The sequence below is a fragment of the Schistocerca piceifrons genome, chromosome 1 (genome assembly GCF_021461385.2).
Source record: "Schistocerca piceifrons isolate TAMUIC-IGC-003096 chromosome 1, iqSchPice1.1, whole genome shotgun sequence".
Classification (NCBI taxonomy): domain Eukaryota; kingdom Metazoa; phylum Arthropoda; class Insecta; order Orthoptera; family Acrididae; genus Schistocerca; species Schistocerca piceifrons.
Genome location: NC_060138.1, coordinates 1,067,957,747 through 1,068,246,104, shown reverse-complemented (window position 1 = coordinate 1,068,246,104; position 288,358 = coordinate 1,067,957,747). Strand labels below are relative to the sequence as shown.

At 42.7% G+C, this 288,358-nt stretch overlaps 1 protein-coding gene and 1 non-coding gene across 5 annotated transcripts; both read right to left on the bottom strand.

Annotated features, from left to right (window-relative positions):
• Positions 1-81,169: 81,169 nt before the first annotated feature.
• On the bottom strand, positions 81,170-220,603 carry LOC124797735 (solute carrier organic anion transporter family member 74D-like). 4 transcript variants are annotated; one of them, XM_047260808.1, is made up of 14 exons: positions 220,437-220,603; positions 217,668-217,815; positions 213,301-213,520; positions 187,900-188,130; positions 179,504-179,725; positions 165,811-165,951; positions 158,771-158,899; positions 144,017-144,181; positions 140,527-140,722; positions 131,724-131,871; positions 127,433-127,593; positions 102,425-102,528; positions 89,262-89,363; positions 81,170-82,754 (listed from the first exon to the last, which is right to left on the bottom strand). In XM_047260808.1, the coding sequence occupies exons 2-14, from the start codon at positions 217,770-217,772 to the stop codon at positions 82,612-82,614; spliced, it is 2,067 nt and encodes a 688-aa protein (XP_047116764.1). In that variant the 5' UTR covers positions 217,773-217,815; positions 220,437-220,603; the 3' UTR covers positions 81,170-82,611. The 4 variants fall into 4 exon arrangements, with proteins under 4 accessions (XP_047116764.1, XP_047116765.1, XP_047116766.1 ...); XM_047260809.1 differs by lacking the exon at positions 89,262-89,363; XM_047260810.1 differs by lacking the exon at positions 165,811-165,951.
• A 34,720-nt stretch (positions 220,604-255,323) lies between these two features.
• Trnat-ugu lies at positions 255,324-255,398 on the bottom strand. The gene has a single exon. It is a non-coding gene; the product is annotated as a tRNA-Thr (tRNA).
• Between the last annotated feature and the right edge of the window lie 32,960 nt (positions 255,399-288,358).

Genomic DNA, 288,358 nt, shown 5'->3' with positions numbered 1-288,358 from the left:
TCTAAGTCTACGAATGCTAGAAACGTAGGTTTACCTTTCCTTAATCTTTCTTCTAATATAAGTCGTAAGGTCAGTATTGCCTCACGTGTTCCAATATTTCTGCGGAACTTTCCAATTATTAAACGAAATGTAAGAAGGATAGAATGACTTCATCGGGAGATAAAGGGGGTTTAAATTGAGGTACACTTAAAACTGTTTAAGAAGATCTAACATGCCTGACAACTGTACTGAAGTGGGTTCAGACTGCATTTTTCGACCTGAATTCAATAAAGTGCCTTTTCATTGCCCAAGAAATTAAGACTTTGACGCACCCAGTGAGTGGCTAAGAAGGCCATCCAGATCCAGAGAAAATAAGAGCAGTCACAGATTTACTGGCTCCTCAGTACATTCGTGACATGTGAGTTATGTAGCAAGGCACACCCTTTGGAAGAAGTTCCGAAGTGAGACGACAAATTTACTGGAACGAGGTGCAATATAGATCTTTCCTTGTCCTTAAGGATGCGCTAATATTTTCTCCGGATCTAACGTTGTAAGACGAGAACGCTTAGACGGAACTGTAAACCGACGCTACCGGTTTTGGGATAGGGACAATGCCAGTACAAATTCAGGAAGGTGCTAGAAAAGTGATAGGTTATGCTTCCAGAATATTCTCCGCGTCCGAAAGGAACTACTCTACGAACAAGAAAGAGTTACTCGCAATTGTTCGGGCCATCAACAAGTTCCGGCCATATTTATTTGGCAAACCATCAAAAATTGTGATGGACCACGATTCTTTATGCTGGTAGCCTAACCTGAAAGATTCATCAGATCGACTTTCGAGATGGGCACTTAGGCTTCAGGAGTACAACGTCACAAAGGTACACAAAAACGAGCGGAATCACAAGGACGCTTACTGCGTTTCAAGGAAACCTTTGGCAGGACGCTCTGGTGTAGCTGAAATATCAGGCATCGCTGCATTAAATAATATTGCTGTTAAGCAAAGGGAAGATCTACCTTTGCTAAAAATTGTAGTAGCCTTGATGACTAAGGAATCGACCAAAGGAGGTTTCCAATTAATAAATGGACCACTGTATAATAAGAACTGTAAGAAATGGTTGCTCTTCTTCCGAGCTCACCTGTGGCCAGCGATCCTGAAGTACTCCAGCATCTGTTCACCTGGGATTCGTGAAGACTTTAGACCAAATCAGACGCAGGTATCACTGGTCAAGTCTCTACTGATCTGTCAGTAACCATGTGTGCCACTGCAAATAATGTCAATGACGAGAGCGTGTGTCACAGTTGCCTCTGTGGCATCTGCCTCCAATCCTGCCTGCTGCAACGCCATTCCATCGAACTCGATGGCAGACCTCTTGGGAAGTTTCACAAAGTCGACAAACGGGAATCGATGGACAATAGTCTGTACTGATTATCTCACCCATTATGATCTCACCAAAGCTTTGCCACCTTTTGAAGCTCCGGATTTTGCGAAGTTCCTTGTATAAAACGTCATTTTGAAGCATGGAGCACCTTATGTGATGACCTCTGATCGTGGGAAAGTTTTCCAGTCGAGACTAGAGTCAAAGGTTGTTTCACGTTGCGTTGCGACATCTCTCACATCATGACAACCGCCTACCATCCAAAGACAAATGGCAGATATGCTCCGAAAGTATGTTGATGGCGAACAGAGACACTGGGGATACAAATGCGTGTTGCCACATTTACATACAGCACAGCGAAGCAATACATTAGACTGGACTCGCATTCGGGAGGACGACGGTTCAATCCAGCGTCCGGCCATCCTGATTTAGGTTTTCCGTGATTTCCCTAAACCACTCCAGGCAAATGCCGGGATGGTTCCTCTGAAAGGGCACGCCCGACTTCCTTCCCCATCCTTCCCTAATCCGATGAGACCGATGACCTCGCTGTCTGGTCTCCTTCCCCGAGAACAACCAACCAACCAATACATTAGATGCTTTACACCGTTCTTTCTGCACCACAAACGTGAGACAGAGACGACAATGAATACATTTACCCGTTTCCACCAGACTTCACCAATGATGACTTCATGACTACGTGAAATATTTCGTCACCAAGACTAAAAAAGGAAGGCAGCTGGCTCACGTACAGACGTTGGAGGCCCAAGAGAGAGACCGAGAGTACTATAACGTGAGATGTTTCCTCGTTTTTTTTCCGCTGAGTAGTTGCTCTCTACGCAGCAGTTCATACAAGCGAACCAGTTGCGACTTGACTTGATGTTGGTCGCACTTTAGGTAGTTCGGCTATCCACGGTTCTGTTTATAAAAGAAGAGCTCGATGTAGTCATAGGGTCGAGCCGTGCATGTCTGCTTTCATGCCAAGTAGCTAAATAACTGCAGGTAATATTCTGTAACTGCGATCCTGCAGTCAAATAGTGTATGCATTGGCTAGAGTTGTGAATTAATAAAATACATAGCAATATAAAATAAAGATAAAACGATTAATTTCATAAAAAAGGTCCTATTCCAACGTCTGTTACTGATGTAGACGACAGAGGGTTATCTTCAATAATTTTTACTCAAGAAAAGCGTCTCAAACAAACGGAAGTTGGTCCTGCGATATACAATTAAAATGCAGGCAGAAACTACCTTTGTCGAACGCAGTAAAATTACGTTGGGAGTGTTATGAGAATAGTAAAATATCGCCAAAATAAATAATCAAAACTAAGTCTGTTTCACAGTCACAGTTCACGAAATAGTCACCAGCTCGTAACACTTCATCATGATGATTCACAAATCAACACATGTGAGACAACGAGTAGAAACTCATTCTCTGTATATCCTCAATTCAATAATGCGAGCGGAAAAAGTTAGAGTATGGTAGCGGCCGTTCACTGCACAGACTCTATATCTGATATGCTTCAGTATCACACGTTACCACACGCAGGTCTGACTTCCACCAGATTATAACCCGAAAAGGGTCCTCTTCCTTCGAGATCTAGCGTAAAAGTGTGAAGTATCGCTCTACACCCAAAGAGTCCCCTCTCTACTTGACTCCATTCGCTGAACACCATCCCCACCAAAAATACAAAGTTCTTAATTTCAACAGACATGATTTGACTGTATTTGATTTCGTTCATCATATTAAGATATTTTGGGAAAGTGTGCAACTGTATCACTGATGATTTATACAATGAAAACTGCACTAGTTACTTACTTTTTTGTGCTTAGCACAAACCGTTTCGAGAATATATTCTCATTTTCAAACGCATTTGTGCTGTAGTTTACATGAATATGTTTGGTGATGCTTGCATGTGTGATTTTCTGCCTTTCTTGCGTTTTTTCGAAGTTAGAAGGTATTGTGCCTCCTCCATTACGCAGAAGATCACACACGCGTAAATCATATATACACTGCCTGTACGTCTTTAACTTGCTGTTCCCGCTGCACAGCTTCGTTATTTATTCGTGATTCAAATTGTTACCTATTTTTAATTGCCTCTTTTTCACACTTTACTACAGCTTCACACTCTCTTCTTTAAACGTATTTTGTCTCCGCACACATTCCTTTACATTACCGTCGAGCTCGAACTGTATCTTTCCCAAATTGCTCCCGAAAGCTTTTTTCACTATGTCGACTCTGTGATTAACCAAGCCAATCTCCTCAGGTTGCCCATATTTGCCCTTATAACTTTTAATTTTGTCTCATACATCCCTTCAGCATCTGATTTAATTTTTCCCATTTCGGCTTTTGCACTTTCTACATTTGACTCTATATATTAAATTTTTTGCCTAGCTTTTCAATATAAATTGCCCTGTAGCATTTTCGTATTCGGTGCCCGTATATTACACCGTACTTCGAGAAAAATTCGCATCATCTACTTCTCCCCTCTAATTTTGGACTATCTGCCCCACCAAAATTAGTACTATATTCCTGACGTAAATACATAAGTATGACAAGATTTGAGGTATTCATGTGGCGTTCAGTTGCTGTATTATTGTCGAGGATACGTTGTTCTGACCAATATTTGCATAATGAAAAAGTTATAAAAATACAATAAATTGATAAATAAAATAGATGCAGGTGTGTAGCTTCAAACAATGAAAGCTACAGCGCAATTCTATCATTAGAGTTTTATTTATTTTTTTTTTTTTGAATTTTTTGTTGTTGTTGTTGAAATCACTTGAAGCGTTTATAAGTTGTTAATTTCACAGTTTATTATGAAGATATTCAGTCATAGCAAATTATTAAATTTGTAGTTTTTAATATATTGGAAATATTATTGTTTCGCTGGACGTGCCTCATTTTTCTGAGCTCGGAGATGTATTCAAATTTGCTTTATTATGTAAATATGATTTTCTATTGAATTTCTAAGAGTTGTAAGTAGCCATATTTCAGGCTGTCTTACACTCCACCATTTATGGTGCATCTTCTCCACCATAGCAATGCGAACACCCACCTTTCACATGCTCCGTGATCTGGGTATTACGTATATCCTGTCATGCGCTCCTCGGCTTAGTACCTGGACTGACCGGCAGCCGTCGCTTCAGCTTGGACGGCCAGTCAACTCCCTGTCCCGCTGGCCGACGCTCAGTCACGTAAACAAATTTTCCCTGGGTACTACCACTTCTAGGCGGCCGAGTAACATGCCAGCATACGCGTAACACTGTAGTTTCAAAATGTAATTCAGAATTTCTGCTTTTGCATTGCTACCCTCAATTTCAGATGCTATATCATCAACTAATTTATAAAGCAAAAGGGAGAGAAAACCATTATTGTCTCATTTGTGCTACAGGACTCGTGACTTCCTGTCAGAAAGCCCGCGTTTCATAGTAACTCACAGGAAGCCATCCGTTGCAACAGAAGTGATATCTGGAGTTCCCTATGAAAGTATTTCCGGCCCTCTGCAGTTAAATCTATGTAAACGATTTCGGACAGAATCTAAATAATCCTCTTAGATTGTTTGCGTATGATGCTGTCACATACTGTCTAGTAAAGCCATCAGAAAATCAAAACACTAGAACAATCATTTAGGCAAGGTGTCTGTATAGTGTGAAAAGTGCCAGTTGACCATACACAATAAAAAATTTGACGTCGTCCACTTGAGCACTAAACAAATCTGTTAAATTTCGGTTAAACGAAAATTCACACAAGTTTAAAGGCTCTTGATTCAACTAAATACGTCGGGGTTGTAAGTGAATCAGTGAGTGGGAAACGCGGTCATGTCCTAGCAAGTAAATTTTGTCAGGAGAGACAAAAAACTGTTTTACTTCACAACAGCTTAAGCAAGCCGTCGTGAAGTTTATATGTAGTAGTTGGCCCCAGGGTAAAACATACTTTAGTCATTGAGTGTGGATAATAATCCAGTTTAAATATCCTGGGGATGACACTTTTTCGAACCTTATGATGTTGATGAGGCAGCTAGCGTTCTATCTGCAGCGGAAGAACTGTGCTAAACTGTGTTATGCCAGTTTATATTTATTCACATTTATTATAGCAAAAAAGGAGTGAGTTATGAGTGTACAGGTTTATTCATAATGTATCCAAACGACAACCACAACCAAAATACCGCAAAGCAGACAGCGGTGAGTAGGCTTCAGTCATCTTCATATTGTCAATCTTTTTCCGGTCGCTGGCGGATATTGTTATAAAATGGTTTCTGCTCGTCAGGAATGTTTTGTAGAATTTTCTTTACACCGTCTAGTTTCTTCTTTTTTATTGGAACACCTCCACTATACGCTTAATATGGAAAACAGGGAGTCCATCAATGAATGTCCTGTCTTCAACAATTCCAAGAGAACCGCTGCTTAAATGAAGGGGCTGCATGTAGATATCTGAAAACTCATTTTCGTTTTGGTACTATAAGAGCCCACTGAGGTAGCATCCCTTTTCTAGTAGTTAGACCATTAGCTCTTGAAATCCAGACTATCTTCTGTTTCCACGTTTATGACGCTGAAGGTCTGCTCCTGAGACTACGAACGTATCAAAGTTTCACACTCCTCTGGTGTCGTCCCCGGACATGGTCCCTTCTTCAATTTAGTATCCATCTAACGGTCATTTCCGTTGACGGCACGTAAACTCTTGTTACACCAAACCACGCTACAGATACAAACATGAGGTATATTTGCTGAAAGTAATATGAAAAAATAGGGACGACTTTGCTTTAATGTCAGAAACTTAGTCGATGCAACAGATCTACTAAATAGACTGCCAACACTACACTCGTCCGTGCTCTGCGGTCCTGTGTTTCAGTGCTTTTTTCTTCGGGGTATGGGATCGTTACCATATATGATTGATGTAGGACATAGTAAAACTTCGAACAATCTCAGCTCATTTTGTGTCATTGCGAAATAAGAGATACTATCACGGATACCACACCCGAAATGGGGCCGCGATCACTAAGACGAAGGCGTTTTTTGTTGTGGCTAGACCTTTTTACGAGATTTCAGTGGCTAACTTTCTCCTCTGAATGAGAAAAAATTTTGTTGGGTTTCACCTACACAGGGAGAAACGACAATCATAACAAAATAAAGAGAAGTCAGACCTCACACGGATGGATTTAAATGTTCATTTTTTCCCACGTGTTATTCAATAGTGAAAAGTTCGAGAATTTGTTTCGGTATGAATGTATAAACCATCTGCCAAACACTTAAGTATGAATTTGCAGAGTAGTCATGTAGATGTAAAAATGGATAGAACTTGTCGATAGGCTGCCAGAAGTAAGAATAACGAAACAAGCACTGAACTATAAATCACAAGGAAAGGCTATGGAAGGAGTGGTTAGAGTGAGATCGGAATGTCCCTGGAGTCAAGAAGAAGATGAAGACCAGAAAACAAGGCGCGTCCTGTTGCGGCAGTGGTGTGCTTACGCAGCGCCAAGAGCTCAGCTGGGCGTTCGAGCGACCGAGGCTCAAGAGCTGCCGCTGGTGCCGGCTCCTGGGGCAAGTTGGCAAGACGGGCCGGCGGCATACTTTAGCGCTACTGCAGGTGAGCGCCCAAGTATTGCCAAAGTCGGCCCGGCCGCCCTAAGTAGGCCCCTAATGCATTAAGGACGTGCTAATATTTATGTGCTATTGGAGATTATCGGCGGGTGGCGGGGAGTGGAGGTGGTAGGCGGCCCGAGCGATTTCCCGTCCCTCATATTTCACGCGCCAGGTCCCCGCAGGGAGCGCTGGGCAAGGGTTGCGAGTCCCTAAATTCCCCCACACCCCGCCAACTACTTGTTTCTTCCCGACCTCCTCGGCTCTGCCTCAGGCTGCTGGGACTGTATTACTTAGGCATTACCTGTCCCGCGCAGCAAGTTCTTAAACGCATCAAGGTTGCTTACGTGTCTGTTGCCGACAGTAGTGTTGGTAAAAGTTGAAGGATTGGGCCTTTCGTAGCACTTAACTCCATGTGTACACTGCTGAAAAGTAACACTGTCTCGTTTGTCACTTTCTCCATTAATGGACTTACGCTCATCTCGATTATACAGGAGGAATGGTCAGTGTTCATGGATATGAGAGAAACGATCATTCGAAGCATTACTATGAACAGCTCTTCATCTTCGATTCTGTAAAACAAATAATCGCTTCTAATGGAAGCTCAATGTTTTTCATATTTTTAGAGGTGGCAGTAAGGACCAAACCAAGAAAAACTTTCCTAGTAAACATGGGCTCAAAAATACACCTTAAGAGCTATGACCACTCGTTCACTGGAAGACATGTGTTTCTTGAACAAGTGCACAGACAGATGTGTTTCTTGAGCAAGTGCTGATAGTTCTTATGACATGTACTTTAGTGCCCATGTTTATTCCACATTTTATTTTTGTTTTGGTCCTTACTACCTACTCGCAAAACTCAGGAAGTGTGGAGCTTGCAGAGGAAGGGATTTGTTTCAAAGTGTCGAAGGTGAAGAAGTGCTCACAGCTATTAATGCATTTGGGAGAGGGGACAAAACAGCAACGTCATCGGTCACACCGGATTAGGGAAGGATGGGAAAGGAAGTTGGCTGTGCCGTTCCAAAGGAATCATCTCAGCATTTGCCTGAAGCTACTTAGGAAGCCTGCCAGTGTGGCCGAGCGGTTCTAGGAGCTACAGTCTAGAACCGCGCTACCTCTACAGTAGCAGGTTCGAATCCTGCCTCGGGCATGGATGTGTGTGATGTCCTTGGGTTAGTTAGGTTTAAGTAGTTCTAAGTTATAGGGGACTGATGACCTCAGAATTTAAGTCCCACAGTGCTCAGAGCCATTTGAACCATTTTTTTCGACGTAGGGAAATCACGGAAAACCTAAACCGCTTGTCAATAGCATTTTCCATTTCCGGAATATTTGCGGTACAAGTTTTAGGTGATTCACCCCGTATTTTCTTATTGTGCTATTAAATGATGGCATCCACTTTTTTTATGAAATTACAAAAATTGCTTGCTGTGAGTCTGATGGAAATGTGAAAAAATGATGAAGGTACAACGTGGTCTTTCACCTAGGGACAGATATTCCATTGAAAGCGCTGCAATCGAGAAAAATCTTGAGAGTAGTGTATTTAATAGTCCTTTTGTTACATTATTATTCTACAACGTACATAGGTGCTTCAGGCTGGAACCACGCGACCGCTACGGTCGCAGGCTCAAATCCTGCCTCGGGGATGGCTGCTTGTGGTGTTCTTAGGTTAGTTAGGTTTAAGTAGTTCTAAGTTATAGTGGACTGATGACTTCAGATGTAAAGTCCCATAGTGCTCAGAGCCACTTGAACCATTTGAACTACGTACAAACAATCAGGAAGTGACATTAAATTTAGTTGAAGTATTATCAAAACCTCTGTTACAAGTTCAATACATTTTGAAATAGTAGCTATTGGAAACTACCATAAATTATCATTCTCAGGACATGTGAAATTGTTGCTAGATTAAAGAAACTCATTTAATTTGCAAATATCAGACGTTATATGCCAAGGGACATTCTGTTTCAAAATGCTAATTCACCCTACTTTTGGTTTGTAAATGTCAACAGGCATTGTTCCAATTAAAAAGTGTTTGTTTTGACAGTAGAAACATTTTCTAAGTTTCATTACTATCTGTATATTGGCACAGAATGCAAGCCCCTGAGTACCAATTCATTCTGTGAAAACTGCACATCAGCAACACTTGGTATTTCCCCAATATTTATGGTGCAAGTTTCAGGTGTTTCACCCAGCTTATTAAACTTCTGTTACACTGCTGGTTAGAGGTGAAACTGTGGAAAGTGTTCCAAGGCACAACAGTCTCCCCTGCTGCACGAAATCAGCACCAAGGGCTACACAATACCTCTCAATGCTGGAACACCTTACGAGATACTGCTGTCTTTGTTCTTGGTGTACGAAATGGAACGGAGTGTACTCAGTCTTGTTAGGATAACTGAGCAGTTACTTGAGTGGGATGTAGCGGCTCCTATTTCTGGAAAGGGAACCATGGCCTGAAGAACGATACGCTGATCCCACGTCCATGAATACAGCACCCAAATGATGCCATACGGCAGTTAAGTGGTGTAGCGCAAAGTGTGTAACGTGTTGCTGACTAAAATTCGTTTACTTCAACGTCAGGATACATTGATAGGACGCGCCAATCTCGTTTAAGTCGTTTAGGGACCGTATTCAGTAATGCAAAAAAGTCACAACACTACGGAGTTGTGTGACGTAAACGAATATTGGTAAGCGAGTTTCTACATCTGATAGATGATGTCTATTCAGATTTCGCGCCATTCCCGTAAGAGTGGCGCTAGTAGCACCACTATGACGATGCATATCAGGTTTACTTTAACTGCACTCTGTAACAGTCGTGAGCGTAGTTACCTTTCAGATTAGACATGGTAAGTTGATGTTAGTCAAGAATGCCCTTAAGGCGACTCAGACGCCATTGTCAACACCTCTCTGAGTTTGAACGAGAAGATGGATGTTACTTCTGAGATATGGCAGAAAGACTTGGCAGAACGTAGCCAATGTATTTGGCTGCTGGCAGCGATGGTCGCGAGAATATACGGTCGCAAGAGGACCGAACTCCTATGTGTGGAAAGAGAACTATGGCGTATAGATCTGGGGCATCGTACTGCATTTTACTGCATTTGCGGCAGCAATTTGAGCGCCAGTTGGTACCACAGTGACTTAAGAATTGTTATAAACGGGTACTTCAAGGCCAGCAACGAGCCAGACACCCAGTAGCTTGAATTCCACCGACCCCAAGCCGCCGCTATTGGAGTCGCGTGAGAACTCATGGGAGGAGCCATGAGTTGTTTAGAATGAGGCCAGTTGATGGCCTTCAACCAAAATGTCTGCGTGATAGACACAGTGGACCAACACCTGGAGTTACGATTTTATATGACAGCAGGGGCACTCTCGTGTTTGACGCAGGCGCCATGACTTCAAAATAGTACGTCAATCTGGTGATTCTACCTGTTGTCCTCCCATTCATGAACAGCAGTCCTGGGGGTGCTTTCCAACAGGATAACGCTCATCCACATACCGCTGTTGTAACCCGACAAACTCTACAGAGTGTCGAAATGTTGCCTTGGCCTGTTTAATCACCAGATCTGTCTCCAATCGAGCACACATGGGACATCATCCGACGGCAGCTTCAGCATCATTCGCACACAGAATTAACTTTCCCTTTGTTGTCGACGAAGTGCAACAGGCATGAACTCCATCCCAAATGGACATCCTGCACCTGAACAACACAATGCATCCATGTTTGCATGCTTGCACTCAACAGTCTGGCGATTACAACGGTTATTAATGTACCAGTGTTTCACATTTGCAATGGCTTATCTTGCTCTTATATTAATGTGTGATGTTGCAATGTTAATCACGTAAATATGTTACTTAGACAAATGTTTTTCCCGAAATTTCATAGCTCTACGTTAAACATTTTTCGGTGTTGTGATTTTTTTCCATCAGTGTATTTCGGAACAGGGGGAAGCAGCATATCACGCTCATGACATGGCGCAGAATGAAATACCGGAACAACTGAAGACTTCACTTTCCTTATCCAAACTCAGAAAATAGTCACCGTTATCAAGTATTTTTCCAGTCGTCATTCTGTATGGGGATAATCAAACACGCTCATATGGTAGGAAATGATGTAGCTGTCGACCAGCTTCAGGTAGCACACTGGCATTATAGCAAAGTGCATCAGACACTTTACTTGGGGGCATAGTAACAGTATTAATAATATATAATCATAGTAATTACCACTGGACAAGTATAGCACACGCGTATGACCTGATGACATGGCAGTTCCTAACAATAACTTACACCAAAAAACAGACAGAAATATCGCTCATCATTCCATGTACACGAGTGACACCTTCCCACATTGCGTGGATATTTAAGGAAACTGGGCTTGCCTGCAGAAATTTGCAGGTTGATGGAGAACGATGTGATGATCGCAGCGTAAGTTTATGAGCTCGTGACAAGTCAGTACTAATAGTGAAATTTGGGGCCTTCGTTTTTAATAATTCTTTCATTACTTCCAATTGCATTGAAAATATAATAAAAATAGAATAATAATGTTTAATTTATGTTACAATTTGCGTAGTACACGTTAACTTCATGTACGTTCCTATTGCTCTCTGATTAAGTCATTGGACATCTGATGGGTCCGGAATGGCACGTGGGGATAGGGGTTTGTCAGTTATTGGGAGCTCCAATGTTAGGCGGGTCATGGAGCCCCTCAGGGATGTTGCGGCTAGGGCGAGAAAGAAGTCCAAACTTCACTCGGTGTGCTTGCTGGGGGCCCTTGACCGGGATGTGGAAGAGGCTCTTCCGGCTGCTATCGAACGTGCGGGGTGCAGCCAGCTCCAGATTGTTGCACATGTCGGCACCAACGATGCTAGTCGTCGCGGTTCCGAGGAAATCCTTGGGTCCTTTCGACGGCTGGCTAAATTGCCGAAGGCGGCCTCCATCTCTCGAGGAGTGGAGTCCAAGCAGACGATTTGCAGCATCGTATCCAGGGTGGACCGATGTCCTCTGGTTTGGAGTCGAGAGGACAATCCAAACCAGAGGCTAAGTCGACTCTGTGACGAAAATAGTTGTAGATTCCTCGACCTTCGCTGTGGTGTGGAATGTCGAGGGACGGCCCTCGATATATCAGGTGTGCTCTACACGCAGGCAGCAGCTACATAGGTAGCACAATACTTGTGGGGTACAAGGTTTTTTTTTATATTAGGTTCTTCCCTAAGGAAATCGAATCGTTGGCCTGAAAAATTACCAGTTCATGAAACTCATGTGGGCGTGCCAACTGTAAAAATTGTTAGTTCGCCTAAACTTGTCATTACAAGGAATTTAAATATGCTAAATCTCATGTTAGTAAACTGTCGAAGTGTCTGTAGCAAGATCCCCGAGTTACTCTCCCGTCTGAGGGGAGCCAGCAAGAGGTCACAGGATTTGTGATCGGTGAGGTTAAGCCTAATGTGTGTTTCAGGTGTGGTGATAGTAGACCTCTTGTTCGGTCACGTCCACTGAAAGGGAGCCCGCGACCTAACATCGGCGCCATAGGACACTGGCGGGAAGAGGCACCCGTCTTCCTGTAAGGAATCGCTTCCATATTAGATCAGTGCTAAATCTAAAGGTTCCTTATGTGTGTAACTACTTGAATAATGAGTTTGTATGCGCTGTTTTGGATTCTGGAAGCTCTGTTTCACTACTTGATTATAACTGGTACCTCGAATTTGAGATTTATGTAGAATAACTCCTATGTCTGCCCCCCCCCCCCCCCCCCACCACACAGAATGTCGTGTGCTTAATGGACAAGAGTTACCACTGGTAGGGGAGTTTCGGGAAGGTTAGGCATAGTGGATTTTACATGGGCTGTCGACTTCGTTGTTGCTAAGAATTTGTCAGTTAACTTGATACTGGGCTGTGATTTCATTGAGCTTATTATCTGGTTCTCGATTAACAAGCTCGAGCCTATTATTTCAAATTTTGCCCTAACGAAAGGATAGCTTTGTGTTCGTGTCAGCGCTCTCAGCCGATTAGTAATGTGCAGTCGTGGTCGTCTGTGTTCCCCTCTGATGATTTAGAACCTGGCGGGGCTAGGTAATTGTTAGCCGCGTTATCCCGATTTCACAATGTCCTCAGTAATAAATTAGGCGTCACTAGTAAGATCCGATGCAAGATTCGATTAGTTGACAATATTCCCGTTCATCAGGCGCCCTATAGATTATCCCCATCCACGATGAAGATTTTGCGCGGACTAATAAATAACTTGCTTCTTCCTAAAGGAAGAGGACAAGTCGTCGGTTATAGGATTCTCAACCAGAAGGTCGTCTTGGAATCATTCCGTTGCGCAACCTCCACGCTGCTTCACATTTGTATCGGGTACCCGTTTATACTCTGTTCCGGACCTCAATCAAGCCTACCGTCAGATACCCTTGATCCAAGCCGGCCGGGGTGGCCGAGCGGTTCTAGGCGCTACAATCTGGAACCGCGAGACCGCTACGGTTGCAGGTTCAAATCCTGCCTCGGGCATGGATGTGTGTGATGTCCCCAGGTTAGTTAGGTTTAAGTAGTTCTAAGTTCTAGGGGACTGATGACCTCAGATGTTAAGTCCCATAGTGCTCAGAGCCAATTGAACCATTTGAGCCTTGATCCAAGATTCCAAAACCAGATGCGTTTTGTACTGAGTGTAACTTGTCGGGGGTGGCCGTGTTGTCTCGGGGTAGTGGGTGGGGGGGGCGGGGGGGGGTAGGGGGGGGGGGCATGTTTTGGGAGATCTCAAGATCAAATCCGTTTGTAACTATCATGAGATGTGATGGTTTACCATGCCACGTTTTCGGACCTTTTGGACCGCCGCGAAGAATTTATGGTACGTCTTGGGGAGCTCAGGCTTACTGTCACACCCTTCGCAGTATCTTGGCTCTCTGGCTCTCGTATATCCTTTTCGGGTCAGCACTGATCAGGTCAGGGTTCTAGCGTATCTCCCCCCCCCGCCCCCCCGAAGAAGGATATATTGGAATGGCGAATTTCTTTCGGGTGTTTATTCCTAATTGCTGCCCTAGTTGACGGCGCCTTGAATACTATGGGATGAAGGCGGAGACAACCTCTTTGCGGTTAGCTCATCAGCTTTTTTTGATGAGAGGGTAATGAAGCCTAGATAGGTGTGTTGGGTTTTGGAAGAGTTTGAAGAGGAATCACTCAGTGAAACTCTACTCACGTGATGCAGGCGCTGGATACATCAAATGCTAACATGCGACGACTTATCTACAGACAAAAACTGCACCTATACCATCCTCAGAAAGCCCATGCAATAAAAGTGGGACACTAATGCCGTCGACGATTACTGTCTGTGTGATGGTATTTACAGCACTACTTACTACAAATCACAGACTTTGTTTTTATTTCCCGGTGAATGCACGGCATTGTGAACTTAGAAAACATTTACATTTACATTAACTGTATTCGCGATTGCCAAAATTGACAACCATCAGCTGTAGATGGAATGACGAAGTGACAAGTTGCGCAGGACGAGACTCAAAGCCGGATTTCCCACAACCTGTACTCGTACATTCGTTACGTAACTTCTTGTACGGGTGAGACATTGTACTTGAATCTCGATTGCCCAGTGTTGGTGGATAGATACTATATTGCAGTCCTGTGTTATGTTGAATTACGATTCAAAGGACACTGGTGACTACAGACGTCGTGAAATACATTAAATGAATTCACAAGTGCCAATATGGACAATCAGCTGTAGAATGGAATGATGACTGTGAAAATTTGTGGCGCACCGAGACTCCAACCAGAATTTGACGCTTATCGCAAGTGGTCGCCTTACCACCTGGCTCTCAATGCACGACTCACGGCCACACCCCTACTTTCATGTGTCGTCAACCGTGCGCCTACAACCTGTGCTCTTCCATCTATTGTGTACATTCCTGCACAGGCGAGACATGTTACCTGAAAGTTGTTTGCCGGATAAATACGATGTCGGCGGATAAATACGATGTTTAAGTGCCTGCATAATTCTGATTTACGATCCACAGTTACTTTTGGCATGCATGCAATTGCGAATACATTTAATGTATTTCATAACGACTCTAGTCACCGCAGTGCCTGTTCCTTTGGACATACATGCATGTTCAAAAGAACTTTGCATCGTAATTCATAAAACCGCAGGCACTCCCGTGACGTATCGTACACTTATATTTGGACATGTGGAAACCCTCGTGTACACGTGTTTATAAGGAACCACCGAAGGTTCAGTGTGAATTCATGGGCTGGAATAGAATGCGGTCATATCATTGGGCTGTATCTAATGTCAACTAGGGTAATACAGATTTACCTCATTTTCTCATATATGCAGCCATCTGGAAGAGGTGCCACTGGTAACCCGTTAAAAAAATGAACAGAACTGCAGCTCATTTTGGTGCAAATCTGCGGCTGAACATGGACTGTCCAGACTCTAAGCGATGGATTCGTTGTGGTGAACCTTTTTCATAGCCTCCAAAGTCAGCAGGGTTTCTTGCCCATTTTTGCGAGTTACGAAGAAGGCCAGGGAGTAGGCTACTCCTGTAACACCACAGTAGGACCTTAGATCGCGAATCCATTCTGCGACAGAAAAGCTGAAAGGACAGCGGCACTTAAGTCCTCACGTGCGTCAGCCTGTACACACCCAATGCCATCAAGTTGCTTATTTCATGACATACTGAAAAAAAGGTGGAAGACCAAGCAATCACCGCATCCGAATCGTTCTCCAATTTCGACACACTGTAGCACGAGAACCACGAATAGCCGGACATGGGTTCCATCTTGAGGAATGAGAAGGTTACCGCCCGGCTCAGCATGCTGCACGTTCTGAGTACACGCTTTAAGCAGATGGATAATGGCTTGTTACTAGTTAGCAGAAGATCACACAAGCAAAACGCAGAGCTCAGATGAAATCTATAGATAACACATGAGGCACTGAATTAGACGGAAGGAAAAAATAAAAAAAATCTAATAAACATAAGAAGTGAAAGAAAAAAACGGTATTGACAGAAAATGAAAAATGGCAAATCAGAAATGGCTAGACGAGAAATGCGTAGACTGGGAAAGACTGGGAAAGAAAAATTAAGAAACCTTGGAGAAAAAACAGCGGTGAAGTGTGAGTAGAACTCACTATCTAAGGGTTCCATACAAACTTTATTATACACTCCTGGAAATTGAAATAAGAACACCGTGAATTCATTGTCCCAGGAAGGGGAAACTTTATTGACACATTCCTGGGGTCAGATACATCACATGATCACACTGACAGAACCACAGGCACATAGACACAGGCAACAGAGCATGCACAAGTCGGCACTAGTACAATGTATATCCACCTTTCGCAGCAATGCAGGCTGCTATTCTCCCATGGAGACGATCGTAGAGATGCTGGATGTAGTCCTGTGGAACGGCTTGCCATGCCATTTCCACCTGGCGCCTCAGTTGGACCAACGTTCGTGCTGGACGTGCAGACCGCGTGAGACGACGCTTCATCCAGTCCCAAACATGCTCAATGGGGGACAGATCCGGAGATCTTACTGGCCAGGGTAGTTGACTTACACCTTCTAGAGCACGTTGGGTGGCACGTGATACATGCGGACGTGCATTGTCCTGTTGGAACAGCAAGTTCCCTTGCCGGTCTAGGAATGGTAGAACGATGGGTTCGATGACGGCTTGGATGTACCGCGCACTATTCAGTGTCCCCTCGACGATCACCAGTGGTGTACGGCCAGTGTAGGAGATCGCTCCCCACACCATGATGCCGGGTGTTGGCCCTGTGTGCCTCGGTCGTATGCAGTCCTGATTGTGGCGCTCACCTGCACGGCGCCAAACACGCATACGACCATCATTGGCACGAAGGCAGAAGCGACTCTCATCGCTGAAGACGACACGTCTCGATTCGTCCCTCCATTCACGCCTGTCGCGACACCACTGGAGGCGGGCTGCACGATGTTGGGGCGTGAGCGGAAGACGGCCTAACGGTGTGCGGGACCGTAGCCCAGCTTCATGGAGACGGTTGCGAATGGACCTCGCCGATACCCCAGGAGCAACAGTGTCCCTAATTTGCTGGGAAGTGGCGGTGCGGTCCCCTACGGCACTGCGTAGGATCCTACGGTCTTGGCGTGCATCCGTGCGTCGCTGCGGTCCGGTCCCAGGTCGACGGGCACGTGCACGTTCCGCCGACCACTGGCGACAACATCGATGTACTGTGGAGACCTCACGCCCCACGTGTTGAGCAATTCGGCGGTACGTCCACCCGGCCTCCCGCATGCCCACTATACGCCCTCGCTCAAAGTCCGTCAACTGCACATACGGTTCACGTCCACGCTGTTGCGGCATGCTACCAGTGTTAAAGACTGCGATGGAGCTCCGTATGCCACGGCAAACTGGCTGACACTGACGGCGGCGGTGCACAAATGCTGCGCAGCTAGCGCCATTCGACGGCCAACACCGCGGTTCCTGGTGTGTCCGCTGTGCCGTGCGTGTGATCATTGCTTGTACAGCCCTCTCGCAGTGTCCGGAGCAAGTATGGTGGGTCTGACACACCGGTGTCAATGTGTTCTTTTTTCCATTTCCAGGAGTGTATATGCAGATAATTATAATATAAGGGACGATCAAAAAGTCTTCCTTTGTGGGCGCTGCGGCAGCGTATATGCAACGTAGCGCTATTCTGACGTGGGTATGTAAGCACAGACGTGTAGGCAAGGGATTAGTGACGCATACGTACGTGTCTTACCGACGTGCGTGCGGTAATAGCGGAAAGGTTAACTATCACGACGTTATTACGAAATGCTCCAAACAGGGCCGACGTACCGGTTATTCTTCCTTGGCTGACGAAGAATGAAGAATGTGTGTGGGTCAACATGTGTTTTTAAAACCACCGTTGTGGAATGATGCTTCTTGATAACGCATGTCCCGATATCGCAAATGGCGTAACGCAGAAGTTAAGCCAACTCAAGTGGGAGGAACTCGAGCAGCCACCCTATAGTCCGTATCTATCCCCATTATTACACCTCCTTTTTTTTAAAAATGGCTTTGACAGGTCGTTACCTCCAAGGCTCCTCCATGTTTACAGTCTTCTTTCGTCATTCTTTACCAAGTGTTTGCCAATATGTGAGGATTGTGATATCAAGATTATGATATAAAACTATATTATTTTCTCACTGAAATGAGTTGTTTAATGAGATGAGAATCTGATACGCTTAACTAAATATTATCTTGGTTGTTTGTGGTAGGTTAACTTTTGGCCTCTTATTTGTATATAACTCTTATACGACGGAAAGACTTTTAATGGGTTTGGTACGTTACTTACGTAAGTAAAGTAACTGATCCTGGAGCGACATGTAGAACCTTTTGTTTCATTTCTCACCTCTCTGAGATTATTGTTACCTCTTACAGTCTATTTCCTGCTATAGAGATAAGCCGCCTGCCATGCAATTGATATATCATTTAGACTGCTTCTGAGTTTTTGTCACTAAAACGTCGAAGTCTACAAATCTAAGGTCTACATGCACTTTCACCACAATTTTTTTTGTCGAGAAGTTTTTAATGCTAGTTTAACGGGGAGATTGTTATGACGTTGTTCTGACAAACTTATGTTTCTTTTCCATCGTAGGCATCTTTCCCTAAATAATTTAATAATTACTTCTCTTGGATATCTTCTACTAATGAGAGCAGACTGGTGCATATTGCGTAGTTTTTTTCTATGACTCGCTGCTAGGGTCATTGTCATTTTGCAAAAGTAGTTTCCATACAAGCACAACATTTTTGTGTTTTGCAGCAGATAACTATGTAATCAGAAGGACACTTAATTCATTTTTTCGATGTGATCTTGAAAGAGAGATTTGTAAGTTCTTTTAAACATACGTAAATTTTGACAGATTTAATCTCTTTCTCTCCTGTAACCATTATCAAGAATTGACACATTTCGCCTGCTGAAAGAATAATAGAAACCTGCCAGTGCCAAATTGCTTTTGTCACGAATCTGGTGCATAAGAACTGTTTTCTTGCCACCTGCGTAACCGAATAATTAGCGTAACCCACTTCAGCGTGGACAGACCTGGCCTCCTCGGATTTTTTGTGAGGTAGAGAGGTCTGAAGCAGGGTCTACTCAGCCCTTTTGAGGTCCAATGAAGAGCTTCTTGAATAAAGAAGCAGCGGTATCATCAAGATTCATCTGTTGGCAATAACGGCTGGAGGCATTGGCGACATGCTAATCACATGTCCCATGATCATAGATCACTCCTCGTGTAACATATTTATTTGCAAGTCTTTGAAATACATGAAGACCCAAGAAGTTGATAATGATGACCCTAATCAGTTAGTAAAATACAGGTAATCGTTTCTTCTCATTAAGTCACTCATGCATACGTAGATTTAAGATTTGGTAGATTCCACCCTGCTAAATAGCTACTTATTATGAACTGTAATTGTATAAATAACACCATAAACTTGACCAGCAAAACTAAATATATAGCACTTTTTTAGTTAAAGGGGGGCCATTTGCTTTAGATGATGATGAAGACGATGATGATGATGATGATGATGTTTTGTTTGTAGGGCGCTCAACTGCCCGTTTATCAGCGCTTGTACAAATTCCCAACTTTGCTCAGTCCAATCTCGCCACTTTCATGAACGCTGATAAAATGATGAGGACAACACAAACACCCAGTCATCTAGAGGCAGGTGAAAATCCCTGACCCCGCCCGTATTTGCCTTAGAGATTTTGAATAAAAGCTTTAAGGCATTTGGATCGTATTTAATTGGAATCTATCTGTTTATTAGGACTGTGACACCTACAGAATAAGGTTAACTTGATTTGGAATACATTAAAATGTGGAACATTCTTATACAAATCTCGAATAATTGAAGACTTGACAATTTTTAAAGTCAATTCATAATTTCCCTTACATCAAATAACACTCTTATTAATAATTATTTATAAGAACTGTTTACATTTTACTATCAAACATTACATGAAACATTTATTTGTTAGTCATTTGTAGTACTGAACACCTCACTTTTACACTACCAAATACCTTGGTTAATTAAACAGAGCCATTGACAATAGTCTCACTGGTCAATCACTGTAACGAATACTAAGTTGGTGTAGTAATGACATTTTCTGTGGAGGAACTCAGTTCAAACTGAAGTTGCTTTTTGTGAGAAGCATTGATGTTATCAACAAAGACATTATTATTGTAAAATACTAGAGAAGCTAATTTTATTTGTCTTAGGCAGGCAGAGGAATACTTAAATGTCTTCAAATACTGTACTTTTAGGAATTAAGGAAGGAGTATTTTAATCTTTCTGGAAAATACAATTTGATAGCGAGGAAGTACATATATCACTTGATGAATTACTTTCTTAAAACACCTTTTTAAAACAATTTATAAAGGCCTTCTTAGCTTTTCAGTTTTAGAGTTTTGGAAAGTTATCTATTTTGAATAGGGTAGTAGATAAATGGTCCTTTAATTAAATTGTCTAGAGTTCTCTTTCTCTGCAAAACTTTTTTTGCCTCTTCTTCTGAGATGATAGCTCCTATTGTTCTGTGTTATAATTAAAAACTTTTTGAAATATGACATTTCAATCATATGGACACTCTTGTGATGCCTAGTTTCTTTAAAATAATTTTCTTCTGTTATAATGAAACTAAGCGGTAGCATTTAGACACGGAAAAATCTGAATTTGATTGTGTAAAAGAATAATTTCCTTATCGACATTAATGGGCATATGAATTCTACATAATGAATTTCTCATTGGTGATAACAAATATTATACTAATTTCTAAGAGCCTGCATGTCTCACACACCATTATGTACTATACATTCCATCATGTACTATACATTCTTAGCTTTGTGTTCTGATGATTTAATTTCAGTGTAATTATCAAAACTGTGGGCTGTTCTTTTGAACAGTATTCCTGTATTCAGACAATATAGTAAATTTGACAGTAAGCAAGATATTACATGGACAGTCTTAAATGCACGGTTCTCTTTTCCCTTTATTATTCAAAAACTTTGGGTAATTATGATTTCTTAACTTGTTTTTAATACAGTTTTACTTGTTTCATTAAAAATTTGGAGTATAGTTATACAAATTCAGCATGACCATGTCAGATCTAACACTGGCATCTAGTTATAAATGGCCCACCAGTTTATTTAGTATAATTATTATCATATATTGTATCCTGGTAACATTAATTAGATTCCATGGAGATTTGTCTGTAATACCTGTGCTATTCTGGTACATTAATAATATAAGCCTCCTGATGATGTCTTTTTTCACTACAGGGTAAACATTTATAACTCTGAAATTCATCTCATTTAAATCTAGTGTAATTCGCACAATTCTAGCTTCTGTGCATACAACAACTCCTGACTTTTTTCAATATAACTACGTTAATGTGACACCTTCTTGTTACATTGAATATGAAACTGCTCAGTTTCTGCAACTGACAATTAATCTACTGTTAACTATAACACTCCTTCAGATATAGCATTAACCTCTAACTTCTTGTATGACAGTTATATCTCTTTTTCATTTTTTTAACATTTTAATGAAATATAATAACTGATTGTTCATAATTTTGTTCCTGTCCATACTGCCAAGCATTGCTTTGACAATTTCTGTCTTAAATGGAAATATATATATATATATATATATATATATATATATATATATGCTTGTACTATACAACTTACTTTTAGGGTCTTTTTATCTTAAAAGGGTGAAGTGACAACATACATGCCACATCAGACAGTGCTCTGTAAAAATTTAATGCTTTCACCAACTGAATGTACATCTAGCCATGTAGAAAAATTTAGACCATATCTACTAAGAAGATTCACCAGTCACTTCCATTCGTAAGTAGCCTATTTTCTGTGTTGAAAATGCCATCTTAAGATTTACAGTATGTGTCGAATCAAATTGTTCACCCAGCGCAAGGTTTGGTGATTAAAACATTAGACAACGGATACACAATATGAGTTACTCTCAGTGGTACATATTTTCAGATGTACAGTTGAGACTGGTGTGCAGAGAGTTACTGGATTCGATAGTTTTATTACATTGTCCTCTTTCAAAAAATTTTCCCCATAAAACCTTAGTCACAGGCGAAGTTATTGTGAAGTAGATCATAATCAGTAATGACCCACCGAAAGTCATACAATATGGATTTTCTATCAGCTCTTTAATGATAGGAATTGTATTGTTGTAACTGCTCTTGAAAAGAAAATGTATATAGATAATAGACACATTTTATTAACATGCACTACATGCTTTGGTTGGTGAAATCTTTGTGAATCCACAAAACAAGTACTGTGCATTCAAATCGATTAAATTACTCTTCCAAGTACGTTTATACATTGACAACTGTATGCAACAAATAAGTTTACTAAGTATTGTGGTCATACGTTATGCACCAATATAAATTGCCTTATTTCGTATTCCATTCACGAATGATGTGTGGGAGGATCGATTGTCAGTAACTCTTAGGTCGAACTTCTCAAGGTTTCACTAATGATTAATTATCGAAATATATCTAAGAGGAAGTAATGAGTTGCTTGACTCTTAGTGGAATATTTGTTAAACTATAAACTTCTTTCTGATGTAAGACGCCTCTATTGTAACGTTTGCCACTGGAGCTTCTCTTTGACGTTCACATGTTTACTGAATGAACAAAAGACAAATCATGTTGTGCCTTCAGTTGTTCCTACCCGGCAAGAGCCTCAGACAGAAGCAATATTCAAAATTGGCTCGAATGAGCGTTTTATAAGCTACTTCCTTCGTGAGTGAATCACGTTTTATTAGGATTTTTTCAAGGAACCTCATCGTGGCATTTACTACTGCTGTGACAACTCGTGGCAAATTTCAATCAAGCGAACAGTTAAACAAATAATTTTGTGACATCTTTGCATCACACACTAAAATTTGCAATAATATTGGAATTCTATAAAATATGATCTCCAGGATGCTTTCGTGGGTGTTAGTTATAGGCTACAAAAGACAAACCGAACATCCGAATTTAAATTTCCTATCAGGTACACAATGCATTTCATTCACAGTCACCGTGTAGACCTTCATACTGACCATGTGAGACGGATATTCAGGCACTAGATGTTACTAATGTGTGACTGCGGCTGTATCGGACTGTACCAGGTATTTAACATCAAAGACTCAAACTGAGTGTAACCGTTTATAAACACGATCAAAATTTCTAGCGATCTTATGGTATAATTTGGAGTGTTTGAAATCAGAGAAATATCAGAACTAAACAGAAGGCTATTGCCACGTTTTCTGCAAAGTTCACCCAAGGGATGTCCTTTCTTTTGATTGTTCAGCTTATTTTCTTTATGCAAACATTCATATTGCTTATTAGGAACTTTCTTTGCTCTTGAATAACATTCTCTTTCTCTACTCGAAAAGCAGTCACATAACACTCGCAAAAAAAATATTTCTTTAGTAAGCACTTTGCAGTAACACATAGCTTTTGACAACTCAGCTAGGATCTACATTATAGACGTCAATGTCATAGGTTCCAGAATGAGATTTTCACTCTGCAGCGGAGTGTGCGCTGATATGAAACTTCCTGGCAGATTAAAACTGTGTGCCGGACCGAGACTCGAACTCGGGACCAAGGTCGAGTCTCGGTCCGGCACACAGTTTTAATCTGCCAGGAAGTTTCAATGTCATAGGTTGATGGTTTTGTCATCCCGTCCACCTTCAGTCACAATAAGTGCAAATGATTTTCATTATTTATTTAGGAGGTATCCTATTGAGTCATTGTATGTTCCTGTTATTGATCTGTACACCAAACTAGCGAGACGCAAACTAGCGAGACGTGCCTCCCACAACAATAACAGAATTTCGGGAGGTTAGCCTAGGGAACCCCTGACTGGTGAGATATTTTCTTCGCTACGTCCTCGTGCTCAGCTAGTACAGACACATCAAATGTTTTCTATCTAAGTGCACTATCGTACAGACAATGTTCTACTTTGCTCCAAAAATATTCTATAAATTGGGCTTTTGAGCAGACTGTCCCAGCAATTCCAACAGGTTTGGAAGTATAGTATTGTCTGTGTGGACTCGACAAACATCTGTGTTTAATTTACTATCGAGTAAAACACGTAATTCGAAATCAGACAGGTGTAAAAAGTCTCACACCATAACATCCTCAGACGCTGCATCATAGCAAGCATCGGTAAAAATCGTTCACAACGCAACACTTATCCGGAAACCACTGCGTGTACCTTGGCCATGGCACATAAAATCTTTTTCCGTTGTTCCTGAAATGAATGGCGGTGCTGACTGTACTCCTGTTTTTCTTATGATGAATGGATTACGTACGGCAGCACTATTATGTTTCTATCTCTGGCCTCCACACCTGAGCTGTGACGGAAGTAAATGATCACTATCAGTAACCCGCACATCTATCTGCGATATTTGTGCGTAGTGCTTCTTAGACTCACACACTTCACAAGTCAGTTGTTGACAGTTGATCCCAGCAAATGTAATCTCTGTGTCGAATGCTTCAAACTTGAAGCCCTAAAATCATACGCTGTTCGAAACCACTTAATTACTGTATTATTCATTTTGAAATAATAGGCCTATGATTTAGACGAATTGTTCTTGAAACTGTATACTTCAAATGACACCAGACGTAGCACATGTTGTAGAATGTTATCGGCAGACTTACCGTCATATAGTACACTGGTGTGACAGTGCTGGACGTACCCTCATATGGCGAGAGGTGGGAACACGCACGAACCCAGGAACAGTTTAGAACATGATAGTTTTGGTGGTCCAGGTGTTACGGTGTTGTATGGGCGTACTGACCTTCAAATCTTTGAACACAATAACTCACCGGCCAACATTATTGTAACACTGTGCTCCTTTCCCATGTGCGTCTTTTCTGCAGTGTATTCGGCCTTGACTTCATTGTTGTGGATAACAACGCGCGACCGCATCGACCAGCGTGGTTGGAGGAGCTCTTGGAACGAAGGAATATTCTGCGGTTGGAATGACCTGTCCGGTCCCCAGACTTAAATCGCATCGAGCACATGTCATCGAGCACGGACGTGTTGTGAAGACATATCGCATCAAGTCCACATGCACCAACGAGCTTCTAGCGTTGGTGGGAGAATGAAACACCCTACATCTACATCTACGTGATTACTCTACTATTCACAATAAAGTATCTGGCAGAGGGTTCAATGAACCACCTTCAAGCCGTCTCTCTACCGTTCTACTCTCGAACGGCACGCGGGAAAAACGAGCACATAAATTTTTCTGTGCGAGCCCTGATTTCTCTTATTTTAGCGTGATGATCATTTCTCCCTATGTAGGTGGGTGCCAACAGAATGTTTTCACAATCGGAAGAGAAAACTGGTGATTGAAATTTCAGGAGAAGATCCCGTCGCAACGAAAAACGCCTTTGTTTTAATGATTGCCACTCCAATTCACGTATCATGTCTGTGACACTATCTCCCCTATTTCGCGATTATATAAAACGAGCTGCCCTTCTTTGTACTTTTTCGATGTCATCCGTCAGTCCCACCAGATGCGGATCCCACACCGCACAGCAATACTCCAGAATAGGGCGGACAAGCGTGGTGTAAGCGGTCTCTTTAGTAGATTTGTTGTACTTTCTGTTACCAGTCTTTGGTTTGCTCTACCCACAATATTATCTATGTGATCATTCCAGCCGGCCGCGGTGGTCTTGCGGTTCTAGGCGCTTCAGTCCGGAACCGCGCGACTGCTACGGTCGCAGGTTCGAATCCTGCCTCGGGCATGGATGTGTGTGATGTCCTTAGGTTAGTTAGGTTTAAGTAGTTCTGAGTTCTAGGGGACTGTTGACCTTAGATGTTAAGTCCCATAGTGCTCAGAGCCATTTGATCATTCCAGTTTAGGTTTTCTGTAATTCTATCCCTAGGTATTTAGCAGAATTTACAGCCTTCAGATTTGCGTGACTTATTGCGTAATCGAAATTTAGCGGATTTCTTTTAATACTCATGTGAATAACTTCCCACAAGAATTCCTTACAGACGTTGTGGGCAGCATGGGAGCACATTACAGAGCATGCACTGCCGCCCGTAGTGATCAGGCAACCTATTCAGAACCATGTTCTGCCATTTTTAATGCCCAGGGGACCATCATGAATCGCGGTGATTTAAGTGTCATTGAAATGAGCGTCTGGCATCGTTGGCCGGGAGGCCCCGTCCGGGGAAGTTCGGCCGCCAAGTGAATGTCTTCTTTCAGTAGGCGCCACATTGCGCGACTTGCTCGCCGGTGATGAGGATGAAAATGATGACGAGGACAACACAGCACTCGGTCCACGAACGCAGAAAATCTCCAACCCGCCCGTGAATGGAACCCGCGCCCGCTGCACCGAAGGCAAGCTCTGTACCACTCAGCTAAGCAGGCGGACTCAATGTAGTTGTTGTCTTTCAATAAAAGTGTCTTTACTTTTCGTCTCATCGCGTATTTATTTCAGTTACCCTCTGTACCACACTGTAGCATCTCTTTCTATGGATGGTCCAAATTCCATCAGCTTTGTTACTTGGAAGTGACACATCGTGCGAAAGCTACTTTGGGTCTTACGTTTTGCACACCATTGCATGTAGGAAAACGTCCCGTTATGTGCTTCTAATCTGATGTTTTCCTACACGTATTCGACCTTTTTAACAGTTCTGACAGATGACACAGCCGTAGCGAAGCAACAAAATATGCAAGACACTCGTTACAAGCAACGTACCGTAACCTAATTGTTGGTTGCGGAAACAGCGACCGCAGTGAACACGCATAAACGTTTGTGTATGGTAAGGGCTGGGTGAAGGCCAAGAGAGTTAACTCCACAATAGATTCTGCAGCTACTACTGGGCATTGAAAGTGCGTGTAGAATGACTGAAATTCTTGGATATTTCAAGGTATGCTGAAGATGGCTCACATAATTGCTCACAATAGACCACAATATTTTTAAAAACTGCTGGAGCAGTTTAAGGCCGGTGGAGAAGACATTGTCTTACGGATCGTTACACCTGACGAAACCTGGCGGCATCTCTTAGAACCGGAAATAAAAAGACATTCACGAAGACTCCAAAGAGAAAAAATTCGAGGCAGCTTTTTCTCTTGGCTGACAAAGTCGTGATGACAGGCTTTTGGAAAAGTGATGGTATCATTCTCGCGGATGACAGGAACTGTTTACATGTTCAGTCTGGCAGAGATTCAAAACAAAATTTGCTTCAACGCAATGAAATTCACACTGAAGTCTCAGAACCTGGGAGCACATCGCCAGAATGGGTTGTACATCATTGTCTCATCCATCTTATAGTCCAGACCTTGCGATCTCGGTCTTCCATCTACTGGGTGGTTATAGTTAAAACTTCCGCTACTTGAACCAGTGTGGACGGACAACCATTTACCTTACGGATACTCAACTTTATAGGAATGATGTTCAGACTGTGCGCTTCAGTATTTGCGTTGTCAGTTGTGTTAGTGTTATGGATTGCCGTTTCGAGCCGGTACCAGTACGGTGACATAAGGTTGAAACACAAGCATCACCGTGCAATACAGTTGCAGACAGTCAACACAGGCCTGGACAAGGCTAGCAGGGCTTCACACAAACAGCTGTTTTGTCAAAACGACAGCAGTAGTACTCCTGATCTTCGAGTAACGACGCATTGAAGGAATACGAAGAGGTTACCATTCCGTACCCGAGCTGAAGAAAGTGATTCAGACTTTCAACCTAACTGACGATTTCGGAATCGCTCCTGGGAGAGGCCGAGGGCCAATTGCAGTACAGATTGTTGGAGAAGTTACTGTTGCCATGGCTAAGAATGCTGGACGCAATGTGCGATCTTCTAGCAATGCACGAACTGTGTCACGACAGCTGAACATTCCATGGTTCCCCATTGTGTTAGGCAGCAGTAGAGTGGTGTCTAATACGGTTCCAGACTGTCATGAATACATTTGTAACGTGGAACGTAAACATGGTATGCAATTTACAAATGTTTCCCTCTCCTCTAGAAATTAAAAGAAATTTCTTTCAGTGGTTAAATCGCTATTTCTCTTCCGCGTTTCCAAAAAATTTCATTGTTCTACGATCATGCGTTTATCACGAGCGCTCTGTCAATTAGCGAAAGTTTAATTAAAGCCACCCTCTATTTGGTACTCTTAAAGGTTTTCTACGTGGGGCACACTTTGAAGATGATGTGAGTGTAATTCGTGCAGTGAAAATGCGCCTACGCCCAGAGGACAAGAGATTTTGCCAAGAGGGAATACGAGCTCACATAAATCGCAGACATATGGCCAAAGAAGGTGACAGAGCTATGAAGAAAAACAGTGCAAGCAAAAGAAATTCTGAGTGATGTTATCATGAAATCGTAACTCTTAAGAGTAAATGTGTTCTTAGAAAAAATTCTGGTGCACTGTTTAGTGAACGTTCCTCGTAGAAGGTAAATGACGTGAAATAAATGAGGCCACGAACGAATGTCGTGCCTTTAAAGATCATAAATGGTTTTGATCGAATAAGCTGTTTTGGCAAAGGATAGGTTGATAAGACTCAACTGGGAGCCACAAAGCAGATTTAATTTGACAGTAGAGCGAGATGTGACGGAAGGGGGAGGGTAAAAACTGTGGAGTTTTCGGACTGAAAACTTCAACAAGAAACTGTTTTCTACTTTTCGTTCATTCCCGTGGCTAGGACAAGCTCTAGGTGTTTTATCTTGGGGTAATCCCAAAACAGTGTATACTACAATGCGAAATATTTACATGTTCTTCGACATAAAGTAATTGAATAAACTGACGACGGTGAAATTTCATCGAAACACATGTGGATGTTACAGAAAGAAATGAGTTTGCTGAAGGTGGAACCCTATTCCCATAACTATTCTTTCTATTTCCGTTCAACATATACATCACATATTTTAGTTACTAGTGATAAATGTTGAGTAAGAAAAAAGCAGCACGTATCAGGTCTAGCTTTGTTAAAAGTGATATACGGGCCTGTTGGAACAAGTATCAGCTAAAAGGGACTGGTTCTCACATAACTGAACCAGTTTGACAAGTTACTTAATAGTAACAGGATTAATGTGTTACGGATACCGTGTAAAGAAAGGCGCGAAAGTGTGCATGAAAGATTCAAACTAACTCAGTCACAATACTGAAATTTTATCAAAACATGTATGGGTATTAAAGAAGAAAATTGTGTTTGCTATAATTAGAAACCTGTTTCCTTAATTTTTTCGTAGGTTTCCATTGAACGTATATGTCATGTATTTTAGTTACTAATGACAAATGTTAAGTAAGAAGTGAAACAACACGTATCAGGTCTAGTTTTCTAAGAAGTAATGTGTGGGACTTCAGGAAAAGTACCAGCTGAAAGGAACTGGTTTTTTCGTCGCAGTGTCAGTTTGAAGAGTCAAAAAATGGTTCAAATGGCTCTGAGCACTATGGGACTTAACTGCTGAGGTCATCAGTCCCCTAGAACTTAGAATTACTTAAACCTAACTAACCTAAGGACGTCACACACATCCATGCCCGAGGCAGGATTCGAACCTGCGACCGTAGCGGTCGCGCGGTTCCAGACTGTAGCGCCTAGAACAGCTCAGCCACCCCGGCCGGCTTGAAGAGTCACTTATTAGTAACAGGATTAATGTCTCACGAGTACTGTGTGAGGAAAGGCTAAAAGATATGCGTGACAGAGTGAAATTAACTCAATGATGACGGTAAAATTTCATCGAAACGCCTGTGGGTATTAAAGAAGGAAGTTGTATTTGATGAAAGCAGAATCGTATTTCCATAATTATTCCTTAAGTTGCTTTTCAACATGTATGTCACATATTTCAGTTCATAGTGATATATATTAAGTAAGAAGCTCATATCAGGTTTATTTTTGTAAAAAAAAAAAGATGTGCGGAGTGTTGGAAAAAATGTCAGCTGAAGAAGACTGGTTCTCGCATCACTGTGTCAGTTTGATAAGTTTCTTAGAAGTAAGGATTAGCGTGTCACGGTTACTCTGTAAGGAAAGGCGCGAAGGTATGCGTGACAGAGTCAAAACAAACGCGAGCCGCAGCTGCGCGCTCGGCGCACCTGCCGCCCCCACACCGCCGCCGCCACCGCCGCGGCGCCTCGGCTCGCCGCCCCCGCCGCCTCCACCGCCTCCGTGCCGAGCCCTTTTGCCGTGGGGCGCCCTCCGCCTCCGCCCAAGGAGCTCGGCGGAGTCTTACCGCCCGCTATAATTCATCTATCCTATAAGATTACTGATCTTTAATCCCCTCCGACCCCCTCCTAAAGTTAAGATTTACTGCCGTCTCGGAATTATATTGTTGCCTTTCGCCTTCGCCTACTTTGCGGTTAAGGGAAAATTATTATGATATATCTAGACGAAATCGCTGCGAGACGGCGGTATATGGCGCGCCGAGGAAGCTTATCTGGAAGTGTGTGTGTGCGGATGTGTGTGTGTGCGCGCCGGTTTACCGCTGTAAACGAGGGACGGCGCGGGTGGCGGGGGGGGATAAAATATAGCGTCCTTTCATGAATCTTATTAAGATATCCCCGCGCAGCCGCGCCGGCCCGGGGCCAGGGAGGGCGCAGGGGGAGGGGGAATATAAAGTTATGAGAAAGAAGTATATAATCCGCGGCGATATATCACCGAGCCCGGCGCGCCGGCAGCCACTAAAGTAAGGAGAAGTTAGGAGGAATGCTCCTCCGGTGGGCGGCGGCCACACGCCAGCCGGCAGCGGCGCCGCCCCGCCGCCCCGTCGCCCCGCACTCGCCGACTTTATTACTTGTTTAGGGGCGCCGCCAGCTGACTGAGTGACGGGCGCGCCGGCTCTGGGTCATGGTCGACAGGTCACGACACGACACGACCCGTCGATGCCTTCTTAAACTGTCGCCGGCGCGGCGACTCACGACGCGTAACTGCCAGCGCGCGACTCTGTCTTCGTTCCTTCGGGCGGCGGGTTGTAAGAATTAATCAGATGCAAATGCGTGCCGTGTTCAGCTATTACGTCTACACAGTTCTTTATTTATGATGTTTTTACTTGGAGCTTCCATCCTACTATCAAACACTCACGCACACACACATACACATACACACACACACACACACACACACACACACACACACACACACAATAACAAGGTACTCTGCTTCAACTGATGAACATCGTGTAAAACACTTACACATTTTACCACCTGTATTTTAATGATTAATCGTAATTGTGTTTCTTGTCGAGTGCTGTATTACCTGACAAGGCTAATTATGTGGCAGCAATGTCGTTTTTCACGCGTTCCTCTTGATGGGAATCCACATTTGTTATTCATCACCAAAAAAATGGTTCAAATGACTCTGAGCACTATGGGACTCAACTTCTGAGGTCATCAGTTCCCTAGAACCTAGAACTACTTAAACCTAACTAACGTAGGGTCATCACACACATCCATGCCCGAGGCAGGATTCGAACCTGCGACCGTAGCGGTCTCGCGGCTCCAGACTGCAGCGCCTAGAACCGAACGGCCACTCCGGCCGGCTATTCACCGTCAATGATAGAATACGCTACAGTTGTAAAAATTATTTGTTTCGAAAAAGGATAGCACAACCCTGTTTCAGGATATTCGTTCCATCTTCAGGTTCATATTAAAATGTGAATCAACGAAGGATGCGTAACTGAGGTTAATATACAGCGTGAAAAGTGTTTAAACCGACAAACTCTGGGAGGTTGTAGGGGACATCAAAACAAATATTTTTCCCTAATGTCATTTTTTCCTATGAGGAGTATTTAAACCGGTGGAGGCCGTATTTCGCTCTTCAGTTTTTAGAGGTCGTATTACGCTCTTCAGGTGTAGGCAACTGCTGTCCACCAGTGTAGTAGTGCATTGTCTCTGTTTACTAATGGAGCGATACACCTGGAGTGAGTACACTGATATGGTTGGTGCGTACTACGTAGCGTCCACAACGGACGAGCTGCACAGCGTTTTTATCAACAACAATATCCTAATCGCCGTATCCCGCATCATACGACCTTTGCTGCTGTGTACCAACGTCAGCGTCAGACCGGGTCATTTAGCAGATTACCTGGACAGGGACGCCGCCGCACGATAAGAACGCTGCAATTTGAGGAAGCTGTCTTGCAGCATGTGGGGCGGGATCCTTCAATCAGCACTCGTGCAATTGCACGTGACATGGAGACGAATCAGACGAATGTAAGAACAGTCCTTCGAGAGCAATTGTTACGTTCATTTCACTTGCAGCGTGTCCACAACCTGGAACCAGTTGATTATCCACCCAGAGTACAGTTTTCGCAGTGGTACCTGGAACAGTGTGAAATGCATCCTACATTTCCATCCTGTGTGTTCTTTACCGATAAAGCAACGTTCGGGCGTGATGGAGTCTTCAACATGCACAATTCGCATGCTTGGAGTGGGGATAACCCACATGCCACAGTTACCAGCGCTCATCAAGTGCCTTCTTCGTTAATGTGTGGTTCGGTGTTGTTGGGGACTGTTTAATTGGGCCGTATCTGCTTCCTAGGGCGTTAAATGGTAAGCACTATTACAATTTTCTCTGCAGAGCATTTCCAGAATTGTTGGAAGACGTCCCGCTCCCTACAAGACAACGCATGTGGTTCCAACATGAAAGGGCGCCAGCACATTTCAGTCGTCGTGTGCGTCGATTCCTGGACCGACGGTTCCCAGAAACGTGGATTGGCAGAGGTGGTCCTGTACCATGGCCTGCTCGATCCCCAGATAAGGCCTCTCTGGACTTTTTTGTGCGCGGAGAGATGCGCAACCTTGTTTACGCAACTCCTGTTGCATCAGAAGAGGATCTGGTTGCCCAGATAGTAGCAGCAGCAGGATCAATTCAGAATACTCCTGGGGTTTTTGCCCGTGTCAGACAGAACATGATCCGACGGTGTAAACTTTGTTTACGTGTCAATGGGGGCATTTTTGAAAATCTACTCTAATTCAAACTGGGTTGTCTTAATGTGTTGTCTCTTGGTCATAAAAAAAGGAAAAGTGTTTGTTGGTTTAATTAATTTGCCGACAGAGATATCTTCCTCTACCGGTTTAAATACTCCTCATAGGAAAAAATGACATTAGGGAAAAATATTTGTTTTGACGTTGTAACCTCCCCGCAAAAATGAAAGATAATGCTCAAATGTAAATGGACATAGAGCTAAGTGTGACCTCCCAGAGAAATTTTGAACACAATAATTGAATGTTAACTAGAATACAACTTAATGTAACCTCCCAGCAAATAAATTTAATGACAATGACAATTAAATAATAATTAGTAATCTGACCCAAGTGTAAGTTCTCACAAAAATAATGAAAGATAATTCAATGCTAATGAAACTTCTGTGACAATGAAAACTCATTTAGACCGAAATGTCAGTCTTTGGCCCAGTGCAAAAAAATCAGAATTAATTTCTTACCTCATTCAAACTGCATGTCAAATTTCTGCTCTTATTGTTGGCCACGGGTTGGAGGAAATGCATCACAAGTAATTTTTTTTTTTTTTTAATTTAACTGAAACTTTTCTTTAAAGGAAATGGAAGGAGATCGTTCGTTCAATTAAATGGTTCTTTTGTTAGAATGGATTGAAAACAAAATTGTTATTGGGACACTTGTTGAAAATTAATTACAATAAATAAACTTTACATTATCTGATGTGCGCAATGCAGCTTGGTTACCTTAATTAACAATATACCTCATTAAGCATCTTGACCAGAGACCCATGTCGACGCCTGCGACTGCGTCCCGCTCGCGACTCTCTCGCGACTGTTGCTAACAGACTGCCATCCGCAACTGAACTGCACTGGCCTGCTACTACCGACAGACTACCCACAGACTACTGCTCGTAACACTCGCGCGGTCAAGCGCAGACTAGGAACGACAAATAGGTCTCTGGTCAGAGACTCTGCAATGCCTCGCCATCGCCGCCACACAACATACGTGTTTCAACGTCTCCTACAATCTCCCAGAGTTTGTCGGTTTAAATACTTTTCACCCTGTATATCAAAATAGTCCCTGGTATATGTCATGCAACAGAACATCCTATTTAATCCTAGGTCTTCCAAAGAGTCTTTCGCAGAGGAAGACAACGGTCCAGGCTAAGGGGTGCGGTCGACCGCAGTGGCTGTGCGGTTCTAGGCGCTACAGTCTGGAACCGAGAGACCGCTACGGTCGCAGGTTCGAATCCTGCCTCGGGCATGGATGTGTTTGATGTCCTTAGGTTAGTTAGGTTTAATTAGTTCTAAGTTCTAGGCGACAGATGACCTCAGAAGTTAAGTCGCATAGTGCTCAGAGCCATTTGAATCATTTTTTAAGGGGCGCGCCATGGATCCGCATGAAGACAGACAGGCGATCTTTCGAACACAGCCGCCCGACTGCTCGGCCCCTCTGGCCGGAGGTTCGAGTCCTCTCTCAGGCATGGGTGTGTGTGCTGTTGTTAGAATAAGCTAGTTTAAGTTAGCTTAAGTAGTGTGTAAGTCTAGGGACCGATGACCTAAGCAGTTTGGTCCCTTAGGAATTCACACTTATTTCGAACACACCCGTACGGAGCACAACCTAAAATTATTATGCAATGGTAGGCATAACATCGTACTTATCTTATCTGCTTCCTAGGCTATCATCAGGTGACATCTAACTGTTTCAATTCTTCATAAAATAACATGGTGATAAAGAAGGTACGACACACAAAATTATGAAGTTGATCTTAAATACTGACTTCCTACGAAGACAGATTATTACACATCAATGATAAAGTTCATTTCACTCTTGTAATTATCTATTTCTCTTATATATCCATAAATGAAATTGAGTTTAACAGAAGGCAAGAAGATTATTGCTTTGGTTAATTTGAAACTAACACTCTGTGCCTTTGGTAACTACAATGTACTGCTTGCGTTAGTGGAGGCTTAAACTTCTCGTTTGTTTATGGCGAGTTAGGTGTTCCTTAGTTTTCCTGAGCATTTCTGTGTGAATTCTGGATTGGTTCCTTCAACGAGGACACAGTAGAATTTTTTGTGGAATCCTTGTCCAACTGAGGTCTCCAGTGACGATGACATCACTGAATGATAAGTTCTAACTTTCATTCCTCTCTGCAACAAACATATCGTGTACTATATGAGGAGAAACGTTTGCATTTACAGTCAAAAATTCATATTTTCTATTCCTAATTGTTTTGAGCTGCACAGAATCACCTCAGCATTTTATGTTTTGTAACAACATTCATTCACGTTTTTGGGGAGATGATATGTTGCCATTGTTGGTTGGACTAGGGCGCACTACAGTGGCTGTTCACGACTATATGAAGGCCACAGCTCTGATTCTGCTCTATGCGTACACTCCTATTAAATACGTATTTGGCTACATTTCAATCACTCTGTAATTGTGGAGGTCACCTCCCATCTCATAATTACACTCTTTTCTGTCTGCCATTAGCAACTGTCTAGAGTTACATAGGAATAGTACATGATACACACACACACACACACACACACACACACACACACACACTCACACACACACACATACATGCACATTCACAAGCAGCATAAACACACTCTAAGCAAGGGCGTTATGTAAAATATCTGTACTATTCTACGCCTGTATTGTACTGAATAAATGCTTAGTCATGAGAAACATGGGTAGCGGTTTTGCAGACAATATTTTTTTAAGAAATGGACAGTTACAAATAGCCAGATTTACTCTACCTAGGTTTTAAAAAAAACCGTACACCACACCTCGCTTCCGAATGATAGGAAAGCAATGAGTATGTGGAATAAATTCATAAATTCGTGTTTATCTTCAAGAATATTCGAATGATAGTACGAAGTATCTGACACTCATTAAACACCTTTTTTTTATTTTTCACTGTCTACTCTATAGGGTTGAGGGGTGTCCATATGAGGTTCATCATGTTGCAGAGCTCATGTCGAGTCCAGACTAGATGGAAAGAGATAGGTGGGCAAAGGGAGTCCCAGTTGGGAATATGTGGAAAGGGATTACCAGTACTGGCAGTTGTACATGTGGCAGACCTTGGTCGGCAAGAAGTGTAGGAAGTATATTTGAGAACGGGTGGGAGTTTTAGAAGTGTTATTATTAAGGGTATCCTAGGTGATCAGAGAATTAAATGACAGAAATATGTAGCCGTATATTCTGGATATATGCTAACAAGAAATAAAATACAAATGAAAGGCAAACATAATCTCTAGTAATAAGGACATACAATACGCTAGTTGTTGTTGTTGTTCTGGTCTTCGGTCCTGAGACTGGTTTGATGCAGCTCTCCATGCTACTCTATCCTGTGCAAGCTTCTTCATCTCCCAGTACCTACTGCAGTATACACCCTTCTGAATCTGCTTAATGTATTCATCTCTTGGTCTCCCTCTACGATTTTTATACTCCAAGCTGCCCTCTAGTACTAAATTGGTGATCCCTTGATGCCTCAGAACATGTCCTACCAACCGATCCCTTCTTCTAGTCAATTCTATTCAATACCTCCTCATTAGTTGTGTGATGTACCCATCTAATCTTCAGCATTCTTCTATAGCACGGAAAGCTTCTATTCTCTTCCAGTCTAAACTATTTAGGGTCCATGTTTCACTTGCATACATGGCTACACTCCATACAAATACTTTCAGAAACGACTTCTTGACACTTAAATCAATACTCGATGTTAACAAATTTCTCTTCTTCAGAAACGCTTTCCTTGCCATTGCCAGTCTACATTTTTTTATCCTCTCTACTTCGACCATCATCAGTTATTTTGCTCCCCAAACAGCAAAACTCCTTTACTACTTTAAGTGTCTCATTTCCTAATCTAATTCCCTCAGCATCACCCGACGTAATTCGACTACATTCCATTATCCTCGTTTTGCATTTGTTTTTGATCATCTTATACCCTCCTTTCAAGACACTGACCATTCCGTTCAACTGCTCTTCCAAGTCCTTTGCTGTCTCTGACAGAATTACAATGTCATCGGCGAACCTAAAAAGTTAAAAGTTTTTATTTCTTTTCCATGGATTTTAATACCTACTCCGAACTTTTCTTTTGTTTCCTTTACTACTTGCTCAATATACAGATTGAATAGCATCGGTGAGAGGCTACAACCCTGTCTCACTCCCTTCCCAACCACTGCTTCCCTTTCATGTCCCTCGACTCTTATAACTGCCATCTGCTTTCTGCACAAATTGTAAATAGCCTTTGCTCCCTGTATTTTACCCCTGCCACCTTCAGAATTTGAAAGAGAGTATTCCAGTCAACACTGTCAAAAGCTTTCTCTAACTCTACAAATGCTAGAAATGTAGGTTTGCCTTTCCTTAATCTTTCTTCTAAGATAAGTCGTAGGGTCAGTATTGCCTCACGTGATCCAGCATTTCTATAGAATCCAAACTGATCTTCCCCGAGGTTGGCTTCTACCAGTTTTTCCATTCGTCTGTAAAGAATTCGCGTTAGTATTTTGCAGCTGTGACTTATTAAACTGATAGTTCGGCAATTTTCACATCTGTCAACACCTGCTTTCTTTGTGATTGGAATTATTATGTTCTTCTTGGAGTCTGAGGGTATTTCGCGTGTCTCATACATCTTGCTCACCAGATGGTAGAGTTTTGTCAGGACTGGCTCTCCCAAGACTGTCAGTAGTTCTAATGGAATGTTGTCTACTTGTTTTGACCTAGGTCTTTCAGTGCTCTATCAAACTCTTCACGCAGTATCATATCTCCCATTTCATCTTCATCTACCTCCTCTTCCATTTCCATAATATTGTCCTCAAGAACATCACCCCTGTATAGACCCTCTATATACTCCTTCCACCTTTCTGCTTTCCCTTCTTTGCTTAGAACTGGGTTTCCATCTGAGCTCTTGGTATTCATGCAAGTGGTTCTCTTTTCGCCAAAGGTCTCTTTAATTTTCCTGTAGGCAGTATCTACCTTACCCTTCGTGAGCTAAGCCTCTACATCGTTACATCCTTACGCGAGTTATAAATTCAAAATTGCTCTCGCTGAACAGACAAAAATTTAATTTTAGAAACAACAGACGATAAGCTTCGCAACATTCTCTTATTCCATAGAGTAGCTCCAGAATTCAATTAAAAAGTATGTAATTCCATAGAACCTCTATTTTAGTAAAACCAATTTTCAGACTGTCAGCCTCTTTCCTATTAAGACTACATTACAAACATGTATGTTAACTTCTTACTACATGCACAAACTAGTGAAATGAATCGCTTCCAAACAGAAGAAATTATATAAAACCTGGAAACAGTCTAAAACTGAATTCCTATTTTCGCAACAGTCTCTAGAATCGCGACATATTTCTCTGCCTCGTGATGTCTGGGTGTTGTGTGATGTCCTTAGGTTAGTTAGGTTTAAGTAGTTCTAAGTTCTACGGGACTGATGACCATAGATGTTAAGTCCCATAGTGCTCAGAACAATTTGAACCATTTGAACCAATTGAGACATAAACACATGACACAGATATGAATTCCACATCTCACAAAGACACGTAACTGAGTGAGGCACAAATTTTGGATGGTTCAAATGGTTCAAATAGCTCTGAGCACTATGGGACTTAACTGCTGTGGTCATCAGTCCCCTAGAACTTAGAACTACTTAAACCTAACTAACCTAAGGACATCACACACATCCATGCCCGAGGCAGGATTCGAAACCTGCGACCGTAGCAGTCGCGCCAAATTTTGGAAACTAGAACGCACTGACAGGCTACAGCTTAGCTAATTTTCAGCGTGATGGTGCGTGTCCAGGGTTGATATATCCGTTAGTGTATTGGCAGATATTCTTACATTGTCTCAGCATCAGCCTTTCTAATAGAAGCACTTACTTTAATCTATGTTTTGTTTACTCATTCTTATTGTTTTCTGTACACACCAGAGAGCTACGTGAAGCAGTGAATGCCGTGGGCTACTATCGAGAAACGTATATCCCCAGAAAAGGAGATTATAGAGATAAAAGGGCTACGGTGAAGCGTGTGTGAGCGTTATTAACACCCAGTATCCACAGTTAAGCTATTTCCACTCATACATAAGTTGGGTACCGACTCGTAACGTTGAGAAGTGATGTGAAACATGATTAAGATCAGTTGGAGCGAGGGCAAATGAGCGAGTGCTAGAATTATTAGAAGACATTCGGAATGATAATATACTGCTGTAAAGGGGATGATAGTCTGTAAGGCTCCTGCTCGTTGTTCGAATATCTGGCGTCCACACAGGGTAGGATAAAAGAAGGAAAACGAAAGATACAGATGCGAACTGTTTTACTTGTAATCGGCAATTACAATACCGGAAAAGGGGAAAGCGGGGAGAAGAAAGATAAGACTTAACGCCCCAGCCAGCAGAATGTCATTAGAGACTCAGAACCAACCCGCATTGGATAAGTATGGGGCGGGAAATCGGCCTTGCTTTTCAAAGCAACTGTTTCGGAAGCGTGTAAGGCTAAGGCTTAACATCCCGCAGAAAAAGAGGTCATTGGAGGCGGGCTACAAACTCGAATGCACAAACATGACAAAAAAAAATCGGCCACCCCACTGTTCGCCTTGATATGGGGAAACCACAGGAAACATCAACGCATAAGGCTTGACACTGATTTGCAGCCCCTCCTATCGAAAATCGTATACGAAGACCACGGTACGTAAAAGGCCTTAAACAATTCCATCTTCCATAAGAATAAAAAGAACAAGAAACGGCAATTATGATTTCTAGTGAAGCGTACACAAAATATTTTTCTTATTCTCCATTTATGAATGGAACATGAATATGAGGGGCAAGTAAAAATTACCATGAACGTTGTAGACAGCTTAATACCAAACATTATAGAGATATTAAATTTTTTTCTCTGAATAGGATACATCTTGCTCAGCGGAAACAATGCACAGTCCAGTCTAACACTAAGAAGTGGAATCCACAATCACCTTGTGGTTACTGAAGATCAATATTTATCCTGCTGTATCCAAAGCCACATAATATACTGTTCAATATTAGGAGACGGAATACTTGAGACTATACAACAAAATGAGAGCGCCTCCTAATAACTGATTAAGGTAACTGGTGATCTGAAACATCACATAGAAAACTACACACATCAAAAAAGTTTTGCATCATCCCAGTTCCCAAATCTCCTGAAGATAGACGTTGACTGTGGATATTGTATTACAGATGCAGTCCCTTTGACTTTTCAGAGATGTCACAAGATCAGCCCAAACATGTAAACAACCGTGAATGAGCAGCGCCTATTAGACGGAAAGGGTCCGACAGCCGATCAGTTCCAGTCATTCCACCAGGAAGGAGGTACACGACTTGTGTTGTCTGTTGTTCAACAATTCCTAGACAGTCAATACCGCGATTCGGTCGCGTCCACATTATTTCTTTGTGCCAGGAAGGTACCTCAACAAGGGAATTGTCCAGGCGTCTCGGAGTGAACCAAAGCGATGTTGTTCAGACGTGGAGGAGATACAGGGAGACAGCAACTGTCGATGACATGCTTCGCTCAGCCGCCTAAGGGCCACTACTCCAGTGGATGACCGCTATCTACGGATTATGGCTCGGAGGAAACCTGAGAGCAACGCCACCACGCTGAATAATGCTTCTCGTGCAGCCACAGGACGTTGCGTTACGACTCAAACTGTGCACAATAGGCTGCATGATGCACAACTTCACTCCTGACGTCCAAGGCGAGGTCCATCTTTGCAACCATGGCACCATGCAGAGCGATACAGATGGGACAAACAATATGCTGAATGGACCGCTCAGAATTGGCATCACGTTCTCTTCACCAATGAGTGTCGCATATGCGTTCAACCACAAAATCGTTGGAGACTTATTTGGAGGCAACCCGGTCAGGCTGAACGCTTTAGATGCACTGTCCAACGAGTGCAGAAAGGCGAAGTTTCCCTGCTGTTTTGGCGTGGCATTATGTGGGGCCGACGCCCACCGCTGGTGGTCATGGAAGGCGCCGTAACGGCTGTACGATGCCATCCTCCGACCGATAGTGCAACCATATCTGCAGTATACTAGCGAGGCATTCGTCTTCATGGACGACAATTCGCGCCCCCAATGTGCACATCTTGTGATTGACTCTCTTCAGGATAATGACATCGCTCTACTAGAGTGGCCAGCATGTTCTCCAATCGTTGGAGACTTATTTGGAGGCAACCCGGTCAGGCTGAACGCTTTAGATGCACTGTCCAACGAGTGCAGAAAGGCGAAGTTTCCCTGCTGTTTTGGCGTGGCATTATGTGGGGCCGACGCCCACCGCTGGTGGTCATGGAAGGCGCCGTAACGGCTGTACGATGCCATCCTCCGACCGATAGTGCAACCATATCTGCAGTATACTAGCGAGGCATTCGTCTTCATGGACGACAATTCGCGCCCCCAATGTGCACATCTTGTGATTGACTCTCTTCAGGATAATGACATCGCTCTACTAGAGTGGCCAGCATGTTCTCCAGATTGAACCCTATCGAACATGCCTGGGATAGATTGAAAAGGCCTGTTTATGGACGACGTGACCCACCCACCACTCTGAGGGATCTAAGCCGAATCGCCGATGAGAAGTGGGACAATCTGGACCAACAGTGCCTTGATGAACTTTTCGATAGTATGCCACGACGAATACAGCCAAGCATCAGTGCAAGAGGGCGTGTTACTGTGTATAAGGAGTACCGGTGTGTACAGCAATCTGAACCATCACGTCTGAAGGTCTCGCTGTATGGTGGTGCAACATGCAATGTGTGGTTTTCATAAGCAATAAAAAGGGCGGAAATGATGTTTATATTGATCTCTGTTCCAATTTTCCGTACAGGTTCCGGAACTCTCGGAACCGAGGTGATGCAACACTGACACGACTAGACTTGAACAAAACATTTTATACAATCAACTTTGACATACCGCTCACAAAAGTGCAACACATAAAAATTTCAAATAAGGTTCTGAAACAGACAGCAGCGGTTTGTCTGAGGGCGTGAAAAGTCACCCTGGAAGTACATTCTCTCAGGAGTGGCGCAGGGAGCAATGCCAGGCCTGCTGTTGCCCTCTTTGTATATCAATGACATCTCATCGGCCGTGTCCTCGTATAAATACTCTGAATATGCCGATTACTATACACTGCACTGAGACAGCAGTAAAAAAGGAGATACATGGAAAGGAATTTAAAGTTCAGGAAGAAGTTTTACCGATTAGATCGTAAGTACGTCAGAAACTGCAAAGGTCTAGGAAGATCAGTTGAGCGGAGCGGACTGTGGCTCGAAAAGAGATTATGAGATAAATGCAATAGAAGTAAAAAGGGGTAATGGAATATTAGAATGAAATCCGTTGATGCTGACGGAATTAAAAAAGGAAGTGAAAAAATAATAGTAGTTGATGAATTTTGCTGTTTTTGGTAGCCTAACAGCTGATGATGACTGAAGTAGAAAGGACATAAAAGCAGACTGACAAGAGCAAGAATAGAGTTTCTGAAACAGAGAAATTTGTCAACACTGATGATTAATTCAACTGTTACGAAGCCGTTTCTTAAGGTATTTGTCAGGAGTGAATCCTTATATAAACAGTTCATACAAGAAAGGTATAGAAGCTTTTGAAATGAGTTGCTATAGAAGAATGATGAAGATTATGCGGACAGATCGAGAGAAGGTACTGAATCAAAATGGGGAAAAAGAAATGTGGTGCACGACTTCTCCAATTGATAGTACACATCCTAAGGCATCTAGACCCGCTACAGTAAGTATTTTCAAGTGGATCTAGGCTGTGATATCTGTGCACAAATGAAGAGTCTTGCATTAGGCTGTGCGAATAGTTGCATCAAACCTGTCTTCGGACTGAAGACCGCAGCATCACTAGGTAATTAATAAACGAAGATGACTGCAGTGTGCCTAACGTCAGTTAAAGACACTGACTTTTTGAGTGTAAAAGCATGTCAGCTTTCATTGTCAGGTACTACAGATTTAGCATTACACCTCTACTGTTATAAATTTGCACAGGATAGTTACTTAACGTTCTTTAATCATACACTGATTTTATCATAATTTTATTAGTATGTAATAGCTGAACTATAAAGACTATCAACTGTAAACAAAGAAACGTTAATAATTACATTAAAACCAAACGGAGACCAAAATTATTTTCAGTTATCTGCTTTACGTACGAGAAAGTTGATCTAGCAATTTCAACCACCTTCCTCCAAAACCTAGATGCTCCAAATATTCAAGAAATCTACTGAATGATTTTCTTTCCAATTCCAACAACATCTGGAAAATCCTTGTGTGTAAACATTATCAACTGATAATAAGTTATTAACAGAAAAGATTTCTACATTTTCTGCATAATACGTATTAACTTCAAAACTAATTTGCTGAAGAAACTAATTATAGGACTCTGAAGGAACATTCAAACCGAACTGTTAAGTTAAAATAAACCAATAACTTACCTCTTACAATTCTGCTACACTTAAATTTCTTCCTTCATTCATTTTTTATTTCATTTAGCATGACAGCGAGAGGTGTAATAGCAATATGACTTAACACACTTTATGCAGCAAAAACACATTCGTCAGCTACATTGTATAACGTTACTGTGATTTACTCGAGATGGCAGCGGATAAACAGTGAGTAAAAATTCTGCTCCGAGAAATATAGCGCGCTACGAAATTAACCGCCCTCTGAATTGTATTGATGTGTTGTTTCAGTTTATCACCTTCCAATTACCGAAACAAGACAGCTTTAAATTTTACTGGAATATCGTGGCAACTGAAATGTAATTCAAACATAACTCATCATATGAATTAACAGTGATTGCTCTGTTTTAGTCACTGAATATTTGATATGCACTTACTCTTGGCATTTTCAACATGCACTACTGGACTAAAATTCTTGGTCACTACTCGTTCTCTGTGTACTCAGTTAATTTGTATTCTTTAGAGCCTATGACATACAAACGTTTTCATTCCCGTTAATCAGCGAATTTACGGGAAGCTCCTCTGCATAGTGAGATAGAAGGCAGATTGATGAAGAGAGAGTAAGAAAATATTAGGCAGTGTGATGCGATAAATTTTCGGATTGATACTAGAACGATGTCTAGCATACAGTTGAGCAAAATGTTCGTATGTAGTGGAGAAACGCATGACACGTAGCATATGTTTGAAAGATATTACAAGGACTGAGAGGGAGAGAGAACGAGAGAGAGAGAGAGAGAGAGAGACTGACGGGGAGGGGGTGGAGCCGGGGATGTTTGTGGCAGAAGCGGAGAAGAAGAGCGTGGTGCACACGTATAATGTGTCACTTGTTGATGGCAATCTAATGGAGCTAAACTGTTACTGTATAAACAAAGAAACTATTTTTTCGTGACTGTAAATTTTATATCAGTAGTGTGAAGTGTGCAGATCGTTATTTGTGAGTCTCTGGCATTTCTTGGATGTTCATTACATTCATCATATTGCCAACGTTTCACAAAGGTGAAACTCGACAGTATAGAAACCAGATATAAATCTATATTACAATACAGTAGCGTAATCAAAACACATGAAATATAAAATATACTAACGCAAATTGTATTATGTAACGAAAGCTATTACGTTTCACATCAGTTGTAAGAATCGTTGTGAAGATACTCTTCAAAAGAGCGGAAATATTTGACTAACGAGAAGTTCCTTACTTTGCTCTTAAACCATTAAAAATGCGGTGACAAGATATTACAGAAAAGTGTATGCATGAATTCTGTTAAGTTGTAGTACAAAATGGTTTCATTCCAGATACAATGATAATGGATTCTGTACTTTTTGAGGAAACAGAAATATTGATAACAATGAAACACATTCATGAAAATGTATTTTTATGTTGATACAGTTTACAAAATCCCAGCCGCTTCATTGCCTCTACAAGCCAGATTATGTTTTGAAAATGCTATGAGATTTGCCCGAAATATTGCCTTTTTATATAACTTCTCGTCAAACTCGGAAATTTTGAAGGCTGTTCAACACGTTTCTTTAGGATAACACCTTATATTTTACAGAATGTAAGAAACTGTTGGGGATGATTTTTTTCTGCCGTGCTTTCCCTCCTGCATAGTTTTGATCTGTGTCTAGCACTTGTCATGTATGACGCCAGTTATTATTTTGGCGAAAATTTTTAATACCAGCAATATTCTTTCAATCACTGGCTGTAGATAAAAAAGCTAATCTATATCAATTTCAGGGAAGAGGTCAGAGACGCTTAACCCTCATACTAAGCCATCTTACATTGCATCAGAGTTGCCATTTACCGAAAATGATGGTATTTGTTATAGTGAGTCTATCGGTCAATCTGCTAAGATTGTTTGTTACATCAGATAAATTGTTAGAAGTGGGCAATATAAGGAAACAAATCTAATCCTACTAGATGTCTGCATGTATTTCACAATTTATCTGAACTCATAATAATTACAGAAGGTTCGTGTTTTGCACAAATCTGTAAATAATCCGTGGTATTCAGAGCAGTTTCTGTTTTAACCTAAATGTTGGAATCGTCGGTTCTGCTTCTTTGTTGACGTTGGCACATTGCTCAAGGTAGCTGACTGGAACTTCTGTAATGTTCCTAGTTTGTTCTCAAAGGGGAAATTCCTATTTGTCATTGCTTCTCGTATGCTATTTTGATGTTGTGCGATACTGAAAAACCCATCTGCCGTTTTTACATGTTATTAATAATAATTTGCATTTTTCTACCCCTAGTACAAAGACTTTATAGTTTCTTAGCATTGGTTTAATGGGTTCTCTGTCTTCAAATGGGACAGGGCTGTAAGTGTTTTCTTCTTTCACTGTTTTAGCGATTGAAGACTTTATTTCATTCATTTACTTTGATATTTCTGACACTATTGATTTTGTTAGTTATTAATATTGTTGTCTGTATTTTAATACGTCAAGCTGCAGTTTCAACCTGTGTAGCAATATTTTCTAAGTTTGTTTCTTTATACCCGAACGAGTTTGTCTTGGTGGATCAGCTTTAAGTCACTAGACTCTGGAAGCGAAAATATCTGGTTCGCTTCCTGACCTCTTTTAGAATTTTTTTCACTCATTTATCACTTTTGCCTCCTCTGGCGGTTTGTTAATGTGAAAAATATGGAGCAGCATCGTGGTTCGTTGTCCACATTAAACTGTATATGTTACTATAACTAGAAGGGGAAAACAGCTCAAAGTACAGAGGATGCCAATAGCATACCATCAGACACTAGTGGTGTCCAAAATAACCTTACGGTTGGTGACGGCTTTACCATACATCTCAACAGCGGTTATTGCATGAATGGGGTTAATGTGGCTTCGTGAAGAAAATTTGTTTTAAGAATTTTGATGAGCCAATATACGAGCGAATTTAATCTGATGGATCATTAATTTACGTTTATCGTGATAAACTATTTTTGATCGTTTCGTGTTGGTGATAGCTTTACCATTGGTCTCAACAACGGGTATAACGTTACTGGGGTTAATGCCATTTCGTGACGAAAATTTCTATTAATCCTTTGATAATGCAATATGTGGCGAATCTAACCTGATGCATTATTAATTTACCTTTATCATGAGCCATAATTTGTGATCAGAAGATTACGTTATTTTAGGAACAATAGCGTAACTGTTTTCGAAAGTTCATATCGATAAAGCAGGGTGTTTTCCCAGAAAGTTTGAAAAATGCTATTGTTAGGCCTCCCTCTGAAAAGAATGAACTCACGTATGTCAATCACTACCACCCAATATCACTCCTTACATCATTTTCTACAATTTTTCGGAAGGGTTATCAGCTTCCTGTTAAACAATGCGATACGTAATCACAGCTTCATTTTCAAAAGAGTCACTCTGCTGAGTCATCTGTTTATACATTTACTGAGCACATAAGACAATCTTTAAATGAAAAAATATTACCAGTTGGAATGTCCTCTGATTCATCGAACGCATTTGATTGTTTCAAGGATAAAAGTACTTCTTTTGTCTAGCAATTAGAAGCCAGACACACTGCTTTGTTGTCTTTCCACAAAATTACTCCAGTTGCAGAAGAGGACCTCCTATAATCAAAATCACCTATTTTTATTTCCTTACAAGGTGAAAGCACTGATGGGGAAGCTTTCATATTGACCCTCATTATGCCGCAAGCCAAAGTTTTCTCTACGTTTAGAATTCGTGGGAAGGCAAAGTACTCGAAAAATTTTCAAACCTGTGACTGGTTTTTGCCCCGAAAATTCTTTCAAAAACCTAAAATTACCCGAAATAATTAAGTCATCTACGTTACCTCCACCTTCTGTCAGACAACGTTCTACTTTTCCGAGAGTTTTCGTGTAAGCAACCGTTTATTTTTGCTTTTCTCTCCAAGTTATGGTTATTTCTGATTTCGAGCTCCATTCGTGCACATTCTACCAATCTCTTTTAAAAATGGCAACGAAAATTAAAATGTTGTCAACAATCATGTCAAAAAACATACAACTGCAGGAATATTAGCATCACTTGCATCAGTATCATCGTCTTCTACATCCGTAACATCATTATCACCTCGCAAATCTTCGAGAAGAGTTGAACGATGTCGTCTTCTATTAGTACTGTCAACGCACGAAAATTGGTACTTCTCTATGAAATAACGAACGTTATTAATATTTAAAGGAGCCCGATCGTTATAAAACTAGATCGACAAACAAGTAAGATATACCGGAAAACACCAAAAAATGCAACAAATTAACGCTTGTGTAGCAGCACACGAAGATGCACACACAGCTACACGGTATTGTAAAATACCAAACGTTTTTCGTTTTATTTCGTAAGCAAAACTGCAAATTTAACTAAAGAGGCGCACGAAAAGAAAATGGGGTCTTAAATATGCTACGAAATACAAAGATTGCTAAAAACTGTGCGATAGTAAACAAAACAAATAAGATCTCAGAAAACGTTCAGAGTTTACCAAAGATTATTCAGACATACTTTTTGGACAACAAACGAGTTCTAGAAGGCGGTAGAGTGGTTCCAAGTCACGAGCATTCGGCTGAAATCGACAGATTAAACATGGTGCGAACGTAAACATTAAGCTACGTTACAGGTTAATCTGTTGCCTTAACCTTTTTTGCCATTCACATTCGTTACCGTTACCAATTCATAACCTGATTATCACATTTCAAATCACGCTAAGGATCAGGCGGACACCACAATCAAACCGCACTCATTTTAGTGTTTCATTTCCAGCTCAAGATAAACCTGAGCTCAACGTGTGTCATCAGCGCAAGAGGTGGCCAATATGTGTGCAACTAGAATGTACAAGCATCGAAACAGGCGGTACTTACAAGTACCAATAGGCAATAAAGGGTTAACACAAACTTTATTACCGATTTGAAAGAAAACTGAAATAATTTATGAACAGCTGCTAATAGTTACGTAAAAGTGACGTCAAAAATTTCATTGCTTCTTGGCCTAGTTATTTTGTACATAAAAAGCTACATTGTCGTGATATTTACTAAAAATATTTGGAAATAAAAATTGCGAAAAAAACACACAAATATTTTGTGAAATGCTTTGTCCAACAGTAAGTAATAAAACAGATTATGCTCGAAATCTTGTACAGCAAATGAGCTGTCGAATGAGAATTCAAAGTCCAATGTTTGACATAAAATCTTCAAGTTTTAAAGAGCAGTAGAGGATATTTGTTTTGTGCTGTACAAGATTTCGAGCATCATTCGAAGGCGCATAAACGCTTTTCTAATTTATTTTAATTCTTACTTTTAGACAAATCATTTCCCAAAGCATTTGACCACTGTTTTTTAAAATACTTTTTATTAGTGAATGTAAGCTCTTTTTTTAGACGCAAAACCAACGCTAAATTTTGGGGAAAAGGTGGTCCTTGACATCACTTATTTCATCTTTTGCAGAGTCAGAGTTAGGTCGGTTTAATCTATTAGGACACCAGTTCGTAAAACGTTAATGAAGCAAGTAAAAATCTGCACAAACAATGTAGTTTGCTATTTCTTCATTCATTCGTAAAAACAGAATAAACCTGGAGAAGAGACAGTACGAAAACACCAGGAATAAATTACAGTTAATAAAGAGTTGTGGCATTCTAATGCAAAAATGCTGTTAAGATTTCGCAGAGCGCAGTTGAAAATAATTTCGAATTACAAAAGTTCAAATCAGTGTTCGTTAATGTATCCGTTTACTCACTTCAACATTCACCTCGCTCATTCTTGATCCAGGCCATTTGTATTTTCTGCATGTTTTATACTGCACGAAAATTCATCATCGTTAGATTATTAAGCTTTAACAGTAGCCGAGTTTGCAGATTAAATTACGGAAATTTAGGTCCACATATTTCTCAAGCAACTACTATTTTAATGCCAAAAGTTGTTTCGCACCGTTTTTGCCATCCTCCGTGGGTAATTTTACTCACGCCTGTATAATGCAAACATATTTTAAATAACAACTGTTAGGAAACGAAATAAAAAAATTTTTACACCTGATTTTCGTTTTCTATTAGCTATATTTTGTTTTCTGTTAGTTTTTATTTACAGCCTGTTCGCATTCAACAGATCTGAATAACAGTACCAGAGATAAGGGCACAAATATGTCAACACATGTTTGGTCATTAAAGAAAGTAGTCGTCTGTATAGTAGGCGGTTCTGAATTTCAGTAACTGTTCTGGAGGATCGCGGTATGAAACAAGCTCATCACATACTCCTAGCCACACTTGCAAGCTAGAGGCGGCTGTTCCTCAGTTGTTACATCAAACTGCAAACAGTGGCAACTCTAAAGATTCCCTCAGCTCAGCGGCACGGAATGCTTCCCACCCCTATCTAGCGGAGCGGGCGCTGTACTTTCGCAATGGGAGATAACAAATGCTGCAATGGGGATATTTGGCGCCTCGGTAAGTTATATAGATATAAACCCATTATAAACGCCGGCAAACGCGGCAGCCGATTCGCAGAGGTCGGTCTAATACAGCGGGGACTCGGCCGATTTGCCAGCGGCCACCAAACAAATCAAGATTTGGCGACGGAGTTCTTCCGCGCGCACCAGAAAGCGGATCAGGGGGCGGCGCGCTTTGACGAACGGCCTGGGCCACCCTCAGACGCCGGCGGCGGCGACCGAGCAGCTCGTCGCCCTGCTGGGACACGACGCTCCCGCTGTTCGACATTTTATTGTCTCCTAAGAGGGCTTCAGAACAGATCCCTCCAGCCTGTCAGAACACGTCGCAGCGCGTGGCACAAGATGTTTTTTTTGTCTCTTTCTGTTATGCGCTAATCGTTTGATCCATTCACGCTTACAACATACAATTTCATTAATAATTATTCGTGAGCTAAGGGAGTTTTTGGTTTTCGTGATACTCACCAAATACGTTTGGTGTCCAACATGAACACCGTACGAAGTAAACCCCTACTACAGAGAGTAGTTGCTCTAGTGAATTAGTACGCTTGCACGCAGCAGCTGTCTTTTCGCAAGGCAAATTAGACTACAACAAAAATTATGTTGGTAACACAATGAGTAGCAACTGACAATGATTTACTGAAAGAATGTGTACAAACACTAGCTTTATTGTGACGCTGATGAGAAGACGATGTTGCGGTTCTGAACACTGGGCTAAACCTAACCCCGTGAACTATTACTAATTAAATGGTAGACTGGAAAGTAGCACAGGTCACACCAATATTCAAGAAAGGAAATAGGAGTAACCCATTTGAATTACAGACCCATATCACTGTCCTCAATTTGCAGTAGGATTTTGGAGCATATAATGTACTCGAACATTATGAATCACCTTGAAGAAAATGACTTATTGATACATAACCAATACGGATTCAGTAAATATCGTTCTTGTGCAACACAACTGGCTCTTTATTCCCATGAAGCAATGAGTGCTGTCGACAAGGGATCTCAGATCGATTCCATATTCCTGGATTTCCGGAAGGCTTTTGATACATTTCCTCACAAGCGACTACTAATCAGATTGCTTGCATATGGAGTATCGTCTCAGTTGTGTGAGTGGATTCGTGATTTCCTCTCAGAGAAGTCACAGTTCGCAGTGATGGATGGTAAATCATAGAGTGGAACAGAAGTGATATCTGATGTTCCACAAGGTAGTGTCATAGTCCCTCTGCTGTTTCTGATTTACGTAAATGATCTAGGTGATAATTTGAGCAGCCCCCTTGGCTTGTTTGCAGATGACGCTGTAATTTACCGTCTAGTAAAATCATCAGACGGTCATTCCAATTACAAAATGATCTAGAGAGAATTTCTGTATGGTGCGAAAAGTAACAGTTGGCAATAAACAAAGAAAAGTGTGCGGTCAGCCACATGGGTACTAAAAGAAATCTGATAAATTTTGGGCAAACGATAAATCACACAAATCTAAGGGCAGTCAATTCGACTAAATACCTAGGAATTATAATTACGAGCAACTTAAATTGGAAAAAACCACATAGATAATATTGTGAGGAAGGCGAAACAAAGACTGTGATTTGTTGGCAGAACACGTAGAAGATGCGACATACGCACTAAAAAGACGGCCTACATAATACTTGTCCGTCCTCTGCTGGAATATTGCTGCGCGGTATGGGGTCCTTACCAGGTAGTATTGGCGGCGGGGGACATCGCAAAAGTGCAAAGAAGGGCAGCTCGTTTCGTTTCGTGTTATCACGCAATAGGAGTGAGAGAGTCACTGATGTGATTCGCGAGTTGGGGTGGCAGTCACTGAAACAGAGGCGGTTTTGTTTGCGACGAGATCTATTTACGAAATTTCAATCACCAACTTTCTCTTCCAAATGCGAAAATATTTTGTTGACACCCACCTACGTAGGGAGAAATGACCATCATAATAAAATAAGAGAAATCAGAGTTCGAAAGGAAAGATTTAGGTGTTCCTTTTTCTCACGCGCCATTCGAGAGTGGAATGGTAGAGAAGTAGTATGAAAATGGTTCGATGAACCCTCTGCCAGGGACTTAAGTGTGAATTGCAGAGTAACCATGTAGATGTAGATGTAAATGTAGCTCTAGTATGGTTCTGCTGTCTGTGTCAATATCTAACTTCTGTGTCTGTTAACAATACACACTGCGACATTGGGTGGATACCGCCACATTGTGCGATGACTGCTCGATAATAACTGCTGGGAACTGACGGCAGTTGGTGACAAGTGGCCGCGTGACGTTGTCCGTGTGCTGACGCATGAAGGTTCGCTTGCAGATTATACATCTGACGACAGACGAAAGCCGGATAGTCCTTGTTATCAGTGTCCTCTGGGTGTCATGACTATGGAGGATGGATATGACGTATCTCTATTACATAAGGAGGAAGCATAAAAGGGTCCATGCATGGCGCCACAGAGAAGACTGGCCCTCCCATGGGGCGATCTTTGTGTTATATTTAGCTGTGTACCTAACTAAAGGCAGTCACAGCTTCATTATTTTGATTCTTCATCTCTTCAAATACTGCTCTAAACTTTTCATACCCATATATTTACGACACAAAACGTTATCAAAAATCAATTGTTCACATTCTATGCCAGGTAAGGATTTCCTCGGTATTCCTAAATCACTTCATGTCAATACTGGAATTGTTCTATTGAAAGAGATATTTCTTTCATGTCCTACCCTTACCCTATCCACGTTTGTTCTTTTGGGGTCCGCCCACAAGGTGCTAAGGTTGCTCCGTGTATGCTGAAGAAGTGTCACTGGGAAACCCTTACACATTCTCCATACATTATCGTTCTCTTCCCACGCTATACACAAAATTTAGGAACGCTGAGGAAAGATATTAGCGGTCGTAGATTTGCTTTGGACGAGGAGGTGCATGCCTGGGTACAGTCAAGTTTCCGAAGGCATCCGCAAACATTTTTCCGAGAAGATATTGACAGTTGGATAAGTGTATCAACAGTTACGGCGTTTACTTTTGGAATAATAAACAGTTTACTTGCTGTTCTCCATCTGTCTTGTTTCCATTTGACTACCCTAATATAGGGTGGCCAGAAACAATCTAAAAAGCTCGTAAGGGTGTTGAAAGCTAGGCTGTGTTGAGAAATAAGTGTACAGGAAAAAAAATTGACACATTACGTTGTTTCCAGATTAATTAGTATTGATGTTAGTCAATCAGACCGTTGCGAGAGTAATTTCAAGCGACCCGCCAGATGCAGTTAGTACCAGTTGTTCTCATAGCGTAGATGATAGCGCAGGGACTATTCAGCATTTGGCTCGGGTTCGATCCTTACTACCACCCAAGTCCAGTTTCTCCATCGCTCGCTTGTTCGGTTTTAGGCAAACAAACGAAGATCACGTTTGGCGACACCGTCTCTGGCGGGCCGGCTGAATCTGCGCGTGCAACGACTTGATTGGCTAACTTCAATACTAATTAATTCGGGAACGATGCAGCGTGGAATACTTTCTTAACGAGTAGTTCTCAGTGCAATAGCTTACAAGATTTTGAGACCGTTTCTGATCACTATGTATATCACAGAATATGGACTTCACAATGGAGACAGAAGCTGAAGACATTGTATAGAGCCGTCACATCAATATTGCACAATTCCACAAGAGACCCAGCTTCAATATCTTCATAAAAGTGACAGCTACAAATATGGTAATATACAAGAAACCAGACTCTCAATTTGGCAAAAAAACTGACAGTAATGCGGAACATTTTTGAATAGAAATAACTATATAGAAGAACAAAACGTGATCGTCATCGCAGCAGAAAACGATGACTACAAAACTAAAACAATGGACAAGGCACACAATATGGAAAGACAGTGAGCATATACGACGTTCCATGGCCCAGATTAGGAGAACTATAAATTATTAAATAGTTTTCCACGATATTGAGCAATTATATTTGTCATATGTAAATGAAACTCTATTTAAAGTCAAGGAATAATGCAACTGTAAAGAAAAACTATTGTGTGTAACATAAGTGTTATTTTTATCTTTGTTCTTTTTTGTTTCGGCATGAAACAAAAAGGGCCAGACTCTGTCTTGCTTTGTCTTGTTCTTAGACGCCATTGTGCGAAATTTACGTAATAAGGTGTGTACATGTTTTGTTATTTGAGCAGTGAACTCAAATATACGTCTGAAGTATTGCTGTTGTTAGTTTTAACTGAAACCTGCACCACATATCCCGTTTGCGTGTCCCATCATTTTTGAAAGAATTTCAGGCGCCGTGCCGTACACAACGTGAACACCGCTGGACGGCGACGATAGGCCACCATTAAGCGTCAATTTCAAATTATCGCAATTATTATCCCGTTCTTTCCACAGGCGACGCTGGAGATCGGCGATATTATTTCTTTCATTCATGATCTATAGGAAACAGACATTTTGAAAGTACTTAACGATTTATTCAGACAATTTACGTTACGTGCAATAGGCCTGGACTAAGATATAATGAAATCACACGAAGGTCCTTACGTATTGAAAATGGTGAAATACTTTTGTGTGTGTGTATATAACCGGTAGTGATTAACTGTTTTTGAGCATGGATTCGCCTATGTAACTTCAATAAATATACAGGATCCCATGCTATATTTTTGTGTCAGTAAAATCTACGAACGATCCGTGCCTTCTCATACCTTTGCAATGAAACTAAAATTAAAAATAAAAATAAAACATAAATAAAATAAAATAAAATAATAAAACCTCACATTCACATTCCATTCAACAACAAACACATTAATAGGTTTTATATGTATATATATATATATATATATATATATATATATATATATATATACATACTAACACACTAACATTCAGACATATATCCACACGGTTCTAAAAGTACCCTCGTACCAAATATTGATTCCACAAAGATAACTGAAGATGTCATACAATGTCGTGTCAGAATCACTGTCTGCAACAATATCTTTTCTGTTTAGCTAAACGGAATATAAGGTTTAATGTCACATGGTTGGCAGGAAAATAAATGATTTTATGCCATCCAAAGAACAAAAGCGCTTGATGGGGCAACCAGAAAACAGCATTTCCTTGTTACTTTATCAGATATTTAAAACACTAAAACTTCTGACCTTTCGGCAGTGTTGCAGTCACGGGGAAAGCCATTTCAACATGGCTGAAATGTTGGATGTTCTAGAATTTTAGATGATGTTGCGGCAGTGCACATAGAAGGATTGTAATGAATTTAAAGTTGGTCTGAGGACGACAGATTGAATTGTCTCATGTGTCTGTACTAAAGTCCAGTCAGCTTTATACATCCTCTTACGGGCATAGCAGCGTCAAGGCTGACACGAAAGACAACTGCACGTGTTTAAGATCAAGACGCATGAACACTGCGGGAGATACCCGTTATTTCAGATGTTCAAATGTGTGTGAATTCCTAAGGGACCAAGCTGCTTAGGTCATCGGTCCCTAGACTTACAGAGTACTTAAACTAACTTATGCTAAGAACAACACACAAACCCATGCCCGTGGGAGGACTCGAACCTCCGGCAGGAGGCGCCGCGCAGTCAGTGTCATGTCGCCTCTAACCGCGCGGCTACCCGTTGTTTATCTATAAATGTTAGCCCTTTAAGACTTACGTGATGAAAGACGTTTCTCAGAATGATAAGGTTCGCTCGATTTGCTGCCTGGCGGGAAAAGCTCTTGGGAAGTGCGATACCTGTGGGTCAATCAGAGAAAGCCAAGGAGGAATTAAATTCTGGCCACGAATGGCTATGTATGAAGACAGAGATAGAACAGGCTCATGGCTGTAGTTGTTGTTGTTGTTGTTGTGGTCTTCAGTCCTGAGACTGGTTTGATGCAGCTCTCCATGCTACTCTATCCTGTGCAAGCTTCTTCATCTGCCAGTACCTACTGCAACCTACATCCTTCTGAATCTGCTTAGTGTATCGATCTCTTGGTCTTCCTCTACGATTTTTACCCTCCACACTGCCCTCCAATGCTAAATTTGTGATCCCTTGATGCCTCAAAACATGTCCTACCAACCGATCCCTTCTTCTAGTCAAGTTGTGCCACAAACTTCTCTTCTCCCCAATCCTATTCAATACCTCCTCATTAGTTACGTGATCTACCCACCTTATCTTCAGCATTCTTCTGTAGCACCACATTTCGAAAGCTTCTATTCTCTTCCTGTCCAAACTGGTTATCGTCCATGTTTCACTTCCATACATGGCTACACTCCATACAAATACTTTCAGAAACGACTTCCTGACACTTAAATCTGTACTCGATGTTAACAAATTTCTCTTCTTCAGAAACGATTTCCTTGCCATTGCCAGTCTACATTTTATATCCTCTCTACTTCGACCATCATCAGTTATTTTACTCCCTAAATAGCAAAACTCCTTTACTACTTTAAGTGTCTCATTTCCTAATCTAATTCCCTCAGCATCACCCGATTTAATTTGACTACATTCCATTATCCTCGTTTTGCTTTTGTTGATGTTCATCTTATATCCCCCTTTCAAGACACTGTCCATTCCGTTCAACTGCTCTTCCAAGTCCTTTGCTGTCTCTGACAGAATTACAATGTCATCGGCGAACCTCAAAGTTTTTATTTCTTCTCCATGGATTTTAATACCTACTCCGAATTTTTCTTTTGTTTCCTTTACTGCTTGCTCAATATACAGATTGAATAACATCGGAGAAAGGCTACAACCCTGTCTCACTCCTTTCCCAACCACTGCTTCCCTTTCATGCCCCTCGACTCTTACAACTGTCATCTGGTTTCTGTACAAATTGAAAATAGCCTTTCGCTCCCTGTATTTTACCCCTACCACCTTCACAATTTGAAAGAGAGTTTTCCAGTTAACGTTGTCAAAAGCTTTCTCTAAGTCTACAAATGCTAGAAACGTAAGTTTGCCTTTTCTTAATCTTTCTTCTAAGATAAGTCGTAAGGTTAGTATTGCCTCACGTGTTCCAACATTTCTACGGAATCCAAACTGATCTTTCCCGAGGTCGGCTTCTACCAGTTTTTCCATTCGTCTGTAAAGAATTCGCGTTAGTATTTTGCAGCTGTGACTTATTAAACTGATAGTTCGGTAATTTTCACAACTGTCAACACTTGCTTTCTTTGGGATTGGAATTATTATGTTCTTCTTGAAGTCTGTGGGTATTTCGCGTGTCTCATACATCTTGCTCACCAGATGGTAGAGTTTTGTCATGACTGGCTCTCCCAAGGCCATCAGTAGTTCTAATGGAATGTTGTCTACTCCCGGGGCCTTGTTTCGACTCAGGTCTTTCAGTGCTCTGTCAAACTCTTCACGCAGTATCTTATCTCCCATTTCATCTCCATCTACATCCTCTTCGATTTCCATAATATTGTCCTCAAGTACATCGCCCTTGTATAAACCCTCTATATACTCCTTCCACCTTTCTGCCTTCCCTTCTTTGCTTAGAACTGGGTTGCCATCTGAGCTCTTGATATTCATACAAGTGGTTCTCTTCTCTCCAAAGGTCTCTTTAATTTTCATGTAGGCAGTATCTATCTTATCCCTAGTGAGACAAGCCTCTACATCCTTACATTTGTCCTCTAGCCATCCCTGCTTAGCCATTTTGCACTTCCTGTCGATCTCATTTTTGAGACGTTTGTACTCCTTTTTGCCTGCTTCATTTACTGCATTTTTATATTTTCTCCTTTCATCAATTAAATTCAATATTTCTTCTGTTACCCAAGGATTTCTATTAGCCCTCGTCTTTTTACCTACTTGATCCTCTGCTGCCTTCACTACTTCATCCCTCAGAGTTACCCATTATTCTTCTACTGTATTTCTTTCCCCAATTCCTGTCAATTGTTCCCTTATGCTTTCCCTGAAACTCTGTACAACCTCTGGTTCTTTCAGTTTATCCAGGTCTCATCTCTTTAAATTCCCGCCTTTTCGCAGTTTCTTCAGTTTCAATCTGCAGTTCATAACCAATATATTGTGGTCAGAATCCACATCTGCCCCTGGAAATGTCTTACAATTTAAAACCTGGTTCCTAAATCTCTGTCTTACCATTATGTAATCTATCTGATACTTTTTAGTATCTCCAGGATTCTTCCAGGTATACAACCTTCTTTCATGATTCTTGAACCAAGTGTTAGCTATGATTAAGTTATGCTCTGTGCAAAATTCTACAAGGCGGCTTCCTCTTTCATTTCTTCCCCCCAATCCATATTCACCTACTATGTTTCCTTCTCTCCCTTTTCCTACTGACGAATTCCAGTCACCCATGACTGTTAAATTTTCGTCTCCCTTCACTACCTGAATAATTTCTTTTATCTCATCCTGCGACTCGCAGGAGAGCTTCTGTAAAGTTTGGAAGGTAGGAGACGAGATACTGGCAGAAGTAAAGCTGTGAGTACCGGGCGTGAGTCGTGCTTCGGTAGCTCAGATGCTAGAGCACTTGCCCGCGAAAGGCAAAGGTCCCGAGTTCGATTCTCGGTCGGGCACACAGTTTTAATCTGCCAGGAAGTTTCACTATTATTATTGCTATGAACATTCTTGTGATGGCAGTTCTTCGCAGAAAAGATATATATAGATGAATCGTAGTAATTAACAGGAAAATGCCTTTTTACATGCCGGGCATGAATTATTTCTGTACGGTGTCGACAAATCGATAGAACATTTGACATTTGGTAGAAAGCCGGGAAGGTTGGGGCAAGCCACTCAGCCTTCATCTGAAGTTAGTGAGTGTAGCAAAGAACGTTAGAAGCTGGAGTGACAAGTGGAGAAATCGGAACATTTCCGACTTATTCTCCTATAGAGGAGTGACAGTAACAGAGACGGCCAGAAACATTTGCGCCGTGTATGGGGGTAATGCCTATGGAAAGAGCACGGCAAGAAAAAGTTTTTCTCGTTTTAAGGAGGATCGTTTTAACATTAGTGAATCTCCACATTCATCAAACCTGAAGATCGACTTGACGGAGATCGTTTACATGCATTAATTCACAATGATCCACGCCAGTGTTCTCGAGAACCGGCAAATGTGGTGAACTTCATTACACCATCGTGCGACATTTGCATGCAGTGGGGAAGGTGTGGGCCCATATGCTCTAATCCAAAATGATAAAAGTCGTTGAGGGGCTACATGTGCATCTCTGTTTGCTCGTCATCAATTGGCTCGTGAACAGTGGCTGAGCCCAAACGAAGCAGCATCTCCCCACAGAAAGTCCTGCGTGATCCACAAAACATATGAAACTCGTGAAACAGCGACGGTGTGGTATACTATGAATTGCTTTCCCGAAATTTAACCATCAATGTTAACATTTATTGCCAACGACTGAGACGTCTTGCAGATGCAGTGCAAGAGGAACGACCAGGAAGACCGCGTGAAGTGATGCTGCTCCAAGATAACACCCGCCTGCATTCTGCTATACTGTCAACAAACATTGTACTGGAGTTGGGTTAGGAAGTCAATCCGTACCCGCCTTATTCACTTGATCTTGCGCCCTCAGAGTTTCACCTTTTCCGAATTTCTATCGAGCAACCTTCAAGGTTCTTCGCCTCAAAACCAAGTGATTTCTACAGTCGCGAAATAGAAAAGCTACCCCAGCACAGGAAACCTGTAAATAGTGAAGGAGAATATATTATTGATGACTTAATTCTCCTTGATGTGTACCTCCTGTGTTTACAAAACTTATGGAGAAATGCTACGAACTTATGCTCCAACCCAGTAACTGAAAGTATTAGTGATTCTAATATTAATAACGGTATAGAATTTACTGCATACAGTGTGATGTGCTGCTAGTTTATTATGACGGAATATCATGTGAACTAGCGGGAAACCCTGGGTACAAGAGGCTAAAACATGTACATTGGTACTTAACGATTATGGATTGGAAAAGACGAACTCTTTGCAAACAAGTTACCTCAGGAGACCACTTTTTTTTATTTTTTTTTATTTTTACAAGGACCCAGTCATGCAACGTCATTCTTATTTTGTTAACTATCGGTATTGCTCTAAATTAATGTATTCTGATTTTATTTCTTACATGTGCTTATCATATTTTCTTAAAACTATCTTGCAGTTAGGTGTAGAAACGAAAATTCAAGTGAAAATTTTCAGCTTTTCTATGTTGAACAAGTGTCCGCAGCTCGTAGTCTCGCGGTAGCGTTCTCGCTTCCCGAACACGAGATCCTGGATTCGATTTCCGGCAGGGAACCTGCCCCGAGATGACTGACTGTTGGTGTGTCGTCTTCATCATCATCATTAATCCTCATTACGGTCGGAGAAAGGCAACGGCAAACCGCCTCCATTAGGACCTTGCCTAGTAAGGCGGTGAGTGTCTCCTGCATCGTTCCCCTACGCTCTGTCAATATGCATGGGACTTCATTTCCAGTCCATGTTGAACAAGTAGGAAACTTAAACTTACTGATTCTAATGATCAAATGCCACATAATCAAAATCATATCTTCCTATGCACCTTGACCTGTTTTAGCAGATAATGTTGATTTTTTAATGGCATGTACTTGGAGTTAAGTTTTCAAATTGTTTGTGACTTTTTATACGTATTTCATGTGAATACTTACTTTTGTGCTCATTTTGAACTATTTTGTTTTTCACTTTGTTAAGAGTAACTTATTCAGATGTCATGAAGACATAATAATTAAACATGTGCTATGATTATATTCCTTTACTGACCTTAATCAGAACTATAGTACACAGGAAATACCGAAATGCGCGTTTAACTGACAAGTTCTTAATCTCTATCATGTAGTAATTTTGTAAACATACATGAAAACAAATTTTAGGCTCACTGCTAGACGTGATACAACAATTTTTGTACATAGGTTTGGATGCATATCTTGCGATGTTCCAAAGAGGCTACAGAATGACATTCAGGACATTTTTAACTACGGAATTTTGTTTTTATATGCTTATATACGAGTACGTTACCAGTCTTCATTTTCGAAGTATCAGTTCATAGGTTTACTAGGATAAAACTTCTGGCCTTCACTAAATTTCAGCTTGACCCTTTTGCTTAAAAGAAATTGCAAACGAAATGACTATGGCGTGTAAGATGTCATTTAGGAAAGACTACAAACTTGTGAAAAATTACCTTGGATATATTTATTATGTGGTTAAAATTAATGATCTTTTTCATACTTCTTTCCATTTAATATTCTTATCCAGTATCTACGGTTCTGATTAAGAGGCTTGTGCTACCGCAAGGGTAGAGCTTTAGAACTTCATCTCACTATTTTTTTTTTACAACGTTTTTAGTCTTTCAGTCACTTTCGGGACTTGGAAGGTTTCAGTTTTATGTATTTAGCACGGTAAATCTTGGTTCTGTCGTTGTGAAAGGATTCATGTGTCGTAGGGCAAAGTCATATGATTGGGAAAAGGTACCGAAGAGAAGAGGGCTGGTGAAACCGTGGAAACGAGGAAGAAGAGGATCATGTAGGATATCTGAAACAGCAATAAACCAATAGTCCAAGGACTGGCTGAACCAATGTCGCTGAGGAAAACTCAGACAATTGTAAAGCGGGAAATGTAAAGAGGTGTAATTTGTAAACTTGTTGCATATCAAAAGATCATTGAAAATTCTTCTACTCACCATCTGGCATCTTACGCAGACCAAAATTATTTAGTATCATTTTAATAACTTAAACATTTTGATATTTTCATTGTTCTGACATTTTCATACGTATATATGAAATATATATACTCAGATATACAGGAATACTGAAAAAATTACCATGCTTGATATAGCAAACATGACTGTGCTCTAAAATGAGATAATTTAGAGAAGATGTGAAAGTGGGCATCTTGGGGAAATGGAAATATTTATCTGTGGCTAAAAGCGGAAAAAAGAGATCTTAAACGAAATTGTAGATCTACCAACTCACATTTCTTCATCATCTTCAATTACACTATGTTACAATAGAAAATACATAAATATTAATGATGTATATTAATCTGTGTTCCAGAAACAACATCTGTGCAATTTTTATGGTAACTTTTACTGTCATTTTTAACATCAGGTTGTCGCCGTCTCTTCTATTATAATATGATTCACCAACGACCATCAGAGATACGTCAGCAAGATGGGCAGTAGATGCTGAGCGTGACTGATAACACCAGGTTCGACACATCGTTAGTTAAAACGAAAGTAGCTTTGTTTTGATTGCCATCTACCTTATACTGCACGAAGTTGGTTCATGATGTATTTTAAGGAGCTTTTGCAATATTCTTTTCTTTCTTTTTTAAGTGATCAGTCTTCTGCCAGGTGTGATGTGGCCTGACTCGAATTCCTCTTCTGTGCCGACCTCTTCACGCCAGTGTAGTACTTGCAACTTACGTTATCAATTATCTGCTGGGTGTATCCCAATCTCTATCTTCCTCCAAGGTTTTTACCCTCTACAGCTCCCGGTAGTACCATCGACATTATTCCCTGATGTCTTAACAGACGTCCTGCCATCCTGTCTCTTCTTCGTGTCAGTGTTTTCCACTTATTCCTTTCCTCTCTGATTCTGCGTGGCCTCCTAATTCCTTATGTTATCAGTCCACCTAATTTTCAACATACTTCTGTAGCACCACATCCCAAATACTTCTGTTGACTTCTGCTCCGGTTTTCCTCCTGTTCATGTGTCACTGTCATACAGCGCAGTGCTCCAAACGTACATTCTCAGAAACTTATTCCTCATCTTAAGACATGTTTGGTACTAGTAGACTGCTCTTCGCCAGGAATGCTTTTTTGTCGGTGCTTGAAGTCCTCCTTGCTCCGTCCGGCATGGGCTATTTTGCTGCGCAAGTAGTACTGTTCCTTAACTTCATTTACTTCGTGAGCACCAGTTACGATATTACGTTTGTAGCTATTGTCATTTCTGCCACTTCTCATGACTTTCTTCTTTCTTCGACTTACTCACAATCAATATTTTGTACTCGTTACACTGTTCATTCCGTTCAACAGATCCTCTAATTCATCTTTACTTTCAGTGAGGATAGCAATGTCATCGCCAGCCGCAGTGGACGAGCGGTTCTAGGCGCTTCAGTCTGGAACCGCGCGACCGCTACGATCGTAGTTTCGAATCCTGCCTTGGGCATGGATGTGTGTGATGTCCTTAGGTTAGTTAGGTTTACGTAGTTCTAAGTTCTAGGGGACTGATGACTTCAGATGTTAAGTCCCATAGTGCTCATAGCCATTTGAACCACTTTTTTAGCAACATCATCATTTAATCTTAACACTAATATTCCTTCACCTTGAATTTTAATCCCGCTCTTGAACCTCCCTTTCATTTCCGTCACTAATTCATCGAAGTATAGATTGAACAGTAGGGGCGAAAGACCACATTCCTGTCTTACACCCTGTTTAATTCGAACACTTTCTTTTTCGTCTTCCACTCTTACTGTTCACTATTGGTTCTTGTATATGTCGTATATTAAACGTCTTTCGCTATACCCTTACCCCTATTTTTCCGAGGATTTCGAGCATCTTGCACCATCGCTTTTTACAGGTTCATTATTCTTCAGTCTTGCTTCTATTACCAATTGCAAGGTCAGAACTGCCTCTCTGGTCCCTCTACCTTTCCTAACGCCAAACTGATCATCTAACAGATTCTCAAGTTTATTTTCCATTCTTCTGTACATTATTCTTGTCAGCAACTTGGTTCCGTAAGTTGTTAAGCTGATTGTGCAATGATTCTCGTACATGTCGGATCTTGCAGTCGTGGGAATTGTGTGGAAGATGTTTTTCTGAAAGTCTGATGGTATTCACCAACTTGAATCACGGTTCTGTTACCTCATCCTCTCATGATTTTAGAAATTCCGATGAAATGTTATCCATCCCTTCTGCCTTATTTGATTTTAAGTCTTTCAAAGCACTTCTAAATTCTGCTGGTAATACTGCATCATTTACTCTTCCCTGTCGACTGCTGTTTCTTCTCCTGTCACGTCATCAGTTAAGTCCTCCCCCTCATAGAGGCCGTCAACGTATTCATTCCACGCATATGCTCTCTCTCGCTCTCCTCTGTATTTAGCAGTGAAATTCCAATTTCAGCCTTAATGTACAGCACGTGCTTTTAATTTCACCGAAGGCTGTTTTGACTTTTCTGTATACTGAGTCAGTCCTTCCGATAACCATTCCTTTATCGATTTCTTCACGTTTTTCGTATAGCCATTTCTCCTTAGCCTCCCTGCACTCCCTATTTATTTCATTCCTAAGTGACTTGTATTTCTGTATTCCTGAATTTACCGGAACATTTTTGTAGTTCCTCATTTCGTCATTCAGTTATCCATGGTTTCTTCACAGCTGCCTTCGTTGTACCTGCGTTTTTCTCTCCAACTTCTGTTATTGCCGTTTTAGAGATGCCAATTCCCCTTCAACTAAACTGCCTACTGAGATATTTATTATAGCAGTGTCTATCCCTCAGAGAACTTCAAGCGTATCTCTTCATTCCTTGTTACTTCCGTATCCAATTCCTTTGCGCACTGATTCTTCCTGACTTCTCTCTTAAACTTCAGCCTACTCTTCATTATTACCAAATTGTGATCTAAGTCTACATCTGCCCCTGGGCACGCCTTACAATCCAACATCTGATTTCGGAGTCTCTGCCTGTACGTTATGTAATTTAACAGAAATCTTCCTGTATATCCCAGCCTTTTCCAAGTATACCTCCTTCCCCTGTTATTCTTGAGCAGTGTATTGGCTGTTACCATCTCTAATTTATTGCAGAACTCTGTTAGTTTCTCGCCCCTATCATTCCTACTAGCAAGCCTATATAATCCCGTAACCCTTTCTACTACTCCTTCCTCTTCAACCGCATTCCAAAGCTCTCAGGACTATTAGATTTCCATCTCTCTTTACGTACTGATCTACCCGTTCAGTGTCCTCATATAATTTCTCTATTCCTTCATCTTCTGCTTGCGATGTCGGCATCTTTTGCTGTCGATTCCTATGAGAACAGTCCCATCATAGAACCGTTCACATTCACTCTCTCTCTATTCTATCTTCCTATTCATAACGAATCCTACTCCCGTTATTACATTTTCTGCTGCTATTGATAGTCATAAATGCTTATCTTTTTTTCGTTTCACTGCACTGACACCCACTATATTCTGATTGAACCTGTGCATTTCCCTTCACAAATTTTCTTGCTTCTATACGGCGTCCAAACTCCTGACATTCCTCGCCTCGCCTCGTAGAACGTAATCATTTTATTGTTTATTAACTCTTTTTTTCATGGTGACCTGCCCCTTGGCAGTCCGCTCCGAAAGATCTGAGTGGGGGCTAGCACGTAATCTTCTGCCAATGGAGAGTTCATCATGACACTTTCTCAATTACAGGCCACATGACATGTGGATACAAATTATATTTGATTACAGTGGTTCCGATTGCCTTCTGTATCCTCATACCGTTGATCATTGCTGATTCTTCCGCCTTTTAGGAGCAGTTTCCTAACCGAAAGGTAAGAGAGTGCCCTGAACCAGAATGGGCGGGGGAGTTATTCCGACAGAAATGCTTCCTATTGGCTTTAGCGCCCTGACGTTGCGGTGAGTTTGCATAGCGAAGCGCAGCAGTGTGATTATACGACAAATGGGCCGCATCACAGAAGCTGTGACGAGTTACTAGCGTATTTTGCTTTCGGTTTGGTTCAGTACACAGTTGGACAAATCAAATCAAATGGAATGATATATGTATTACAGATTAGAGCCAAATAAATTGTAATTAAGATGAAAAACAATGCACTCGTTTGATAAAGAAGCAAATTTTAATGTAGCCCGTTCGAGGTTTCTGTCGTCGTTTATCAGACGAGGATACAATCCGTCGCTGATTCCTTATTCTGGCAGATTTATTCATGGCTTCCAACTTTGCTTCTTGATTCAGATACGTAATCCGTGTAAATGTTCTTGTTGTTACTTAAGGAGCAATAGCTTGTCACGAAATTCAGGAAACTTTTGTTTCAAAATAGAGCACAGAGACTTTACATTTTCTTTGCACAACACATTTCCAAGAAAATCAGCAAATTGTTCTTCAAATACTTTGATTCTTGCTGCTCGAAAACGTAACGATTTATCAATGTTTTGGTACGTAAATGCTACGTAGTCTGCACTCTATTTCACCACATCTGGAAGAACTTCCGAGACTAAAGAGTCATCATACACTGTTGCCACAGCTGTTAATAAATTTGCCTCGACACTGACAGCTTCTGGGATTAGCCGCACTGGCGATTCATCAACAGAACAGAGCTCACTTGTAATGAAAATTAGGGGTGCAGAATCTGAGTCGACGTCACACTTAGAAAATATTGCATATATTTCTTCAGTAAAGGTCGTGTTTCCCGAAAGAGAAATGTCACTTGCATCTTGGTTTTATGAAAAACATGTGAGGTGAGGGAGGGGGGGGGGGGGAGATAAGGGGAGAAGAGTTCCGAACTCAGAATTTTTATACTAATATATATCCATCAAAAGTTAATATTAAGAAACTGAAAGACTTTACTACACTTGCAAAAAAGCTTTTTTTTATATGGGCTACCAACACATGAGAAGGCAGTAACAGTGGATGACAAAAAAATTATAGTTACAGCAAAACTGATACTAGGCCTACATTCTAGACACTACATTCCAGCAATCTTAAGCAATGATAAAAACAACCTATGATAAAAGGCACAGAGTGTGTAAAAGATATTAACTAACACAACAGATATATATAAAAGTAATTTATCACATTGCTGTTTATATGTAGTAGTCAATCACAGCATCTAACATGATAGGCTGTATAATCTGCAAGATCCTTAATATTATGTAACGGGATAAACACCAGAAAGTTTACAAAAGTACCTGCAAGTGTTCCAGCTAGACAGTTACCCATTGCTGACCCTTCTTTTTGATGATGAATTTTCTTATTAAATTGAAAATAATTGTACTGTAAAGACATTTTTACAAGTTCAGTTAATTCAATAATCTCCCTGGGTGCTGCTTTCTTATACTTAACAAAATGTTCCTTAATAATTTCAACTATCCCTGCTATTGGAATGTTAGTATATAAATTAGTAGTATCCAGAGACGCAAGATATGACAGCTGAGGAGATTTAATACTATTCAAAACTTCTATTAATTCTGAACTGTTTTCCACATTAGCAGGATATTGCGTGGTATACAACTCTTAATTTTTTATTTAGTATTTTATTTAACTCATAGTTTGGTGACGTCATATTGTTCACAGTCAGCCTGATCGTTTTGTTTAATTTATGTGTTTTAACATGTGATCTTAACTATGGGAGTGACACATTCATCATCTTCATGTATTTTTTTCTCCCTATCAGTAAAAAGAAAATATGTGCTATCAATTTTCTTTTTAAGCATTGTATGCAACTTATCGGTTGATCCTTGTTAACTTCCACAACGATATTACTTGAAAAGAGTTCTTCTGTTTTTTTAATGTAATCATCACCATTAATCCAAACAATGGTGTTGCTTTTGTCTGCCTTGGTTGCTAATATTTTATTCTCATGAAGATATTTATTAATAGTTTTAAAACCTTTTTTTCAGTTTTTCTATTTTGAGAGTTTTTACTTTCAGTATTGATTGCTGTAGTTACCTTTACACCAATATTAGCTGTTTCAGGATTATTCAATTTAGTCATTTCTGTTGCTATTTTTACCTCTGCAATTTTCTCTTTAATAAATTTTTCTGTCTAATTTTTTGAGATATTATATTGTAAACTTCTATTAAGTGGCTTCAACTCTTCTTCAGTAAAAGTCGCACTCCTTTACAACAATTATGTCGCAATATAGAAAAATAAATATGTACTTGACTTGCATACTTTTTAGGCTTTCGAAAAGATCAAAGAGAGATTTTATTATTTTGATGAAACCTTTTTGGAAAGAAAACGGTCTTCTTCTATCGCCAACTTGCATTGACAGACAAACATCTAGAAATCTCTTTAGTGTATTCTCCTGAATTGTGAGATTCATTCCAAATCCATTACGCAGAGGTGAACATTCATCTTTTGGAATTCTAGAATTCAAGACATCAAAGATGTCGTTAACGAGTTCAATTAAATTTCTTCCAGTGTCTTTATGTGGAACATACTTTAAGGCATAAGCTGTTCGTCGTGAAAATAGGCGCGCGCTCGCCCAGTTACATGTAAGTGCGCTTGGCTAATACAATATGTCATCGTTTGGTCCGGCATTATATAGCGTAATGAAGTGGTTCCTCAATACCTTTAACAGATGTTATAATTCGAAGGAAACCGATGCGTTTCTGGTATCGTCTGCTGGATTTAGGAAATATATTTTAACTGTATCGACACACAATTCCTCTCAGACTTTTATATTTTTCCACCTGTATCACATGCCATAACTACAACATTTATTCCGGATTCCTGAACCGTCGTCAAGGTACTCTGAAGCAAAATACTGGTCATAATTGTGTCAAAGTCATAATAAACCGGTTGCTTTAGCTGCTTGCCAAACCTACAGATGATGCAAACTTAAACGTTGGAATGTGGACCGACTACTAGGTCATCCGACGAATCGTAACAGATACGAACATTACCATACATTTCGCCAAATGTCAGACCTGCTAGTGTCTCTTGAGTAGTAAATGTGTAGAACTTAGCGTTCAGTATACATAGGATATCTTCGAGGGTCTGGGAATTTTTTGCTGGACAGTAGCCGGAATGGTCTAAGTCCTTTTCCTATATACCTTTCCTTGAACCCCAGGCTCCTCTTCCGCCCCCTTTGACAGGGTGACTTCTTATTGCGGAAATTTTCGCCGCCATTGCTGAAGATTTTTATTCGAGATTCAAGCAGTGACGGGGTTCGAACGCGGGACCGAGGACGCTGCCCCTAGACCATATGTACAAGATTACGGATCATTAAGAAGCCATTGCAGTAAGGTACCTGAACACACGTCAAGAAGGCGGCTATTTCATTTGAGCAAAATGAGTCAATATTTATATATTTTTTAAACGTAACCAGCAGATCAACAAACAGAGCTGAATATCATAAAGAGTTTAAAACTGACACACATATCATTTGTATAGAGATATACAGGGTGATTCAAAAAGAATACCACAACTTTAGGAATCTAAAACTCTGCAACGACAAAAGGCAGAGCTAAGCACTATCTGTCGGCGAATTAAGGGAGCTATAAAGTTTTATTTAGTTGTACATTTGTTCGCTTGAGGAGCTGTTGACTAGGCGAAACAGATGAATCTTTCGTTTCAAAGATTGTGTTTAGTGATGAAGCAACTTTCCACACTAACGGGAAATTCAACCGTCACAATGTCTGTATATGGGGCACTGAGAATCCGCGGGAAACAACTCAGTATGAACGTGACTCGCCTAAGGTGAACGTTTTCTGTGCCATTTCAGCCAATAAAGTTTTTGGTCCCTTTTTCTTCGAAGGTGCTACTGTAACTGGACTACAGTATCTGGAGCTGTTAGAGAATTGGCTGTTCCCTCAGCTCGAACAAGAAGCACAACAATTCATATTTCAGCAGGATGGAGCGCCACCACATTGGCACTTATCTGTCCGTAACTACCTAAACGTCAACTACCCGAGGCGATGGATCGGCCGCCAGGCAGCCCGTGACAGAGCACTTCATCACTGGCCTCCAAGAAGCCCTGATCTTACCCCCTGCGATTTTTTCTTATGGGGGTATGTTAAGGATATGGTGTTTCGGCCACCTCTCCCAGCCACCATTGATGATTTGAAACGAGAAATAACAGCAGCTATCCAAACTGTTACGCCTGATATGCTACAGAGAGTGTGGAACGAGTTGGAGTATCGGGTTGATATTGCTCGAGTGTCTGGAGGGGGCCATACTGAACATCTCTGAACTTGTTTTTGAGTGAAAAAACACCTTTTTAAATACTCTTTGTAATGATGTAGAACAGAAGGTTATATTATGTTTCTTTCATTAAATACACATTTTTAAAGTTGTGGTATTCTTTTTGAATTACCCTGTATAATGTACGGACACTTACGTTTGTGCTGTTATACAGGGTAGTCATAAACTATGTCAAAAGCTTTTAAGGGTGTCACAAGGTAGGCTGTGCTGATAACTAATTATTAAGAAAAAATCAATAAGCTTCACCGTTCTCAAGTTAATTACGAACATTGAAGTTTCACTATCAGGCTCGATCCATACTACCGTCCGACATCAAATTTTTTTATCGCTCTCCTGTTCAGTTTTGGGAAACCAAACGAAGAACACGTTTCGCGACACCGTCTCTGGTTGGCCGCTTGAATTTGCGGGCGCAACGGCCTGTTTGGCTGACTTCAATGCTAATTAAATCGAAAACGGAGCAAGGTATCAAATTTTTTCCTTGGCAATTATGCAGCACCAATAGGCGTTCCAGATTGATTAAAGTCACCCTCTATATACACATTTATCATGTAAAAATTCGTGTACATACAGCTATTGTTCATCTGTACCAGATGCCACTGACGATGGATGATACACCCGAATACGGGTTTGTCAAACGCACATTTCATGTGCAGTTCATGATGCTTGGAAGATGAAATTTTAATAAACGAAGTGAGTATTACTCCACATTAAGTTATCCTTTTCATTGTCCGCAGAATGACCACAGTAGAGGCCTAGACTGTAAAGAACAACATTAATATTTAAGTGTTCTTGTGTTAAATGTTTATGTATTTCCAGTGTAGTCCTGAGATGAGGTTTGTACCTCGAAACATGTTGGTCCATTAAATAATCTAAGTAAGTCAACAAATTTTGCGACTGGTAGCAGTCACTAAAAAACCTTTCTATATTTTGGAACAGTCAGGGTCGATTAGTAGTCAATATGGCTTTTAACTCACTTTTGTTTTGTTACTACAGATCTGACTGGTGTTTCAAAGTAGCCATCAACGGGTTTCATTTGGAATTACCTTCCGCCATAGGGCATTTACAGTTTGCAGAAGACAACGACTTTTGAGCACATGGAGGTGGTAAAAAATGTGTTTGATAACGTTCGATGTTTAACTCCCTATAAGTAGGAAAAGGATGAACAGAAAAAGAGAAAAAAATTGTTGTAATTTTAAGCAGACAGTAGTTTGAGTAATGAATGAGCAACAGTCTGTGTTAACTAGTGGTAAACGGTCACTAATTAAGGGCTGAATTTCGTAATATAAAAGAATACTCTGTGAGGAAGCGCTCTTCTACGATAACCAACATTGTCATCCCTGAAAAGCAGGAGCCCGGATACCCGTACGCGTTAAAGCGCCCATTTCTGGGACGGGGATAGGCGGCGGTCACGGTTCGAAACCACTCGTCGATTGAACCACGAGGATCGTTGCTCCAGTCGTCTTGATGCGGTGTCCCACAGCCCACAAAGTGAATACCGGCGTGGAAGGCACATTCCACCTCAGATACGCGCTACCCAAACATTTAGAAATCTTTCTCATACTTGCATATAGAATTTATTCTAGACGTAGAGAGCACTGGTTCCACCCGAGGTGTTGTGTTGGCGGTGGTGGTGGTGGTAGTGGGTGGGCTGGGGTGGGTTGAATAGAAGACTGATGGCGTTAGATGAGTAATTTCCTTAAACCCATAAACAGTAGCAGCAGAAGTTACATTCTTAATCTCCTTAATGCTGTATCATACTGTCTGCATAACAGAGTGAGCGTCTCGAAGAGAGCTACAAAGAGAGGCATTTGCTTTACCCGATCAGACACTATCCTGCTGAAGACCGTATCAGAAGACCCTTTGAAGCATTAGGATTAAAGGAATAGTGCAGTAGTTACATCACCGTCGGGAAAGGAAGGACTTACGTATTGGAATCTGCGAATACTTAGCTAACGAACTGGATGTTGCTCGAAGCAAAGCTCGCAAACAAAGACCGCTTCGTAACGTTCTGCGAAATGCTGCCGCCGGAATCTGGTGATTACGAGAACGTGGACTGGCGGAGTAGTGCAGTGTTTAACAAGCCTTCTGATCTGAAAGGCGGCGTCTTGGTGGATAACAAGAGCCGTCTAGAAGACGTGATTCTCTTGTGGCTCAAATGTCAAAACCTAGGTTACAAGACGACCGCCCTCTTAACGACTAGCAAGCGATGTCTGATCTTCGCTATTCGCACATTACGAAACATCGTTTCCAGGTTCCTTGAGCATGTCCGTATGCTAATCTCTCTGAATGGATGCGCTATTGCTTCAGCAACAGCGGAGATTACTTCAGTGTCGAGAGTCATGTCGCTAAACACAGAGACAGCGCATTTACCGAGTCTTTCTGTCATTGTACTGTGGCGCCTAATTGGCTCTCGAAAATGGAAACGAATATGATAGTCGGAATCGTAGTATTTGCTGCAATTAATCTGGCGTAGGATACACCGCAGTTGTACTATGAGCAGCGGTAGAGATAATGGGGTGTGTGCAATTGTAATACACCTGAGAGCCAGAATTATTGCAGCCGGTTAACAAGTATTCTCATTTCCATGCTCATACTCCGTATTTTCCCTCTCTGCACGTCTCCGTCTAACTCATACCATGCAGTTGGATGAAGATAAGTTTGTTTTCTGGAACTTGCTGTGAGTACTCAAAGCTGTGACAATAGCGGCCGGTCGATTGCGTCATCGTATTAAGACGACCAACAGCGAATACTTGCTGAAAAACATAAAAAAATTATCAGATATAAAATAATTAATGCAAATGAATAAGATAAATCTCCAGATTGATTTAATTCAAGTTATTTAAACAGTCATAATAATACCTTTCATTCTATCAGTTCACTAAGACGGCTACGACGGAAGAGAGAAAAGACAGTAGAGAGACGCACTATTGTATGTTTTTAAAAAACAATTCTGATCAAAAAATGTCACAGATTATTCATCTGAGATCTGGAAGCCGAGTTAATACTAAATTGTGTGATTATAAGCTATTCATTATATATTGCACAATACAGTCGAAGGGTCACTTTTTCGAAACTCCGTAATAGTCTCCCACTGCGATTCAGATGTTTGAAATATGGCTGAGAGGTGGGTACATCCTTACTGTGTAATGTTGCAAAAGCGTGGTGCTCTGAAACGCCGCTTCAAACAGCAAGGTGTCGGTGCACACGAAGAAAAGCCAATAGCTCAGAAGTTCATAGGGGCTGTAAGGTGCGGTAATGATGTCACATTGGCACCAAATTTCAACATAATTTTTATCAACGCCACCACGGACGTTTCGGGCGATGGGAACGTCGTCGCACACCCTCTTACCCACATATCACCCCTTCTTTTGATGCCTGTACGATGGAGGTCAGAACCGTGATGCCCAGTGTTGAAATCAGGCAGTTTTATTATGAATAGGCGAAGGGAACGATCAGACACACCGCAGCTCGTTATCGGCACGAAAAGGTTTCGGGGATGCCTTAAAGGGCGTCAGTGAAACCATCTCTTCCCTTGTGGCGTTGTTTCTCAAACGTTTTGAATAGATCTACGTGGAGACACAGAAGGAAACAAGCAATACCCCACGAAGAGAAAACCAGGCTGTACGTAAAGCGCACCACAGAAAGTATTGAGAATGACCAGTAGGAAAACATCATTCGCAAAGTATATCACTCCGTAAACAACATCAGAAAGGGATATCAACGGCGGATAGTAGCTCTTCATGACATAGATGGAAACATTATCATGCGATCATATGATATATTATAAGCTTCGAAATAATATTTTGACGACTTATTGAGTCTAAAACCAAACTAGAGAAAATTTTCCCCCCCAACAACTGAAACTCTTGTAAATGAGCCAATACATGAAGAGACAACCAACAATTTGAAAAAACGGGAAAACCACAAAGGAGTTGGAACTAACGGAATACCAGCGAACTCCCTGAAATATGACGGCCATAAATTTCATGAGAAATTGTTTCATCTTGTTATTAAAATCTGCGGAGAGCAACACACAACCAATGAATGAAAAGAATGAAGAATATTATCCCTATACACAAGACAGGAGATAAAAGAAACGGCGCAGAGATTTCCCTACTAGTCATTGTGCTGCCATTCCTGAAGAAATGGAATGTTGTATAAAGTAGACCTGGGCCGCGTAAGGGAAATGAAACACGAAGTGCGGTATATGTGCCCGGAATCGTTTTATACCATGTGTCAATGGTCAAGGTCAGTATTTTGACCACCTGTAGAGACAACCATAATAATAGTAATAATAATAATAAACACAAGAAACGAACCTGAATCAAGCGATTACCTACATTTGGTAGAGCAGGGCAGACGCGACCTGGAACAGTGGCTTTGGTGCTGTTATAGCGTTATTATTTGGTCAAGTTCCACACTTGTTACGCTAAAGTTCTCCTCTATGGCTCCTTATAACGCCACAAAAAAGTATCGCAGCGGAAAATAGGCACTGTAGTTCAGGAATGCCATCTGCCGAGACTGACACCGATCTCCTGCTTTTTGACAAGTACAGAGATTTCAGGTTTGTACACAGCCGTGGGTCATTTCTGGACAATTTTCCATCATTCATGTGTATTTCATCTTATGCACCGTTATAGATGGAGAGGGGGCATGAGATACATGCCCTCCCCCCTCCGAATGTTTTTTTTTTGTCATATATAGACTGCTTTCACTTTAGGTCATTTATGTCCATAGTCATTTCCTGGCCCTTCCTCCTACAACTAGCTACTTCTTGCCAATTCCCTGACCTTTAAAATGCCACATATATTGGAGCTTTTATTAATGAGAACAATAACAAAAAAAATTAAGTGCTCAACTAACTTACGGGAATGGAGCTGGGGGATAAACTCTAGTGCCACCACACAACCAAAGTTGACCAATGGCCAAACTAATAACCTGAAGATATGACACCTGAAGATACGACTGTTCCGTCAAGAAATGGACATTCCATCTACGACCACCACGTGAAACAACAACAGCTGCATCATGTGGGAGGCTACTAAATTCCAGTAACACCAACAGAGTGCTTATGATGCGGCGGACAACATGAGCGACTAGTCATGCCAATGGTCAAACGTCAAAAACATCACAATATATACGAGTGTCAACGGGTGAGTGAAGACAATCAGTCGACGTTACAGAAACTTATATTACATAGTTTTCAGGGCAGATAAATGATTTCAAATTTTATTTTATTATAATGTTGAGAATTGCAGGCATATTTAGGATAGTATGTTAATGTGTCCACGTTTACACAACTAAGCAGTGACGATAGCACGCCACAGCAACTCAGTTGCACTATTTATTGTGAATTATGGTTTTCATTTGTTTACTGACTTACGAAGTGTCCATTGTTTAAAAGTTCATGTAAAACATATGAATGAATGTTGATGTCAGTGTTTGATGTTAGTAGGCTAATGAGAAATACTGTATTGAGTCGTGAGATCTATTCTGTTAATTTGAATCAACATGAGATCTGTTCTGTTAATCTGAATTACTTGTTAATTGGAAAGAGCTGTTTTTGGATTACTAAAGGGTTTTGATAATACTTGCAGTATATTTTTAATACTCAAGTTACCTTCTGAAGCAAAACAAGAAGTTGAGAGCGTAATATCTTTAAAAAAAAATTAAAAAAAGATGGTAATACAGGAAGTTAAGGATGATCTAGAATCATTGGTTGTCGACGGTCAGTTGACAGCACTCTAAGCCATTCAACCAGTTACACCATGATACTACTTAGAACTACTAGAGATCAAGCAGATACAGAAGAGGAGAGGTTACAATAAATATTGGAAAAGACCATGATCCAGTTATCCCAAGAAGAAGAACAAGATTTCTCAAGAAAACAGAGACATCCAAACGAATAAAGAGAGCCTACAGAAAACAGAAAAATAAAATAAAGAGGATACGAAAAAAATTGCCTAGAAACTGGCTAAAACAAGTGTAAAATTAGATGAGAAATTTGTCAAAGTGCAAGAAGATCTGAAAAGAGACCTAGAAGAATGACATACCAAACAACACAAGAATCTGGCTAAATTCGAAGACAATGTGAATAGAATGAGATCTGAGATAACAGGAAAGGCTGAGAAAGGTGTTGTGGAAGCTGAGAATGAACTACAAGAGAAGATTCGAGAAATTCAGACACGTCATGACCAACAGATTAAAAAGATGAGAGATCTAAAAAGAATGCGAGAAACTATTAAAGAACGTCATGTGAATTTGAGGAAACATTTGCAAGAAGGTATACGGCAGCTGGAGTATAAAACTGAAGAGACTGATAGACAAGTTAGTAATTCAGATTTTGACAGTGAAGGATGTTAGAGTCATTACAGTAGTGAACAGTGATAACAGGACACCGAGGACGGGCAAAGATATAAATCGAAAGAGGAAATGCACCCAATGATATTTACAAAGTAGTTAAATTGAGTTTTACCAGCACATCTGGAAGACGCGGACAAAAATTCAATCTGCAGCAAACAGAATGGAAGGCGACACTTTCATCTGCAGAGTTAAGAAGAAAGTAGAAGAATTACAATCAGTTTGAGGGGAAATTTCTGAAAGAATGCCATCAGCTAACAACACTTGAAGGTTCACTACATTGCAAATCTGTTAACACGTGAGGGTACCCCGGGAGAATTCACAGAGCATTTGTGAGAACCGAGAAACACATTCGAGCAGCTTTTAAATAATGACATAATGACATCTACAAGAAACAGGAGGTTGAGTTGAAAGAAGTAAAAAAATTATCTGGCAGATTATCTGGGAGACAAATAACTATCATTAAAATTGATTTAGTAACACATCATATTACAGAGGGCCAACAGCTTTGCCACAGTGGTAACATCGGTTATTGTCAGATCATCAAAGGCAGGCGCTGCCGGACTTGGCTGGTATTTGGAGGATGACTGTCCAGGTCTACTGAGAACTATTGGCAAGCAATGTGCACTCAGCCCATGTGAGGCCTATTGTGGAGCTACTTGATTGAGACAGAGCGGCTCTGGTCACGAAAACTGACAAAGACTACGAGAGCAGCGTGCTGACCACATGCCCTTATCTGCACTCAGTGAGTGACGACTATCAGCTGAGGAGACATGGTGGTCGGTCTGTACCTTTGGGCTTTCCGAGACCGGATCGAGTTCAGCTTAGAGTTGTATTAGGGTGGGACAGACGATTGTCAGTCTTACAGGAACCATGGAAATGGCCATCAGTTTCACCACAATCAGAGGAGAGACAAAGATTCAAGAAATTATGTGAGGAGAGAAGACAGATGAGTGCGTAATGTGTTACTAGGCAAGGAGAGAGGGAACCTAAGTAACTAATCAGTATGTGTGGACGGAATGTTGATGTGCTTGTAAACAAATGAAGTGAAACGTGTGCTATATCTCAGAAATTGTATGAAGGCACGATCTGTAGCAGCATCAAATTACCCAGTTTTCCAGTAAGAGGTGTGAGAGTTGTACATGCTGTAGGTGCCATAAAGAAACCCATTAAACAGTAGGCGCTAATTATAAGAAGAGGTGAACGAATCTGAAGCTACGTTCTTCGTAGTGATAGCTTCGAACGTGTCTACTATTTCAGGGATGAAATGACGTGGAATCGATAGTGAGTTTCAATCAAGGCACTGTTGAAGTGAAAGGGAGGAAAGGAGAGAAGAAGATATTGACCTTTATAGAAGGGAAGGAAAGAGAGTCTGGGGAAGGACCTTATCTCTTGAAAAGGAGCCTGTGATAGGACACCGAAGTGAGGGGCCAAAGATGAGTAAGACATTCTGTGAGGAATTAGTACTTGGGAGTCAACATTGGAAGCGTATGACAGGCAAGGAGTTTTCGGTATTGCACAAAAACGTAGTCCTCTCTCAGTAGCTGGGTAACCATGGAAAGGGTGGGTTGCCCACTGAAGATAAAGGGCCGTAAATGGTTCAAATGGCTCTGAGCACTATGGGACTTAACATCTGAGGTCATCAGTCCTCTAGAACTTAGAACTACTTAAACCTAACTAACTTAAGGACATCACAAACATCCATGCCCGAGGCAGGATTCGAACCTGCGACCGTAGCAGTTCCGGACTGAAGCGCCTAGAACCGCTCGACCACCGCTGTCAGCAGGGCCATAAATCATTCAGTGTTAGACAATATCCCATTTCTCAAGGAAAAATGGAGGGCAATAGAAGAAGAGATACCGATGATGATGAAGCTTGGAGTTATAGAAAGCTCCAATAGTAAATATAATGGTCTGGTTTTTGTAGTGTATAAACGGATGAGAAGCTGAAGATAGTTTTAGATGTGCACATGGTGGACAGAATCATCGAGCTGGAGTGAGATAAACCAGAGACCATACAAGAATTAATCCAGAAATTTCGAGGTGCAAAGATACACAATATTGCTGAACAAACTTTCGGTTGTTAGCAGCTAACTTCAGCGCCAGGCTCTTTTCAGTACAGAACCTTTACTTATGCTGGAAGGAGCTGTCAATTAAAAGTTCAACCATTTGGACTTAACGAGTCTGTCTCTGAATTCATCAGAACATGAGATAACATTCTAGGTGACGAAGTACTTAAAGTCAGTTTCTGTGTGTATGATGTGTTGATTTCAAGGGAGAAACATTTGTACAAATTAGATGCAATCATAGAACAATTCAAGCGGCAACGTGGATGGTGGCAAATTTGGATACACTGGAATTTAATAAATCGCAGATAAAGTTTCTGGACCACATAATTTGATAGGAAGGTATTTACACGTACCCAAGTAAAACGGAAGCTATTCTACAGTTTCCCATCTTCAGTAATTCAGACTACTTTTCAGTATTTGTAAGTTTCCACAAACTTGAGGAAGCTAATGAAGGCATAGATGAGATGACACTGGAATGAAGAATGTCAAGAGGAATTTGAGAGAATTAAAGAAAGTATGAGTAATGCAGCACTTGGGCAAAAAGACTATGATTCTGAAGTGATATACACACCTGGTAACACCAACCTAATACCCAGTAGTTTGGCAAGACTGCTGACTTGTGTCTGGAGAGTAACACTGAGCAGGCTGCAAGATGAAAATATTAGGACCAGCCTGATGAAGGAATACGACACAAGGAATTCATAAAAAGGCTCTTGAGAGATATACAGCAAGAGCCAAATAAAGATGCAAACTAGAAGTAATTAAGAGTAAATATAGAGGTCCTCGAGAAGAAAATATTCGTACCTGTTACTACACCCTCAACGGAATTCTGTACAAGAGGAACCAGAAATGCGAAGAAATCTGGAAACTATGTGTGCCAGAATATATAGAGGATTTGGTGCACACGTTATAGTAACGCCCTATATGGATCAAAGAAATGCCTTGAGAAACTGAAATGAGTTTATGCTTTTAGTAACATGAGGAGCCACACGCTTAAATTACTGAATTTGTGATATCTGACAAAAGACTAAAACAGCCAGAGCCCAATATAAGAGTTATGTGCACCCAGTCGCACTTCGTAGGAACATCAGTTAAAGATATTGTAGCTTTAGATTTGCTTGGGATTTTTCAAAGAGCGTGAGGTAAAGGCTTGCAAATTTTAGTTGCTGAATAACTAGTTCCTCAGCCTTTTTTAAAAATTTTACCTGTTGAAAAACGTACCAGGAAAACAAGCATGAGGTTACTTGAGAAATGTATGTACATACAAGCGTATTCTGAGTGATAACAGGACACAATTTCGATTCAAACAGCGGAGGTAGATGCTCGGTAGATATCAGATAGAGCAGATTGCCATGACTAAGTAAAGGCCAGCATCAAACCCTGCTGCATGAATGATGAAAGTGTTGAATTGTTTCTCAGGAAGCATGGTTTATGCAAGGAGTATTTAGAGAAGTTTGAACATGTTAAGAACCATCTATCACATGATTACATAAAATTTGTGCCATGTAGACCGTACTTAATCAGGAACCGGATAACATTTTTTCATAATTTTTGGAATATCCACCTGGGAGAAGATAGAACTAGTGGAATTGAGCTTGAAGGAAAAAGCAAAGAGGAGATAAGCGAGATATGATAAAGCCTATCGAGTGGGAGATATGATGTTACTAAAGGTACACGCCAGATTAAAGAAAATAAATTCTGAGTTACGTAAGTTCAGTCATGTCTCTCAAGGACTATATAAGATCAAAAAGACTGTACACTGTGGAAGCAGATGGTTCAAATGGCTCTGAGCACTATGGGACTTAACATCGGCGGTCACCAGTCCCCTAGAACATAGAACTACTTAAACCTAACTAACCTAAGGACAACACACACATCCATGCCCGAGGCAGGATTCGAACCTGCGACTGTAGTGGTCACGCGGTTCCCGACTAAAGCGCCTAGAACAGCACGGCCACACCGGCTGGCCGTGGAAGCAGAGTGTATGTAAACAAGAGAGGTCATAGTGACGAATATGTTGGGACATAAAAGGTATTATATATTATATTCATGAAGATGATGGGATAGATTCAGAATAAGGGACCAGCAACTCGTGTGTTGGTATACCAACTGGCTATTGGTATATTCCCAGCTAACTCAGACATAACTTCCTGTTTCAAGTTTGACTCCTCTCCAATAACTGAAATTTTTACAGCAAAGTTGTAGAAACTGCTCGGTAGATTTAGCAGTGGTTGTCCAAATATTTCTGTCAGAAACGGTTTTAATAAGACATGACATATGCTTCACCGTTAAATGAAGTTAATGTTAATATAGTACTAGTCTTACCTGTAACTTTATACAGTATTTTTTGTAACTCATGAAGAAAAAGGTTGATAACACGGAAAGTTTTATACTGGAAGAGCAAAGGAATATTGATTTAATTGTCTGTCTAGCTACTGATATTGATGATGGATGTATTTATAAGAGGCTTCAGAATTCTTTCTGGCATTATTTAATGAGTAATCAATACCTGCATTGCAGATCCTGAACTATATATCAATAAAAACGAGAAGGCATTATACTAGCCTATTGGCAATAACTATTTAAGTACACTAACAAACCTTATGACAGAGTAAAATGGCTGTTTCTGTTGAAATTTCTCTCTGGGAACAACATTATTCGTAATTGTGTACATTGCTGTCTGAGATATTCTTAGTGGACTAAGTTAGTATCTACATTTGTTAACTGACCTGGAGGTTAGTATATAAATGTCAACTTGCTGTAAAAGCTTATATACTAAAAGTATGAGGTGTTTCATGTGTTCCATATCAATAGTATGGTAGAGATAAGGATGGAATAGTTACTAGATTGATGTATTTCTTCTCTCTCTTTAAAGTGAGCTGATATTACGACTGTCTGGAAGGTAGCAGAATCGATAGCAAAAAGAACCTACTGAAACAAAGGCAAACCAAAGGGGCCAATGAAGTAAGTGAGTGAGTTTACACTGTGCTGCGAAACAGGTGACCAGCAATGAATATTTGTTTGACAGCCCACAATAACTTTTGAGAGAAGAGATTCATTACAACTGAGTATAAAACAAAAAACAAAACAATTCATCTGTGAAAATAATTTCCTTTTTATTAAGATGTACTATCATTTTTTCTAAAATATTTCTGCAGAAACAGTTCACTACTGGAATGAGAGTGAATTTGCCTACAAAACATTGTAATTTTATTTCTTATTAAATTCATGTTATTTATCTTCTTTTTTGGTAATAATTAATAACATTTTCTAGTTTCTTTTAAAAAGTCTTTTAGGATGGCAAGGTAAGGGATCCTTGATCCATTACCCAGAGATGAGTCAATTACACACGTCACTAATAGGAAAACGACCGATTGCTGAGTGTCGAGAATGCTAAATGTCCCTATCACTATGGGTTGATCCTCAGCAAATCGTTATCATTATAGCAGTTAATGACAAAAAACGCTTGGTTTTACAAAATAGCAAATATAAAAGTACTAAGTTCCGATGCTATGTGTTCGTGACAACTGCACCAGCCATCGGACTTTAGAGTGGACTGATGGTACCCATCAGTATAATAGCATGTGACAAAATTTTGACATACTAGAAGTATGCTGAGATTAGACATGATGAATTGTGTAAACGAATGTGGTACTTATCTTCCATTGTGTTTAATGAGAATATATTATTTTATACAGTGCAAATTCTCAGTGATCTTGACTATATCAAAGCTAATATTTTGCCGAGAGTAATACTATCAAATAGCCAAAGCTGGTTGTAACATCTCCGTTGCCAGAATTGATCCTCTTAACCATTGGGTAACGGTCGCATACGTCAAAGGTTAGGTTAATAGGCTATTTCAGAATTTAAGAATCAAAATTTAAACGGTGCTGTTACAAGATGACGGATTTGCTGTTTGTCACAGAGACGTAGTCAGTCTGTGAATGGGCACTATTCCATAAAATTTGTGCCATGTAGACCGTACTTAATCAGGAACCGCATAACATTTTTTCATAATTTTTGGAATATCCCCCTGCTTTCTGCAGCTGGTCAGTCCACCAGCCTGTCTCTCAGGGAAGCAACTATGAAGTAGATTTCTGGCCACCGTTGACACTCTTAGCTGATACGCTACATTAATGAAATAAGTTTGAAAAATTTTGGAAGCTGATGTGTGCAAAAATTTAAATTGATTTACTGAACTGTTGTTTGAAGTGGACCTTGACATGCGTGACTCTTCCCTTGAATCCACGTCTGCTTGTCTAGAAAGCAAGCTGGGAAGCCCGCTTCCAGATGACCGGTACTACAAGGGCAGAACATCAGTCTTTTGAGGGAGTCACAACGTAAAATTTTTCGTTACAGGATCGATTCGTGATATCCATCAGCTCACAAGACATCATTACCTTTCCTCAAAGTCTGGAAGGGATTTGGGAACCCACTTTCCAAGAAACCCTAGACTTTGTAAAAGCACGCTCTCGTTGACAGTGACAGTGCGGCAGGCGTCCTTCAGGAAGTAATATCATCTGTCTGGAGAGGCTGTGTTCACGACAGTGCAGCGGCAAGTGTAGAAAGTTTCAAGTCGCGGTCTTCTCCACCGCCGACATTCTCATCCTCGTCGTACAACCGTACGTCCTTGGCGTAGTACCACACGCCAATGTCCAGAAACGTGCCCGAAAACAGGAAACCTGTGGATATATGGTACTCATCAAGCGTTCCGCAAATCCAAAAATAAAATCATTTTAATTTTGCCAAGACTGGAAAACGTACAGCACACCCACAAAATACTTGACTCTAGGTCCCTTGAAATGATCTTATTACACAGTGTGTATAATAATATTACTACACATCCTCTTGGTGTAAATTATCTATTTACAAGTGAAACTAACTTACCTCTTCATATTATTGCCCCAATCATCAATCACTCCATATAACTCCATATATTGTAATGCTATTGTAAATATAATACTGCCATTAATCTGTATGTTTTGAAATTTTATTTTGTTCCATAATAATTTCGAAAAATTAAGAAAATACTATAACAAGAGTAACCTCGTGTTAAGTGTAGTTTATCTATTTAAAATAACCTCGTTGACGTAGGTGGAATAAATGTATTAAAACATATTTTGTAAATAATTATGTAATATTTCAAGTACAACTGTAATTAATTATGTGAATTTTGTATGTATATGTTGTCATGCAATTGTATATGGTTCATACTTAGGGTTTTTGTAAGCAGAAGTGCAAACTGAAAAGGTGTAGGGATCATAGGTAGAACGAAACTCCGTTGTGTGGTGGAATGGAAAAGGTGGTGGGGCGCGCGAGTGAGATTTGGCGCACAAGTGGCTGATATAGTCGGTAGCTGCCCTACAAATGGTGAACACGTATTACCTTGGTGAAGCACTAGAGGCCCCGAATTTACCTGCAAGACTGGGTTTTTGGCCTCGGACGTGTTCCACATGATTGGCGCAGTACGGCAGCTATGTACATCAAGAGCCGTACCTGCACAATGTTATTACGCAGCACCGCCTCACGCCACCTTCGACATCAGTAACAGGCAAAGTACTTTATTTAGAAGTGTATCACAGTGTGAACCATCCATCTTCAATCAGTGGAATATAAGTGTTAAATGTACCTTTGTGTTTAACCGTGATTTTCCTATGTCATGTACCTCAGTAGGGTCCTTACCTAAACGAATTTATTCCGAGTATCCTGATGTTTATTGAAGCTTGAATAATAGTAAATTACTGGCAATAGTACTGTTTTGGTAGTAAATTCTGAAAATAATTATTGCATGTATCAGTTTAAGGGCCACCGCTTTGCATGGCCACGAGGATAAGTTGTCAATAGTATTTCTGAAAGTAAAGTAGCATAATTGTTTAACTGCAACAATCTTAACAGTAATTGTTCGTGTTGCTTCTCCATGTCAGAGGAAGCCAGACAAATATTGGTGCTAGTAAAGCGATAGCAAATAACAGTCCTAAAGAAATGAAATTTAGTCGTGTTAAATAATAGTTTTGGTCATATGAATGATAGCTGTAAGTTTAATATTTTTATGTATCCTTGTTGAAACATATGTGTGTCTTCTTTAAATAATTACTGAAGTATAGTGATAAATTCCATAAGTAACAGAAAGTGGGATTAATAGTATTTATTGCCAAGTGACCGTAGTAAATGGAAGTAGTTATTTATTCAATGTCGAAAATTGACTTAATCTTTTATGGTAGACACTGTGCCCGATTTGGGCTGGCGGCCGTTTTATTAAGCAAAACCGTTTATTGTTATAACAGGCTTTGTCTGATAAAAGGTTTACAAAAGTAATTATTCTCACTGCTTTTCCCCCAAACTGTATGATTCGGAGAAAAATAGTTCGATACTTTACCACTGGGTTGAACACGGTTAAAATCTCTCTCCGAGAGTCGATGGTTTGGAGTGTTAGTGCTGCGTGATTTTGTGGTGGTGTTCCTGCCGCTACTTACTGCGCAGTTCTGACATTCCGAATCGCGGATCTTCCGTCTTTACAGTGGTAGAACTTAAACGTTCTGATACCGTATTGACGAGGACGCGATAGTACCGTTGCAATATGAGAAGACATTGAATAAACAAACACAAGTTTAAATTCCACTAACTTATCCACCTTCCTTATTATCCCCCTCCAAAATAAACAAACTCACACCATGAATAATAATCTGAAAAATCTAGTCACTAAGTTTCTCACAAGAACCTTCCCCGACAGACCGTCCGCGCCCGCACTTCTCGCTCTTCTTGTTGATACTAAAAGACATTCAACATTAATTAACACTCTAGGAGCTCGCAAAAGCATAAAGGACTCTCGAGGCTTGCAGATTACAGAGATACTAGAAGACGCACACAAGTTATAAAGACTTTGCAGTCAGGGAGCAGCCGCTTGCGATGTTTGAAGGGTACCTCTTTTGTAATAAAATTCTTGAAAAGTGACGTTCGTATTGATGACAATTTCTTATACAGTCTGGGCAGAAAATATGCCACGATACATCAATAGCATCTATATCAGTGCGTTCTGATATGACGTCATAAGTCTTTGAGTAAACTAATTCACATGTTTGTCGGTGCACGTCTCTTTAAAACTTCTACGGCGAGAACAGGAAAAGTTCTACATTAAGCAATGTGTCAGGAATGCCAGAACTTTCAAGAGATTAGTAGAGAAATTAATTATAATGCGTTTTATATGAAAGGTACGTAAGCTGAATTTTTTCATATTCCATTTAACTAGTATTACACAGATACTAGAAAACGAACACAACTTATAATGAGTGTGGAGGTCGGGATCAGCCCCTTTAGTTATTTCAAGGGTGTCTCATTCCTAGGGATTTCTTGAAAAGTGATGCTCGTAATAATGACGATTTCTAACACAGTCTGCGTAGGAAAGATCCCGTGAAAGATCGGTAGCATCCGCATCAGTGACCAGTACTTGGTACTACGCCCAACGTAAGCGTGATAACCAAAATTCTCAACTAATATTACGAAACAATGACGCTATTCATGACACTCTGTCCTAGTATGCGGAAACCAAACAACAGTGGGTATAAAAACGCATTCCACTTGTGCTCTTACTCAGTATGATACTTATTGTAATATCTTCACTTTTATGTCACTTCTAGTATGAAGCCTTAGATATATACTAGAAGAGTGCAATATAACGAATAATTCTGCTTTCACAATGCCAAGCCTATGCAGGATTTCATTTTCAAAGCTGAGCAACCTACTCACATGACACATGTCAGTTATTTTCCTATTACCAACGAGTAATCACGGATTGGATTTGTCCCCTCCTGCATACCATATAGCCATTTACTTAGTTCCATTAACTGCACAATATTAGCTTATGTAAGAGTTATTTTGCAAACAGACTATCTAACTTGCTTAATGTAAACATTTAGGTTTCTGTCATTCGGCGATTTATACATTTACGCGTTTTACACACAGTAATTACTATTTATACAATTCAGTCTTTCGCAGAGGGTTACAAGAGGAGAAGTTACTGTAAAAGGCACTCCAATATGACATATAGCTCATTTTCATTAACATCTGTCCTCGTAATGCATTCCATTAGCACAGTGACTTATTTCTTGTCGACTGCCTGTCCTCCCATTTCAGAATGGCTCGAAGTGGTTCCTGTAATAATGCTGAAGAATTCTTTGCATGTGAGCATTCTGTACACTCACAAGGTAATCTCCCCATCGCACCCCCCTCAGATTTAGTTATAAGTTGGCACAGTGGATAGGCCTTGATAAACTGAACGCAGATCAATTGAGAAAACAGGAAGAAGTGTGGAACTGTGAAAAAATAAGCAAAGTATACAAACTGAGTAGTCAATGGGCCACATAAGCACCATAATGGAGTACGTGAGCTCAGGAGCGCCGTGGTCCCGTGGTAGCGTGAGCAGCTGGAGAACGAGTGGTCCTTGGTTCAAGTCTTCCCTCGACTGAAAATTTTACTTTCTTTATTTTTGCATAATTATTATCTGTCCGTTCGTTCATTGACATCTCTGTTCACTGTAATAAGTTTAGTGTCTGTGTTTTGCGACCGCATCGCAAAACCGTGCGATTAGTAGACGAAAGGACGTGCCTCTCCAATGGGAACAGAAAACATTTGTCGCAAGGTCATAGGTCAACCGATTCCTCCACAGGAAAACACATCTGATATATTCTATGCGACACTGGTGACGGCATGTGCGTCACATGACAGGAATATATTGTCGACCCACCTAACTTGTACACTTGGCGAATGGGTAAAAAGATTCTTCTACCTTGCCCGATTTAGGATTTCTTGTGGCTGTGATAATCACTCCCAAAAAAGTGATGAAAACATAAGAGTTTGTCACATAAACTGAAAATAACAAACTAAACTTTTTACTCAATGGAAGATTTGAACCTAAGACCTTTCGTTCCGCAGCTGCTCACGTTACCACGAGACCACGGCGCTCCTGCGTTCCTATCGTCCATAATGTTGCCTATCTTCCTTGAACTACTCAGTTTGTACATTTTGCTTATTTTTTCACAGTTCCACACAACTTCTTCTTGTTTTCTCAGTTGATCTGTGTTCAGTTTTTCGAGGCCTATGCACTGTGCCAACTTATAACTACATCTGAGGGGGGTGCGATGGGGAGGTTCCCTTGTCAGTTCCCAGTCTTTTTATATTTTAACTCGTCACAAGTGGCCTAGTCCCCACACACCATTGTGTTCACGAGTACCTAAAGTTTTGGAATGACATTCATTATTGTGATTCAGTCAGCTGTGCCAGTTACTTTGTATACCGTCCATTCCCCTTATGTATCGAAATACACCTCTCGCTAATTTAAAAGATTCAGCATCTACCGTTCTCTGACGTAAGGGAGCAGATAGCCAATTCTCCCTTTGTGATTCTTCAAATTCTTCCGTCGTGTTAATTGATCGAACAGTTCACGGGTGTACGGCCGGTTCATAGTGTCCAACGGGCACAATATTTCGGCAATCAGACATTCCGCCATCGTCAGGTGCGCTGACAAACTGAACTGCTGGGGGCGCGCAGCCAACTAATATCCCTTGCCCCCGAAAACCCTTCCGTCCGCTGTCCACCCGTGTCCGCGGGTCAGCAGTTGCGGCGTCTGTGATGGCGTTGATGTACGGTCTCTGTCCGCTGCGGTCGCCAGATCGTTGTGTTCGCTGAGAGTCTTCTTAATTAAACTCAGCGCTGGAACGAAGCCTTGCTTAGATTATAGCCGCAGTCACGGTTGATGAGATCGTCCCTGGTATCTTTAGCGACACTGTTCCAGTATTTGAAAGTTTGTGCCACAATCCGGTAAGTTCGTATTCCATGACGCGATTGTCGGACGAACAGTGCTCTGCGACCGCTGACTTGTTGGGATACATCGGGCGAGTGTGCCTCTGGTGTCCTCGGCAACGATCCTCGACGGTGCGCACTCTATAATATATGTCTTCCCATGTTGACATGGAATTTGGTATACATCGGCCTTCCGCAAAACTAGGTTTATCTTTGAGCCTTCCCAATAATGCTCGTGTTTTATTGGATGGCAAAAGACAGTTTTTATTCTGCGCATCTTCAATATGCGTCCAATTTTTCCGATATGGCGCCAGCGTATGGTATAAAGGCAATGACTGCCTCATCCTCCGTAACTTCTTCCATCTCCACAGACTGTACTGTTATGGCGGGGCAGAGAGCCCGCATAATCTGCCAGTCTGGATACCCGCTTTTCGGAATACAGTTCTGAGGCGTTCCAGCTCCTGAGACAGACTCTTTGCGTCTGAAATGGTTCGCGTCCTGTGTACCAGTGTTTTTAGTACCCCATTCCTCTGCGAAGGGTGGTCGAAATAGTCTGCATGCAAACACAGGTCAGTGAACGTTTTTTTCCAATGCACACCGTGGCCCAGCTCTTCTATTGACAATGGCGTCCAGGCATGGTAATCTTCCTTCTGATTCAGTCTCCGTAGCGAATTTTATAGGGGATATATGGAGTTCTAATGTGTGAGGAAGTCAAGGAGTTTGTCCCTTCCATGGGACTATATGACGACTGTGTCATCCATATTGCGGATAAAACACGTGGGTTTTCATTTGGAGGATTTCAGGACTTCCTCCTCGAAGTATTCCACATACAAATTCTCGACTACAGGGAAGAGTGGGCTGTCCATTGCGACTGCTTCCGTTTGTTCCTAGTATTCTCCACTAAACTGGAAACACGTGGAGGTCAGGATTTCCCTGAAAAGGTCGGTAGTCTTCTCGTCATATTTCTGACCAATGAGTTCTAAACACTCTAGTAGAGGTACTCTGTTGAAAAATGAAACGACTGGAAAACTGACCAGTATATTTAAGTCTTTCGCCCTGAAGCTGTCGAGGCGTTTCAAAAAATCCACAGAATGGCTGATACCATGAGCGCACCTGTCGATGGTGCCATGTCTGATCGTCACAATATTGTGCCCGTTGGTAATATGAGCCGGCAGTACATCCTTGGACAGTTCGATCAATTCTCAAGTAAATTTTCAGTACCCCTTAAGTCCGCTATTATCCTTTGTCGTCCGTACTGTTACCCACTTCACACCTGTTCTTAATTTGCTTCTTGTGATCTGACCTATGATTGCTATATTACCTCTATAAAGTCCTTTCCGATAGTTCTTACCTGAAGCAAACAAGAAATCTTCGAGCTTTTAGTTATGACTCACCTGCCGCCAAGATATTTGGGGCGTGACGCATGTGGGCCATGTCGTAGAGCCAGCAGTTGCCGCGTGATCCGCACGTCTCACTCCACACCAAGCAGCTAGAGTCTGCGAAAGTAAGATGGGCCCTCCAGCAGCAGAATTTCCATCGTCATTGTAAATAATCTGATTTGTATTAACAACAAAAATCAATAATATTTCTGCCAAACTTAAAGCAATGCACACTGAAGTTGGGATGTTGTCGAATCTGCACGATATGAAAACCTGCTCCAGGGTAGTCTTTGAACAGCAGACCGCTGTGTGTATGAAGCCAGGACGGTATTGGCAGTTGGTGCAATGAAAATGACAGAAGTCATCCAATACATTTTGCAGGCATTTCAAACACGGAGGTGGCCAGGTGATCTAATGTGATTCCTTCTCTTGTTACCCTATCGCAGCAGCAATTTCGAACCAAAGTTACGGCGCGTTCCCCTTACTAAGCACTGTATGTCCAGTTATGAACACCAACGGAAAAATGACTCACTCGAATCTTTTAATTTAAGTTGTATTGTGTTTGCAGTACAAGAACGAAGAAAGAGAAAGCGTCACAACTGGAACTATTAAAGCAATACATGAAGACCTTCATCTCGACAATGAAACTGGTTAGATTTCCTACTATAATACGAGGGAGACAAAGAAACATAACTGTTCCGCAGAGCCAGAATAACAATTCTTTCTCGTAGAAGGTACTTTTGCCTATGAAGTCTACAACTGGTAATTAAAAGCTGCTAAGTGAAGTCGTGAAATGTTAAGAATTGCTGCTTGAAAATAATTAATAGGTCTGAGTAGTTCCACCAATTTTTTAGTTCGTGAAGTCACCGTCGTTCTTCGCGTCGATTCTCTAAGAAAAGCCGAAAAATGAAAATTAGAGCTGCATTGTAAGAACGTATCAGGTTACTACGAGGAAACGCAGGATTTCTTAATGCAGCTACATGGGTAGCGGAGGCTGTGTGGTGTGGGCTAGGCGGTATTTTACGCTAGAGCCTCTCTGGAAAGTACAGAAGCGAATCCAGGCTCAAACGCTACACGCCAAACACAGGATGAGCGTCGACCTGGCAACCAAAGGTATAATGGTCGTAAATAGTCGTAGCTGTGTTGGGAAAGAACCAGAGCTACAAGCACTAATACACTCCTGGAAATTGAAATAAGAACACCGTGAATTCATTGTCCCAGGATGGGGAAACTTTATTGACACATTCTTGGGGTCAGATACATCACATGATCACACTGACAGAACCACAGGCACATAGACACAGGCAACAGAGCATGCACAATGTCGGCACTAGTACAGTGTATATCCACCTTTCGCAGCAATGCAGGCTGCTATTCTCCCATGGAGACGATCGTAGAGATGCTGGATGTAGTCCTGTGGAACGGCTTGCCATGCCATTTCCACCTGGCGCCTCAGTTGGACCAGCGTTCGTGCTGGACGTGCAGACCGCGTGAGACGACGCTTCATCCAGTCCCAAACATGCTCAATGGGGGACAGATCCGGAGATCTTGCTGGCCAGGGTAGTTGACTTACACCTTCTAGAGCACGTTGGGTGGCACGGGATACATGCGGACGTGCATTGTCCTGTTGGAACAGCAAGTTCCCTTACCGGTCTAGGAATGGTGGAACGATGGGTTCGATGACGGTTTGGATGTACCGTGCACTATTCAGTGTCCCCTCGACGATCACCAGTGGTGTACGGCCAGTGTAGGAGATCGCTCCCCACACCATGATGCCGGGTGTTGGCCCTGTGTGCCTCGGTCGTATGCAGTCCTGATTGTGGCGCTCACCTGCACGGCGCCAAACACGCATACGACCATCATTGGCACCAAGGCAGAAGCGACTCTCATCGCTGAAGACGACACGTCTCCATTCGTCCCTCCATTCACGCCTGTCGCGACACCACTGGAGGCGGGCTGCACGAAGTTGGGGCGTGAGCGGAAGACGGCCTAACGGTGTGCGGGACCGTAGCCCAGCTTCATGGAGACGGTTGCGAATGGTCCTCGCCGATACCCCAGGAGCAACAGTGTCCCTAATTTGCTGGGAAGTGGCGGTGCGCTCCCCTACGGCACTGCGTAGGATCCTACGGTCTTGGCGTGCATCCGTGCGTCGCTGCGGTCCGGTCCCAGGTCGACGGGCACGTGCACCTTCCGCCGACCACTGGCGACAACATCGATGTACTGTGGAGACCTCACGCCCCACGTGTTGAGCAATTCGGCGGTACGTCCACCCGGCCTCCAGCATGCCCACTATACGCCCTCGCTCAAAGTCCGTCAACTGCACATACGGTTCACGTCCACGCTGTCGCGGCATGCTACCAGTGTTAAAGACTGCGATGGAGCTCCGTATGCCACGGCAAACTGGCTGACACTGACGGCGGCGGTGCACAAATGCTGCGCAGCTAGCGCCATTCGACGGCCAACACCGCGGTTCCTGGTGTGTCCGCTGTGCCGTGCGTGTGATCATTGCTTGTACAGCCCTCTCGCAGTGTCCGGGGCAAGTATGGTGGGTCTGACACACCGGTGTCAATGTGTTCATTTTTCCATTTCCAGGAGTGTATATCACTTTAAAAAAGCAGATAAAAATTCACTTGTCAACTTCCTAAGGGAAAATCTCCAGTCCTTACAAACTAAGCATAGACCAGATGTGGTTTAAATTCAATGAAATAGTGTCACCGGCAAATGAGGGATTTTGAGGGGGGCCAAAAGCCTACTAGCTATCATCCTTGAACAAAGATAGGACAGATGAAGACGCTAGTGACCGACAGGGTATAGCAAATACACATAGAATCACAAGGTCGGGGATAGCAGTGATTTATTCACTGGGAATGTGGTGCTGGAGGTGTAGAAATATGAACAGCAGGCAGTTCGTGGCAGATGGTAACGAGGCAGTGCTGTACTGATGCAACAAGTACTTCGTCGGGAGCCGCTCATCCTCGTCTTTCGGAGCACGCTTGTGAAGCACAGTGACGAAAAAGCGGCCATGCGAGCTGGACTGGTGCAATTCACGGCATTGCCCGACACTGGACAACGCGCCCACACCGCGCTACAGTGGTAAAAATACGAACCCCGCCACTGTCTTCTCCAGCCCTGCCCGCAAACAACATAGGCGTTTGAGATTGGACGAGCAAAAACACGACACTGACGAAAGGAAGTCCGGAGAAAAGTCCTTTCGCTGTAGAGACGTATGGGCTACAGCAATTGCGAGAGCATGGGCGGCAGCATAAAGCAGGGAACAAAGGATGCGTCTAGAAGTAATTAATGAATGTGAAATCAGGTGATGGATTCTGGACCTCTCGACGATGCACAAACCGCTGCTCTATCATAATTTGCATATAAATTTTATTTCGAAGTATCTAAGGATACAACTGCATATTAAATCAGCTAAATAATTACAGAAACGAAAGAAACCTTGTTGTAGTAATTACCTACATACACAGGAACCTACATCAGTAAACAGATCTATGATGCCTTCATTCTGAGAAGAATTAATAAGTTGCAGAAAATGGCGGTGGCCGTTAGAAAGATTGAAGTATAAACGGAGCGACTTCTCTAAACTGAGGCGCGTACGAACGCAGAACATCCCGCAGTTCCAACGGTCGAGGTTGCGCCAGGCTAGAAAACTCCTGGAGCGAAAAGCAAGCAGCTTGTCTACGGCCCAGCAGGCGACAGCTAGCCGCTTGACTACCAAACGAGTAGGCACTGGAACTACATTCTTCAGGTGTAGACACACTAGTGTGAGATGCTGACCAACTAAGAAGAAAAGAAAACCCCAAGCGTTGCAGCCGGCCGAAGTGGCCGTGCGGTTAAAGGCGCTGCAGTCTGGAACCGCAAGACCGCTACGGTCGCAGGTTCGAATCCTGCCTCGGGCATGGATGTTTGTGATGTCCTTAGGTTAGTTAGGTTTAACTAGTTCTAAGTTCTAGGGGACTACTGACCTCAGCAGTTGAGTCCCATAGTGCTCAGAGCCATTTTGAACCCAAGCGTTGCCACTCCAGCCATTCTGGAACGTCTTCTTGGAAGGCCCACTACCTGCCACATCGTCTGCCATCACCAATTGTCCATACGCAAGCACCGCAAAGCGACTGTTAAGCTTAACGGTTCGTGACTTCAGGCACGGTTTAATAATAATGCTCGATTCGATCACCGTTTTGGTCGTTTGGCGATCCCGAGTACTTCGTGATAATAAGAGAGAGCAGCAGCGTCGGCCATGCGATAAGGTTCGCCGAATTCTCTCTCTGAGGTGTCCTCAGTTAAACTTGGGTCGCAGTAGATGAATGCTATTTTGTGAATGTGCCTACATGAGTGGAGGCTGCCCTCGGTTAAGGGGATGCTGTTCTCTGCTAATTTCGAAATATATCTCACTGTATTAGCTTCTAACTCATTTATTTGTGTTTCAATTTCTACCCCTTCCCCCAGTATCCACTCAAATCAGTGCCTCCCTCCAAGTAGGGTCGTAGTCCATGCATTTCCACGGTGTGATACTGGGTAGAATAATAACATAAGGCCCGATGGCCTATGGTCCACTAACTGGGGTAACCTCTTTTTACTCAGGCTGCCTGAGATATGAAAACTGTGGCAATCATTTTAGGTGTGGTAGCGCAAGCTTACCAAAAAACATTGCTAGCTGGGACATTATAATAATGTGGCTGACTCTCCCAGACGATTCAAAAAGAACGGAACCTATTTTTCCTTTTTTATTCCTGCGGTGGTGAAATCACGACTATGGGAAGAAAACGTCTTATCAGTGGTGGAGCCGGCCGTTGTGGCCGAGCGATTGTAAACACTTCAGTCCGGAACCGCGCTGCTGCTACGGTCGCAGGTTCGAATCCTGCCTCAGGTATGGCCGTGTGCGATGTCCTTAGGTTAGTTAGGTTTAAGTAGTTCTAAGTCTAAGAGGTCTGATGACCTCAGATGTTAAGTCCCATAGTGCTTAGAGCCATTTGAACCATCAGTGGTGGATGGGCGGTGACTTAGATATTACGTCACACTTTTTGAATGGGAAAACACTCTAAAGAAGTAGACTGGAGAAGGAGGAAGAGAGATCTTAAGAAATATAATGCTGTTTTAGCATAATAGTGGCAAAGCGGGGATTTGTACACAAGTCAGACTAGAGGCGCGAAAAAGCTACGAACAGTGCAGTCCCTGGACGCAGACATCAAGAGAGATATGGTCACGTAACATGGAACATACAGGCTGGAGGTGTAGAGAACAACACTACTACTTGATTTTTGGAAGTCGGTCGGTGAACGAAAAGGAGTGAGACCACAAACGCGCAGAACATTAAGAGTTGGTTTTAGGATGCAGTGGAAGAACACAGACCGTATTACTCAAATGGGAGATAGGGAGTAGATAGGTAGGTAGAACACACGCCCGACAGCAGTGACGAACGGCCACCACGAGCTCTACGGCTCGACGGCAGACGATGCATCTCACGCTAAGAGTACATTGCAACAGCTTCACGCACGTGACAGATAGGCGCAAAGTTTCGCTAGTTCAAGGAGAAGTGGCTGCCCACGCAATGGTCTTTCTGCCCCACTAATAATATTACCTTCATTCACTATCAGTTCAGTGCCATGCATTCATTGCTTACCTACTACAAAACATCGTGTGTCTCTGAAAGATCGCAGCATATCCTCTTAAAATGCTCACTGTTCACCAAACCTTGCCAACACTTAACGATGATTCTTAATCTGAACTGTTGCTTGAGACCGTGAATCATAAATCCTGGCAAAATATAACGTTATTACTCGAATAAATTTTAGATATTGTAATTGGTGACTGATTTCATAGCTGTGTCATAGTAAAGAGTTAGAGAAGAGTTAAAGAGGTAACATTCAGGACATGTTGCTTAGGGCCATTAACACCATTCCGCATTATTCATAATGTTTCGCGTAAGTTAATTAATTATCGTCGTACCCCGATTGTGCACGCAGCTCGTGATCTAGTGGCAGCCGACACGGTAGCTCAGCGTGTTCCATCAGAGGCTTAGCTGCCCTCTGTAATAAAAAAAAGTGAGTGAATGGATCAATAATGAACTTCAACGGACGTCAGAGGACGTCGGCCACGAACAATTGCAACGAACTATAACGAACAAAATGAGACAAAAGAAGTGGCTGGCGCTGCTGCTTCTGAATCATAGGGTCCCGGGTTCGATTCCCGGCCTGGTTGGGTATTTTGTCTGCCCAGGGACTGGGTGCTTGTGTTGTCCTCATCATTTTATCTCCATCATCATTCGTAACAGTGGCTCGATTGTACTATGTAAAAATTGGGACTTTGTACGGGCGCCGTAGACCGCGCAGTTGAGCGCCCCACAAACCAGACATTATGATCATCATCCGATTGTGGAAACCCATCTAACGTAGAAGTTACTCTGTCATCTGGTGGGGTCTTGAAGTTTATACCGAGTAAATTAGTAAGAAACGGAACACTTTTCCCGTCGTACACAACAGAACACTGTTGCAGAAGCAATGATAAAAGGATGCCAAATTTAAAAGAACGCATATCTCCAATATTGGCGCTGCTGTACTTGAGCTGGAAACTTCGAGTGGGCTTCAGTGCAAGATACTTTTTATAGTTTTCACAGTAAAACTCTGTGTCGAAATCTGACAGAAAAATCCAAAAAGATTCTGGTACACCAGCGGCAAGAGACAGTTCCTTCACTGTGTGACAGCAATGGAAATGTTACCAATGGCAGTGCCACTAAGGCCGTCTTCCTACACACGTTTTCCAAAATTTCTTCGCCACAGAAGACGAATTAAATATTTCATAATTCGAATCAGGAACAGCTGCCAACATAACACAGAAATAGATATCCACGGTGTAGTGAAGCAGCTTAAATTGCTTAGTAAAGCAAGTCTTGTGGTCCAGATTCTGAAGTCCTCCCCGAATATGCCGATATAATAGTTCCTAACTTGACAATCATATACAACCACCAACTCGTTGTAAAACCCTTACCTAAGGAATGGAAAGTTGCAGGTTACAAGAACACTCACGAAATCAAATAGAAGGAATTCCCTAAATTACAGACCCATATCACTGACGTCGGTTTGCAGTACAATCGAACATTATGAATTACGACCTACTGTCATATAGTCGGCATAGGTTCAGGAAACATCGCTCTTGTAAAACACAACTAGCTCTTTTCACACGAAATAACGGGGGCTATCCACAGGTGGTCTCAAATTTGATTGTATATTTCCAGATTTCCATACACCGTTCCTCACGAGCGGCTTCTAAACAAACTGCGTGCCTGTGGAGTATCATCGTCTCACTTGTGTGACCTGAATTCGTGATTTCCTGTCGGAAAGGACCCAGCACGCACTAGTTTACAGTCATCGAGTAAAACCACAGTGATACCTAGTGTTTCACAAGGAAGTGTTATTGGCCCTCTGCTGTTCCTAGTCTATACTGGTTGTCTCTCCTAAGATACGTCAGGAGCGTATTCTCTGGTATTTCGGTAGATATTTACAATTTTGTTTTCACATTGTGTAACTGGAGTCAGACCAAACAAATAATGGTTGTCACGTCTTTCGTGCGAAGCTCAGTGTCCACAGAAAGCCTCGGTTTGTTTACCATTCCAAACAAAATGATTTTTAAATCGGAAGTTTACAAGCCCATGCCATTGAGGGTTCCCTGTTTCATCGACATGTATTAACAGCGAGAGTAAAACACGAAGAATAAACCAAAATCCAGCAGCGACTCTGTAGCGCTGCATTCTTGGCGGTACCAGTCAGTGGGGGCCAGGGTGGCGCTGTCACTTCTGAAGTGCTGGTTATTCTTTGAGTTTTTCCGTCACTGTGAATGCATACATTGCACTAGGCTAATCTGGGGTCACTCTATTGAACTGGCACGTGAATTCCGCTTTAAAAATCGTTTTGATTGTAACGGGAAATAAACCGACGCTTTCCGTCAACACTGGGCGTAGTGACAAAGACGTGACTAGCACCATTTGTTTGTGCTGACTCCAGCTACACATTGCAAAAGCTAGATTGCAAATATCTTCTTAAACCTCAGAAAAAATGCGCTCTTTAGGCAACAATATGAGCAGACCCCTTAGAATGCACGCAGATGGTACTGTCATTTACTGTATAGTGAAATGAGAACGAAGGACTTCAGGTAATCCATACAGCCTACGAGATCTAGGAAAACATTAAATAGACTGGAGTTGGCTCAAACGATATTTTAGTCAGCCTGGATGTGTTCTCACTATTTACGGAAGCTTCTGAGGTGGACACAGCGAAATTTTAGGAATAGCTTTGGGTTCTCCGTTACCTCCAGCAATGGCTATCCTTTTTATGGAAAATTCTGAGGATTGTGCATTAAATTTGGCTCCCCTTCGTTCATCTTCATTTTATCGTTATTTTGAAGAAACGTTTATGGTCTGGCAACATGGCGTAAAAGCTCTGGAGTACTTCCATGAACATATGAGCGTACGCATCCAAACATCCAGTTTACTGTCGAGACAGAGAAAAAGGGAAGGCTGCTATTTTTATACATTTTGGTACAACGAAATTCGGATGGCTGTCTCGGCCACACAGAGCTCCCCAAGACGACGCACATGGGTCTACTAGCGCCCAAGCGCCCAGAATTTTCACCATGCAGTCCAGAAGAGAGCAGCTTTAAATACACTCGTACACAGAAGAAAAACTCTTCTAACGAGGATCATTTGGATGCCGAAGATAATCATCTGAAGCATATGTTCCGAAAGAAAGGCTATGTGTCACGTGATATGAAGACAGCATTCTGCAAGAAAAGGAACGGCGAAAACGTGGAATATTCACGTGATGAGCCACCGATTGCATTCCTTTCCTTCTGCAGCGCTGCATCTAGCAAAGTAGACATAGTTCTGGGAAGACGAGGTATCAGGTTTATTTTGCGACCTCCTGTGAAGATAAAGGAGATGCTACGCCCTGTTAAGGACAGTCTCGGCCTCAGGATCCTGAACTGGAGAAATCTGCGGTTCCTGTTCACAGCCTCAGAAACAAACATAAAATACTGTTTGACGAACCAAAAGGTTTGTCCCAGACTCCTATATACTTAAGATTCTGTAATTAAAGAGGCTGTAGAGATAAGAATGTGTGAGAACCATGACAGCGGGTATATAGTTTTAGCGGTGCGTGTAAGCAACCTCTCGATGCAGAGAAGACCCACAGATACTCGTCGCAATGTTTTCACTACTGCGAGAGCGGTGGCTCCACCAGCGCAGACGTAGACATCATCTGCGACAGCAGGATGTAATTACCGACCAATCAGGAGCGGTGTTTGGGCAATGTAAGGCCACCGAAGCGGCGGTACTGGCTGTCAGTTGCTCCTGATGAAGACGATGGAGGTAATCGTCGAAAGCTCATGAACTGACACAGCAAGAAATCCGATTACGTCTAGTGAAATCCTCATAAGATCACAAACAACTGAAAATGGCTTAGACAAGATATCTGTATGGTGCAAAGCGTGGCAATTGACTATAAATAATCAAAAGCGTAAGTACTAAAAGGAATCCTTTACATTTCGTTTACACGATAATTCACACAAAGTTAAAGGCTGTCAATTCAGATAAATAACTAGGAATTACAAGTACGAGAACTTCAACTGGAACGATCCCAGAGATGATGATGTTTGGAAGGCGAATCAAAGAGCGCATTTTATTGGAAGAACACTTAGAAAATGCCACAAGTCTTGTAAAAAGACTGCCTACGATAAGCTTGTCCGTCCTCTCTTGGAGCACTCCAACACTGTATGGGATCCATACCAGAGTGAATTGATGGAGGACATCGAAAAAGTTCAAAGAAAGGCGACTCATGTTGTGATATAGCGAAATAGGAGAGAGTGCCATCGATATGAGTTCGGGTAGGAATCATTGAAGCAAAGGCATATTTCACTGCGGCGAAATATTTTCACGAAATTTAAATCATAAAATTTCTTCTCCGAGTGCGAAAATATTTTTCTGATGTCAGACTACCATAAAGTGAACGAAATCAGAGTTCGCATGTAAAGATTTAAGTGTTCGCTTTTCCCGTGTACTCTTCGAGAGTGGAACGGTAGAGAGTAGTCTGAATGTGGATCGATGAACGATCCGCCAGGCACTTAAGTGTGAATTATAGAATAGTATTTTAGATGTACACTGGTATTACAAACTTAAGGACAAAAGTTTCTGTCACATGATGTGTTACTGCTAACAAGGGAACCTCCCCATCTCACCCCCCTCAGATTTAGTTATAAGTTGGCACAGTGGATAGGCCTTCATAATCTGAACACAGATCAATTGAGAAAACAGGAAGAAGTTGTGTGGAACTGTGAAAAAATAAGCAAAATATACAAACTGAGTAGTCCACGGGTCGCATAGGCAACATCATGGACAAAGTGAGATCAGGAGCGTTGTGGTCCCGTAGTAGCGTGAGCAGCTGCTAAACGAGAGGTCCTTGGTTCAAAGCTTCCCTCGGGTGAAAATTTTATTTTCTTTATTTTTGCATAGTTATTATCTGTCCGTTCGTTCATTGACGTCTTTGTTCACTGTAATAAGTTTAGTGTCTGTGTTTTGCGACCGCATCGCAAAACCGTGCGATTAGTAGACGAAAGGACGTGCCTCTCCAATTGGAACCGAAAACATTTGATCGCAAGGTCATAGGTCAACCGATGCCTGCACAGGAAAACACATCTGATATATTCTATACGACACTGGTGACGGCATGTGCGTCAAATGACAGGAATATGTTGTCGACCCACCTAACTTGTACACTTGGCGAAGGGGTAAAAAGATTCTTCTACCTTGCCCGATTTAGGTTTTCTTGTGGATGTGATGATCACTCCAAAAAAAGTGATGAAAACATAAGAGTTTGTCACATAAACCGAAAATAAAAATTTAAACTTTTCACTCGATGGAAGATTTGAACCAAGGACCTTTCGTTCCGCAGCCGCTCACGTTACCACGAGACCACGGCGCTCCTGGGTTCTTAGAGTCCTTGAAGTTGCATATCTTCCCATGAACTACTCAGTTTGTATATTTTGCTTATTTTTTCACAGTTCCACACAACTTCTTCCTGTTTTCTCAATTGATCTGTTTTCAGTTTTTCAAGGCCTATCCACTGTGCCAACTTATAACTAAATCTGAGGGGGGTGCGATGGGGAGGTTCCCTTGTAAGTAACATAGGTCGATGGAACTTGAGCCATACACAGAAAGAACTATAACTGAAACAAAAACTCAATGAGAAGAACAGAAATAACACCTTCATTCAAAGACAACAATTACAGTCAAGTCACCGCAATTCATAATGGTCCCCTGGACACCACAAAATGCTGGAGTTGGTTTTCAATAGGGTGTGTGATCACTAAGTTCTGCAAAGTGCTCCCATGCTGTCGGTTTGGTAAGGAGTTCTTGTGGTAAGGCGTTGCATTCATCCACCAGGATGGTTGACGACTGCTAAATGGTATACATGGTCTTACTGCAATATGTCTCCCCAAAGCATCCCATACATGTTCGATGGGATTTCAGTCAGGGGAAAGGGCAGGCCAGGGGAAGGAGTGCAGTGCCACAATGAAGTTGTCGTTTAGTGTGCTGTCTTCAAAGATTTTGAGGTCAGTACGCCCACAACACATGGACCACCATAATGATTATTTTCGAGATTGTTCATGGATGCGTTACGTGTCCCCATCGTTCGACATATGAGGGTTGATTCAGAATCATGAAGAAAATTACCGGTCAACGTTATTGTGACAATGACTTCCCTCCCAATGTGCATCTCTTCTAGGGATACATTAAGCCCCGTAGTCTCAGATTTAGCGCGCAATATGCGTGATCTCTTTAAATTTATTGTGTTGAAATCGAAACGTTACGTCAGCTACTTGATATTTTGAATTATTTTGAAATAACGGAAATTTAATTTCTTTTGACTACACTATCAGTCACCATTATTGTGACCGTTACAGGCACGTGTTGTGCATGTCATGGTGAACAACTTTCTCTGTGATGTTGCTTGACATTGTTATTCTTGGGTTCATAAGCAATCCTGATACACAGTCAAGATTATAATACACCATTTCGCCCGCCTTTTGGAGGCCCTCATTATCCGCTATGATTTATTTCTGTAAATTCATAAACAAACATGTTTTTGTCCTCGAAAAAGAAATAAGGCCTCAGTATCAGCTGGCGCTTTACTTACCTGAATCATAACAAACCCAAATCCCAAGCCCTTTGATCACTCAGCATTCTTGCAACCAGTACTAAAATGTAGATTGTGAATTGCGAAAACCACATCCAACTTTACATATTGAACAGTTTCAAATATTTTTTATAAATCTTTGCATATGGTAGATGTTAATGAACGTATGATCTACTAGATTTCGGGTGTGCAGCTACACAAACCCTAGTTCTTCACCCGGTCTTTCGGCCGTGTATCGTCCGACCTCCGCCTGAGTGAGCTGATAGTCTGAAGTACAGCTCTCGCTCAGTTAAACCCGCGGACCGCACCAGTTATGAAGCCACAGACACACAAACACCAGAGATTTTTTTCCGCTGGCGGCATGGAACAATGCATACATTGAGCCTGTGGATACACGATTGATCCGTGCTGGGATATCGATGTATCATTGGAAGCTGCGCTGTAGCGACGTCTTTAACACTACTTAAAAAAGTTCCTGATTCCATGTTTTGTCCAGGTTGAGAATGCTACCTCTATTGACCAAATTCCTTAAAAATTTCCACTACTTCGTTTACTACCGAGTCCCATAAAGTTTAAGTTGACCAAAGAATTTCGACGTTTTCATACAGCATAGACTGATTGGTGTCAGTGTGGTGCACCGCCATAGCCAGATGAATCATTGTAAAAGCCACGTCTACCTTCGGTGATCCGTAAGGCTGCGGTTTACAAGAGCCCTGCCAATCTGGTGTTTTCTTCATCCAGCAGATGCCGCGAACAGGCCATGAAAGATGTAAATGAACCTTGGACCACCGTGTTGCACGAGTGCTCGAAAGCTGTTCAAACTATACTCACAGGAAGTAGTCGACTACAATACAAACAAAGTGTGACACCCTTAATTCCACGTCTGAGACCATCGTGCACTATTCTTGAATATTTGACCATCCAACATCAATTATGTAGAAGTAATCACTAGTGGAAAAATATATATCTCTTATTTATACTAACCAATGATCATTCCATAGATTATTGGTGCTGGAATGTATGCGAAACCAGTCATCATCACCTCAGCAAAAGCTACTGCCTGGGCTTTGTCAATCTCGTCAACGCACCTGAAAGAGAAATCTATTTTACTTTCACAAGTATTAGATTACTAGGTAACTCAGTCTCTTTCTTAGTGAGAAAGAGCGTGTAAGTTGTAAATGCAATGCAGAATTTTAAACGTATACAAATTGAAATTATATATATATTGTAAATATGTATGTATGTGTATGTGTTATACATCATCTTGTACACCACTGGACCGATTTCAACCAAAATTGGTACACATATCACATACTGTACAGAAAGAATCGTTGTGGGGTAAGAAACACCTATCTATCAAAAAGGGGGAGGTCTGGGGGTGAAAAACGAGTGTAGCCCACGACACTAATACCTAGACTACATTCATTCAGTATTTGAGAATGAAAGCACTTACTAACCTGCAACAAACTTTACTCATAACTTAAAACATTTACGAAATTTTTCTCGCTGATAAAGCCTTTGCCGCGCGGGAGTAGCCGGGCGGTCTCAGGCGCTGCAGTCATGGACTGTGCCGCTGGTCCCGGCGGAGGTTCGAGTCCTCCCTCGGGCATGGGTGTGTGTGTGTGTGTTTGTCCGTAGGATAATTTAGGTTAAGTAGTGTGTAAGCTTAGGGACTGATGACCTCAGCAGTTAAGTCCCGTAAGATTTCACACACATTTGAACATTTGACCGAAGCCTTTGGAAATGATGAAAATTTCATCACTTACTACATTTTCGGTCTTCATGGAGTAAAATTGCCGCATCAGGCAGGACGTTTCAATTTATTACTTCTTTACTACTAACTGCATTCGTGACACATTTTTCAGACGGTATTCACATACCATTGAATGGGCCTGCAAAATTATATCACAGTAGATACATATCTCAGGAGATATGTTGTCAGAAACGCTGAATGTATGAAAAGCTGCTGCATCATACATGACATTTAAATTTATTACTTCTCGGGTATTAATTCTACTCGCAACACCTTCCGCAGACATAATCCAAATATACCGCTGATTCACCTATTAGATTATATAAATCATTGTACGATACATACTTTAGGATATATGACGTCATAAACACTGAGATGTTGAGAAACTGCTGGGCGAAATTCGCTAGAGATACAGGTGTTCTATCTGAACAAATATGTGGAATATGCTGAATATGTGTGAAACATGTAAGACAAGTACATACATAAACAAAGCCACAGGTAAAAAGCTTTTGGATTGATTTCAGTCAAATTTGGTACAGATGCTACTTAGTATCTGGGAAGAGATGAGGGTTGGGATGATAACGGAGAGAGATGGGCAGACAAATAGGGAGAAGATGAGACGAACCCAGGTAGTGGAAAGATGAGGCGGACAGAGAGAGGGGGGGGGGGGGGGAATGAGCAGGAAGGGAAGAGGGCTACGGACAGAGAGAGGGGAAAGGAGGGGATGGGGAGAAGAAGGAAATAGGAAGAGATGGACAGAGTGGAAGAGGAGGAAGACACGGGCAGAGGCTGATGGAGGCGACGGACCGACGAGATAGGAGGAGATGGACAGAGAGATGGGGAAGAGGGGATGGACAGAAATAGAGGGGCGGAGGAGATGGATAAAGAGGGGGGAAGTGGAGATGAACAGAGGAAAGGGGAAGGAGGAGATGGATTAATACAACGTTGCAACAGGTACATACTCGGACAATGCTGGGTACTCAGCTAGTTTAAGAATAGAATCGTGTGCAAGAATAATGCAGTGTGGCACATTTTTGCGTCACCTTGCTGCACTCCGTCAGTCTTTTAACATAAAGCATTATTCGTACAGACCCGTGAAAACTGCATGTGTCTGCTTGTTTAGTGCTGCCCTCTGACAGTAATTCGGTCACTATTACAGCAGACAATACAGACTGCCTTATACAACATTATTCCACGCAGTTTTACAAAATGTACCATACAGTGTTATTCGTGCACACGCTTCAATACACTGTCGCCCCAGATGTGCTCCATTGGAGACAGATCTGGTATGTAACCGAGGTTTGTCCTACTGGAAAATACCCCCTGGAATGCTACTAATGGCGGCACAAGTGGTCGAATCACCAGACTGAGTGTAAATTTGCAGTTATGGTGCGTGAGAGTACCAAGAGAGCGCTCCTGCTCTCATACGAAACGGCACCACAGACCATATCTTCAGGTGCATGCCCATTGCGTCTAGCTTGCAGACAGCTTTGTTGCAGGCGCTCAAATGGCCTCCTCCTTACCAACACACGACCGTCACTGGCACCGAGAAACATCAGCGCCCATCAGACGACACAACAGACCGCCGCCCTGCCCTCCAAAGAACTCTCGTTTGACAACACTGAAGTCGCAAATGGTAGTGGTTTTGGGTCAGTGGAATGCAGGGCATCAGGTATGAGCTAACCTTGAAGTAATCTATTTGTAACAGTTTGTTGTGTCACGGTGGTGCCAATTGCTGCTGAAATTGCTACTGCAGATGCTGTAAGATGCGCCAGAGCTATACGTTGTGGTCTTCCCTCGCGGTAGTACCAAGTGGCCATCGAAACCAGTCTTCTTGTGGTACAGCGTCGTCCGCCAACAGCTAGCGTAGCGACAAGCTGCCAGAGTGACTTCACTGTCTACCCTTTAATGGGGAATGCTCACATCCAGAAGGTTCAGTTTGCTGCAAATGTGTGGAGCAAGCATGCAACCATGCCACAGAGACGCACTCGTGCTTCCCACAGCCAACTGAGAGAGTTTGTATGGTGTCAGACCGTGGCCTTTCAAGTGGCTGGAAGGTCAATTTAGAGAACTATTACACAAGCTGGACGAGCTGCGTCAGTGGTGCAACAATGCTTATATCAGTAGTCATGTGAACGTTCTCACCCAGGTTCCGGACTTCACGCGGTAAAGACGCGAACCAGAATCATCGTCTGGTGAGCCCTTCAGTGGCAGATACCAGAACACAGTTAAGAGATCTTTCGTGCCCAGGCGTTTCAACATGAAATGTTGTGATCCAGCTATTAGCAGTCGAACTATGGACATGCACACCTCTTGCCTGTCTTCCACCCACGCCACAGCATCCATGTGCGCCGTGCGACTGGTGCCATCAGAGGATCACTTGCAAAGCGGAACGACACGCCGTCGTCTTCAGCAATGGACTCAGATTCTGCGTGCGCGCAAGTGATGCAGCGGATAGGCACTTGGTGCAGGGAGTGGCAACTGACCCTTACATAGAAAAATGTAATGTATTTCGAATACATAGAAAGAAGGATCCTTTATTGTATGATTATATGATAGCGCAACAAACACTGGTAGCAGTTACTTCTGTAAAATATCTGGGAGTATGCGTACGGAACGATTTGAAGTGGAATGATCATATAAAATTAATTGGTGGTAAGGCGAGTGCCAGGTTGAGATTCATTGGGAGAGTCTTTAGAAAATGTAGTCCATCAAAAAGGAGGTGGCTTACAAAACACTCGTTCGACCTATACTTGAGTATTACTCATCAGTGTGGGATCAGTACCAGGTCGGGTTGACAGAGGAGATAGAGAAGATCCAAAGAAGAGCGGCGCGCTTCGTCACAGGGTTATTTGTTAAGCGTGATAGCGTTACGGAGATGTTTAGCAAACTCAAGTGGCAGACTCTGCAAGAGAGGCGCTCTGCATCGCGGTGTAGCTTGCTCCAGGTTTGGAAAGGGTGCGCGCACGGAGGTTTTCCGGCAGTCGTTCTTCCCGCGAACCATACACGACTGGAACAGGAAAGGGAGGTAATGACAGTGGCACGAAAAGTGCCCTCCGTCACACACCGCTGGGTGGCTTGCGGAGAATAAATGTAGATTTAGATGTACACCTGCTGAGAGATATCTCGTTGAGTGCATTCGTCCAAGAGACAGTGCCCCAAGAGAGCTGATCAGCCACACAGAATAGTATGAGGTAAGATTAATTTATTATGTGCTTTAACGCCAGCGATCCCATATCTCAGGCCGTGTCACGGCAGTTCAAGCTTCCAGATACGTGACCGGTGAAAGCAAGTGTAGGTGCAAAGACCAGCAGCGTCGCCAGAAATTGGGAAAAACCCAGAAGGGGGATTTCGACGGCCGCCTGCCGCATGGCCTTTGTGCAGGAGACAATGCTCCAACGCATGGTAGAGTGTCAGACAAGCTGAAAGATGGCTTCTTACACCTCTCCGATATTCAACAATAATTCACATCAAATATTAACGCAAATCTGAACACACATGCGATCTCAGAAAAATGAGGCACATCCAGTTACACAACATAATCTCTTTAAAAGTTAGTATTTCACAGTGAATAAACATACTCATAATGAACCCCTGAATTAACAACTTTTAAATGTTTCATACAATTTCAACAAATATCTCAGATGATAGCATTGCGCTGTAGCCATCCTCCCTGACAGCTACATATTTGTACCTATTTTGTTTATTGTTTGATTTACGATACCTTTTATATCTTTTGTCATTATGCAAATGTTTGTCAGGACATCGTAATATCCACATTTACACAGCTAATTAATACAGTGTGAATACCTCACGTATTGTTATACTTGTGTGGTTATTTAATGAACAGTTTCCTATTTTGCAAGTAATTTTATTTCAATGTTGACTGCAAGTGCTATGAAAAACTGCGCTAATTCAAAAACGATAAATCGCGATGTTGAGAAGAGAAACAAAGTATCTTGTGTCAAGAAGGAATAAACAATTTAAAAATATTTAACAACAATCTGGTGTGATTTATCATGACCACATGTACAAGAATGCTGGCTTATTTATTTATAAACCGATTATTATTTATATTTACTGTAAATGATATGTGTGTGACCGAATGCTTATGACATTTCTTCATTTAAGTATTGTTGTAATATTTTAATTTAGTCCAAAAGGCGGTTAAGATGAGTCAAGTCAGGTCTGCCGAACCTGAGTGTGACGTATTTTTCGTGGAGATAGTCTTCAGCCAATGGAAAAGCAGACAGTAGCCAAACTCTATGGGAGTCAAATGGAGAAAGACTTTTTCAGTCAAGAGGTCAAGGGAGCGATTCTGGGCACTTCTACATTCGTTCTTAAAAAAGGTAGACCTGCCTATGATACAGTGTTTTATTCGGTAGTGTGACTGCAACCATACTTTAACTTTTGAAGTGACTTTATATTTTGGGGGGTGTGAATGTGCTCCACAAAAATGGTTCAGATGGCTCTGAGCACTAGGGAACTTAACATCTGAGGTCATCAGTCCCCTGTGAAAGCGGCGTAGCGTTAGTCTTGTCAGCTGGTGATAAAATTTATCATATATCGGCGAAAGTGAGTAATTTATTGTTAAAGGGAAGCGAAGGTGATGTTTTAGAGGATGAAGCTGCAAAGGTTGAAGTTGCTGATTTACGTATTTCGGAGGAAGTAATATGTGCATTAATTTTTATTGATGGAAGTGTTCAGATGCCTTTTGATCGAAGCATAAATTATGAGTAGATGTGGAAGAACGAATGTGAAAGTATTGTGTTAGGTAGCAGATCAGAAAGCGAAGTGGTCGGAGAAATCCGAGAGTAGAGAAAATGTTACGGAGACAGAGGTAGTTCCGAATTTGGAAGAATTCGAGTGTACTGTGAGTTATATTGTTGAGCGATGCGATAGCGGTAACTTATGATGTATCAGCGCAGGTTGACGAAGTTATTCGTGGTGATTTCTCTAAAGTATAGACGGATGTAATGGATGTTTTAAGTAATGAATCTTAACTTTGATAAAGTGTGTTTATTCGGCGGAAATAAGTGAGGATTTGTTTAAGAGAGACGAAGTTTGTGGGAATGTACGCCTTAGATAAGTTCGTACCGACTAAGGTCCAAAGCGAGGGGAAAGATCCACCGTGGTATAACAATCATGTACGAAAGGTACTACGGAAACAAAGAAAGCTTCATCATAGGTTTAAGAGTAGTCGAATCATAGCTGATAAGGAAAAGCTGAACGAAGCGAAAAAGAGCGTAAAGAGAGCAATGAGAGAAGCATTCGACGAATTCGAACATAAAACATTGGCAAACAATCTAAACAAGAACCCTAAAAAGTTTTGGTCATATGTAAAATCGGTAAGCGGATCTAAATCCCCTATTCAGTCACTCGTTGACCACGATGGCACCGAAACAGAGGACGACCGAAGAAAGGCAGAAATACTGAATTCAGTGTTCCGAAACTGTTTCACTGCGGAAAATCGTAACACGGTCCCTGACTTCAGGCGTCGCACGGACGCCAAAATGGAAAATATTGAAATAAACGATATCGGAATTGAAAAACAACTGCTATCACTTAGTAGCGGAAAAGCATCCGGACCAGACGAGATACCCTTAAGATTCTACAGTGATTATGCTAAAGAACTTGCCCCCTTTCTATCAGCAATTTATCGTAGATCGCTGGAAGAACGTAAAGTACCTAGCGACTGGAAGAAAGCGCAGGTCGTTCCCATTTTCAAGAAGGGTCATAAATCAGATGCGAATAATTATAGGCCTATTTCGCTTACGTCAATCTGTTGTAGAATAATGGAACATGTTTTGTGTTCTCGTATTATGACGTTCTTAGATAATACAAATCTCCTTCATCATAACCAACATGGATTCCGCAAACAGAGATCATGTGAAACTCAGCTCGCCCTATTTGCCCAAGAAATTCACAGTGCCGTAGACACTGGCGAGCAGATTGATGCCGTATTCCTGGACTTCAGGAAGGCATTTGATACGGTTCCGCACTTACGTTTAGTGAAAAAAATACGAGCTTACGGAATATCGGACCAGGTTTGTGATTGGATTCAGGATTTCCTAGAAGAAAGAACACAACATGTCATTCTTAACGGTTCAAAATCTGCAGATGTAGAGGTAATTTCGGGAGTACCGCAGGGAAGCGTGATAGGACCTTTATTGTTTACAATATACATAAATGACTTAGTTGACAACATCGGTACCTCCATGAGGCTATTTGCAGATGACACGGTTGTCTACAAGAAAGTAGCAACATCAGAAGACTCGTACGTACTCCAGGAGGACCTGCAGAGGATTAATGCATGGTGCGACAGCTGGCAGCTTTCCCTAAACGTAGATAAATGTAATATAATGCGCATACATAGGGGCAGAAATCCATTCCAGTACGATTATGCCATAGGTGGTAAATCATTGGAAGCGGTAACGACCGTAAAATACTTAGGAGTTACTATCCGGAGCGATCTGAAGTGGAATGATCACATAAAACAAATAGTGGGAAAAGCAGGCGCCAGGTTGAGATTCATAGGAAGCATTCTAAGAAAATGTGACTCATCGACGAAAGAAGTAGCTTACAAAACGCTTGTTCGTCCGATTCTTGAGTATTGCTCATCAGTATGGGACCCTTACGAGGTTGGATTAATAGAAGAGATAGACATGATCCAGCGAAAAGCAGCGCGATTCGTCATGGGGACATTTAGTCAGCGCGAGAGCGTTACGGAGATGCTGAACAAGCTCCAGTGGCGGACACTTCAAGAAAGGCGTTACGCAATATGGAGAGGTTTATTATCGAAATTACGAGAGAGCACATTCCGGGAAGAGATGGGCAACATATTACTACCGCCCACATATATCTCGCGTAATGATCACAACGAAAAGATCCGAGAAATTAGAGCAAATACGGAGACTTACAAGCAGTCGTTCTTCCCACGCACAATTCGTGAATGGAACAGGGAAGGGGGGATCAGATAGTGGTACAATAAGTACCCTCCGCCACACACCGTACAGTGGCTCGCGGAGTATAGATGTAGATGTAGATGTAGATGTTACAGCTATTGATATCATTACTTCAGTGCAAGCGAACAGTGTATTTGATGATTATGAGGTCGATGAAACGACAAGTTTTTAAGGTAATTTAAATCCTACAGAAGCGTTTCAGGTATTTCAGGAGAATATAGGAATGGATAATGAGACTGAGGATTGTTCTGCAATTATGTGTACCATAAATGTGGAAGAAAAGGAAAGAGACACTGAAAATGATCATTTGGGGGAAAAATGTATAGAGAGGGGTGAAATTACACACATGAAGCTGTGAGTGATATAAACATTCTTGATGAAAAAAGAAAGTGTTCTAATCTAAAAGTGGTGTACCAGCGGTCGTCATAAACTGTCTTTGAGCGGAAGAGTCCTTTGGTGAACGAGGAGAAAGGGCTCGAATTTGAGAATTTGAGGAGGTGGCAAAGCGTAAAAACGTGATATTAAAGAGATGCTCACACTGTCAGGGTAAACGTAAGAAGAAATGGTGACAGAATTACACCTTGTGAATGAAAAATTGGGTGTGTATAAATGTAAGTAGATACGAAGACAAATCAAAATGTGAGTCGCTAAAGCACGCTACACGTGACCGTGGCCAATGTGTAGCACGCGACAATAACTGCTGATACGTCCGAAACGACGGGTGGTGTGGTATCCTATCGTGTGTGTGCATGCGCGCGCGCGCGCGCGCGCGCGCGCGCGTGTGTGTGTGTGTGTGTGTGTGTGTGTGTCTACAGAGCGGGCTAGGTTGGCTAGGTTCAATGCAGCGTCAACTGGATGTCCACTCCAAATTGGAGGTGCATGCAACAATTCGATTTCTATGTGCTAAACGGCTCAACTGTATGGACATTCACTGCGAAATCACTGTTGTATACGGTGAGAGTTCAGTCTCTCCCCCAGGCATTGTCAAATGGAGTACGCAGTTTGACGCCTGACGTACGGATTCCGCTGATGAATATCGCGAAGGCAGCCGGCCCGTCCAGTACCGTTGCAAATGATGACAGTGTGGATGTGATCATTAGAGAGGATCGGCACATAACACTGCAGAAAACTGCAGCATGTTGAATATTTTGTATGGCAGTAAGTTCTCCATCGTACCAGATAGGTCCCATGGCTGCACACCGATTTTCGTAAGGGATAACGTTTCCAATCGTCGCTGGCATTTTTGGAACCGTATTATGCGTGGGGCAAAGAGTTTCTGCGGCGAATCGTCACAGGAAATGAAACGTAGGTCCACCACTTCACCCTCGAAATTAAAGGTTCACCGATGGAAAGGGTGCTTACATCACCACAACGAAAGACGACCAACGTCCAACTTTGAGCGGAAAAGGTGATGGCGACAGTGCTCTTTGACATGGAGGGTGTGTCGCACGACAATAAACTCTGCTTCGTACTGCCAAACGGTTGCGTAAGGAAATTAAAGAAATGCGGAGGGGAAAAGTGAGTACCGGTGTGAGTTTGATGCACGACAACGCAACATCGACTTGGCCTGCCAAACGCGAACTGTTGCAGCTATTCAACTGGGAGGTATGGCAACATCCTCCATACAATTGAGACCTAGCGTCATGCGATTATGAGGCGTTCGGCAAGATGAAAGAGGATCTCGTGGTACGACGATTCCGAAACGATGAGGAGATGAAAGCAGCTGTACCCAAGTGGTTATATAAAGTTGGAGGCGATTTCTACACATCCGGAATTAAAAATTTGGTTACCCGTTCCGAGAAATGTTTACAGTCTCTTGGGGACTATGTGAAAATTTGAACTAACAATGCCTGTGGTCACAGACGTGTTGCCTATGTGTGTGTGTGGTTTAATAAATGGCCGTAACTTGGAAGTTTAACTTACTTTTTGATTCGCCCTTTATATATGATAATTTTAATATGTAGTTTATAGGATTTTTGGGGGTTACTTCTGTTTTGTGTGAAGGGTGAATTTCTGGCTGTACAAATCTTGGTGTGAGGAGGTCGATAGAATGTAATTGATCTCATAATTTATGTGGAAGACAAATATGAATTTTATATGTAATATGTGGGGGATAATTCTGAGTCGTTATTTGTATGTGTTGCTTGTAGTATTTTGGATAGGCCTCCCATGTGCTAGAAGTAGTTCATTTGTAATTATTGTTCACACAAAATTTAGTGCATGGAGGTCTTCAGACCTCATTAAAATATTAATTGCTTGTGGGAGTATAAGCAGATTTTTTGGTGGTATATTCTGTTGATTAATTCTTTCTTTCTTTCTTTCGTTGTCTTAGCCTTGTCCCGCAGTTACGCAGGGTCGGCCATGGTTAATAAGATGTGGCATGGTAAGTTTATGGGGTGGCCGGATGCCCTTCCTGCCGCCACCCCAGCTGTATGTGTCTAATCTAAGCCATGGAATAGTGCGAATGTGTTGCAAATGCATGCGAGTCGTGTAACTGAGGCGGAACGTGGGGACCAGCCCAGTATTCACCTAGTGTGATGTGGAAAACCACCTAAAAACCACATCCAGGCTGGCAGGCACACAGGCCCTACGTCGTTAATCCACCGGGCGGATTCGATCCGGGGCCAGCGCGCTTACCCCAGTCCAGGAAGCAGCGCGTTAGCGCTCTCGGCTACCCTGGCAGGTCATTATGTTGATTAATTATATAATATGTATTTTAATGGAAGGTTTTTTTGAATAGCTTTAAGTAGAAAAAGTCTGGGGATAGTGGGATTTTAGTGCAAATATGAGTGAACATTTCCTGAATGTGCGATTCAACTATTCCCTGAGACATAAGGAAAGTTTAATTCGCGATTTCTGCACAGGGTAGAATTTGTATTAAAGTTTCTTATTACATGAGGTAAAGTAGTTGAGAAATGATAAATGTTAACTGATGTATGGTGTGTATCGAGCTTCCTAGACGAAAGACGTGTTTTCTGGTGGAACGTGGGAACAGTGGTACAAATGTCAGGCTGAATCAAATGTGTTTCGCCTATGCTATAAATCTGTTTTGTCTTTCTATCCTCTTGTGAATGTATCGATTCCACCGGGGACGGCTGTCAGAGACTAATGTATGATTACTGTAACTCTACCACAGCCGCATTTCGACGGCTATCATCCTTCAGCACTGACGAGGACTTCGGATTGACGCAGGTTAAGAAGCAGTACGTGGCCAAGGGATCGTGAATTTCGTCAGGAGCGGCTGGTCTGCGAACGGTCTGAACTTAAACGTAGAAAACCGATCATGCGCTGAGTTTGTTAGTGAAGTGCTACGATGTAGTCAAAGCAAAATGTGCTGAAATGAGCTTAAAAATGGCAAAAACTTTTGAAAAGGTAGGGGTAGCTCGAAAGTTACTTGAAAGTTTATATTTTTATTTCGGCATTTAATTAATACGCCGTAATTTTTATAATTTGCGATAAATTAAGTAAATGTTGGTGGTTAAGATGTTACGACGCTCCTAGGAGCTACATACCGTTTCATACATCTCAACACAGAACTTACACCATTGTTCTGAAACATAAGTACGGTATTCTATTTATTGTGTTATGTATGTATTCCGTTATGAAAGTATGTCAAATAAGGTGCGACTTAATGTACCAGATTAGCGAGCTAATGTGTCGCATTAAGTGTAAGTGTGTAATGTTATACGTATTTAGGCGAGGTAATCGGGCACCCGGAATTGGTACGATGTAAGATGATTTTGTTATATGGTTGAACGCTAGCGGGGCCAGGTCCCAAGGCGCGCCATGGCAGTTACGGCTTCCATCTAGGTGACCGGTATGAGCAAGTACAGGTGCAAAGACTAGCAGCGTCGTCGGAAATAGGGAAACTCCTGGTTCGGGGAATTGTGACGGCTGTCTCCCGCATTGCCTCTGTACAGAAGACAATACTCTAAGACATGGCGAAGTGTCAGAAAAGCTGAAACATAACTTCTTATAGATCTTTGAAATTTGACAGTACTCACATCAAATATTAATGCAAACCTGAATACATTTGCGATCTCAGGAAAATTAGATGCGCCCAATTACACAGAAAGATCTCAATATCTTTAAATCTACAGAAGTTAATATTTCACAGTGAATAACATACTCATAATGAGCCTCTGAATTACCAACTTTCAAATGTTTCACACCATTTCAACAAATGATACATCAGATGGTAGGATTGCACAGTAGGTATTTTCCCTAAAAGCTACATATCTGTACCTACTTTGTTTATTGATTTACGATGTCTTTGAAATCTTTTCATTATGCAAATGTTCGTCAATATTGGGAATACTGTAATGTATATATTTACACAGCTAATGAATATAGCATGAAATACCTCATATATTGTCGTACTTTTGTAGTTATTACAGTTTACTATTTTGCCAGTAAATTTATTTAAATTTTGATTACAAATGTTATTAAAAATTGTGCTGATTTCAAACTGGTGAATCGCGAGTGTTAGTGGAGACCACAGTTGAAAAGAAATACAAAATACCTTTGTCAAGAAGGTATAAAATAATTGTTTAAAATGTATTTAACGACAATCTGTTGTCATTTACCATGAATACACGTGCAAGAATGCTGGCTTATTTATTTGTAAACCAGTTATTATATATATTTGTTGTAAATGATCTCAGTGTAACCGAATGCTTATGATTTCTTCATTTAATTATTGTTGTAGTATTTTAGTTTAGTTCAGGAAGCGGTCAAGATGGATCAGATCATGTCTGTTGAATCTGAGAACGATGCATTGTTGGTGAGGATGCCCTTCAGCCAATGGGAAAGCAGACAGTAACGGAATACTACGGGAGTGTCTTGGAGACAGACTTTTCGAGTGTAAAGCTCAGGGAAGCGATTTTGACCACTTCTACGTTCGTTCTTAAAGAAGGCCGACCTGCCTGTGATTTAGTGCTTCATTTGATTGTAAGGCTGATAAATTGTGGGCTGTGAACAGCAACTACCATACTTGAACTTTTGGAGGGACTTCGTATTTCGAGGGGCGTGAATGTGCTAGGACTCTAACTACTTCCGTAACTGAGAATAAACAGAGTATGTTTTACTATTCTTTGTATCACGTGTGCTCATTTGTGAATCATCATAATGAACTCTTAACTATTTTGAGCTGGTGGATATTTCGTGTATTGTGGTTACGAAATGAACTTTATCTTCACGTATCTTCGGTGACTTTAATTTGAGGATTTCGCAACCAATGTCGTAACGCTCTCAACGTAACTTTACTGCAATTGATAGGAGTATTTTCTGTCTGTATTTTGGCTGAATACTGTAGGACCACTTCCCGCTTATTTGTGATATCCATTCGTGGATAATCATTATTCAACATGTTTCTCTGTCGTCTACATCAATCATAGGTGTTAAAATACAACCCTTGTTATTAAACTATTCATTTAACTTGTTTTTTGGGTTTCTGTGTATTTTATGAACTCTCACTTCTAGCCAATGCATAGACTATTTAACTGCAGGAACACAGCTACACGTCATTATTTATAGCGAATTAGCAGCAGGATATGAAAGCGACCGTGCGCGACTCGACCCTAGACTACATCGAGCTATTCTTTTTAAACAGAGCCGCGCTTGGCCAAGTACCCAAAGTACGAGTAAAGATGCAACTTGTTTTCTCGCACGGGAGACTGTTTAAAAGAGCAACTCTAGTCAGCAGTAACTGCTAGTTACCGCCACATCCATCCCAGGGCCTATGATATGGGGTGCGATAAGCTACAACTCTTGTTCACATTGCCGGCCGCGGTGGTCTAGCGGTTCTAGGCGCTCAGTCCGGAACCGCGCGACTGCTACGGTCGCAGGTTCGAATCCTGCCTCGGGCATGGCTGTGTGTGATGTCCTTAGGTTAGTTAGGTTTAAGTAGTTCTAAATTCTAGGGGACTGATGACCACAGATGTTAAGTCCCATTGTGCTACGGTCGCAGGTTCGAATCCTGCCTCGGGCATGGCTGTGTGTGATGTCCTTAGGTTAGTTAGGTTTAAGTAGTTCTAAATTCTAGGGGACTGATGACCACAGATGTTAAGTCCCATTGTGCTCAGAGCCATTTTCTTGTTCACATTTGGTGTTCCTAGAGGGGAAGTTAAACAGCACCTATGTGGAGAATGTTCTTAGATACGTTCTTTTGCCGTGTTTGCACCAGGAAGTTTGTATGTTGTGCCAACAGGATAATGTTCGACCACATACCGCCCGTGAAACTAAACAAGTCCTGCAAGACACGCAGCAGGTTCTCTAGCCAGCTCGATCTCCAGACCTGTCTGAAATCGAGCATTTGTGGGATATGATGGGCCGAGGTTGACTCGTGTGCCATAAAGCATACCAGGACAATATTCGCCTTCAGTACGGTCGACCGGAGTCATTTCCCGCTTTCACGTCCGTGAAGGCATACTAATATGGGTGTTCCACTGTGGGTTGGTAACTGGTACCTCAGAACTTCTTGTGCTATTGATCTGTATATTTAATCACTTCATGACTCGATATACACTGTTGCAACAATAAATGCCGAGTGAAGAAGACGAAATATATATTCCAGAATTCGAGTCGAGAACAGCTGCCAACATGAGTAACGTAGAAGTAAATATCCTCGGAGTAGTGAAGCAGCATAAAACACTTAATAAAAGCAAGTCTCCTGGTTGCGGGCTTTCAAACAATAATGAATGAAATGAATGGCCCTCAACCACCTACCCTCCGACTCCGAGTTGCAATATTAAAACTCTTGGCTGGTTTCGTTGTCTAGGGGCTGGGATACGTAGTTGTCGCATTACAAGCCAAATACTGATGCGTCTGCAGTATACAATATGAATATACACATGAATCGAATGGTCGAAGTTCCTATCACTCGGCAATTATGAATTTAGAATGTAACAAAGACGTTTATAAATGAAAGTTTGCAATTAAATAATATCTGCAGGTACTTTCTTAACAATTTTAAATGATGAGCACGACAGTAGTACTTTTGAGAATGCCGTATATTTCTGCAAAACACTTATTGGTGTCGATGGTCCAGCATTTAAATAAAATATAAGTTGAATAACAGGGAAACAATAGATTCCTACAGCATGTAATTAGTTATGAACAACAACACAGCTCGCGAGATATTCACTTCTAAACGCACACTCCGTCTTCACTGTAGAGGCCACGGAAATCTCACAAGTTCACAAGTCGGCACTCCGAAGTATTTCTATCTCTCGCGACCACGCGCAAACCGCTTCACTCTCTCCAAGTCTCTCTCGCGAGCGCCGCGCCGTCGCGTCCAGCCCTTTTCCGTCCTGTGAGAGTGTCCCTCGCACCACACTCCCCAGAACTACCCCCGTGTCCTCTTTCGAAAAACCTCCTTCCCCACTTCCATACAGTCTCACCTTTAACGAACGCTGTGATTCGCTAGAGCGCTCCCTCCATCTCTCCAAGCTAACGTACACTCACAAACATATTTAAGCACATACAAAAAAATAAATATTCCTACGGCTGGACCATAAACACGCTCTAACACACATTACTAAATACATAAACAAATTAAATAAACATATATCAAAGGAATAGTAACAAAAGGTAGGCCAGTAGCCTAATATCTCTGTGCTTTCTAAAACACGGTAAATATTTAAACAATTTCTTCATTAATAGTATATATTGGATGTAAACAAATGCATAGATGAATAAATATATTTATAAGCATGCTGCTACCGTTTTTTCGTGTAACTGTGGAGTAATTATGGCCTGACGTGATCGATAGTAAGCGGGTACTGTGACCTCCAATAACTCATGTACTGTTTAAGTTACATGACTGTAATTCATACCAATTTAGGTTTATACTAATAGCTTTCTAAAGACACGGCGATTGACAAAATCGGATGAAGCGTTTATATTTTGGAAATTCGTTTCTGGGTGTTACTTGTATAATTTCCCGTTGGATGCTAAACTTTAAACTAATAGAGATATTGAAAATCTGATTACACCATCAGAATCGTCGTGCAAGAAGTAGTGATGTACATGTTTCTTTTTGAGGTATCATGATTAATCTGGCTACTATTGATTTCTATACTAACTGTGAAATGTCTGCCATTACGGTTTTAAAAAGTCCGCCACCTTTGGCACTCCCGGCATAGACATCTTCGTCGACACAAAGCACCGTCCTCGTCACAGCGGAATTCCCAGCCACGCGGCTGGACCATGCTCTGGGGCTACCCCTCTCGTCCGGCCAACTTTTGCCACCACGCGTTTGCTGCCAGGCCGCGGCTTTGACGAGCGTTCTGTGCGGCCGCCCGAATTCCGAACATATAATATTTCCAGGGCGCGACAACTCGCCCGTTACCTCACATGGTCCAGACTGTATATCAGATAGGTTTCTTTCGGAGTATGCTGATGCATTAGCTCCATACTTAACAATCATATACAACCGTTAGCTCGACGAAAGATCCGTACCAAAAGATTGGAAAGTTGCACAGGTCACACCAACATTCAAGAAAGGTAGTAGGAATAATCCACTAAATTACAGGTCCATATCGTTAAGGTCGATATGTAGCAGGATTTTAGAACATATATTGTGTTCGAACATTACGAATTACCTCGAAGAAAACGCTCTATTGACACACAGTCGCCGGCCGGGGTGGCCGAGCGGTTCTAGGCGCTACAGTCTGGAACCGCGCGACCTCTACGGTCGCAGGTTCTATTCCTGCCTCGGGCATGGATGTGTGTGATGTCCTTAGGTTAGTTAGGTTTAAGTAGTTCTAAGTTCTAGGGGACTGATGACCTTAGAAGTTAAGTCCCATAGTTCTCAGAGCCATTTGAACCATTTGACACACAGTCGACATGGGTTTAGAAAACATCGTTCCTGTGAAACACAACTAGCTCTTTATTCCCATGAAGCGCTGAGTGCGATTGACATGAGATTTCAGATCGATTCCGTATTTCTGGATTTCCGGAAGGCTTTTGACACTGTACCACACAAGCGGCTCGTAGTGAAATTGCGTGCTTATGAAATATCGTCTCAGTTATGTGACTGGATTTGCGATTTGCTGTCAGAGAGGTCACAGTGCATAGTAATTGACGGAAAGTCATCGAGTAAAAGAGAAGTGATTTCTGGCATTCCCCAAGGTAGTGTTATAGGCCCTTTGCTGTTCCTTATCTACATAAACGATTTGGGAGACAATCTGAGCTGGCTTCTTCGGTTGTTTGCAGATTACGCTGTCGTTTATCGACTAATAAAGTCATCAGAAGATCAAAACAAACTGCAAAACGATTTAGAAAAAATATCTGAATGGTGCGGAAAGTGGCAGTTGACCCTAAATAACGAAAAGTGTGAGGTCATCAATATTAGTGCTAAAAGAAATTCGTTAAACTTCGGTTCACGATAAATCAGTCTAATCTAAAAGCAGTAATTTCAACTAAATACCTAGGTATTACAATTACGAACAGCTTAAATTCTTAAATTGCAAGTAACACATAGAAAATATTGTGGGGAAGGCTAACCAAAGACTGTTTTATCGGCAGGACACTTAGAAAATGTAACAGACCTACTAAGGAGACTGCCTGCACTACGCTTGTCCGTCCTCTTTTAGAATATTGCTGCGCAGTGTGGGATCCTTGCCATATAAGACTGACGAAGTACATCGAAAAAGTTCAAAGAAAGGCAGCACTTTTTGTATTATCGGGAAATATGGGAGAGAGTGTCACAGAAATGATACAGGATTTGTGCTGGAAATCGTTAAAAGAAAGGCGTGTTTCGTTGCGACGGAATCTTCTCACGAAATTCCAATCACCAACTTTCTGCTGCGGATGCGAAAATATTTTTTTGACACAAACCTCCACAGGGAGGAACGATCACCGCGATAAAATAAGGGAAATCAGAGCTCGTACGGAAAGATTTGGTGTTCATTCTTTCCGCACGCTATACGAGATTGGAATAATAGAGAATTGTGAAGGTTGTTCGATGAACCCTCTTCCAGGTACTGAAATGTGATTTGCAGAGTTTCCATGTAGGTGTAGAATTAGAAACTTGTAAACGGGTGTACTTATCTTTTTTTTTTTTTTTTTTTTTTGGCATTGCATGTTAATGGAATATGCTGTGCCGGATCTCGAAATCTGAACTTTACGTTCGCGGGAAAACATGTCACGTTGTATAAAATGCGTGCAGATAGTGACTTGTAAGAGTGAAAGGTAATGATGATATCGAAAAGCATGTGATGGGAACTGTGTCGTTCTCAGCTGGACTTGGGGGCAGTCGCACAGTCCGCGTTCGACTCCATTTTTCAGTCCAGTGCACAATTTTAATCTGCAAAGATTACATTAAAAGCGTATCATTATATTCAATTAAATTACATTACATTAAAAGGTATTACCTGCAACTCAGCAAAGTCATTAGATCTAACAACACGGAGAGCTCAATGCACTCACATCAGGTAAATCTAGGGTCCTATTCGTTCGACTTAGACTTCATGTATCGTTATAAGATGCCGGGGATTCGTCTGTTGTTATCAGTTTACGTGCATGAAATAACATTTGTTCACGTCAAAGATAAAATTGTAGAAAAATTACAATTATTTAAAATATTAGTACAGCTCAATCGATTATTCAGAAACACGGATAATTTGTAATGAAATTTTTATTTGAAATGTTAGGTGAGCTGTGTAACGCTATTCAGGATGAGACGAATATAAATTATGTATTTCGGTAGAAACGCTTAAGGCTGCAAGCAAAATAATACAAAAGGAATTTGCCGGCCGCTGGTGGCCGAGCGGTTCTGGCGCTACAGTCTGGAACCGCGCGACCGCTACGGTCGCAGGTTCGAATCCTGCCTCGGGTATGGATGTGTGTGTTGTCCTTAGGTTAGTTAGGTTTAAGTAGTTCTAAGTTCTAGGGGACTTATGACCTCAGCAGTTGAGTCCCATAGTGCTCAGAGCCATTTTTGAACAAAAGGAATTTGCAAATTAGATTACGGAGCTCCAACGAATGAAATTCCCCAAAACTAGAACAATGTTGCACAAAAGACTACCTACGTAACACAAACATTCAATGTCTTATATCGTTGTGGGTTTAACAACAGTCTCTGAGCGGTCACAAGCGAATAACACTCTCATTTCTTGAGCAGAAATGTTCTGTGCGAACCACGCCACTGTGTTTGCTTACATTAATTCAGCACAGGGTATAAAATGTAACTGCCGTGTATAGTGTTAAATGCAAACGGAGTGTATGATCTGTTTTCATAGTTCCCGACGAGACATCTTGTTCATACGTACATGTAAGAATATGTAACACGCTCTAAGACTAGAATTAATGGCACACCGCAAAGGAATTATTCGAATAGGACGGAAATCGGTAGATGTGATGTACGCATACAGGCAAATAAATGACTACAATTTCAGAAAAAATGGATGATTTATTCAAGAGAAAGAGCTTCACAAATTGACCAACTCAGTAACGCTTTGGTTCACCTCTGGCATTTAAGCAAGCAATTATCCGGCTTTGCTTTGACTGACGGAGTTATTGGATGTTCTCCTGAGGGTAATCGTACCAAATTTTGTCTAACTGACGAGTCGATGGCCAAAGTCCCGAGCCGGTTGGAGGCCTCTCCCCACACTGTCGCACATGTCCCCTATTGGGGACAGATTCGGTGATCTTGCTGGCGGAGATATGGTATGGCAAGCAATTACACAAGCAGTAGAAATTCTTGCCGTGTGGAAGTGGTAATTATCTTTGTGAAATGTAAGCCTAGAATGGCTTGCTGTGAAGGGCAACGAAACGGGGCGTAGAATATCGTCGATGTACCGCTATGTTTTATGGATGCTGCGGATGACTGTCAAAGGGGTCCTGCTATGAAAAAAAGGCACTTCAGACCATTACTCGTAGCTGTCACACCCTTTGGCGTGTGACAATCAGACTGGTATCCCACCGGTGCCCGGGATATCTTCATACACGTCTTCGGTCTGGAATCTCATTAACTGGAGTAGAATTACCTTCAGTGATGAGTCCCACTTTGAGCTGAGCCCCGATGTCCTGCGAAGGCGTGTCTGGAAGCGCCCCAGACACTGATGGGATACCAATTTGACTCTCCTCCGCCATGCGACCCGACAACCAGGACTGACGGTGTGGGGTATCATTTCTTCTGATAGCAAGACCTGTTTGGTTGCCATCTACGGCACCCTTACAAAGCAGCGGTACATCGAAGATATTCTACGCCTCGTCTTGCTGCCCTGATTGCAAGGCAGTTCGGGATTTTGACGCCGATTGGACAGAATTTGGCCCGATGTCGCTCAGGACGACACCCAAAAAGTTTTTCAATCAGTGCCAAGTCGAATAACTGCTTTCATAAGGTTCAGAGGTAGACCAATGCGTTATTGACTTGCTCAGTTTGTGAAACTCTTTCTGATGGATAAATCATCCAATATTTCTGATATTATAATCATTTGTTTCTTTGTACATCACTTCCACCTATTATTGTCGCATTCCTGTAATTCCTTCGTGGTGTGTTGTTTTTTTTTTTCTGTCGTAGAGTGTATTTACCACCTACCTTCGCCAACTCGTATCCTACACCAATTCATCCATTTCCCACACCTTCTTTTCTTGGAGCACCTGCGGATCAAAGGCATTAATCGTAAAATCGACTGCGGCACTCAGTATACCAACCAAACCAGTTACCCTGCTGCATCATTACACCTGTATACCAGCTTTCATGCACCTACATGCAGTACCCACCCTCTTCCACTGGAAATTCAACCAACCCCCACTACACAACGATGAAATCCGTCCTGACGTATGCCCTTTCCATCCTAGTCACAACTCCCCATCTCTCACCACCCACTTCCCAGCCATCCCCTTCCTCCCCCTCGATGACTTTCAGTGGTTACCCATGGTACCAAAAATGGTTCAAATGACTCCAAGCACTATTGGACTTAACATCTGGGGTCATCAGTCACCTAAACTTAGAACTACTTAAACCTAACTAACCGAAGGACATCACACATTCATGCCCGAGGCAGGATTCAAACCTGCGACCGTAGCACCAGCGCAGTTCCGGACCCCGTGTTACCACGAGCCCTATAGTTTGTTCTCACAAATCAGCTTCCGTCATGATCATGATTATTAGCATGATTTACCACCATGACCATTATGTCATAGCAGCTTTATTACCATTAATGATTATATTTTAAATGTAAAATAAAATCATGTAAAAAGTTTTAAAAATCCACCAAACTGCATTTTAAAAAATGGTTAATTTTTATCTCCTTTTATATACTTTAAAAATTATATTAGATGCGTAAAACCCTTGGCTGAATAGCAGTTTTATCTGGGTGCGCCCCGTCCCTTCACGGGGAATTAAAACAACAACAAAAGAAAAAAGTAATATTATGAAGACGACACGTTAATCAGAAATATCTAAGAAGTACACATTTTGTATATAATGTTGCACGCCGCCGTGTTTTCCACATATGGTCACATTATGCCATTCATTTAACCTTTTATACATTTTATTTTCATTTTCATTGTTACACGACATAATGACTCAAAAGCCAAAATCGCAATAGTGGAAATAATAAAAAAGCATAGAGTCAAATGGTGACTGTTATCACTAAAGATGGTATAATTTTTCTGCTGCAGAAGGCAAGGTACTAAAAATTAGCCCCCTCTCCGCCAAGCACAAAATATTCATTAGTACTATCACTAACTGCATAAAGGAATATTAAGTTCTAAGTAAACGAAGAAACTATCTAGCCTTAGAAGTATATGCAGCACAACTGACTACTTAGAAGTAGTGAATCAAATTACAAATCACGTAATAACTGTTAACTACTTGTTTTACTGGAGTTTCTTTGATTTTGAAAAAGGAATTAAATTACAGGAGTGAGTTCGCGATCATTATGCATTTTTTTTCGAGCAGTAGTGTCCATATAGCTTAATGATAGTTATGTAGTAAAAATGGAAATTTTTACAAGATATGAAGAGCCAGGAGAAAGTACCAGTTACGTCAATTATTATGAGACTTAAAAAAACGATTTTAATGTATGAATGTGATAACGTCAATATATAAAAACATAAAATACTTTTTATTTCATAAAATAAAAGTCTCGGAAGCATCTAATGTGAAAATAGCTTTGTTGGCATCCAGAGTGTTCCTACAAGGAAGTTAATTCCCAAAATCCGGTCAAAAATCGCACTGCAAGAGAAAAGAAACACGTAAGTCAAGCGAAACAAACGCAATAATTCCACTATAATCTCGACTAAACGAATTTCTGGTTGTGATAATATAGCGATAGTATACATGTAGTGAATATTTAGCTGTGGTGCAGCTGATTGAAGAACTCCATAGCATCAGGACGGAAAAACTTAATCAATCATTATAGGTGTTTTAGTCTGGGAATTGGAACGAGACCTATAAAAAAGTACAGGTTTGTTCCCGTTAGATAACAGTAACCAGAAGAAAACTACAAAGCTGTTGTGCACTAGACAAGTAAGAAATTATGCAGTCAAATATATTATGGACAGCTAAAACAGGCTATTTGTTGGATAACATTTTCATGGTTTTCTTATGAAGCCAGTTTGCATTCCTTTGTGATAACTCGTTTGATATTTAAGGATACGGCAGCGTCTGGAGTAAGTTGATGATATCTTAATAGGTCGAGTTTTTAAAACGCATTATGAAGCGTTCTTTGAGTCCAACAGTGTTTTCCATTTCTGGATTATCACAGACCACAGTCAAAGGAGATGGCTTGTATCTGGATGCTTCGATCATTTCTTGGAAATCTTCACGTGTTTCCATCAGTGCCTTTGCGCACCATGATCCAAAATTTTTATCGCACTCGAAGTTCGGAAGGCCATGCACAGGGAATGTAACCTTGATCTTCTTCAGTCTACTAATTTGACAGTGTTACAAAATGAATGATGTGGAAGGCGGCAAAGTTTTTATTTTGGCCACCACAAAATGTACAAAAGGTTCCACGAGGAATGGCCAGTATTTGTGGAGATGACAGGAACGACCATTCGAAGCAAAAAATTGCTGTAAACATGAGCTGTTGAATGCACACCTTAAGAGCAACGAGAGCACTTACAGATATTCGCTACTGTGAAACGTTTTTTTTCTACTGATCACGTGCTCATATCTCTTAAGGTATGCATTCTAGCGCACATGGTTACTACACTTTTTTGATTCGAATGATCGTTCCTGTTAAATTCCTGAATACTGACCATTCCTTCTCTTTAGTGTCCTGTTCCAAGGTATTTGCGATGAACTGAGAGAGGAATGACGTCACTTTTGCGCTTTTCTTCCCATTCATAATAAAGATAGAGTATTTACCTGTTGCAAGAACATGTGCACTAAACGAATACATAGCATACCCCTTTTCTTTTTATTTTTTTCCTTGCCTCCAATTTACTGGTGGGGGAAGGGGGGGCGCTGGAGAAGGTACATCAGAATTTCAGAATACTGTTTGCTCTAAGCTCTCGTAGCCGTATGAGTCACCACTTATTTACCTCTTCTTTGCCCTGAAAAATTAACTTACCTGCTTCTTTCCCCTCACAGTAACACCTTGGATGTTCATATCTCTGAACTCGCTGTATATTTCTTTGTTCAGTTTTAGCCTCTCAGCTGATGCATATGACGAATGTAAATCGAGTTGTAGCAATAACTCACTTTCGTAAAAAAAAGTGACTTACCATGTTTGTTTCCCCCTTGACCTATATTGAAGAATACGTACATCAGTGTCGCAACTGCCATTACAGTTCTTCAGTATAGTAAACCATTGGCAACTGAAAAAGGAATCAGACAGACAGCTTCAACTACTGTCAAAACATGTTGTGAATATCTTTAGATCAATAAACTGAGAAAAGGAAGACTAAATACGGATAAGTACAACACATTAGATACTTCTACACTTTGTTCCTGACATTTCACTTTTTGGTTGTGCTATGCACAAGCTTCAACAGGTAAAGGAAGAAAGTAATAGAGAATATTCAAAAGTAAACGTGAAAATAAATTACTATCAGACTCAAAAAATGATCTGTAAACTAATAGGTAAGAAAATAACAGTCAAGTAACTGCAGCAATTGGGTTTTGGTATCTGAACAGAAAAAGTGAATGGACGGAAACAGAAATTAACGGAAGAATAAAAGAAGCATGGACAGTTATTGGCAATCCAGATAATGCTTTCGAAATAAAGCTTCTGATGTGTTGCTCAGTGCTCTGACTTGTTTGTGTGAGAGATGGAAATTAAATTGGTCACCTCTCAGAAATTCGGTTTTTTTTTTCAACGGAGAGAAGCATATTGGAAATTAGTAGAAGAGACAGACAAGGAGATAAATATATGAGAAAAACAGTGGAAGACGCAGTTATGAACGCAATGAAAACAAAATTAAGGTGGGCAGGGCAAAGATCGCGTCGACAGTCTTAAAGCAAGAGGGTAGGTAACATACACAACATACACGAAACTAGCATGGATACGTATCGTCTATCGCAAGGTTTGAGAAAGTCTGGTGGAGGCATTTATCCATCATGGGATTTCAAAAGGGGTCTGATGATTATGACAATAACAATAAGATTAATAATAGTAATGATGGTTCAAAAGGGTCTGAACGCTACGGTAGTTAACTTCTAAGGTCATCAGTCCCCTAAAACTTAGAACTACTTAAACCTAACAAACCTAAGGACATCACACACATCAATGCCCGAGGCAGGATTCGAACCTGAGACAGTAGCGGACGCGCGGTTCCAGACTGTAGCGCCTAGAACCGCTCGGCCACCTCGGCCGGCTAATAATGATGAACGATGATAATTGATGATAATGATGTGATGATTATCCACAGGTTAAACGCTACCGCCTTTTAAATCTACGATCATGCACTGAACGTGTGTGAGACATGTTGTTTATACCTCTTGTACCACTACAGTTTTCCGATTTATTGTTCCATTAGTGGATGTTACCCGGGACGAGCGACTGTAGGAGAGCCAATGTGTAGATCGAATTTACCAGCCGTGATTTTTCCACAAGATGCGTGTTGGAGGAAGTAACAATTTCAGAAGACAGAATTAAGTATTTCTGTCTATCTTAGGACGTCTTCCATGGATGTTACAGATGCACAGGGTAGCTGAACCACTAAATGATAGTAGAAGCGTTTCTAAAGGTTACGTTCCTACCACCTTTGTTTTATTGGGTCATATGATAGGGTACAAACCGCTAGCCCCAGATATGGAAAAGTGCTTGCCGCCACTACGTACGAGATGCTGGGTGCGCGCAGCCACTGACTGACCTGAAGTGCAGGAGTGCGTTGCCCGCGCGTCCGCTCGCCTCCAGACACTGGAGGACGCTCTGAGTGACGAGGAAGGCAATGAAGACGGAGGCACAGTCCGTCGGGCAGGGACCTGCCGTCGCTGTCCCAGATCCCGGCAAGCAGCTGCAGTTGCCAAACACCTGCGCGGCAGATATAGTGCTGGTTCCGCTAGTAATGTATAGCTCCTACTACTAGAATTCCTCCAGGGAGATGCACAACCAAAAGGAAATAAAAAGAAAACGTGAAAAATATAGTTGCTAAAGTACACTACTGGACATTAAAATTGCTACACCACAAACATGACGTGCTACAGACGCGAAATTTAACCGATAGGAAGAAGATGACGTGATATGCAAATGATTAGCTTTGCAGAGCATTTACACAAGGTTGGCGCCGGTGGCGACACCTACAACGTGCCGACATGAGGAAAGTTTCCAACCGATTTCTCATACACAAACAGCAGTTGACCGCCGTTGCCTGGTGAAACGTTGTTGTAATGCCTCATGTAAAGAGGAGAAATGTGTACCATCACGTTCCCGACTTTGATAAAGGTCGGATTGTAGCCTATCGCGATTGCGGTTTATCGTATCGCGACATTGCTGCTCGCCTTGGTCGAGATCCAATGACTGTTAACAGAATATGGAATCGGTGGGTTCAGGAGGGTAATACGGAACGCCGGGCTGGATCCCAAGGGCCTCGTACCACTAGCAGTCGAGATGACAGGCATCTTATCCACATGGCTGTAACGGATTGTGCAGCCACGTCTCGATTCCTGAGTCAACAGATGGGGACGTTTGCAAGACAACAACCATCTGCACGAACAGTTCGACGACGTTTGCAGCAGAATGGACTATCAGCTCGGAGACCATGGCTGCGGTTACCCTTGACGCTGCATCGCAGACAGGAGCGCCTGCGATGGTGTACTCAACGACGAACCTGGGTGCACGAATGGCAAAACGCCATTTTTTCGGATGAATCCAGGTTCTGTTTACAGCATCATGTTGGTCGCATTCGTGTTTGGCGACATCGCAGTGAACGCGCATTGGAAGCGTGTATTCGTCATCGCCATACCGGCGTATCACCCAGCGTGATGGTACGGGGTGCCATTGCTTACACGTCTCGGTCACCTCTTGTTCGCATCGACGGTACTTTGAACAGGGGACGTTACATTTCAGATGTGTTTCGACCCGTGGCTCTACCCTTCATTCGATCCCGTAGTTAACAGATGGGGAAGTTTGCAAGACAACAACCATCTGCACGAACAGTTCGACGACGTTTGCAGCAGCATGGACTATCAGCTCCGAGACCATGGCTGCGGTTAGCCTTGACGCTGCATCACGAACAGGAGCGCCTACGATGGTGTACTCAACGACGAACGTGGGTGCACGAATTGCAAAACGTCATTTTTTCGGATGAATCCAGGTTCTGTTTATAGTATCATGATGGTCGCATTCGTGTTTGGCGACATCGCGGTGAACGCACACTGGAAGCGTGTATTCGTCATCGCCATACTGCCGTATCACCCGGCGTGATGGTATGGGGTGCCATTGGTTGCACGTCTCGGTCACCTTTTATTCGCATTGACGGCACTTTGGACAGTGGACGTTACGTTTCAGATGTGTTACGACCCGTGGCTCTACCCATCATTCGATCCCTGTGAAACCCTACATTTCAGCAGGATAATGCACGACCGCATGTTGCAGGTCCTGTACGGGCCTTTCTGGATTCAGTAAATGTTCGACTGCTGTTCTGGCCAGCACATTCTCCTAATCTCTCACCAAGTGAAAACGTCTGGTCAATGGTGGCCGAGCAACTGGCTCGTCGCAATACGCCAGTGACTACTCTTGATGAACTGTGGTATCGTGTTGAAGCTGCATGGGCAGCTGTACCTGTACACGCCATCCAATCTCTGTTTGACTCAATGTCCAGGCGTATCAAGGCCGTTATTACGGCCAGAGGTGGTTGTTCTTGGTACTGGTTTCTCAGGATCTATGCACCCAAATTGTGTGAAAATGTAATCAGATATCAGTTCAAGTATAATATATTTGTCCAATGAATACCCGTTTATCATCTGCATTTCTTCTTGGTGTAGCAATATTAATGGCCAGTAGTGCAGTAAACATTTAACAATAACTTAATTTAATTTAACAATTTCCACGGCAGCAGGTAAGACAAAGCTACAGTACAATTTCGCTAATCCGACTTCGGATGTTCCGTCTTCCCGCTGAGTCAGACCATCCCAATTCCAGCGTTTGTGTGTAAGTGCTCGGGCCTCTGTACAGTCAGGTCTTTATTTGAGGATGACGCATCGGCCACGATATTGGTCAATAGCCCATTGACAGTTGCTGGGTGCAATAGTTCAGTCAGATTTCACATTAAATATCTTGTTTCTAACTTGATCGGTAAGCGTTATTGTATATGAATTTCATGAATTTATTTTACAAACTAGTCAAGGTGTTCCTCTAACATACTAAAGTGTGTAAAACTAAATTATGGCATCAACTAAACGAAAACGTGTGGCGTCCCATTTTGAATCGGACATTGAGCTCAGTTACGTGAGTGAGTGGTACAGGACAGCTGACGTTGGACGCACAACGCAACTGTTGACCAAATCATAGACGCTGTAACTCGAACAACCGGTAACAACGAGAAAGATGTCGACGACATTGAAGACAATGAATCTACGGCTCGAGTGCTTCATACAGATGCTAAAAAGGCGTTGATAGAGCCACTCACATCGAGCAAAGATCCACGTCTATCTCAATAGACACTTTGTCGCTTAGGGGTTGGCAGAACATAGCGGCAAATGAAGGTCGTCCTCTGTTGAGCAAAAGAAAATTACAGACTTTTGTCGTCCTGACTAAGAACACAACTTTTTACCGTGTAATTTCTCATGTTGTAATTAGGTAAGTGCAAATCAGTTGTGAGTCAATGCAGTACTGTAGTAAGGTATGTATAGATGTCAAACTTTCACTCACAGAAAGAGTATTGTACCATATGGCAGAGATGTGTTTTACAGTGCAGAAGATACTGTACGTTACACTTTCGTGTAAGAGTTTTTGGTATAGCTACGTTTTCTTTTCATTCTGGTACTGTTTTAACACGGAACTATATTTCAGACAGTATTTCTATCTGTAAATTAAAATTGTACTGTGTCGTATTGTGAAGTTATGGGTCAATAAAAGTGTTCCTCTGAAAATCCGAACATTTTTGCGTTCCGACCTTGCTTCCGGTCCTGTAGGAAATGGGGTAGTGAGGTTCTACTGTACTGGGCTATTTATCCAGTCATTACATTTGGCCTACTTAAAGAAAATTGATAAAATTTAAAAATCATACACAAAAGATATGAAAACGAAATAACACATAAAAACGATTTACAACGGTATATACAACAAATTAATTAGTGCTCCAAGGGGCTAAATTGCTTTGAGGAACTTCGGTACATAGTAAAAACGCAGCGCCATTACATCACTCAAATTATTTTTCGATATTGCTGGAAGCCGTTTCAAAATGAATCTTGCTCTATCTTTCTGAACAGTGGTTCAAAATGTATTGCCCAGATGCAAATCTTTTTTTCGTCTAGTGACCACTGAGGGAAAATGGCAATTCCTTTTGAAGGAGTCCATATTACGTACCGTAAATCTCATGAACTACGTATACTCCAGTGATGACACAGAATTCGCAGACGCTGTAGCAATTATTTGCAAGAAGTTCGTGAGTTGACGCCGCAAGTCGTTCTGTTTGTCTGTTCTCGTGCTAAGAATACTCTTTTTAAATGCCCTGATTTGCCCTTGATTTTGATAACATTAGATACACTACAATCAACGCAGTCAAAATGAATGAGTTTTCGCGTTTCAGTGTCAGACTTTGGCGACAACGCTTGTAGTAAAAATCAGCATTTTGCATCTGCACGAGATCCAGAACACGATATTTCCAAGAGCGCTTCTCATCTACTTTTAGTCTCAAGGAATTTTTAAATCGACCTCACTGAATTGGGTTACCTAGTAACAGTACGATATCGCTTCTACAACAGTTCATTTCCAGAAAGTTTAACCACTGCGTTTTGTTGCAGGCAATCGCCATTAAATTAAGTGTAATGAGATGGTCTATTACGCTTATGCAGTCCTTCTCAAAAGCCTTCAAAAACACTGATAGTAAGATTATCGAGCTGCAGTTGACTGCATAATCTTTCCTTTTGCCCCTCCCCCCCTCCTTTTGGATCACTGGAACATCTGAAGCGTATTTCTGAAGAAGTCTCTGCAATACTCACCGTTGTACCATTGATGACGTAGCTGTCGTTGCAGCCGGCATGACACGGGGAGAAGTAAGTGTCGCCGCTGCCCTCGTCACACACGGGAGAGAACGTCACGTGTGGTCCACAGGAGCACGCGTTGTTGCAGTCTGACGTCATGTTCCACCTGCACAAATACGAAAGTAACCTTTACCCCATATTACAAGTGCACATCGACGCTTCTATTTCCTTTCATTTAATGAACGAGAATTCACCTCCATCTTTATATTTTAACTAAAGTTCAGGCTTGATCACAACACTTATGTTTCAATAACATAGGTGACGGATTTCGGTTATATTTATATAACCACCTTCAGACCCATGGCTTCCTTGGAGGATGGTAGGCGAAGCTCTCCTCAGCTGCTACGAAGTCAACGTAGCAAAAAAATGTTCAGATGTGTGTGAAATCTTATGGGACTTAACTGCTAAGGTCATATGTCCCTAAGCTTACACACTACTTAACCTAAATTATCCTAATGACAAACACACACACCCATGCCCGAGGGAGGACTCGAACCTCCTCCGGGACCAGCCGCACAGTCTATGACTGCAGCGCCCTAGACCGCTCGGCTAATCCCGCACGGCTAAACGTAGCAACTGAGAAGAGCTCCGCCTACCATCCTCCAAGGAAGCCATGGGTCTGAAGATGGTTAAATAAATATAACCGAAACCGGTCACCTATGTTATTGAGAATTAAGTGTTGTGATCAGGACTGAACTTTAGTTAAAATACAGTACTCTATTGTTCACTGTTTCCAAAAATGCTTACCAAAATTGTACCTACGTCTTTCTTCATTGTACTCTTTAACCATTAAGTTTCTTTAGTACTGTACCGAAATACACTGACTCGACAAAAGTCATGGGATACGTACTAGTATCACGTCGGATCTCCCTCTGCCCGGCGTAGGGCAACAACTCGACGTGACATGCAAACAACAAGTCGCTGGAAGTCCGTATCGCATATCCACTACTTTATTAATTATATGACGGTGTATACAGCGTGTCCCAGCTATCTTGTCCACCCAAGATATCTCTGGAACAATAACAGCTATTGGAAAACGACTTTCACCGGTATCAATGCAGGGCTGGGGCCCATGAATGTACATATTTGGAAACATTCTAAAACGAAAGCATATGTGTTTTTTAACACAAACTTATGTTTTTTTAAATGGACCTCCTATATTTTTTCTTCAGCAATCCATAGCATGACAAAGCACATACACAATGGCGTTGATTGCATCGCAATATTCCCATTACATCCCGAGATATTAAGAAGCGAAGTTGACGCTTGAAACACCCGACATGCGCTGCTAGCGCACGTCCTGAGGCTCAGGCGTGAACCCCATGCTGCCCGTAATCGCGATGTGATTGACATGTGTAATCACACCTCCATACTTATCAAGAGGTCCGAAACGAATAATACGGTCTGCTGCCATCATGCATTAACGTCGTACATTCCAGCAGGTATTTATCCCATACGCTAGGGGTGATGCGGTTCTGTAACATATCTGTGTACCGCAACGTTAGTCACAAAGTTAACTTCGCTTATCGTTAATCCGTTACTAAAAAGGTAATGCCGTTCAACGTTAAAACTTTACTCCTTTCTACCAATAATTTCTTTTAATCAGCCCCTCTCTGGGCTATTATTCCAATCACATTAATTCTGCGTACACACGACCCTCTGCGATGTCAGTCGGGAATATTCCTTTGGAAACTTTCCTCGACATGTGATCGTCTTAATGTTTGACTGTCATTCTAACTTCCACTCGAAATTATTCCATAACATGTTACGGAACTCTACACCCGTCGCCTTGGTGAACCGTCAAGAATAATTTCCATTGGCGTGTTTAGCAGTCACTGAGAAGTAAACAGTTTTCAGTTGACTCAGAACTTGTTATCTCATCCTGTTCGTTACTCATCTGTTCCATGCACTTGAAAGCCTTTGTCTACGTCTCAGTGTGATCTAACATGTAATTAAATTGTTAAGATTTTCTGATGTAATATGTACTTAAAATTATTAAAATTTTCTTTGGTCAGGGGACCACTGAACGCGATGCACCCATTTGGAATGCAGCGCAACCACAATTTTTGCTCTCATCTACAGTGTGGAATCACTACAGCCCCTTCAAAATCAATTTGAACGTGATCCTAAGCAGCAAAGGGTGTTTACCCTTTTTCAGCCTTCCTGTTATCTGCCCTCCTATGGCATGAATAAAACGGCATAGGGTACTTCTAAGGCGCCCCAGTTAGGCAACACACTCGTTCGTTCCGACCCACACTTCTTGAGATTTCTAAACATGTGCCTTTACTGAGAAAACTGGTGACTTATTCCTAGGCAACTGCAGGCAGGCAACGGGCTTGGGAGGGGGGGGGGGGAGGGGGAGAGGAAGAGGAGAGAGTGTCAAGTGCTTGCCTACCTGCAGGCGTCTAGAGCTACTTCATATGTTTTCTGTATAAAGGCACATTTTTAATATTTCCATTAAATCTGGTAGGATGCTGTCGATGATGTTGCCGCACTGAAAGGACTTAGACGGGGGTTCTTTTGCAGTTTTATTCACGTACGCGTAAATGTCTGCGTTCAAACTGCGTCGAATACTTTTGAACGATCCCTAGATCTTCCACACTGTAAACCAGATTAAAAATTTCTGCCATCATGTTCAGCGGAGATCCAGCCCACGTATTCTCAGAGAAGAGTTGAATCGTCCGGAAGTGTCAGATTGTCAAGAATGCCGGCTGCATTACGCAATACGAACTGTCGTTTTCAACCGCGAAGTGTGTGGACTCAATGACCCAAGGAAAGGGTTGGTTTCGTTGACCCACTTTATGCTACCCTGTGAGCCCTTTTCGTGTCGACTGGGAGGTGGGAATGTGTCTGAAATGTTTTCCTCGGCCACCCTTAAGAAAACAGCGTGATTTCAGCATATAGGCTTCACTGTTCTGACCTCCATCGCGAAGCGGCAAAATAAGAGGTGAAAGTTGGGTAAGAGGGGGATGTGACGACCTTCCCATCGTATGGCATATCAATGGTGGCACAGGGCAGAAGTGCAGTGAAATTTGATGCCAATGTGGCATTATTAACCCACCTTACAAGTCACATGAACTTCCGAACTCTGGTCTTTTTTTGGCCTTTTTTTGGCGTTTGGGGACAGCTTCTTGTTTGAAGCGTTGTCGAGCCCGAGGGCGATTTTGCAGGGCGTCACGCTTTTGGACCACTACAGAGGAAGCTTATAGACTCCTTTGAGAGAAAATTCGAAATTAGCCGCCGCAATGGGGTTTCGAAAAAGAGATCCTTCAATTGTGTTGCGCAGTGTCAGAGCGCTCACATCGCTGTCTGCTGCCCTAAACACCTTCCTCTTATCTCCGTTAATTTCATAGTTATAGAAACTGTTCGTATGGGACATATTTCGAGGAAATTTATTTGATTTGCTTTGTATCCCATGAGTAATTAGTGTTAAAGGAAAATTTCGTACTGACACTGCTGTAAGCAAGAATCAGAATTCTAAGGCAACTAAATTAAAGCGGACACTGCATGTGATATAATTGCGAAGAAAACTGCTAGCGCACAACTTAAGACTCATGTTGGAACAACTTTCAGATGAATTTACCACAATCTGTGCATGTGCTTCATTATTTTCATTCAGTTACAGACCTGACTGAATGATGAAAATGACGCGTTATATCATTTACAAGGTTTGAAGGACACATGGCGGCTTAGACAGCACGATTCTTTTTCCTTCAGTCTTTTGACTGGTTTGCCATGTTGCCCCAACCCAGTGTCAACACAATTAAATCACTTAAGCTCACTTAATTTTCATCAGTCTCTGTAACATCACATCTCAAACGCTTTTCTACAGACATAGCTTCATTTTCATACAATGATGCGTTCCAAGTGTACCTTGTCAGTAATTTCTTTACAAAATTAAGGCCACGCTTGATACTAATAAACTTCTTTCGGTAGAAGGCGTGCGTTGCAGCAAGAAAAATCCGCTACCAACATCTACGACAGATTTATCCCAGGCTTGAAGCACCTGAATGAATCCTCCGTTATTAGTCATTCAATCAATGCTGTCTCATTTTAAGTGCTACGTCATTACAGCAATAAACGAAAAGCTACTGGGCAACATGAAGACATCTGATAATAAGCAGGCGTGTACAGTTTAATCAGTTTCATGAATTAATTTTCATTTGCGATAAATAGGACCAGAAACCAGACGACTTTTTCACGAGAAGTGATCCAAGCTATTCCCAAGGACATTTTAATCAATTTACGATGCAACTGGTAATATAATTCTCCACAGTCGAGACAGAGCTAATAACTTTGTAATAAAAGTGTTATAAGCTGGCTCTAATCAATTTGTGTTCTCTTTTACGTCAAACTGTGTCGAAATGTCTTCTGTGCGACAGGAAATTAATTTATCCATTTTGTAACAGTTCTTGTTGGCTTCGACGTTACGCCCTTGTTTTTGTAACTATACCACAGTGGATGTAATGATCAAATAAGTATTCTCCATTAAAATAGAATATATTAAGATTTCCTGTTTCGGTTCCTATTAACTAGTGTAACTGGTACGGCAATTTTTTTCACATTAATGCTTCATAATTTTCGACCTAAGATTAGCCTTGTTTCATGTTTTGAGCAGTTTTGGGACGCTATATTTGCAAAACACTCAAATATGAGGGATGGAAAAGTTATCTGAGAATTTCAGCACACTTCCCAAACGCGTTGTATTAGTTCAGTTAGTTAATAGCGACAGAGAAAACTTTGTTTAATTTCTTAGAATTTATCGGAAAATTCACATACCGTTCATTTCCCTTCATGTGCAGTATACACTTATATAACTGTGTCTAATAATTCATTTCAAGAATAATTTCATGCTCAATGCTTAGAGTGCTGCACATGACAACCAAAAGGGTCTTTCTATGAAATGACATGGCTCCCCAGACCAGTTGACCGGCCTTATGGCGACCGACAGGCACTTTGGTGTCCTACTTCTGTCTGCTGGGTCTCCAGACACGCTTTCGCTGGTTATTGGGACTCAGTTCGAAGCGAGTCTCATCACTGAAGACCGTTCAACTCGAGTCAATGAGATTCCAGGCCGAAGACGTGTCTGAAACCCCTGCCATACAGCCGACAATCAAGAGTGATGGTTTGGGGTGTCATTTCTTTTCATAGAAGGACCCTTTTGGTTGTCATCTGCGGCACTCTTATAGCACAGTGGTACGTCGACGATATTCTCATCCCTGTTTCATTGCTCTTCAAGGCAAGCCATCTAGGCTCACATTTCGGCAACAATCTTTCCCGGCACACGGCGAGAGCTTCTACTACCTTGGCCAGCAAGGTCGTCGGGTCTCTCCCCAGTTGAGAACGTTTGGAGCACTGTGGGGGAGGGGGGGGGGGGTCCTCCAAGTAGCTCGGGATTTTGACGATCCTACGCGTCAATTGGACAGAAATAGGCACAATATCCCTCAGGAGAGCCAATGGCCTTGCTGGAGTGGTAACACCGGTTCCCGTCAGATCACCGAAGTTAAGCGCTGTCGGGCTGGGCTAGCACTTGGATGGGTCACCATCCAGTCTGCCGAGCGCTGTTGGCAAGCGGAGTGCACTCAGCCCTTCTGAGGCCAGTTGAGGAGATACTTGATTGAGTAGTAGCGGCTTCGGTCTCGTAAACTGACATACGGCCGGGAGAGCGGTGTGCTGATCACACATCCCTCCATATCCGCATCCAGTGACGCTTGTGGGCTGAGGATGAAACGGCGGCCGGTCGGTACCGTTTGGCATTCCAAGGCCTGTTCGGACGGAGTTTAGTTTTTTTATCTCCCATGAGGACACCCAACGACTTTATCAATCAGTGCCAAGCCGAATAAGGGCCAGAGGTGGACCAACGCGCTATTGACTTTTTCAGCTTGTGAATCTGTTTCTCTATTTTTACGAAACTGTAATCATTCGTTTGTCTGTTGATGTACATAACATCTACTGATTTTCGCTCTTTCAAATAATTAATGGTGCGTCGTTTCAATTTTTTTCTTAGAGTGTATTTTATACACGAAAAATTAAGGATTAACATGTTTTACTGGGGCATTACGGAGTACAATGACATTCATTACATTTCATTTTCCCAAGATGACAATTCTTGCGTAATTCAGCCCGACATAAGCCCTATTACTAGTTGAAGTGAAATTTAGCTCTTACTTTCCGACGTTTACGAATCTTTTACCCTCCGCCACACACCGTTGGGTGACTTGCGGAGTATAAATGTAGAATGTAGAAATGTAGTCAATTTCTTCATTCATTGCAACCAACCATTCCGCTGCCTCATCAGAATAACTGCTTTGATACAATAACGGTTCATCACTGTTCCTTCCTCGCATGAAATTTATTTGTGCTTTTTCAGCATACACCTTCTCTTTGGAAAAAAGTGTCATTGGATGACATTTGCTTAAAACTATTTTTTTCTTTTTTTACATCCTTTCTTGACTTGCATCTACTTTGTGAAGTTTCAGCATGTTCCACTAGTTCCTGATTGTCTTCGGTTTCTTCCAAAATTTCCTTCTGATTTGAGAAACCATAAAATTCCTTGTCAGTGTTTGAATCTTCCCTTACACTTCGTATCTCATCTTCAATAATTGGAAACGATAATGATCCATCATTGTACAGTCCAATAGATTCTTTCTGTCTCTTATTTTGAGTTGAGCATTTGCCATTCAAAAATTAGTCCGTTGATTTCATAACATGTTTCATTTCTGGCATCCAAACCTTTCATCCATTACCATATAGAGAATATCCTATAAGAATGCCATTTTCTGCCCTTGTGGATAATTTAGAACAATGTCTTTGTTTGGGAATGTGAACAAAACCTTTGCATCCTATAACCTGTAAATGATTCAACTAGGCTTCCTACCTGTTCACAATTCATGAGGCATTTTTTCATTGTTGTGGCTACTTGTAACACAATTTCTTATGTATGCTGCAGTGTACATCAACTCAGCCCAAGAACTCTTCAGTAAATTACTTCCTAACCACAGTGACCTTACTATATCCATTAATGTTCTGTTGAGGCATTTAGCTATATTGTTTTGCTGAGATGTGTATGTCATTGTTATTTTATGCCAAATTCCTTCAGATTCATAGAATGTAGATCGTAAATATGTGAAGGAATCGCTTGTTTATTAACTATTACTTGTTTACGGATACAGCACACGCGTTCACCATGCTGTTGCATTTCACACTGGTTTATCTTTCTGCAGAAACATATTTACTTGATGGATTATTGTTGATGTTGTGGTCTTCAGTCCTGAGACTGGTTTGATGCAGCTCTCTATGCTACCCTATCCTGTGCAAGCTTCTTCATCTCCCAGTACTTACTGCAACCTACATCCTTCTGAACCTGCTTAGTGTACTCATCTCTTGGTCTCCCTCTACGATTTTTACCCTCCACGCTGCCCTCCAATGCTAAATTTGTGATCCCTTGATGCCTCAGAACATGTCCTACTAAGTGGTCCCTTCTTTTTGTCAACTTGTGCCACAAACTCCTTTTCTCCCCAATTCTATTCTATACTTCATCATTAGTTATGTGATCTACCCATCTAATCTTCAGCATTCTTCTATAGCACTACATTTCGAAAGCTTCTATTCTCTTCTTGTCCAAACTATTTATCGTCCATGTTTCAGTTCCATACATGGCTACACTCCATACAAATACTTTCAGAAACGACTTCCTGCCACTTAAATCTGTACTCGATGTTAACAAATTTCTCTTCTTCAGAAACGCTTTCCTTGCCACTGCCGGTCTACATTTTATATCTCCTCTACTTCGACCACCATCAGTTATTTTGCTCCCCAAATAGCAAAACTCCTTTACTTCTTAAATGTCTCATTTCCTAATCTAATTCCCTCAGCAACACCCGACTTAATTTGACTACATTCCATTATCCTCGTTTTTCTTTTGTTGATGTTCATCTTATAGCCTCCTTTCAAGACACTGTCCATTCCGTTCAACTGCTCTTCCAAGTCCTTTGCTGTCTCTGACAGAATTACAATGTCATCGGCGAACCTCAAAGTTTTTATTCCTTCTCCATGGATTTTAATACCTACTCCGAATTTTTCTTTTGTTTCCTTTCTTGCTTGCTCAATGTACAGATTGAATAACATCGGGGAGAGGCTACAACCGTGTCTCACTCCCTTCCCAACCACTGCTTCCCTTTCCTGCCCCTCGACTCTTATAACTGCCATCTGGAGTCTGTACAAATTGTAAATAGCCTTTCGCTCCCTGTATTTTACCCCTGCCGCCGTTAGAATTTGAAAGAAAGTACTCCAGTCAACATTGTCAAAAACTTTCTCTAAGTCTACAAACGCTAGAAACGTAGGTTTGCCTTTCCTTAATCTTTCTTCTAACATAAGTCGTAAGCTCAGTATTGCCTCACGTGTGCCAACATTTCTACGGAATCCAAACTGATCTTCCCCGAGGTCGGCTTCTACCAGTTTTTCCATTCGTCTGAAAAGAATTCGCGTAAGTATTTTGCAGCTGTGACTTATTAAACTGATAGTTCGGTAATTTTCACATCTGTCAACACCTGCTTTCTTTGGGATTGGAATTACTATATTCTTCCTGAAGTCTGAGGGTATTTCGCCTGTCTCCTGCATCAAAAATCACTGCATGGTTCTACACCTGAAAACTGACTTTTCGAAGCACCAGGAACGTCATACATTGCCTTTACAATCCACTTGCGACTGGTCACAGTACTTCTCTGCTGTGTACTGTCCTGAGAACTAGGAGGATACGCACCGTCCATCTGACGACCGGGCGCCGGACATGTAGTCATCTTCGCATGCTATGAAGGCCCAGCCGACCCGCACAAATGCGTCGATGAGTTCAACAACAACATTCCAGGCTGCCAGAGAGCGAGGCCGGGGCTGGAACCACCAGATGACGACGCCCGATGCGGCCAGGCCCAGCGCGGTCGACACCAGGCCGAAGGAACCTGCAGGCACCCCAATGGCATCTCGTAGCAAAGCTGCCACTCCTGTTTCGTCTCACACACCGCCACTGCAAGTGTAGTGCATTACGTTCCCTGTTGTTACCTCTGCCCTGTAGTTATGTATAGTATTCATTCGTGTTTTTAAGTTTTCATTTTCTTTGACAAAATTCTCTGGAGCTTCCAGTCGCGTCACGTGATTTACACTACAGGCCATTAAAATTGCTACACAACGAACATGACGTGCTACAGACGCGAAATTTAACCGACAAGAAGAAGATGCTGTGATATACAAATGATTAGCTTTTCAGAGCATTCACACAAGGTTGGCGCCGGTGGCGACACCTACAACGTGCTGACATGAGGAAAGTTTCCAACCGATTTCTCATACACAAACAGCAGTTGACCGCCGTTGCGCGGTGAAACGTTGTTGTGATGCCTCATGTAAGGAGGAGAAATGCGTACCATCACGTTTCCGACTTTGATAAAGGTCGGATTGTAGCCTATCGCGATTGCGGTTTATCGTAGCGGGACATTGCTTGCCACGTTGGTCGAGATCCAATGACTGTTAGCAGAATATGGAATCGGTGGGTTCAGGAGGATAATACGGAACGCCGTGCTCGATCCCAACGGCCTCGTATCACTAGCAGTCGAGATGACAGGCATCTTATCCGCATGGCTGTAACGGATCGTGCAGCCATGTCTCAATCCCTGAGTCAACAGATGGGGACGTTTGAAAGACAACAACCCTCTGCACCAACAATTCGACGACGATTGCAGCAGCATGGACTATCAGCCCGGAGACCATGGCTCTGGTTACCCTTGACGTTGCATCACAAACAGGAGCGCCTGCGATTGTGTACTCAACTACGAACCTGGGTGCACGAATGGCAAAACGTCATTTTTTGGATGAATACAGGTTCTGTTTACAGCATCATGATGGTCGCATCCGTGTTTGGCGACATCGCAGTGAACGCACATTGGAAGCGTGTATTCGTCATCGCCATACTGGCGTATCACCCGGCATGATGGTACGCGGTGCCATTGGTTACACGTCTCGGTCACCTTTTGTTCGCATTGACGGCACTTTCAAAAGTGGACGTTACATTTCAGATGTGTTTCGACCCGTGGCTCTACCCTGCATTCGATCCCTGCTAAACCCTACATTTCAGCAGGATAATGCACGATCGCATGTTGTAGGTCCTGTACAGCCTTTTCTGGATACAGAAAATGTTCGACTGCTGCCCTCGTCAGCACATTCTCCAGATCTCTCACCAATTGAAAATGTCTGGTCAATGGTGGCGCCGTCCGGTGTGGCCGAGCGGTTGTAGGCGCTTCAGTCTAGAACTACTTAAACCTAACTAACCCTAAGGACATCACACACATCCATGCCCGATACAGGATTCGAACCTGCGACCGTGGTGGTCGCGCGGTTCCAGACTGTAGCGCCTTGAACCGCTCTGCCACCCCGGCTGGCGACGATGTACGCCTCAGAACGCCAAGAGTATATACAATACAGTGTGGTTGCGGACAGTTTTATGCGGACAGACTGTGCGTACTACTATATAGCACCGTGTAGAACATTAGATGCTTTCGCCTTGGGTATCCTGAGAAAATGGCGATAGCAGAGCATGATGTAGAAAACGGACGTCGTATTACACTCGACGAGACGTCTGTTATAACACGAATTAATAATCTCTGGGATAGCATAATAAAATAAGTGATCTAGATAAGAAACTGTGACAACCTTCACATCGGAAGGCTGCGGCAGGCGTGCAACGAAAACATTACCTCATCGGGTGCTGAAGCAAGCACCAGTGACTTCACAGACGTCACACCAGTTATATAAGGACAGCAGCAGCAACCGAAAGGCAGTCACCCCTTGACAATTTCCCAAGATTACTCGGCTGAAAGCTCGTGGATTTTAAACCACATGACATTACTGGGAGCTCGAGACACATTTGTCTGTAAATATCGTAGCGAAACCATGCAATCGTAAATTTATTTTTAGCCAACGTGTTCATAAAATAACGGGATATTTTTTTTAAAAGAATGATATTTAAATTTCTATATAAAATATATCACCTCAAAACACTGTCCCCTTTAGATATTATGCACTTTGGCCAGTGTTTTTTTCCAACTCTCCAAACACTTGTGGGACCCTATCTTGGGGATCTCATCTATACTTGTAAAACGGCCGCCCTTGAGGTATTTCCTTCTGAACAGAAAAAGGTTACATGGGGCCATGTCTGGTGTATATGGCATCAGGGGCACCATCAAAGTATGGTTTTTGGCTGAAGATTCATGAACAGGCAACGAAGTGTGAGCAGGTGCATTATCGTGGCGTAGAATCAGTGAGGTGTTTCGCCGCAAATCCGGAAGTTATTTACAAATCCACCTTCCAAACGACGCTGAACCTTGTAAGTATCACTCCTTTTTGTTCTTTAGGACACGTTGCTGTTAAAATAAAAGAACTCAGAGAGTATAACTTTCACATTTGACCGCACTTATAGAGCTTTTGTCAGTGTGAGTGAGGCCTAATCCTACCGATGGCTTATTCGGTCTTAGCTCACGTTTCATCATCTGTAATGACATGTTTCGTTGTTCATATAGCGACTTCTCAGCAACCTGCATATGTTGCTTCTTTGTTCGAGATGATGTTGAAATTTCATGCTGAAACGTCACTGTAATATCAGTTACAACATTTTACAAATTTTAAAAAACATAAACACTGCCTATGGTTTAAATGTGGTCAGTATATCTAAATATATAAACAAAACCGCTGAGTTCATAGCTGGTGCATCAACATTGTGTGAGAAATTAAAGGAATCGTATGTTTGGGCTTAGGACGGATACATTTACGGGTAAACATGACTGTTAATGTACATCCGTAGATTCTTCCGTTAAATATGCTGCTTCAAAGTCTATCGGATATGCTGCCACATGGACTGTTCACTCAACGAATTTTCCATGGCGTAACCCTTAATAGTCATCAGAATTTATCTGTCAGATTCCTTCAAGAAATTAACACTAAATCACTAAATTAATAACCCCTTCCTTTTTGAATGACTGACAGCAGATTAAGCCATCAAAATTTTTCGCGGAAATATCCCGTTTACCCAGTGGTGACCTATAAACTGCAGTAATCACAAGTATTACATTTCACAGAACACAAAAAATTTAAGGTTCTGTAAGAGAGAAAAGAAAATCGTTCTTATTAAGCATGTGATCTTGATGTGCCTGTCCATTTGGGATGGAGCTCAGGCCGTCGTCGTCAGCCAATAGAGACACTATACGTACCTAATACGAGGCTCGAGGTGGATGCGGATTGCTGGAAATGCGTCTCCATGTACTTGGGCATGTACGCCCAGCTGCCTGACATGCCGAACATGAACAGTACACTGCTGAAGATGTTGCACATCATAAGGCGGTTACCTAGCAGGCGGCGTGTACTCTTCCAGAAGTCTACAAAAATTAACACGATAATATAGTTAGTATTATCACAGAGAAAGAGAGAGAGAGAGAGAAAGAGAGAGAGAGACAGAGGCAGAGGCAGAGAGAGAATGAGAATACTTACAGAGGAACCAATTACCTACTGCTGACGAAGTGAAGGTGCCACATGAAATACCTCTAATACGGCATAAGCTCTTCAAAATACCAAAACAGTATTTTAGTACAATAAAGTATGCGAATATGGACAGCGAAACATGTACTTTTCTTAACGGTATTCGATATCTATTGAAAATACAAACACAGCAAAAGCTATAGACATTGTAAACTCCATACTGAGCAGGACAGTCCTAAAATTATTTTCAGATGAGTGGAGGATAAGATAATGGAGGCCTGAATTGATATAATTACAAAGGCACAGTCGTAGATAAAGCAGTAGCAACTTTCGATTCACTGATAGAATTTTGGGAAAATTCGGTCAGTTTTCGAAGGAAAAAGCCTAAAAAACACTCGATTGACCCATCCCAGCATTTTGCTCAATTCTGCGGGACCCATAGCGAATACGAGGGGTAGTCAAATAATTTTGTCGCTTCGAAAAAAATAAAGAGACTTTATTCATTTTTTGTTTGTTTCCAGGCACAGTGTCAGGAAAAAATAGTACACCTGGAAGTCGATGTTGATCTGATGACGGCATATGCCACTCGGGGAATGGTAGATATACTATCATATCCAGCAACATATAGAATAGTGGCATAGCTACCAGGGCGCTGTCTGCGTCTATCCTTTAATAGGGAATGCTAACAGCCGGGAGGCTCAGTGTGGGGAAAACTTGTGAAGCAAGCAGGCAACTATGCCACGGAGATGCTCTCATGCTTTCTACAGCCAACCAAGCGAGTTTGACAGGGGTCAAACTGTAGCCTTCCGAGTGGCGGGATGGTGCTTGCGGAAAAATGCCACACAAGCTGGAAGTGCTGCGCCAGTTGTGCAACGATGCCGGTATCGGTGGTCACGTGAACATTCTCGCACCCCTGACGAGGTTCTGGGCGGCCACGTAGCCCAGACGCCAAACCGGATCGTCATAATCTAAGGGCAGAAGTGGCAAATCAAACAGATATCACTGCGCAGACATGTTAATACGAACTGTTGTGGACCAGTTAATAGCATTGGGTTCAAATGGTTCAAATGGCTCTGAGCACTATGGGACTTAACTTCTGAGGTCATCAGTCCTCTAGAACTTAGAACTACTTAAACCTAACTAACCTACGGACATCACACACATCCATGCCCCAGGCAGGATTCGAACCTGCGACCGTAGCGGTCGCGCGGTTCCAGACTGTAGCGCCTAGAACCGCTCGGCCACATTAGCATTGGGACTACAGGACCGCACGTCTCTAGCCCGTCTTCCATTCACGCCACAGTGCCATTGTGTACCACTCGATTGGTGCCTTCAGAGGACGACTTGGAAGACGGCACTGAGCGCCATGGTCTTCAACGATGAAAGTAGATTCTACCTGCACGCAAGTGACGGTAGCTCGTGCTTACGACCTAGACATGAAGAGCGCTGTCTCGTAGAGTGCGTTCGTCCAAGATACACGTAGATGCCTTATGGTTTGGATGCGCTAAGCTACTACTCTCTTTCACCTTTGCTGTTCTGTCCAGCTCTCGGTACGTGCAGAATATTGTTACACCCGGTATTTTTCCGTTCTTGCAACAAAAAAATGTTCAAATGTGTGTGAAATCTTATAGGACTTAACTGCTAAGGTCATCAGTCCCTAAGCTTACACACTACTTAACCTAAATTATCCTAAGGACAAACACACACACCCATGCCCGAGGGAGGACTCGAACCTCCGCCGGGACCAGCCGCACAGTCCATGACTGCAGCGCCTGAGACCGCTCGGCTAATCCAGCCCGGCGTTCTTGCAACAGGAAGTTAATGTGTTATTCTATCAGGATAATGCTCACTCACACACTGTCCGTGAAACACAACGTGCTCTGCAAGACGCGCTGCAAGCTTCCCTGGCCATCCAGATATCTTGGCTCGTCTCTAATCGATCACGTTTGGCATATTATGGGACGAGAAGGGGCTCGTGCAACTCGTCAACTAACTACTCTCAGAGAACTACATGAACAGAGTGAGCAGGCGTGGCACAAGGTACCCAAGACAGTAGTCGACATCTCTGCGATCGACTGGATGGCAGAGTCAGCACCTGCACTGCTGCTTGTGGAGGCTACATCACGTAATATGGTGCTTCAGCATGGTCCGATATTTTGTACCTCAGTACCGCTTGTGCTATTGATCCGTAAATGTCATCATTTCATGTACTTCATACGCACGATTGCAACAGTACATCTTGAGTGAATTGGAAATGTCTACAAGGTTATATCTCCGCAGTCTTTGTACTTAATGGTATCCTAGCGCCAAAGCAGCGTAGGTCACCGGAAGAGTAACGAAAATCAAATGGCACAGCCTACTGATACAACCGAGATGGGCTGCGCCTTTTTGTTTTGTCTACTACAGCGGTGTGCTACGGCTTTCTGGTGTGAGGATTCCATTGTGTACAGACTCTGTACCCATCTATCTGTAAACAAAAAGTAGTTTAATTACATAATATTCTTTTCTCGAGATGGTCATGAAGTCTTAATGACCATTCCTCAAGAAAAGAATGGCAGCACCAATGATCACAAGTGTGCCTCCTGAAAGAATGTCAGAGAAATATTTTTACATGACATGATTGGAGATAAAACAGGAATTGATGGCAAATTATCACTTACTGAGACAGTGAAGATTGCAAATTATCATTTATTTACAACTAATGACCGGTTACCGTAGCATCACGCAACTGTTCTGTGCACCGTCGACTTCAGCCATATGGCACAGTGGATCTGAAGATGGCCAGCATAAAGGCCGAAACCGGTCATAATTTTTGAATGAATAATTGTTTCCGATCTTGATTGTTTCATTGTCAAAGAAATGCCGAAAAACCTTCAGTAATAGAAAGAAACAGTATTAAGTGAGCAACCTAGAATTAATATACCACAGTCCCCAACGTAGTTCCCATAGCTATAGCAACGACAGAGGCACTTAAGGGAACTACACCGTGGTTCAGGTCGAAAAAGATCGATTTTCGGTTTTCATCATATTCCGATAGATTAAGGTTTTATTTAAGTACTGTGAAAAAGATTTTGCTGAAAAAATTTTTTTTCGAGCATTTAAAGAGCATTTTCCTACCATGTGTGTTTATGTGCCACGCCCACTTTTCTGTCACCCACTGTCAACCCACTCACTGTCAACTCTAAGCCATATGCAGGTGCCATTATTAGCAAAATAGATTGTGTAGGCCATGTTCAAAAACGTTAGGGAACAAGGTTGAGAAAACTAACTGTTGACATGAGAGGAAAAAAATTAGAAGGCGGAAAATTGTTGACCGAACAGGGTCAGTTGACTAAAACTGAAATAGAAAACTCGCAGATATACTATGAGCAGGCAATTAGGAGAAATAAAGAAAATCTGGAGGCAATGAAGAGGGATGTTTGAGCCATATTCTTCAGTAAGTCCTCTACTGATGATAAGCCATGTCATGGATTGTGTCCATCAGGAGAAAATTCGTGGTGCAAATACAACAGGACTCAGGCAACTGGAGAATCTTATTCTCATCAGTTTTCTCTTCCTGCTGCTGTTATTACAGCAACTAAACCTATTTTTAGAGACTTGGCTCATCCTGACCTTCTAAGGAAATGCCTGCATGGCAGACACAGAACCCAAATGAATGTTTCAACAGGATAATTCGGAACCGCCTTCCTACAACTGTATTTGTAGGCATGCATACAATGAAACTCTGAGTTCATGATGCTGTTATTACATTCAATTGTGGTAATATTGGAAAGTGTTGGGTACTGTAAAAGCTTGGAATTAATCCTGGTGGATATATGATAACTGGGTTGCAACATTACGATAAAATGAGGATAGCCGATGCAGACAGGTCTGCATCTAATACGGCCAAGAAAGCAAGACAAACATCCAGGAAGGTGAAAAAGAAGCTGGAAGACCTGCTAGAGGCCAAAGAAGGGCCGTCATATGTAGCAGGACAGTTTTAATTAACTGTAAGTAACAAATTTCAAAAGTTTTTTCTTTAAAGTCAATTTCCCCCAAACTAAAATTTTCAGTACATATGCCCCATTATATCAGAAGCTATCACAGATAAATGAATGAAATTTTCAGAGACTCTGCATACCATAAAAAGCCACCTCTGGTACTACATTCATTAATATTCCCCCATTAGGAAGTTCGCAAAAAATATTTTCTGCAGAAAAAAATATATTTTGTAAATACATTTTAAAAAAATATTTCTTAAGAACTATAAAATGGACAAAGTAGATTTTAGTTCAGTTGACTCTATTAGAATCATGTAACATACTCCTGCATCAAACAGTTTTTTCAGAAGTGGGTCAAATAATTGCCTAAATTAACATGGGTTAGATAGGCTCTGGTGTGGTCCCCTTAAGCACTCATTCTTCCCGCACTCCATACGCAAATGTTACAGGAAGTACCCTCTGCCGCGTACCTTAATCTGCAGAGTATACAGTAGATGATTATGTTAATGAAGCAAAGAAAAACTCTCACTTCACAAGTTGATGTAGCACTATGGGCCATTCTAGACATAATAGAAATTATAGAAGGGAGGATTGATTATCATTTTGTCTATGGGAAATAGATTTTGAGAATGCGTTTGATTCACTTCCAACACCGTACGTATTTTCGCTAATAAATTGCGTCATAAATAATCCATCACAATTTCAGAAGAACAGTGAAGTACGTACTGCGACGCTAGAGGAAAAAACTACCTTTATTACCTATTATTAAAGCTGTCAATGGTTCAGAGAGGTGTTCAATATGCAGCAACAAAAATTTTTCATCACTTCCCCAATAACATAAAATGACTCAAAGGCTGTGCAAGAAAGCTTTAAATATAATTTAAAATCATTTCTTCTTGACAGATGCTTCTATTCTAACGACTGGTTCCCTCTTAAAAACTTGTTGTCATTTTTAAATAAAGAAAAACGGAAAAATCTTGTTTTTAATTGTAGTTGCAGCAGTAAGAATAAAATGATGTGATCATTAACGTTACCACTAATCTTGTGTACATGACTCGTTCCATGTTCGGTAAAAGAATCGTTCAAATAATATATGCAACACGCAACTAACTGACAGAATATCTACAGGACAAGTTTTCAAACTACACTCGTATCTGAGTGTAGTGAAGAATATTTACCAGTTACAACAATGTTACTGTTGTATTTTTGTTTCATAGAGATACTGGGAAATTCCTTAAAATGGCATAGAGATTCTATATCACCAAAAGCAAAGTCAGTAATCCTAGAACAAGTTTTAAGATCTTTAAATTGAGGAAAGGAAGAAGGAATGTGTTAATGCTACATATCTGAACTATCTTCGTTCTGCAGATGACATTTTACTGTCTTCCTCTACTGCAGATAAACAACGGCATGTGGGAGAACTTAATAGAGCAAGTTTGAAAGGAGGACTAACATCCATTAACACAAGTTTAAAATAACGTACAATCAACGAATCGAGAATAAAGTGGTACAAAATAATACTGAATTCAAAGAAGCAGACGAACAGTTTATTTGTTTAGGGCATTTGAGGAATACATCGGCTGCGGAAGAAATCAACAAATGAATGAAAATGGGCTGCAAAGCTTTTGGCAAACTAAATAGTTTAAAATTGCAATTTGGGCTGTTTGAAATAGGAAGTCTACTGTCAATATGTATTACCAGTCTTGGCTTACTGCTGTAAGACACAAACTTTAAATCTAAAAACCAGTCAAACCCTAAAGACTACTCACCAAACTATAAAGAGACGCAGTTTAGACTTTTACAGATCTGAAGACAAACATCCTCCTCTGTCGGTATGAAGGAATGTCGTCTACTTGTGGCATGGTTTACACTGGAGCTACTGGTTAGGTGCATACGTTCGTAGCATTTTCCCTTAAGTTTAATACACGCAACACATACACATAACAGAGACTTAAGTCATCAATAATATAACTCTCCTTCACTATTTACAAGTCTGCCAACGCTCGGGTAACTTTCGATTCCGCGACTGTACACTACTACCCATTAAAATTGCTACACCACAAACATGACGTGCTACAGACGCGAAATTTAACCGTCAGGAAGAAGATGCTGTGATATGCAAATAATTAACTATTCAGATCATTCACACAAGGTTGGCGCCGGTGGCGACACCTACAACGTGCTGACATGAGGAAAGTTTCCAACCGATTTCTCATACACAAACAGCAGTTGCCCGGTGAAACGTTGTTGTGATGCCTCGTGTAAGGAGGAGAAATGCGTACCATCACGTTACCGACTTTGATGAAGGTCGGATTGTAACCTATCGCGACTGCGGTTTGTCGTATCGCGACATTGCTGCTCGTCTTGGTCGAGATCCAATGACTGTTAGCAGAATATGGAATCGGTGGGTTCAGGAGGGTAATACGGAACCCCGGGCTGGATCCCAACGGCCTCGTACCACTAGCAGTCGAGATGACAGGCATCTTATCCACATGGCTGTAACGGATCGTGCAGCCACGTCTCGATACCTGAGTCAGCAGATGGGGACGTTTGCAAGACAACAACCCTCTGCACGAACAGTTCGACGACGTTTGCAGCAGCATGGACTATCAGCTCGGAGACCATGGCTGTCGTTACTCTTGACGCTGCATCACAGACAGGAGCGCCTGCGATGGTGTACTCAACGACGAACCTGGGTGCACGAATGGCAAAACGCCATTTTTTCGGATGAATCCAGGTTCTGTTTACAGCATCATGTTGGTCGCATCCGTGTTTGTCGACATCGCAGTGAACGCGCATTGGAAGCGTGTATTCGTCATCGCCATACCGGCGTATCACCCAGCGTGATCGTATGGGGTGCCATTGCTTACACGTCTCGGTCACCTCTTGTCCGCATCGACGGTACATTGAACAGGGGACGTTACATTTCAGATGTGTTTCGACCCGTGGCTCTACCCTTCATTCGATCCCGTAGTTAACAGATGGGGAAGTTTGCAAGACAAAAACCATCTGCACGAACAGTTCGACGACGTTTGCAGCAGCATGGACTATCAGCTCCGAGACCATGGCTGCGGTTAGCCTTGACGCTGCATCACGGACAGGAGCGCCTACGATGGTGTACTCAACGACGAACCTGGGTGCACGAATGGCAAAACGTCATTTTTTCGGATGAATCCAGGTTCTGTTTATAGTATCATGATGGTCGCATTCGTGTTTGGCGACATCGCGGTGAACGCACACTGGAAGCGTGTATTCGTCATCGCCATACTGCCGTATCACCCGGCGTGATGGTATGGGGTGCCATTGGTTGCACGTCTCGGTCACCTTTTATTCGCATTGACGGCACTTTGAACAGTGGACGTTACGTTTCAGATGTGTTACGACCCGTGGCTCTACCCATCATTCGATCCCTGTGAAACCCTACATTTCAGCAGGATAATGCACGACCGCATGTTGCAGGTCCTGTACGGGCCTTTCTGGATTCAGAAAATGTTCAACTGCTGTCCTGGCCAGCACATTCTCCTAATCTCTCACCAATTGAAAACGTCTGGTCAATGGTGGCCGAGCAACTGGCTCGTCGCAATACGCAAGTGACTACTCTTGATGAACTTTGGTATCGTGTTGAAGCTGCATGGGCAGCTGTACCTGTACACGCCATCCAATCTCTGTTTGACTCAATGCCCAGGCGTATCAAGGCCGTTATTACGGCCAGAGGTGGCTGTTCTTGGTACTGATTTCTCAGGATCTATGCACCCAAATTGTGTGAAAATGTAATCACATGTCAGTTCTAGTATAATATATTTGTCCAATGAATACCAGTTTATCATCTGCATTTCTTCTTGGTGTAGCAATTTTAATGGCCAGTAGTGTAGAAATCATTTCTTTTTGAGGCGAAGAACTCGTCGAACCATGTTCAGAGCGCATTTTCAGCCAGAAAGGAAGTTCTTGTAGGTTTTTCGATAGAGAGCGAAAATGTGAAGGCATAAGATCAGATGAATGAAGTAGGTGACTTCCCAAATAAACTCCTGTATAGCAGTTTATGTCAGTCCAGCAGAATGTGGTCGGGCGTTATCGTTGAGTAGCATCACTTCACGCAGTCTTCTTGGTAGGTGTTATTGGACGGCGTCTGCAAAAGTCTCAGTTGTTGACGATAAATACCAGCAGTGATGGTTACACCTCGGGGAAGCAATTCCTAGTACATCACACCGTCGCTGTTCCACCAGGAGATTAATAATCTTCTGTGGACGAGCACAGGTCTTTATACGAGGAGTTGCTGTTATCTTTGGACTCAACCATTCTTTTCTTTTTCTTATGTTAGCAAAGGACACCATTTTTAGCCACCAGTAATCATACAGTATAGGATTGGTCAGTGCTGTTCACGAGTCAATTGATGACGAGCAGGCAGAGACGCACATATGGCTTCCCACGAACTTTTGTGATTTTGACTTAGAACATGCGATGCCCATACACGCGATTTTTAAACCATCACCGGTGCATATAAATGTCATACAATGGTGGGATGATCACAGTTCATCAAATCTGCCCGTTCTTGAGTACACTGACGTGAATAATTGTGGATGAATGCGTTTTAACGATCTTCGTCTAACTCCGATGGTTTTTCTGAACGAGGAAAGTTACTAATGTCAAAACGGCCCTCCTTAAATCGAGAAAACTATTTTCTTGCCATGCTCTGTCCAATGGCACTGCCTCCATACAGGCGGAAATTTTTATGGCTGCCTCCACTGCCGTCTACCCTCTATTGAACTCAAACAGAAGAATATGTCGGGAATATGACGATTTCTCCAGTTGACACTCCATCTTCTAACGTCCACAGCTCCACTCACTATCTCCAGATGACAAAAATGACACTCGGTAAACTCAAATAGCAACGACTTACGTGCAAAACAAAAGCGCTACGAACTGAAGCAACAATGTAATACAAAGAGAAGCATAAATAAACGTCTGTTGATGATGATGACATTTGATTTGTGGGGCGCTCAACTGCCCGGTCATCAGCACCCGTAAACGTCTGTCGGAATACATGACTCTTTTCTGACTAGGGAAAGTAGAAAAACTAGCTGTAGCAGATCATGCTGTTTAATCCGTAAATCATGGCAATACTTTAACAGAAAAAACTTAGTGATAGGGAGGCTGGTCAAAAACAGTCAGAAAAGCTTGTAAGGGTGTTGCATGGTAGTATATACAGAGAAATAGTTGTTTAGAGAAGAATTCGATGCGTTGCACAGTTTCCGAGTTCATTAGTACTGAATTTAACGAATGAAGCTGCTGGGCGCGCAAATTCAAGAGGGCCGCCAGTCACAAATTGTAGCAGTTGTTCTCATATCGTAAACTGTAGCGCTTTTAGGAAGCCAAACGACGAACACATTTGGTGACACCGTCTCTGGCGGGCCGCTTGAATTTTAGCGAGCAATGGCGTCATTAACTAACTTCAATGCTAATTAATTCGGACACGATGCAACGTATCGAATTTTTTTCTTAACCATTATTTCTCAACACAACCTACCCTGAAACACGCTTAAAAGAGTTTCAGACTGTGTCTAAACACCCTGTGAGCACAATAGCTCTACAGATTCGATAGATAAGTTTTATCTTTCACAGATGGCAGCTCTATAGTTAAGTTTTATTTCTGACAACGATTATCTCTACCGACCATGTGCGAACTTCTACCACGCCCCTTTTTCGCAGTATTTATGTCGCTCACCGACTACGGACCGGTCAGTCGGCGAGACGCAGAGGAATCAGGACCAGCTCTAAGGACGTCCAGCGCAGCTCTGGACGAAACGCCAGGAACAAAGAAGTTTCATGGATTAGGCCACACGACCCGGAAGATTCACCAGCAGTTAAGTCAACTGCTCATCAAATCCTTCATTGTATAATGGTACAACATTGTTTTCGTTAGATTCATTTTGGTTTCAGGCAAGTGACGTTCTGTCACACGCGAATTTCTGTACTCACATTGTAGCAGGTTTTTTATGTTGACTGGTAAAATGACAAAGTATGTCACGAATTGAAGGTACGGTGCTGCTGGAAGGATCATACTGGAGTTTTTGTTGCAAAGACAGCGGGGGGGGGGGGGGGGGGGTACAGTGAAATAGTCTTGGGATTTCACAACAAACTGCTTTGGATGAACTTGTTACTTGACAATTTCCATTACATTTTCTGAGTTTCTTCAAACTGGTACCGAATTGATATCCCCTTCGATGAGGTGGGGTAGAGTCCGTGTTTGATTTACGAAGATATGACGATCATATCTTTCTTTTCTGGGAAGCTAGTGACGACTACACCCTTCCTCCGTCACTGTTGTGAGGTAACGGTCGAGTTGTGGCGCCCTGGAAATGTTACGTGTTCGGAGTTGGGGCGGCCCCACAGGACGCTCAGCGGGCGCGGCTGCTCGGTAGACCGAACACGTGGTGCCGGACTTCGGCCGAAGTAAGAGGGGTCCAGCAGCCGCGTGGCTGGGAATTCCATGTTGACGCTGTGACGAGGACGGTGCTTTGTGTCGATGAAGGAGATTTCTATGCCGGGAGTGCCAAAGATGGCCGACTTTGTGAAACCTTAATGGCAGACATTAATAGTAGCCAGAGGAATCATGATACCTCAAAAAGAAACATGTGGATTACCATTATCTGCACGACGATTCTGATGGTTTAATCAGATTTTCAATATCTTGATGAGTTTAGTATCTGACTGTAAATTAGCCCGCATCTCGTGGTCGTGCGGTAGCGTTCTCGCTTCCCACGCCCGGGTTCCCGGGTTCGATTCCCGGCGGGGTCACGGATTTTCTCTGATGGCTGGGTGTTGTGTGATGTCCTTAGGTTAGTTAGGTTTAAGTAGTTGTAAGTTCTAGGGGACTGATGACCATAGATGTTAAGCCCCGTAGTGCTCAGAGCCATTTGACTGTAAATTAGACAAATAGCACACATCAAAATTTCCAAAATGTAAACGCTTGATCCGATTTCGTCGATCGACATGTCTTTAGAAAGCTATTAATGTAAACCTAAATTGTTATAAATTACAGGCATGTAACTTGAATAGTATATGAGTTATTGGAGGTCAAAGTGGACAATTACAATCGATCGCGGCAGGCCGTAAGTATTGCACAGTTACACGAAGGAACGGTAGCAGCATGCTTACAAATATACTTATTCATCTATGTCTTTGTTTATATTCGATATATACTATTCATGAAGAATTTGGTTAAATATTTACTGTGTTTTAGAAAGCATAGAGACATTAGGCTACTGCCCTACCTTTTGTTCTATTCCTTTGTTATATGTTTATTTAATTTATTTATGTATCTAATAATGTGTGTTAGAGCTTGTTTATGGTCCGACCGTAGCGACATTTATTTAATTTCTAGTTATTTAAATATAACTCCAGTATTTCGTATGTTTCATTATGTTTGTGAGTGGGCGTTGCCTTGAAGACAGGGCGGGTGCGCTCCAGCCAACCACAGCGATCGTCTCCGGGGAGGACACGAGGTAGTTATGAGCAGCGCGGGAGTTCTGGAGAGTCCCACAGGACACGAGGAGTGCGGGATGCGACGGCGCGACAGACGCAAAGTCGCGGGAAGCACTTGGAGAGTGGGGCAGTTTGCGCGTTTTTTTGTTTTTTTTGTTTTTTTTTACCTTTTTTCCTTTATTAAAACAACCATGTATGTACATAAGCACAAAAACAAAATATTGAAGTGCTGGAACTGATTCAACACGAATTGTATCCTACAATAGACTGAACAACACATTTCAATATAGTGCCATTTGTAAGGTTACAAAATAGAACATAAATAGTAAACAGACAATAGCCTCTTCAGTCGAGACAGAGACATAGAACCGAAACGCAAACATATATATAATTGATTGTCTTACCTGGAATGACAGTTCTGTCATTTGATTCATAACCGTCCAAACTCAAAGTCATTTGGAGCACACAAACGGATAACAACAGATGCACGGGGACATAAATTAATGAAAACGCCATAATGAAGTTAATAACACCATGAGAAGTCGGGAGTAGTCCTAGGAACTGGTATAACCCCTTATTCGTTGCGTATTTTGTTCGCTACACAGTCTTGAAAGTGATTTGTGTCCTTACCCTACGCCTTGTTTTTCAAAAATTATGTCTAACATGTTAGCAAACATCTTCCTGAAATTTGGGTAACGTTTCATCTTCCAGCGTGCCGTTCTCATGTAAGCCTCGAAACTAATGAGATTATCTTCACTACTGTGGATGATGATATATGTCACAAACTGTCTTAACATCCACATCACGGTGTTGTTCTTGGTGTCGGGAAAATGTTTCGCGTCCGGCCAGAGCAGGATGTCGGTGCAGTGGCTGGCTGGGCTGCTGCGGGTAATCAGGCCCAGCCTCTGCTGCACCCATTTCCAGTTAATGAGATGGCCGCCACAAGTGAAGCGATGGCGTAAGGTGTCGACCAGACCACAGCTGACGCATTTATCACTGTCACTTAAACCGATTCTATGCAACCTTTCATTAGTGGGTATAGCATCGTTTACCACTTTATACCATGTGGACGCCACTTCAGCAGTGTGGACAGTTAAACTTATGTTGTCCCAAAATGCCTTCCAATGAACACTCGGGTATTTAAGTTCAATGGGATTCCGGACTATTGGAGACGTCCATCTTTTTAATAACAGGTGTGTCGTCGGTAAATCCTGCGTGAAATAATGTCCATCAATATAGCTTACTTCAAGAAAAAACTGCTTGACATGTCGTAGTTTGTAAGTGGTTGCGGCAGATAGAAATAGTTCGGAGTGCCGACCTGTGCTCTTGCATGATTTCCGTGGCTTCTGCAGTGAAGTCGTAGTATGCGTTCAGAAGTGAATATCTCGCGAGCTATGTTGTTGCTTATAAATAATCACGTGAAGTAGGAATCTATTGTTTCCCTGTTATTCAACTTACATTTTAAAATGAAATTTACACTCTACAGCGGAGTGTACGCTGATATGAAACTACCTGGCAGATAAAAACTGTGTGCCGGACCGAGACTCGAACTGTAAAGCTGTGAGGACGGGGCGTGAGTTGTGCTTGGGTAGCTCAGTTGGTAGAGCACTTGCCCGCGAAATTTAAAGGTCCCGAGTTCGAGTCTCGGTCCGGCACAGTTTTAATCTGCCAGGTAGTTTCATATCAGCGCACACTCCGCTGTAGAGTGAAAATTTCATCCTAGAAACATCCCCCACGCTGTGCCTAAGCCAAGTCTCCGCAATATCCTTTCTTTCAGGAGTGCTGGTTCTGCAAGGTTCGTAGGAGAGCTTCTGTAAAGTTTGGAAGGTAGGAGACGAGGTACTGGCAGAAGTAAAGCTGAGAGGACGGGGCGTGACTCGTGCTTGAGTAGCTCAGTTGGTAGAGCACTTGCCCGTGAAAGTTAAAGGTCCCGAGTTCGAGTCTCGGTCCGGCACAGTTTTAATCTGCCAGGTAGTTTCATATCAGCGCACACTCCGCTGTAGAGTGAAAATTTCATCCTAGAAACATCCCCCACGCTGTGCCTAAGCCAAGTCTCCGCAATATCCTTTCTTTCAGGAGTGCTGGTTCTGCAAGGTTCGTAGGAGAGCTTCTGTAAAGTTTGGAAGGTAGGAGACGAGGTACTGGCAGAAGTAAAGCTGAGAGGACGGGGCGTGACTCGTGCTTGAGTAGCTCAGTTGGTAGAGCACTTGCCCGTGAAAGTTAAAGGTCCCGAGTTCGAGTCTCGGTCCGGCACAGTTTTAATCTGCCAGGTAGTTTCATATCAGCGCACACTCCGCTGTAGAGTGAAAATTTCATCCTAGAAACATCCCCCACGCTGTGGCTAAGCCAAGTCTCCGCAATATCCTTTCTTTCAGGAGTGCTGGTTCTGCAAGGTTCGCAGGAGAGCTTCTGTAAAGTTTGGAAGGTAGGAGACGAGATACTGGCAGAAGTAAAGCTGAGAGGACAGGGCGTGAGTCGTGCTTGACTAGCTCAATTGGTAGAGCACTTGCCCGCGAAAGGTAAAGGTCCCGAGTTCGAGTCTCGATCCGGCACAGTTTTAATCTCACAGGTAGTTTCAACTTATATTTTATTTGATTGCTGGATCATCGACACCAATAAGTGTTTTGCAGAAATATATCGTATTCTCAAATGTACTTCTACTATCGCACTCATCATAGAAAGTCGTTAAGATAGTACCGGCAGTTTTTATTTAATTGTAATCTTTCATGTATAAATTTGTATGTTACTTTCATAATTCGCAATTGCCGAGTCACAGAAACCTTCGACCATTCGATTAATGTGTGTATTCTTATCATATGCTGTAGCCTCAGCAGTATTTGGCTTGTAATGCGGCAACTACGTATCCCAGTCCCTAGACGACGAAACCACACAAAAGTTTTAATGTTTCAACTCTGAGTCTAAGGGTCCTCAGTTGAGGGCCACCACCACACTATCATTTCCTATCGTTTGAAAGCCCGCACTGGGTATAGCCTTTACTAGTAGAATGTGTGTACTAGGATGACGTACCGGCTAGTGACCTCTCCAGCACTCGACGTGGCGACTTGGACGAGCGTTGCCGCGTGGCCGGCATCTCGCGGGGAAACAGCATCAGCGGCACAGCCAGCAGCAGAGCCAACGCCGACAGCGGCGCCCATCCTGTGGGGCCAACAGCAGAGTCAGACAAGTAGAAACATCATGGTTTGAAAAATGAAAAAGAACTGCAGGATAGCGGCTTAATCCACGATCTTTTATTGGGTACACGACCTTTTCCGGAACTGTTACACTTCCATCATCCGGTGTAAGCTGTAATAGTTAAAAGGATCTGTTACATGGGAAAGAGAGAGCACCCCAAGTCTGAAATATTAGATAAGGAACTATGGGTCTAAGCTTTCAAAATTAAAACAACTCAAGCCAGAGGAAACAGGACGTTATTTACAGACAAAATCACTTAATCATCTGAGGTAATCCTCACCCCAGTATTCTCATGGAACCAAAGATTTCGTGTCAAAAAAGTAAAAAGGGAACTAAGACAGTCCGAAAAACACAAACGGACACGAAACGCTACTAATATAATGAAACATGTAAAATGCAATAAAAAGGAAGAGGGAGAATTCACATACTCCGTGGAATTGCTTACAAAATTTCATAACAGCCATTCCCTCGTGCTGCGCGACCGGGAAGACAAACAGCAAAACTGTGTAATAGTGAATACTAGTACTGAAGACGACACGACTCAAGCGCAGGCGTGGTACGAAACAGACATACAATTGGTGAATCGTTTAAAATGGAAAAGTGGAAAACAATAGCAGAAACGAAACGGGACCATCACTACATTAAGGCAGTTAAGTTATTGCTGACCAGCTGCAACTGATGATTGTTGTCAATCAAATGCATACTTATGCAGACATTATTCGGTGCACTAACATCGCTGACTTCTTCGTTATTCTTAGTTTTTAGGTAATTGCTAAGTGCAGTAAGACTTAGAAGGAGGAGTCAGGATTTAATCGTTCATGATGGTAGACGTGGCCTACACTGAAATATTTCTTGTTAACTGTCGTGAGTTATCTTAGGCACGTAAGAGAAATTTCACGTTTGAAGTTAAGTGGAAATGAAAGAATGTCACATGTATGGAGAATGCTATAAGAAGATTACCCAATACATGAATGAAATTAAGGTGCGTCTTCAAAACTAATTTTTGACTTACCAAGAACCGTTATCATTGAGTGGCTGCTACTGTATAGACTGGAGTTGCATATAATTCGCTTGTGTGGAAGAATCTGCAATTCTACACAGTCTTATTATTCCTCTTGTCATCAATGGACAATTTAACTTGTAAATCACACTGATTCTGCTCCATGAACTCCGAATTTATTTGTGACAATTCACCATGGCACCCAGGTAGGCCCATGATGTATCTGCACGGCATGCATCGTACTAAAGAATTTCAGGGGGCGCAGCAGCTTCTTGAGATCAACGTAAAATATTATTGAACTTCATTAAATAAGTGAAAACTGTGTGTCTGGTATGAGAGTTCATGAGTTACAACTATTCGACGGATTATGTAGTTACACAGTTCTTCCGCTCACAATTAAGGATAGGTAATTGCATCTTTATATCATGTCAGAATTTTATCTTTGGACATTCAACGTAATTATTCGTGATTCATGGAAATGGTTTCCACCAGATAGAAGTCAAGTTTATACTCGAGGGTTACTTTAAAGGTCAAATCTGTTAGTTGGTGTTACCAATTCGTAAACTATTCATTCGAGAGTTCAAATATCCAGCTACTTCGAACTTTACAATTTTCTCAGCATTAACTGATGCGGTCTGTGTGAGTACGTGCTGTGTAGTCGAACTCATTGGGTTACACCACTTGCAGTCCAAACCACTTGCTCTTACGCATTGTATGTAATCTATTATAGATACATACAGTTCAGTTGCCAAATAAAAAACCAACAAATAAACAGACACATACCCCCACATGTACACTCCTGGAAATGGAAAAAAGAACACATTGACACCGGTGTGTCAGACCCACCATACCTGCTCCGGATACTGCGAGAGGGCTGTACAAGCAATGATCACACGCACGGCACAGCGGACACACCAGGAACCGCGGTGTTGGCCGTCGAATGGCGCTAGCTGCGCAGCATTTGTGCACCGCCGCCGTCAGTGTCAGCCAGTTTGCCGTGGCATACGGAGCTCCATCGCAGTCTTTAACACTGGTAGCATGCCGCGACAGCGTGGACATGAACCGTATGTGCAGTTGACGGACTTTGAGCGAGGGCGTATAGTGGGCATACGGGAGGCCGGGTGGACGTACCGCCGAATTGCTCAACACGTGGGGCGTGAGGTCTCCACAGTACATCGATGTTGTCGCCAGTGGTTGGCGGAAGGTGCACGTCCCCGTCGACCTGGGACCGGACCGCAGCGACGCACGGATGCACGCCAAGACCGTAGGATCCTACGCAGTGCCGTAGGGGACCGCACCGCCACTTCCCAGCAAATTAGGGACACTGTTGCTCCTGGGGTATCGGCGAGGACCATTCGCAACCGTCTCCATGAAGCTGGGCTACGGCCCCGCACACCGTTAGGCCGTCTTCCGCTCACGCCCCAACATCGTGCAGCCCGCCTCCAGTGGTGTCGCGACAGGCGTGAATGGAGGGACGAATGGAGACGTGTCGTCTTCAGCGATGAGAGTCGCTTCTGCCTTGGTGCCAATGATGGTCGTATGCGTGTTTGGCGCCGTGCAGGTGAGCGCCACAATCAGGACTGCATACGACCGAGGCACACAGGGCCAACACCCGGCATCATGGTGTGGGGAGCGATCTCCTACACTGGCCGTACACCACTGGTGATCGTCGAGGGGACACTGAATAGTGCACGGTACATCCAAACCGTCATCGAACCCATCGTTCTACCATTCCTAGACCGGCAAGGGAACTTGCTGTTCCAACAGGACAATGCACGTCCGCATGTATCCCGTGCCACCCAACGTGCTCTAGAAGGTGTAAGTCAACTACCCTGGCCAGCAAGATCTCCGGATCTGTCCCCCATTGAGCATGTTTGGGACTGGATGAAGCGTCGTCTCATGCGGTCTGCACGTCCAGCACGAACGCTGGTCCAACTGAGGCGCCAGGTGGAAATGGCATGGCAAGCCTCCATGAGAGAATAGCAGCCTGCATTGCTGCGAAAGGTGGATATACACTGTACTAGTGCCGACATTGTGCATGCTCTGTTGCCTGTGTCTATGTGCCTGTGGTTCTGTCAGTGTGATCATGTGATGTGTCTGACCCCAGGAATGTGTCAATAAAGTTTCCCCTTCCTGGGACAATGTATTCACGGTGTTCTTATTTCAATTTCCAGGAGTGTATTTTGGTAAAGAAAGAGATAATTTAAATCATACAATTAAGTATAAGCCAGCAGAGCAACAAGCCAACATGGATGCCCCATTGCCCCTTACAGTGGGGCCAGACACAGACCAGAAAGAAAGCTTATATTTTCAAATAAATGCAGAAAGGAGAGCGTAGAGGGATTTCACGTAACGGCAGCTCTAAAAGTTGCAGACGTGCAATGGGAGCCCATATTAAGACACGCAATGCATGCTTGACAGGAGGTCCACATACATTGTCTCTAATGACCTTGATGTCGGCTGGACGTTAAATCATAATCTACCTTCTCTCCTTCCAAAAGCAAAAGTTCAAAACTCTAGACTTGGTCCCGCATTTACTGTCAGCCATTAACTATGTCGTCATGACAGAAACTGAGGCAAGTATGCAATGTGTCATCCCGGCAATATTAAGGCCACAATTCCTGCTTCATCATGGGCACTGGGGAAAGTCGCGAGTCAAAGCCTTAGTGAGAAAACGTGATTACTGGCCAAGTTTATATAGGAACGTGGAAGACATAGTACACAGCTGCTCAGCTTGTGCCCGGCAACATGCAGCTTTACCCTAATCTTTTGCCTCTGGCCCACCACCAGCCACTCTTGGAAAGATTCATCTGGACTTTTCAGGTCCATTTCAAGGCTCTATGCGGCTACTAACGACGGATGCCTACTCCAAATAACCGTATTGGAAGCACTCTAGCGATTGAAGGGCTCCCGAAACTACAGGGTCGGACAATAGTACCCAATTCTGGACTTTAAAAGGCATAAAGAACCTTCTTATTCCGCCTTTCCACTTATCCTCTAACGGTGCTAGTATTTAAGTAGCGAATGTTGAAAGCTGTGGGAACTGTCATAACTAAAGCAGAACTCACACTTTCCTTGACCACGTACAGGACCACACCAATCCAGGACTGCATCACAGCGGAACACCTCTATGAGATACTACCACATACGTTTCTCCACCTCTGGGTTCCACATTCCCAGGGAATCCGAGCCCAGCCTTCTGGGCGCTACTCACCAGGAACAGTGTGGATGAGCTCGTACAGACCAACAGCAACATGGATACCTGCTGCAGTGGTAGACACCGATGGTCAGGGATTAACCTTGGCCGACTCAGCGAAGGAATTCGCTGTCACCACCACCGAGAATGGTACCCCCAGAACTAGAACGCCCCCATTGACAGTTACACAACCACACATATACAACCTCTGCTCAAGACAACCAGCAAGAATACCAGTAGCCATCGACAAAGAGACGGAGACGACCAAGTAGCTTTCCAAGTACAGCCTCCAACGCTCTCACTGCCGCGATCCAGCATAACTCAAGACGTTTCCACTTCCAAATACCAGATAGTGGGCTTTGTTTCCGGAAAACCACCAGTTCAGCTGCAGGAACATCGTCGCGGGCGTTTCAGGCCGTACGGGAAGAATCAAGTATCTCTGCGACTTAAAAACCAGCAGAAAGGATGGAGCAGGTCTTCGGTTGCTACATGGAGTGGTGATTACCGCCAAGGTCTACTGACTCTTGCGATCATGCCCCAAACCAGCACTTGCGACAGGTATCGTATATTCGCTTCACCATCGTTGTCGTAGCTCACTGTAGGTTCTTATCTATTCTTCGCTGCGTCTTTCTGTTACTCGTTGGACTTTCTTAATCAGTCCTTCCATCTTCACTTGCCGATTTCCTCATTGATTTGTCTCACCTTTTCACTTTCTATGATTTGCTGCTTAGTGACCGAGACCTGTCAGTCGCTTCCGATATTTTTTCGTGTCTCAGTCACAGTACCATCGGTAACTTCATTGTCTTGAAGATTGGATTTTGAGAATACCACTTCTATTAAATGTTTTTCGTTAAGGGCATCACAAACACTATGGAGGCACCAGTTTCACGACTGTAGTGAGCCTAATACGTAAATAAAAGTGGAACACTCGGTGTTGCTGTTAGAGATAACAGGCAATCAATTTTGACAGTCTGTTATTTTTACGTCACCATGGATGTTGCTATTCAGACAATTCAAATTATGACCTATTGAATGATAGTGCTCCGACGACTAGAAAGCATCTGTTAAACAGATATATGTATCCCCTATCTATCTTTTCATTTTGCTTGCTTCAAACACCAAATTCTGAATACATTAGAAGTCCCAGGGCTGTACTGTTCGGTCTGGTTTAAAGTGTTTCGAATTTTATGGTCACCTGTATAAATACACTCCTGGAAATTGAAATAAGAACACCGTGAATTCATTGTCCCAGGAAGGGGAAACTTTGTTGACACATTCTTGGGGTCAGATACATCACATGATCACACTGACAGAACCACAGGCACATAGACACAGGCAACAGAGCATGCACAATGTCGGCACTAGTACAGTGTATATCCACCTTTCGCAGCAATGCAGGCTGCTATTCTCCCATGGAGACGATCGTAGAGATGCTGGATGTAGTCCTGTGGAACGGCTTGCCATGCCATTTCCACCTGGCGCCTCAGTTGGACCAGCGTTCGTGCTGGACGTGCAGACCGCGTGAGACGACGCTTCATCCAGTCCCAAACATGCTCAATGGGGGACAGATCCGGAGATCTTGCTGGCCAGGGTAGTTGACTTACACCTTCTAGAGCACGTTGGGTGGCACGGGATACATGCGGACGTGCATTGTCCTGTTGGAACAGCAAGTTCCCTTGCCGGTCTAGGAATGGTAGAACGATGGGTTCGATGACGGTTTGGATGTACCGTGCACTATTCAGTGTCCCCTCGACGATCACCAGTGGTGTACGGCCAGTGTAGGAGATCGCTCCCCACACCATGATGCCGGGTGTTGGCCCTGTGTGCCTCGGTCGTATGCAGTCCTGATTGTGGCGCTCACCTGCACGGCGCCAAACACGCATACGACCATCATTGGCACCAAGGCAGAAGCGACTCTCATCGCTGAAGACGACACGTCTCCATTCGTCCCTCCATTCACGCCTGTCGCGACACCACTGGAGGCGGGCTGCACGATGTTGGGGCGTGAGCGGAAGACGGCCTAACGGTGTGCGGGGCCGTAGCCCAGCTTCATGGAGACGGTTGCGAATGGTCCTCGCCGATACCCCAGGAGCAACAGTGTCCCTAATTTGCTGGGAAGTGGCGGTGCGGTCCCCTACGGCACTGCGTAGGATCCTACGGTCTTGGCGTGCATCCGTGCGTCGCTGCGGTCCGGTCCCATGTCGACGGGCACGTGCACCTTCCGCCGACCACTGGCGACAACATCGATGTACTGTGGAGACCTCACGCCCCACGTGTTGAGCAATTCGGCGGTACGTCCACCCGGCCTCCCGCATGCCCACTATACGCCCTCGCTCAAAGTCCGTCAACTGCACATACGGATCACGTCCACGCTGTCGCGGCATGCTACCAGTGTTAAAGACTGCGATGGAGCTCCGTATGCCACGGCAAACTGGCTGACACTGACGGCGGCGGTGCACAAATGCTGCGCAGCTAGCGCCATTCGACGGCCAACACCGCGGTTCCTGGTGTGTCCGCTGTGCCGTGCGTGTGATCATTGCTTGTACAGCCCTCTCGCAGTGTCCGGAGCAAGTATGGTGGGTCTGACACACCGGTGTCAATGTGTTCTTTTTTCCATTTCCAGGAGTGTACAATAGTGTTACATATTGCTTGGACCAACAGAGTTAATATTTTACTCACCGATCCACCAGGCGCCAATCCAGCGCGGATCTGTCTCGTCGATAAGGGGTGTGAGGCCAGGTGCAACAAATCTGCTCAGCGAGTAAGACGCCAACAGGTAGCCCACGGTCGGTCCGAGCATGCGCACGAACTGCGACGCCGCTGTGAACATTGCCGAAAACATCATTGGCACTGGGTTCCAGCAACTCTGGCAACAAGGAATAAGATAAGCCTTCTGTCGTTTTTTTGAAGGACATCATCTTTACGCCAGTGACTGTTATAATTTTTTATTAAACTACTGCAATTTCGGCCTTAGGTCGTAATCAACTGTGACCTAAGGCCAAAATTGCAATAGCGTAATAAAAACTTATAACAGCCACTGGCATAAAGATGATGCCCTTCAAAAAATTTGTCATGACTTTGAATCCCAGCTACAACAAGCTTATTACATCTGGCGCTGTTTGGCCACTCGTAAGCCTTACAAGAGCTCGATGATAGCAGTTTTACTCTATTTTGTACTGCGTTAGGCGATCGTATTTATAAAATCAAAAATGTTATTCGATTTCACGCTGTTTATCCATAACGCATTTTCCATTAAAGAAAGCCAAATACATAAAATTAATTCATCGTTTTTTACAGTGCTTTCTGATTAAAATTTTATGTTGCCAAAACATGGGATATTTATTTGTCCACAGATCTTTCAGCAAACAGTATATTTACTCTCAGAAGTTCCCATATTCGAATAAACTGGCGCCATTTATGCTAGAGTCTTGACACTCCCTTCTCTATGACAAGGCGTGAATCGTTAACCTTACTCTAACATTTCCAGGATGAAAAATTTGGGACTCTGAGTCGCAGATACGACATGTAACAGTATCCCACCTGAGTTCACCTACCAGTTAGAAACTATTCCTGTAATTATAAACTATTATTATTATTATGTTATTGTTAATAAATGATCAAAGCGCAGGATGACTAAAAACTGAGGAGCTTAAAAAAAGGCGGTGCGCTTCATCATGGGTTTATTCACCCAGCTCGAGAGCGTCGTTTAATGTTCAACCAACACCTGTGGGGCATTCTAAATGAAAGACGTTCTGCAAGGCGTAGAGCCTTATTTTCAAAATTCCGAGGTCCCACGCCCGAGCCGAGGAACAAAATTGCTCCCTCGAAGTTCTGTCTTTCAGAAAGACCTAAAAGAAAAAGAAATTCGGACATGTACCGAGTGTTAGCGGAAATCTTCCGTTTGGCACACCATTTGCGAATGGAGCAGGTAGGGGCTGGAGTATGATTGCGGTACACAATGTACTTTGCACAAGACATTGCATCGTAGCTTGTGAAGTACAGATGCAGGTTTATACCCTACAGCACCCTACGAGAGTTCCAACACTAGGCGCGTTATGCACCTCCTTAGCGAAATAAACAGTAGTCTGCAAGGTGTTGCTTGTATCAGCTTGCAAAATGCTGCACCTCGCACCCTCGCACCAATGACGCAGGTCGCTTGGACTCTGAGACCATCCTCAGTTCCCATGTGCGGCTGGTGGAAGTGTGAAGACTGCTGGCGTCTCTCATAGGACGCAAACAGAGTTCACAATATGCAGCAACGTACCCCTGGTAGATTGGGGACCTTTGGTTTGCAGCCGAGTGGAGGGTCTCAGCCAGAGCCAGTTGTGACGGTCATTGCTGTAGATTTCTGGGCGTGCGTTATGGGGTGGAGAGCTCGACTTCAGTGGGTCAGGGATGCACTACATAACGGAAGCAGTTACCCAGACAGCAGAGAACTTCCGTCTCCCTTTTTGTGGGCCGGAGCGAGGGTAGGCAGTAGGTTGAGGATATCTGAGGAAGTATTCATAACAGCTCACTGCCATCCAGGAAAGCTGTTGATTTCAAATTGTTCTCGGAACATATTTAAGTGATTAACATTGCAAGACCAGAGATTAATATAAGTGAGAGAAAAGCAATTGAAAATGCAGAATGCTGGTATATTAATAACGGGTATAACCGCCAGAATGTTAAATGAAAGCATGATTTTTTCCCACATTTCACAGCACTATGAACTAAACACTTGTTTTGATGCAATGAAATGGAAACCAAAACATTTGCACCAAAACAAGTGTTCAGTCCCTAGTGCTGTGAAATGTGGGGAAAAAACCGCAAACTGGCATTTATAAGAAGAGGAACAACACTAAAAATGCAACAGGAGCGTAATATGCATAAAATCGTCCACGCAATCTGCCACTGAAGATGCCTTGCAGAAAATAAAGGCGAAACGCGTATGGCACGAAAATTGCGTTTCATTCAGTTGTAGTCAGACGGTTCATAAAGTAAAAATTATCAATGTACCATAAGGATAATTAAATTTAATAATTAGAAACCCAAAAACGAGAAAATCAAGTGCTCCAAGAGCAGTATCAAAGTTACTAACAAGAGCACTTACAAAATAACAGCTGCATCATAAATAAGAAACCTCAGAATCAGTGCAAACCACTTTAGCTGCCCAGGCGGGAGTATATTATCACGACCGGCGCGGCGTGGCCAACCGACCCGCCACACTGACCTTTAGACTATGTACAGAAACAATACATGTCCATAACTCGCAAAATACTCTCTCAGAAATACCCATAACAATTAAATACCAATTCAAGGATCCGACAGCAAAATCGGGAAAATATTCAGGTGAGCGAGGTAATAACGCGATGAATAATTAATTTTAACATGTTACCGATCTCCTTTTTCCGGAATGGTAAACGACTCTCGAGGAACTGCAGAAAGAGGTCAGGTTAGACTAACGACAAAATTTAACATGGGAAAAGGCAATTAATTTTAACATGTTACTTGATCTCCTTCCCCCGGAATGGTAAACGACTCGGAAGGAACTGCAGATAGAGGTCAGGTTAGACAACGACAAAATTTAACATGGGAAAAGGCAGCGTACAAAAGTAGCAGACAGTGCCAGAAAATTTCAGAACGCTCGCTCACATCGCTTTTAAAATTAAACAAGCACAATCCAGGACGAACGCGTTACCATTTTAATAGCAAATTTGCACTTTAATCTTCCCGCGGAAAGGAAGTAAGTTACACTGCAGAGCGGCCCCAAGCAAGTAGTCCCGTTCGGTTTCACAGTTTAAGATGTACAAATACAACAATAAAAACAATATCCACAGCACAGAAAATAATCATCTACGTTAATACAACCGGGACTTTCAGTTAACGGCCAGGAAGGCAAGGGTATTGTGATCCGTCATAAACAGAATATCTCACAGTGGACACAACTTCCGCTAATCCGGTAACACAACACAGGGAGGCTGAGCAGAACCACTCTATAGAACTTGGTCAAATATCGGCTACTGGCAGTACAACTAGCGACCGTTGTGATTCTGGCGGGAACCATTACTGTGAAGTCATGAACTAGCCGTCGAATTAACCTGCATCGACCACCACTTAAATATTGCACAGAAACGGAACCGTAGTTCGAACCATTCCACATCAAGTACGTTCTCACCGGATTCTTTGTCGGCGTTGAAAACAGCTGATCTGGGTGTCTGCAGCAGGTAGGTAATCGGACGTAATTCCAACAAGTCACACGTTCAACAGCCGATCCTACTGCAGCAGACGAGACCCTTTGGAACGCTCTGCTCCATTCCCACCAGACGTCCCAACGAGTCTCACAATCTCCGCGCCCCGCGTCTTCTGTGACAACGACGTGTTCTACCGTGCTCAGCAGTCTTGGAAGGCAGAACGCCACGGAATGACACCGTACCACTTCAGTCCACGACCTCCACTCGGCTCCCTCCGCCCTGTCTCGCGCCGTCCCTCCAAAAACCGCTTCTTCAGCACACGGCTCTCTCGCTGACCAGTGCCGCACATCAGATTATTTCTCTCAGAGACGTGCTACGATACATCGATTGGTGGTGGCAACGCTCAGTAGTATTTCGTACATATTGCATTCGAATCTTAATATGATAAAAAGATACGTGCAATTTGAGTGAACTTTTACCGAATTTCTAATGGTTGGAATCTGGTTTCACAGGACAGAGCGGATCAGGTTGTCGAAAGGGGCCAAGATCAGTTACTGTTAGTTACACAAGAACGAACAACTTTATTCCTCGAATGTCAATGCACAGTTTTCTCTTTAAAACAACAAGGATCAATTCACGGCTGAGGGCCCAAGTAACTTCTCAGTAATAAAGTTTAAATAATTCCTTTTAAAATACAAGGATTTAGGGGAACGGCTTAAGGCCTTACTTAAGTAAAATTAAAATATCTCTAAATAATTCCTTTTAACTGATAAGGAATTAGACAAACGGCTGAAGGCCTTACTTAAGTAAAATTAAGGTATCTTCTCGACTAAAGGCCCAAATAATATTTCAGATCAGCAAAGGAAATTCTTTAAAAGGCAAGCACTTACCAATTTCGGCTAAAAGCCGTATTAAGGAAAATTTGAATTAATTCCTCGGCTGAAAGCCCAATGATATTTCAACATAATAAAGGGGAACCTTTAAAGACAAGCATTTACACAGTACAAAAGAAAACCATCTTACGAAAACTTAAAATATCTTGACAGCTGAACGTCCCAAACAATTATTCAAAATAATTAAAGACAAACCTTAAGACAAGCATTCACACAGTACAACTGAAGGCCATTTTAAGAATTCAAGACAATTAAAGAGAAACCTTACAGACAGGAATTTACACATTATGACTGGAAGCCACAGATTCTAAAACAAACGTGGCTGAAGTGCTAAATACAGAGCAAACAAGACTTGTAAATAAAACACGGCTGAAGGCCTAATCTTAAAATACTTCACATAAGGTTTGGCTGAAGGCCATATACTGAATACAGAACAGACAAAATTAAAATACGGCTGAAGACCTGGTGCGGTACTTGCTACAAAAGATAACCACTATCACAAACAACAGAATAGTAGTGCTCAGAAGTGTTCCAAGGGTCGGCCTGGGAAGGAAACTCTAACAACAGTTTAGGTGACACAGGCAACCAAGCTTAACACAAAGTAATCGGGCGGCAGCACGACTCAGGGACGGCTGAGGAACCAATCAACAACCTAATCAATTCCCTTCCACCCGACCAACGGGACGACAACCAAAAATGTCACCGAGGACGAGGATCGCAGCATGACTACGTTTCAGTTTCAGTTTATTGAGCACCCGTTTTATCATGTACAATGATATGGGATTTGTCATATGTTACATACAGAAAAAATATGAATAACAACGTTTTAATAACTGGCGTCCAAACACAGTCAAGGCACAATAATCACTCAAAGAAAATGGGAGAACAACGCGGCTTAATGTTATTTGGTAGTTTGCTTATTTTTATCGTCTCAACTTATATGTTATTTATAATTATGGACAAGTAAACGACCAAACGCATAACGTGTACCTGCAAATATATACCTGCAGTGATTTCCGAAATTCCATAAAACTACATTCGGGTGAGGTACCGAGAACGGATTTTCACCTAGATGCTTCTATCTGCAGACGCAGGTTCCAAGGACGAGGGACTGGCTTGGAAAGGACAAGTCAGACGTCCACAAATGAAAGTGTAAATAAATTTATTCAATGATATAATGAGTCACAACATGGCGGAATATGATAGTAATGGTACCATTAACTGTCAGGTGAGCTTCCGACATTGCGAGTTGCAGGATGATATTTTCAATACAGAAATGGAAAAAATAAATTAAAATATTACTACATCGAATGAATGCAATTTTTCCGCGTGCACATGGAAACTTCAGAGTTTCTAGGGAAAAACAAAGCTCGTTAACGTTTTGGAGAATTTCTCTTGCTTCCTACAATTTGGGTGCAATTCATGCATAACGTAACATTTTCGTAAATACCTGTGCTGAAAATTGACGATATATATTTTAATAGTGTCTTGATGAGAAGCAGTTTTTCGTTGTTGCCAATCAAGTACGAATAAGTTTGAAGACACTCTATGAAGTTTTAACTTGCCTACAGAGATAAAAGTCGCCTAATATATATATATATATATATATATATATATATATATATATATATATATATATATATAAGTCTAAATTTAAAAACTTAATAAACCACGGAATAATGTAGATAGAGAGGTAAAAATTGACACACATGTTTGGAATGACTTGGGGTTTTATTAGAATGGCGCTCCACCCCATACTCCATATTGCTAGACACGTGAAACATCCCTTGCGCGCGTCGTTTGGTGATGATCGTGTGCTCAGCCGCCACTTTCGTCATGCTTGGCCTCCCAAGTCCCCAGACCTCAGTCCGTGCGATTATTGGCTTTGGGGTTACCTGAAGTCGCAAGTGCATCGTGATCGATAGACATATCTAGGGATGCTGAAAGACAACATCCGACGCCAATTCCTCACCATAACTCCGGACATACTTTACAGTGCTGCTCACAACATTATTCCTCGGCTACAGCTATTGTTGAAGAATGATGGTGGACATATTGAGCATATCCTGTAAAGAACATCATCTTTGCTTTGTCTTACTTTGTTACGCTAATTATTGCTATTCTGATCAGATGAAGCGCCATCTGTCGGACATTTTTTGAACTTTTGTATTTCTTTGGTTCTAATGAAGCCCCATGTCATTCGAAGCATCTGTGTCAATTTGTACCTCTCTATCTACATTATTCCGTGATTTATTCAGTTTTCAAATTTATATTGACTACTTTATCACCCAGTATATATATATATATATATATATATATATATATATATATATATATATACTGGGTGTGTCACCTAACATTACCGCTGGACATATTTCGTAAACCACATCAAATACTGACGAATCGATTCCACAGACCGAACGTGAGGAGAGGGGCTAGAGTAATTGGTTAATACAAACCATACAAAAATACACGGAAGCATGTTTTTTAACACAAACCTACGTTTTTTAATGGAACCCCGTTAGTTTTGTTAGCACATCTGAACATATAAACAAATACGTAATCAGTGCCGTTTGTTGCATTGTAAAATGTTAATTACATCCGGAGATATTGTAACCTAAAGTTGACGCTTGAGTACCACTCCTCCGCTGTTCGATCGTGTGTATCGGAGAGCACCGAATTACGTAAGGATCCAAAGGGAACAGTGATGGACCTTAGGTGCAGAAGAGACTGGAACAGCACATTACGTCCACATGCTAACACCTTTCTATTGGTCTTTTTCACTGACGCACATGTACATTATCATGAGGGGTGAGGTACACGTACACACGTGGTTTCCGTTTTCAATTACGAAGTGGAATAGAGTGTGTCCCGACATGTCAGGCCAATAGATGTTCAATGTGGTGGCCATCATTTGCTGCACACAATTGCAATCTCTGGCGTAATGAATGTCGTACACGCCGCAGTAAATCTGGTGTAATGTCGCCGCAGGCTGCCACAATACTTTGTTTCATATCCTCTGGGGTTGTAGGCACATCAGGGTACACATTCTCCTTTAACGTACCCCACATAAAGAAGTCCAGAGGTGTAAGATCAGGAGAACGGGCTGGCCAATTTATGCGTCCTCCACGTCCTATGAAACGCCCGTCGAACATCCTGTCAAGGGTCAGCCTAGTGTTAATTGCAGAATGTGCAGGTGCACCATCATGCTGATACCACATACGTCGACGCGTTTCCAGTGGGACATTTTCGAGCAACGTTGGCAGATCATTCTGCAGAAACGCGATGTATGTTGCAGCTGTTTGGGCCCCTGCAACGAAGTGAGGACCAATGAGGTGGTCGCCAATGATTCCGCAACATACATTTACAGTCCACGGTCGCTGTCGCTCTACCTGTCTGAGCCAGCGAGGATTGTGTGGTGTCACCGCCAGACACCACACTTGCTAGGTGGTAGATTAAATAGGCCGCGGTCCAATTAGTACATGTCGGACCCGCGTGTCGCCACTGTGTGATCGCAGACCTAGCGCCACCACAAGGCAGGTCTCGTGATACGAACAAGGACTCGCCCCAGTTGTACGGACGACCTAGCTAGCGACTAGATGTACGAAGCCTTTCTCTCTCATTAGCCGAGAGACAGAATAGCCTTCAGCTAAGTTAATGGCTACGAACTAGCAAGGCGCCATTAGCCTTACAGTGATTGTAATTAAAGTCTCCTGTGTATCTTCAAGAGCGATGTACCATAATGATTGATTAAAGATAAGTATTAATCCAGCTACGTACTTTTCTTCATAGCATTAATTACGTAGCCTGTTCCAGTACTTCACGCCTGTCTGCGTTAGTCTAGCGTGCATTTTCAGCCATCTCAACGTACAAGGTGTTGGCCCAGCTGCCTACACATCAGATTGTCCACGGACCAGTAATGCATGTTCCGTAGATTCACTGCCACGGGTTTGTGAAACCCGCTTCATCGGACCCGTTTGGGTGCTACGACTATACCTGTTGCATACGGTTGGTGGTAGATGTTTTGCAATGTGCGGCACGTTGGATGCTCTCTGTCCGGGTACCGTTCTGCATACACTCTGCAGGCTTCAGCTGCACTTCGTCGACACTCGCCATAGATGAGTATCATCTCCGCCTTTTCAGAGCTCGAATACACCATGGTCACAGTTCCTACAACACTACACTATCACAGACGTCTGGTAACACGGTGTACTACAGCTGGTCTGCGTGAGGAGACGAATGAAGAATAAAAATAGCAGCAAGCGCTACATGCGGACACTGCGACAGCTAGACCAAACCACAACAGTGCACCACAGCCACACACGTAAACACGGTCGTCATCGTAAACATGTCCCTGCAGATGCTGCTCGCCGACCGTGGCCCGTGTTTGTTACAACACGCAACTGAACGTCGGAGGTTTCAAGCGTCAACTTTAGTTTACAATATCTCCGGATGTAATTAACATTTTACAGTGCAACAAACGGCACTGATTACGTATTTGTTTATATGTTCAGAGGTGCTAACAAAACTAACGTGGTTCCATTTAAAAAAAACGTACGTTTGTGTTAAAAAACATACTTCCGTGCATTTTTGTATGGTTTGTATTAAACAATTACACTAGCCCCTCTCTCTCCTCACGTTCGATCTGTGGAATCGGTACGTCAGTATTTGATGTGGTTTACGAAATATATCCAGCGGTAACGTTAGGTGACTCACCCTATATATATATATATATATATATATATATATATATATATATATATATATATATATATATATATACACTCCTGGAAATTGAAATAAGAACACCGTGAATTCATTGTCCCAGGAAGGGGAAACTTTATTGACACATTCCTTGGGTCAGATACATCACATGATCACACTGACAGAACCACAGGCACATAGACACAGGCAACAGAGTATGCACAATGTCGGCACTAGTACAGTGTATATCCACCTTTCGCAGCAATGCAGGCTGCTATTCTCCCATGGAGACGATCGTAGAGATGCTGGACGTAGTCCTGTGGAACGGCTTGCCATGCCATTTCCACCTAGCGCCTCAGTTGGACCAGCGTTCGTGCTGGACGTGCAGACCGCGTGAGACGACGCTTCATCCAGTCCCAAACATGCTCAATGGGGGACAGATCCGGAGATCTTGCTGGCCAGGGTAGTTGACTTACACCTTCTAGAGCACGTTGGGTGGCACGGGATACACGCGGACGTGCATTGTCCTGTTGGAACAGCAATTTCCCTTGCCGGTCTAGGAATGGTAGAACGATGGGTTCGATGACGGTTTGGATGTACCGTGCACTATTCAGTGTCCCCTCGACGATCACCAGTGGTGTACGGCCAGTGTAGGAGATCGCTCCCCACACCATGATGCCGGGTGTTGGCCCTGTGTGCCTCGGTCGTATGCAGTCCTGATTGTGGCGCTCACCTGCACGGCGCCAAACACGCATACGACCATCATTGGCACCAAGGCAGAAGCGACTCTCATCGCTGAAGACGACACGTCTCCATTCGTCCCTCCATTCACGCCTGTCGCGACACCACTGGAGGCGGGCTGCACGATGTTGGGGCGTGAGCGGAAGACGGCCTAACGGTGTGCGGGACCGTAGCCCAGCTTCATGGAGACGGTTGCGAATGGTCCTCGCCGATACCCCAGGAGCAACAGTGTCCCTAATTTGTTGGGAAGTGGCGGTGCGGTCCCCTACGGCACTGCGTAGGATCCTACGGTCTTGGCGTGCATCCGTGCGTCGCTGCGGTCCGGTCCCAGGTCGACGGGCACGTGCACCTTCCGCCGACCACTGGCGACAACATCGATGTACTGTGGAGACCTCACGCCCCACGTGTTGAGCAATTCGGCGGTACGTCCACCCGGCCTCCCGCATGCCCACTATACGCCCTCGCTCAAAGTCCGTCAACTGCACATATGGTTCACGTCCACGCTGTCGCGGCATGCTACCAGTGTTAAAGACTGCGATGGAGCTCCGTATGCCACGGCAAACTGGCTGACACTGACGGCGGCGGTGCACAAATGCTGCGCAGCTAGCGCCATTCGACGGCCAACACCGTGGTTCCTGGTGTGTCCGCTGTGCCGTGCGTGTGATCATTGCTTGTACAGCCCTCTCGCAGTGTCCGGAGCATGTATGGTGTCAATGTGTTCTTTTTTCCATTTCCAGGAGTATATATATATATATATATATATATATATATATATATATATATATATATAGAGTTAGAGAGAGAGAGAGAGAGGGAGGGAGAGGGAGAGAGAAATCAGTCGTGGTTGCAATGAAGATGCTTTTGTTAGTTCTTCATTTGCGACGAGTTTCGCCTGTATTGAAAGGCATCTTCAGACAATCGAACTATGGGTAAATAATCATTTCATGAAATGAAGAATATAACGTATACAATTAATCACAAGCAAGAATGGGCCAAGTGCACGTATAATGCTAAAATACAAAACAAATACGATGGTCGCAATTTGTACCTTGTGAAGGTGTACAGCAGTGTGGAGACACATCATAAGCCAATTGTGGTTAAGAGGAGAACTCTCGCATGCTAAGACGAGAAGTGCCATTTTACAAATACGGGTTCAGTCAATAGCATAAAAAATCACCATATGGAGACGAGGCCTCTTAAACACGAGGTCATGCCAGTGCTAGCACGTCAGGTTGTGCGTGTATGACAGAGGTAAACAAGCCCTATTTTGTGTCTGAGGGGCGTTGTCTCCATATGATGATTTTCATACTGTTGAAAGAACCTGTGTTTTTAAAAAAACTCACTTTCTGTCTTACCGTACGAGAGGTTTCGTTTATTACCATTATTGGGTTGTGTGTTACCACAGTACAGTAAAGAATCACAAGGTACAAATTCCGACCATCGGCATTGTTCCTTATTTTAGTGTTATACATAGACTTGGCCCATTGTTGCCTGGAATTAATTTTATACGTTTGTCCCCTCATTTCAAGAGATGATTCTTTACCCATAGTCTGATTGTTTGAACATGCCTTTCAATACAGGCGAAACGCGTCGCAAATGAACTAATAAAACCATCTTTATTGCAACCATGACTGAATTCCCTCTATAGCATTACCACTGTTGCTGTACCAGTGCCACATAGTGAGAATGGAGTGGAAGTAATTTAGTCGCTTAATATTTGTTGTAATAATAAAAATCAGTAAACAGCAAAATAACAATGGTAATTCAATAAAAGTTCATGCGAATACACGTGTCTTTTCATCATATTACCTTTCAAATGTAATACGTACAAGTGTTGAAAAAATTTGAATTTAGAAAGAAGATGAGTGGGGCTCGATCCACATATTATAGACCTTTAATGCTAACCACATGATCTCCGTCATATCATGCTGATGGTGACAATGTACAAATACATCACTGACGGGTAAAATTTCTCTTGAAGCTTTCTCAAAACTGCATAAGTAGTACTCCATATTACTTGCACATTTAGTTGTCCTAATGAACTACTGTGAGTGTGCGAAGTCTGAAGTAAATCTGTGATCGGACTGCCGTGGCCTCCTTTTGTGAGTGGAAATGGGAAGAAAGTGCACTACTGGCCATTAAAATTGCTACACCATGAAGATGACGTACTACGGAAGCGAAATTTAACCGAGAGGAAGAAGATGCTGTGATATGCTAATGATTAGCTTTTCAGAGCATTCACACAAGGTTGGCGCCGGTGGCGACACCTACAACGTGCTGACATGAGGTGCTGACATGAGGAAAGTTTCCAACCGATTTCTCATACACAAACAGTAGTTGACCGGCGTTGCCTGGTGAAACGTTGTTGTAATGCCTCGTATAAGGAGGAGAAATGCGTACCATCACGTTTCCGTCTTTCTTAAAGGTCGGATTGTAGCCTATCGCGATTGCGGTTTATCGTATCGCGACATTGCTGCTCGCGTTGGTCGAGATCCAATGACTGTTAGCAGAATACGGAATCGGTTGGTTCAGTAGGGTAATACGGAACGCCGTGCTGGATCCCAACGGCCTCGTATCACTAGCAGTCGAGATGACAGGCATCTTATCCGCATGGCTGTAACGGATTGCGCAAGCACGTGTCGATCCCTGAGTCAACAGATGGGGGCGTTTGCAAGACAATAAGCATCTGCACGAACAGTTCGACGACGTTTTGCCGCAGCATGGACTATCAGCTCCGAGACCATGGCTGCGGATACACTTGACGCTGCATCACAGACAGGAGTGCCTGCGATGGTGTACTCAACGACGAACCTGGGTGTACGAATGGCAAAACGTCATTTTATCGGACGAATCCAGGCTCTGTTTACAGCATCATGATGGTCGCAGCCGTGTTTGGCGACATCGCGGTGAACGCACATCGGAAGCGTGTATTCGTCATCGCCATACTGGCGTATCACCCGGCGTGATGGTATGGGGTGCCATTGGTTACACGTCTCGGTCACCTCTTGTTCGCATTCACGGCACTTTGAACAGTGGACGTTACATTTCAGATGTGTTACGACCCGTGGCTGTACCCTTCATTCCATCCCTGAGAATTCCTACATTTCAGCGGGATAATGCACGCCCGCATGTTGCAGGTCCTGTACGGGCCTTTCTGGATACAGAGAATGTTCGACTACTGCCCTGGCCAGCACATTCTCCAGATCTCTCACCAACTGAAAACGACTGGCCAATGGTGGCCGAGCAACTGGCTCGTCACAATACGCCAGTCACTTCTCATCATGAAGTGTGGTATAGTGTTGAAGCTGCATGGGCAGCTGTACCTGTACACGCCATCCAAGCTCTGTTTGACTCAATACGCAGGCGTATCAAGGCCGTTATTACGGCCAGAGGTGGTCGTTCTGGGTACTGATTTCTCAGGATCTATGCACCGAAATTGCGTGAAAATGTAATCACATGTCAGTTCTAGTATAATATATTTGTCCAATGAATACCCGTTTATCATCTGCATTTCTCCTTGGTGTAGCAATTTTAATGGCCAGTAGTGTACATTTATGGAGCAACTCGACTAAATTGAGGTATCTGTTGATAAGTCACATGCTGAAGCATAGAGGAATCAAATTAGCTAATGGAGTGAAGTGTGGGTCGTAGAAATTGTATAGGGAGACCAAGGTGTACTATTGTAAGCATTTTCAAGTGGTTACATCTCGCAGTGTATAGATTGATGTGGGATACCTGCTGCCTACGTGGACAACATTTTGTAGTTCTGTGTAACTCAATATACTAAATCAGTCTGCACAGGTATTCAGTTACAGACTACATTATCATTCTGTATTTCTTAGCGCTGGCTGCGTGAATGACCTATGAGCAGCGGAGCTTTGTTTCTGGGTGCGTTGTCGTCCATGTAGGCGATTCCCAGAGACAGCGGCAGGGAGGCCCCGGCGCCCATCAGCAGCTGAGAAGCGACCAGCAGCAACGCCGGGGTGCCGAGTGTATCGGCGGCCGCTGCTGTGACGTCAGCGGCGCTGTCACGCGGGCAGTCGGCGGCAGGCGCTGCGGCTCCGCACAGCTGCCACGCTGGAGCTGGAGCGAGACGCGAAGGCTGAGGGACGGGCGTCAGCGGTCTCACTATTTGCACTTTGAAACTACTAAGGTACTGCCAACAGGAAAAACTTTAATACATTTTCACCCTTTCTTTCAACTGCTGTGTTAACAGATATCTACGAAAATTCGTCATAAAACATTAGCACTGATATATTTTTCGATCATTTGTGGATATATGACAAATTAAGAAATTACCATCAGTGATGGCAAAGTCAGCACGAAAACGGGAATCTGTGTAGCTGTGTTAAAACACGTGAAAAATTCGAAAAGATGTGAAAGAACAGATTATTTAATGTACAAAGTAATTGGTATGAGGGGCCACCGTAGCTTTGAAGACACATTTCAAATTATGAAAACCGCAGCAGCTACGTCAAAATTATTATTAATAACGAGTAGTTTCATGACATTTACATACTGTTCCTAATATCTCTTTAAGGTAGGGTGTCCATTCGTCCCGTTTTTCCCCGGACAGTCCCGTTTTTTACCAAAATGTCCCGCTGTACCGAAAGTTTTGTTGGGGACGCTCAAATGTCTCGTTTTGTTATGATTCCGCTTGGCTAGAGTATTTTACGCTACTGGTTGTTTGACTTGCTATTAACTGCTCAATTATTTACGCTAGGAAGCGTGTGATGACTTTCAGCATACACCAAACATGTACCGAACTGTCAACAATCGCAAGTAATTTTAAACGCACTATAGGTTACCAATAACAACGAAGATTCTTCTCTTCTAAATCGATCCACTGAATCCGTCCTTTCGGTCCAGAGATACTCTACACCACTGATACTTGCTCTCTGGCTTTCGTCACCACACTGTTAATGTTTTGCACTGTGCAATCACTGTTTCATTATGCCAAAATGGAAGTGTAATTTTAACAGCAATATAAAAAGCGAGTTTCCTTTTATCAATGGTAGTGGAGAAACTGAAGAATGTACGTTGTGCAGATCAAAATTTGATATTGATCATGGTGGAAGGTCTGACATTGTGAATCACATTAAGACGAAGAAGCATCGCATGAGTGATCAAACGAAAAGAGCAAATAAATGCGTGAGTGACTACTATGTAAACTTAAAATCAGTAACAGAAATGGATAGGCAGTTGGCAGCACAAGAAGCTTCGTTTGCTTACCACAGTGCAATGTATAACCATAGCTTTAAGTCAATGGACTGTACTACAGCAGTTGTTAAAAAACTTTTCAATCCTAAATTCACATGTGGACACACAAAATGTAATGCAATCATTTCAAATGGGTCTGTCCCCGGTAGCTGGGTGGTCAGCGCGACGGAATGTCAATCCTAAGGGCCCGGGTTCGATTCCCGGCTGGATCGGAGATTTTCTCCTCCCAGTGACTGGGTGTTGTGTTGTCCTAATCATCATCATCTCATTCCCATCGACGAGCAAGTCGCCGAAGTGGCGTCAAATCCGAAGACTTGCACCTGGCGAACGGTCTACCCAGCGGGAGGCCCTAGTCACACGACATTATTATTTCAAATGTTATTGCACCGTATGCAGCTCAGCAGGTTTTAAATGAACTGAAAAGTCATCGATTCATTTCTGTAATGATTGATACGTCGAATCATTTGGATATGAAGTTGGTTCCTCTCCTTATCAGGTATTTTCACCCTGAAAATGGCATCACAGTGAAAGTGCTCGAATTTGTTAATTTAGCTGGAGAAACTTCAGATTTACTTCAGAATTATGTGCTGGAGGTTTTAAAGGAATATGATCTTGAGGGAAAGGTGATTCCAGTTTCTGCAGACAACACCAACACCAATTTTGGTGATTAGCAGAGGAAAGGAGAACACAATTTGTTCTATAAACTTCAACAGAACACAGTGAATAATGTAGTAGGTGTTGGCTGTCCAGCACATGTGGTGCACAATTCTTTACAAACTGGCTCAGATTGCCTACTCATCGACTGCCAATTAATTGTAAACAAAATCTACCAGAATTTCCACATATATACAGTAAGGGTTGAATCTATGAAGTCATTCTCTAAGTTTACTGAAACTAAATACAAAATTGTACTTGGGCACAGCAAGACAAGGTGGCTATCTCTGCTATCAGCATCGGAAAGAATTGCAGAGATATTTCCTGCTTTGAAATCATATTTCATTTCCCTTGATAAGTGTCCTGTTATCCTTAAACAATTCTTTGATAACCCTGTGTCTACTGTTCTTCTACATTTTCTTGTTAGCCAGCTAAAACCTTTTTCCACAACAATTAAATGTATTGAGAAACAAGAAATCACAATAGTGGAAGTTTATCAAGAAATTATTGGGCAAATTACAACGTAGAAAATCTGAAAGATTTCTCACATCCTTTGTACATGAGACTCTAAGAAAGCTGGAAGATGACAGTGAAATTACTGTAGAACAATTTAATATTTATGCTGACATCTTCTATGACTCTTGCATTGAGTATATTAAAGTATGGTGTTTACCATTTCTCACACCTTTTAAAGCATTTGACTGGGTAAATACTGAAAAGGAGCAGCTACAGTGGAAGCATATTCAAGACTGTTGTGTTTTTGTTAAAAGTATTGTACCAAATTTTCCTATTGATGAAAACGAACTGTTCGATGAATTTTCATGTGCACAGATCTTCATAAAAAGCGAAGAAGGAGACAAAGAAAGTGTTAGTGCAATGTGGTGTAAAATATTTGCTTATTCATCATCATCATCATTTAAGACTGATTATGCCTTTCAGCGTTCAGTCTGGAGCATAGCCCCCCTTATAAAAATTCCTCCATGATCCCCTATTCAGTGCTAACATTGGTGCCTCTTCTGATGTTAAACCTATTACTTCAAAATCATTCTTAACCGAATCCAGGTACCTTCTCCTTGGTCTGCCCCGACTCCTCCTACCCTCTACTGCTGAACCCATGAGTCTCTTGGGTAACCTTGCTTCTCCCATGCGTGTAACATGACCCCACCATCTAAGCCTGTTCGCCCTGACTGTTGCATCTATAGAGTTCATTCCCAGTTTTTCTTTGATTTCCTCATTGTGGACACCCTCCTGCCATTGTTCCCATCTACTAGTACCTGCAATCATCCTAGCTACTTTCATATCCGTAACCTCAACCTTATTGATAAGGTAGCCTGAATCCACCCAGCTTTCGCTCCCATACAACAAAGTTGGTCGAAAGATTGAACGGTGCACAGATAACTTAGTCTTGGTACTGACTTCCTTCTTGCAGAAGAGAGTAGATAGTAGTTGAGCGCTCACTGCATTAGCCTTGCTACACCTCGCTTCCAGTTCTTTCACTATGTTGCCATCTTGTGAGTATATGCATCCTAAGTACTTGAAACCGTCCACCTGTTCTAACTTTGTTCCTCCTATTTGGCACTCAATCCGTTTATATTTCTTTCCCACTGACATTACTTTCGTTTTGGAGATGCTAATCTTCATACCATAGTCCTTACATTTCTGATCTAGCTCTGAAATATTACTCTGCAAACTTTCAATCGAATCTGCCATCACAAATAAGTCATCCGCATATGCAAGACTGCTTATTTTGTGTTCACATATCTTAATCTCACCCAGCCAGTCTATTGTTTTCAACATATGATCCATAAATAATATGAACAACAGTGGAGACAGGTTGCAGCCTTGCCTTACCCCTGAAACTACTCTGAACCATGAACTCAGTTTACCGTCAACTCTAACTGCTGCCTGACTATCCATGTAAAGACCCTTAATTGCTTGCAAAAGTTTGCCTCCTATTCCATAATCTCGTAGAACAGACAATAACTTCCTCCTAGGAACCCGGTCATATGCCTTTTCTAGATCTATAAAGCATAGATACAATTCCCTGTTCCACTCATAACACTTCTCCATTATTTGTCGTAAGCTAAAGATCTGGTCCTGACAACCTCTAAGAGGCCTAGACCCACACTGATTTTCATCCAATTGCTCCTCAACTAATACTCGCACTTTCCTTTCAACAATACCTGAGAAGATATTACCCACAACGCTGATTAAAGAGACACCTCTGTAGTTGTTACAATCTTTTCTGTTTCCATGTTTAAAAATTGGTGTGATTACTGCTTTTTTCCAGTCTGATGGAACCTGTCCCGACTCCCAGGCCATTTCCATTATCCTGTGTAGCCATTTAAGACCTGACATTCCACTGTACTTGATGAGTTCCGACTTAATTTCATCCACCCCAGCTGCTTTATTGCACTGCAATCTATTGACCATTTTCTCCACTTCCTCAAACGTGATCCTATTTCCATCATCATTCCTATCCCATTCTACCTCGAAATCTGAAACATTACTGATCGTATTTTCACCTACATTGAGCAACTCTTCAAAATATTCCCTCCATCTGCCCAAGGCATCCACAGGATTCACCAGCAGTTTTCCTGACCTGTCCAAAATACTTGTCATTTCCTTCTTACCTCCCTTTCGAAGACTGCTAATTACACTCCAGAATGGTTTTCCAGCAGCTTGACCCAATGTCTCCAACCTGTTTCCAAAGTCTTCCCAAGATTTCTTCTTGGATGCTGCAATTATCTGTTTGGCTTTGTTTCTTTTTTCAACATAACTTTCTCTGTCTACCTGAGTTCTAGTATGTAGCCATTTTTATACGCCTTCTTTTTCCTTTTACAGGCTGCCTTGACTGTGTCATTCCACCAAGCTGTTTGCTTCCTCCTACTTTTACACACTACTGTTCCAAGACATTCTTTAGCCACTTCTAGTACTCTGTCCCTGTACCTTGTCCATTCCTTTTCCAATGACTGTAATTGACTACATTCAACTAACTGATACCTTTCTGAGATCGCTGTTATGTACTTGTGCCTGATTTCCTTATCCTGAAGTTTCTCCACTCTTATCCTCCTACATATGGACTTGACCTCCTGCACTTTCGGCCTCGCAATCCCAATTTCACTGCAGATTAAATAATGATCAGTGTCATCAAAGAATCCCCTGAATAAACGTGTGTCCCTCACAGCCTTCCTGAATTCCTGATCTGTTATTATATAGTCAATGACAGATCTGGTTCCCCTGCTTTCCCAAGTATACCGGTGAATGTTCTTATGTTTAAAAAAGGAGTTTGTGATTGCTAAGCCCATACTGGCACAGAAATCCAAGAGTTGCTGCCCGTTCCTGTTGGCCTCCATATCCTCTCCAAATTTACCTATAACCTTTTCGTATCCTTCTGTTCGATTTCCAATCCTGGCGTTAAAATCACCCATGAGCAGAACACTGTCCTTGTCCTTTACTCTAACAACTACATCACTGAGTGCCTCATAAAAACTATCCATCTTATCTTGATCAATCCCCCCACAATGCGAATATACTGACACAATCCTAATTTTCTTGCTAGACACTGTCAAATCTATCCACATCAGTCGTTCATTTACATACCTTATTGCAACTACGCTGGGTTCCATTTCTTTCCTGATGTAAAGCCCTACACCCCATTGTGCTATTCCTGCTTTGACTCCTGACAAGTCATGAAAAACCTGATTTATTTGGTGGAGTTTTGTCTGGCACTTCCTGGGTCAGATTCTGCTGTGGAACGTGTGTTTTCGTTAGTGAACTCTTTGTGGTCAGATGAAAAAAACAGAATGAAAGTTGAAACAGTGAGGGCCTTGCTCATTGTCAAAACACACTTTAATGGTGTATCGTATTCTGACTTTTATGATGCAATTTCAAACGAAAATACACTTCTTGATAAAGTACGGTGATAGTGTGGCAGAATAATTGTAAAAAGTGGCTTTGGGTCATGTGAGTGCACGTTGTAACGGTAAACTTGTATGTGTATTAAATTTAGTCAATACAATATTTACGTCCCGTTTTTTTATTCATTGTCCCAGGTTTTCCTCTAATTTATTTTAAATGTCCCCTTTCTCAATGAAAATGAAATGGCTACCCTACTTTAAGGGTAAACAGTACAAGTCCCCTATCATCTCTTTATTCTCACTGAGATTTGAAGGACATTATGTATTGAAAGTTCAACAGTCTGTTACCTGAAGCCATGACTATAGTGTCGTCAAACCTGTCCTGGTTAATAAATCATTTTCTTGCAGCTGTTGCGGCTTTCTTCACTTGAAATTATTTAATCTAACAGAACTCTCAACTGGAAAGACATATATAGACAAATATTCAATACATTTAAATTCGCAACTTCAAATTCAGCATTTCGGACTTCAATGAAAAGTGTAGAAATTTCATCAGAACAGGCCAATTTTCCCAAAAATTCGTCGCAAGGAGGGTCAGTTGTATACATAACGCCATGTACATTACGAAAATCATTACCAGACATGTCTGGGAAGTGAAAGCTATTCCCTCCGTCAGTTGTTCGAAGATGCGATACCTCGAATTCATAGTCTGCACAGAACCAGTGGATTTATTTCAGGTTCTCTTCTTCAGTGCAGTCGAGCGTCCTGCGTCTTCGAATAGAGGTACTTTATTTTCAGTGGTACTAAGAGGAATATTATACCTTTCAGTTACTTACCCATTCCTGATTTCCTTCCAGCCCTGGAAAAACAGCGAGCTGCAGAGTGACATCGTCATAATTTCGATACCTGCGGCCTACCAGTTTGGTGCTATGACTCTCAGCTTTTAACAATACGTAACACAAAACGAAAAGCGTAAGATCTGAGAACAACTACGACAAAAGCTGAGAATATTACGAAATTCAGCGTTGGTAAAATTGTCTCATTTCCACCAAGCTTCCTAGAGCAACAATGCCAATGAAAGTGCGAACTTTGTTTTATACATGGAGTGTGCTCTCGTTATGGCTGTGTGGGTCATGCACAATAATATTATTTCCAGAAGATCCGAAGATGACAGGTAGACTCTGTCATTGAGGAAATAAAAATATTTCAGCACGCGAACTTGGCTGCAAAATTTCTTTCTTAACTCCCAAGTGATATTATTAAGCCTAAATGCAACATAATATTTATGCCTAAAAGTGACCTGATAAGCAAAAAAGAAGTTTTTATTCAGATATGAATGAAACAGTATGACAAGACGGTTTTGTAAATTATCGAAAATGATCTCCACCACGACGAAAGTAGAAACAGGCGAACAGTGCTAACAAAGCTGAAAATAGCTATTACTCATTGTTTTCTGCGTGTGATGCAGTGACGTCTCTAATGGATAGGTCAGGAACTTGGCAGAGTATCTGAAATAGTTGTTATCAAAAACTGAATAAAGGACTATAAACTTGAGACAATGTGAAGAAGTCTGAAAATAGTCATTGCTAAATATCTTCTGCGTGCGGACGAAAAAGTGACATCTCTGCTCTTTAGTTTAGGAGCTTGGCAGAACACTAAATACAATCGTTTTCAAAAACTGGCAAAGTATTCCCACGTGACAAAGTCGCCACAGTCGACCGTACTATGTCGAGCCAAATTAGCGCTCACCTAAAGTTGTCCTTCGATCATCCCACATCCAGTCCGATTTGGCCTCATCCGAATTTCATCTGTTTGCAAAACATACAGAATGGCTTCGCGAACTTTACTTTGATAGTAATGAAGCGTTGCAAGCAGACGTGAGGTAGTGTGTCCGTCAACAAAGTTAAACATTCTACAGTGATAGTGTCAACAACGTGCTTTTCAACGTGAAAAGTGCCTGTATCAGCTGGAATTGTCGCCGTCGAGTGCATACTGATCTTCAAGGATGCTGTTTGTCATTTCCATGTAGTTATTGAACAGTATGTGGTAGATCACTACTGTAGTAAACACGATGACTCAAGTTGTCTTGGAGATGTGAAAATGAGTGATGGTACGAGAAATCAGGGAGTCTGGGAGGTATTTTGAAGTCATCACACCCACTTCCGGTCACTTGGGACACATCCAACCATGTGACATTATCTTAGCGGAAGAGTCTATAAAAACTCACAGTTACCGAATGCTTGGCACCTGTGACCATAACGGCCAATGTAAAGACCCCAATGTCATCGGCTGGATTGAAGTGTTTCACCGCTGCTGTGAGGTAATAGCGCCGTTATGCCAAAGTGTGTGCTGAGCCCATGAAAGGAGGTTGAAGAATTCGAAATATTCTTAAGTCAGCTGAAACTAAACATTTCACGAGTACATATACAGTGTAGTGCATATCATGATATCAAAGCGTAACGTCAAATTTAGTACAGCACTATATGGACTTTCGTGATGTGAGAGAGACGTGGATGAGTTCACCAGTGCTGTTGGTAGAGAGGTGGTCCTCCAGCACGCCGTGCTCCCTGGTGAGGGCGAGTGCTCGTCGGCCTGGCCCCAGGGCCAGGTAGAGGACCAGTCTCGAGAAGCAGGCAACGCCGAGCACCGCCGCACCCGCGGCTACCCAGCGCGGCTTGTGCCCGCGGCTGCCCAGGTAGTTCAGCACTACCGTGCACACCAACATGGACACCTCGAAAGCCGCCAGGATCACACCTGCAACCGACAGCGCAACTGGAACCTCCAGAAACCAGATTATGAGAAACAGGAATGCAGAAACAGGGGCGATTAAAAACTCAAAGACACACACATACACACACATACTCTCTCTCTCTCTCTCTCTCTCTCTCTCTCTCTCACACACACACACGCATACACACACACACACACACACACACACACACACACACACACACACACATACACACACGCACACACATACGCGCGCGCGCACGCGCGCGCAAATATGCTCACAAGCAACGAAAGAGGAGAGGCTAAAGCAGCGAGGAAGGATGGTAGAACCAAAGAGGAAGTAATAGAGAGAGGGAGGCTATAAGCGAAGAACAGAGAGAAGGGAAGATGACAGGTACTGACGCAAAGGGTGAATGGATGAAAAAAGAGTCGTGTGAACTGATCTACGCCACTTTATGTACGTCAAGCAAAATAACCTAAAAACGTGTAACGCAAGAATTGTGCAATAAGTGTCGTAAGGTTGCTTAGATTTGTAGACCACACACCACCAAAAACGAAAATACTGTCGAGGAAAAATATTTTTTTCTACTAACTTGGATGATGTTTGAAATGTACAGAATGGATCTGTCAGCATATTATAGCAAAAGTAAAGTCGGTAGGGAGAGGTTATAGCTACAAGCAGAAGTGTTAGGTCTAGCGAGATCCGAAATGGATCCGACTGTGAACTAAAACGGATAAGAGTAAAAGAGTCGATGGAATTGGATTAATAATCTGTGGTTTCTATCTTCTACCAGATTCAGACTCGTCGGACGTAGTATAAACTCAACCGCAAGGATATACCCCGTGAACACAGTAATAGTAGGTAGTGACTTCATGCTGCCCATTATCGACTGGGAAAACTGTACTTCGTTACCAGTGGTAAGAATAAATACTACTGCAAAGCAACAGTGAAAACATCGTCTAATAAAACTGCCAAGCACTACTACGCCGATAACATTCACAGAAAGTAATGTTTCAGGCCTCTTAGTTACAGACAGGGCCGATCTTTTCGAGAGTATCAGCAATGAGTGATGGATTAGCGAGCATACTGTTTTTGCAGGAACAACGGTCACCAAAACAACAAATGTCCAAGAAAGCTAGGATGGTATTTGAATTTGGTCGAACTAATAGAGCGCCACTATCAGATTTCTTGAAGGACAGACTGAGAACAATTAGTGGACATCTCACAAACGTTGAACATATGCGGTTAAAGCTGAAAGATGTTGCAACCTGTCGTAGGGATAAGCACGTTCCAAGTAAAACAATAATAAATGGCAAAGACTCAATCTGGTTTGATGGTACGAACTATTCGCAAAACGTTGCGAATATATTCTCGCTGAAGAAGAGGCTACAAGTAAACTAACAAAGAACAGTTAATACCATCCATAACAACGTAAAGAATCAGATAGTATCAGATTATGAAATAAATGGTGAACATCTTTAAATCACCACATCATGTGAGGATTTAGGTGTAACATTTGAAAACTGCTTGTCAGAATGTCAAATTTCAAAATTACCCTTTCTGGCACGTATTCTGATTCACAAGCAAATTGCAAAGATATTTTGTACCAAATGATCGATTGCCGAAGATGTTACAATCTTTGACTAGCTGGAAAACGGAATGTCGGCCGAGAGGTACTTTTGCGAGTACAGGTGTGAACGAATAGTAAGCCAGCGCGGCCACGTGGTCTGAGTCTTGTATCTCGTTTGAACGACATAAAGCATGGTAGTTTGTTCCTTTCAGTGTTCCCGGGTGACGTTCCGCGAACGGCTCCAGTTGTTGGTTGCACGTTTTTGCTATGAAAAACTGATGCAGTAACTTCAAAGTTGCTATGGACAACTGATGTAGTAACTTTGAAGTTGCTTCTGTTACTTATTCTCACTTAAACAGTTACAAGAATATGGTGAGATTGCTGCTAGCATTCTGACAGCTTCGTGTAATATTTCTTTGAAGGAGCCTCAGCTTTTAATGCGTTTTAGATGTGTTCAGACGTAACGTTCGTTGTTCAGTTAGCAGCCTGTTTTCCAAGCATATGTTACACCATCAGGTTTCAAGAAACCATCCGAATAGTGTGCATGCTCAATATACTCAAGTCTATTTAAACGATTCGATGATTTTCTAATGGTTCTATAATTATTATTAGGTCAATCCATTCTTATTTGGTTGCCTTGCGTCCCACGTGGAGCACTCTTTCCTGTACTCATGATTCTGGATCAATTCGTAATAATTAAACATAGCTTACATGATTTATTTACATTTCCGTGTTACCGATGAATTAACGTTTGAAGATTTTACTATTTGCTCTACCTTGTATGGGTTCTGCACTCTGTACTTAACTTAAACACTCATTCTCCTTCTGTCCTCAGCAGGAATGTTAGTCAATACGAGGCACAGTTGCAATGAATATAAACTTTTTTCAATGCTGCAGTCAACGAAAACCTCTTGGTACATCTTTCCATCTTTTACTAATTAGAAGAAAAGTGGCAAAGTGAAAACTTCGGGACTGGCTGCTGGTGATGTGATAAACGATGAGATTCCGTTGGTTATTTGTATTTCAGGTCTAGTGCAGAGGGGTATTAGGTTATGATGTGGAGCTACAAACATTCGAAGCAAGTGCTTCACCTAAAAGGTGGAGCGTATGTACGTTGTCAGAATCAGGTCATGAAAGTGCTAGAAGTAACTTATTGTTCTACTTTTGCCTCGTCCCGTTTCTTCCATAGGGTTGGCATTGTTGTGTTGGGTGAGGCAACGTTAGTAGCACGTGGTGGCCGGAAGCCATCCTAAGACCACCACTCCCCCTAGGACGGACTCGACATGGCATGCACTCAACAAGTCTTTGTAAGTCCGCTGGAGAAAAAATGAGGCAAGTTGCCTCTGTAGCCGTCCACAACCGCAGAACTGTTGCCAGTGCAGGATTTTGTTCGTCTTCTTCTCGTCTTGACTGGCGCCACTCGTTTCGCAAGCGTTGCCTGTCCGGTAGTGGCAGCAGCGGTGGTTATCGGTATGTAGTAACTGTTGCCCTATCTTTGGGGCGACGTCGTTCTTTTTCCATGACGTGTGAGTGTGGCAGTTCGGTTGGGGACTCAGGAGGAGCCAGGTCCACACATTGACTGCCGGATGGAAGGGCTGTGGTCACGAGCGTGCACGACCTCGTCGTAAACCGGATCCAGCAAGCTTTAAGATGAATGCATTTCATTTCAAGTAGAGAAACCTCCACCATTGTGACATCTCGCGATTCTCCAGTGACTTGGGTTCGTGTTGCTGTTCGTAGTATCGTCGAGGCGAAGAGCAGCGAGTGGAGGGCTTTAGGAAAGAGGATTTGATTATCTTTCCTCAAATTCTTATTACTATTTACTGCGTTCAGCTTGTTACAATTTGTTAAGTTCAACCAGCGGTGTTTTACCTGCCTGGTGGCCCCTAACGCCCCAGTTACCTTCCCTGGGGGTTAGTGTATGTTACGGCAGTGTACGTTTCCTCACCTTGCCGCTGCTGTCCGGTAAGGTGTGTAGTTTTGGCAGCTTTCTTGATTGTAGGGTTTGTGATTCTTCTACTCTGGTGGTAGTGATTCCTTTCTCGTTCCGCGCGCTCTAAGCTCAGTATTCTGGGGGCTTAGTGCAGTCCGCCGGTTCCGTCTCTAGTGTGTTGTTCCATTCTTGCATTTGGTTTATTGGACGTGGTGTAGCTTCAGCAAGATTATCATTAGTCATTCTTTAGACGGCCACAAGTCTGAGTTACCATCGTGTGAAGTGGATGCAACTCTCGGCTGCCTAACTCATCGCTCGCGAAAGTGTTTGTTACCGGACCTTCACATAGGTCGATTCTTAGAGCACCTTCTGTTGCTGGTCCTTGTGTTTTATTATTGTATTATTTATTACCATACTTTGTAATGCCTACATTAAAGGTTATGTATGTCTTGTTAATAGTTCCGGTCACCTTCTGGAATAAATCTAGCAGTGTAAGGGTTGTGTTACAAACTTACCATCATCTTATTTCGCCTGTTTGGTGGTCAGTTACTTGTTTCTTTTAATTAACCTTTGCTTGTATTTGCTGTTTTGCAGCAGGTTTCTAATTTTTTTTTTATAATTGCCGTTCCTGGCGTGTAAGACCTTCAGCCGTGATTGTGGTTATTTGCTTTAAAAAATAACTCGATATTTGTATTTTAGCAGTAAGCTTAAAAACATTACTTACTGCCATTCCTGGCGTCTGATACCTTCTGCAGTGTTTTTCGCCACTTACTTTTTTATATTTCGGTACCTGTAAGTTGTAATTGCAGCGATATCTTAAACATCCTTAACTTATTGCCATTCTTGGCATGTAAGGCCTTCAGCCGTGATTATGGTGGCTTGTTTTTTTTAAATATTATCTGTATCTGTTTTTTATGGTGATTTGCTAAATTGTAACGCACTAGAAACACTATTATTTACAAAGTTGTTTATTCTTCCATTAATAACGTGTGGTATTTTTTATTTATTGTTGAGTCCGGAATTACTGTTTTAAAAATAAATGCGTGTAACTATAAAAGGCAACCAATAGTAATTGATTACGGCCCCGTCCACAATCGTGACCTGCTTTCCCTTCGCTACCAGGTTTCACCCACCAATGCCAAATTTCGCCGCACTGTCGTAACTGATACTTTCGTCCGTTCCACATTAATTTCTGCGATTTTCCAAGCAGTGTTGCTTCTCTGTTAGCACTGGTAACTCTATGCAAACGCCCCTGCTCTCGATCGTTAAGTGAAGGCTGTCGGCCATTGGGTTGCCCATAGTGACAGGTAAAGACTGAAATTTGGTGTTCTCGGCGCACTCTTGACAATGTGGATCTCGGAATGTTGAATTCCCTAACGATTTCCGAAATGGAAGGTCCCATGCGTCTAGAACCAACTATCAATCGGCGTTCAGAATCTGTTAATTCCCGTCGTGGGGCCATAATCACATCGGAAACATTTCCACATGAATCACCTGAGAACAAATGACAGCTCCGCCAATGCACTGTCCCTTTATACCATGCGTACGTGATACTACCGTCATTTGTTTCTTTGCGTATCGCTATCCCATGACTTTCGTCATCTCTGTATATTTTCAAGTGTGAGAACATTTTCTAGATCTCTCCGGAACATATATCTGAGACGAGACGTGGTTTCCAGCCCGCTATTCACCTAGTTGGATGCGGGAAAGGGGCCCAAATAACAGATGCGGGTTGGCCGGCTAATCAGTCTCGTCGTTAATCCGCGAGTTGGATTCGAACCGGTATAGGTTCACCTCCCTGTTACTCGAAAGTAGTGATTTAACGTGCTCGGCTGACCTGGCGGGCAAGATACTAGAAGTAACTGCATACATTTCACTCAAATAAACATTATTCCCATAATTCTCTCCGTTGCTTAAAGTATGAACTAAGTACTGTTGAAAATGCTTTCAAGGTATGGTAAGGTTCCGTTGTAAATCTTTTCTTGGATCAAAACTTCATGCAAAAAGAGTCATGAATTTAGAACATTGTTATAAAGAGGTAATTCCGTGTACTCAGAACAATACGCGTCCGATTATGACTCGCGCACTGAGGGTTCAATAATACACATCCAAAAATGTTTTGCACTTTTTCTAACATATTTTGCACCACCTTGGTTCCGAGAGTTCCGGAACTTGTACAGAAAATTGGTATGGAGATGAACATAAACATCATTTCCGCCCTTCTTATTGCTCAAGAAAACGACACATTGCATGTTGCATCACCACACAGCGAGACCTTCAGAAGTGGTGGTCCAGATTGCTGTATACACCGGTACCTCTAATACCCAGTAGCATGACCTCATGCATTGATGTATGCCTGTATTCGTCGTGGCATACTATCCACAAGTTCAACAGGGCACTGTTGATCAAGATTGTCCCACTTCTCAACGGCGATTCGGCGTAGATCCCTCAGAGTGGTTGGCGCGTCACGTCTTCCATAAACAGCCCTTTTCAATCTATCCCAGGCATGTTCGACAGGTTTCAAGTCTAGAGAACATGCTGGTCACTCTAGTCGAGCGATGTCGTTATCACGAAGTCAATCACAAGATGTGCACAATAGGGTCGCAAATTGACGACCTGAAGATGAATGCCTTGCCAATACGCTGCCGATATGGTTGCACTATCGGTCGGAGGATGGCATTCGCCTTTCGTAGAGGTGTTACGGCGCCTTCCATGACCACCAGCGGCGTACGTCGGCCCCACATAATGCCACCCCAAAACAGCAGGGAACCTCCACCTTGCTGCGCTCGTTGGACAGTGTGTCTAAGGCGTTCAGCCTCACCGGGTTGCCTCCAAACATGTCTTCGACGATTGTCTGGTTGAAGGCATATACGACACTCATCGGTATAGAGAATGTGATGCAATCCTGAGTGGTCATTCGGCATGTTGTTGGGCCCATCTGTACCGCGCTGAATTGTGTCGTGGTTGCAAAGATGGATCTCGCCATGGACGTCAGGAGTGAAGTTGCGCATCGTGCTGCCTACTGCGCACAGTTTGAGTCGTAACACGATGTCCTGTGACTGCGCGAAAAGCATTATTCAACATGGTGGCGTTGCTGTCAGTGTTCCTCCGAGCCACAATCTGTATGTAGCGGTCATCCACCTACTGTAGTAGTAGCCCTTGGGCGGCCTGAGCGAGGCATGTCATCGACAGTTCCTGTCTCTCTGTATCTCCTCCAAGTCCGAACAACATCGCTTTGGTTCACTCTTAGACGCCTGGACAGTTCCCTTGTTGAGAGCCCTTCCTGGCACAAAGTAACAATGCGGACGCGATCGAACCGCGGTATTGACCTTCTAGGCATGGTTGAACTACAAACAACACAAGCCGTCAACCTCTTTCCTGGTGGAATGACTGGAACTGATCGGCTGTCGGACCCTCTCCGTCTAATAGACGCTGCTCATGCATGGTTGTTTACATCTTTGGGCGGGTTTAGTAACATCTCTGAAATGTCTAAGGGACTGTGTCTGTGATACTATGTCGTCAACGTCTCTCTTCAGGGATTCTGGGAACCGGGGTGATGCAAAACTTTTTTGATGTGTATATACACATATATCATCCATCCTGGAATTCGAGAATCTCAACGATTTTTTCCTGTTGTCGATATCTGTCCTGGCAAGATGTCGATCCCGGGAATACGAAGACTGCATCAAAATATCTACAGTAGCTCCTTTGGCTATACTGGATATTGAAAAAGTAACAAGCAGAGGACTTCAGTTTATATATGTAGAGGGAGAAATTTTAATAAAAAAATTTTTTATTTACTTAATAGACCATGACTATAACTCACATGTCAAGTTTTCATGCTGTAAACTTCGTTTATTATGGTTTTGACAGTGATGGATGCAGTGTGCATTCAAATGGTAAAAGATATTTTTTGTGTTTTACAATGGCCTATGACTATGGCCCACCAATGGTAGCCATATGAATTTTAACCAATACTATCACTTCTCCAGCACGAACGCGTGAAAACTCCGTCTTTATAATAGGACGCGACACTCGTCTCTGACAGTGTTCTAGCAGTAGTGGACACCAGTAGATCCTGGGGAAGATCCCAGCAGAGGGGTCGAAACGACGATATTTTAGAAGAAACATGATGTGGCCTAATAATACAGAAGATTTTAACTTCTAAGACCTTCATATTTTTCAATTATTCTAGATATGTTGAAAGAAATTATATTGGAAATGACTTATACAAAATTATTTTGTTACAGGTTCAGTACGATAGTTTCGGGAAGTCCCGCCGATGAGCGATATTGAGGCTGCAAGGACTCTTTCCACCTGGTGCAGCGGTAACGGGAAGCGTCCGATGTGGACACCAAAATGATTTCTTAAAAACAAAAGTGTAAGGAATAAAACTATACTACCATATTTCGCATTACTATATATTTTAATTGAAAAAATCATTTATTTTTCATGCGTTCAAAGGCCGCTACCTCCTTAAATTTTTTGGAAAGTTTCTGTGAAAATTTGTAGATCAGTGAAGTAAATCACAGATAAGACACTTGTGCGGCAATTTCTAGGAGCTTGTACTATGGTGTCTTTCTTGTTTTGCCAAGATCGCTTTGTTAACACAATTACTGGACCACTAGTTTCGCCAGTATGTCGCCAGTATGTCGAGGTTACAGGCTTACATTCAGATAAAAATGTATTAGGGCATACACCACAGTTCAATGACAAAAATTACGAGTACGTACCTTATGAAACCGGGCATATGATGCTTACACAACTGTGTCACATATATGTTATACAATATGTTGTAGAATAATATCTCTCTCAAAATTTTACCATATTGACGGATACAGTCCAAAGTCAACATATAGTAACGAATACCTCTACTCTGCGACAGAGTAAATAACGACAGGATTTGACATATAACGGAAGCTAGTGCTGAGAGGTACCACCACATAGCAGTTTACACTACATGACGTCAATTACGGCTAATTTAACAGGGTCACAATTTTGTTTAACATTGTAACGAACCGGAAGAAGGCAACATCAAAGTAATAAACGCCAAGTTTACATTACATTCTATATAAAGGAAACAGCATGCAGTGAATTGTCATGGATGGCCACCTACGCCATCAGATAAAAACCGAAAGCATTCCGCGACGTAACGATGTATATTACATACATTAAAAAATTTGTGGCATATAATATGCGAAACAGAATTAGTTTAAGGGTAAAGTTACAAAGTTACAAGTTACATGGAGTTATGAAATAGAGTTTGACCTTGTTAGTTATTTTCGCTGCAAGCGAAGGATGACGGTTAACAGTTATTTAATAGGAAATTCTATAACAAGCCCCTACACATTGTAGGACAGACATGCACCAGCTTAAAACTACTTAAAAATATACGTGATATTGATTAACTTCTCATACTGACATCACTGTATAAGTAAAAGTGTGGTTGGTTTATAACCACTAGACACCATTTCTGATAATACATAGTACTACTGTTTATGAGGAAATTTAACATCAGTTTCACTTATCAGCCGATTTTCTACCATTTTATTGGAATAGCACCTCATCTACGAGTCAAATGTCTAAAACACTGGCACAGGTGCTTCAACGAAATGAAACTACATGATTTCCGAGACGTTTTCAAGTCTCAAATATCTACGATGTATTCAGGGTATTCGAAAATTCCCGTTAAAAACTTCTAAAGTTTGTAGGGAGGAGTGAAAGTGAAAACGAATTACGTAATATGCTGAATGGTATGAACAGTCTAATGAGTGCAGAATGTGGACTGAGAGTAAATCGAAGGAAGACGAAAGTAAGAGAAGTAGTAGAAATGAGAACAGCGAGACACTTAACATGAGGAATGATGGTCACGAAGTAGATGAGTTTAAGGAATTCTACTACCTGTTGTTGTTGTTGTGGTCTTCAGTCCTGAGACTGGTTTGATGCAGCTCTCCATGCTACTCTATCCTGTGCAAGCTTTTTCATCTCCCAGTACCTACTGCAACCTACATCCTTCTGAATCTGCTTAGTGTATTCATCTCTTGGTCTCCCTCTACGATTTTTACCCTCCACGCTGCCCTCCAATACTAAATTGGTGATCCCTTGATGCCTCAGAACATGTCCTACCAACCGATCCCTTCTTCTGGTCAAGTTGTGCCACAAACTTCTCTTCTCCCCAATCCTATTCAATACTTCCTCATTAGTTATGTGATCTACCCATCTAATCTTCAGCATTCTTCTGTACCACCACATTTCGAAAGCTTCTATTCTCTTCTTGTCCAAACTATTTATCGTCCATGTTTCACTTCCATACATGGCTACACTCCATACGAATACTTTCAGAAATGACTTCCTGACACTTAAATCAATACTGGATGTTAACAAATTTCTCTTCTTCAGAAACGCTTTCCTTGCCATTGCCAGCCTACATTTTATATCCTCTCTACTTCGACCATCATCAGTTATTTTGCTCCCCAAATAGCAAAACTCCTTTACTACTTTAAGTGCCTCATTTCTTAATCTAATTCCCTCAGCATCACCCGACTTAATTAGACTACATTCCATTATCCTTGTTTTGCTTTTGTTGATGTTCATCTTATATCCCCCTTTCAAGACACTGTCCATTCCATTCAACTGCTCTTCCAAGTCCTTTGCTGTCTCTGACAGAATTACAATGTCATCTGCGAACCTCAAAGTTTTTATTTCTTCTCCATGAATTTTAATACCTACTCCGAATTTTTCTTTTGTTTCCTTTACTGCTTGCTCAATATACAGATTGAACAACATCGGGGAGAGGCTACAACCCTGTCTTACTCCCTTCCCAACCACTGCTTCCCTTTCATGTCCCTCGACTCTTATAACTGCCATCTGGTTTCTGTACAAATTGTAAATAGTCTTTCGCTCCCTGTATTTTACTCCTGCCACCTAGACTGTAAAATAACTAATGATGGAAGGAGCAATGAGGACATAGAAAGCAGACTTGCACAGACGAGATGGGCATTCCTGGCCCTAGTTTGAGGAAGAAATTTCGGAGAATGTACGTTTGGAGCACAACATTTTATGGTAGTGAAACATGGAGTGTGGGAAAATCGGAACAGCAGCGAATTGGAGCATTTCAGATGTGGTGCTACGGACGAACGTTGAAAATTAGATGGACTGATAAGGTGAGGAACGAGGAAGTTCTGCGCAGAATCGGAAAGGAATATGTGGAAAACACTGAAAAGGGGTAGGATGGCAGGACATCTATTAAGACATCAGGGAATGACTTCCGAAGCTACTAGAGAGAGCTGTAGAGGGCAAAAGGTATAGAGGAAGATAGAGATTGGAATACATCCAGCAAATAACTGAGGACTTAGGTTGCAAGTGCTACTCTGAGATGAAGAGGTTGGGACAGGAGAGGAATTCGTGGCGGGCCATCAAACCAGTCAGAAGACTGATGGCTCAAGAAATAAAATCTGAGAATCCATGTCTGGAAACGTCATCCAACGATGTTACAAAGCGTCAAAGTTATAGGTGCCAGTGCCTGTAAATGCGTGTAAACATTATGACCACTACCCATCGCGACGCCTGATGCCGCTGGTGGCGTTGCGGGCTGGTGACGCCCTAACACAATCTACATCTACACATATACTCCGTTAGCCACCAAGCGTTGTGTGGCGGAGGGCACAATTCGCGCCAAGTCATATTTCCCCCCCCCCCCCCCCCCCCCTCTGCTCCACTTGCGGATCGCGCGAGGGAAAACGACTGTCTGAACGCCTCAGTACGCGCTCTTAATTCCCTTATCTTTGAATGATGATCATTACGCGATTTGAAAGTTGGTGGTAATAATATATGCTCTACATCCTCGGTGAAGATTGAATTTCGGAATTTAGTGAGCATTCCCTTCCGTTTAGCGCGTCGTCTATCTGCAAGTGTGTCCCACTTCCAACTTTCTATGAGATTTGTAACGCTCTCGCGATGGCTAAATGTAGCAGTCACAAATCTTGCGGCTCTTCTTTGGACTTTCTCAATCTCTTGAATCAGACCCAACTGGTAAGGGTCCCATACAGACGAAAAATACTCTCAGACTGGACGAACTAACGTATTGTAAGGTATTTTCTTTGTTGAAGGACTCCATCGCTTCAGGATTCTACTAATAAACCGCAATCTAGAATTCGCCTTACCCGTTACTTGTGTAATCTGATCATTCCATTTGAGATCATTTCGAATAGTCACACCCAGATACTTGACAGATGTTACCACTTCCAAAGACTGATCATTTATTTTGTACTCATACATTAATGGGAATTTTCGCCTTGTTATACGCAGTAGGTTACACTTACTAATATTGAGAGATAACTGCCAGTCATTACACCACGCATTTATTTTCTGCAAATCCTTATTGATTTGTTCACAACTTTCGTGTGATACTACTTTCCTGTAGACCACAGCATCATCGGCAAACAGTTTAAGGCCGCTGTCAATACCATCAACCAGATCGTTTATGTAAATCGTAAAAAGCAGAGGACCTCTTACGCTGCCCTAGGGCACACCTAAAGTTACTCTTGTTTCTGTTGAAGTTACCCCGTTCAGGACGACATACTGCTCCCTGTCAATTAGAAAACTTTCTATCCAACCGCATATGACATCGGATAGGCCGTAAGCGCGCACTTTTTGTAGCAAGCGACAGTGCGGAATTGAGTCGAACGCCTTTCGAAAGTCGAGAACTATGGCATCAACCTGGGAGCCGGTGTCTAGAGCCTGTTGTATATCATGCACAAAGAGGGCCAGCTGTGTCTCGCAAGACCGCTGTTTCCTAAAACCGTGTTGGTTTCTGCAGATGAGCTTCTCAGAGTCTAGAAAGGTCATTATGTCTGAACACAAAATATGTTCCATGATTGTAAACAAATCGATGTCAGTGAAATTGGTCGGTAATTATGTGCATCCGATTTTCTACCCCTTTCATAGATTGCTATGACCTGGGCCTTCTTCCAGTCCCGTGGAACTTTCCTCCGTTCCAATGATCTCTGATAGATGACGGATAAGAATGGTGCTATATTTGTAGCATAGTCAACACAAAATCTTACGGGGATACCGTCTGGGCCAGATGCCTTTCTGGCTGTAACGCCGGAAATGCATATCCTCCTATTTCCATCTATTGTACTATTATTTTTTTCCTTGTTTTGTTACCTCAAGATATGACATTTCTGCCTCTTTATATATTGTAATTGTTTTACTGTTTGTATATATATATATTTATGCACTCATGTCGATGTATAATTGGTTTGTTTCGTAAATATTATTTGTATTTTTACGCTGGGTCTTGCCTAGGGAAAACTGCTATCGAACGATTACGTCGATAGGTCGTGTGACGAATCAAAGTGTGTAGGATCTTTGGTAGTGTTAACTCTGCCGCGTGGAGCGCGGGCAGAACAGTGAGAGTCTGGGGAGTAGCGAGTGGAGCAGGTGTGTTGTGTGACGCTCCCGCGAGTTGCCGCGCTTTCGGGGTTTGGCAGCATGTAATTGCGCTCGACTCGCAATGATAGTTTCTGACATGGTGTCGCGGACGGGAAGCATTAGCTGGCGCACATCAAGAGCCCGTTTCGCCTGGTGACCGTGTCGAGAAGAAGGCGCGCCAACATCCAGCTTCTGCATCAGCGACGGCCGACAATGAGTAACTGTCGCCACCTCCTCGATCGACGGCTTCAAACCTTCAATCAACCAACAAGGAAGACTAAAAGCACGTAAAGTTTCAGAACTGTATGGCAGACCTCAGCTTTTCAAATTGTTCCATTTGCCTCGCAAAATTACAGCAACTTAGCATGAATCTTTGTTGCTCATTGTCCCAATTGCATTGCCAAGCAGGGTCCCTTCCTTTTCCGAAATGAACCCGAGTGTCGTTGAAATTCAAACGCCAGCATAATTCCATTTCACTGCTTTAATTTCAAAGTTCAATTCAAATTCAGCTGGCTACAATATTTAGATTGCACAAGCACAAATTAAGAGTGCGAGTTTTGTTACCGTATTTTAGTTACCTGTGACTGCAGCTCAGCTTGGTACGTACTAAATTTTACTATTGTTAATTGTTCAGAATCATTTAATTCAAGTTCAAAGTTAATTCTCTTATTTCTAAATTGCGTAGATTCAAGTAGCTTTTGAAATGATTGTTGAGGTAGTCCAAGACTAACCTTATTTTACTGAATGTCGATGTGCTTCAGAAAGAAAGCTCACTATTAACTTCAGTCACTAAATTAACTTTCGATTTTCCAGTTTTATTAATTCTTTTGCTAAATTAAGTCAGAGTGTAGTGAAATTTATTACTTCTGACAAACTTTCAGATTTCACACTACACGTGTCAACCTTCAGTTGCCACGCTTCTAGTGTTAATTATATGTGTAATAACCTTTCTTTTTCAGTTACTATAGTAATTGTCCTTAGGACTGGCGACCGTGATTTCCCCCAAATCTCAAATATCTAATTACCGCTAGTTAATTGTTAACGTAACGGCCGCACATTTACTTTCTTTATCAACTTTACCCCTTTTCAAAATTAATTTCCACCAGTTTCATTTGCATTTTTCCTTTCATTTAGATGTAACCCTTTCCTCCCTCTTTACCGATAGATTAACTTCGGTGACGATTGCTTTTCCCAAATTTCCATTAGGTACACGCGGTTTAATTTTTCACTGTCATTAAGGTCGATAAGTGAGGGGGAGGTTACATGGCGTCTAAGGATCTTAACTGTTTTACAATCCCAGATACACTAAACACTATGTCAGCCATCCTTTCGTTTGTTCGATAATTGAAAGGGGGAATGGTGCTGCAGTTCTCTATCGTAAACGAGTTTTTGAAAGCTAGGTTTAGTATTTCGGCCTTCTGTTTATCATCATCAGTTACATTACCCGTACTGTCAGCAACACTGTTGTGTAGTGTATAAATGGAGCAGACACGGACGGGAGATCACCCTGACGAAGAAATAGCCTGCATATTGAGAAATACATGAGATTAGCGACTTTGACAAAGGGCAAGTTATTATTACGCTGACCGTGTGAACGGCGAAGCTGTTCGAATATTCACGTGCTACTGTAAGAAAGAGGTAGAATGACAGTGAAACTACCACTAGGCACCAAATGGTTGGACGTCCACGACTCTTCATAGAACATGGGGTACGGAGGTTTGACTGCTTTGTAAATTAGGATACATGATGATCTGTAACATCTCTGCCGAAAGAGCACAATGCTGGTGCACGCACAAGTGTTACGGAGCACACATTTCGTTGTACATTGTTGAACATGGAGCTCTTCAGCAGACCACGTCAACGTGTTCACATGTTCACCCAACGTCATTATCATCTACGACTGTAGTGGGGAAGGGCCCATCGGTATCCGATCGTCGATAAATGTAAACATGTCAGCTCTTCCGGTGAATCACATATTTGCTTTGCTGCACTTGGTCGATGGTCATTTCCACAAACACCATCATCGAGGTGAATGGCAGCTCGAAACGTACAGCGCGCAACGGACGCAGGCTGATGAGAGCAGTAATATGCTTTGATAGACATTGTTCTGCATTTGCCTTCAACCTGCGACAGTAATTAAATACACGCTGAAACTGCGAACCACTCGCATCCCATCACGCTTGATGCTTTCCCCGACGGTGATGTCATCTTTCAGCGGTTTAATTGTCCACATCTCTGGGCCAGAATCGCACTACAGTGGTTTGAGGAGCATTATGGTGAAGTCAATGTTGATGTCTCGGCTACCAGATTTGCCTGATGTAAATCCTGTGGAACCCAAGTGGGTCGCTATAAGGTGCCATCACCGCGTGCGTAAATCAGCAGCCCGTTTTCTACGTGAATACGTGACCTCTACGTAGACGTATAATGCCACATACCTCCATAAACCTGACAACAAATTATTTCTCTTTATTAGCATACACAATAGTGTCCAAAATTAAAGCAGACAACTGCTATTTCCCCGTTCTGTGATTAATTCACGACATAATCACGCAAACTGTCAGCAGATATCGCTATGATCGCGTTCTGCACGGAAGAGAGCATTACGATCAACGGACAACCACGCCAGCGATGACGTCAGGGTACCTATCAAGTGGAGTAGTGCTTCCAGGGTAGTCCCACATCCACAAACGGTGTGTACACTGTCACTGACGGTGCAGTATGGTACAGAGAAGACGCATATAGACTCTCTGCTGTGGAGGGCCATCGGAAGAATGGAAGCAAGACAGTCGCAAACTGATTTGCCCCCATGGCTTAATGTGAATCGATCTGTTGTTTCCCGGATGAGGCGACATTGTATAGAGGCCGATACTGTACCTCGGAGACCAGGACAGGTCCGACCACATGTAACATCAGAATGACTGGACCGTTATTTGGCTGTAAGGGCACGACGGTACCGCCTTAGTACTGAACTGTAACTGGCATCTGATCTCTCAGCATCCACTGGACATGTTGTATGGAGGCAAACTGTGTACAGAAGGCTTTAGCAGAGTGGCCTGTATTGTTAGAGACCTACTGTCCGTTTATCTCTGGCGTGTCTTCACAGAATGGAACGTCTAGAGTGGAGCCGTCAACATGCCACCTGTATGGTCGAACGGTGGCTCAAAGTTCTTTTCACAGATGTGTCCCGATTTGGCCTGAAGAGTAATTCTCGACTAATTTGCATTCTGAGGGCACGTGGAACACAGTTTAGGGACGCAAACATTACGAATGAGGCCGATATCGAGGAAAATCCATAACGGTGTGGGCAGGGACAATGTTGACCACTCGAACTACTCTTCATGAAATTTTACAGGTGAATTAGCACGATTTAACTGCTGTCAGGTACCGTGAGTAGATCTTGGATCTCATGCGTGGTTATCGCGTGGTGCTGTGGGCCTTGACTTCGTATTAATGGACCATAATGAACGACCTAACACAGCATCACGTCAGCATCCAACAACCACCCTCACAGATTTGTGAGCAGTTCCGCAGGAAAAATGTGTATTATTGCCTCAACATGAGACAGATGACATCATTAATAGCTGTCCCGTTGCTGCCAGCCTTGCATTGGTGACAGAGGTGGTCACACCCCATAGTGAGAACATTGACGAGCTGTCAGAATGTGTTTGCGAATCCTTTAAGTTGAAAAAAAACGAAGAATATTTTCGTCTACCGTTAGGGATGCTTCAGTTGATTGCGTCCTGTATTCTTTGTATTGTTTTTACTTCACTTTCTTTCTTTCTTTTCTTTTGCTTGTACCGTTTTTCCCGCGGGTACGCAGGGTCGGCATGGTTAATCGGATGTGGCAATGTTAGTTAAAGGGGTGGCCAGATGCCCTTCCTGCCGCCACCTCGTACCCCCCGGGAAGGAATTAGTGTACCCCAACTGTCTGCGACAAGTGTAATCCATGGAATAGTGCGAAAGTGTTCAGATGTCTGCGAGCCGTGTATCTGAGGCGGGACGCGGGGTCCAGCCTAGTATTCACCAGGTGGGATGTGGTAAACTGCCTAAAAACCACATCCAGGATGGCCAGCACACCGCCCCTCGTCGTTAATCCGCCAGGCGGATTCGTTCCGGGGCTGGTGCGCCTACCCGAGTCCAGGGAGCAGCGCGTTAGCGCGCTTTTTTTTTATTTTTTGTTAACCAGCGCCTGAGACTGCTTTTTTGCAGACTTTTTTTATAATTAATAACATTGCGGGGAATGAAAAAAAATGGAAAATAAATGCGGGCAGTGGGAATCGAACCCGGGTCTGTTGCATGACAAGTCTTTACTTTTTTGTGCTCTACAAACCTTTTTTCAAATTATTTATTGGTATTCTATTTGGATACAAAATTAGGCAGTTCACAAACACTAAATGATATGCATCCCCTCCAAAAAAAAAAAAAAAAAAAATCATTTTAAAACAAATCACAAATTTGAAGGAACAGGGACGTTGTTTTGTTTTATTTATTTATTTTCAATAAAGATCACTCTGTTAAAAGGAACATGTAGTCATTTCATCGTATAGTATGTGCATTACATATTGAGGGGTGAGAGAAGCGTTAGGTTCATTATCAGCTGTCAAATGTGCACACCGACTGCACCCGGCACATCCCAACTGCGTGGGGGGTCAAGGAAGACTGCCTGAAGATAGTTGGCAAAGGTTTTCCGATAGTGTGACCATCTATGAACCTCATTGTGGGCTTGCTGCAAGAAATACCAAAAGTCAAGTCGCGACTTGGCAGCATCCCCATAGAGGTACGCGATCGTCCAACATTTGACCCAGATGATCGACTGTGATTTAGTCGCCAGAAAGTAGTCACTCTCCGGATGTAAGAAGGAAGCAGATGTAATATGTTGCGGGGTCACACGGAGGTGGCAAGCCACCATCTGTCTTCCTAGGAGCCAGACGTCCTCCACCGCGATACAAGTTAAGCGGTGATGGTCGTCATCCACTTGGTGACATTTTGGGCATAGTGGAGTGTCCACTAGTCCAATTGCATGGAGCCGTTGGTTGGTGTTGAACTTGCCACAGGCGACAGAGAACCACAGTGCCCGAACGAAGGTAGGAAGGAATTTTTGGTGCACATGTCTCCAAATCTTCGGCCAATGCAACCTGGGGTGTTTGAGTTCAATGACATTACGACTTATCCGTCGTAGCAGCCAAACATAAAAAATCCTTCGCGCATGGCGGTCTCGTGCGCGGAAGCTAGTCTCTGATATAACTAAGTTCCACTATAAATGTTGAGACATGCGCAAAATGTGGTTTAATGTTTCCCACCGCCGCCGGAGGTGTGAGGGCCGCTGGAACCAGGAGATCCAGTAGGCGGGATGTAAGGGAATCACGCCCGCTACGCCATTGCTTGTACATCGTGGCTAGAAGGAGCGCCGTCGCTCGGCAGTGAACATTCGTAAGTCCGAGTCCCCCCTTGTCCGTAGGGAGCGTGAGCGTTTCGTATCGCACCTTGGGGGCCTAGTGCTGATTGAAGTCGACGTCCGAGCGTGAGTGGTAGGGGCAGGATCTGTGAAATATGCACCATTCGAGAAACCACATAAGTGTTCAGATACTCGACTCGCTGCAAAGGATCAAGGCGCCGTAGGAGATGTTGTCGGACCATGGTACGTGTTGTCTGTAAAATACGTCGGTAGTTAATTGCCGCAGTATGTTTTACAGATGAGGTAAAGTCTATGCCGAGACAGCGGAATCGTTGCACATAAGGAAACGGACTGATTCCTTCCGGCGTAAGGCCCCTTCCAACCGGCATTGCCGCCGATTTGTTCATGTTCACTGCACTACCCGCCGTCACACTGTGGTCCAACAACAGTTCAAGGACGTCTTCACCTCTTCCTCAGAACGAACGAGAAGCAGGAGGTCGTCCGCATAGGCACGACATTTGAAGGTGTAGCCCCGTAGTTCCATCCCAGAAAGAGAATTGGTTAGCCTCCCAATTAATGCTTCCAACGCTATCGCGAACAGCAGCACCGAAAGAGGGCAGCCCTGGCGAATGGATCGTCGAATTTGAATGGGCCCTGCTATACGCCCATTAACCTGTACCAAGGATTGTGCGCCCCCATAAAACCTTCTAATGAGACCAGTAAAACGGTCTGGAAATCCCATTTGTTCCAGTACAGCGTACAGATAGTTGTGGCGCACCTTATCAAAAGCACTGTCAAAATCAACCGCCACCATCGCCGTTTTAAGCCGGCACTCCTCCGCCAGCGCTATCACATCACGGCATTCGCCAGTAGCTGTTTGCACATTCACCGATCCACCCGGTGTCGTCTGTTCTGGAGAGAGAACGCTACGAATTAACGTACGACATCGGGACGCTAGCAACCGTGCAAAGATCTTATAGTCGGCATTAAGCAGGGTGATGGGGCGATAATGCGTGACCGTAATTCCTGGCTTCGGTTTATGCACTGGCACCAAGAGGCCTTCCATAAAAGCCGGTGGAAGAGGCGCATCGGAATTTAACATCTCGTTGTACATTTCCGTCCATCGCGGTGCCATTTCGTTGCGAAATTCTCGATAAAATTCAGCAGGAAGTCCATCAATGCCTGAGGACCGATTCAACGCACCTTGTGCGATCGCATCATGTACTTCCTCACAGCTAATGGCTTCCAGTAAGGTTCCTGCGGCTTCCACCGTCAGTGTACGGGAGACGTACGTGGCTGTACGGTCGAGGTCATCGACATGGGCTGCTTCTTCCCGATAGATGTGTTGGTAATGGTCGACGAATGCAGAGACAATGTCCGCTTGACGCGTCACTCTTCGGTCTTCGCGGGTAATTAATTCCCGTACCAAAACGTGTCGTCGGTGCTTTCGTTCATTCACGACGTGGTGCATGGAAGGAATCTCGTGCCTTATCGTATCGTGACATCTGGCGCGCACCATGGTTCCCTGAAGATGTTTCCGAGCTAGAGCCACTAGTTTAGTATTTATCCTTCTGCGTTCGATCCAGATGTCCTGTCCTGGCGGACCGTCATCCAGGTCGCGCAGCGCTGCAAAATAAAAGTCGGTCGTACGGCGGCGCCATTCTGTCATCTCCCTGTTATATGAGATAAACGTACGGCGAAGCGCCGGTTTAGCACAAGTCAGCCACCAATCAAGCATCGTCGTATACCTTCCAACCCTTCGCTCGCACATCGTCCATGTCTCAAGGATCCGTTGACGGCATTCAGGATCATGTAGATGTTGAATGTTTAGTTTCCACGGGGCCTTACTGTTCCACACCTCTCTACGGGGAAGAAGCACCGTACTGATGAAAGCGCTGTGATCGGAAAATGCCAATGGCCAGCGTTCCGCGTCCTGGACACCATTTGCATGAGCCCGTGAGATATAAATGCGATCTAATCTGCTCGCCGAATGTCGTGTCACATAGTTGTATCCCGGCGCAGCTCCATGTCGTAATTCCCACGTGTCACTAAGTACAAGGTCGTTGACAACGATTCGCAACTCCCGGCTGATGTTTGCTTGCGGCCATTGGTCTTTCTGGCTGAGAACACAGTTGAAATCTCCACAAATTATTACACATTCATAACGTCCATGGAATAGTGGAGCAATGTCTTCTGCATAAAATCGCGCCCTTTCCCGTCGCCGATTATTTCCCGACGGTGCATAAAGATTGATGATGCGTGTCCCAAACTTCGTGAAAGCCATTCCCCTGGCCGACGGAAGATAACACACGTTTTCCACTGGGAAGCCATTTCGCACGTAAACTGCCACCCCACTCCCATTGTGACCTCGATGTGACGAATAGGATTGGTAGCCTGCGATGTTTGGGAGTACAGCTATGTGAACTTCCTGCAGCAAAGCAATATCCACATCAGATGCCCAAATCGTTTCCTTCAGTAGATGTATTTTGGCCGGTGAACGCACGTCATTTATATTTAATGTCACAATACGGTTCGCATGGCGTTGAATCCCACTCTGTCGAGGCGCAACAACATCTCCCTGCATCGGCGCTGGGGGCTGAGTTAGAAGACGTTCTCTCGCCCGTCTCCCTTCACCTTCAGCAATTATTAGGCCGTATTCGTGAGTGCCGGCTGCCTCTGTATGACGTCCGGCACCTCCTCAATATCGTCATACCACATCTTTTCAGGCTGTGATATATTCGTGTCCATAGCCACAGCATCTGCATCTGGAGAGTCAACTGGCTGTGATTCCTCTTCAGCATCACCACGTCCCCGTACCGTCAATGTGACAGACCGCTGTGGGTCTGATCGAACAGTTCCCATTGCCTCATCCTGTTTCATAGAGGCTGTTGTGTCGTCTTGGTCCACAGGCACATCGTCGTCGGGGCAAGGGGAGTCATCCCGAGGAGATGTCGTGCGACGCCGCCGTTTCCTCCTTTTCGGGAAACGTTGTTTGCGTGATCTTCCTTCCGTGTCCTCAGATTGTAGGGAATCACGGCTGCCCGACAGAAAAGCATCCGTAGGAACTGGAAGTGTTTCGAGTCCCATCGTTGTAGTTGGTGGGAGTTCGGTCGAAACTAATGTCGTCTCAGAGTGCGTTCCAGACGGAACAGCATCCGTAGTGGCTGGAACTGTTTCTTGTACTATCGGTGCGCTTGGTGGGAGTTCGGTCTCATCTGATGTTGTCGCCGTAGATTGTATGCTCGATGGAGCAGCACCCTCTGTCATCCCGACGTCTGCGACAAGGTTTCGGAGAGCGCCATCTTGATCTTCCAACGGGGCTGTGTCCTTTCGGTCATCATCGGACGCAGTGAGGGCTTTGGCATAGGTGATCGGTAGTACTGTGATCGCCGGCGACGGCTCCCGCACATCTGAAGGCAGTTGCGTAATCCGCCGTTGCATACAGTTCGACCTGAGGTGTCCCTCCTGGCCACAGCCAGAATATGTACTTGGTTGACCATCGTAAATCACCACCACCCGACAACCACCAATTGTCAGATAGGACGGTACATGCTTCTGAAGATCAATAGTGACCTGTCGCACTCCGTTAAGAACGGGGTACGTGGCGAACTTCTTCAGCCGGGAGCTCAAATGGCAGCTCAAAAACACGTATTGTCCGTACACCCAGACCAGCATGTTCTACAGTTACCGTGCCGACATTCCCGTCACTATGGCAAAATCGGAGACCTGCTTTTGTCGCCTGTAGAATTCTCTCACACGCCGCATCATTTACAATCTTAACATACACCGTGGGACTAACGATGGACAGGTGAATTCCGACAATATCGTTTGGCGGTATCTTGACTTCCTCTCGAATGAATCGTTCCACTGCTAAAGCCTTTGGTCGTTCGTAGTCTTTGCAGAAATTGAATCGTAGTGTAGTTTTCCTGTACTTGTTCGCCATGATCGTTGTTACTAGCCCGCGCGCAGACCAAGTCCACAAGCAAACAAACACTCGCACAAGCCGCACAGGCGGAAGTATCGGACCTCCGCTTCGCACGGCCGCTAGCGCCGAACTGACTCTGGGCACTATGGGACTTAACTTCTAAGGTCATCAGTTCAAAAATGGTTCAAATGGCTCTGAGCACTATGGGACTTAACATCTGTGGTCATCAGTCCCCTAGAACGTAGAACTAATTAAACCTAACTAACCTAAGGACATCACACACATTCATGCCCGAGGCAGGATTCGAACCTGCGACCGTAGCGGTCACGAGGTTCCAGACTGTAGCGCCTAGAACCGCTCGGCCACCCCGGCCGGCTTAGCGCCGAACTATTAGGGATGTTTCAGTTGATTACGTTCTGTATTCTTTGTATTGTTTTTACTTCACTTTCTTTCTTTCTTTTCTTTTGCTTGTGCCGTTTTTCCCGCGGATACGCAGGGTCTGCATGGTTAATCGGATGTGGCAATGTTAGTGGAAGGGGTGGCCGGATGTCCTTCCTGCCGCCACCCCGTACCCCCCGGGAAGGAATTAGTGTACCCCAACTGTCTGCGACAAGTGTAATCCATGGAATAGTGCGAAAGTGTTCAGATGTCTGCGAGCCGTGTATCTGAGGCGGGACGTGGGGACCAGCCCGGTATTCACCTGGTAGGATGTGGTAAACTGCCTAAAAACCACATCCAGGCTGGCCAGCACACCGCCCCTCGTCGTTAATCCGCCAGGCGGATTCGATCCGGGGCCGGTGAGCCTACCCGAGTCCAGGAAGCAGCGCGTTAGCGCGCTCAGTTAACCTGGTGGGTCATTGTTTTTACTTCTCAATCACCTGTTATACTGTTTTAGCCAAAATAAACGCAACTTTGCAAAATCTCTGTTTGCTACTTTAATTTTGGATACCAGTGCATTTGATGAATTTTATGTATAAATGATGTAGGTAATCGAACTGAACGGAAAAAAGCAGAAAAAAATTCCGACCGAAACGAGACTCGATCTAGCGACTACAAGTTCCGTTTGCTTTACATACTCTACGTTTCTCAATTGTTTAAAAATTTGATTCCACGTGCAATCTAAATCAGGCCCACACAGAGAGCGACCACTGTACCACAGAGCCAGGACTAGTAGAAAAATATGTACCGTACTGAAACGTGACTGATGAACTTCAAAGTCGATTTTCTCGAGAATTTTTGAGATTTGTTGTGTTGTCTCTTTATATTATTTGGAAGAATATTAATAAAATTAATAGGTTTATGTGGTGGCATCTACATTGTTACTAGCCGGCCGAAGTGGCCGTGCGGTTAAAGGCGCTGCAGTCTGGAACCGCAAGACCGCTACGGGCATGGATGTTTGTGATGTACTTAGGTTAGTTAGGTTTAACTAGTTCTAAGTTCTAGGGGACTAATGACCTCAGCAGTTGAGTCCCATAGTGCTCAGAGCCATTTGAACATTGTTACTAATCTTGCCCCGACATGAGACCTCGCTGATCGAAATTTTTTTTACTTATTTCTCGAAAGAAAGAAGAAAGTCCAGACAACGTATTTCCGACTTTTGTTTTTTGGTGTGCTTGAGTTGTTAATTAGAGGATTTTACAAATTCCTCAAGTCTGACCACATTTCTCGCGTTCAGTCTGCTGTATACAGTCATGGAGATATAAGATCTGTGACAGCTAGTGGAACCTTGCTGGTGTACGATTCATCTGTCACTCCCAAAAATGTTGAGTTTTCGTGCGACATTTCTAAGGAGTTGTTATATTTGTTTATGTCCTCGCCGACTGAGAAAAATCTTGTGCATTAAGATTTTACAAATCCCAGCTCTGGTCATCAAGCTTTTTTTAATCCTTGTATGAGTTCGCGGACTTAAAATATCTTCCGCAGGTTGCTTAACGGACTTGGGAATTATTTCGTGTAACACTACAAGTTGTCAGAACTTTCAATCATTTTACAAGTAGCACACTCGTTACTAGTTTACTGAAATGCGTATAAAAAGGGAAACACATTAATCTTTTGTTGCACTCGTAGCTTATAAAAATGTGTGAAATAAGCTTAGAAAATCGTAACTACAAGTCGTCGAGCGTATTTGCTGCTTTCCGGCAGTCGTATCTTTCCTGAAATTTAAGCAAATACCACAAAGTGTCAAAATAGCAATTAGGCGATGCGATGGCTGTGAGGCTTTCTACTAGACACATACCTAATTAAGGAAAGTTAAACCAAGTTACACTCTTTTATTAAGGCCTTTCATTATCATCATACAGTCACAAATGGGCTGCCTCGTTACGAAAAAGTAGGACGCAGAAATTACTCTCGTTTTCGTTGATATAGAGTAGTAGAAAGGCCAACAGCAATTTGTTAAACACCGGAGCCAGAGAATTCTGCCATCTATGAAACAAAATTATGTATCAAGGTGAAAGTAAGGGACACAGGTAAAAAATGTAGATCCAAGCCATAGGACTGTATCGAAGTGGAATGAGAGTATAGAAACACTTGACAAGAAAAAACTAATATTTGAAATGTGGTGTTACCAGTAAGCCGACAAAAATCAAGTGAACATACAATGTGATAAATGAAGAGGTACCATACTAGAAAGAATAAGCAAAAGAATTCAGCTTTAAAATCCAATCAGTGAGACGTACGAGTTTTAGGACATCTGCTATGGCAGACAGGAACGGTTAACTTGGCGATGCAACAGGCATTATTAGGTAGAAACTGTACAGGTAGAAAAATACGCATAACATATTATTAAGGATACTACTGAAGAAGATACGCAGATAGGGTAACAATAGCGCATGATAACAGATGGAAGATCGTAAGACATTAAAAGCAGTGATGATTTCAAAGTTAAGCACATTCGTCTGTCCTTCTACTTTGGATCAACAGTGCAAAAACGTACCTGAAGTAGTGGTGGTCAGCTCGAAGGATTTCTCGAGAGTGTTGATGATAGCGCCGAGGTAGGAGTTGATAGCTATTTCGGCCATACCGAGCAGCCCCCATAACACAGTGTACGTGTTAACAGTGGCGAAGCGTTGGAGCCAACTGGGAGTCCACCCAGCTAAGCCACACACGAGGCCGTGCTCGTCTTGATCTGGTGAATGTGCCTCGTGTTCCGAAGGCTGCGCAACAAAAGCAATCTTGTGGTGACTGTCAGTAGGAACACGTGATTAACACGTGTCACATAACGGTTCTAGGTTGATCCTCATTTAAACTAACAGGAACAGCAAACAAATTTCGTAAAACAGTATTCAAGGATATGACCGGGACGATCATTAGAAGCAAAGAAGTCTAGAAAAACATGGGCTCTAAAATGCATACCTTAACTGTAAAAAGGCGCTCTAGAAAGCACACCTGAAGAGCTCTGATCTTCATTTTTTTGATGCTGTGAAACAAATTTCTCCTACTGAAAACTTTTTTTCCCCGTATTTTGAGATGTGGCAGTATGGACTACAATAAGAAAACGTGACCTGTAAAAACGCGCTCTAAAATGCATACCTCAAGAGCTATGAGCAATTGTTTATCTTCACAACTGTGAAACACATACCTTCTGCTGAACAAGTGGTCTTAGCTCTTAATGTATGCTTTTAGAGCCATGTTTACTAGTCTTCTTTGCTTTGAAAGATCGTTCCTGTCATATCCTTGAATTTTGACCCTTCCTTCTGGAACACTCTGTATGCTCTATTCAGTGCTACAAGTGTTAGATGTACAGTGAGTGTAAAAGTAGTCAATCACTTGCTTTTTAAGCTTGACGAAGTTGCAATCCTTCATCTGAGTGATTAAACGATCTGAAATTTTAAATTCTGTAACACATATTCCTCAAATGGAGTGAGAAAAATAGACAGGGAGTGGCAGAAATCTTGCGACAAACTTCAAGCGGCTGGAGAGGATGTCTTGAGGAACTAATTGACGATAGGAACCCGCGTCCAGCAACGTCATCCAACGACGATACGAAGAGTCGAATTTATTGGACGGCGCCTGTAACTAGGCCACCCGTTCGGCTGCAAACGTGACTCTGTACACTGACGGACCTTAGGCGGAACGTCTCGCAACGTTGTTTGTTACTCAGTGATCGCGACTGATTGCCGCGATCGCCAGTGGAGAAGATGGACCCAATTGTTACGTAATAAGACGCTGTCTCCCATAAATGCGATGCTCTCTTCTCTCGGTGGATGACAGTTTCGGACGAGGATTCCCATCCACAGTTTATTTTTCTCCTGAAACCCTCTAAAATCTCCAATGTTTTTTGGTGTATAGTGACGTTGGTGCCAAAGGTGTGGGCTAATGGCAGGCGCTGGCACCAGCGCCTATAATTTCGACGTCGGGTGACGTTTTCAGACAAGGGTTGCCTAAACTGATGTGTCGACAGAAGTGCCGACACAGTGTGGTTTGAGGAGACCGAAATACACGCTATAAAGAAAAGTACGTAGCTGCTGGAATACTTAACTTTAATCCATCCTTTGTATACATCGTTCTTGATGAGACTCTTTAGATACAAGCTATGTAAGGCTAATGGCGCCTTGCTAGGTCGTAGCCATTGACTTAGCTGAAGGCTATTCTAACTATCTGCTCTGCAAATGAGCGAGGCTTCGTCAGTGTGCATCGCTAGCTACGTCGTCCGTACAACTGGGGCGAGTGCTAGTACGTCTCTCTAGACCTGCCGTGTGGTGGCGCTCGGTCTGCTATCACTGAAAGTGGCGACACGCGGGTCCGACATGTACTAATGGACCGCTACCACCTAGCAAGTGTGGTGTCTGGCGGTGACACCACATAAACAACCAATGCATGGTCTCACATAATGTCTTTTGGACGTTTCATGTTTTATGGCGGTGAGTTATTCTGCCAAAACGAGCGTTTACGTACAGATATTTTGGAAGTCTCCCGGTTTAATATGTTTATCCTTTGGGTGAAAGAAATGTTCAAATGTGTGTGAAATCTTATGGGCTTAACTGCTAAGGTCATCAGTCCCTTAGCTTACACACTACTTAACCTAAATTATCCTAAGGACGAACACACACACCCATGTCCGAGGGAGGACTCGAACCTCCGCAGGGACCAACCGCACAGTCCATGACTGCAGTGCCTTTGACCGCTCGGCTAATCCCGCGCGGCGGTGAAAGAAAAATAATAAATATAAGGTATATATTTCGCTAAACAAACCACCGTTATTCGCTTCTAACGCAGGATCAAAAACAAACTCGGAAATCATTAGACAAATGAAACAGGACTAACAGAATTTTCTTACTCAATGACAAGATCCTGATTCAATCCCTGACTGTACAAGCAGGAATGCTCCAGTTTTCTGGCTCATGTTGAAGTATTTCATGCTGTTTGTTTCTTTCCCCGATTGAGATCGTACCAAAGCACATTATCAATAGATTTTTAGATTGTATAAATGTCGGTGTGGAAGTTTTTCAGTTAAAAAACTTAAGTGGTATGTCATTCCTGTCATCATTCCTGTCGATGTACTGACGTAACAGTGGCCGTTTTGCTGACACTCCAAATTCTAAGGTTCCCCATGAAATTCTGTATTATCTGTTAAGGAAAATACAAATTTATTAATTTTTTCCGGTCCGACAATCGTCATATACCGGAAGTAAACCATCTTGCCTGTTAAGACAGTTCTGCGCTATAATTTATTAACCCAACCAGCTAGTTTCAATCGGCAGAGCCATTTTCAAGTGTCTTCGTCAGTCCTCTGTATACGAGGTAGACATGAAGTCCAGATGTACTTTGAAATATTAGACACTGATAAGACTTTACGTAAAAATTTCTGAAGGGCTGTTCAGTTTATTTATTTTAAAGATAACCTGAGTGACATGGAGAAGACTTCGTCAGTCCTCTGTATACGAGGTAGACATGAAGTCCAGATGTACTTTGAAATATTAGACACTGATAAGACTTTACGTAAAAATTTCTGAAGGGCTGTTCAGTTTATTTATTTTAAAGATAACCTGAATGACATGGAGAAGACTTATCAAAAATTGTTCAAATGGCTCTAAGCACTATGGGACTTAACGTCTGAGGTCATCAGTCCCCTAGAACTTAGAACTATTTAAACTTAACTAACCTAAGGACATCACACACATCCATGCCCGAGGCAGGATTGGAACCTGCGACCGTAGCGTCGCGCGGTTCCAAACTGTACAGCCTAGAACCGCTCGGCTACCCTGGCCGGCAAGACTTATCTCGACAGTCGTATATATATAATCAGTTTTCAACTCTGACCCCTTAATCCGAGCAAGAGTTGTGTATTGGCCGAAGTACTTCATTATTAAATCAGTTTTAAAAGGCGCAAAAGATTAATATTCTTTGGGAGCGCAAGTCAATAGCAATTCGCAAGGACACTGTTAGACAGAAGACACCCGACTCTCACGATGCCGTCTTGCGTCGACATCTATAGCTGCATAAATACTCCGCAAGCCACGGTATTGTGCATGGCGGAGGGTACGTTGTACCACTACTAGTCTTTTCCTTTTCTGTTCCTCTCTCAGACAGGGTGGGGGGGGGGGGGGGAAGTAACTAACTATATGCCGCAGTCGGAACTCTGATTACTCTTACCTTGTCTTTTCGGTACTCCGCGAACTGTATGTTGGCGGCACTAGAATCGTTCTGCAGTCAGCTTCTAACGGTGGTTCTCTAAATTTTCTTAATAATGTTCCACGTCGTCTTCCCTTCAAGGATTCCTATTTGAGTTCATGAAGCATGTCCGAAATACTCGCGTATTGACTGAACCTACCGGTAACAAACCTAGCAGCCAGTCTCTGAATTGCTTCGGTATCTTCCTTTAATCCGAATGGAGTGCCGACAGAAGTAAACAGCTGAACAAGCCGCGCCACCGAACTTCATGCGCCGACCCTATCAGATTCTTTTCCCAGGGCGTCACCGTGCACTCCGGCCAGCTACGCAACCAATTCCTCTAAACAGTCGAACTTCGGCGTGAGTCGTCTCTAGCGTCAGTAATGTCTACGAAGTTATGGACTCTCATTGACAGTCAGACTGAGGTAGTTTATTCAGTTCTTCTAAGCTGCACAAAATTATCTGTCGGCAAACGAACGTTTTTTGGTAATAAATGGAAGTTGGTTTCATAAGCTTATTATTGCTGGGTCACAGCACTTGTAAACATCGACACACTTAGAATGAGACCGAGATCAGCTCTTGTTGCACTGTCGTTGTCACTTTCACCAGTAAGTGTTTCCTTCTGAGCTATAGTATTAAGCATTTTACAGAGCATTCGCAAGGTAAATACTGCAGTACAGCTGCTGTTACCTCTGTCGCAGACGCATCTCGAAGCTGTGGATCCACTAGCCGCATCGGTGTGCAAGGCGCAGTGTGACCCTCTGACCGGTCGTCGCAGCCACTTTCCGCTGCCATCAGGCCTCAACTCTGCGGCAGCAGTAGCATGTGTTCGCTCGACCTGAAAATAGAGCTATTAGTATACAGTAACATGCAAAATTCTACGTTAGCCGCTGCCAAAGTTACCTTTAGAATGGTCAGAATTTTTTTAAGTCTTCACTTTCATTAGTCGTGTATTAAATGCTCCATTTTACCTAATATAATGCCTTATTTGGAAATTTGGGGTAAGGTCTTATGGGACCAATCTGCTGAGGTCATCGGTCCCTAAGCTTACACACTACTTAATCTAACTTCAACTAACTTAATCTAAGGACGACACACACGCCCGTTAGTTAAATAGTCTTTTACAACTGCCAGCTAGCCCATTTATTCGCAGCGATCGACTTAATGTCAAAAGTGAGTTATCAAAGCGCCGATGACAACAAGCTGCCTATGGTTGCAGGGGGCGTGGTATGAAGATTCTAGGTGAGTGCAAACGATAGTCCTATAACGGTCGTCTCAAGAGCATATATCCACCTGCAACACTCCACGTGAACTGTAGAACCATAACAGCCAGTCATACGTCGTTGCCAGGAATGTCATATGGCTTTATTTGGTTGTTTGAAAGGAAGTGTCACAATACCATGAGCAGTCACTTTTTCCTTCGTTTATGTTGTTGCTGCCCTTCACGTGTGCCTGGCTTGTTGGGACAGCTGCATGATGAAGTACTCGATACCACGTTCATACAGAAGCATGTTAAGCGTTTTCAAGGGAATTTTGTGATGCACTCCGTTCTCGTTATGTCTACTTCTATGCTGAATTACGAAATTATACAATCGAAACATCCTATACGTATTTCAGTTCAGTCAGTTTTGTGTTTCAAATCCAAAAGGAAAGAAATTTGTCTATACATTGAAATTTTGGATTAAAATACACAAATTTACACTATAGGTATCTCTAGGAAATAAATTAATGCGACTTTGTTGATTTAAATAATGAAAACTGCACCTGTTACTTACTTTTTGATGCTTAGCGCAACACGTTTCGAGAATTTATTCTCATTTTCAAGAACATTGCTTACATGAATATGTTTGGCGATATTTGCATGTCTGATTTAGTTCCTCTCTTGCGACATTTTGAAATTAGAAGGTATTTCGCCTCCTTCATCGTATAGAATATATTGTGATATTCTGAATAATGGAGGAGGCATAATACCTTCTAATTTAAAAGATTCGCAAGAGAGGCAGAAAATCACACATGCAAACATCACCAAACATATTCATGTAAACAAACCGAAACGAGTTGTGCTAAGCATCAAAAAATAAGTAACTGGTGCAGTTTCCATCATTTAAATCATGAATGATATAGCTGCAGGCTTTTCTGAATCATCTAATATGAAATTTTTACGTAAAGTCAAAACGTAAACATTATAAACTTTTACAATCTTTAGCATGACTTTAAAGATATATTGATGTATAAACTACTACTTCTTCTACATTAGAATTATGTAAACGAATGCAAACTGAAATATTACATATTTTAGTTAAACTTTACAAATTTCAAAGGCAACTTTTTAAACAAAATTTCACAAATTTTTATGAGGTATTTTAGAAATTCAACAACTAAATTATTTCAAATATTTTCTTTAGTTATGCAGAACTTACTGCAGCGTTTAAAACTTTGTGATTGTTTAATTCGCCAGTATTATTCTGTAAAAATCCTAATGGCGGTAGTGTGTGATAAGTTTCTCATCGTTTTTCGTTTATATAAGTGCCAGTGCCAAGCCAGTTTGTGAACCAGTTTGGTTTGTAGCATCTTTTGTGGCAATTTTGAAGCACTTGTCTGTTCATGACGAAAATATGTGCGTGAGATATAAGTCATTCGGCAGTTTGCCTTACGTCTAGAACCACTCGCTTTTATCCTTTCTAGAAATACTTACCCCCAAACTATGGATAGCACAATACTAACACTTCTTCCGCTTTCTGAGCTCAACATCTCACTCATTATGGAGGAATGCTGACTCAGTTTTTCAGGATAGCAAATGGGAAGTTGCGGTACAGAAATTGGGCCAGAGATCACCAGTGTGTGTGTGTGTGTGTGTGTGTGTGTGTGTGTGTGTGTGTGTGTGTGTAGTGAGTGAAGTGTTATGAAACAATGTTTGTATAGTGTGTTCAGTGACTGGTAGTGAGATATGAGTGAACAATGTGGCATTACATTATTTAATAAGTTATTTGTAAAGAAAGTATTGTATACCAGGAGTAAATCTAAAGATTGTCTCTAACTAGAAGTCTGTAAATATATGTTTATAAGAGTTAGCTTATTTTAAATCGATCAAAATTTGTAAATAGTTTGACATGTCCTGTATCCTTGTAAAAAGACAACTACTGATGAATAAAGCTAGTACTACTACTACTACTACTACCCACAATAAGGCGCCATCTTCAGCTACTAAATATTTAATAAATTCTACTTACTTCTCCTGCCGTAACGTTACATGCTGCAGTAATTTTAAAACCACTGTCGCAGCTGTATGTCTAGCTTTAGGTGGTAGGGTATGTCAGAACCTGGACACTAAATTACGTTCGTGTGCATTATTGTAGTGGCATAGAGCTGATTCAGCTTATCCTTATAAACGTATCGTTCAAAGCATGGGCTCTTTCACGCATTACTCAGATTAAAAAAGTAGCAATAAGAAGCACATACCTGAGTTTGTCCTGAACGCCGGTAGCAAAGAGACCTCCGTAAACAGCGTCGCAGATTCTGAGAGGCGGGACAACTAACAATCATATGGTAACAGCGATATGCGTGACGAATTGGCGCCGTGGCGGAGCGCCATCGGACGCGAAGGCTTCGACGTGCGGCGTGTGACTGGCCCGCGGGGTCTGCCGTTGGCTCCGCTGGCCTTGGCACGGTGTACGCCTTTAGCCACGTCAGTTAAGCGAACTTGGCAGCAACAAGCTCGCACCCACACAGCCCTACAGACTAAGCGGTCTCACGGGTAATGCTACAGTTGTCTGACGTCAGACATTTTGCGGGCAGGCGACGAATAAACTTGACAACTAACGAACCAGAGGAGTTCAGCACACTTTTGTCGTTTTGGAACACACGGAAGGGAGCTGCGGCTTAATATCGAACTCTAACGACAATGTAAGCAGATATTTTATAGAAAATACCGATTGCCGCGTGGGATTAGTCGAGCGGTCTAGGGTGCTGCTGTCATGGACTGTATGACTGGTCCCGGCGGAGGTTCGAGTCCTCCCACGGGCATGGGTGTGTGTGTGTTTGTCCTTAGGATAATTTAGGTTAAGTAGTGTGTAAGGCCCCCTGAGTAGACAACATTCCATTGGAACTACTGACGGCCTTGGGAGAGCCAGTCCTGACAAAACTCTACCATCTGGTGAGCAAGATGTATGAAACAGGCGAAATACCCTCAGACTTCAAGAAGAATATAATAATTCCAATCCCAAAGAAAGCAGGTGTTGACAGATGTGAAAATTACCGAACTATCAGTTTGATAAGTCACAGCTGCAAAATACCAACACGAATTATTTACAGACGAATGGAAAAACTAGTAGAAGCCAGCCTCGGGGAAGATCAGTTTGGATTCCGTAGAAACACTGGAACACGTGAGGCAATACTGACCTTACGACTTATCTTAGAAGAAAGATTAAGGAAAGGCAAACCTACGTTTCTAGCATTTGTAGACTTAGAGAAAGCTTTTGACAATGTTGACTGGAATACTCTCTTTCAAATTCTAAAGGTGGCAGGGGTAAAATACAGGGAGCGACAGGCTATTTACAATTTGTACAGAAACCAGATGGCAGTTATAAGAGTCGAGGGGCATGAAAGGGAAGCACTGGTTGGGAAGGGAGTAAGACAGGGTTGTAGCCTCTCCCCGATGTTGTTCAATCTGTATATTGAGCAAGCAGTAAAGGAAACAAAAGAAAAATTCGGAGTAGGTATTACAATTCATGGAGAAGAAATAAAAACTTTGAGGTTCGCTGATGACATTGTAATTCTGTCAGAGACAGCAAAGGACTTGGAAGAGCAGTTGAATGGAATGGACAGTGTCTTGAAAGGAGGATATAAGATGAACATCAACAAAAGCAAAACAAGGATAATGGAATGTAGTCTAATTAAGTCGGGTGATGCTGAGGGAATTAGATTAGGAAATGAGGCACTTAAAGTAGTAAAGGAGTTTTGCTATTTGGGGAGCAAAATAACTGATGATGGTCGAAGTAGAGAGGATATAAAATGTAGGCTGGCAATGGCAAGGAAAGCGTTTCTGAAGAAGAGAAATTTGTTAACATCCAGTATTGATTTAAGTGTCAGGAAGTCATTTCTGAAAGTATTCGTATGGAGTGTAGCCATGTATGGAAGTGAAACATGGACGATAAATAGTTTGGACAAGAAGAGAATAGAAGCTTTCGAAATGTGGTGCTACAGAAGAATGCTGAAGATTAGATGGGTAGATCACATAACTAATGAGGAAGTATTGAATAGGATTGGGGAGAAGTTTGTGGCACAACGTGACCAGAAGAAGGAATCGGTTGGTAGGACATGTTCTGAGGCATCAAGGGATCACCAATTTAGTATTGGAGGGCAGCGTGGAGGGTAAAAATCGTAGAGGCAGACCAAGAGATGAATACACTAAGCAGTTTCAGAAGGATGTAGGTTGCAGTAGGTACTGGGAGATGAAAAAGCTTGCACAGGATAGAGTAGCATGGAGAGCTGCATCAAACCAGTCTCAGGACTGAAGACCACAACAACAACAACAACAACTGTGTGTAAGCGATGACCTTAGCATTTTAGTCCCATATGATTTCACACACATTTGGACATTTGATTTGATCACTGCGTCCCTAGTTCGAACTCGTTTTCACCGGAGTGTATCAGTTACTGTATGTACCTGTGCCGTCATAATAACGCTCAAAGTGTTTGTGTAGCGCAGATTTGTTCAGATGGTTCAAATGGCTCTGAGCACTATGGGACTCAACATCTGAGGTCATCAGTCCCCTACAACTCAGAACTAATTAAAAGTAACTAACCGAAGGACATCACACACATCCATGCCCGAGGCAGGATTCGAACCTGCGACCGTAGCGGTCGTCAGGTTCCAGACTGAAGTGCCTAGAACCGCTCGGCTTCACCGGCCGGCGCAGACTTGTGTTTGCGTCGTTATCGATAACTACAGAGAGAGACGCAGAGAACAAAAACTGTAGATGAGACCAGTGTTGTAATAAGTCTATCAAATAATGGAAGACGATGGACTTAAAGTGCTACTCTGAGATTAAGAGGCGCAGAAGAGGAAGTCATGACGAAGCACATCAAGCCACTCTCAAAAAAGATAAATTGGAAATACAAAAAAATGACGAAACAAACAGTAGGACACCCGACTTATATATCTCCATTTACACCGAAGTACTACTGAGAGCCTGCCGAAGTGGGCGTGCGGTTCTAGGCGCTGCAGTCTGGAACCGGGAGACCGCTACGGTCGCAGGTTCGAATCCTGCCTCGGGCATGGATGTGTGTGATGTCCTTAGGTTAGTTAGGTTTAACTAGTTCTAAGTTCTAGGGGACTAATGACCTCAGAAGTTGAGTCCCATAGTGCTCAAAGCCATACTACTGAGAATCAACATTCCAACTGATAGACGAATCACCATCACCCTTTGAGACCAATATATTGGACTAAAATCTGTTTTTCAGAATAATTTTCACTCTGCGTCGAAGTGTGCGCTGATTTCAAGCTTTCTGACAGATTAAAACTTTTTGCCAGACTGTGAGTTGAGCCCTGAACCTTTGCCTTTCGCGGACAAATGACGTATGCCAGTACCTCTCACCTAGCTTCCAAACTTTCCTCTCGCCACGATATTGTAGATACCGAATTGGTGACAGCCTGTCTGACCGCTTTGAGCAGGAGAAAGTTGTACTTCAGGGTAGCGTTTTAAGTGTGACTGTCTTTGCCATAGCTATTAATAGTATTACCTCCATAGTCAAAAGTCGTGTCCAGTGCTCCTTGTTTGTGGATGATTTCTCTTTGTTTTGCTCTTCTTCAAGCCTTGCAACGACAGCGCGTCAGTGGCAACTTACTCTTAGACGTTTGGATGACTGGGCGCAGAAGAGTGGTTTTAAGTTTTCCACCGAGAAGTACGTGAGTGTTCTTTTTCACCGTTCTCGTCCGATTTTAACCTTTCCTGAGTTGAGGATGAGGGACACTGTCCTTACTTTTAAAGACAAGGTGAGATTTCTGGGGCTCATTTTTGACTCGAAGCTTACGTGGTTACCTCATCTTAAAGACCTGAAACGACGGTCACTTAACGCTTTAAGCATTTTAAAATGTCTTAGCCACAGTACATGAGAAGCTTACAGGAAGTGTCTGCTCCAGTGTTACAGGACGTTTGTGCGATCTCGGCTCGATTATGGGTGCACGGTGTATGGGTTGGCGAGGCCTTTTTACTGAAAGATGTTGGACGTTGTGCACCATGAAGGGCTTCGGTTGGCCACTGGGGCATTCAGAACTAGCCCCATACCAAGCCTCTGTGCAGAGGCTGGTGAACCGCCGCTTCATATGCGGCGGCGGCTACTTACGGTGCGCCAGGCGTACAAAACTTTGTCCACACCATACACACCTGCATACTATACCGTTGCTCAGCTTCATCTGGCACTGATATTTCATAACCGGCAACGAGTGACGCAGCTCCATAGGATTCGCGCACAGGATTGCCTCTCTGCGACGGATATGGCTGGTCTTCATGTTTTCCGTCGCTGTTGGAGCAGATTTCCACCTTGGCTCCTCCGGAGACCCTCACTTATTTTAGATTTGACTAATTTTGAGAAAGGTAGTACACTGATCGCTCCAAACAGGAGAATTTCCTTGGCAGTTCTGTAGTGTTCCCTGATCATGTTACCCGGATTCGCCTCCCTGATGAAAATACCGTTTTCGCAGAGGAGCTCCACGCGATCCTGAAAGCACTGGAGCGGATGAATCGTGTTCCGGACAATCGATTTCTCCTCTGCTCCGATTCTCTTAGTGCCTTACAATCATTGCAGAATCTGTACCTAACTGAGGAGATGGTCCAGCTGATGTATAACCAACTGTACTTGCTCCAAGGACGGGGTAAGGAGGTGTCCTTCTGCTGGGTGCCTGGTCATGTAGAAATATGGGGCAATGAACAGGACGATCGGGCTGCCAAGGAGGCCTGCAGAGGGCAGGATGTGATCCAGTGTCCTATTCCCCTGCAGTCTGTCATCTCTGCACTCCACAAGAAGTGCATGGAGTTGTGGGAGGAAGAATGGCTGGCGGTGACGGCCAATGAACTGCGGTTGGTGAAGTCAACAACTCGGCCGTGGCGTTCCTCCTGCCGGTTGCTCAGGCGGGAAGAGGTGGCCCTCACGCGTCTTCAGCTTGGGCACTGCCCTCTCACACATAGCTTTCTATTACGGCGGGAGGATCCCCCGTTTTGTGATGCTTTGGGTGTGCACATCTCTGTCCGCCACAGTTTAACAGACTGCATTTTATACCGTGATGCAAGGGCAGAAGCACAAGTTGACGGGGATCTGCCCTGTTTCTTAGCTAATGATGAGACGTGTGTGTCCAGGGTTTTAAATGGTTCAAATGGCTCTGAGCACTATGGGACTTAACATCTGAGGTCATCAGTCCTAGAACTTAGAACTACTTAAACCTAACTAACCTTAGGACATCACACACATCCATGCCCGAGGCAGGATTCGACCGTAGCGGTCACGCGGTTCCAAACTGTAGCGCCTAGAATCGCTTGGCCACACGGGTCGTTAATGCCTTAATAAAGTGACCGTTCAACAGGTTTTAACACATCTACTTAAGACCTGCTGTTCACAGTAACCTTTCGAACAGATCGCTGTGTATGATCTCATATGGTGAACCTATGTGTATCATACACGTAAAACCACAAGTTACAAAACACTTATACTGCCTCTTACACACCGGCGGTTGAAGCGGTTTTGAATAGCATATTTCATGACTGGTGAATTGGTCGTCGAAGCACCATACAATGACCCGCACGTTCACCGGATCTGACGTCCCTGGATTTCTTTCTGTGGGTAAAGTTGAAGGACATGTGCTACCGTGATCCACCGACAACGCCTGACAACATGCGTCAGCGCAGTGTCAATGTATGTGCGAACATTACGGAAGGCGAGCTACTCGCTGTTGAAAGGAATGTTGTTAAACCTATTGCCAAATGCATTCAGGTTGACGGACATCATTTTGAGCATTTATTGCATTAATGCGGTATTTACAGGTAATCACGCTGTAACAGCATGCGTTCTCAGAAATGATAAGTTCGCTAAGGTACATGTATCACATTGGAACAACCGAAATAAAATGTTCAAACGTACCTACATTGTGTATTTTAATTTAAAAAACCTACCTGTTACCCACTGTTCGCCTAAAATCGCGAGCCATTTGTTTGTGACTATTACAACGCCAACTATCACAAAGCGAAAAAAGTGGTCCAACTAAAACATTCATATTTTTTATGTACTACACGAATATTTAATAAAAAATGGGGGTTCCTATGTATATAAACGCAGTTGATATCCGTTTGACCTATGGCAGCGCCACCCATGGCGCCATCTGGTTCCCCCTTCAAGCTAGACAAGTTTTGTTCTTCGTAGTTTTTTCGTTTGACGCTTATTTCGAGAGATATTTGGCCCGGTCAGGATCAATGGACAACCCTGTATATTAATTGTAATTAATTAATTGTAAAAGTAAAGAAACCATAAATATGAGGGCTATTTTTTCAACCTCCGATTGGTCGCAAAATGGAAACTACAGCGAAAATCAAAAATGTTTCATTTGTAACATTTAGCTATATCTTCCAGCGACTTCTCTAGACAGACGCTGCTCCGACTTAAATATTTCCAAAACCCTCTTCACAAAAGACAGCTGCCTTCGCTGGTATGCAATTCATAGTCTGTGCCAAAGTTCTGTCCTCATAGCCAGCGGTTCACGTGTGTGAAGAGATGAATGTAAGAGGGAGCCAAATTCGAACTGTGTTGCGGTGGACCAGACACTTCCCGCTCAAACCACTGCAGGAGCTTCTTTGCTGCCTCTTGCGCTATGCGGCCGAGAACTGTCATGAAGAAGGAAACGCAAGACAGTTTGTGGGCTGAAAGAAATAAGCCGAAATATCTCAGCAGGACTTCGCACTTTGAGGGAGACACTATTTTCTAGGCATCTTTATGTGCTCACTGTGCGCTCGGAACTGTAAAGCTGCGCATGACGCTGTAGTCCGACATAGCAGAGAGACTGCGCAACATATCTGCTTCACCGTAATTTCACTATGATTTTAATTTCATGGCCGATCGGAATTCAAACAAAAAGAAACCTCGCAATTCTTGCTTTTCAAAGTTATTACTCTTGGCTTTCGTTCTTTCATTGAAGAGGGAATCTATTTCTTGTGAATCTAATTCTTTTTCCTGTATCCTGATGACATTTCTGATCTCAGTTTCAGAGGAGATAGCCATTATTGATCCTGTCTCAGTAGTGGGTGTTCTCTGCTCCGGGTATTTAACTGTTCGCGCGCCCTGTACCTGGAGCTCTGGTAAAGAATCAGCCCGGCATTTACGTGAACTGTGAACTACGCGATAACACATTCCGGCTGTCTGGTGACCATGCCTTTATAAAGTGACCGCTCAACGGGTCTAACAAATCTATTTAAGACCGGCTGTTGACAGTAATATTTTGAACAGATCGCTATGTATGATCCCATATGGTGAAGCTACGTGTTTAATACAAGTAAAACCAGAAATTACAAAACACTTATACTCCCTGTTACACACCGTAGCTTAGCTAACTTTGACCGACAGAAGTAGTCTCGTAAGTAGACTAGATGTCTGTCAACGTTTCAGAGCGTTAAATCTAAATATAGCAGTTTTGGCACTAAGACCACTGCTGCTAATCATCAACGAATTTGAGTTGTTGGGTTGTTTTTGGGGGAGGAGACCAGACAGGGAGCTCATCGGTCTCATCTGATTAGGAAACGATGGGGAAGGAAGTCGACCGTGCCCTTTGAAAGGAACCATCCCGGCATTTGGCTGCAGGATTTAGGGAAATCACGGAAAACCTAAATCAGGATGACCGGACGCGGGACTGATCCGTCGTCCTCCTGAATGCGAGTCCAGTGTGCTAACCAGTCCGCCACCTCGTTCGGTTAACGAATTTGAGGAGCTGTTTCTAAGACGTAGTAATTATTAAAAACTTTTCATAATCCTGTCTTGGATTCTGGCTGAAGATATGTGACCACCCAGCTGGTGAGCGTAGTTTACTTTTCTTTTCATCTTTCGGGCGCCATTCAGGCATCACCCTGGGCCACTTTAGCAGGCCCTCTTTTAAGGCCAATTCTTGACGCTCGTGAGTTTTCAAACACCTTGTTCTCCTCTGCTACGTAATATATGACCGACCGTCTCCAAGACAACCTCCTCAAGAGGTCTTTGTGAAAGAAAGCTATGCCACTATGGCATGGACTGTTCGAAATAATAATCGATGGAGATAGCCGAGTAGCTTCGAATGGTGTTTGACTGTAATGTTCTGAAAGCACCAGCAACCCGTTAGAGAAATTTCGAACTAACTTTGTAATTATCACCAGCTCTCCAGTTGGCGATTGGAGACATCAGGAAAGCCTTCATCCCTCTAACAGGTTTGAGAAATTAACCGACAGGACCAACTGAACGATAACGAACTCTACAAATCTATCGCCAGACATTATCATCATGCTACACAGAAGACTCCCATCGCAGACCAGCAACAGAACAAAGTGACAGAAAGCAGTGCAAACAACACTGAGATCGGTCTGTAGAGTGGAAAGCAAGGATGTTTTATCAGTGTGATGAGGGACTCTAGAGTGGCGTAGGGGCACATGATCAATGTTTGGTGAACACCATTTGTCTAAGTGTAGTACGGTAACGCTGAAGGGATGCGAAATTGATTTGATATTTCTGGAAATAGTTGGGTCTCGCGTCATTAGTTTTGCTGGATACCAAATTGCACATATTAATTGCTGCATAACTGTGCAATCTGAATTTCTGGCAAAACCTTACGAATAAAGAAATTTGACAAACCAACAAAATGCAATGTGCTTCGTCACGTCACAGAAAACACTCTGAATACTTCAAATGCAGTTTTGTGGCGGTGTTCGTAGCGACAAACACTTGGCTGTAGAAATGGCTTACGAAGGCACCGCCACACTTTTAATAGCGGGCCGACCGGTCCGCTGGAACAGTAAACAGAAAGATGAAAGCCCAAACACTCATATTAAATAAAAGTCGGTACTTATCTTTTATTAATGAAGATACAGTAACACAGTAGTGAACTCGGTGTCTACAGAAATCTGTCAGTTCGAGTCGGAGCGGCTAGGTCAGCGTCGGCTGACGACAAACAACAACTCTGCTGCGATGAACACACAACTGACTAGCAAGTACACAATTCGGTGGCGAGTATACAACGGAGCGGCGAATACAGAACTGTCCTAGCGCTCGCGACTCCAGCGCTTAAGAAGCCAGAAGCCAGCGGTGGCGCGCGCAGACTTGCGGCGATGTCCTCTCTCGCTGGCGCTGCTTATGCGGACGGCGTCCGAACTTTGATGCTGCCAACCTTTTGGCAGCGGGCTCGAGTGGAATTACTGGCTAGGACATAACAGTTCAAATGGCTGTGATCAATATGGGACTTAACTTCTGAGGTCATCAGTCCCCTGGAACTTCAAACTACTTAAACCTAACCTACCTAAGGACATCAGACACATGCGTGCCCGAGGCAGGATTCGAACCTGCGACCGTAGCGATCGCGCGGCTCCAGACTGTAGTGCCTAGAACCGCTCGCCACCCCGGCCGGCTACTCTGAATACTCCTCGCAGTAAAAGCTCTGTGGAGTGACAGACTATCCTCTTCAGACTGTCCTATCCGTAGACAACTGTCATTATAAACGACGCAAATACTCAGATTTCGGAAGGAAATAGACCGTACCTTTCTCAAAAATATCAAATGCCTTAATACTTAGGTAACCCGTGGAAAGCTGGCACATGGATAGCCGGACAGGAATTTGAGCCATTGGGCTACAAATGTGGATGCAGGGTCTCACCACTGCTTCACAGTAGACTGATCCCTTCTAAAGTTAATTGTAAACAATTCGCTGCAGTTCAAAAGGAACAACGATGTACAGAACTCCAATACCAGAAGGAAAATAAACGTTTATTAGTCAACATTAAGAATGTCTTCAACACATAAATTCGGCGCACAATGCTGCAACTGAAATTTTTGGTCACTTCTGCATCAACATTTACATCTACATAGGTACTCCGCAAGCCACCGTGTTGCGCGTGGCGGAGGGTACTCTATACCACTACTATTCATTTCCTTTCCTGTTCCACTCGTAAACAGAGCCCTAATTTGTCGTATCTTATCTTCGTGGTCCTTACGCGAAATGTACGTTGGTGGCAGTAGAATCATTCGGCAGTCAGCTTCAGATGTGGTTCTCTAAATTTTCTCAATAGTGTTTCTCGAAAGGAACGTCGCCTTCCATCGAGAGATTTCTATTTTCGTTCCCGTAGCATCTCCGTAACACTTAGGTGTTGTCCGAACCTACCGATAACAAATAGAGAAGCTCGCCTCTGAATTGCTTCGATGTCTTCCTTCAAATCCGACCTGGTTCGGAGCCCAAACACTCGTGCAGTTCTCAATAATAGGTTGCACTAGCGTCCTATATGCGGTCTCCTTTACAGGTGAATTATTCTTTCCTACAATTCTCCCAATAAATCGAAGTCGACCATTCGCTTTCGCTACAACAGTCCTCACATGGTCGAACCACCTAATATCGCTTTGCAACGCTACGCCCAGAGATTTAAACGACCTGACTGTGTCAAGCTGGACACTAGCAATACTGTATCAGAAGTCACAGGTTTGTTCTTCCAACTCATCCCCAATAACTTACATTTTTCCACATTTAGAGCAAGCTGCCATTCATCACACAACTAGAAATTTTGTCGTAGCGATCTTGTATCTTTCTACAGTCGCTCAACTTCAACACTTTACCTTACACCACAGTATCATCAGCAAGCAACCGTAGATTGCTGGCCACCCTATCCACCAAATCATTTACGTATACAGAGAACGACAGCGGATCTGTCACACTTCGTTTGGGCATACCTGATAATACCGTTGTCTCTGATGAACACTCGCCGTCGAGGACGACATACTGGGTTCTATTAGTTAAGAAGTCTTCAAGCTACTCACGTCTCTGTGAACTTATTCCATATTTTTGTACCTCCGTTAACAACCTGCAGTGGGGTACCGTGTCAAATGCTTTCCGGATATCTAGAAATATGGAATCTGCCTGTTGCCTTTCATCCATAGTTCTCAGTGTGTCATGTGAGAAAATGGGAATCTGAGTTTCTCAGGAGCGATGCTTTTGAAACCATGCTCAGTCGTGGGCATAAGTTTCTCACTCTCAAGAAAATTTGTTGTATTCGGATCGAGGCTATGTTCAAGGATTTTGCAGCAAATCGATGATATGGATATTAGAATGTCATTTTGCGGGTCTTTTCTTTTACCCTTCTTATATACAGGAGTCAGTCACTTGCGCTTTTTTCCAGTCGCTTAGGGCTCTGTGCTGGGCGGGAGACGCACGATAAATGCAAGCTAGGTAAGGCGCCAATGCCGTATAGTACTCTCTGTGAAACCGAAATGGGATTCCATCCGGACCTGCTGACTGGTTTTCTTTCAGATCTTTCAGTGTTTCTCTACGCCAGAGATGCTTATTACTATGCCGTCCGTAAGGGAGTCTCTCCGGTGGTCAAATGATGGTATGTTTGTACAATTTTCCTGCGTGAATGATTTCTTGAACGCAAAATTTAAAACGCCCGGTGCCTATCAGAATGGTCAACAAGGGACCGAACGGAAGCCTTAGACCCGCTTAGCAATTTTATACAGGACCAGAATTTTCTCTGCTTCTCTTCCAGATCTTTTTCTAAGGTATGATGATGGTAGTTGTTGTTGCTTCGCTCATAGATCTTTTCACAGACCCACGAATATCTACTAACCTTTGCTTGTCGTCATTTGTGCGTTCTCTTCCGAATCGAGAGTGCAACAGACTCTGCTTCTTCAGTCTTCCGAATTTCGTTATTAAACCATTGTGGGTCTTTTCCATCATTTATCCACTTACAAGGCACATAGGTCTCCAGACCACGATTTACAATCTGCTTGAACTTTGTGCCTAATCCCTCCATGTCCATCTCACTGGAATTAAGTGACGCCGATTCACTCTCTAACAGAGTGCTAACACAGCTTGTCTGCTGTATGTTGCAAAAATACTCTCCTAGCCTTCTTGACTGATTTATTGAATTCCGTTACCATGGTTGCTATAATGACATCATGGTAGCTAATCCCCGTTTCTGTACTGACATCGTCGATAAGATAAGGTGTGTTTGTAGTTACGAGGTCTAAGATATTTCCATACAGTTTTCAGAAAGCGTGTTCAAACGTTCACACGACTGTCTGTCTGTACCCCCCCCCCTTCCCCCCGCAACGAATCGATAGACATCCCAATCAATACTTGGTAGGTACTTACCCAATGATGTAAAATGTCTGACAGACAGCAAAGTAAAATTTGAAAACAAAGTGAAAAAGTTGCTCCTTAAGAACTCCTGCTATTCCATACAGGAATTACTATTGTTCTAATGTGGGTAGGAATTATTAGGCCTAACTCACATCTCCCTATTTAATAACAATAAACGGAAAACAAAAAGTAAATTTTCAACGTGTTGCCACATTTACAAATTAATTTCTGATGTGAATTTAAAATGACTCGTTCCACCTCATTACGATTTTTCATGCAAATATTCCGTGGAAGATGGACCTAACTGATTATCGAACTGACCAGCTTACCAGTGTCCCTCCACACTCGGGTCTGAGGCTGCCGGCAAGGGCAGTGCGGCAGCTGCTGTACAGCTCGGAATGTCTTACCAGTATTCCAGTGGATGATACTTCTTGTCTCAGTGACTTCCACATCTCTGGCCTTATATTTACAAACTATATAACTCTTCTCCAGTTCGGATAATTACTTCTCCAACATGCCATTCATCTCAGCCCGGAAAAAGAAACGTTACAAACTGTCCACTTCTCCTCTCTTCCAGTTAAGAGGTCAACCACTTTTATGAGGGAATCTGAGTAACTGAAAGATTAGGTCTTGCTATGCTTGTACCGCTAGTTTAAATACAATGCTGTCAAGTGAGACTCCGATCTGACTTGAACTTACTAGAAATTATTTGAATGCACTGAACGTATTTCTTGATAAAAACATTTAAATTTAATTTTTATATGAATTTTCTAACAGAATTAAGCCCTGAGGGGTGACCTATGATCGTGCGCAACGGCCTGCCTGATCTTGCACCTCGTAGAGTCGTACAGCGATGAACTTACCTGGTACCCTGAAAGCGAATACCTTTAACACCTTTATTGCCCTTCAAAGTAATCACTGTTAGCTACGACACACTTCTGGCATAGGGTGAAACGCTGCTGGAAGCATCGGGAAAGACTTCTTGTGAAGTCGCTTGAAGCACCGTGGTCACGCGTTGTTGGATATATGTATTATTGCAAGAGATGACACTACTTGCTACCAGTACGACGCAGAGACGAGCAACAGTCAGTGACATGGTTCTCATAGTCTCCTCGGGTAGAAATTCGTGACAGATCAAGCACTTTCTATCAAATAAGGCTATCATTATCGCCTTAATTTTGAATTTTATCTGCCAACTTTTTTTCGGAGTCGGTGAGGATGATGAACACGATCCCATTAGTCCGCCTGCTTAGATGGGTGGTAACGTGCTTGCCTCCCATGGAAGCGGGCCTGAGTTCGATTCCCGACCGGGTTGGAGATTTTCTCCGGTGGTGCACTGGGTGTTGTGTTGTCCTCGTCATCATCTCAGGCTCATCACCGGTGCTCAAGTCCCCCAGGTCCCCCAGTGTGGCGTCGAATGAAATAAGACTTGCACTTGGCGGTCGAACCTCCCCCGAATGGGGCCAACGATGCCATACGTTTATTTCCATTTACCATACCATTGACTGTCGCTTTGTCTCCGGATTTTATTGCTGGCATCCATCTCCTGTAATGATGCAGATATCCACTAACACGTGGGCACGGTCTTTGTGTGACTCCACAAGATGCGTTTGCTGACAGTCTCCAAGAGCTTCACAACGGACACCGGGAATGTGTTGTAGCTAATGGTGATTACTTTCAAGGCCAGTAAAGTTCGTTACAACTGTTGTTTCCTTCATGTTATGAGAGAAATCACTGAACTTTCCAGACGAATCTTGTACTTTCACGCAACGTGTGCAGGATTAGCTGTCGCAGAAGTACGTAATTACATACCTGGGGAACCATTGGAGGCATGACGAGGGAAGCGCGGAGTGACCGCACGGTTAGAGGCGCCATGTCACTAACCGTGCGGCCCCTCCCAACGGAGGTTTGAGTCCTCTCTCGGGCATGGGTGTGAGTGTTGTCCTTATAGTTAAGTTAGTTTAAGTTCGGTGTAAGTTTAGGGATGGATAGTTTGGTCCCTTAGGAATTCACACACATTTGAACATTTGCATGACGAGGAAAGCTGTTCGCTTCGGTTGAATAAATCGCTATCCGGTCTTGCACAGATCGTACACAGTAAACAAAATTCGGAAAATCTCTAGGGGTTCCACTTACAGACAAAGCATATGCACACCTGGCCAAAAGAGGGAGAAACATATTGTAGTCCATTAACAAAGCTGGTAGATTACAAAACCATCGTTCTACTAATACTACAGCTCGTCAGTCTGGGATCCGTACCAAATGGAACAGAGGACACAGAAAATATCCAAAGAAGAGCAGTACCTTTCGTTATAGTTTCATTCAGTATGTCAAAATGTGTCACGGAGAAGCCCGGCCAGCTCTAATGGCAGATGCTGCAGATGGTGGGGTTTACTGCTTAATTTCCCAGAAGAGTCAACCAATATCTCTCTTTTCTTCCCATAACACGTGTAAAGTTTATGAGGACAGAGTCAAGGAGATTCGGCACCATATGGATACTTATCAACAATCGTTCTTCCCAACAACTATTCACAGCTGGGACAAGAGAAGGAGGAGTGACACTAGTACACCGTAAGGTGGCTCCCGAAGTAGAAAAGTAGATCTAGATACCGCGTGTTACTAAGACGTCCTACATGAAATTTCCTATTAAACGTGGTAAGCAAAGCTTTGGGGGAGTACGTTGAGAGCTACTGCTGGAGATTGTTGCTGTGCGTAGGACTAGCGCCTCCGCAGCAAGTAACCAACATTACTCCCGAGGGAAGCGGTCACAAAAGTAACAGGTGCCAGCCTTCCCGCAGAGTGAAGTAATTCGTTTACGGTCCGCCCAGACGCCAATACAGATCGCTAGCCCGACGGACCTATACTCCTCCGCGGACCACGTGACTGGAAGTAGTGCCTACGATATCATGGTGCCCTTCTATTTAGGCAAGCGCTCGAGCCACGACGAGCAGTTCACTCCGAGTTGGTTTCCTGGATAAGACGCCAAATTTAGTCGCATTCCATCAATCACGAATTCACTTTAGAGCCTCCGCAAAGACGACGCCATGTTTCGTGTCAGTGATCAGTTAGTGGACTAACACGATTTCATTACTTTAGAGTGAAATTTTTACTCTACAGCGGAGTGAGCGCTGATATGAAACTTCATGACAGATTAAAACTGTGTGCCGGACCGAGACTCGAACTCGGGGCCTTTGCCTTTCGCGGGCAAGTGCTCTACCAACTGAGCTACCCAAGCACGACTCACGCTCCGTCCTCACAGCTCTAAATCCGCCAGTACCTCGTCTCCTACCTTCCTAACTTGCCCGCGAAAGGCAAAGGTCCCGAGTTCGTGTCTCGGTCCGGCACACAGTTTTAATCAGCCAGGAAGTTTCATTACCTTGTTTCTACCCCGTACAAGACTTTCTTTCATCATACTGCAACTTTCAAACTGGGCTGTACTTCTGGTTTTTGGACTTCATCCTGAATCTCAGTGCACCAAACTTTAAATAAGGACTATCTCCTCGAGAACTGAACGTTTACTAGTGTAGTGCATGGTGCATTTACTAGTTAAAGATATTTTCTAGTAGTTTTTCTTTACTTCCTAGAGGCCTTCAGCCTACGAACATATCTATGTTTATCCTTTCTTCCACAGGAAGTGCAGTTTCGTTCCAATAAATGCTGCTGTTCGTTCAATACTTGAGAAGAGAATTTCCTTTCAGTACTGTTTACTCTTCATTCCAGAGGAAATTGTCTGTAAAATTCTTTCGTTGCACTTAACATACGTCGGAGCAAAAATTTGTTCAAATTGCTCTGAGCACTATGGGACTTAACATCTTAGGTCATCAGTCCCCTAGAACTTAGAACTACTTAAACCGAACTAACCTAAGCACATCACACACATCCATGCCCGAGGCAGGATTCGAACCTGCGACCGTAGCAGTCACGCGGCTCCGGACTGAAGCGCCTAGAACCGCACGGCCACCGACGCCGGCATACGTCGGAGCAGACGTTGTCTTCCTTGTAAATAATCTTGCTCTAGCGAAATCTAAGTTAACATTTCTTGTCCTTTATACCATACAGACACAACAGGTAGAATGAATTTTTTTTTTTTTTTTTTTTTTTTTTTGAGTGATCTGTCTTCTGAGTGGTTTGATGCGACCCACCATGAATTTCTCACCTGTGCCAACATATTCATCTCAGATTAGCACTTGCAACCTACGTCCACAATTATTTGCTGGATGTATTCCAATCTCTGTCTTCCTCTACAGTTTCTACCCGCTACAGCTCCTTCCATTATCCTCTGAGTTATTCCCTGATGTCTTAACAGATGTCGTACCACACTGTCCCTTCTTCTTCTTGTTTTCCATATTTTCCATTCCTCACTGTTTCTCCGGAGAAACTCCTCATTCTTGCCTTATCAGTCCACCTAATTTTCATTATTCTTCTACAACACCACGTCTTAAGTTCTTCGATTCTCTTGTGTTCCGGTTTTCCCACTGTCCATGTTTCACTACCATACAATTCTGTGCTCTAAATGTACAGAAATTTCTTCCTCAAATTAACACCTGTGTTTGATAGTAATAGACTTCTCTTGCCCAGAAACACGCTTTTTGCCATTGCTAGTCTGCTTTTTATGTCCGTTTCGCTCCGTCCGTCATGGGCTATTTTGCTACCTATGTAGCAGAATTCCTGAACTTCAACTACTTCGTGATCATCAGTGCTGATGTTAAATTTCTCGCTGTTCTCATTTTTGCCATTTCTCTGTACTTTCGACTCACTTCGATAATTCTCAGTCCATATTCTGTACTCATTAGATTGTTCATTCCATTTAGTAGATCCTCTAATTCTTCTTCACTTTCACTAAGGATAGTAATATCATCAGAAATTGTATTATTTATATCCTTTCACTTTGAATTTTAATTCCACTCTCGATTTTTTTTTTTATAGTCCGTCGCCTCTTCCTCGATGTATAGACTGAACGGTAGTGGTGAACGACCACATTCCTGTTATAAACCGTTTTTAATTCGAGTACTTCGTTCTTGATCTTTCACTTTCATTGTCCGTACTTGGCACTGGTACATATTATACAGGGTGAGTCACCTAAAGGTGTTAGCATGTGGACGTAATGTGCTGTTCCAGTCTCCTCTGTACCTAAGGTCCATCACCGTTCCCTTTGGATCCCTACGTAATTCGGTGCTCTCCGATACACACGATCGAACAGCGGAGGAGTGGTTCTCAAGCGTCAACTTTAGGTTACAATATCTCCGGATGTAATTAACATTTTACAATGAAACAAACGGCACTGATTACGTATTTGTTTATATGTTCAGATGTGCTAACAAAACTAACGTGGTTCCATTTAAAAAAACGTAGGTTTGTATTAAAAAACATACTTCCGTGCATTTTTGTATGGTTTGTATTAAACAATTACACTAGCCCCTCTCCTCACGTTCGGTCTGTGGAATCGGTTCGGCAGTATTTGATGTGATTTACGAAATATATCCAGCGGTAACGTTAGGTGACTCACCCTGTATATTACCCGTCTTTCTCTATAGCTTACTCCAACGTTTCTCAGCATTTCGAACGTCTTGCATCATTTTCCATTGCCTATTGCTTTTTCCAGTCGACAAATCCTACAAACGTATTTTGATTTTTCTTTAGTCTTACTTCCATTATCAACCGCAACGTCGTAATTGCCTCTCTGGCGCCTTCACCTTTCCTAAAGCCAAATTGATCGTTTCCAGCACATCGTCGATTTTATTTTCCAGTGTTCTGTGAATTATTCTTGTCAGTAACTTGGATGTATGAGCTGTTAAGCTGATTGAATGATAAACCTCGCACTTATCGGCTCTTGCAATCTTCGGGATTTCGTGGATGATGTTTCTGTGAAAGCCAGATGGTATACCCCGAGTCTCAAACATTCTATACACCAACGCGAATAGTCGTTTTGTTGCCACTTCCTCCAGTTATTTAAGAAATTCTGATGGAATGTTATCTACCCCTTTTGGCTTATTTGATCTTAGTCTTCCAAAGCTCTTTTAAATTTTGATTCTAACTTTGGATCCCTATCTTTTCTACATCGACTCCTGTTTCCTATTCTGTAACGTCATCAGACATGTCTTCCCCCTCACAGAAGCGTTCAATGTACTCATTCCACCTATATGCTCTCTCCTCTGTATTTAACAGCATAAGTCCCGTTGTACTCTTAACATTACCACCATTGCTTTTAATATCACGGAAGGCTGCTTCGACTTTTATGTATGTTGAGTCATTCCTTTCGAAAATCATGTCCTTTTTGATTTCTTCATTTTCTTCATGCAGTCATTTCACCTTCCCTGTACTTCCTATTTATTTCATTGCTGACTGTTATTTCTGTATTCCTGAATTCCCCTGAACATTCTTGTACTTCATTCTTTCATCGATCAACTGAAGTATTTCTTCTGCTAGCCATAGTTTCTTAGGACCTATGCTTTTTTTTTTCAGCTTGTGTGGTTGCGCTTTTTAGAGGTGTCCATTCGTCTTCAGCTGAACTGCATACTGAGCTATTTCTCATCACAGTGTCTATATAGCCTCAGAGAACTTCAAGCGTGTCTCTTTATTCCTTAGCATCTCCGTACCCCACTTCTTTGCGCATTGATTCTTCGTAACTTGTTTCTTAAGTTTTGGCCGGCCGGGGTGGTCGAGCGGTTCTAGGCGCTACCGTGTGGAACCGCGTGACCGCTATGGTCACAAGTTCGAATCCTACCTCGGGCATGGATGTGTGTGATGTCCTTAGGTTAGTTAGGTTTAAGTAGTTCTAAGTTCTAGGGGACTGATGACCTCAGAAGTTAAATCCCATAGTGCTCAGAGCCATTGATCCATCGTAAGCTTTAGTCTACTCTTCATCACTGCTAAACGGTGATGTGCGTCTGTATCTGTTCCTGGGTACGCCTTACAATCCAGTATCTGATTTCGGAATCTCTGCCAGACAGTGATGTAATGTAACTGAAATCTTTCCTTATCTCCCTGCCTTTACCAAATATAGCTCCTCCTCTTGTGATTCTTGAATAGAGTATTCGCTATTAGCAGCTGAAATTTACTGCAGAACTCAATTACCCTTTCTCATTTCTCATTCTTAATACCAAGGCATCACCCTCGGCTTGCGACGTCGGGATGTATACCTGAATTATTGTTGTCGGTGTTCATTCTGCTGTTCATTCTGATGAGAACAACCGAATCATTGAACTGTTCAGAATAAGTCACTGCTATACCTTCCTGTCCATAGCCAATCCCACTCCTATTACACCATTTTCTGTTGCTATTGATATTACCCTATTCTCATCTGACCAGATATCATTGTCTTCATTCCACTTCAGTTCACTGACCCCCAGTACATCTGGATTGAGGATTCGTGAACGGAAGCGAATTGCACTTCCGTAACCATAACATACACGAATCGTAGCTTTAGTTTTAATCGATAACTAATAAAAAGAATAGGAGCATAAAACACACAGAAATCGAGAAAAATTTACTAGTTCCGCAATATAGCCCCCTGAAATGTCGTGAGGCGACTAGGGTAACAATTTAGTGACCAATAGTCTCGCGAGAAAATAGGCTATTTACATCCTTCTACTAAATGAGAGGCAGGATAAAGGGCAACCACAGCATACATCTACATCTACATCCATAATCTGCAAGCCACCTGACGGTGTGTGGCGGAGGATACTTTGAGTACCTCTGTCGGTTCTCCCTTCTATTCCAGTCTCGTATTGTTCGCGGAAGGAAAGATGGTCGGTATGCCTCTGTGTGAACTCTAATCTCTCTGATTCTATCCTCATGGTCTCTTCGCGAGATATACGTAGGAGGGAGCAATATACTGCTTGACTCCTCGGTGAAGGTATGTTCTCGAAACTTCAACAAAAGCCCATACCGAGCTACTGAGCGTCTCTCCTGCAGAGTCACATAATGAGTACCGAAGATTTTCCTTACCAACTACATAAAACGCGTTCGAACTGATCTTACTACTGCGACTAGCCATGTGGCGCCTACTCACACAAAGTAAAAAGACCTATGTATTTTTTGGCTTAGAATCCGAATCTGTGATGTTAAATGAGACGTTCCCTTTGAGAATTGAATATTGTTGAGTCTGACTTGGGGGGGGGGGGGGGCAGCAGGTTGGGAGGGGGCGGGCGGCTACTTTAAGCACAGACAAATGTCTCCCTTGAAATTGTTAACTTTTCATCTGAAACATTTTTTAGTACGGTGCAAATTTTTCGAGATATTTACTTGTTCCCAGTTGAAACAAACGCACTGTATACTGGCTCCTTCCATGGTATTTGGTTGATATTCTTGTTGTTTTTCTCACGGCATTTTGTTTTGATAAATTTGGAAAGACATTGTCTGCGTATGTACTCCTGGGACAGTTAGCGAATTTCAAAATTGCTTTCCTAGTCCAGCAGCTGTTCTGGATATTCTGCACAACTACAAATCACACTTGAAGCCGGATACAGGCAGTGGCTTTACTAGTGTGCAGCTGCGGGGCCCTCGGCTCACACGGGAGAGTGGGGTGGGCGGACTGGCCACCGCAGACAGCTGGAGCAGCGAGCAGCGGTGTGCGGCAGAGCCGCGGCTGGGCTGAAGGCGGGACTTATCCATTAGCGCCGGCTCTGCGAGAACCTGTGCCCTGGGGAGGCGGCCGGCCGCTGCCCGAATACCAAGTGGACGCGGATTTCCGCCACGCTGTCGGTCTTAAGTGGCCGCCGTTCCGGCATCCCCTGGGCCGCCGGATCTACCTGTCGAGCCGGCCAGCGGCGGATGTAAACTATCTGCCGGCCGGGACAGGAGGGATGCGGTTCATCCGATGCCAGGTGTTCCTTGCTGGCGGAAGAGCAAGCTTAAGCAACGCACAAACACAGCGCGAAAATGGAAATTAACACCACGATCTAAAAGATAGGCAGACTTTTGTCTTTAGTGATCAGTTGAACAATTGGAGGCCTCCTCCTTCCCTCCCTCCTCACCTCCACTCGGGAGGGATAAGGTGGACAACAAATACTTTGTTGCTATTTGTTTGGATAATTCAAAGTTTCACTTGTTCACTTCAGATTTAATTGTTAGAAAGCACAAGGCTATGTTAGATATTTCATGCAGCTCTCATGATAAATCTTCTTCTGGACAGAGACTAATTACTGTTAGTCTTCCACATGCATTCCATGAAATGTTTAGAAAATCAGCTTACTTTGCATACATTCCATTCATTGTTATCTTACGGAATAATTTTCTGGTGTAGGTCCACTCGTATACACAGAGTATTCACTGCACTGTGCAGTCCATGGTCTACCTTTATGTAGAGAACTGTTCTAGAAATTAGACATAACAACTGCTCTGACGGGAATAAGGAACTCTTTGAAAATAATAGTATCAACAAATGGCTCAAATGGCTCTGAACACTATGGGACTTAACATCAGAGGCCATCAGTCCCCTGGAACTTAGAACTACTTAAACCTAACTAAACTAAGGACATCACACACACGCATGCCCGAGGCAGGATTCGAACCTGCGACCGTAGCGGTCGCGCGGTTCCAGACTGAAGCGCCTAGAACCGCTCGGCCACACCCACCGGCTAATAGTACCATCTCTAAATATAATACTAGGAGCAAAATACATACAGTTAACCTTTCTCCTGCGCGGATATGAGAAACGTATGACGGCACAAGAATACAGAAAAAAACTAAACTAAACTCCGCCCGAACAGTCCATGAAGGCCCATCGGTATCGACCGGCCGCCGTGTCATCTACAGCCCACGCGCGTCATTGGATGCAGCTCTCCCAGCCTAATGTCAGTTTACGAGACCGGAGCCGCTACTTCTCAATGCAGTAGGTCCGCAGTTTGCCTCACAAAGGCTGAATGCAACCCGCTTGCCAACACCACACGGAAGACCCATCCAAGTTCTAGCTCAGCCCGACAGCGATTGACTTAGGTGATCAGATGGGAAATGGTATTACGACTGCAGCAAGACCTTTGGCCATTAAAAATACACTACCTCCATAAACGATGAAGTACTCAGAAGATTTGGTCGCATGTTAGTGTAACACGTATACACCGTCGGCAAGTATTTGAACGATAATTACGAGACGAGAGGTAGCCGTATTTATCATATTTACTGTTATTACTAGCGCCGGTATCGTGATGCGATTTTTAACAACCGACACAAACAAAGGGGTGTTATGAGTTTAGTGTACGTACACTACTGGCCATTAAAATTGCTACACCAAGAAGAAATGCAGATGATAAAAGGGTATTCATTGGACAAATATATTATACTAGAACTGAGAAGTGATTACATTTTCACTCAATTTGGGTGCATAGATCCTGAGAAATCAGTACCCAGTACAACAACCTCTGGCCGTAATAACGGCTTTGATACGCCTGGGAATTGAGTCGGACAGAGCTTGGATGGCGTGTACAGGTACAGCTGCCCATGCAGCTTCAATACGATACCACAGTTAATCAAGAGTAGTGACTGGCGTATTGTGACGAGCCAGTTGTTCGCCCACCATTTAACAGACGTTTTCAGTTGGTGAGAGATCTGGAGAATCGGTGAGAGATCTGGAGCCATGGCAGCAGTCGAACACTTTCTGTATCCAGAAAGGCCCGTACAGGACCTGCAATATGCAGTCGTGCATTATCCTGCTGAAATGTAGGGTTTCGTAGGGATCACTCCGGGTTATACGCCAGTATGTCGATGACGAATACACGCTTCCAAAGTGCGTTCACCGCGATGTAGCCAAACACGGATGCGACCGTATTGATGCTGTAAGCAGAACCTGGATTCATCCGAATAAACAACGTTTCGCCATTCGTCCACCCAGGTTCGTCGCTGAGTACACCATCGCAGGCACTCCTTCCTGTGATGCAGCGTCAAAGGTAACAGCAGCCATGGTCTCCGAGCTGATAGTCCATGCTGCTGCAAACGTCGTCGAACTGTTCATACAGATAGTTGTTGTCTTGCAAACGTCTCCATCTGTTCACTCAGGGTACGAGACGTGGCTGCACGATCCGTTACACCATGCAGGTAAGATGCCTGTCATCTCGAGTGCTAGTGATACGAGGCTGTTGGGATACAGCACAGCGTTCCGTATTACCCTCCTGAACCGACCGATTCCATATTCTGCTAACAGTCATTGGATCTCTACCAACACGAGCAGCAATGTAGCGATACGATAAATCGCAATCGCGATAGGCTACAATCCGACCTTTCTCAAAGTCGGAAACGTGATGGTACCCATTGCTCCTCGTTACACGAGGCATCACAACAACGTTTCACCAGGCAACTGCTGTTTGTGGATGAGAAATCGGTTGAAAACTTTCCACATGTCAGTACGTTGTAGGTGTCGCCACCGGCGCCATCCTTTTGTAAATGCGCTGAAAAGCTAATCATTTGCGTATCACAGCATCTTCTTCCTGTCGGTTGAATTTCGCGTCTGTAGCACGTCATCTTCGTGGTGTAGCAATTTTAATGGCCAGTAATGTATCTGTCAGTGGTATCATAGCGACCCAAACGAAAGGTCCGATTTTAATAGAAGTTTTTTTTTTATTGAAAGCTGGTTTAATCGACAAGGTTCTTAACGATGTTGCATAAATGTCTTCAGCCGTTTAAACTTCATCAGCTAAATTAAGCAAACATGTTTTCCGCCAAATTGTTCTCTTGATAGGGACTACTTTAATACATGAGAGCTAAATCAATTACGTGACACAATATTGCAAGCTGAAAAAGATCTAAATAAAAGTCGCGAGAACATCGCTGACCAACAATGATGGTTTTTGGACTTCGAAGTCACCCTACAAAAAAAGGGCGACTGTGATTCAACTGTTAGAGATAAGCATACGCTCTCGTAGACCTTTTTGTAGCTGCTTTTGACAGGTACAATTCAGTACTAAATCAAACGATTTTTCTTTAACAGTTTAGGCAACCTACTGCAAGAGAGCTCAATGGCAGCCCAGTTTCTTCCGACTTGATTTAGAATTATCGTCGCTGTTTATTGCTTACGTTACCTGAATTAGCTAAATACATACAAAAATATAGTCAATAAATACGTCTGTATTAAAATAAAGGAACACGCAAATCACGCTAGTGAAAAATATCAAAGAAAAAAGAAAGACGTCGAAATTATAATTTCAAGCTGAAACAAAAAACCGCACCATCCATACAGCATTTCCAAAATATTGCAACTGTAGTGATATGTATGAAAAAGTATCTATTGTCAGAATGCGCAGATTTGGGCGAGACAAGCTCTTGCGTCGCAATTTCGTGTTTCGTTCCGGAAAGTATTTGTGTGGGTGTGGGAATCGACTGTCGATCATCCCGTGTCTACTAATAAAACATAAAGTTTAAAAACAATAAATAATACTGAAATGAAAAATTTAAAGAAACCTCGACACCAAAAATTTATAAAATGTAAAAAATATGTGTTGCTTCTTAAAGTTTAATATAAGTGGTAATATTTTGATCCAAGCAACGTCACGTCGGGAATCCAAAACTAATAAAGTATGAAATTTAAGTAAAAGTAATCTACCTTTACTTTACTTTACTTTTCCTTTTCCAGATCAAATTTTATTTTTCCAATAGTTAGCCACCGCTACGGCTTTGTCGTTGGCTTGTAGCAGGTCACTAAAACTGTAGGGCTCCGGCAGTAGTCGGCACATGAGCAGATGTGCCTCGTCCTGTACCTCTCCGCATCCGCAAAGAACGTCGTCATCGTTAGTCAGCAGTCCCCACTTGCACAGATTAGTTTTGCATCTGTGCACACCACCCCTCAGCCTATTTAGTGTTCTCCACACTGTATAAGAAAGTTTGTTTCCAGGTGCCATTTGCTCTTTTGGTATTATCTGTAGTGCGGTTTGTTCATTCTCCTATTTACGGACTCTATTATCTTCCTGTGAACAGTCAAGGATCTTGGTTCTTGCAATAAAGCTATTTCTAGACTTAAGCCTCCTAGCCTGAGTGACGTGCCCATTCAGTGGGTGTCGAGAGTCTGTTTCTTTCTTTGTTCTCTCAGCGTCTGCTGCCACCTGCCTTCTGATATTGGATGGGGCAATTCCAGCAAGTAGGTACAAATTACCCGTTGGTGTGGGTCTGAGACAGCCTGTAACAATTCGCATTGTCTCATTGACACTTACATCAACCTGTTTAGCATGTGCAGATGCTTCCCATACTGGCGCTGCATAGTCTGCTGCAGAAACACACAGAGCAAGTGCTGATGTTCTCAGTACTGATGGTTGAGCTCCCCATTCATAGTTTGTCAGCCTGCGGATGATGTTATTCCTGGAGCAGACTTTAGCCTTGGTGTTTTGGCAATTCTGCTTGAAGGAAAGCGTTCTGTCAAGTACAATCCCAAGGTATTTAGGTGTTGGACAGTGCTTTAGCTTCTTACCTTGCCATGTAACGTCGAGCTCAACTCCAGCATCTCTATTGCGCAGGTGAAAGCACATACTTGGGTTTTGTCAGGGTTTGGCTTGAGGTGATTTGCGTCATAGTATTGAGCCAGTTCTTCAAGCGCTCTAGAGAGATTTCCAGATGTTGCATCAAAATTGGACCACTGGACCACCACAGCTGTGTCATCAGCATATACGAAGAGTCTTGCATCTTGAGGTATAGGTTGGTCATTAGTGTATACACTATAAAGGATGGGAGAAAGTACACTTCCTTGTGGTAAGCCATTCTTCTGCAGTCGCCATCTACTGTTCTTACCATTTAGGGAGACATAAAATCTTCGATTCTGCAGAAGACTACCAATAACCATCGTCAACCTACAGTCCCCTGTGAGGTGATATAATTTGCGCAATAGCTTTCTGTGGTTTACCGTGTAGTATGCAGCAGTAAGATCTATGAAAGCTGCTCCAGTTATTAATTTTTTTTTTCAAACCCGTCTTCTATATGCTGCGTCAGATTAAGTATTTGCCCACAACAAGATCTTCCTGGTCTGAAACCGTCTTGTTCCTTTATGAGCTTTCCATCTATAGTTTCTGCCACCCGGTTGAGAATCATCCGCTCCATTATCTTATAGAGATGGCATAGAAGTGACACTGGTCTGTAATTTTTGGGGTCCTTTATCTCCTTGCCAGGTTTTAGTAAAGCCACCACTCTCGCCTGCCGCCATAGTTTTGGAATATTCAGCTCTTTAACACATATGTTCATCATTTGTAGTAACCAGTTTCGGGCTTTTGGCCCAAACTGTTTTATCTGCTCCGTTCTAAGGTCATCAGTTCCAGCGGCCTTATTCAATTTCATACTCTGAATGGCGTCTTCCAGTTCGGTTGCTGTGAATGAAGCATTGAGGAGTCCGTAATCTTTTTGTTCTTGGGGTATAACTCTTTCCCTTTCTCTTTTCCCTTTGGTTTTCCCATTCTTCAGAAGTTGGCTAGCAATCTGATTTGCTGTTACCCCGTTGTTCTTCTGCTGGTGATCAGTTGGGTCCGTACTTAAGTTTTTCAGTAATTTCCATGCACGTTTGCTGTTTTGTTTCATGTCAAGATTCTCGACTAGTTTGCACCACCGTGATCTCTTATCCTCAGCAATAGCCTGCATTAGTTCCTCCCCAGCCTCCATCGTATCTTCGCTGAAGCGGTCCTGAGTGAACAGCTTTTGGTACCTGTTAAGTAAGACCTTGCTGCTGCCGGTCAGACCCTGGATGTACTGGGTACGGCAACCCCTTGGGATGTTTTTCCTTGAGATCCCTTTCACAAGATCGATAAATCTACCATACTCATCTGGTCGAGGAGGGATTTTCTCAATCTCTTCGTCCAATTGCTCTTTAAATTTCTGCCAGTTTGCCTTTTTGAAATTAAACCGTCTTCGGAAAGGCACCTCCTATGGTTTAACCATGGCATTCACAACACAAACGATGGGTCTATGTTGTGTACTTGGAATAGGTTCTTGAACAAGCTTCATACACTGTGCTGCCAACTTCCTACTCACAAAGATGTTGTCAGGATTATATCCCCTTCTCCATCTTCTGCTGTTGAACGATGTTTTGGGTCATGAATGAGTTGTAGGTCGTTAGTGTCAGCCCAGGATTCAAGCTGTACACCATGGCAGTTGAAATCGCCTATGACAAAATTAATATGGTCGTTTGCAAAATTGTTTGGTTCATGGAAAACAAAGTCCACATCTGGTGGTTTGTACACAGACGTCACAGAGAACTTCTGGGCGCGAATGGTAAGTACTTCAATGTTATTTACTTCTGTCATTGCGGCTGATGTTACGTTGAGCCCGGGTCTGATGAAAATCGCACTCCCATACTTGTCGTGAGGTCTTTCAATGGCCAAATCCATTCCTGCTATTTTAGGTCTGTGGCTGGCGGCTCCCCCGTGTGTTTCCTGCACCAACAATACGTCGCATTTATGCTTATGGCACATGTCTGCTAATAAAACACTCTTATGACTAGAGAATCCCTCAATATTTATCGAGATCGTCACAAGGGGTGGTCTTGATAAAGGCCGTTGCATCTTGATGTTAATTTGTGTTTGGACTTTAACTTGATCTGATGTTAGAAGGATTAGCCGGTGAAATCTTTCACTGTTTCCAGGGTACGCCCGATTGTGCCTGTCTTCAGTCTTTAGGCTCACAATCTTCTAGGAGGCTCCTTCTTTGTACGTAGGCACATAGGAAAATATCCAAATGAAAGCAACGATGTCTAATCATTGATTCTAAGTCGTCATTAATTTACTCTGCGTGAGTTGGTACGCAGTCATCAAACCATTGCGGGGGACATAGGCCTCGCAAGACAGATTAATGCATGAAACTAAGTTAGTTCGTTATTATGTAAAAATATGACATCAAATTATTCCCTTTCTCTATTCTTTAACAACGCTGGTACTTAAACATGGATTTGTTTTCGTATTTTATACAATAAGTAATTATAACTTCACTAGCCAGTTTGAGGTGTGGATGCGGGACGAGTAGACTGGAAGAGACAATGCCAAACAGATAAGATTTATGCCCTGCAATAACGAAGGCATGCTGTTCTAGAAATGATAGCTGCGTGAACTTTTTTTTATATTTACTTAGCGGTCCCCCGAAACGATGACGCTTGGACCAAAATATTGCTACTTGTGTTACACTTGATGGGTGTAACACGCCCGGCAGGAGAAGGGGATTCATAAGCAGAATTAATAATTGCTAGCCTTTAGCACTCGAGACTGTGCAATACTCCCTAGACACAGAAACGGGGGTGCATATTTAACTACCGTGTGCCTAAATCCACGTATATGGTCCTTCCCGCGGCGGTTGATGTGCTGCTCTCTGCATTGTCTGCTATTGTCTAACAGGGAGAGGAGCCACTCACACCAACAACACCAAGTTGATCTGGTACAATTCACTTGCACATAACGGGACTACACCGTTCACAATTAACGTTATTCTACAATGGATGTGAACAGTATTTGCACTCCAAGTGCGTGTCCGTTGTGAGGTATAAGGTTGCGATTTTGAAGGACCTCTCAAAAAATGGTTTCCAGCATGTATTTGAAGACTGGCAGAAACGCTGGAATAAGTGCATCGCATTCATGGGAGGCTTCTTTGAGAAAGACCATCAAAATTGTGAGGTTGAGTTAAGGCATGTTGTCAAAAAAAAATTATGATCATTCTTTATTGAACAGCCCTCGTAGTAGTATAGATTACACAAAAAATATTTGTACAACAGCGCCAGTGTTGACAGTAAGTGCTGTGTCTTGCTTGGAAGCAAACTTGTTCCATTCATTTATGGTACATGCTGTTGGCAACAATGATGCTCACTTTACTCTCCAACCTTACGATTGCTTTCAGTTGGGGTTGTATATTCTGGTGTGTTGGTTATCACGGTTAAGTGATACACATCAGTATGGATATGTTTACCCCTGAAGCATTGGGAAAGTTGCAGACGCAAAAGTACTGTGCTACTGTAAGACGTTCGTTACACAGTCATCTTTCAGCTTATTCATTTTTCCCCAATTCTGTGTCGCATAGCTATCTGCAAAGACGTTCCGTACCCAGGTCATTGATTGCCAAGTATGCCACTGTATGTAGCTGGTAAAGTGAAGGTACGTTGAGGTGACAAAGTCATGGGATAGCGACATGCACACATATACATGGTGGTAGTATCGCTTACACAAGGTATGAAAGGATAGCGCATCGGCGGAACTGTCATTTGTTCAAAAAATGGCTCTGAGCACTATGGGACTTAACATCTGAGGTCATCAGTCCCCTTGACTTAGAACTACCTAAACCTATCTAACCTAAGGACATCACACACATCCATGCCCGAGGCAGGATTCGAACCTGCGACCAGAACGGTCAGGCGGTTCCAGACTGAAGCGCCTAGAACCGCACGGCCACACCGGCCGGCTGTCATTTGTACTCAGTTGATTCATGTGAAAAGGTTTCCGACGTCGTTATGGCTGCACGACTGGAATTAATTTTGAACTCCGAAAAGTAGTTGGAGCTACAGGCATGGTACATTCAGTTTCGGAAATCATCAGGGAATTCACAATTCCGAGACCCACTGTGTAAAGAGTGTGCCGAGAATAGCAAATTTCAGGCATTACCCCTCACTACGGACAACGCTGTGGCCGATGGTCTTTGCGTACAGTTATATGTAGTAACAGACAAGCAACACTGAGTGAAATAACGGCAGAAATCAGTGTGGGACGTATGACCAACGTATCCGTTGGGACAGTGGGGTGAAATTTGGCGTTAATGGGCTATGGTAGCAGACGACTGTTGCAAGTGGCTTTCATAACAGCGCGACATCGACTGCAGCGGTTCTCCTGGCTTCGTAATCATGTAGATTGGACCACAGACGACTGGAAAACCGTAACCTGGTCAAATGATTCCCGATTTCAGTTGGTAAGAGCTGACGATAGAGTTCGTTTGTGGCAGACCCCACGAAGCCGTTGATCCAAGTTGTCAACAAGGCAACAATTGCTCGCGATTGGTTTGAAGATCACTCTGGACAATTTGAGTAAATGATTTGGCCACCCAGATCGCCCGACGTGAAACCCATCTAACATTTATCGGACATAACCGAGAGGTCAGTTCGCGCACAATATCCTGCACTGGCAACACATTCGCAATTATGGACGGTTTCAGAGACAGAGAGGACTTCCAACGACTTGTTGAGTCACAGCACTTGTCCGGGAAAAAGGAGTTCCGACACGATATTAGGAGCTATCCCATGACCTCAGTGTATGTCTTTAGGCGATACGTTCGAGCTAGAGTGAGTTGTCCAATAGGATGCCTGCACGTCGAGAGTCGTGTGTTAACATACCCCATTCAACAGGAGACAAAGCTTTTATTTATTCCGTTTCTGTTTCCGTCTTGCTACGGGCGACTGATGTTTCCTGCTTCCTGGCCCTTGTTGGAGCTGGCTTATGGACGCTGGATATTGGAGTTGAGGTTATTTCCAGTGGTCATTCTTATGCTACACTGTGCGAGGATTATGGTGAGACGGGAGTATGCTCTAACACTCTAACTGTCTAACGTAACATTTTGTTTTCAACGCTGTACCTTCAGCTGTGTTCAAATTTAACTTTTGTTGTTCTGTTAGATAGATCTCGTTCCATGTCCTCGGTAGAATATTAGTATTTCACTTGTCCATGTCCGAAGTTAACGTGTTGGCTTCGTTACTTTCCCACTGATTTAATATTGGCTCTGAACACTATGACACTTAACAAATGGCTCTGAGCACTATGGGACTTAACATCTGAGGTCATCAGTCCTCTAGAACTTACAACTACTTACACCTAACTAACCTAAGGACATCACACACATCCATGCCCGAGACAACTGCGACCGTAGCGGTCGCGCGGTTCCAGACTGAAGCGCCTAGACCCGCTCGGCACAGCGGCTGGCATTTAATATTGCTTAAATTATCCCGGTGTATATGGAGTTTTCTTTTGTTCTGATTTACATATAGCACGGATCTGTATACCATGCAGTTCATCATTATAAGCCATGTATCACTAATTTGCTTATTAATAATTAGGAATTTCATTAAGGCATCTTTCATTAAATCTTCTCTGTAACGCACTTACGAAATCAGCACAGTATCTCAATGACACAGGTTCTCTTGTATTCGTTTTACGTCTTATCAGTGAATTCCGTCTTCAGTGGAATTAATGGCCAAAGAGAAAACAACTGCTATTAGCAGGAATGTTGCGAATACACTGAATGCCTTTACAACTTGTAAGGTGTCAACACTGCAGCGACCACGAGACTTCCTACTAAGTCGAAATTAGAATTATATTAATACATTCAGCTGCTAACGGGAGTTGATATACCTATATCAACGGAGACAGCTGAAAATGTGTGCCCCGACCGTGACTCGAACCCGGGATCTAATTTCGTTCTAGACGGACAGACACCATATCCATATAAGTACATAGTTGTAATACACCGGCCATGTCCTTCTTCTGTGCGGATGCACACTTATTTCCCGAACTCTTACGGGACTTGGTAAGAATGTCTTCCACGAGTAATGAGTGTGTTGGGGTGGGACACTACGGACGTAGTGTGTGGATATACAAGATGAGAATGTGGATCTCGCGGGAGGCGTACGCGAGATAGTCCCTGTAGTCGCGCTGTCCTCTGTGCCCTCGGTGGCTCCGATGGATAGAGCGTCTGCCATGTAAGCAGGAGATCCCAGGTTCGAGTCCCGGTCGGAGAACACATTTTCACCTGTTTCCGTTGATATATATCAACGCCCGTTAGCAACTGAAGGTATTAATGTAATTCTGGCTGCAGGTCATCAATGGTGTCTGTTCTTTCGGACATGTCCGAAAGAACGGACACCATAGCCATATAAGTATATATAGACTTCATACTGTTAAGTAATATATTCTACGTGACTTCAACATTATTTTTTTTCTTTTTTTTTTCTTTTTTTTGAATAGCCGATAAGCCTTCAGCGTGAGGTAGTACATCCTCACTGAACGCAACCTGCCCGTAAGAGAGCTCACAACCACATTTTTTAAGGTATTTCACTGAATTCACGTATTTCATAAACCCATAGGGAGGGGCCTTTCAGTATCAGTGTATCAAGAGAAGCCATGTATGACGCCGAAATTCTTCATCAGCAAACCTGTCCATACCTCTGTCTGTCACTCTTAACGTAGAACCAACACTTCCGGGAAATAGACGAGACATAACCGAGCACTACTCAATGCAAGCTTGAAGCCTGTTGTCAACAGTAAGTAGAGTAAGCTGGTGGAACTTATTTCCCAACAAGACACTCTTCACATACTGCCCACATTTGCCCTATTGTGCAAGCACTTTCAGTGCAACACAGCCATAGAGCTAATCAGGCACTATCTCTTGCTCAAAGTGGGTTATGATGAGAAATGAGAAGGGTGAGTCTGTTCTATGGTATTTTAACGGTGGACATCACTACTCATTCAGAAATGTAATAAATTATTTAACACATCTTCCACACACGTTGGATGCACGAATGTCTGTGAGCTAAAGCGGCAGCAGGTTCACGTTAGCGACAGGAAGAGCGTGAGAGTGGATAAGCGGCGGTAATCCCCTTGAACACTGCGCCAAGGCCGGCTGGCGAGGTGTGTGGGAGGCGCTTCCTCCTCTACTGGACGCCGACGTCACTGAGAGGCACGCTACTGCCTGCGTCACGTCACCACAGACTGCTGCGTCACACACCTCGCACGTCGGTCAGTGCGCCAGCTTTGTGTTGTATAGTGGGCTTGTAGCCTTAATGTCTCACGACGTCTCGTTCTTATACCGAGATCACGAAAGGAAGTCATCTTTTAAAATCATAGCCGGCCAGAGTGGCCGTGCGGTTCTAGGCGCTACAGTCTGGAGCCGAGCGACCACTACGGTCGCAGGTTCGAGTCCTGCCTCTGGCATGGATGTGTGTGATGTCCTTAGGTTAGTTAGGTTTAATTATTTCTAAGTTCTAGGCGACTGATGACCTCAGATATTAAGTCGCATAGTGCTCAGAGCCATTTGAACCATTTGTATAAGGTATTTGTGATGAATGGTGGTTATGGTGTTTTAAATGTTCTGCAAATGTGGAATGGTTTGTTTCGTACTTCCAACACCTAATAAGTTCTTTGTACTGTGTTTTAAAATGCCTGCCATACAAATGCAAGAAAACTTCCACCTTCAGAAAGCCATCGCTGAAAACAAACATGTGATAAACGAGCAAACACACATCGGTACAGGCCCCCTACCTCACTTAATAAAAGAAATAAGATAGAAATTGTGCGCGCGTGCGCAAGCATACACAAACAGATCAGAGATACTTCAAAAATTACACTAGAAAGTTGGCAATAATTTCGATCTCCCGCCGGAGTTTCGAGTCCTCCCTGGGGCATGGGTTTGTGTGCCGCCCGTAGCGTAAGTCATCTTAGTTTAGTTTAAGTAGTGTGTAAGCCTAGGGACCGATGACCTCAGCGGTTTCGTCCCATAGTCCTTACCACAAATTTCAATTTTCAAAATTCGATCTTTGGCAATAACATCCGATAGTCGGCAACACAGACCTGAACATTGCATCAAAACAAGTGTTCACTTTCGAGTGCTTTGAAATGTGAAAAAAAACAAGTGTCAGTTATAAGAAGAGGAACGGCACCAAAAGTGGAACAGAAACATAATATGTAGAAAACCGTCCTCGCAACCTGTTAACTGGAATTTAAAATATTACTACATCATAGCAAAAACCAACAACCAGAACTGTTTACAAGCTATAGCTATATTGCCCCAAATGTAAACTATATAGAAACGATTAGGACTGAGCGTAAATTATTTGCACGGGTAAAGTAGTCTATTCATATTATGAATCGCAGTATCTCGCCGCGGTCACTGAAGACGCCTTGCAGAGAATAAAGGAGAAACGCGTATGGCATGAAAATTGTTTCATTCAGTTGTAGTCAGAAGATCCAAAATATAAAAATTATCAATATACCGCAATATTGCAGGCAACTGAGGAAGACAGGAAAACAATTTTTGAGGATGTTAAAAGTAGCCTTCGTTATGACCGTTAAGGTCAAGCGTTTCAAAAGGTAGATTTGTATTTACCAGAAACAGTTTTTTTGCATGGACAGTTAGTGGGTTTCTCACGAGTTCGCATATTCAGTCATATTTATATTTGTGCTGAAGGCACATACAGCCAAAAAGTAAACGATGACCTCCTCACAACCGCTAACATTCTGTTCAACGAAGTTTTGTAAAATTTAGACGTTTAAAAAATAAAATTAATCTGAGAAAGACAATAGCTGCTTTTTATATGTTTTACAATTTACCGTATTGTAGATAATACTGTAGATTTTCTTGGGGTGAGGTTATAATTTGTTATTACTATTCAAAATACAATAATTTTATTAATAAATACTTGCATTTACCTATTTCTCCAATACCATATTACCTATCAGTGACAATCAGAACTGATTGCCAATTATTTGAACGGGTAAAGTAGTCTATACATATTTTGAATTGCAGTCTCTTGCCGCGTTTTTCTGATTGTAGGTGAAGGTTAATGTCAGAAAGTACTATAGGTATTTCTATATGGTTTTCACGAAGACTGATTCACAAGGAAGGTTTGTGTGTATTGTAAACAAGTCGTCAGATCGTAGAAACTCAGTGCTATCCGTCTGATGTCGGGTCGGGTCGCTAGTTAAAGCATAATTCGAACAATTTCCAGTTATTAAGATTCAGTATTCTGTTATCCACAATAATGCACGAAAACCTTCAGCAGCTGCTAAGTTATTCAAGTAACTTCTACAATAGTTTCGTGACACTAGACATTATCTGCAGGTATATCAGCCATTACAAAAAAATGTTCAAATGTGTGTGAAATCTTATGGGACTTAAATGCTAAGGTCATCAGTCCCTAAGCTTACACACTACTTAACTATATATATGACGGTAGTATCTGTTCCCGAAAGAACAGTTACCGTGGATGGCCATGCAGCTTTGCTAGAAATGAAATGATAATTAAATAGACACCCTATCTGCAAGCAGGCGTTGATACACTTCATTGGGGACATGTTGAAAATGTGTGCCCCGACCGGGACTCGAACCCGGGATCTCCTGCTTACATGGCAGACGCTCTATCCATCTGAGCCACCGCGGGCACAGAGGATAGTGCGTCTGCACTACTTAACCTAAATTATCTTAAGGACAAACACACACACCCATGCCCGAGGGAGGACTCGAACCTCCGCCGGGATCAGCCGCACAGTCCATGAGTGCAGCGCCTGAGACAGCTCGGCTAATCCCGCGCGGCAACCATCACAAATAACATGATTTCACGAAATACATTACGCGCAATAGGAGTCTGCCAAATGTGTGGAATACTTGAATTAATAATACTATTAGAAGGAGAAAAAGCGGGAGAAGTAAAGCGACGATACAAGCCCACTCAGTATGTTCTGAGGCTGGCAAGCTGTAGTTTGGCGTGCAGCCACATGTTCGCTACCTCTGGGGCTGGGCCCAATTAAGTCGCCATTTTACGAAGATGTTCGTAAGGTACACTGTTCACGCTACGTGACCACTCGTGATTAAAATATTCACGCTCACGGTGAGTCTGGGAAGAAGACTCATCATTATTCTGCATAAACACACCGAACGGAACTACTCGTTCCTGCAAGAGACCAATTTTCTTATTTGATTGTATCTGTTGCATCATTATCGTATTGTGCATAATAACATATTATGTAACACTGGTAGTATGTACGTAATGCTATAAATAGTGAAACATCAATCATCTGAAGAACGATTTGAGAACAGTATAATGGCATATATTAGGTGCACTTAACTTAAGAATCAGCCTGAAGCACGGATTTGTCGACAATAAGTTGTCCATTTAGCAAACCATTGTAATCATCAAGCAACCCTTGGTTTCGGAGATACTATATGAGATTTTTATTACAACTTGCATTGCCTGAAAGAAAAGTGAAGCACCCAGAAGTGGGGGAGTAACTACACACATCAAAAAGTTTTGCATCACCATGATTTCCAGAACTTCTGGAGATAGACGTGAACTGTGGATATCATATCACAGACACAGTCCCTTTGACTGTTCAGATATGTCACTAAACCTGCCCAAAGATGTAAACAACCATGCATGAGCAGCGCCTATTAGACGAAGGGGGTCCGTCAGCCGATCAGTTCCAGTCATTCCACCAGGAAGGAGGTACACTGCTCGTGTTGTCTATAGCTCAACCATGCCTAGACGGTCAATACCGCGGTTCGATCGCGTCTGCATTGTTACTTTGTGCCAGGAAGGACTCTGAACAAGGGAAGTGTCCAGGCGTCTCGGAGTGAAAGAAAGCGATGTTGTTCGAACATGGAGGAGATACAGAGAGACAGGAACTGTTGATGCCTCGCTTAGGCCGCCCAAGGGCTACTACTGCCGTGAATGACCGCTACCTACGGATTATGGCTCGGAGAAACCCTGACAGCAACGCCACCATGTTGTATAATGCTTGTCGTGCAGTCACAGGACGTCGTGTTACGACTCAAACTGTGCGCAGTAGGCTGCATGATGTGCAACTGCACTCCCGACGTCCATGGCGAGGTCCATCTTTGCAACCACGACACCATGCAGCGCCAACAACACGCCGAATGGACCACCCAGGATTGGCATCACGATCTCGTCACCGATGAGTGTCGCATATGCCTTCAACCAGAAAACCGTCGGAGACGTTTTTTGGAGGAAACCCGGTCAGGCTGTAAGTAGGCTGTTTGGGTTCTTATATTCGAACCGCAACCGCCACGTAGCGCTCTGTATGAAAATCACTGGCTGTGTGCAGTCTGTGGCTGGGTGGCATTTTGGAATTTGCTATTGTAGTGTTGGGCAGTTGGCTGTTAACAGCGCGTAGCGTTGCGCAGTTGCAGGTGAGCCGCCAGCAGTGGTGGATGTGGGGAAGTGAGATGGCGGATTTTTGAGAGCGGATGATCTGGACGTGTGTCCATCAGAAACAGTACATTTGTAAGACTGGATGCCATGAACTGCTTTATATATTATGACTTTTGAACACTATTAAGGTAAATACATTGTTTGTTCTCTATCAAAATCTTTCATTTGCTAACTATGCCTATCAGTAGTTAGTGCCTTCTGTAGTTTGAATCTTTTATTTAGCTGGCAGTAGTGGCGCTCGCTGTATTGCAGTAGTTCGAGTAACGAAGATTTTTGTGAGGTAAGTGATTTGTGAAAGATATAGGTTAATGTTAGTCAGGGCCATTCTTTTGTAGGGATTGCGTTGCGCTAAAAAATATTGTGTCAGTTTAATCACAGTCATGTATAATTTTTCTAAGGGGACGTTGCTTATGTCGAACCTTAGCCGAGGATACCTCAATGGAATCTTCTAATTTTTTTCTTGTAGTTTGTGTGATTAATGTAGCTACTGTTTATTGCTAGCACGTAATCATAGAGAGAATTTTCTTTGTAGTTGCAGTTTTTCATTGTTGTACAGTAAAACTGTTGTGGCACGCATGTAGATTTGCACCAAGAATTTCGCAGCTGCGCTTGCAATTAACTAGATACTATTTTCAGTGATGTGTTAATGTGTTTTCTTATTTTGCTCTTCAAATTGTGCTTTTCGGTGTTATCGTTTGAAATATTGTGACAATAATGGCGTGTGAAAAACGCAACACTAGCCTCCAAAGTAAACTGAGAAATAATAGTGACGACGAGCGTAGCTTATCAGCACCACTGTGTAATGAATTAACAGACATTCAAAGTGGTAATTTGGTATTTGTGCATAGGGAAATGGAGCGGGCGGCAAATAACGGCGTAGACAGTGGAACAATTAGTGAACAGGGAAGCATTATCGATCGATCGGTCGGCAACAGCTCCCCTCAGGAATCCGAAATGACAGGACACAATTTTGCAAATACTGTTGATTCAGATTTTGGGTCCTCCCCGTTTTCTCAAATAAGTCAAGAGACATTTTCTGCTTGTCAAAATCTGAATGTTTTCGGTGAAAATTCACTACCAAAAAGCACTGAGGAACATGTTTCAGACACCAGTGCATTGTTATTACAATTAATACAACAAATGGGACAAACACAGCAAAAGCTTCAAAAGTTAGACACAATGGAACAAAATCTTCAAAGGTTAGACACCATGCTTGAACAAACAACGTGAAGATTTAACTACTGAGTTACATAAAATCGAATCGAAATGTCAAAAAGTCTGTAATGACGTAAAAACACAAATTTGTGAGCATTTCCAACCTATTTTTTCGCGGCATGAAGATACATTACAGAATCACGAAACAGCCATAAAAGAACTGCAGACTATTCATGAAAATCATGAGACCTTTCAAGCTAAGATTGACTCAGTTGCATCTACCGATTCGGTTAAGCAACTTGCAAAAACTCAGGAAAATTTAAAGGACACACTAGATACGATTTCAACACAAATGGACACTCTGAAACTTGGTTCACAAAAACACACTGAGGAAATAAGTTCACTATCGTAGAAAGCAGCCGAACTTTCGGATCAGTTCACTAACTTATCTACAAAGATGGATGATGATCTGAATGACACAAAACCTATAGCCTTCACTGACATAGAAGAGTACGAACAAATTAAGAAATTCAAACAAAACCAGAATCAAATTAATACGCAACACCAAAGAGAAATCCGCGAAGTACAAGATCAGTTGACACAGGTAATACAAGAATTACATATTTCAGAGGACACTCGCGCTCCAATACGGGAAGAAGGACATAGAAATACGGAACAGCCACAAAATGATAACACAGGGCACTTCGGAAATTATGAAAGAAATTGGCAAGGTACACCGAATTTTCAGATGGAACCTCCGAAACGACGTAACAATGACCGACATGCTACTCGCAGACATGATGATATTGACTATAAGCTGTTTATTACTACACGTAAATTCAAAACATTTAAGAATTCCGGCAACGACATTCATCCACAAGCGTGGCTTCATCAATTCTCTCATTGTTTTCCTCCCAACTGGTCATTAGAGCACAGATTAGAATTTATGTGTGGCTACTTAGAGAATGAACCATCTGTAAGAATGTGATCGGTCACTCACGATTGCCACAGTGAAGGAGAATTTTAACATGCCTTCCTCTCAACACATTGGTCTCAAGCCACACAAGACCGAGTAAAACATAGCATCATAATGATGAAACATTTCCTACAATCTCAATTTTCCAGTCTTGTGAAATATTTTGAAGACATGTTGCACAAGAATCAGTACCTGTCAAACCCATACAGCCCCTCAGAACTCATCCGCATTTGCTTAATCAAATTGCCTGAACATTTACGGCATATTATTTTGGCGGGACGTTGCAAAGACGACATTGAAGCTTTTCGGGGACTCTTACAAGAATTGGAAATCGACACTGACAATCGCGGGACGCGGCAACAAGAACACAACAATTACAGGTCACATCCATCACAATTCCGCGAGGAAAGAAATAATAACTGGACACGACAAGGCTATTCTTACAACGTAAATCGTGACCGAAACAGACACCACCCATATGACAACCACCGGCAGAGTAATAGTTACAGAGAAAGATCGCATTTCCGTAGTAATGAATATGACAGAGACAATCATAGAAACAGACAATATGGCAACCAGAACTATTATTATCACAGGAGACAGAATAACTTCAGATACAACGGTCCACCGTGCAATGATAATTCAGGGAGAAATTTTCCACCACTTAACCGACAAGAAAGAAACTACAGGAACTACCGGCATGACAACAGACGATATAATCATAACGACAGACCTGAATTTCATCAGAACTTCCGGGATTCAAACAGGGCTGGGCCCTCTCGGCAAGGTGAATTTGAGAAGTTAGGTCTCCTATTCCCAATAACGACGCACGCCAACAAAGAGACAGACAATGACTCGCACCGCAGGCAGCCATGTGCGCCGGCTGGCTCAGGGAAAAATTACATAGACGCTAACCTTGAGAAAAATTCCATTATTCTTTACCGACGTATACGACATGATAATTGCGTTGGAGTTGAAACTCTGCGTACTAGGAAGAGTAAAGGTTTACACCACATTTCACATGTAAAACCGTTTACTGAGAGATAATCTGCTTTTGACTTAGTCTTGGCTATAAAATTTTCCACTTCACGCTATAAGTACAATTTGTCACACTGAGAAACTGTTAACGTGCAACAATGTTTTGAAGTTAACTATCCAGTCTAGAACCTAGGGAAAATATTTAAACAGAAATTACGAATGCATTGTTATAGTGAACAGAGGACATGGTGTTATTGTGTGTATACATTATTCATTGTTAATTGCACAATTACGTAACGACTCTAAGGCTTAAATACTTAGAACATATGCGGCTAATGAGATTTTAATGCAACATTTTGTTTTAGTTGAAAAGACATTCTTAATTTGAAGTACTTTCTGTGAGATTAAAGATGACTTAGTATTTGGTTTCTTTGACAGCTACACGATTATATCACGACGCTACTATTGTGTGACACAATTTACATTGTTGCTTTTGCGGTGTATCTGTTTTATAACTGCACAGTTTTTATGTATTATTCTGGAAAGTAAAACATGTTTTAGTAGTAACTTTTTTGGTATAGCTACAATGAGACAGCCTTTTCCGTAGCACAACAATACGTTACAGCACAGTATTTTCTTCATCACGGTAATAAGTGTAATAACTAAGATATCTATACGCAAAGTATTTCACTTTTGTGTATGATGAGGTGAGTACATTGACTTCAGTAGAACTTTGCTTACAGAGGACGATGACTACGACACTTCCACAGAATTATCTTACAGCAAGAAGCACATTTAGCGCTACAGGACACGCATTTGAGTGATTAATTTTGTACTTAAAACATTTATTTTTAAAGATTTTTGAATTACAAAGAAAGTTTTCGGTGATACATTTCATTCCATTGTTGTAATCTGTAACACCTGAGGGTATAATTACATTAATCCTCAGGGGGTACATGCTTACTTTGTGTATCATGTGTTTGGCAAGCACAGGGAGCCCTAGCTAATATGGTATTTGCCTATACAACTTTACACATCGGTACCATATTTCTCCAACACAGAATTACACAGCTACCTGATTATTTAACAGAGAAACAAACACTTTTTTACTACGTCAGTGACACATGTTTACGCAATTACACAGTTGGATAACTTCACACTTATGAAATGGTATTTTGTCTGTACTTGGTGAACTGTTCATATTTTTTTTCGGGACCATTGTGGTACTATGAGAGCTTTGAATGAAGTATTTGGTATGGGATCATGATATTTAAGGTATGTTTGAGGTAGATGACACTATTGAAATGAGCAGAGAATTTTTTTTAGGTTTTGACATTATTGCAGAGAGCTATGCCGATTTTGAAATTTCGCTGAGTTTTTATGATGTTATTATTATGATGACAATGTGTATTATGCTGTTGAGGTATGTTTATGATCAATAAGCTGATGCTATATGAAGAATTTGATTATGCTATGTATTTATTATGATGAAATATTAAAGTGTCGACGAATATGTATATGTGTAATAAGGTAAGGAATAATGAGTAGTGGTTAGGCACTCTTATTTGAGAAAAAGGATGTTGGAAACCAAGAATTGTACTTTAAGAGTTATGAAATGTGTGTAAATGCGTGAATGTATCACAATGCCGGCGAAAATTTTTTGGACACTGTTACATTTATAGGATTTTGTTTCTACACATTTCTACTGTAATTTCTCGACTAGTGAAATTTTATTTGTATCAAACTGTCACTGTAGCGGAAACTTCTGTTGTAAATTTTGGTAAGAAAGCTAAGTGACCTCGACGTAATGCGTCGTTGACGCCCAGCTGTACGTTGCCTGGAGAAAAAGCCATTAGGTGGAGAAAAAAGAGGCCATTAACCTCGATATTGTCAGTTCTTTGTAGAAAGCATCGCAAATACGATATGCTCAAACTTGAAAACATGATTACACTGTAGAGTTCTTAATTTATGATATTTACTGAAATGAAATGATGATAAACATTTCACATCTATTGCCTTGCTAGTTGAAAGATTGTTTACTGCGTTATGAAATGCCATATGGCTAGTGAATGACGTTTCACGCCTTGCTTTGCCTATTTTGTTTAATATCTAGTTTCTAGCTACACTGCAGCATTGGTTAAAATAAAATTTAATAGATGTACTAACACAGATATTTTATGCCTACAGATCCAGTAAATAATAACTTTATGATCTACTTAAAGAAAAAAAAACGAGTTTGCACAAAAAGACATTTTCTCTCACAGGAATTTCATACATAATTTTTGTCAATGACTGGTAACTTTTTAGTAGAGTAAGTTAAGGTGATGCATCATTCTAGTTTTAAAGTCTGACATAGTTATTAGACATTTCCTATCTTTACTGTAATATTTTTTCTGCTTGAGCTTTGTCATGTGTAGACATAAGTTATAGCATTTACTGCTGCTGTTTGCGAGGCTTAGTGCTACTAAATTTCACTTTCTATTGCTCTGTTAAGCCAGTTTTACTACTGATTTATTTTTCTTGTTGCTGCACATTGGCTCATATTAGTTGTAATATTGCATTTGCTTTGCTAATTTAGGTATACTGCTGCTTGCTTTGCCAATTTGCATTTTTTTGTCATTGCTGTTTGTGTTAATTGTTTTGTAGTGCTGCATTGCCTCGTCCCTTAGTTTAGCATCTGGTCTCAGTAGATTTAAGTTAGCTTAATAGGGGGTAGATTATATAAGAAACTAACTATGAAGAATAGGGAAAGAATGCATTGAGGAGTTATATGAAAAAGATTTGGGCAAAAATGAGTATTGCACAATGAGAAATATTTATTTAACAGGGTTGGATAGGATTTTTTTGGTGGAAACAAATGTTGAAGTAAGAGGAAACATCTATGAAATGAAGTTTGGGTTGGACTACAGTACCAAATTTCACACTGAAAACAAACCCTGACCTGTCCTTTTGTGTCATTCCACTATGTGTCTGTGTACCTTGTGTATTTGTGTTCTTCCTGTCTTTATGTGTTTATCTGATAAGACTTATGTTGTAGAATTTTTCTAATACTCAGTTACATTCAATATGATGAGGAATACTGTTATCCTCAAATGTAATTTGCATTAATAATATGTCATTTTCTTTGTAAAGGTGTTTAGACATTATTAATTCTGTTCTGTTTCAATGCTCATACGTGAAATTAATGTTTCGAAAACTATTCTCATTATTTTATTTATTTACTTATGTCATAATTCTTGTAACACTGATGTACATGTTTATTTCTATTCTTTTGTAAAGCCTGTGTTACTACAAATGTTATCTGTACTATTATGTTCCTCAATGACGTATTTTGTACCTTTGTAATTGTATTATTATGTTGTAAATTTATAATTGTATAGACACCAGTTCTTCAAATTAAGTTACATTTCACTGCACACGTTTCTGTTCGTCATAGTAATGCACAATATGTGAGCAGTTGGGACTGTTAGTGTTTGCACGTGTGTTAATAATTCAGCAAGGGACTGGATAACAGCATTGCTGGTTCTAAGGACATTTCAAAAAAAATTTTTTGTGAGTGCACAAGTGGTGGTTCATGGACTTGCTATATTGTCCACAAGACTCTTCGATGGTGATTGTGCACCTGCACAGTCGCAACAGATAGCTGCTAGCCATCTCTACAAGGACTACAGTGGGTCTACACCTTTGATGACTCACCAATACCATTATTTCTACAAGGACTACAGTGGGTCTGCACCTCTGGTGGCCCACCAATACTGTAATCTCTACCAGGACTACAGTGGGCCTGCTCTGTGATGACTTACCTACCAATATTCTTCAACTTCTACTGACTCTGCTGTGGGTTTGCTCTGTTGTGACCCATTACCTGTCTGCATGTCAAGAGTCAGCACTGTCTTTCTGTTGGAAGGACAACACTACTTCTTCAAGACTGCATGGAAATCCACTACTTCTGTGTGCAATTTCTTTTACTAGTGAGACTTTGTGAAAAAAACTGTAATTACTATTGTGATAAATGATCAGGACGGTCTTTATGAGAACAATTTTTGCTTTTGACCAACAGTGTATCAATAAGTGTGTGCATTTGATATCTTTGTTATTGTAACTATGAAAATTTTTTACAAATCTATATTGGCCACTGCCCAAAACAATTTGTAAAATGTTTTGTGGGGAGCATGGGGGCTATGTAAGTAGGACGTTTAGGTTCTTATGTTCGTAACGCCACCGCCACGTAGCGCTCTGTATGAAAATCACTGGCTGTGCTGCGTGCAGTCTGTGGCTGGGTGGCATTGTTGGAATTTGCTATTGTAGTGTTGGGCAGTTGGCTGTTAACAGTGCGTAGCGTTGCGCAGTTGGAGGTGAGCCGCTAGCAGTGGTGGATGTGGGGAAGTGAGATGGTGGATTTTTGAGAGCGGATGATCTGGACGTGTGTCCATCAGAAACAGTACATTTGTAAGACTGGATGCCATGAACTGCTATATATATATTATGACTTTTGAACACTATTAATGTAAATACATTGTTTGTTCTCTATCAAAATCTTTCATTTGCTAACTATGCCTATCAGTAGTTAGTGCCTTCAGTAGTTTGAATCTTTTATTTAGCTGGCAGTAGTGGCGCTCGCTGTATTGCAGTAGTTCGAGTAACAAAGATTTTTGTGAAGTAAGTGATTTGTGAACGGTATAGATTAATGTTAGTCAGGGCCATTCTTTTGTAGGGATTATTGAAAGTCAGATTGCGTTGCGCTAAAAAATATTATGTGTGAGTTTAAGAACAGTCATGTATAATTTTTCTAAGGGGACGTTTCAAGGCTGAACACCTTATACACACTGTCCAGCCAGTGCACCAAGGTGGAGGTTCCTGCTGCTTTGAGGTGGCATTATGTGGGGCCGACGTACGCCGCTGGCGGTCATGAAAAGCGCCGTAACGGCTGTACGATACGTGAATGCTGTCCTTCACCCCATAGTGCAACCATGTCGGCAGCATATTGTCGAGGCATTCGTCTTCATGGACGACAATTCGCACCCCCACCGTGCACATCTTGTGAATGACTTCCTTCAGGATGACGACTAGAGTGCCCAGCAAGTTCTCCAGGCATGAACCCTATCCAACATGCCTGGGATAGACTGAAAAGGGCTGATTATGGACGACGTGACCCATCAACCACTCTGAGTGATTTACGCCGAATCGCCATTAAGGAGTGGGACAATCTGGAACAACAGTGCCTTGTGCCAGAACTTGTGGATAGTATGCCACGACGAATACAGGCATGCGTCACTGCAAGAGAACGTGCTACTGGGTATTAGAGCTACAGGTGCGTACAGCAATTTAGACCACCACATCTGAAGGTCTCACTGTATGGCTGTAGAACATGCAATGTGTGGTTTTCTTGTTCAATAAAAATGGCGGAAATGATGTTTACGATGAGCTCTATTCCAGGTTTCGGAACTCTCGGAACCGAGGTGATACAAAATTTTTTGATGTGTGTAAATGAAATTTCACGGATTGAAAGTGTATGTGATGTGATATTCAGTGGTTACTGCATTGCGTCAGACTTACAAAGAACTCGGCAGTATGAGCCCATATGTCAGTATGACTTTGCACTCCCTCTGCGATGGTTACAAGCACTGATTCGTTCTATTATATCCCGAGGCAAACTGACCGCCAATTTAGTGACTGGTACATGATAACCTGGACACTGGCACAGAACGGAGCTGCCCCCACGCATATTCTACATCTACATCTACATTTATACTCCACAAGCCAACCAAGGATCCTTTATTGTATGATTATATGATAGCGCAACAAACACTGGTAACAGTTACTTCTGAAAAGTATCTGGGAGTATGCGTACGTAACGATTTTAAGTGGAATGATCATATAAAATTAATTGTTGGTAAGGCGGGTGCCAGGCTGAGATTCATTGGGAGAGTCCTTAGAAAATGTAGTGCATCAACAGTGTGGGATCCGTACCAGGTCGGGTTGACGGAGGAGATACAGAAGATCCAAAGAAGAGCGGCGCGTTTCGTCACAGGGTTATTTGGTATGCGTGATAGCGTTACGGAGATGTTTAGCAAACAGTGGCAGACTCTGCAAGAGAGGCGCTCTGCATCGCGGTATAGCTTGCTGTCCAGGTTTCGAGATGGTGCGTTTCTGGATGAGGTATCGAATATGTTGCTTCCCCCTACTTATACCTCCCGAGGAGATCACGAATGTAAAATTAGAGAGATTCGAGCGCGCACGGAGGCTTTCCGGCAGTCGTTCTTGCCGCGAACCATACGCGACTGGAACAGGAAAGGGAGGTAATGACAGTGGCACGTAAAGTGCCCTCCGCCACACACCGTTGGGTGGCTTGCGGAGTATAAATGTAGATGTAGGTGCAGCAGAACCAATGAAAACTGCAGTTATGGAACAATTTTCAACAATGCTTTCTCTGTACTACGCCACTACGTGAATTCAAAGACGTATTTGGTAACTAGTGATAAATGAACCAGCTACGAGAGCAGTAGCAAACTTGTAACGTCATTGTTGGAAGTACCTGTCATTTCTGATTCGCTCCTGCGCTCAAGGAGGCGTTTGCAGCTTTAAAAAAATCGAAGCCTGGAGTACTGGGGAGAGCCCGTGTGGGGTGTGTGGGAGGCAGCGGCGCCACACCGGCTGGGATGAGCCAGGGTGATGCGGGGGTTGGGGGTGAGGGTGGTGACGCGGCGGCACCTGTTGAGCGCGGCTCGACCAGGCGTTATCGCCTCTTAAAACCGGCGAGGGCGGCTTAGCGGCGGCGGACCGCCGTTAACCCCGCATCCGGCGCCAGTACAGGCCCGAACGGCTGGTTGCGGCCGTACCCCTCTCACCCCTGCCTCGGGAAAGGCGGCGTTCGCCGAGCCAAGTTTATTATTTATTGGCCCGTGGCCAGTGTGTGGGAGCGCTTTGGTACGGGAATACGTTACGAAGCACAGAGAGGGGTGCGCTTTCAACACCCCTTCTCACTTTCTCTGCTATACAGGACGTTGCAATTGTTCTTTTACGGGACGTTTGACCGTGACCGTGCTAATAACGGTTAATTTAGACACTCTTATTCGAAGTTCTTAGCCGACCACAACATTATTGCTCCTGGAGTGAGGGCCCTTCGGTCGATTTATTGTGTAGATTTCTAGTCTCCAGAAAAGTTATTATACTCGAACATAATAAGTGTTCCAAAATTCTACAACTGATCGACGTTTTTATCATGATATTTCATGAATACGCGCTTAACACACTTGACAGTATACGCGCTAGTGTCCTCAAATCATTCACAGTGCTATACGTTTCCCTTAGTCACTACCGTACCTGTTTAGTATAAAGTTACCACCAGTTACGGATATAGAACACGGGAATCCAAATGCAATAATATCGTCGAGTAGTACTTATTCATCTACATCTACATCTACATCCATACTCCGCAAGCCACCTGACGGTGTGTGGCGGAGGGTGCCTTGAGTACCTCTATCGGTTCTCCCTTCTATTCCAGGATTGTCGGTGTGCTTCTGTGTGGGCTCTAATCTCTATGATTTTATCCTCGTGGTCTCTTCGCGAGACAGGAGGGAGCAATATCCTGGAGGAGGAGGAGATTAGTGTTTAACGTCCCGTCGACAACGAGGTCATTAGAGACGGAGCGCAAGCTTGGGTGAGGGAAGGACGGGCAAGGAAATCGGCCGTGCCCTTTCAAAGGAACCATCCCGGCAATTGCCTGAAAGGATTTAGGGAAATCACGGAAAACCTAAATCAGGATGGCCGGAGACGGGATTGAACCGTCGTCCTCCCGAATGCGATTCCAGTGTGCTAACCACAGCAATATCCTGCTTGACTCCTCGGTGAAGGTATGTTCTCGAAACTTCATCAAAAGCCCGTACTGAGCTACTGCGCGTCTCTCCTGCAGACTCTTCCACTGGAGTTTAACTATCATCTCCGTAACGCTTTCGCGATTACTAAATGATCCTGTAACGAAGCGCGCTGCTTTCCGTTGGATCTTCTCTATCTCTTTTATCAACCCTATCTGGTACGGATCCCACTCTGCTGAGCGGTATTCAAGCAGTGGGCGAACAAGCGTACTGTAACCTACTTCCTTTGTTTTCGGATTGCATTTCCTTAGGATTCTTCCAATGAATCTCAGTCTGGCATCTGCTTTACCGACGATCAACTTTATATGATCATTCCATTTTAAATCTCTCCTAATGCGTACTCCCAGATTATTTATGGAATTAACTGCATCCAGTTGCTGACCTGCTATATTGTAGCTAAATGATAAGGGATCTATCTTTCTATGTATTCGCAGCACATTAGACTTGTCTACATTGAGATTCAATTGCCATTCCCTGCACCATGCGACAATTAGCTGCAGATCCTCCTGCATTTCAGTACAATTTTCCAATGTTACAACCTCTCGATATACCACAGCATCATCCGCAAAAAGCCTCAGTGAACTTCCGATGTCATCCACAAGGTCATTTATGTATATTGTGAATAGCAACGGTCCTATGACACTCCCCTGCGGCACACCTGAAATCACTCTTACTTTGGAAGACTTCTCTCCATTGAGAACGACATACTGCTTTCCGTTATCTAGGAACTCTTCAATCCAATCACACAATTGGTCTGATAGTCTATATGCTCTTACTTTGTTCATTAAACGACTGTGGGGAACTGTATCGAACGCCTTGCGGAAGTCGAGAAACACGGCATCTACCTGCGAACCCGTGTCTATGGCCCTCTGAGTCTCGTAGACGAATAGCGCGAGCTGGGTTTCACACGATCGACTTTTTCGAAACCCATGCTGATTCCTACAGAGTAGATTTCTAGTCTCCAGAAAAGTTATTATACTCCAACATAATAAGTGTTCCAAAATTCTACAACTGATCGACGTTAGAGATATAGGTCTGTAGTTCTGCACATCTGTTCGACGTCCCTTCTTGAAAACGGGGATGACCTGTGCCCTTTTCCAATCCTTTGGAACGCTACGCTCTTCTAGAGACCTACGGTATACCGCTGCAAGAAGAGGGGCAAGTTCCTTCGCGTACTCTGTGTAAAATCGAACTGGTATCCCATCAGGTCCAGCGGTCTTTCCTCTTTTGAGCGATTTTAATTGTTTCTCTAACCCTCTGTCGTCTATTTCGATATCTACTATTTTGTCATCTGTGCGACAATCTAGAAAGGAAGTACAGTGCAGTCTTCCTCTGTGAAACAGCTTTGGAAAAAGACATTTAGTATTTCGGCCTTTAGTCTGTCATCCTCTGTTTCAGTACCGTTTTGGTCACAGAGTGTCTGGACATTTTGTTTTGATCCACCTACCGCTTTGACATAAGACCAAAATTTGTTAGGATTTTCTGCAATGTCAGTACTTAGAACTTTACTTTCGAATTCATTGAACGCCTCTCGCATAGCCCTCCTCACACTGTAAGGGATCCGTGATCCCACGAACATAGATGCTAGTGTCCGACACCCAGGTCGATAGTAGACAGGAGTCGATTGTCAAGCGCTGCAGGAGGCAGTGAGACGAGTGTCGAGTGCGGAGTAGCACTGGAGTGTGTCGAGTGACAAGTAGTGCGGGAAAGACGGGCAAGAATGGTGGTCGAGTAAAATTCACCGTAGTATGACGAGCGAGCACGTCCCCTTGATCGTCGCGGGGTTGACCCTCACTAATACCGATTCGCGAGTGATATGAAACAGAAAGTGACAAGTGCCGGATTACGTGTTTCGCGTCAACCGCGTCGGCCAGCAACAACCATGGATTGCAGTGAGGATTGTTGTGAATGTTAACCATCAGCATTGCATGTGACGAAGTACTGAAAATCAACAACCAATAAAAAGATATAACTGTGATTAGACGTGTAAGGCGAAGGTAGCAACTGCCTCAGCATTTGTGTGTTAGTAGGAAATATATATATCAGTTTGTACATAGCAAACTTCGTGGTCCTTAATAACAGACAAACTTTCCATCGTTTCCACTATTCAATCTCAGAACAGCCACACTCGGTTGAAATACCCCAGAACCAGCAGAAAAACCGATAGCCTTTCTTCCATTAAGCACACGGTCATATAATCATAATAATTAACTATTTGGCGGCTTCGATAAATTGTACAAAATCCAGTAAAGGAATTTAAACGCAGGTGTTTCAACACTACATTTCGCTTCTCGTAATTTTTGTTTGTCGGCAAGGCTTCGGCTATGTTTATGTTTGTTGTGCAGTTCCCTTTGCTTCCGCAACAGTTTTCTAACTCGGTTGTTGTACCACGGTGGCTCTTTTCCATCTTTTACGATCTTGCTTGGCACATACTCATCTAACGCATATTGTACGATGGTTTTGAACTTTGTCCACTGATCTTCAACACTATCTGTACTCGAGACAAAACTTTTGTGTTGAGCCGTCAGGTACTCTGTAATCTGCTTTTTGTCACTTTTGCTAAACAGAAAAATCTTCCTACCTTTTTTAATATTTCTATTTACGGCTTAAATCATCGATGCAGTAATCACTTTATGATCGCTGATTTCCTGTTCTGCGTTAACTGTTTCAAATAGTTCGGGACTGTTTGTCACCAGAAGGTCTAATATGTTATCGCCACGAGTCGGTTCTCTGTTTAACTGCTCAAGGTAATTTTCAGATAAAGCACTTAAAAAAATTTCACTGTTTTCTTTGTCCCTGCCACCCGTTATGAACGTTTGAGTCTCCCAGTCTATATCCGGCAAATTAAAATCTCCACCCAGAACTATAACATGGTGGGGAAATCTACTCGAAATATTTTCCAAATTATCCTTCAGGTGCTCAGCCACAACAGCTGCTGAGCCAGGGGGATTATAGAGACATCCAATTACCATGTCTGAGCCTGCTTTAACCGTGACCTTCACCCAAATCATTTCACATTTCGGATCCCCATCAATTTCCTTCAATACTATTGCACTCCTTATCACTATAAACACGCCTCCCCCTTCACTGTCCAGCCTGTCTCTGCGGTATACATTCCAATCTGAGTTTAGGATTTCATTACTGTTTACGTCTGGTTTCAGCCAACTTTCTGTCCCTAGTACTATATGGGCATTGAGACCGTTTATTAAAGAGAGCAATTCTGGGACCTTTCTATTGATGCTCCTGCAGTTTACTATTAGCACATTAAAATTGTTATCCCCTGTTGCATTTTGCCTACTCCTACCTTGCCGCGTCTCAGGAGGCGTCTTGTCGGGCCTAGGGAGGGAATTCTCTAACCTAAAAAACCCACATGTGCACTCCACACGTACTCCGCTACCCTTGTAGCCGCTTCCTGCGTGTAGTGCACGCCTGACCTATTCAGGGGGACCCTACATTTCTCCACCCGATAGCGGAGGTCGAGAAATTTGCACCCCAGATCTCCGCAGAATCGTCTGAGCCTCTGGTTTAAACCTTCTACTCGGCTCCAAACCAGAGGACCGCGATCGGTTCTGGGAACGATACTACAAATGGTTAGCTCAGATTCCACCCCGCGAGCGAGGTTTTCCGCCTTCACCAATTCCGCCAACCGCCTGTACGAACTGAGGATGACCTCTGAACCCAGACGGCAGGAATCATTGGTGCCGACATGAGCAACAATTTGCAGTCGGGTGCACCGAGTGCTCTCTATCGCCGCCGGCCGGGCCTCCTCCACCTCTCGGATGAGACCCCCCCGGCAGGCAGACAGAGTGAACACTGGCCTTCTTCCCCGACCTTTCCGCTATTTCCCTAAGGGGCTCCATCACCCGCCTAACGTTGGAGCTCCCAATAACTAATAAACCCCTCCCCCCGTGTGCCTGCTCGGATCTTGCTGAAGGAGCGGCCACATGTCCACTCACAGGCAGAGCGGGCGATGGCACACGGCCAGCTTCCACATTGACCCTCCGCCTCGTGCGCCGCTGAACCCGCCACTCCCCTTGGGGAGAGGGTGGCCCAACCGCGCCGGTACCCGCGAAGATGTCTCGACAGCAGGGACAGTGGGTGAAGCATGTAACACCTGGGGTGTACCATGCGACGCACCAGACTCCCCACTGCCGCTACACTCCAAGGCAACAGCCTGAAGACGGCTGACCGCGGTCATCAACACGTTCAGCTGTTCGCGAACAGTGGCCAGCTCCTCCTGCGTCCGTACACAGCAGTCACACATCCTATCCATCCTAAGAAATCAATTTACTGTAGAGGTTTAATCAACTTTTAACTAGACTACTAATTCACTAAAGGCGGCTGATAGTTGACTAAACTGTGGTTGCTCGACACTTCTTGTAGAAAACAATGAAAATATCACTACTTGTCTCTGGACTGTATTGAAAACAAACACTAGCACTACTGGCACTATGGTTCACTAAAGGGACTCTCTCTGACTGTATTCAAAACAAACACGAAATCTATGGATCACTATTACTAGCACTAGACAATTAAAGCTTCCTAAAAGCAAAAACACACGGAAGAAGAAGTGACAAGTAAGAAAAATACAGTTAATACTTAAATTAACGTAGCTCGCTGCACAGCAGACGTGAAGCAAAACGTTCGATATCCAGTATATAAAACAATGGGGATTGCAAAAGCTGTTTTCTTAGGTCACACACATCTGTAATTACGTGTTGCTACTCTGTTACTCTGTGCGAACAGGCCTCGGAAGAGCCAATGGTAGCGACCGAGCGCCGTGCCATCCTCAGTCGAAAGGCGTCATTCGACACGGATACCGAGGAACATGTGGTCAGCACACCGCTCCCCCGGACGCTGTGACCGGAGCCACTACTTTGCAGTCAAGTAGGTACTCAATTGGCATCAGAACGCTAAGTACACCCTGCTTTCCAACAGCGCTCGGCGGACCCGAGCGGTGTCCCATCCAAGTCCTAGGCAAGCTCGACAGCGCTTAAAGTCGGTGATCTGACGTGAACCGGTGTTGCCACTGCGACAAGGCGTTTGGCCTAATTAGATGTTGTAGAAAGGTAAAATTACGGTCGCCAGTCCCATGCGGAAATACTTTTTAATGAGTAAAGAATTATTAATAACAGAACCCCAAATTTCAAGAACTAGTTAATTATGTGCATTGCCTGTTTCATGAGAAAATTAATCAAACAGCTTTTATGTGTAGTATCAAGTACGTATTTGTTGTTATTGTTATTTCATCCCCACTCAACTCATATGAAAGTGGGGGGGGGGGGGGGGTGAGTACAGTCAACCCACTCTTCAGCCATTTGACAAGAAAATCTAAATGAGATCAATGAAGCAATAAATAGAAATGTGAGATATTTACCACAAATTTAAAAAAAAAGTTTTAAATTTGAAAATAAAATGGAAAATTTTGTGCATAAGACACATGACTTCTTTCGCTTCTAATTAAAAACGTAATAAAACGTAAAAAACAGGAACACAATAAGACTACTTTAGAAAATTCTTCATTTATGTGGCCATAGTGGCCGTAGTTGCTTTATAATCCTTGACAATGGTAGACAAAGTAAACAAAATAATAAAGAGACCAATAATGAAAAAAACTAACCAGACCACACTAACTCACACAAAAAACTAACCAAACTACACTAACTCATACAACTTGCACTACAACAAAAAATGGCACACAATGACCTACCACAACAAATTCAATCATGAAATAGGTAACATATTCAACAAGGCATAAACATTACTTACTGAACAAACAATTCCATACGAAAGCACGTCCCAAAACTAAAATCAAAACCAGACAGATACTAACAATGTGGTATCTATCAGCTCAGTAGCAGATATTGTGAGAAGAAATACATTGGAATGACTGGCAGGACATTCGACACAAGATGTAAAGAATCAGGGCGTTTAAATACGGTACAAATCATTAAACATTTGCCGACCATCTAAAAGAAGAACACCATAGACCAAGCAATAATGAAAACGATACGAATATCATAAAAATCAGCAAAGACAGACACCTCCTCCGTTTCCAAGAAAATTTACACATACAAAAAGTCATTAACACAATATAAACATTTGCTCAATGACCAGATAAATATTGGAAACCAGACTCTATAAAGAATAATTGATGAAGTTACATGAAAAAGAAAAGAGCCTTTTCCATCCTTCACTTTCCCACAACCCCCCTCCCTCCCACAATCACACTTTTATTTCACTTCTCGCTCCTAACCTTATCCTCTAACTCACACTCCATCACACTGTATATACTTATGTCCATTCATTTTGATTCCCCCTTACCTAAAAAAAGTTAAAATAAAAATCCCTCCATCGGTATTCTTTCTCTACTCTTACACAGTACATAAATACACAGAAACATAATTAAATAGAATTACAAACATCCAATAATCTAATTTTTTTAAAATGTTATAGGTCAAGGACAAAGTAGTGGAAAGGTTATGTTAGCAACCCCACAAAACACAAAGAACAACACATACTTGAAGTACAAAAACAAACAGAATACAATGGTGTGCACAAAAGTGCATTGTGAAAAACGTAAGAAATGCATATGGCTGCAGAACATCTAAAAATTAGACCAAAATTATCAGTGTCAAACACAGAAAAACAACGATTTGCTAGCAGACGGCACTTCCCTATGTAAGCGAGAATTCAGTTGAAAAATCACCGTAAGTGCAAATCTACTTATTCTTAACGAACTGTTTTTCGATCTACCCTGGCTAGATAGTCTGTTGATGAAGGGGAAAGGTTTGTAGCTGAGGAGGGTAGAATCTAGGTGATGTATGGATGGAAGACTGATGAGGTTGTACCAGTGGGGTGGGAGTGGCTATAGGGACACAAGATGGGTTGGAGTACATGCTGTATTATTGAGGCTAAAATCTGATGGGAAACAGGGGCTAGGGAAAGAAGGGTGGAAGCGGAAAAAGGGATGGTAGGGAAATTTGGTGAAGCCACCTCGGCAACGTTGAATGGGTGCGACGGGTTTAAACTTGGTAGGAGGGGTAAAGTCGGGTAAGAATTCATGATCTGGGAGGGGGAGACAGTTGTAGTTCTTTCTGGAAAGTAAGTGGAGGTTGTATATGGTTGGTGGGATGTGTTGGTAGAGGAGCGGCAGCATAACAGGTTTGTAAAGTAGAGGGTAAACTGTAGGATTATTGCCAAGTTTTCGGATGGCGTAGGTTTTTCGGAAGTTCAGATGGTTCAAATGGCTCTGAGCACTATGGGATTTAACATCCCTGAGGTCATCAGTCCCCTAGAACTTAGAACTACTTAAATCTAATTAACCTAAGGACATCACACACATCCATACCCGAGGCAAGATTCGAACCTGCGACCGTAGCGGTCGCGCTGTTCCAGACTGAATCGCCCAGACCGCTCGGCCACAGCGGCCGGCTTTTCGGAAGTGTTCATTGTGAGTGGAGGTGGAATTTGATGAGTTGGCAAGGGATCCGTATGTGGGTTCATTATGTACTTTACTGAGAGATCTTAAATACTAATTAACACACCCTCACACTAACAGTTACGAAAATATGGTTCTATGCAAAGTAACATCCTGAATAACAAGAAAATTAATTGTCAGCCATATTTTATTTATATAGATGTTCCATGTGGGGGTATGTCTATAGCAGTGCCCTCTATTAGGAATCAGGGAAAAATTCCGCAAACTTCCACCGCCATTTGTCTGTTAGATGCGCTTGACGTGAAGTCAGCGAGTCGTGTGTGCGTCTGATTTCACTATGAAGGACGGGGAAGAGAAACAGCGTAGCGTAGTGTGGTTTTTGACGGCAGAAACTGTGCCAGGGAGTGAAGTCATAACCAAAAGTGCCGTGTATTTCCAACACAGTATGTCATGTGCGTTTGTATTTGCGTGGAATAAACTATTTCGAGAAGGCCGAGCGTCATTGAAAGACAGCAGTCGGTCAGGGCACGTTGAACGTGTCATTATCCCTTCTTCCATTGTTGCTGCGGATGTTGCTATCAGAAGTTACCGACGTTGGAAGACATTTGACTCATGCTGGGCATCAGTCACGACATCGTCACGCCATCATCACAGAGCATTTAAAGTTCCGGAAAACCTGTGGGCGATGCGTTCTCCACAGCCTGATGCAAGACCAGAAGTTGAACATGATGTCGATATCACGGCAGGAACTGGAAAGGGTTCATGATGAAGAATATCTCTTTCTTCCCCCGCATTGCCGCGGGAGATGTAACATGATGTCATTATCTTTATCCGGACAGAAGAATGCGTCAAAGACAGCAGTGGAAGCACATGCAACCTCCATCCAACCCCCCCCCCCCCCCACCAAAAAAAAATTCAATTCTTGAACGCCACGGCCGGGAAAATCGTTATGATATTTTTCTTTGGCTGCAAGTGCATGCTACTCAGTGACTCTCTGGAACACGGCATCACAATTAACTTACAGCGGTACGTGACACTTTGCAAGAATTGAATGTTCCATCAAGTCCAAACGCCAAGGAATGTTGATGGACAGCGTCATTGTGTAGCAGGATAACATCCGCTCACATGATTCCAGAATGAGATTTTTACTCTGCAGCGGAGTGTGCGCTGATATGAAACTTCCTGGCTAATTAAAACTGTGTGCTGGACCGAGAGTCGAACTCAGGACCTTTGCGTTTCGCGGGCAAGTGCTCTACCAACTGAGCTACCCAAGCACGACTCACGCCCCCTCCTCACAGCTTTACTTCTGCCAGTATCTCGTTAGCAGGAGAGCTTCTGTAAAGTTTGGAAGGCAGGAGACGAGGTACTGGCAGAAGTAAAGCTGTGAGGAGGGGGCGTGAGTCGTGCTTGGGTAGCTCAGTTGGTAGAGCACTTGCCCGCGAAAGGCAAAGGTCCCGAGTTCGACTCTCGGTCCAGCACACAGCTTTAATCTGCCAGGAAGTTTCATCCGCTCATATGTTGCAAATGTTGTTTCCACTATGATGCAGAAGTCTCTCTGGGAAGCCTTTAACATCGCCCTGCACTCCCGATCCTTCCCCACGCGATTCCCATGCTTTTGGACCTATGAAGAAAGACATAACAGGCGGTCAATTTGCTTCAAGTGAAGACGTGCACGTCGGGGTGCAATCATGATTCCGTAGGCAACCGCAAACATTTTTCCATGAAGGCACTGACTGTATTGTCTCACAGCGAGATAAACGTGTTAACAGTTATGGCGATTATGTTTGAAATAAGGAACAGTTTACTTACTTTTTTCCCCCCTCTGTCTCGTTTCCATTTTGTCTGGCCCTTATACAAGTTCACAGAAAGTGAACATACGAGTACACTTGTCACACTTTGCAATTAATTAAACGCTAAATAAAACTTAATCATTTATATTGAATGTTTGTTGAACAATACTGTACTTTCAGAATAAAGTTACATTTAGATTAATAGTTGCTTTTTCATAGAATGCAAATTTTATCACAGCACAATGCAACTAACTGACTGTACCGGTTAACTAGACTCAATCGGCTGTCCGCTGTGGCCGAGCGGTTCTAGACGCTTCAGTTCGGAGTCACGCAGCAGCTAAGGTCGCCTGTTCGAATCCTGCCTCGGGCGTGGATATGTGTGCTGTCCTTAGGTTAGTTAGGTTTAAGTAGTTCTAAGTCTAGGGGACTGATGACCTCCGATGTTAAGTCCCATAGTGCTTAGAGCCATTTGAACTAGACTCAATCGATAAAACACTTTTTCGTTGTAAGACAAATTTCTGAAAGTGCTTGTTAAGAAAATAAGACTTTTTTCTCGTTAAAACTAACATTTAGGCTTTGGAGCACGAACCTACCACAGACAAAATGACTTGGGTCAATAAGAGTGTATGTGCACTCATAAATTAAACTATGTTGATAAAAGAACATACACTAAGTACAGCCTCATGTGACCTACAGTGCTGAAGGCGACGATGCCAAGTACTACGTCGGTGTCGTCGAACATAGTGTAGTTTCAACCTTGGCGTCTACAACGCTCACATGTGGCACGTCTTCTGATCAGGAAGTGTAAAAAATAGGAAGTTATAACCATAGGCTTCAGTTCCATAATTTAATACTATTAAAATACCAAGTCATTGACCTATTCCAGATATATATCTTTGAACGGTGAGGTGACTTTTAGCAATAATTTAGCATCTTTTTACTCTCATTGCTGTCATCTATTACTTGGATAGCAAGTGAACAGCACAGGCTTTCAAAACATCAAATAATCGGTTCTTCCAAACTATTTTACTGTCGATATGATATGATTTTGTCTATCAACGAAAAACAAAAAAATCCCAAATCAGAAATTTTTTCTAATTTTGTAAATACTTGCATCATTTGTGATTCAAATTCAAAAACCGTTAGTTAACCATTATTGGCAAATTTCGCATCAAAATTTAATTACACTGAAAATCTAAGAAGTTACGTTTATTCCTTGATGTCGTAATCAAATAAAATTTGAAGGTTTTTCTTTTGTGAAGTGGCTTTGAACCCTGTCATCCTACTGCTATCTATTCTCTCTAACAGAGACGAGGATCTATGACAGTAGATTATTATACGAGGTGCGCAGTGCTATTTTGATCCTGTTACTTATCACGTGGGTTTAAATAAACTTATTTACCTATTTCTTAAGTTATATCTGGAGGTGACCTGTGGTCTAGGGTTTGTCTGGGATGTCTCTCGATGGCCATGTATTTTGCTGCACTGCTTCTGTGGACGACCTCGTCCTCATGCTTCATAGAGGTGCTGAGATCAAGGACCCACTGACATGGGTTACCACCTACGGCGAAACTTCTGGTAGCTGCCTTAACGTCTGCAAATTGAGCGCTATGACTATAGGTGCGGGGCTTTTTGAAAACAGCGTTGCACCACTGCGTGTAGCTGCTATTATCTAACGCTTAGGACTCGATTTTGCAAATGATGCGTGGCGCACGATTGCCCTCAACTGTCGGCGCTTATTTTCGCAATTACCAGCTGGGCCTCTAGGTCAACGTTCGTGAGCCCTCGATCATCTGCAACGGACACAATATATTAGTGTATATTTGGCGTCACGTAGTACAGACACTCCCCATTCCATCATCCATCGCCCGCAACTTTCTGGCGGCATAGACCTCATACATTTGTCACGGCTTGGTGTTGAAGACAGGGTACAAGACACTCACCCCCCTACGGCGAAGAGGCGATTTAGGCCTTCGTCATTTCCGTGAAAGAGTGATACCTCTTTTTGTCAGCTCACAAATGGTGCAGTGGTGCCGTTATCCCACGTGCCTTACCAGCCTGTTTCTGAAGGCCCTTGTACCACACACTCTCTCAGCTCCTATTCCGCTTCCAGGCGTCCCATGGCCCTGCTTATACTTCCTCGAATTAGGACATTGCCGTCATGTTGATAACCTCGAAGGCATAGCTTTCTACAGCAGAACAGTTCACTGGTTAAGGTTGAGGGGAAGCATCCCCACGTCGACTGGCGTGCCGTCTGGCGATCGGTGTGCGCTCCGTAACTTGCCACTGACGCCCAGTCTGCGTGGTACATTACGGTCAATGGGAAACAAGTATCCCGGTCAGGACTTCACGGGATAACACGGTGCTGACACCCCGTCAGGTGTCGCCTGTGACGATCCGGACACAGACGAGCATCGCCTCGTGTGTGGATCGGCGGTGGTCGTCTGGTTCTTGGTGCGACAGATGCTGGCCTCAATCACCCGTAAGACTCCTCATCAGATACACCATCACTGCTCCTCTTTCCGGACTCAAGTATTTTCCACAAACTAGGACCTATTACTTGAAGTAGATTTCTGGCGAAGAAGTTCACTGCTCGTTTGCTGACGGCGAGGGGGAAAAAACACACCTGTACTTCACTGTCCCTACGCTTTCGTTCGTTCCTGGGTGAGGAACGGCACATGGTGGCCAGGCCCACTTTGCCCCCATCCTCCCTTTGGGAGCCAGGAATGTTCCATTAGAAAAAAAGAGTGTAGCGTCTTTGATTAGTACTCGAAACGCTCTCGCTCCCGGGTTTGAACCTCACGACTGCTTAAATTTTGAATAAAAATCATTAGCAATGGTGGCCGAAGACGTCCGGCATAAGAAGTTGCTACCATTCTGCCAATGCCTTGTCAAAGAGGACGGAGGAGAGGACAGAGATTCAGGGCACTCTTTTGCCCCTAAATGGTGGAAGAACCGGCAACGATCAACGGCATGAGACAGCATGAGGCAATGGGAACCACTGCCTGAAAGACATATAATATGTATCCACAGGAAAAGTAGACTGTAATTCGAAAAAAGATGTCGCGAGGAAAACTCTCCATTTGCAAAAGATTTCGGACTAATCCCTCGCTCGGATCTCCAGGAAGAGATTGTCAAGGGGCAGGTGACAGGAGAAAAAGACTGAATAACCAACGAAAGGATAACGTTCTATACGAGTTGAGGCGTCGAACGTCAGATGTCTGAACGTGGTAAGGAACCTAGGAAGCCGGAAAAGAGAAATGCTAAAGCTAAATGTAGATGTCGTAGGAGTCAGTGAAGTGAAATGGAAAGAAGATAACGATTTCTGATCAGATGCGTATAGGATAATATCAACAGCGGCAGTAAATGGTATAACGGGAATAGGATTCGTTGTAAATAAGAAGGTAGGGCAGACAATGTTTTACTGTAACATTTCGGTTATTGGTTTTTCGTCATCAGAATCCACAATAAACCAACAGCGACATCAATAGTTGAGATATATATGCCGACATCGCAGGCAGACGATGAAGAGATGCAGAAATTACGTGAGGATGTTGGACGGGTAACTCAGTACGTAAAGGGAGATGAAAGTATAACCCTGAGGGATTGGAATGCTGTTGTAGGGGAGGGAGTAACAGAAAGGGTTTCGGGAGAATATGGGCTTGGTAGTAGGAACGAGAGACGAGAAAGACTAATTGAGTTCTACAATAAATATCAGTTAGTAATAGTGAATACTCTGTTCAAGAAGCACAAGAGGAGGGAGTGTACTTGGAAAAGATCGGTGATACGGGAAGGTACAAGTTAGATTATATCATGGTTAGGCAGAGATTCAGAAATTTGATATTGGATTGTAAGGCTTACACAGGAGTATATATAGAATAGGATCACAGTTTAGTAATGAAGAGTAGGCTGAAGTTTAAGGGACTAGTGAGGAAGAATCAATGCGCAAGGACGTGGTGTACAGAAGGAATGGACAGACTTGCTTGAAGTTCTCTGAGGCTATAAACATACCGATAATGAGTAGCTGAGTAGGCAGTTCAGTTGAAGAGGAATGGGCTTGTCAAAAGAAGGCAATCGCGGAAACTGGAAAGAAAACAGAAGGTATAAGGAAGGTAACTGCGAAGAATCCATGGATAACAGAAGAAAAACTTCAGCTGATCGACGAAAGAAGGAAGTACTAAAACTTTCAGGAAAAATAAGGAATGTAAATATAGAAGACCCTTAGGAACGAAATAAATAGGAAGCGCCGAGAAGCTAAGGCACAATGTGTGCATGAGAAATGTAAAGAAGTCGAAAAAGAAATGATTGTCAGAAGGACGGACAGCATACATAAAAGTCATAACCACCTCCGGTGAAATTAACAGCAAAGGCGGTAACACTAAGAATGCACTGGAACTCCACTGTTAAACGCAGTGGAAGAGCGGATAAGCTGGAAAATGCGTTGAAGGTGTCTACGAAGAGGAAGACTTGTCTGATGAAGTGACTGAAGAAGAAGCAGGAGTCCACAGGGAAGAGATACCGGATCCAGTATTAGAAACAGAATCTGAAAGAGCTTTGGACTACTTGAGGGCAAATAAGGCAACAGGGTTAAATAACATTCCATCGGAATTTCTAAAATCACTGGGGGAAGTGGCAACAACACGACTACTCACATTGGTGTGTAGAATGTATATGACTGGCCATATGACTTTCGGAAAAAAAACATTATCCACACATTCCCAATGATAGTAATAGTCAACAAGAGCGAGAATTATCGCATAATCAGCTTAACAGCTCATGCATCCAAGTTGCTGACAAGAATAATATACAGAAGAATGGAATAGAAAATAGAGGATATGTTATGATGACGACCGGTTTGGCACCCGAGAGGCAATTCTGACGTTGCGGTTGATAATGGAAGCACGACTACAGAAAAATCAAGGCACGTTCAGAGGATTTGTCGACCTAGGAAAAGCGTTCGACAATGTAAAATGGTGCAAGACGTTCGAAATTCTGATAAAAATAGGGGTAAGATATACGGAGAAACAGGTAATATACAATATGTACAAGAGCCGAGAAGGAATAACAAGAGTAGACGACCGAAAACGAAGTGCAAGGTTTAAAAAGGGTGTAAGATAGGGATGTAGTCTTTCGCCACTTCTGTTCAATCTGTACATCGAAGAAACAATGATGGAAATAAAGGAAAGGCTAAAAAGTGAGATTAAAATCCAGGGTGGATAGGCTGTCAAGATTCGCTGACGACATTGCTATCCTCAGTGAAAGTGAAGAAGAAATCCAGAATGTAATGAATGAAATGAACATTGTAATTAGAACAGAATGTAGACTGGGAATAAATCGAAGAAAGATGAAAGTAATGAGGACCATCACAAATGAGAATATTGAGAATCTTAACATCAGAATTAGGGATCACAAAGTAGACGAAAACAGGAATTTTGCTACCTAGGCAGGGAAACAACCCATGACAGACGGAGCAAGGATTACATAAACAACAGACTAGCACTAGCAAAAGATACTCCTGGCCAAGAGAAGTCTGTTGATATCAAATGCAGGTTTTAATTTGCGGAAGAAACTGGAGCACAGCATTATATGGTAGTGAGACATGGACTGCGGGAAAACCGGCGAAAGAGAATCGAAGGAAAGAGAATGTTCTCTGTGGAATCGGTGAGGAGAGGAACTATGGAACAAAGACAAGCAGAAAGTACAAGATAGCAGGACATACGTTAAGACATCCACGGTACTAGAGGCAGCTGAAGAGGGTAAAAACTGTAGAGGAAGTCAGAGATTGGAGTATATCCTGTAAATAATGGAGGGTGTAGGTCGCAACTGCTACTTTGAGATGGAAAGGTCGGCACAGGAGAGGAATTCATCAGACGAGTCAGAATGATGACTAAAAGAAAAGCAGCTTAATTACGGCACACATTAGTACCTAACCATTGATTACCATCATTGTTTCGTTTTCGTGGCTATGGTGAAAGACTACATGAGCAATGCTAGTTCTGTAACTTACGTAAACTACTCCAAAATCATCTCGATACGACCTTGAAGCTGCTTCATGAAAAGCAGACGTCGGTAACAAAGGGCTCACAAATTTTTATCTTTTGTTATATGAGCCTGAATAATCTTACTGATATTGATACCGTAAGCCTGATTTGAAATATTTTCATCTAATTGCCTACCACACATTTTGCGTAATTTCCTCATATACTATCGAAGTAAATAACAAATAATAGTACTCAAACATATTAAACTAGTTACTTTAAAAACTACTTTCATACGCAACAAAATACACCCTTGCTTATGAGCGGGGGTGTCAATGATCAACTGTAATTAGCACTTCCACATTCAAAAGGACACCAACCTGTGTTTGGCTTTAAACTCTGAAAAATAAAAACAAATAGAATACACAAAAATATTTACAATGCTCAGCATGTCCGTGAGTATACTGGTTAGTAAACCCTGTCCTTCATGTAGCCCCACAAACAGAAATCACAGGGGGTGGGATCAGCTGATCGTGCCAACCAAGCATTTGGAAACCTTTGGCCGATAACTCGAAAGTTTCCAAATGTCTTTCGGAGAAACAAGTGAACTTCACGAGCGATGTGCGGTGGGGCCCCATCTTGCGTGAAAACTGTAGCTTTCAATGTGTCTCTCTCTTGCAGGACGGGTATGACATGCTGGCGAAGCATATCGCAGCAACACTGGCCAGTCACATTGCACGTCTCTGGTCCTTGAGCGCCAAACTGTGCAAAAAAGAATTGGTCAATGATGAACGTAACTGTGAAGCCACGCCCTACGGTGACATGTTCACCATACAGAGGAACTTCATACACAGTGATTGAAGGTGAAGTTCACCACATTCAGCAATTCTGTGTATTCACATCACCCATCAGAGAAAAATGACCTTCGTCTGTCCACAGGATGGTTAAGGGCCAGACCTCGTCCACTTCAATCCTTGCAAGAGAGTGAAGAGCGAAGTCAAGACGTCGTTGTGCGTCCTGTGGTGCAAGCTGCTGTACGTTATGACTCCTGTACGGACACCATTTGGGAATGGTTCGAAGTACCTTCCGTACAGTGGACCACGGGATGTTCAACTGTCGTAACGCAGCACCCGCCCTGTCTGATGATCGGAAACTGCGCCCAGCGTTGTCTGCCATAGCATCAGCGATTTCCTCAATCATCTGTGGTGCAACCGGTCGTCTACATCTACATACATACTCCGAAATCCACCATACGGTACGTGGCGGAGGGTACCTCGTACCACAACTAGCATCTTCTATCCCTCTTCCACTCCCAAACAGAACGAGGGAAAAATGACTGCCTATATGCCTCTGTACGAGCTCTAATCTCTTTTATCTTATCTTTGTGGTCTTTCCGCGGAATGTAAGATGGCGGCAGTAAAATTGTACTGCAGTCAGCCTCAAATGCTGGTTCTCTAAATTTCCTCAGTAGCGATTCGCGAAAAGAACGCCTCCTTTCCTCTAGAGACTCCCACCCGAGTTTCTGAAGCATTTCCGTAACACTCGCGTAATGGTCAAACCTACCAGTAACAAACCCAGCAGCTCGCCTCTGAATTGCTTCTATGTCCTCTCTCAATCAGACCTGATAGGGATCCCAAACGCTCGAGAAGTACTCAAGAATAGGTCGTATTAGTGTTTTATAAGCGGTCTCCTTTACGGATGAACCACATCTTCCCAAAATTCTACCAATGAACGGAAGACGACTATCCGCCTTCCCCATAACTGGCATTACATGCTTGTCCCACTTCATATCGCTCTGCAATGTTACGCCCAAATATTTAATCGACGTGACTGTGTCAAGCGCTACACTACTAATGGAGTATTCAAAAATTACAAGATTCTTTTTCCTATTCATCTGCAGTAATTTACATTTATCTATATTTAGAGTTAGCTGCCATTCTTTACACCAACCACGAATCCTGTCCAAGTCACCTTGTATCCTCTTACAGTCACTCAACGACGACACCTTCCTGTACACCACAGCATCATCAGCAAACAGCCACACATTGCTATCCACCCTATCCAAAAGATCATTTATGTAGATAGAAAATAACAGCGGACCTACCACACTTCCCTGGGGCACTCCAGATGATAGCCTCACCTCCGATGAACAGTCACCATCGAGGAAAACGTACTGGGTTCTATTTCTTAAGAAGTCTTCGAGCCACTCACATACTTGGGAACCAATCCCATATGCTCGTACCTTAGTTAGGAGTCTGCAGTGGAGTACCGAGTCAAACGCTTTCCGGAAGTCAAGGAATATTGTATCCGTCTGATACCCTTCATCCATGGTTCGCAAGATATCATGTGAAAAAAGGACGAGTTGCGTAGGCCCCTTTCCGGAGCGACACACACTTCTGCAGTCGATTCGAACTTCTTCATCATGCTCTGCGCGGTAGATGGAGAAAGAGGACCCTTCCGCAACCCTTTCAGCCGGCAATATTCTCGAAGTGGAGCTGCAGGGTTACTGGTGTTTTGATAATACAGCTTCACCAATAATTCCCTGCTCCTTGTGTCCAAGCTCATGTTGACATGTCAACAAATGCACTGCGACTGGGCAGATGTGTGATGCTATGAATCATGAAGACTGATCACGCACGTGGTGGTCATAGTTGGAACTGGACGGCTGTGTCGCATGGAAATCATGCACCGAAAATTCTGGATATTAGTGCCACCAAGTTTGGTACTCGTGTGGTAACTAGTTTCCGTATTATACCATGTTAAATAGGAAAAGTTTAATTATAACCAACCGGTACTTTAAAATGTTACCCTGCAGATCTCCCTCCGTGACAGCACAGGTGGCATGATGTGTGCCTACCCTCTAGGCAGCGTGCGACGCTAGTCAACGACGCCTAGCGCCGTACGCTGAGAGGTTCGGACATGTAAAATATGCTTGTTAAGACCCACTCTACCAGCCCTCTCATTTTTTACATCCATTTCGGGCATACCCCGTATACAGTGTCTCTCCTTAGAGCCGTCATGCGCACTTTCTCTGGTGTTTTCAGTGAATATTTTCAAATTCGTTTTCGCATTGTGTAGTTGGGATCGGTGCAAACAAATAGTGATCAGCAGGTCCTTCATGCGACGCCCATTTTCGGCGGAAGCGTTTGTTTGTTTCTCGTTATAAACAAAATGATTTTGTAAATGAAATTTTTTGTGCCCATTCAATACAGCGGGCCCTGATGAATCTAGTACGATACGCATTTTATCGATGTGTATTAACAGGAATAGTAAAACACAAAGGGTAACCAGTAATCCAGCAGGAACAGTGCAGCCCTGGCCCACGCTGACTGCTTCGACCAAGCAAACAGCGCTACTGACAAGTAAACCTACCCGAGGGGTACACTTCGATTTTAATCGCCTTGTAATGTGTTATAGCGTAAAGTAAAATAAGAGACATATTTTTGTAAACGTCTTCGTAGGCCGCTCAGGGGTAAAACATGCCCATGAAAGAAACTTACTTCTATATTTCTGTGTGAATACAATTGAAAAAGCAACATATAAAAATAAGCTTGAAATGGAAGGTACATTGTTTTCAATGCACGTTACTGGATTGCAGTCAGATTTCTCGAAAAAGTAATTTTTCCAGTATTTTGTTTTTACCTCTGACTCACAGCAAAATGCATAGCATCGTTAATACCAAATTCAGTCTTATATCATGAAGTGGTCTTCCAAGCGCACGCCGGCCGGACTGGCCGAGCGGTTCTAGGCGCTATAGTCTGGAACGGCGTGGCTGCTACGGTCGCAGGTTCGAATCCTGCCTCGGGCATGGATGTGTGTGATGTCCTTAGGTTAGTTAGGTTTAAGTAGTTCTAAGTTCTAGGTGACTGATGACCTCAGCAGTTAAGTCCCATAGTGCTCAGAGCCATTTGAACCATTTTTCCAAGCGAACGTTTGTCAGAAATAAGCTAGAAATATCTCTGTAGCGCATTGTGCGTGCCCGATATGTGTCCGCTTCAATGTCAGTTGTCATGTTGGGTTGTTTAATAAATCTTTCCCAGATCAGTGTATTCTAAATGTATATTCTATGTATTTTTCAATATATACTTTTTCTTATAATTTTATGAAAAATAAAATATTTTCTATTTGTGTGTTACATTTGGTTGTAATCTTTTCAGTTTAATTGTTATATTTGAAATTTTCTGTACTTTGTTGTAACGTGATTGTACATCATACAATAATGAGGAGGCGTAGAATTGTTCAGTTGAAAGAAATGCTGACTGCACTTTTATTTTGCGCATCATAGACGACTGCAATTTCATGACAGGAGTCACAAAGAGGGTCGCAGTTTTTGAAGCAAAATTTTACAGGTGTCTCCAATATAGGTGGTTTCTGATCAACGTAGTCATTCTTGTTGTTGCTGTTATTGTGGTCTTCAGCCCTGAGACTGGTTTGATGCAGCTCTCCATGCTACTCTATCCTGTGCAAGCTTCTTCATCTCCTAGTAACTACTGCAGCCCACATCCTTCTGAATCTGCTTAGTGTATTCATCTCTTGGTCTCCCTCTACGATTTTTACCCTCCACGCTGCCCTCCAGTACTAAATTGGTGATCCCTTGATGCCTCAGAACATTTCCTGCCAACCGGTCTCTTCTTCTCGTCAAGTTGTGCCACAAACTCCTCCCCAATTCTATTCAATACCTCCTCATTAGTTATATGATTTACCCATCTAATCTTCAGCATTCTTCTGTAGCACCACATTTCGAAAGCTTCTATTCTCTTCTTGTCCAAACTATTTATCGTCCATGTTTCACTTCCATACATGGCTACACTCCATACAAATACTCTCAGAAACGACTTCCTGACACTTAAATCTATACTCGATGTAAACAAATTTCTCTTCTTCAGAAACGCTTTCCTTGTCATTGCCAGTCTACATTTTATATCCTCTGTACTTCGACCATCATTAGTTATTTTGTTCCCCAAATAGCAAAACTCCTTTA

Excerpts from the sequence above, each read along its gene's own strand:
- LOC124797735 (XM_047260808.1), bottom strand. The coding sequence starts at position 217,772 with ATGGCAGCGGAAAGTGGCTGCGACGACCGGTCAGAGGGTCACACTGCG. Across the intron at positions 102,529-127,432 it reads AACGCACTCCTGCACTTCAG|GTGCGTTGACGAGATTGACA; the intron begins GTCAGTCAGTGG and ends TTTCTCTTTCAG. Across the intron at positions 89,364-102,424 it reads AATCTATGGAATGATCATTG|ACTCTAGCTGCTTGGTGTGG; the intron begins GTTAGTATAAAT and ends TTACTTTCGCAG.